This window comes from Cavia porcellus, unplaced genomic scaffold (assembly GCF_034190915.1).
Source record: "Cavia porcellus strain 051 isolate PalLab524CR breed Dunkin Hartley unplaced genomic scaffold, mCavPor4.1 scaffold_11, whole genome shotgun sequence".
Classification (NCBI taxonomy): Eukaryota; Metazoa; Chordata; class Mammalia; order Rodentia; family Caviidae; genus Cavia; species Cavia porcellus.
Genome location: NW_026947494.1, coordinates 77,415,651 through 77,704,008, shown reverse-complemented (window position 1 = coordinate 77,704,008; position 288,358 = coordinate 77,415,651). Strand labels below are relative to the sequence as shown.

Sequence of the window (288,358 nt, the reverse complement as noted above, 5' to 3'; positions counted from 1 at the left end):
AAGTACAACTTCCTCTCTGGATGTTTCTCTTCACTATCTGAAGACTGGCCCAATACAAACTGTTCTATGAAACCAAAAAGAAAAACTAATTATTTCACCCCTGAGAATAATTTTAAAAAGACCATAAAATAGACATCTCCATAGAAATCACATAAGATTCTAATATTTTAATTTGAGTTGAAGGCTGGATTAGCAGTTGTTTCTCTTTGCATGGAGGTAAAAGCAAAGCTTGAAAAAGAAGCGCCAAGTTTTGGGTGGGATCATGTTAATTTGTGTATCTGTGTGGATGAGCATCTACCGCAGCTACACATGAAGCTGTGCTCTTCAGTTTCTTCCATATCATCGTGAAAGTAAAACACTTAAAAAAATCGCAAGTCCATGCATCAAGTGAGTGAAGGATGCTGCTTTCTACTCTCCGTTGGGAGAATGAGTGCTGAGTGCTGAAAACACATTTATGCCCCACACAGAGCAGAGGGAGCCAGATCTGAGCTTGCAGAGCAGAGAGCAGCACCGAAGAGGCAGGGAGAGATGTCTATGAGGAGGCCAGTGCTGGTTCTACCTGGGCTCTAGGAAGAGCTCGGACGGGGAGGTAGCAGGTGAGAGTGGAGGCCAAGGGACTAAAAGCAAGAGAGCCCATAGGCCAGGAGCAACACTGGATCCTAGATGTTCCACCCTGACTGCACACGCATGCCACTCCCACTAGTACACTCAAGGCACCTGCCCTGGTGTTATGGTTTGGGTCTAGGTGTCCACTCAAAGCCTCATGCAGTCATGGCAGGGGCTGAGTCTAGGGTTTGTGGTTGGTTTGTTGTCCAGTGCTGAGATGGGCAGTGTGAGTGCTGCACCCGCCCAGGGGTGGGTAGCTGGCATACAATACAAGGTAGGGTAGGCAGCGTGCTTTTCTCTTCTGCCGCGTTGCTCTTGTTGCTTCTGGTAACTGTTATAGCTACCATGTTGCCCCACAGCCACATCATCCTGCCTGGGAGCCAGCTGAGTATAAACTGAAATCGCCACAAACTGTGAGCTAAATAAACCTTTCCTTCCTTAATTTTGGGTGTCAGGTATCTTGTCCCAGCAAGGAGAGAAGAGTGACCAAAGCACCTTGTACAAGGGAAGCACAGTGCTCCCAGACCCGGGGCCACTAGGCTCAGCAAAGGGCAGCAGTGAACTGGAGACATCAGAGAAACTAACAGGATTCTACTAGGAGATGGCAGGGTGTTCACGCTGTCCCCTGACTTGCTCCTGCTATGGGAGACTGCGTGACTTTTCTCTGCAGAAACTGAACATCCTCAGTGAAGATGCCGGTGAAGCAGGGGCTTGGGAGTGCTCCTTCTGTGCAGCTGAGACATCTTTGAAAAGGCCCAACACCACTCTCAAGTCCTGCTCAGATTCAGAGTTTTCCACATGCTAGGTAGTGACTCATGCTTAACTGCAAATTAACAGCCATTTCAAGAAAATTGATGTTTAAAAAGCCAGAAGCAATCAAAATAAAAAACAGAAGAAACTCAGCAGGGAAAATTGCTAATAAAGATATTAGAACAGACAAATAAAAACTAAATTTACCCCATGAAATGAGATGATATTTTATTCAAGAAAAAATACCAAAACTATGCAAAAAGCACCAAGAGGAAATAAGAACTCTGGAAAAGAATACAACTGAGAACTGAAACAAACAGACAAACAGACAAAAGCTTCATTGTAGATTTGAAGGAGAAAAAGCCAACAAGAAGCAATTAAAAAGTTTTTTTCATGGTGATTAGGACATTGCCTTGCATGTTCAGTCCCCAGTACTGCAAACAAAACAGAACAAAAACAAATGATAAAAGCAAAAAGTAAAATAGGAAGTGTTATGGCTTAGATCTGGGGTATCCTCCAAAAGCCTGGAAGATGATCGGGTCATCAAAATTGGGGCGTTATGCTCACCAGTGGATTAGTCCTTGCTGAGTTGGTAGCTGACTGGCTCTTAGTGGATGCGGCTTGGCCAGAAGAGCTCCCCAGGGGTCACCTGAAGCCTCATCTCCCCCTCTTCCTCCTCCCTTTGCTTTCTATGGTTCCCGGCCATCATGGCACAAGCAGGCTGCGTGCAGCGGCCCCTGTCACGGTGCTGTTTCGGTGGAAGCTAGCTGACTCACACGTGAAAACATGAACCAAAATAAACCTCTCCCCACCCCTTTAAATACTGGGTTTTGGGTATTTTGTCATGAGAAAAGTGACTAAGACAAAAAGATAAGAAAAAAAATGTTTATAAAAGTGTGCAGTCCAAGGTCTTTTAAATAGCTTCATTAAAGCAAATGCAAAGACTGGAAGTGAGAAAAAACTTTTTAAAGGAGGGTTTCATTTGTTTGTTTGTGCCCCCCTCCCCGCTTCAAATCTGAAGAATATTAGTTTCTAGATTAAGTACTTTTCTTCCCCTAACCTGATTCCCCAAAACAAAAAAAGGTATAAAGAGCCTAAATATGCTGTAAGATTGGAATAACTGCTTAAGACAAAGGATAGACAAACAAAATATGATGATGCATCTTAGTGTTAATACAGATTGGCAAAGTAAAGGGAGGTGTGCTTTTCACAAAGAAAAATAATTCTGCTCTGTGAAGGTACAGCCCAGAAGTTTTTACACAGGGAGTTCTCCAAAAGTTTATGAGGCAAATATACTTCTGTGTAAGTCGGATGTGTTCTCTAATAAGGTGAGTATCAGAATAGGGTAAGAGGCAGGTTCTGGAGACACGTGGTACCACACAGAATGAGGGAAACTTGGTTCCAGGAGGCAGCTGTGCACCAGAACCAGCTAGAGCACAGGGCACAAGGGAGTCCAGGGGAGGAAACCAAGAGCTGGAAAATTGTCGTGTGGACAGTGCAAGCAGTGTGGACAGTATGGACAGTGTGAAAGACAGAGCTCAAGGTGTCCAAGTGTTTTATTTGCATCCCTCATTGAGTGCAGAGGAATTGTTTGGGGTGAATAATAGTCAATGTGGGTTGGGGATGTGGCTTGGCAGTACAGTGCCAGCCGAGCATGTGCAAGCTCTGTGTTTCATCCTCAGTACTAGCAAGAAAATGGTACATTGATGTACATGAGTAACACAACTTCTTTTAAAAATATTTTTGTTGCATTGCTCCCACGGTTCTTATTACTTTTTTGGAAGAGAGTAAAACCAAATGTGACATAACAGAACAGAATCGGTCAAGTCAAAAGGGTGGACATAATAGATAATGTAAAAACATAATACAGGCAATGAAACCCAAAATGTGTAATAGTCATGGTACAAAAGAGAGGAAAAGAAAGTACTCTAAACTATATAACTGCATGTATATTTAAGTGTATAAGATAGAAAATGATATCACAGAGTTTTATTGGATCAATGAACAGAACTGTTTGCAGTATCATTGATGGAATGTCCACTTTACAAGCTTTAATTTTGTGACTTGAACAATTATTTCTAAGATGACAATATGTAATCCATTAACTAGTGATTTCCTACTGTTCATTTTTTTTCTGTAAATCTGTATAACTTGTACCCTTTCCCTGCTTTTTTTTTTCTTTTCTCCTTAAATAAAATTTAAAAAAAATAAATAAAAATATTTTTGTTCTAATATTGGAGGGGGAAGAGGCAGAGGACAAGAAGAAGGTGGTAAATAGTCTGTGGGCAGAAGGTTTGATGAGTAAGAATTTAAAAATTCGTGATACAGAAATATGAAATCAAGCTAATAAAATGGTTTATAAACCTCCACAGGAAACAATGTTCACCTTCAGTCTTTTTTAAAAATTTTATTTAAAGAGAAAAAAGTAAAACAGAAAAAAGGGTAGTAATAATACAGAATTTAAAAAAATAAGCACTAAGACACCACTAGTTGATAAATTACATACTGTCATCTTAGAAATATTTGTTCAAGTTACAAAATTAAAGCATACAAAGTGGACATTCAAACAGTGAGACTGCAAAGAGTTCTGCTCAATGACCCAACAAAACTTAGCAATAAGGTTGTCTATCTTATATGCTTAAATATACATGCAATTATATCATTTAGAGCACTTACTTTTCCTCTATTTTTTATAATAGCAATTACACATTTTGGGTTTTTATTACTCCAATAGTTCTTATTTATTTTTACACTAGATACACAAGGTGACATTTATAAATGTGATTCTTATTTATTTCACTTATGAGAATAGCCTCAGATTGTCTCCGTTTGCCTATGAAGGCTTCAAGATCACCCTTTTTTGTAATTGAGTAATATTCCATTGTATAATAATACCACATCTTTTTCATCCACTCTGCGGTTGATGGGCATTTTGGTTGTTTCCAAGATTTAGCTATTAAAATTTGTGCTACTATGAACATGGGTGCACATATATCATTGTGACATGACCTTTTCAGGTTTTCTGACAAAATACCTGGGACAGAAATAGCTGGACTGAATGGAACTTCCAGTCCTAGTTTTCTGAGAAATCTCCATAGTGATTTCCGTAGTGGCTGCACCAATCTACACTCCAACCAACAGTGGAGCAGTATTTCTTTTTCCTCACAGCCTCGCTAACATTTGTTATCAGTTGATTTTTTGATGTCAGCTATTCTTTTTGGAGGGAGATTCACATTCATTCTTTTTTTTTTTTTTTTTTTTTTTTTTTGGTACCGGGGGATTGAACTCACGACCCTGCGGTTGCAAGGCAGGTGCTTATGCCGCTGAGCTAAATCCCCGGCCACATTCATTCATTATCCATGGTTTTGCATCGAGGGATACAGCCAATCACAGGTGGAAAATATTTAGAAAAGCAAAAATTTGATCTCTACGAACATTTATAGATTTTTGCTCTATTACTCCTAAATAATATAACAACAATTGTATAGCATTTAGATTATGCCAGATATTCTGAGTAATCTAGAGAGTCCTTAAACGATACAGGAAGAAGTTGGAGGTTACCTGCAAATACTGCACGTCATGGTTTATGTCAGTGGCCCCCAAGCCTCCTGCAACTCTGGACGCTCCTGAATCTAGGGTTTGTGATTGGTTCATTGTCTAGCACTTGGATTGGCGGTGTGAGTGTTTCACCCGCCCAGGGGTGGAGCCAGGATAGGATGTGTTGGCGGGAAGAAGGTGTATCTCTCTCTTGCCAGTTCATGCTTTGCTGTTTGCAGCTGGTCATGAATGCTGGCCCTGCCATGCAACTCTGCTGCTTGGAGCCAGCTAAGTATGGACTGAAGCCTCCAAAATTGTAAATTGTAAGAAATAAAGTTTTCTTCCTTTTTTTTTCTTTCTTTCTTTCTTTCTTTCTTTCTTTCTTTCATCAGATATTTTGTCTCAGCAAGGAGAGTAAAAAGTAATCAAGACACTGTACCATTTCATTTTAGAGACTTGTGCACTGTGGATTGAGTGCTTTGGGGGCTTTTTTGGGACCCATCCCTCTGATGTTGAAGGATGCATGCCCCCAGCAGACTGGTTGATTCAGCAGTGAAAAGTTACAGATTTACCTTCAGCGTTAGTAAGAATGTGTGATGTGTTTCCATTAGGAGGCTAATGGGAGAAAAGGATGGACCCAGGGGAGGCCTGCCCCCCTCTGTCCTTTACTTTCTAGGCCAACAGAGCACATCCAAACAAATCAACAAACACATTAAAGACACTGACTGACAGTGGACACACACAAGTAAGTGCCAGTGAAGCAGCTGTATGCATTTAACGTGGTAGACTCTGGAGGAGACGCCCTGAAAGGAAAAAGGAGAGGGGAGGGTTCTCTGTGTTTTTAAGGCCATATAAATGTATATTTTAAATGGTTCAGATTAATTTTTACATTTCTTTTTCTGGTGCTTGAAACTGAATGCAGGGCTTTGCACGTACTAATAGATGTTATGTGACTGGGATACGTCTCACCTCCAAAATGAAGGTTAGATAGATGTAGTTTTCAGTGTATAATCATAAGACGTACTACATTTGTCTCTAATTTTTCTATATTTTCTGTTTTTCCTAAAATTCAGGTCAGGAATCTATGATAGAAATGGTCCTTCAGGGCTGGGCATGTAGTTCAGTGATAAAGTGTCTGCTTGTGTGCAGGAAGCCCTGATTTTAATTTCCATCACAGAAAAAAATCCCCAAACTAGTTTTGTACTTTTTTCTGTGTATCCATCAGGAGATGAGCAGAGATGAGAAGACACACTCACATGAGGATCATTATAGGAAAATGGAATAGAGGGCTCCTACAAAAGGAGATTAGTGAGTCAGAAACCAGCAGTGCTACTCAGAAGGAAGGGAAGATCTCGTGCAGCCAGCCGGAGGAAGGAGAGCTGGGTCCCAAGCTGAGGGACTCGCCTCTCAGCTGCTTCTAGCTCTCTCTCCTCGAGACTCCTTGAGGTGCTCAGGGAGTGAGCACCTGTGAGGGGCCTTGAGGTCACCTGTGAGCCAGCTAAGAGAGGGAAGGGAGGCCCCACCCCACAGCGCAGTTCTGCTTAGCCTGCAGCCCAGAGGGCGCCTGCCCCGGGCTCACCAGCATCTGGGCGCAGACACCTGTGTGCACACCTGGACCCGATTTCTCCTCCTGCCTAGCCCACGCCTCTGATGTTGGCCCCTGTGCAACTGGCTGCATTTTCTAAATTTATACAGGCTGTTTGCCTTCTTCATCTCCACCGATGTTTTGTCCAAACAACAGCGTTTAGCATATGCTACTTGCGGGAAAGACAGACGGCACAGAAGAAATCAAAGTACCTGCCAACTTCAGGACCTGGGAGATTATTTCGTCTCTCTAACACCCATTTTATTTTGTGAACTGGGCAAATAGTTACTAAATTTTCTACTTGAAAATGTACAGAAAGTGTCAAAGCTGATGATGTCAAGGTGAGTCATTCTCATAAGATCTAGACAAATCCACAAGGTCATGAGGGATGGGACGGGGCTGGGGCTGGGGCTCTGGGGAGTGAGGGGGGCTGCCTGCCTGTCTGAGATACTTTGTGAAGAATTTTCTAAATGGCCCGATAGAGATTTCATCTCAATCTACACACACCTCCTGCTTCACAAGTCTTGTACATATGCACAGATTTCTGTAACAGTTTATCTTTAATGTTCATTAAAATTGCAGTGAGCATAGACTTGGTGAGGTCCAGGAATCACAGAGAATTAGTTTCATGGTAGAGAAACCCCTTGGTGTTTTAGAAGGCAGTCACAGAAAGTGCCTCAGAAGGGAGGCCTAGTTTCTATTATATTACAGCAGAGGTGTTGGAGCAGCTCCTACACAAACCTCGCTTTCCTCATTTAAAACTAGAGGAAATCATGATGGTGTTAGACATGTATTTCTGGGACACCATCTCTAACACCCACATGTTACAGGAGAAGAGGTTTATGTAGGTTATGGTTTCAGGGGTTTCAGTGCAGGGTTGATCAGCTCCAAAGCAGAAACACCGTGATGGAAGGGCATTCAGGAGAGAACCAGAGAGGAGAGGTCCAGAGAGCGCGGAGTCAGGGACCAGACATATGTACTATATACAGGGTTTGTGGTGTGTGTGTTTGAATGTGATGTGTGCATATGGGAGCACAGTGTGTGTGTGTGGTGTGTTTATGGTATACAGGTATACCATATAGTATATGTGCTGTATGCTTGTGTTGTGTATGAATACATGTGGCCTGTAGTGTGTACGTTTGCTGTGCATCCATTCAACATTAAATGTACACCTGAAACTTGACTAGCTTGATTTTTAAAATCTTGTTTGAAATATTATAAATCTTATTCTCATAGAAAGCTCCTCTTAGTTGCCTAAATTTAACACAATTTTCATGAAGAAAAATTGACTATATCAACATCTTTGTTGCCAGAGTAAAAGAATAATATTTAAGAATGTATCAGGTGTATAGATTTTGACTCTAGAAAAATTAGGAAAGAATAACAATGAGTAAGTTAAAATGACATGGCATAATAATAATAATGTGAAAATGAAATTTGAAAATATATTTTATAGAGATTGAGAAATCATAAGATATATAGTTTATTGAGATAGAAGGTTTGATCTAGAAAATTATCTGAGCAGTAAAATATGTTTTATATGTTATCCTAAAGAAAAGGAAGTTGTAATTAAACTTCCTCCAAAATTTAAAATGAGTCAACAAAAAGTGTTTTGCTGTTCAGAGGTCTCTTTTTTTAGAGGAAAAGATGCTGAGTTTTCAACATATTTAAAATAGCATCAAATTTTAAGTGAAGTTAATGTATAATTTAGTGCTAATGTTAGAGTTTATTGATGTTGTTAAGCTGGCAGTCCAAGTCAAATAATTTGATTTTTCTCAGCTGAAAATTTAGAGTATGTACATGAGTTAAACATCAGATAAGTACTGGTTCAGATGGGGTTTTTTCCCTTCGAGTGTCACCAACATTCAGGACATGTAAATCACTTAAGTTTTTTTCAAAGTAGAAGTGTTTTTGAGACAGGCTCTAGGTAGCCTACACTGCCTTCAGCTTGCAATTCTCCTGCCTCAGCCTCCTCAATGCTGGGATTATAAGTATGCATTACAACACCAGACAAGTATTTTTAAACCATTAAGTACTAGAATTAGTACTGGAATCATTTGTGTAAGTAAGGAAACCTAACGCTTATAAATAATCCAGAGTGTCTTTATAATAGATGTTACATTTTCTACATGCAAGCTTAACAAGTTCTAAGTGTAAGTGAAATTTCTCTGTTTTTTAAAATAATGTTTTTGGTTTCTAATAGCATTGCTTTTAGAAAGCCATGTTTGACAGGTTGGAATTATTTCCATAACAATACAATGTAGAATCAATTTTGGGTCTTCTCTGGTATTGCATTTTGGAAAGACCATCTTTAACATACTACAGTGAAGCCATGAAGCCATCTTAAGAGTTTGTTCTGGAAATGCCTCCTTCAAATTGAATCTATGAAGTGTTAAGTGAAAGGCCTAAATATACTCAGTTTAGAGTGAACAGAGATAGAATCTTCAGCTCATGTTCGTCTCAAAGTAGACCAGAATAACTTACTCCATAGGACAACTTTCATTTTTACTGTATTGATTTTCTAGGGCAACCAGAAACAGTATCATAATCTGAATGACCTAACAACACAAATTTATTTTCTCAAGTCCTGGAAGCTGGGAAGTCCAAGATCAAGACACAGGCAGGGTTCACTTCCTCAGAACCCTCTCTCCTTGGTTTGCAGCTGGCTTTCTTTTCGTTGTGTCTTCACACGGCGTGATCCTATGGGTGTCTTTGTTCTACTCTCTCCTTATGTAAAGGCATCAGTCATCTTTTCATCACTATGACAAAATACCTGAGGATAACAACTTTGAAAGACTTATTTTGGTTTATGGTTTCAGGGTTTCAGTCCATGGAAAGCTGGCTTCTATAGTGAGGCAAGAATATTGGGATGGATGAGCATGTAGGAGAAGGCTGCTTACTTCTGGGCAGCCAGGAAGGAAGTGGGGAGGGCCAGGTGCAAGATTTAGTCCCAACGCCCTCACAATCTGCATCCTTAACTCCCTTCAAGAGGCCCTGCTTTCCAAGTTTCTGTCATCTCCCAGTGGTGCCAATGAATTATGAATTCACCAATGGCGTAATCCAGTCACCCACGAAAGGCCTCTGAATATTGCTGCTTGGAGAGCCAAGCCCCTTCAACACGTAAACCTTGAGGACCCTCCAGATCCAAGCCACAAACAACCTCATTTTACCTTCATTACCTCTTTAACGCTTCTGTCTCCAAATACAGTCACGTTTCAGTGCAGGCGATTAGGACTTTAACATAAAATCTTTGCAGAGAATGAGTCGACTCATTAGTTTCTGCAATTGGAATTAATGTGACAAGTTTCATGCCAGCCCAGAATTCTTAGTACTTGGAACCTGACTTGCATTTTTCAGTGTTTACAATGTTCTCATTTCCTCTAACGTGTTCCAATGCTCAGAGCAACCAGATGTTGCAGAAAGAAAACAATATTTTGCCGAGTAACAAGTAATCTGCAGAGGCAGGAACACTTGGCTTGATTCAGGAACTGACACCAGATGTGGTGAGCTCAGAAAAACAACTTAGGACTCAGGATGGGCCAAGTGCTCTCTTGTGTTTAGGGCTACCTCATTCCTTTCGGGCTGGTGCCTGCACCTGTACCTCTGTCTCTGTCTCCACCTCTGTCCTTGTCTCCACCTCCATCTCTCTCTCTCTCTCTCTCTCTCTCTTTCTCTCTCTCTCTCTCTCTCTCTCTCTCTCTCTCTCTCCCCCCCCCTAGGGTCACCTGCATGCAGGTGGGTGGCCCTTATCCTCTATGCTCTTGCAAACATCTTCCTAACTGATCTTTGGATCCCTCAAATGACCCCCCCTCAGGAGAGACATAGCGGTAGTTAACATATAGTATAACTTAGATTTGATGTTCCCCAAAGATCGTGCATTAAAGGCTTGGTCCCCAGCTCATAGCTCTTCTGAGAAGTAATGAAATCTCTAGAAGATGGAGCCTTGCTCCTGGGGCCCTGGGACATACCCTTGTAGGAGACATTAGCCCATTGGCCCTCTCTGTCTTTGTTCCTTGGTCACTTTGAAGTAAACAGGCCTCCTCTGAGTTAACGCCTGTCCCATTGTACTGTGGCAACAAGATTCAAAGCAACAGGGCCAAGCAAGCACAGATGGAAACTTCCAAAACTGTGAGACCTAACAAACCTTTCCTCTTTTTAGTTGAATATCTCCAGGCATTTTGTTACAGTAGTGGCAACTAACACAGCATGTTTCAATGTTTCATCTGCTTTTTCTTTATTATCTCACCTAAATTAAAGGCCAAACCCATTTGCTCTCTGTCCTTCTCAGCCTGGGAGCATTATTTTGTTCTTCTTTCCCAAAATGCTTTGCCAGATGGCTGAGCAATGAATAATATTTGATGGTCAGATTTCTGTCATTTTCCTTCTGCTTCATCTCCATGCTATGGAGAGAATATAATCTCATTATTTCCCATCCACAGAGTTAACTATCCTTCAAGTAAAATCACTTTGAATTTTTACCACTCATATTGGAAATGGAAATTCACTCTGCACTGTTGTGCTGAATTCTCCTCCACAGTCATCTGAGAGTCATCGTTGATATCTAGCTTCCCTCACCACTTATGCTGCTTCCACCAATTGCTGTGGATTTCCTAATTTATCATCTCCGACCCACCCCTTCTTTTTATTCCCACTGTCACTCCCTGCGTCCAGTGCTGGTTGTCTCCTGCCTGAATTTTTCTACAATAGCCTGCAGACTGGCCATTGGTCTCCACCTCTCAAATGTCAGCCTCTATCCAAACATATTTGCTGTGGAGCTACGGGAATAGATAAGTTTTCTAACACATGTATTTGATCATGTTTATTCTTTTGCTAAATCTCTTCAGTGTAGCTGGGTTTTAGTGCATTAGTAGAGTGCTTGTCCGGCATGGACTTCAATCTCCAGCACTATAAAAACAAAACAAAATGAAACAAAACACATCAAAATAAAACAAAACAAAAAACCCTTCAATGGCTCCCAACTAGAAAAATTCTTAGATCTTTTGCATGACCTTTGAAATCCTTAAGAACTGCATTCCTCCTCTTCCTCCATGCTCCCGATCTTGCATATCACAGTATGCGCTGCTGGCAATGCTGGGGACCTGGCTGCAGACTTCGAGGTCATGGTCCCCTTATGTAGATCCTCCGGCCTCATGGCTAGAACTCATGACACTGTCACTGAGAGGCTTTTCATGACCCTTTTATCCTGCTCTTTAGTAGACCTAACACAACATTTTCTTGCATACTATAGTTGTTAATTTTTACACGTCTAATCAGAAACGTGCAACTTGCTAGATAGAGTTCTAGACAAGAATCACTGGGTGCAGATTTTCTTCCCTTAGATTGTATTCAATTTGTAATATTTAATGGAAAATTTTAGTTGGATTAAAACTTATTTGTAAAATTCTGAGGTCCAACTATCAGTATCTTTTCTTCAAATGATATAATTGCCACGTCTTTCTTGAATAACTATTATTTTGCATGCCATGTATTTCCAAAAAATTTCAGTTAGCAACAAAATCACACTCTATTATTATAGTGGGGCTGAAATGGCAGAAGTTACACAATACAGCACAGATTGGTGCATAGGATGTTACTTCAACTGCCGGAGGAGAGCACAAATGAAACCATAAACCCTAAAAATACAAAAACGTTACCTGTCATTGTAGCTTAGGGATTGTTTTTGAAAGCTATTTCTTGTGACTCTAGATGTAGTTCTGAGTTTAAAATCTTTCAGTGTTAAACAATTCTTTTATGGTTCCTGTGTGTTTTTTTTTTTTTTTTTTCCTACTGAGCATATTTTATTCTTCTCCCATTCAGCAAGGATTGTGTGAAGATCACGGTCAGGCTGATTTTGGCTTTCGGATTCCATTAGGGTCACATTTAGGGCTTGGCTAGAGCAGGAATTTGGCTTCTGCCTTCCCTTCCCTAACCAGCATTCTGTTTGGCAGGGCTGCCAGGTGCCTGATTGTGCAGAGAAATAGGATGGGATCATTCAGTGTGACAGTCAGGAGAGATTTCACAGATCACAAGTGTTTGGAGAGACAAGTCCAACCCGAGCCCTGCAAACGTGGCTGGGTGGCTCCACCGAGTGGGAGTGGCCTGCGAGCTGGAGTCCAAGGTCACAGGGCGTCATGGTGCCTTTGGACCAGAGCCCGGTAAAAAGAAACGTCTTGAGATTGACTACTGGTACAAAAATGTCTTTACAAATTTCAAACTAAGCTTTTCACCTGGTCAGCCTGCAAGCACAAGGAAATTGGAATTTAACGTAACTTGGTAGATAATAAGCCTTTAAATAATGACATTTTTACAGCCTGTCCTCAAAGGAGGACAATGCCAACTTTGTTGTGAGGCAGATGGTGGGGAAAAAGGTGGATGTGAATCCGATCATTTAGCAGGCAAATTAATTTATGTGACAATAACCAGCCTCCAAATTGGGTTTATTGACTCATTACATTTTCTCCCTATGAAATTTAGTAAAATGCCAAACTCTACATTTTAGAGGAGCTGAAGGTTATTTTCTCATTTTAAAAGGGGGCACATTCAGCATTAGTTTGGATCTAATACTAACAATATTCCCACAGCTTCAAAGAAGTTGGTGATTGTTCTGTAGTTTCAGGATAATACATTTATAATAAAATTATAGTTCCCTAGATAATCCTCAATTAATCTTAAAAATAATCAACTATTTAATTTCTAGATCACTTTTTCTTGAAACCCAAGCAATTCTAAAAATGAAAATTAAATTACACCAATGATACCTCAAATCTCTAGATAGGAAGAAGAGAAAAAATAAAGGCACGAAGGGAAATGAGACAGGACAGAAGATTTTAATGTTGTTTCAGCTGCTCTTTGAGTTAGAACAGCCTACTCATTTGGAAAGCTTATCTTAGTTGATCTGCTAAGCTTGGCTGAATGAAAAGGCAAAATTTACTAGAGAAAACTGAAAAGGGAAACAGAAACAGAGATGTGTCTTAAATTGTGAAGTAGGTTATGCAGTACATTCTTACAGCCATAAGTTATTGGTGTTGTGTGAATGTATCTGTGTTGGGGATGGAAATCAGGTCTTTGGGCACGCTGAGCTTGTGCTTCACCATTGGCAGGTATCTTTAACCATATCCTGTGACTCAGAATTGCACTCCAAGTCCTTTCTCAGGCTGATGGGCTGGGCCACGCTGGCTCGTGTGCTACCACCTGGTGTGTTATGCCACACCAACAGCCACCCAGCTACAGTCTCCTAGACTGTTACACACTCCTTTGCAAGGGAAGGGACTTAATACAGGACATATGATTTGTAAGATTACTTTATAATATTTACCATTTACCCAAAAAGTCAAATGGAGAAGAGTGCAAGAGATCTGTCCACAGATGCTAGAAGTGTGAAAAAATCTAGCCGAGAGCCTGGATCCCACAGTGATGTCCCGTTGGAAGTAAGTAAGTCCAGTTGGAAAGCCCACGCGCTGTCTCACGCAAGTCTGTATCAAGGATCTGTGCCAGGAAGGCCCAAAGGCAGTGGTGGAAGATAAAAGGTCTGCACCGGCGGGCTGAAGGCTCTGAGTCCAAAGGCTGAGGGAAGGACACTCGAGATAAAGATGAGAGCTCCCCTGAGAGAACAGCAGCAAACCCCAGACACAGCAAGGACTCAAGGGCTTCCTCTGCGAGAACAGCCAAGTTGGAACCAGGAAAACCAGCTGTGGTGAGCTTCTCCAGGAAAACCGACAGCATGCAATTTTCCCCTTCTGCTTTCCTTTTTATGTCATTTTGGCAAAAATCCTCAGGTGGGTCTCCGTGCCCAGGGCCACACTGACTACATTCAGTTGGGCATTTCACCTATCAGTTAACCCACCACAATGACTTTCTCCAGGACATATTCCCTCAAAGTGCTGATTCTTGTTTTGTTTTGAGACAGTGCTTACTTATTGCCTAAACTGTTCTCCATCTCCTTAGCTCAAGTAATCCTTCGATTTCAGGTAGGTGGGACTATAGGCAGGTACCACATCTGGTTCCTTGCAGATTTTCTTATCTTTAAAAGCCAATAAAATGTCGTAGATATTCCCTTTTATTTGCAATGCAAAAACAGTTGTAGTAGCCATGCTTTTAAATTTAATTTTAAATAAAAATGTTATATAAATACATTTTTTGCAAAAATTTTAACACTATAGATATAGACTAGTGAATACACGTTCCATTTTCCACTCTAGAATATATATATATATATATATGTATATATATATATATATATATATATCCCTAAAGAATAATGATAATAGTGTCTCATTTATAAATTGGCGTAGTAAGAGATTAATGACAAGTAACAATATATAATAAAAGAAAACCATTACGGTAATCTACTGTATTAAAAAATCATGTGATTTGGTTCTGTGGCCCATTTTTAAGTAGTCCCAATCACTTGGGAAGCTGAAAGATCTTGATCCTAGTTGTTTACAACCAAACTGGGCAGTATAGTAAGATTCAAAATTATATTAATGTCTCTCTTAAAAGAGTCAAGAGGTATATCGATATTTTCAGACTGTAGTTGGGTACAGATAATTAAGACCACAGATGAAGTGTGAATATTATATGCTGATATTATTTGATTTGTTTTTAAAATAAATAGGCTGATACTGTGATTGATCTCAGATTTTATATTATTTACAACATAACAGATGTGTTCTTGGCACGGTGCCACATCACTGCCTAAGCTTTGTCTCAGTCTTTCTATAGACATTTACTGTTCTCAAGCAAAATGCATCCTGTATTGTGAGTTTATACCTTTGTGTCTCCTTCTCTGAGGTGGATATATGCAACTATATCTTCCTTCTTGTGAACAAAATCTCTAACTTTATCATATCCTTATGACTTTCTAAGATGGAAAACAGGTGTGATAAAGTGCAACAAGGATTAATAATCCTTAATTAATTTAGAAAGCAATTGATCAAATTATTTTTATAAAACTTCACACTCTGTCTGGTAGTCCTTCCTCTATATCTTTGCTATCTTCACCACAGTCACGGTCTCATCACATTCCATGTCCCCTACTGGCCTAGGGCAGGTATCCTCTGCTTTTCCAGCCCCAATCTACCCTTGAGCATCACCTTCATGAAGACTCTTATTGTGATCACTCTGATCATGGTATTTGGTGCTCAGAATCATTCATAGCTCTTTTAGAGCTAGATTCCAGGAACTCTGTGCCTCCTGCAGTGATTGACATGGCCCAATCTCAGTGGAGCCATGGGAATGTATGTTGTGATTGGACTTACCCACTGAGCAACAGTGAAGCCACTGATCTCACCTTTGATCCTCCCTGGGTCTCAGTTTCCTTGTCTATAAAGGCAGGAGCTTGACTGCATAACCTGCATGGAGATTTCCATTGTGAGACCCTGGAGCATTTCAGACTTGATCAAATAGCACAGAGATTCTGCATGCTAGGCCAGCTCTCAGGTCAGCAGCATCCTTCATCTTCCCTTCTACACAGTTTAAGATCTTTTGAGGGATTTTGCTTCAGTTTTAAACATATGAGTATTGATGCTTATTGAAATCTGAAAGCCGGATGGGACCTGGCTCATTTTCACTTCCTGGCAACACTTTGCAGCTAGTGACATGAGGGGCCTTTGCCAGCAAGGCCTGTTTTAATCAAAAGCTTTCATCTGAAATGCAATCCACAGTTTCTGAGTGGTAAAGAGTATTTCCCCACAGTATGATTGCACAGAGCTGTAATACTAAGCTCTTTAAATACTTTTGACAGAAGGTAAAACTCCTTCCATTGAACAAACTTGCATTGAGTGTTCTTTGCAAGAAACCATCCTAGAGATAAGCAGTGACCGGGATGGTGCCTCTGCCCTCAAGTGGCTTAGAGTTGAGGAGCAGAGAAGCCATGGATATTAGAATGTGGTGAATGCCATTATAGAAGCATGAAACAGGGATTTCCCAGAAGAAAGAAAAATGCTTTTAACTGTGGTTAAAAAGGAAACGGTGATGGAGAAAGGGAAGCGCTCCAGCTATCCTGTGGTGCTGGCCTGCACATGCTAGATGTTTGTGTATTGCACCAGCTCAATTATTCATCACACCCTGTCATGACTTGAATCTAAAATATCCTCTCAAATTCTCATGTGTTCAGAGATTGGGCTTTGGAAAGTGACTGGATCACAGAGGCATTGCATTCATCAAAGAATTGATCTGCTGATGAGTTCGCAGTTGAACATGCTGTTAAAGGGTGGGACCTATGCAGAGGAGGTGGATCATTGGAAGCCTAGCCTAAAAGGGTGCATGCTGGTTCCTGTCTCATTCCTCTCTCTTTGGCCCTAACCCTCTCTTTGCTTCTGGACACCATGAAGTAAGCAGTGTTTGTCTACTGTCTCCATCCGCCATGATGCTCCTGCCTTGGGGCAAGCCAGAATGAACCCCCGAAACCGTGAGTGTTGGGAGCCGCAGCCCCGAGCCCGGTCGCCTCACTTGGCGGACGTGAGGCCTGTAGTAAAGAGTGAGGCCTGAGGTAGATTACCCCTCCCATCGAATATGTTAGTTTCCTGCTTACCGCGTAAACAACCCGCTCAACAATATAGTCTGCCTGGCAACTGATGATGTTAGCCAATCAGCTTGCCTTGCTTACTTTAACATGATTGGACACTGTACCCGTATATATACCGGTGCCACCCCTGGGCGGAAGAAGAAGCCAGATAGAAGCCCGGAAGTAGAAGCCCAAAAGGAGCCGCGGAGAGCAGACCGGTAGAGGCTTTGGGGCAGACTGAAGCACAAAAGGAGCCGCGGGGAGCGGACCAGAGGAGGCTTCAGCTGGGAGAACCCAGGGCAGGCTGTACGGAGAAGAAAAATAAAAAGAAAAGGTTGTCCACTACCAGACTTTGTCGTGTGTCCTTCCTGCCGGCCGGGAGCGGACATCGACATTTGGTGGCCCGTACGGGGACTGATCACCCCCGCGACGTGGAAGTGGACAACGCTCCAGTACAGAGCTGCGAGACAGGTGAGTTGGGGATAAGCCTGGGCTCTGGGTGGCGCGCACCTACAGGGCTTTTAGACTCCCCTCAGGCTCACGCGTAAGTGGCGGATTCCTTGGGCCTCACGCGGTGAGTAACATATTAAAAGATGGGAAACATGTTAGGTAGCAACACTAAGAGCGAGGGTGGTTGTGGAGAAAGCTCTCAAGAGCTTACAAAAGTACGCAGGGTATCTGAGCAGGCCCAGTCAGGGAGCTCCCGAGAGGGGTCCGTCAAGGGGAACAAGGATGCTAAGGAGGAGGACGGGGCTCTAGCCTCGGAGTCGTCTGACTCCGAGGACGAGGGAAAGTTGAATGGCAAGGAGGCCAAAGAGACCAGCTGTCAGGAGCTTAAATCGCTCAATAAGGAGTCGCAGGGTTCTTTTCCAGCGTTGCCCCGCGAATTGCGCTCTGCTCAACCTGGTCTGCGGAGGAGTAGAGAGCTCCTGAGTGCGCCCCGGCGCGAGAGGGAGGCGGTCCCTCGCCACGAGGCGGCCGCCTGGGAGCTCTCTCCCCTTTCGCCAGAACAGGAAGTGATGCACGGGCCCCCATTTTCCGCCCAATCACGGCCGCTGTCTTATGCTCCGCCGCCGGCGGGTCGGTATTTTTACAGGCGGCTTTGGCAGGGGGGACGCTTGTCTCATGAGGTACATCCACCTGGGATAGATAGTGGCCCCTACGGGATATTTCCTGTACAAGTAGCTATGGGCCAGGGACGCAATGTATGGGAGCCTTTTGAGATAAAGCAGATTAGAGAACTTAAAAATGCAGTTACAACCTTTGGGCCGACTGCGCCTTACACCATTGCCATGCTGGAGAATCTGTCTTCTGGGCCCCTCACCCCCGCGGACTGGATTCAGCTGACAAAGGCGTGTCTGCCCTCGGGCAGTTACCTGGATTGGCGAGCCTGGTACGCAGAGTTCTCTGCAGAGCAGGCTGAGAGAAACGCCAATCGGGGAAACCAGGGGTGGAACAAGGAAATGCTTATGGGAGAAGGTCGGCACGCTGATGACCAGACCCAGTTCCCCGGCGCTGTCTATGAACAAATCAATGCCATAGGGCTCCGCGCCTGGAAACAGGTAAGTGGTGCCGGAACAGCCTCCTTGTGTCTTTCAAAAATAATTCAGGGTACCACAGAGCCATTTGTTGACTTTGTGGCCCGAATACAAGATGCTGCCGATAAGATATTTTCTGATCCGGGAGTGGCTCGACCGCTGGTAAGGCAGCTGATTTTCGAACAGTGTACAAAGGAGTGCAAGGCAGCGATAGCTCCTCATAAGAACAAGGACCTCAATGCCTGGATTAGGATATGCAGAGAGATAGGGGGGCCGCTCTCCAACTCGGGAGTGGCTGCTCTCCTGGCCGCGGCTATACAGCAGAGGGGACCTCGCGGGTTAGAAGGGGAATGTAAGGCTAAAGGGTGTTTTGCCTGCGGGGAGCCAGGACACATTAAACGTCATTGCCCAAACAATGCAGATGCTAGGCCTCGCCCTAGGAATGAAGAACCATATGTTTGTGGGCGATGCAAGAGGGGATCACACAAAGCTGAGGAGTGTAGGTCGGTCTTTGATGCTCAGGGCAACCGCATTTGTGGACGAGATGCTAGAGGGCCAAAAAACGGCCAGAGGGGGCCCCCTTCACAGGCAGGCCCCCGCCCCAGAGACAGGACAGCTCAGGATGGCAGCCTTCAACAAGGGCCACCCCTGGGTCAGCAGGTGTGGACCTCAGTGTCGCCTCCAGACTTATACAGAAGGTCACCATTAGGACGGATGGCGTTAGGACCCTAAATGACATGCAAAAGCTATTGGGAGACATTAATTGGATTAGGCCATATTTACATATACCAAATTCAGATCTCAAACCCCTGTTCGACCTTCTGAAGGGAGACCCAGATATAGCCTCCCACAGGAGGCTCACTCCTGAGGCAAGAGCTGCCTTACAGAGAGTGGAGGAAGCCTTAGGTGGGGCTACCTTACACAGAATTGAACCGGGGCGACCCTTTGATGTCTGTTTGCTACAGACTAGTCTACAGCCCACAGCGGTGATTTGGCAGAAAGGACCACTACTGTGGATACACCCTAAGGTCTCACCTGCAAAAGTCATAGAGCATTACCCAGAGGCAGTCGCTTCATTGGCCCTTGAAGCGCATGATAGAGCTGTCCAACATTTTGGCTCAGGACCACAAGCCATCCGAGTACCCTATGCCGCCAGCCAGATCAAGACCCTGGCTGCCTGCATAGATACATGGGCCATTCTGAGATGTGTTTTCCATGGGGATATAAACAATCAATACCCTAAAGACCCTATCTTGTCATTTGTCACTCAGCACCCTATAATTTTTCCAAAGGTTACTGCCTCTGAGCCATTAGTCCTAGCAACTACAATATATACAGATGGCTCCAAGACGGGGATAGGCGCCTATGTGATCCTAGGCAAGCCCCCGGTTACCATACAATTTGAACCTGATCAGCCTCAGGTGGTGAAACTGCAGATCGTTAAAATGATTCTTGAACGGTTCTCAGAAGCCATTAACATTGTCTCCGATTCTAGGTATGTGGTCAATGCTATGCAAGTGCTTGAGACTGCCAGTTTAATTAGATCCACTTCCACAGTGGCTGGACTGTTCCTGTCTATCCAGACATTGCTTCAGAACAGACACCATAAGGTCTTCACCACCCACATAAGAGCACATACATCCCTGCCAGGGCCTATGGCACAGGGGAATGCGGCTGCTGACACTGCCACTCGCCCGTTATGGATTTTTACCTTACTAACACCAATCGAGCGAGCCCGTGCCTTCCATGATAAGTTTCATGTCAATGCCAGGACACTAGCAAACCATTTCCATGTTTCTAGAGCAGATGCACGAGATATCGTGCGACTATGTGACTCCTGTGCCACATACAAACCTGCCATACCGATGGGAGTAAACCCTCGAGGTTTGATCCCTGGTGATGTTTGGCAGATGGACATCACACATATACAGGAGTTTGGGACTCTTAAATATGTTCATGTTTCCACAGACACCTGTTCTCACGTCATATTTGCAACAGTAGAAACAGGTGAAAAAGTGTCTAATGTGATCAATCATTGCCTGGCAGCTTGGGCCGCATGGGGCAAACCAAAAATATTAAAAACTGATAATGGACCAGCCTATATAGGCAAAGCCTTCAATGAGTTCTGCAAAATGATGGAGGTTCAATTAAAACATGGTATCCCATACAATCCCCAAGGTCAAGGAATCATTGAGAGGGCTCATAGAAGCCTCAAAGAAATTTTACAAAAACAAAAAGGGGGAGTAGGCCAAGGCCTGGCCCCAAAGGCACGATTATCCATGGCACTATTCACACACAATTTTTTAAATTTAAATAATGATAATCGCTCCCCAGCTGTGGAGCACTGCAACCCTTCCCCCAACCATAAAGGGTGGGTGAAGTGGAAAGATGTCCTGACAGGACAATGGATGGGCCCGGATCCAGTGGTCAGCTGGAACCGAGGCGCGGTTTGTGTTTTCCCACAGGAACCGGGACGAGAACCACTGTGGATACCGGAGAGACTGACACGGACAACAAAGCCCTCGACTAAAGATCAGACCTGCCCTACTGGAGATCCATCACAGACCAACCAACAAGATGAATAGAAATAGCGGTAGCCCGAAATGGACAAGAAGATCCTCAGGCATATGCATGGCTCGCTCGCCTAGCCTACGACCGAGTCTAGGGACGGTGAGCTTCCCACACTCCTCCTCTAAAAAATTATGATATAGCAGGGTAGATGAGTCAATGACGGGTAAGAGCGTGCCTCCCCAGCATGACTCGACCTAAGCCAGGCCCTACCCCATCCTGCACGTAAGCCGCTGGACTGTTAGATGCTGCCCAGGTCTAAATTTCTCTCCGAGGGGATTTCTTTACGGAGAGGAAATGAGTGCAAGCTTGTGTGCATCCAGGTTCCGTCCAGTTTGTGCCTGGCCCTAGAAAAAGGACGAGGGCCTCAGGGCCTTGGCAGACCATGGGACGGCCGACCAGGGTCTAAGCCAAGGACCTACGGTGGGCCTACGCATAGGGCATAAGCCTCTGCACCCAGTCCAGGAAGGGCTACGATGCGCACATTCATAAAAAATAAAAAAGGGGGAGATGTTGGGAGCCGCAGCCCCGAGCCCGGTCGCCTCACTTGGCGGACGTGAGGCCTGTAGTAAAGAGTGAGGCCTGAGGTAGATTACCCCTCCCATCGAATATGTTAGTTTCCTGCTTACCGCGTAAACAACCCGCTCAACAATATAGTCTGCCTGGCAACTGATGATGTTAGCCAATCAGCTTGCCTTGCTTACTTTAACATGATTGGACACTGTACCCGTATATATACCGGTGCCACCCCTGGGCGGAAGAAGAAGCCAGATAGAAGCCCGGAAGTAGAAGCCCAAAAGGAGCCGCGGAGAGCGGACCGGTAGAGGCTTTGGGGCAGACTGAAGCACAAAAGGAGCCGCGGGGAGCGGACCAGAGGAGGCTTCAGCTGGGAGAACCCAGGGCAGGCTGTACGGAGAAGAAAAATAAAAAGAAAAGGTTGTCCACTACCAGACTTTGTCGTGTGTCCTTCCTGCCGGCCGGGAGCGGACATCGACACGTGAGCCAAAATAAACTTCTTTTCTTTAAATTGTGAGCATCAGCTATTTTGTCTCAGCCATGGAAAAATGACTTACATACTGCTCTTTTTTTTGCTTCAGGAAGGTGTCCAAGGTTGACTTTTCTTGTTCTAGTCTCTATCACTTGTCTTGTCCTGTATAGTATGGCTGTCCAGACACTACACAATGGAAATGAAAGACCCACTAAAAATTCTTGCATTGCATACCACCACAAAAATGTGACTATTTTGAATTTCTGTATATTAACAAATTTCTCAGAGTTACAGTAAAAATTGTCCTTCCCCATTTTTGTTCTGAGCTGCAGCCAGAAAGTCCTTACTATGATTTTCTGTGGCATCCATAGCCCAAGGAATAATCTTCTAGACTATAATCTTTAGGAGGTTCCAAGTCCGGCTGATAAAAGTAACATGAATCTCTCCTTGCTTTATTTTCTAAAGAATCTCAGAACTAACAGGATATGCATCATGTCATGAGCTCTATTCCCATCAAATGCAGACACATACATGCATGCACACAGGTATGCAAATATTTATACATACATAAAATGTGTGCACACACGCAAATATGTACATTCATACCCACATATACATACATATGTACACATAATACACAGTTAATTGTACAAAAAGATGTCCAAACAAACCACAATTAATGCAACCTATAAGGACATGTTGATACTTCCCAAGACCAACCAAAGCAAAAACAAAGTCACAGAAGAAAAGAAATCTAGCCAATCTTTATGTCAGCTCACCTTGATGTCAGTCATGAGGTCATTATAGGGACTTAAGTTTGAGAGAATTTATCCATCAGGCTCTTTAGAGATAAGGGGAAAGTTTCATTTCAATAATTTGATAGTTTTCTTGCAAAATTTAGGTGTTTGTACCAGCTGCAGCTGCAGATGGTAATTTATTGGGGTATGTTTATTTCCCACCTAGCAGAATCAAACTTTGTTTCTGGCGCCCCTTCTTGGTGACTTTGACTTTTGAGACCTGAGCCATGGACAGGTCTGTGACCAATGCCATAGGCTGCATGCCTTCTCCCACATGGCATCCTTTGCATGGGTGACTACCACAGGCTCCAGTGTGGGATTTGTAGAGCTGTTCTTTCTCTTTTCTCATATAAGAGCTCTCCCCTAGAGAGTCACTGTTGGCAGACAAGGAACCAGTTGATATAACTGAAACCTGATACCCAAGGCCCCAGAGAACCTTCCATTGCCCTGAGCTCTTTCTCAGAATCTTTTGTCTCTTCCCTCTGAAGTTCCCAGACATCAAATATCCCATGATTCTTGAATGACCATGCACATGCTTCTTCCTGTCATGTGATTTTCTAAAGTAGTGGTCTCTACTTCTAGCATTCTATTTCCTCTGCCATTCCTTTTCTCTCTTTTGGAAAAGTCCATTGAAGTTGTAGAAGTTGGACTTAGTTGTGATTGCTGTGTTTTTAAATTGGCCCTTTTTCTTTGCATCACATTGGAACTGAGTATATTGTTTCTTTAGCCTTCTTGCATTGTATCGGATCTATGTATTTCCATACATTCTTAGAGTTTTGCTTCTTAGAATAAGGCAGGAAGTCAGAGTGTTCTGGACTTGCTGGCAGCAACAGTCCTTGAGACAAGGATGCCCAGAACCTGTGCTGATGACCTTGCTGGATGGTGTCAGCAATCCAGGGATTCAATGTCTGGCCATTGACACCAACCTCCCTGCAAAGTTGCTAGAAGTGGGAATTCTTGGGCTTCAGCTCGTATCCCCTGAATCAGAAACTCTGGGGGCAAGCAGCCTGTCTGTTTATACAAACTGTCACATTCTGTTGATGCTTACTTAACATCAATCAGGCTGTCATAAAAAAAAACCACAATAATTTGGGTGACTCAAACAACAGAAATGGATTCCCATAGTTCTTGAGACCAGGAAGTCCATGGGCTAGGTGCCGGCAGATTCACTTCCTGGTAAGCCTTCCCTTCCAGGTTTACTGTCCCTTCACATGGTGCAGAAATGAAGCCATTATCTCCCTCATGTCCCTTCTTACATTTTTAAAATAAGGGCACTAATTGTGGAGGGCCAGCCAGTCCAGTGATTTGTGCCTCACAATTCAAACGAGTGGCTTAATGAGGTAGGACATAATTTATTTTTAGTTTGCAGCCTCCCCTTCTCTACCCATCCCTAACAATCACTGATATTTTTACTTTCTCCACAGTTTTGTCTTTTCCAGAGTGCCACATAATTAGTCATACAGTATATATCCCTCCCCCAACCTCTGAGGCTTTTTTCACTTAGGAATATATATTAGAAATTCCTCCACATCTTTTCAGGGGTTGACAGCTCATTACCTTTAAGCACAGAGTAACTTTTCATTATATGACTGTATCACAGTTTATTTATCACCTACTAGTTTTACACTTAGTGTGCAAATAAGCAGCTTAGCCTCCGAGGTCAACAACTCACGCACACATACCTGGGGGAGGCCGAGCTAGAGCAGGGGCTGGCGCGTTCCCTTGGCAGCCACGCTCACCACCACATAGAGTCTGCTCTCTTCAGCTGTTTATAAAGTATCTCTGTTCTTTCACTCAACAATGCTTGATGCTCAGAAACTTCTTTGTTTGCAAAGTCTTATTTGCTTTTCTATATAGAAGTCAAATACAGTTACTTGCTTAAATCATCGCCTCAAAAACTCCATGAATAGCTTCTTTCATGCTCATGAATTTTCCCTAAGAAGTTACTGAGAGTTCATTTTATATAAGGTGCCACCTAGCAGGTTGCCACACATCAGGTGGCCAATGTATCACTCTGTCCCCACATGTAACAGTGTGCTACCACAAGGCACGAATTTGGGAGGAAGGCAGTCTGTCTGGCATGTCTACTTAGGAGCTATTTGCTGATAGGAAAGTAACTTCCCTGAACCTTGGTTTGTGAGAGTTGGAAGGAAGGAAGGAAGGAAGGAAGGAAGGAAGGAAGGAAGGAAGGAAGGAAGGAAGGAAGAAAGGAAGGAAGGAAGGACGAAAGGAAGAGTGGGCCTCATGAGCAGACACTCAGCCTGACCGCTGTTTCCAGCTAGATAGCTCTGTGACTCTCACGACCCTGACTCCTGTGGCCACATCACTGTCCCTAGAACTGTCCTGTCCGAGGGCTTCTGCTCTTTTGCGTTTGGCCTAGAACTGATTGCTGAGCGTCAGCTATTGTGAGAGTAAGCATTATCTGAAAAATCCCACTGTAGCTGACCTAGGAAGCTTGTATGCTAACACATCAGCTTTTCACTTTTCTTATGAGTAAGTAACAGTTAGTAAAGCCTTTACACTAACTTCACAATCTTCCATTTCCTAAGAAAACAAGGTGAAAATGTATTATCTCTCTTTCCAAATCCCTTTCTCAAATAAAGTGTTAAATTTTGCAAGAATTATAATGAAAAACTGCCAGGCATAGTGGTGCACACCTGAAATTCTAGTAACTTGGGAGGCGGAGGCAGGAGCATTGCAAGATTGAGCACAGTCTGGAAAACTTTAGGGAGACCTTTTCTCAAGATAAAAAAATGCTAGAGATACAGAGGGCCCCTGGGCTCAATCTCTAATACCACACACACACACACACACACACACACACACACACACAAAGTTATAATCTAGGTCAAAGTCAAGATTTAAAGGTAAACTATCATCAATCTGTAGTTTTTTAAAAAAATAATATGATGTGGTTCATTTTATAATGTATACATTCCACTAAATTAGAGAATGAAATGATTTTATGTTTGAAAGAACAACCATCCAACTAACTGAAGCAAAATAATCTTCAATGGAGGAAAAGAGAAATTATTTTAAGAATTTTACTGAAATATTTATGGAGATAAAACGAACCAGGATTTATAAACTGGAATGCAAATTTGCTATGCTCAAACTCTATAGTTGCTTCTGACGAGGGTCATTTAGAGATATGCTTAATTAGTTTAGCTACCAGAGTACACTGAATCAGAACTAGTTACCACAAAATTTATTTTTTCTGAAGGAATGTTGGAAAATGCTTGGATTATAAAATAGTAATAATCTCTCTGCTACTAACTTACACATCTACATTTAGTTGACATCATTAATCCTCTTAGAGAACCTCCTGACTCAAAAAGCTTAAGAACTCCCCCAGAGAAGCAGTGGGTATTGTCTGTTCTTACGTTAGATGGCTTCATGAAAATAGCTAGATGTAATGTTCATTAATTGTCTTAGTATCTTTATGAATGATAGGAACCTAAAATTTTTCTTAAAAGCTAATTAGAAAGGGTGCTCTAAAACCCTCCTTGAGTGTACATTTATCTGCAAATGTTAGAGACTTTTAAAAGGATTTGTACATATTAATTTTAAAACGACCTTTTTAAATTTTGTAATTTTTGTTTACTTACTCTTGAACAAGTAAAAATAAAAGCCTGTTATAGCTGGTAACATTAGAAAAAAGATTTCAGCTGATTCACATTTCAGCCCAAGGATACAAACTGATCTTTTTTTTTTTATTTAAAGAGAAAAACAAAACTAAATGAAGCAAAACAGTAAAAGGCTACAAGTAATACAGAATTTCAAGAGAAAAAAATATACAGTAAGAATTCACTAGCTAATAGATTACATATTGTCATCTCAGAAACAGTTGTCCAGATTACAAAATTAAAGCATATGAAGTGGACATTAATACAGTGAGGTTGCAGACAGTTCTGTTCAATGATCTAACAAAAACTCAATAATATGGTTTTCTATCCTACACATTTAAATATACTTGCAGTTATATCCTTTAGATCACTTTCTTTCCTCTCTTTTTTTACGCTAACAATCACACATTTTGGTTTCCATTACTCCCACAGTTCTTATAACTTTTTCTTTGAGGAGGAAAAGAAAAAAGATTTAAAAAACCAAAAAACAGAAAACAAAACAAAACAAGACAGATCAAAGAAAAACCCATTGTGACAAAGCAAAACAGAGTCAGTTAGAACAGGAGGATGGACATATTATATACTGCAAAAAAAAAAAAGATTACTAGGTGATCAACAATGGTTAGCATTATGCCTCTTGTTATCCTAAAAAGAGTTGCCTATATCAGCTGGTATAAAAGAATTGAACAAAACAGTGCAGAAGACCAATAAAACCCACATTGGAGAGCTTACAGGACTTCCAAAGAAGATAATAGTAAAACCATAATGGGCATCATAAAATATCTGGTTGCCTTCCAAGTGGTTGCCTATACCCTCAAACTTGATACTATTAAGCAAAATAGAATATAATAAAATCAGTCAGAACAAGATGTGGAGAACAATACAGGGGTTCAAATCAGGTTAATAGGGAAACAAAAAAGTTACTATAATATATCTCGCTATTTTTAATTTAGTTTTCCCTTAGTTAAAAGATACTAAGAAATAAATCAATTTTTAAAAAAAAGAAAAAAAGAGGGGGAGATTGAGATAAAAAAGAACATATCAATAGAACAACACTGGTCAGAACTGAAAAATTTAAGCATCATTGTATTTCATCATTGTATGTCAGATAGCCTGACATTAATAGTAGTTACCATAGTGACTCTTTCCTTGAAATATTTGAGTCTAACTTCGTATACTAAAGCATCAAACTTATGAAGACAGTGTGAAACCGTTCAAGAGAATGAAAGTATTGCAGGGTATTTAGAACCAGCTAGCAGAAACTGAACATTGGTTTCTGTATTATCTCTTTGCCTATAAAAAATTTGCTTATACTATTGCATACATTAAAATATAGTAAGATACCACAGGTTAGAACCAATGGAAACAGATGAACAACAACTTGATGGGGCTTCAAAACAGGATGATATTAAATCAGCACTAGCTATTACGCTCTTATTTTCTTCAAAATAGTTATTTGTAATATCACAGACAATAAAATAAAACAACCCAGATTAAAACCATTCCAATTAATGAGTGAAAACATTATATGGCTTCAAACCAGTGTGACTGGGAATCATGATTACCACGTACTTTTATGTATTCTTATCATTTCTTACACTAGGGAAGCTATTCAGTATTTATACATGTGAGTTTTATTTATTTCATTTATGAGTATGGTCTCAAGCTGCGTCCATTTATTTATAAATGTCTCAATGTGATCATTCTTTATAGCTGAGTAGTACTCCATTGTATAAAAATATCACAACTTTTTTATCCATTCCTCAGTTGATGGACATTTAGGTTTTTTCCAAGATCTGGCTATTACAAATTGTGCTGCTATAAACATGCGTGCACATATATCACTGTGGTATGATGCTTTCAGTTCTTCTGGGAATGTGCCTAGAAGTGGAATAGCTGGGTCAAATAGTGCTTCCAGTCCCAGCTTTCTGAGAAATCTCCAGACTGACCTCCACAATGGTTGCACTAGTCTACACTCTCACCAACAGTGCAGGAGAGTTGCTTTTTCCCCACAGCCTCTCCAGCATTTATTGTTGATGGTTTTCTTGAAGTTGGCCATTCTTTCATGAGTGAGATGAAATCTCAGTGTGGTTTTAATTTGCATTTCTCTAATGACTAATGATGATGAACATTTTTTCATATATTTATTTGCCACTTGTATTTCTTCATCTGAAAATTGTTTATGCATCTCAGATGCCCATTTTAGGATGGGGTCTTTGAATTTTGGGGGTCTGATTTTTTTTTGATTCTTTATATGTTTTAGACAGAAGTCCTTTGTCTGAGGGGCAGTTCACTAGGATTTTTTTCCCAGTTTGTGGGTTTTTTTCACTATGTTAGAGATTTCTTTCGATGTGCAAAAACTTTTTAATAAGATGTGATCCCAGTTACTGACTCTGGGAAGTATTTCCCGTGCAGTTTGAGTCTTGTTCATGAATTACCTACCCCTATGTCTTCAAGGTTTCTACCCAATTTGTTTTACAATAGATTTAGTGTTTCTGTTTTAATATTTAGATCTTTGATCCGTTTAGACTTTATTTTAGTATATGGTGACAGGCATGGGTCTAGTTTTAGTTTTTGGCATATGGAGAGCCAGTTTTTCCAACACCATTTATTAAAGAGACTGTCCTTCTTCCAGTGAACATGTTTGGCCCCTTTATCAAAGATAAGGTGGTTGAGTGTTTGTAGTTGTGGTTGTATCTTCTAATCTATTCCACTGATCTTCGGCTGTGTTTTGGTTCCAGTACCATGTTGATTTAACTACAGATGCTTTGTAGTATAACTTCAAGTCAGGGATTGTGATGCCTCCTGCCTTGCCTTTGCTGCTTAGAACTGTCTTTGCTATTCTGGGTCTCTTCTCACTCCAGATGAATTTTAGGAGTGGTTTCTCGAGATCTATGAGGTATGTTGATGGTATTTTTATCAGGATTGCTTTGAATCTGTATAACAGTTTTGGGAGAATGGCCATTTTCACAATTTTTGTTCTTCCTATCCATGAGCAAGGGATGTCTTTCCATTTTCTGAGATCATCTTCAATTTCATTTTTCAGTGTATTATAATTTTCCCTGTACAGGTCTTTCACTTCTTTCATGAGAATAATTCCTAAATATTTGATTTTTTTTGGTTGCTAGTGTGAAGGGTGTGTTTTCTATTATTTCTCACTCTGTGATTTTGTTGTTAGTGTATAAGAATGCTATTGATTTTTGAGTATTGATTTTGTATGCAGCCACATTGCTGAATTTATTTATTATATCTAGTAGTCTTTCAATGGAGTTTTGGGGGTCTTCTATGTATAGTATCATATCATCTGCAAATAGTGATAATTTAACTTCTTCTTTTCCTATCTTTATGCCTTTTATTTCTCTTTCTTATCTAATTGCTCTGGCTAGTATTTCCAGTACTATATTAAATAGGAGCAGTGACAGGGGACATCCTTGTCTTGTGCCTGATTTTAAAGTAAAGGCCTTCATTTTGTGGCCATTTAGTATGATACTGGCTGTTGGTTTGTCTTAGATGGCCTTTATTATGTTGAGGTAAAGACCGTCTATTCCAATTTTCTGCAAGGTTCTTATCATAAATGAAGGTTGTACCTTATCAAAAGCTTTTTCTGCATCTATAGAAATGATCATGTGATTCTTACTTTTGACTCTCTTGATATGGTGGATTTCATTTATTGATTTATGTACATTGAACCATCCCTGCATACCTGGTATGAATCCCACTTGGTCATGGTGTATAGTCTTCTTGATGACTTGCTGCATCCTATTTGCCAATATTTTATTGAGGATCTTTGCATCTGTGTTCATTAGGGAGATTGGTCTGTAGTTCTCTTTTTCAGTTGGGTCTTTCTCAGGTTTTGGTACTAGAGTAATATTTGCTTCCAGGAATGACTTGGGAAGGATTGCTTCCCTTTCAATTTCATTGAATGGTTTGAGGAGTGTTGGCATTAGGTCTTCTTTGTATTTCTTGTAGAATTCTGCAGTGAATCCTTCTGGGCCTGGGCTCTTCTTTGTAGGTAAGGACTTAATTACATTTCCGATTTCATTAATAGAAATTGGGTTATTCAGCAGTTTTACATCTTCTTGACCTAGCTTTTGTACTTCATATGCTTCTAGGAATCTATTTCTTCTGTATTATCAAAACTTTGAGAGTAGAGGTTTCTGATATAGGTGTTGATGATCTTCTATATTTCTATTGGGTCTGTAGTTATTTCACCTTTTTCATTCCTTATTGCATGAATTTGAGCTTTTTCTTCCCTTTTTTTAAATAAGGTTGGCTAGGGTCTTATCAATTTTATTTATTCTTTCAAAGAACCAACTCTTTGATTCATTGATTTTTTGGATTGTTTTCTTAGTCTCTATTGCATTGATTTCTGCTGATTTTTATTATTTCCTCTCTTCTTTTGGCTTTGGGCTTGACTTACTCTTCTTTTTCTAGATGTTTGTAGTATAGCATCAGGTTATTTATTTGTATTTGTTCTGTTTTTCTGATGTGGGAACTCAGTGCAATAAATTTTCCTCTGAGGACAGCTTTCATTGCATCCCACAGATTCCGTTAAGTTGTTTTTGTGTTTTCATTTGTTTGTAGATATTGTTTAATTTCTTCTTTAATTTCCTCTGTGATTCACTGATTACTCAAGAGTGTGTTATTCAGTTTCCATGTGTTTGTGGGATTTTTACAGTATCTTTTATCGTTAATTTCTAATTTCATAGCGCTATGATCTGATAACATCAAGGGATGATTTCAACTCTTTTGCATTTGTTTAAATATGTTCTGTGAGTTAATATATGGTCTATTCTAGAGAATGACCCATGTACTGCTGAGAAGAATGTGTATTCTGTTGTTGTTGGGCAGAATACTCTGTATATGTCTATCAATTCCATTTGTTCACAGGTGTGATTTAGTTCTTTTATTTGTTTGCTGGTTTTCTGTCTAGTTGGTCTGTCCATTGGTGTTAATGGTGTGTAAAATCTCCTGTTCTAATTGTATTACTGCTAATTTGGTTTTTCATTTCTGATATTACTTACTTATTTTATATAACTGGGTGCTCTGGAATTTGGTGCATATATATTTAAGAAGTTATTTCTTCCTCTTGAAGTTTTCCCGTAACCAGTATGTAATGACCTTCGTTATCTCTTCTGATCATTATTGGCTTGAAGTTCACATTGTCTGCAAACAGAATAGCTACCCCTGCTTTTTTGGGGGTTCCTATTGCATGGAGTATTGTTTTCCGTCCTTTGACTTTCAGTCTGTGAGTATCCTTTTGGGTTAGATGGGTTTCTTGTAGAGAGCATATGGTTGGATTTTGTTTCTTGATCCATTCTGCCAGTCTATTTCTTTTAATTAGTGCATTGAGACCCTTTATGTTAATGGTTATAACTGTTATATAATGGTTTATTGCTGACATGTTATATTTCTGCTGTTGCATCTTTATCTTTCTGTTCTGTTTAATTGTCTGCTTTGTTAAGTGATTTTATACTAGGTGTATCTAAACTGTCTTTCAGTATTCTTTGCAGGATTGGCTTGGTGATTATGAATTTCTTCAGCTGTTCTTTGTCATGGAAGTATCTTATTTCTCCATCAATTTTGTAAGACAGTTTTTCAGGGTACATTAATCTAGGTTGGAAATCATTTTCCTTTAGGGTCTGAAATACTTCACTCCATGTTCTTCTTGCCTTTATTGTTTGTGTTGAGAAGTCTGCTGTGATTCTGATAGGTTTTCCTTTATCGGTGATCTGTCTTTTCTCTCTGACAGCTTTTAATATTCTATTCTTTTGTTCCATTTCTGGGATGGTGATTATTATATGTGTGGGTGTAATTTTATTTTGGCTATGTCTATTTGGAGTTCTATATGCTTCATTGATCCTGATATCAGTTTCCAATTTCATGTTTGGGGAGTTTTCAGCAATTACTTCTCTAAATATCCTCTTGACATCCTTTATATTGTCTCCTTCCTTTTCATTTATCCCTATCAACCTTATGTTGTTTCTTTTTGCATCATCCTGCAGGTGTTGAATTGTTATTTCTTGATTTCTTGTTATTTTTAAAAGATCTTTCCTTTCCTGTTCACTGGCTGCAATCTTGTCTTCGAGGTCCAAAATTCTATCTTCACATTCTTTGAGGCGGTTTTTACAACTTTCAATGGAATTTTTGATTTCCTGTATATCTCTTTGCATTTGTTTTATATATTGTTTGTTTCTTGTATTGTTCATCCAGGGATTCTGTCTTTTTGATTAGTTCCTCCAATTTTTTAACTGTGTCTTCTTTAGATATGTTCAGCATCTCCTTCATTTCTTTTATTATTTCTTCTTTTACCTGAGAGATTATTTCTAGTTTGATTTCCTTTAAACTTCCCGGAGTTGCTTCTTTATTTCAGTTACTATTGTTTCAGGTATTTCAGGTATATGGCATGTATTTTGTTCTATGTACATGGATCCTAGGCTTTCTTGGGATGGGCTGGATGTTTGAGATTGCATTTTGGTCTTTAGTGTTGTCATTTTCCTATATTACCATGTTTCAAGTGTTGTTTCAGAGTTTCCCCTGGTCGTGTTGTAGGGGCTCTTGGGGATCCTCTGGTAGTAGCTCCCTCCTTGGGCAGTGGAGCCCCTGGGATTAAAAGAGGCTTGCCAGGCTCCTCTCAGATAGACCTAAAGCCTCCTCAGTCTGCACAGTTTCCCCTTCTGGTAGCAAAGCTCCCCTGAGGGATAGAAGGCCACCTGGTGTTTTCTAGGAAATCCCAAATCCTGCTAATCCCAGTCTAGTGTGGCTGCAAGACCATTGGGCCCCAACCCCCTAGGGCAAGGATCTCATACTCTCCTGGGGATTGGCTGTTGTGTAACTATCCAGCTCCTTGGATGGCAAAACTCCCCAGGCTGATAGAAGGTCCCCTTATGGCCTAGGTAGGCCTCAAACCTCTTCAGCAGGGCTGCTCCTTCCTTTAGGCACTGGCAGTAGTGCTGGTGCTCTCCAGGTCAAAAGAAGGTCGCAGGCGAGGTCAGAGCAGGTTCTAGTGGCTTGGCCCAGCTCCCTCCTTCAGGCCAACAGCTGTGGTGTGCTCCTTGGCCAGACGAGGCGGCGGGTGGGGCTGGACCTGAGTCCCTCAGCTGGGCTGTGCCTTCTCCTTCTGGCCGGCAGTGGTAGTGCACTCCTTGGGCGGGAGAGGCGGTAGGCAGGGCTGCCAAACTGATATTTTAATTGTAAATCTCACCCAGGTGTAATTTCAGACTTCTTGTCTTGTAATTACAATGTAGACCACTGAGCAAATAAAATGAATGCTATAACATGTAAGAACAAAATATGTCTACACTGTCTGAATGCATAAGCTGGATTCAGGGGACATGAGTGTTCATTACATTATCTTCAATACTTTCTGATATTTCTAGACTATCTCACAATAACAACGATTCAGTGAAAAGATTTGTCTTCCAGATACTTATGTTTTTTCCTTCTTTTATGTGTCTCTGACAACTCTTAGCTCAAATATTCTACAGGGGATGGGTTTCAGAGTGAAAGAACCATTCTCTGAATGGAGATTAGAAGGGAGGAATGCTGGGGAAAGGTTGACCAATGGGTACTAAGTTACAGTTAGAGGAAAGAAGTTCTGGTCTGCTATTGGACAGTGAGATGACTGAAGATAGTAATGATGAACTCTATGCTTAAAAGAATTTAAAAAACTAGAAGAAAATGTTTAAATGTTTCATTATAAATGATTGTTTGACAAGATGGGTTTACCCTGTTTCAGCATTAAAAAATGTACAGTTATTCAAACATTACATGGTATCTCATAAGTTGGCACAATTTTTTCAGTTAAAACCTTAAAGAAAGAGAGCCTTGTATGCCTGGAACCATCCTAGGTGGGATTCACCCATGATTTCTGCTCTTTTATAGCATCATGTAAAAAGATGTCTAAACACTTCCTTGCATTGAAAAGAATGGGACAGGGAGATCAGAATAGATTTGTGATAACTGGGTATCTCACACTGTTTTTGGAAGTTCTGGTGGGATTTTAGAGATTTGAAAGCAGGAGTATGGATAGTAAGCAAGGTAGGAGAAGAGGAAGAGCCCCTGCCAGGCAGTACCCACCACCAGCCATAGACAGAGGCAGACTAGTTTGTTTAAACTAGTAGAAACGAGTAAGATGAGAAATGAAGTAGCTGCTTCATAAATAAGAAAAGTGAGAAACATTTGGATAGAGAAGCATTATATTTGATGCCCTATCTAGAGAAAAATGTTTAAAATTTGTTATCCTAAAACTAATGATCATGAATCTATTGAATCTCAAAGGACTTTAGATAACACATTGTGTCTTAATTACTTTCTTGTTGCTGGGGCACAAAACCAACAAAAGCCCCTCACTTTAAAGGAGCAAAGATTTATTTTACTTCACAGTTTATAGAGGTTGCAGTCCATAGTCAACTGATTCCAAGGCAGAGTGAAGTGGCAGAGGGGAATCGCAGAGGAGAAACAGCTCACAATAATGTAGGCAGGAAGCAGCAAAAGGTATATATATATGCATATATATTTCCCCCCAAGCTACACCCATAGAAAGCCACCTGCTTCCACCAGACTTCACCTCCCAGCATCACACCCCGCTATGACCCCATCAGTGGCCTAATCTACTGTCACCTCCCCCAAGCCTCACCATGAATGCATGAGGCTTTGAGGCAACATCTAGGTGTAAGCCATAACACCCTGTTAAGGTATGCAGCTGGAACTCAGGAAGTTTACAGAAGTGCCACTGATTTAGTGCAAACATTTTGGAACAAAAAACTCCATAAAAATTTTGACCCCATAAAAAATACATATTATTTGTAAAACACGTGCTAATTTTAGTATGCAAAAAAAAAAAGCAAGCACCTTAGACTTCAAATGCAGTGTTTGAGGATTAATCTCAATTTCCATGTACTACATCACAGAGAGGAGAAGGGAGCTCAAATTTTAGCCATGTGGGAGACGAGGGGGACATGGCATGCATCTACTTTGACCTAAGTAACACGTGGTTTCCATTTGAATTGCCCATTCTTTCTGGCTTCAGCCCCTTTGTAAACTCAAGTATCTCCCCAAGTAGCCACCATCACCACTGAGCTGTGTCCGTGGGAGAGGCTCTGTGTCCAGCTCCTTGGGGATCTGAGAAGTGGATTAGTGCAGTGGCCAAGATCTGACACTGGCCCTGGCAAAAGTGAGGTGTCAGCCTGGGCTGGCAGCTCAGGGTTTCACAGGGTTTCAGAGAAGATTAAATTAGTGTGAATGACTTAAATAGCTTAGAGAAAGTGCTTTATTAGAGTTGGCTAATGTTACTCCTAGCTGCATGACTTTAAGAAAAAAAGTTTAGAAAGTTATTTAAAGTCTTTTAGCTTTGGTTTTCTCATTGTAATGTGAGAATAATACTGCCTACTTCATACCTCTGGAGGAATTAAAGAAAGTATTAGATGTAATGTTCTTAATAGGGTTAGATCTTGGGAAAAGGTAGTGCTTACCTCCATAGTACACAGCAATGTTAAGAGCTCCCTGTGATGCACCTCATAAACACATCTCTACACGTCCAATTTCCATGCCCCCATGTCCTCAGGGCAACCTGAATTTCACATTTCACCTGCATGCTTCTCTTAATTCTCTTTCAGGAATCTAGAACGGTAACTATTATTAAGAGAGTTCCATGCAGGTCCTTTCCTAGATTACCTCAGTGACTTGCTCAAGATCACATATAGAACAGCGAGATGAATGCCTCTAAACAACTGATCTTCAAAGCGCATACTCCTTCCTGTGACTCTCTTTGGTATTATGCAATCACAGAAGACCAGGCCAAGTAGCCAATATGCTTCTCCCATGTGTTTGCATACCACACTCTTTTTGACTTTTTGTATTTTCCTTTTATTCTTCCTTATGTTTAACAGGCAATTCTGTTGACTCCTGCTGTTTCTTTCACATAGTCTGAATGAATTGTTCTTCCTTTCTCTAATATCTGTAAGTCTTTGCTTCAGATATAGTTGAGGGATGTGTATTATTTTGTAGTCAAAAAGGTATCAGGTAGCCTTCAAAATCTGATACCAAAAGTCTACTTCTATGTATTCTGGATATTTTATAGAAATGGAATCATATATTCTGTGGTCTTCGGGGTCTGGTTCCTTTCATTCAGATTAGTACTATGAGCTCAGCGCACAACACCTGCCTGGCAAGTGTGAGGTCCTGAGTTTGACTTCCAGTACCAAAAAGAAAGAAAAAAGAGAGAGGAAGAGAACAGCATTATCAAGGTTCAACTGTATGGTAGCATATGTCAGAAATCGGTTACTGTTCATGGCTGAATAGCTTTTTATTATAAGCATATGCTATACGGTGCTTTTCCACTCATCTGTTAATGGATGTCTAGGCTGAGGCCATACTTGGGCTATTGTGAATAGGGCTGGATTAACATTCTCATGCAAGTAAATATTTGAGTATCTGTTCTCAATTCTTTGGGTATATATCTAGAAGTGGCATTGCTGGATAATTTGGGAATTCTATGCTTCACTTTTTGAGAAACTGCCAAACTGTTTCCCACAACTTTAGAGTCTCACCAGCAATTTGCAAGTTCCCAAATTCTCCATGTGTCTACCAATACTTGTCATTTTCCTTGTAAAAAATTATAATCATTGTTTGTGTTCAAAATGGTTTTATGGTTTATGTTTTATGGTTTTGACCTGCCTTTGCCTAATGAGTAATGACACTGAGTATCTTATTAGACATTTGTGTATCTTCTTTGGAAAAATGTCTCTTTATATCATTTATGCATATCTTCATGTGATATTTGTCTTTCATCACTGGGTGGTAAGAATTCTTGATGTACTTGGTATGTTATTCCCCATTATATGCATGTTTTACATATATCTCTCTATTTATAATCTTTTCACTTTCTTTATATTGTTTCTAGATGCATAACATTTAAATTTTGACAAAGTACACAAAATAATTTAAAAATCTTGTTCTTCATGCCTTTGGTGTTGTGTGTAAGGATACACTGCTAAATTCAAGAAGAAAGCCCCCAGCCCTTGGACATACATTTCCAGGGCACAGCCTCTGCCATGGGACGCTGGTGGCATAAGAAACACTGTTGTCTTGTGCTCCCAGGAGCACACCTTGGGTTTCTAACAGTTGCTAGAGGGGGAAGCGGTTCTGTTCTTGCTTCATCACTGGAGCTGAGTCTCCATCACAGTGGAAGAAAAGGGATTTGTGACAGTCATTGGGGTCCAAACGTCATAGACTTTATCTTACTGAGGTTTGGTAAGTTTTCTTGAATCAACACTTCTTCATTTGCTGCTTAACTTCAGTATCATCTGCAGAAACTTCAAATTATTATATTTTATAATTTTCACCAACCTCACAGTGGAGTGGACCCATGGAGAATTTCACATTTCTTTGTTAAGGGTGAAAAACCCATTCACATCTGTTTAAGTGTTTTGTTTTCATTAAACCTCTATTTTTGGACAGGTTAGAATTCATGTTGGGTAACTATTATGGAATGAATTATGTCTCATCATTCTCTGGTCAAGGTCCAATGAAGCCCTAACCTCGGGTACCCTGGGGTTGACTGTTTTTGGGAGAAAGCCTTTACAAAAGCAATTTAGTTAGAATGGGGTGCTTAGGGTGAGCTCTGACTAGTGTCTTTATAAGAAGAGGAGACACAGGGCTGTGTCTGCACAGAGAAACATCATATGAAGACAGAGAGGGAAGATCTTGGACTTTTAGCTCCAGGACTATGAGGAAATACATTTCTGTTAGTTTGGCTACTCAGTCTACAGTTTCGTTCCAGGCAGCCCTAACCAATCACAACAGCACTCTGGTAATTTAACTTGTTTAAATCACTGATTTTTCCAACCAACTTAGACCAATACCCTCCCACTCACTTCTATCTCTACCAAAAAACACAGCAAAAGAAAGGAAGATAAGTCCTTGCACGTTCCAGTCACCGCTTCTCACCTCCAACCCCATGGAGTTTTGACTTCTCTTGTGCAAGTGTTTTTTTTTTTTTTTTTTTTTTTTTTTTTTTTTTTTTTTTTTTGACTAATCCTCAAAAATAACTATCAGCTCACTTTTTTTCTTTTTTCTTTTTTCTTTTTTTTTTTTGCAAATTTGGTGGCATTGTTAAGATTTTGGAGTTCTCACCCATCACACACTATATTTCTGTGGGTTGAGAAGCAAAGTTTAAATTACTCAAACTCCTAGTGTCTTTTCTCCTGATTTAATATTTTCTTCTTAAAAACAACAAATAGCATGAAGCTGCCCCCCTATTTTTTGTAGGAAGTTTCCTGTATACTTTCTACTATTTTAAACTTTTCTTTTTATCAGTACTGGGGATCAAAATCACGGCTTGCAAGGTAGGCGCTTATGCCGCTGAGCTACACCCCACCCCACCCCACTATTTAACTTTCTTTTTAGTTTTTACTACTTTTGTGCTTTGTTAGTACTCATTTTTTTTTCAGTTTCAGAGAACAAGATACCGACTTCTGGTTTATGCTGCTATTATTTTATTATTCATTCTGTTACCTTGCTTTAGAAGTCTCTCAAATAAACAAAAGTCAGTACAAATATGGGGTTCCACCAGCCCACTTCTTGAGATCTACCGTAGGAGGCTTTGATTTCTCTTCGGGCACACCCAGCATGTCTTAAGACTAAATGTTGATATTTGTGACAGTGGCCTGGACCATAATATGTCTCTGCATTTTGTAATTTTTTTTTTGGTACTGGGGATCGAACTCACAACCTCACACTTGCCAGGCTGAGCTAAATCCCCAGCTGCACTTTGTAGTGTAGCATGAAACAAGGCACAATCTTATGAAAACGCACTTCTTACCTGCAACAGAAAGCATAATCTGTCCCTCCATAATTTATGTTTTATGATAGAGTCAATAATCTGGAGATGGCACTGATTTTAAATAGCACGATTGTATCATTTGTTTCCCCATCATAGTTTTGGGGTTCTCTAAATGGTACATTGCAGGGTTATTTTAAGAGATGAACTTTTTGATGAAACCTTCTGATAGTGGATCTCTGCTAATCCAGTTTGGTATTTACAAGTGCCTAGGGAGAAAAAAAGTTACTGAAATTGCATCACCACCTTCAGAAAACTGTTTAAAGGGCTTATTTAATATTAATGCAATGTGCAATTACAGCTGAGCTCCTGCCAGGAGTGCCAGGAGAACACAGGCTATGAATGTCCCAGCGTGCCTGAAAATTATTTTAATTTACAAAACCCTACTCAGACTGCTGTTTGTAGATTTAAATATGAGGGCAGCTTCTGCAAAAGGGATAGAACGAAAGTATGCAAATATACATCAGAATGAAGCCCCAGGCTCATAGCACATTAAACACCTGAAATCACACAACCCAAGGGGGAGACATTACACAATATTCCAAAGGACAAGCTGCTGCAGGAGACCGCATATTTGCAGGAGAGTTCAGCAGTGGCAGTAGGGAAGGGGGAAGCTGCTCGCCTGGAGAGCTTTCTCACAGTTTCCTCCCAGCCTGGTCTTTTCTCTGGTCCCTGAGCGTCTCCATTTCTCTCCCATAATCTCTCTATCATTCTATTAAGCTGCAAAAATTAGCTTTCTCTGTTTTTCCATATCCTTCTAGACTGTACCTTAGGGACCTTATTTTTTTTTTAAAAAAATCATATTTTCCTAAATTCAGTGCCATCTATTCTAAAATTAACCATCTAGTCCCCAGTGTTCTAAATAGCGTTTTGTTTTAACACTACATCATATTATCATTTCCAAAGTATTATTTAATGTAAAACTTTGTATGAAAGTTAAAAATTGAGAATTATTATTGGGCTAAACAAAGGAATCATAGCATTTGAAATATACATAAGCAGAGTTGATTGTAAAACTGAATTAGAGCTATTATTTCCTGTTAATAACCTTTTTGATTTATGTATTAGAGCAACAAAATGTCAGTCGTATACTGTTTTCTCTTCAGATCGTATAATTCTTTCGCCTTTTACAAAATGTCAGTCTTTGCTTAAGTCCTGCCACCTGTCAGTGAATTCACACATAATAATTTATTCCAGGGCCAAGGATTTAGCTCAGTGGCATAAGTGCCCGCCTGGCAAGCACAAGGTTGTGAGGTGGTGAGTTTGATCCCCGGTACCAAAAAAAAGTAGTTTATTCTAACATTAATAAACAACCACAACAAGAAGGCACAATCTTGAAATAGGAACACTCTTTGTAGAATTACAGAAATTTTTCAAAAACCTGGTTTGTATGATGAAACTTGAAATGCAAATTTTAGTGCCAGGAATTAAACCCAGTAGCTTTTATGAGACATCGCTGCTTTTTGGGTGAGTTTGATGAAGTTTGTATTAGTCAGTTTTCAACTACAGTAACAAAACACCTGAGCTAATCAACTTAAAAAAATGAAAGGTTTATTTCAGCTCACAGTTTTGAAGCTTTCAATCCGTGGTTGACCAGCCCTGTCGTCTTTGGGCACAGAGTGACACAATTATCTTGTTGGGAGCCTGTGGCGAGTCTTGCCGCTCACCTCATCACGTCTGTGAAGCAAAGACAAGACAGTGGCATACCATGGTCTCCTTCCAGGGCGTACCCTACTAATCTAAAACCTCACATAGACCCTCACCTCTTAAAAGTTCCACCACGTTCCACCTTGGTTGAACTAAACTGAGGACCAAACGTTTAACACCAGGCCTTCGGGGGCTTTGCAGAGTCAAGCCACAGTGCAGGGCCGGTGAGAAGTCCTTGGCTCCACAGAGGTGCTCTCCTCAGGAGGGAGTGAATTATCTCTTGGGAGAGCCTTGCACCCCTGTGACACTGAGTTTCATAAACTCCTGAGCCCAGCTCCTTCCTCGTTTCCTGCCTGGTGATGAGATGTTTTCCTGCTTCGATTGCCATCTGCCAGGGAGTCCTTGCCAAAACCCGTGCCACGCTGTTATAATCTCCAAAACTGCGAGCTAAATAAACTTCTTTTCTTTATGAAATCAGGCTCTCTCAGGTATTTTATCACGGTAATGAAAAACAGACTAACATAGACATATTTTGTGTTTATGGAGTTGCAGTCAAAGCAGGAGAACTGGGCTGGTGCTTGATAAATATCCTGATATTGTATCTACCCATCAGCAAATGTAATCCAATAATGATGTGTGTATTACGATTACCATTTTATATAAAAGGAGGAGTAGGTTACAAAGAAATTAAGTAGCAACCAACATCACATATAGAATACAATAAATCCAGCATTTAGATCTGGTCTCTCCAATTACATTGTATATACTCAGGGAATAAGCCACTGTCTGATCTGACCTCTGGCTTTCACTAGGCTTATTTCACTCCTGCATGCTTTATTGCTACTTTGTAATTTTATGCTTATTTTCCTTTTAAACAAAACAAAAGTTTCTAAGACAGAAAAATGCATAATCAATGGTCAAATCAGAAAAAAATTTCATTTTAACTTTGATGAATAAGTTTAATGTATATTGGGGAGAAATACTAATGTCTAAAGGAAAAAAATACATAAAATTTAGGAATAAGTATATATTTTTTATTAAGGAAAAGCTTGAATCCACCTTAGAGGGTAAAGGTAGAAAAAGAATGTTCCAAAGTCTGCCGCTCCAAAGTTCAAAGTATTTTTAAGATGTAAAATTGGTAACTGAAAATATAAAATGAATTTTTAAATGATACAAAGTGGATTAAAACAGTCACAGACACTGCCAGAAAAATGTCTACAAGTAGATTGTCTTCCTATTATTAGGTTGGTGTTAATCATAATCTAGGCGCCTAATGACAATTTGGAGAATCACTCCAGGAAGACATTTGGACCCATTCTCTCACTTGAGACATTCTGGTACTAAGAAATGTGTGGAATTGAATTAAAATGCTAGTAAGCATCTTATTTTCTCTTTTGTATTACAAATAAGTTTATCCAGCATAAACTGGTTGAATCTCATAGCAAAATGAGAGGGAGAAAAAAAAGAGACGCATCCAGGCCACGGGTTGCAGGTCCTTGGGATTCCAGGAGAGTCTGAGACTATTCCTTCCCTCCAGGAGCTCACCTCAGTGTTGTTCTTGTAGCAGCTCCATGACAGGCCACACCACTGAGGTGAAGACACAGAGACTGTGCATGAGGGAGAATGCAGGAAGTGTCTGGAATCTCCCCGGTCCTCCCCACATCTGGCTGCAAGAAGCCTTGGAAGCTAAAGGTTTGGATTATGCTTTAAAGGTGCAGGGAGTGCAATAGCCAGTTCATTTATTTAACAAGTGCAGTCACTTCCAGGCACAGAGGGAAATGGAAATAGAGAGGAGAGATATGTCCTCTCTCCTAGGAGTTTCAGTCTAACAGAAGATAGATAGCTGCACACATATCCATCGATGCTTATGAGAGAAACAGATTTAATACAAGATATACAGAGATGTACGAATTTATGAGATTGGTTTCCAGTGACTGCTCAGAGTCAGGTGCAGCAGGGTGCAAAAGGGCTGTCTGTGTGCTGCAGATCTGCAGTCCAGAGGAGGGGCGAGGGCCTGGCACTTGCTGTAGTGCTCCATGTCAGTCTGTATCAGGAGGCCAAAGGATCCGCCCTAGAAGCCAGAACACTACTTCAAGGTGACCGTGAAGACAGAACTTCCAAAGAAACAGGAGAGAGCTTTCCTTCCTCCTTCATTTCCCTTTTATTCTATTCAAACAAGGGGTTACCCACAGCGGGTCTTCTACGTCAGTAAATCCCATCAGCCACACCCAGAACCGTGCAGATCTAATTCAGCTGGGTGTGTCTTACTCATCTTGACATAATCAGTCACCTATGACAACACAGCAATTATAAAGGTAAAATGCAACCTAAAAAAGACTGTGAGAGGGACAGCCTGGGTGTCCACACTGTGCTCCTTAACCACTGATCCCAGTGTCAGCCTCTGTATCGTCCCTGTCCCCCATACTCTGTTTTGGTTAGTAGGAATATTTTTGGTTAGTAGGTTAGTACTTTTGGTTAGCAGGAAGTCAAGGACTTCAGGTATCTTTCACAAATCAATAGGTCTGTAGATGCATAACTCATTACTTTGAGGTAAGATTCATTTTGATCTATTTCACTCTTTATAATCTTCAAATCCTGGTTGTTTCATATTTCCCAAAGGTTTTCTAGGAACACACACTAAACTAAAAGTCAACTCAGTCACTGAATTTTTTGCCACTACCAGAGGTTGAGTTGAAGACCTTGACACAGTGCTGCAACCCTAGAACTTTTTATTTTTGTTTTGAGATAAGGTCTGGCTAACCACTGATTCGCCCAGGTTGAGACTGATCTAGAGATTCTCCAGCCTCGGCCTCCAGGTACTAGAATTACAGGTGTATGCCATGTATCCAATTAAGAACTAGATCTTTTGTTTATATGCAAAGGAATTTTTAATTACTTGTAGATTTCAATCATTCATGCCTTGGGTTTTTTAAATTGTCCCCCACCCCCGTGGAAGTTTGCTGTCTTTCCAATAGTTCATCAAACACTATTTAGAAATAAGTACACTGCCAGTTTTGATTTTTTTTGGTAGTAAGACTTGAACTCAGTGCCTTGAGCTTTCCAGGCAGGTGCAGTACTGCTGATTATATCCATGGCCCAGTTTCTGATATCTTAAAATAAGAAATCATTGTGAGTTTTAGAAGCTGATTTTGAGGAACGGGGATGCAGCTCAATGGTAGTGTTAGCCTAGAGCACACAAGACCCTGGGTTTGGTCCCCAGCACTAAAACAAAACAAAATAAAACAAAACCAACCCCCTAAAATTGAAAGATATAGTATACTTATGATTACAAAAATAGTCCATATAAAACTATAAAATATTTCAGCTGTAATTCCGAGATAACTCCTGGTAATATTTTGTTATGGTTTTATGTTATTTTGTAGTTTAAATTTTTTATTTTTTGAGACAGGGTCTTGCTACATAGTTCAGCCTGGTCTTGAACTCACTATGTAGCACAGGCTGGCCTCAAATTTGTGGCAAGCCTCCTGTCCCAGCTTCCTGAGTGCTGGGATTATATATTTTTCTTAAATCAAGAAATTTTTTCTGCATAATTGCATTCAATTCTACATCACCTTGTAATGGTCCTTGTGGTGGACTGACAGTTTGTGACAACACGAATGGAAGTGAGTCAGCAAAGTCCTGAGTGTGGAGGACTCACCTGAGGGTTGTTGCCTACAACGTAAAAATGGAAGAACGGGAGAGAAAGAGTGTGGTGGTGTGGGTTCCCCTGTTGCCGTGGGTTCTCCTGGAGGAGGCTGTCGAACTTCTTTCCTGATGTGAACTTGGCTGTTACCATCAGAGAAGCTCAGGACTTTGTTGTTGCTGAGGATGGCTGTGGGTCTCTTTGGGGGAGCTCTGGTCCTTACTTTGAGCATCCCTTCCTGGCCCCAGAGCAGATCCCTCAGCCTGCTGGCACAGATGCTTCATCCCGCTGGCATGGACTTCCTAGCTTCCACTGCTGACCTTGGGGCCTTCCCAGTGCAGGTCCATGAAACAGACTCATATGAGTCATTGTCATGGGCTTTAGGCCTCCAGCTGGACTCGTGGGAGGCGTTATGTATTTTAGGTCTTCAGTTGGACTCATGCAGAACTTTGCCTTGGAATCCAGGCCTGGGATTCCTTGGGTCTTAGTGTGTAGACAGGTTTCCTGCACTTCTTGTATTTGAATCTTTGGGTATTATAAAATAACTCTATCTATTATGTGTCCTGTATTGTTTTCCTTGCAAACTCTGGCTACAATAGTCCTATTACAGGCAGCTGAGTTAGTTAGAAATATGGGCAGTGAGACAGAGTTAAGTACTTGAAGGAGCCAGTGCAGGAGCCCAGATACCTTGCAACAGTGGGGGAGACAGACAGCTCCTGCTGTGGGCCTCCTAAGGACTGATATTCTAAATAGTTCCCTATTACCCAGAGGAAGTCTGGAGTCACCATCCCAACTCTCTAAGGGAAGAGTCTCTGCTTCTTAAGAATGCCTGCTTTTTACATGACTTGCTTCCCCGTTTGCCCCCAATTTAATCAATTTTATTGAACATTTAATCTTATTGGTTAACCAAAGTTCTGTTCCACCTTATGCCCGTCTGCCTTGCGAGTTCCCAGTGTGCCCCACCTTGAACCCATCTCGCCCCATCATTTTACTCCATAAAAGTCCCTAGAAAAGACAGTTTTTGGCAACCTGCTCGGGACCCCTTCTGTCTCTCAGACAGAAGCTTTCTTTCTCTCAATAAATATTTGCTGTTAACCTCCACTGTTCCTAAGATTCATTCTTTGATTTTAGAGAACACAAACTCATGCCAGACACATGGTAGATCTGGAGTTTCATTCCCCATCACTATATTTTATAACATGACTATGCTATAAATGACTAGATATTCTCTTTTTTATGTTTTTCTTATCAATAATGCTGAGATGAACATCTCTGCATATATTTTTACTATATCTTATTTTTAGAAGTAAAATTTCTGGGTCAAAAATACTAATATTTTAAAGTATATAGATACATATTGCCATGTCTTCCTTTGGAAATATAGTGATTTATGCTTCTGCGTAAGATTTAATTCAGAGCTTATTTTCACCAAATCTTGCCTTTCCTCTCCATCTTTAGCAATTTTATAAATTTAAAAATTAAATTCCTGTATATTAACCCTTTAAGGTATAATTTTAAAAATATTTTTGAAATATTATGTAAGTGAGCATAAAACAAGGAGAATGAAACATTCTCAGCACTGAGCATACTAGTTTTAATTAATGACTACATAGAAAGCTTTTATGAATTTCTTATTAGGTACAAAATGAGAAATGCTAAGGATTAAGCCCACCAAATGTGAGTAAAGACAGGGGAAGATGCCTTTTGGTGACTGATACCTACTGTTCTCAAATCAAATATTTGTCTGAAATATTTGTCATGCATATTTTGGAAGTGCATGCTTTAAAAGCTTTCTCTCTCTCTCTCTCTCTCTCTCTCTCTCTCTCTCTCTCTCTCTCTCTCTCTCATTAAAAGAGTGATCTGGCTACTGAACACTCCTCAAAGACAGGGAGATTAGTTGTACAATGACTTAACAGAGGAGAGGTGAGATGGGGTATTGAGAATGGTCTCATGGTTGCAGTTAAGCCTTCTGGACAAGCCCTTCAGCAGAAGGGGCTCATGACTGGTTTGGGCTTTTGGAAAGGACAGGGAGAGGAGAGACAGGAGAGGGGAGAGAGGGAGCTGGATCTCTTTTGGGTGATTTAAATGGCCTGGTAGAAGACTGAAACGAACACAAATAATACCTAAGTGTTTAATAGTGTCACAAGCTGAAGTTAAATGAGTGATAGGAAACCTTCACTGGCCTTAGCCTCTTGTCACACATGTTTATTTTTTGTTTTTAAAGAATTCAAATTCTCAAAATTGTTAATTTTGAGCAACATCAAAGATATCTAATGATAGCTTCCATCCCCACCTTTTTTTTTTTTTTGTACTGGGAATGGAATTGGGACTTCACACCTGCTAGGCAGGTGCTGTGCCACTGAGCTATGTCCCCGGCATTGTGAGAGCCCTTTGAGAATCAAACTTGTAGGCAAAATGAAATATAAATATTACTTAGTCTCTCTGTGAATAATGTCATAAAACCAAATTTCTTATTCATGCTATAAATAAAAATAAATTTCATACATGGTAAAATTGCCTTCCTAAAGTTAGAAAGTGGTTATCTTTTAACACACAGAACACACAGGGTAAATTTGTTTCTAATGTGAATTTGATATTCGAGTATAATCTGTCATCTCTAGTATGACTTCCCTTAGGTCATTTTAGAGAAGTGGCTTAAAGTCTGGAATAAAGATGTTGATTTGATCTATTTATGCATAAATAAGATTGTATGTGGCTCAGCCCTAATTAGAAAATCATATTACTGTGGAATTATTAGATTAAATGAGGTTATCAGTTCCAGAACAATTCTCTTCACAGGCATAGAATCATTTTGTTTGTTCCAATGTTTTCTAAAACAACCTCTAACCTTCTCAACTTTGTTTTGCTCTGAGTTATCCATTACAAACTGTAGCTTTGACTAGATACATTTTACTATAAGAACATTAACTTTTAATGTAAGAACTAGTATTCAACAGGGTCCTCTACGGGAGAGAAACAATACAGGAAAGGATGGTATGCCAACAAGGCAATTGCTAGGCTGAAATTATTTCACCAGGAAGACATTAATAAGATGTCCTTAGAAGAAGAAAGAAGCATCTAATTCAATCTCTTATTATTGTAGGAAGTTGAGCCAGAGAATCTAAATGGCCTGTCCAGCATTTGTTACAGGTTAAAACTAGACTATGTATCAACTGAGTTTAATTCAGTGTTCTTTCTGTACAATAACAACTCTTTTTCTATCTGGGCATGTATATGTGTGTTCAGTGTTTCACAGTGTATTTTCCTGAAATATCTTGACTGCTAAAGATATTTAATTTTGGAAGAAAGTACAAAACAATCTCCCCAAGACTATATGACTCTGAAATAAACAGAGTCAACCAAAGAATTTAACTGATCTATTCAGGTTTATACTTTAGATTTGTATTAACCATTTTAGTGTATTTTGGCACTTGTAGAAGTCACAATTCATACTATTTACTTAATATGCTATTTCCAAATTACCTAACTTACCAAAGAACTGAGGTTTTAGTAACAAATAGTCAAATTAAGTACCCGTAGTTAATTTGCTTCAGCAGTGAGAAACTTAAAATATTTGGGCTATAGTAAATTAAGGGTTGATTAATAAATCTCTATTTGGCTCATATATTTCACCTGACAAAGTAAAAGTTTATTAATGTGTTTTTATTTTAGAAGTTGTAGAGAAGACATTTACCTCTCAGGTCTAGTTATTAATGACAAGAATAGTAATAGCAATAATAATGACATCAAGAACCACTGTGCCAAGTACTATTTTAATTACACAATCAATTAATTTAAGGATCACAGAGTCTGTGTTACTTCTAGAATTCTGACTCAAAGCCAAGACATTGGCAAAGGTGAGGGGAGATGCAGGGAGGAGGCCGTCTCCCTGGCAGGATTCACATCACTGATAATGCACAACATCTGTTTCCGCACTGCACAAGGGCGGGTGGGATGAGGTGCATTGATTAATTCAAGATGTGGAACATGTCATTCCTCTACAACTCACTTCTGTATTATTTATTCGCTGACAAAAGCTGAGGAGGAGGAAGATTTGTCTTTGCTCACACAATGCATTCAGCTACCTCAAAAGCTTCTATCCAAGCCACCCTTACAGAAGCCACCTCACAGCAGGCTGGATAGGTCAATGCTATTTTACCCTGTTTTTAGAAGTTGGCCAACCACCGTGAGTTTGCTCCTGGAATGGGAAGTCTGTCCACTGTTTCCCATACCCACCTCTCCCTCTCCTGACTTCATCTCTCCTTGTTCTTTTCTGTTTTATTCTGATAGCTCCATTCCCACCCCTCTGGACTTAGCATCTGATCTCCCTCCCGTGCTTTGAAGCTTTTGCTTCGGCCCTATGAAGTACTCAGTTTGTTCTGTGGAGAACTGGACTGGTCAATTCTGTGCAGTGGACCTTGTCACAGTGTTAATTCCAGCAAGGACTCAAGGTTTGGAGAGGCTCAGCTAGCTAGTGGTAGTTAAAACAGGATTCTTTGGTTTGAACAGAGAAACTCAACTCAAATGAGAATGGTAATCACTCACTGGAGAGAAGATTCTTGAAGCAGAACACTCCACTGCCTCCATTTACCATCAGTTTGCTTTTTTCTGCAAATCTGTGGATGTTACAACCTGAAATACTCTAGTGGGTCGAGGTTTTGGGTCCTCGTGAACATCCTGGGTAACTGACTGTATAAATGGTGACAGGCCAGGAAAGCAATCACCAGGGAGTCAGTAATGGAGTCTGGAGGACAGAAGATGCTGGAATCACCTGCAGGGTCTGTGGACCTAAGGGAGTCAACACTCGTGCCCACCCCGACTCCAGCGTGACAAGCCCACACTGGTAGGATGCAGCTCCAACGCTGGGGTTCTTGCCTTCTGCTCTTCAACCTAGGCAGGAACCTACAACTTTGAACTTTGTCTGAGCTCTGTGGTCCTGAAAAACAATGACTATGGAATCCCTACTCTCTCTGTGTTTTCTAAAATCTCCCCATCATTCCAAAATATCTGAGATAAGAACCCTCCCATCTTTCCCAGACTGTATCAGACTCTGGATGACTATCATCCACCCACTGCTATGAGTTCCACCTCCTTCCTCTTCTTTGAGGGGCTGTTCACAAATGAGCATTACTGAAACATGTTTGAGTGGACACCATGCTGTCGTGACTTGAGAGGATTGGATCTCACCTTCGAATCCCCGCTACTTCACCCAGGTAACAAGGCCTTCAAAGGGCTTTGTTTCTGGCCGGCCATCTGGAGAACCAATAGGGTGTCTGACATTTTTTCCTGTACTGTGACTCTTGCCAAAACTCTCTGCTGAGAAGATTGTAGGTGTTACTTGGCTTCTTTTTGAAGATTTGCTTGATTTTTCTCCTGCCCTTTTAACAACAGTCCTGGGGTTCGAATTGAGGATGTACACACATGCTCGGTGAGCACCTCTGGACCACACCCTCTGCCGCCCACTTGGTTTCTGGTGTCAGCTTCTTTTTGGATTTGTACTCTAACCATTTGGTGTCTCTATAAAGGCACTGATAGTTTATAGAAATTTTAAGTCTGTTGAGTGAAAGACAATAGATAATCTGGCTTGTTAATATTTTTCCGATTGCCTGTTTTGAGCTCAAACCAAGGAAGGGTCATGGTCTCTAAGAAGATATCGGCTTGCTAATGTGGAGCAGTGAGCTTTGTGATTTTGTGTTTCTTTATGACCCTTGCTAAAATTTTGAATTGTAGCCATAAGCTTTCCTCTGTGTGTCATGTTCAAGGGTCTGTAATTCAGAAAAACTTTGCTTCTCATTTTGGGTGCATTTTCCTAACTCTAGATGTATTAATTAATTAAATTATAAGATCTGTTAAGAAACATTATACTGATTGCTTTGGAGATAAATAAGCATTAATATAAATTGAATAATCCTGAAGTTATCAGCAATTAAATATGACTGCTAGTACTTTCAATTTTTTTCTTAAAAATTTCATGGCTGTAGAAATCAACTCAAATGAAATTTCCTTATTGCAGTAGACTGAATGAAATTGTACATTTAATTTTGTAAGGTATTCTCAACATGACTATTTCCAGAACTTTTATTTTGCATTTTCTAGAACTTTTTAGTGAATAGAAAGAACCATAAACAGTGTACTTTCTCTCTCTCTCTCTCTCTCTCTCTCTCTCTTTCTCTCTCTCTCTCCTTTCTCTATCTCCTTCTGTCTTTTTCTTTCTTTTTTGTCTTAGTTTCTTTTGCTGAGCATAAGATTGTTGCATGTATAACAGCCACTTCCTCTGTTGACGAGTATTCTAATTCTTTGACCTACTGTGATCTATTCACCTTTTCCTGAGCATTTTGAGTTTTCCTAGTTCAGAACTACTGTGAATGAAGCTACTGTGGATATTCACATACAGATCTTTTTATGGACATATACTGGTGGTGAGCCAATCTTTAGCTTTGCACTAACTCTTGTCTGTTTTGAAAATTTTCCTTGCTGTATGGCCTGGTAATGATTTTAAACAGAAATGATTCTAGGAGATTTTATTAAGCTAATGTAATGACTTTAAGAATGTTATAAAAAGAACTTTGAGTTAAATAAAAATCTATTTGGCTTCTTATGCTATAGATGGTTATGAAATAAAATGACAATATAATGTACACATTTAAAATACTGTTTTCAACACTTAATTGTAATATGATGCTATCAACAAAAATTATGCTAATTATTTTAGTAAACACATATTAAAAGGTTAAAAGCTCCATTGATGTAAGAAAATAATACTCTGATGATACAGGGGTTGTAAAACATGGGCAACAAAGGATAAAATGGGTTTAAAAAGGACCTCAAAACTATTACGTATGGATGTTTCTTTACAGGTAATACTGGTGCCTTTTGCCAGCTACTTATTTTAAAACTGTGACAATGCTAGGGGTTTCCCACACAAAAACAAGAGGACAGGGATGCACCTTTGTGCCTGCTGACCTGTGCCTCTCTCCTCTCTCTCCACCACTGCCCTCTGCTCCCCCACCTCCAGGAAACTCCCAGGGGCTCCCAGCAGCTTCCTCACAGGACTGTATTCACTGGCTGTCTGACCAGCTCACAGAACCTCTTCACTACCCACTGTGTTAATTTTATTCCTACTTAAACTTCAGTTTGCCTGAAGGTTTCGCCTACATTTCTGGTTCTTGATCTTTTTCATGAACCTCTCCTTCCCACCCCTTATATATCACTGCTCTTCTCTCATACATACTCTTGCCTAAAGGCCATTGGGAGGACAAATGTTTCCTCTGCATGAGTAGCAAACACAGGAGACTCCTGTTAAGAGGATAAATTAGGAAAAGACTGTTTTCTTTATTCTGTGGACCAAGCAAGTAGAGCGAGGACCTGACTGAGATCCTGCAGGCACCACTGAGCCAGTGCACAACCTCTACAGCTGTACAGTGGTCTCTCCTCACTGATGGCATTCTCCATGATCATGAGTTTGTTTGATCCTTAAGCATTCTCACTGTTTTGAGAAATTCAACTTAAAGGATTGAGGAGTGGGATAAAAATGTTTAGTTGAGCGGAGCTTTCCTATCTTGACACATCACCCACTCAGAATTCTTAGATGAAGGACATTAAGCTGAGATTCACATACAGTTTTCATGCTTCCTGGGAACAGCAAAATGCACAAAGCTATCAGTAGTATGTTTCCTGGATAAAATTGCACTTTTATTTTCTTCAAAACTGTTATTTTTTTTTTCCTCCAGAAAGGTTTTTTGCCAACAAGGTTTTTCAGTTCATTTGTCTAGAGATAACAATTACATAAATTTATGTTAGGAAAATTACTGAGAGTACAAATACTGGGAGAGGGTAAGGCCGAGCAAATTGCTACAACTGGAAATGTTTGTTGATAAATAATGTGAATATTGAAAGATTAATACATCTCCCTGGGCATGGTGGCTTATTTCTGTAATCCCAGCTTATTTGAAGGTTGAGGCAGGAGAACCATAGGTCTGAGGTCAGCCTGGGCAAGCTGCTGACTCAGTAAGACCTGGACCAAGTTAAAGAAAACTGGGGGTGTAGCTTAGTGCCGATGAAACAGCACCCAGAAACACAGCCACAGCACCCGGATTTGGAGACAGACTTATTTTATATCAGCGGCCATGGTTTGAGATTGTTCCCAAAACATCAGGCCCACACAAAGGGGAAGTACAGAGGTGGGCTACTTGGCTGTATTTGGTTCTTACACTATGAATCATAGTGACCAGCTACGCATCCCAGTGATCAAGCATTTCTAGGAGACAGAAGCAACTGGATCTGCAACTATCCCACAGGCAACTAAGAGACTGAAGTGTACTGACTGGGATGGAGTGCATCTTCTGTTGCCGTAGAGTGCTTGCTTAGCATTCATTGAACCCTCCGATTGGTCCTCAGCACAGCCAAAACCATACAAACATTAGCAAATCTTAAAATCTGTCTGTAATGCTTATTTATCAATTTTCAGTGCTTTTTTCCCCTGTAATTAGTTGGTATGAAAGAATCACTTTCAAGAAAAAAATGCAAATATTAAACAGCCAAAAACGTCATTGTTCTTTCCACTAGAGGTCAGGCATATACAGCAGAAATTGTTTTCTTGTGCTTTTTAATGAAACACAGTGAAGAGCTGTTCCTGATGTATATTAAGTATAGTCACGTGTTTTAGAGTCTTCTGTTTTTCCAGGAAATCAAAAATAATGAAGATCTATTATTGCAGATTAAGTAGTTGAAATTGTGTCAATTTATTACACTGACTTTCTAAATAAAATGAATAATTTGTAAAATAGTAACAGAAGTGTAAGCTTTTATAATGTTATATTGTTTTTGCCCAATTGTTGCTAAAGTGACTCTCACAAGGATACATGAAATTTTACATCTTTTTGTAAAACTAGGCAATGTGAACCAGAAAGGAACGTTCTGGATTCTTTTATAGCAGCTAGACTGCTGCACACACCTTTTGAGGAATATGCTGTACACATTGTATCTTCTTTAAAAAACACTTTAAAGATTAAGACTCGATAAAGTCTGCCTGTGTAGCTGGAGTTTAGTGTTGAATCCACTGATCTTGTAATAACTCCATGACTTGGGACCATGAGGTACAGGCTTTGATTTCCTGTCAGCCTCTTAGCTGTGGAGACTCAGACCAGCTACCAGCACAAAAGGGCTCCTCCGCTTGGGCATGAAGGGAAGAGTCTCAGGAAACAAGGTCAGCAGCAACACCTGCCCTGAGGGGTGCCCAGAAGTTGGGGGAAGTCAGCATTTGAGAACACAGTCCCCCTAACACCGTCACCCTATTGGAGAAGTTGCCAGGATGCCTATACCAGACGGGGCAGAGGATTGAGCTAAATTCTAGCTGAATGAGCCCTTTAACAGCAGAATGATTCAGAGGCTAGAAATTGAAGACATTCATAAAATTTACAAAAAAAGTTTCCCATGTTATTATTTTATTTTGTGAAAACAAATGGCAAAACAAACATTGGAGCTTACATGTCACTTTCATTACTCACTGGACTCACTATTGATGCCAGAAAGCTCGCTGCTCCTGGGCTCCTCTCTTCCTAGTCCCACCTTTGGGTCTTTCTCATCCACGTGCCTCTTTTCAACTCCTGTCCTTTTACGACCTTGTGGCTCTGCATCTTGAACCACTTAAGATTTGCCCCAAGCCCCATCCCACAATTACATCTTTCAGTCTTCTTTTGCATGCCAGGTCTTTCACTTAGAAACACATCTGCCTTCCCTTTTTAAAAACTCCTATGCACTTATAAAATCCTGGCTCCATCACCACTTCCAGGACTTCTTCCTGGTGCCATCAGTTACTCTCAGCTGCTTTCAGAGCATGTGGTTTTGCTGTGCTTTCCCCTATTCCAGAGCACGTGGTGTGTTCTGCTTTACAGTACACTGACTAGAAAGGAGGCCTTCTGGTGTGTAGTGTCCAGAGGTGGATGCTTGGAGACCACTTCCGGTCCTACTGCCAGGCTGGAATACTGGCTCCTGCTGGGATCTAAGATCTATCTATCTGTGGCAAGTGGGTGCAAAGACGACATTCTCTCCCCACAGCAGAACTGCTCTTTGGGGCATTTGTGGCTCCAGAATCTGCAGGCTTTGTGGGTCCTGCATCTCAGTTCAGCTCCTCTGCCCTCACAGGACTCCATTGCACTGGTTTCCGGTGGTGATTCCTCCATATGCATTTCACCTTAGTGCTTCCTTCCCAGGATCTCACTGGTCCTAACTGAATGTTTTTAGAAGCGCTGGGTATAAATTTGTACTTCCAAGGTCCTGAGAATGTGTTTATTCAGTTAAAAAGCACACAGGTTTTTGATTCTGCCCATATATACAGCCTCATATTAAGCTGGAATCCAGTGTGGATCTTACTCTCATGATAGAATGACTTTGAGTCATTTAACAGACACTGGACCTTTTGTTCCTAGGTGGAAATCCAACAAATAATGAACTAAGTCAAACTTACACCTTTATAACACAAGACACTGAGTTCAAGAAGGTGAGAAACTCAGCCAAGAGCACACAGCCCGGAAGTAACAGAGTTAGGTCTGCAACACACTTCTCTCCTCATTAAAAGCCATTTCAGTGCATCTTCCAGGGCACCTGTGACTTTGAATCTCTGAAAAGTTTGATTCCAAAGAGATCATTAAAGAAAACAAAGTATTTGTTATATTTATGACAGTTGATCTTTATTGTCAACTACATTGGACTGAGAAATGCCTAGGAAGTTAATGAAGCACATTTCTTTCTCTCTCTCTCTCTCTCTCTCTCTCTCTCTCTCTCTCTCTCTCTCTGTGTGTGTGTGTGTGTGTGTGTGTGTGTGTGTGTGTGAGTGTGTGTGTGTGCATGTGAGTGCACAGGAAATTAATGGGGAAGACACACCCTGGATGAGGAGGAGGGAACAGAAGGAGGAAGCCCATTAGCACAGGCTTGGTTCCCTCTCTGTCTGTGTCTCTGTCTCTCTCCCTGTCTGTCTCTCTATCTCTGTCTCTCTCTGTCTCTGTCTCTGTCTGTCTGTCTCTGTCTGTCTCTGTCTCTGTCTCTGTCTCTGTCTCTCTCTCTCTCTCTCTGTCTCTCTCTCTCTCTCTCTCTCTCTCTCTCTCTCTCTCTCTCTCTTTTCTTTTTGGAACACCATGAGGTGAAGAACTCTCCTCCATTTCACTTGTCCATGGTGATGTTCTGCCTCACCCTAGGCCTAAAAGAGTACAGCTGAATCACAATAGACTGAAACTTCTGAAATCATAAGCCAAAATCTACCACCCTCATTTGAGCTATTTATGTCTGGTCTTTTGTTAGGGTAATAAGAAGCTGACACAATATTTACGATGTACAGTGTGAAGTTTTGATCTATGTAGATTGGCCAGCCTAATTAACATATGGATTACCTCACCAGCTTGTCTTTCTGTGTGTATGTGGTAAGAATGTTCAAAGTCTTCTTTTAGTAATTTTGAAACTGGGAATGTATTATTATTAAGTATGGTCACCCTGCAGTGTAACAGGTAACTGAAACTTATTTCTCCAGTCTAACTAAAAGTTTGTGCGTTTTCCTGCACTAAGTGCCTTTTCTCCTTCCCTCCCCCTCTCCTAGCCTCTGGCAACTAACTACCTTTCTGTGTCACTTTTACACATTTCAAAGATATTAGAGATTATGCAGCATTTGTTTTTCTCTGGCTGGATTTAGCATAAAGCCCATTTAGCATAAAGCCCTGCAGTTCCATCCATGTTGCAGTGAATGACAGAATTTTCTTCTTTTTAAAGATTACTTACAAGATAAAACCCATCAGAATTATGGTAAACTTCTTGACACAAACCATCAAATCAAAAAGAACCTGGAGTGAAGTATTCCAAGCCCTGAAAGAAAATAACCTCCAGCCCAGATTGATGTACCCTGAAAAACTGTCTCTAGAAATTAATGGAAAACACGATGCTTCCAAGACAAAGAGGAACTTGGGAAATTTGCATCCACCAATCCAACTCTACCGAGAATACTGCAGGACATTCTAAAGAGAGAGAAAAGTACCAGGATTCCAGGAACAGTGGCAGAGAAGCCTCAGTGAATGGAGCAGAAAGTGAAATGAAGAAGACAAACAACTAATGACAGAAAAAGAGCACAACAGAAATGAGGCAGAGAAGGTTGGTTATAATCTTTAATATAGGTGACCTTGATACACTAAATAAAAAAAGAGAGAATCACAGGCAGAGTAGATCAGGAGGCAGGGTACACTGAGATGCTCTTTATAGGAAATATAATTAAACTGAAAAAGGGTTTATGGACCAAATATGAGAAAATATGAGATCAAATATGAGAAAACAATGCTCTATGTGACAGGGAACCAGAGAATAATAAGGGCAACTAGACTAGTACTTGTGGATTGGTGGGAAAGACAGGCTTTAATAGATAAAGGAATACAACTAGAGATCAAGTTCAGGAAGGAGAAGGTTCGAAACCACTTAGGTAAATAGCAGGTTGCCCCTCCCAATTTAAATATTGAGGGTGTTGGTGAGACCCTGTATACCCTGTATACCCTGTATACCCTGGGGGAGTGAAAGGGGAGGAATAGTCTTAAAAAAGATGGCAGAAGATATTGTTAACAGTGTATCAGGAATTAAAACCCATATTACTATGCATACCACTCTGCTTAGATAGAACTTATTCTGTCTCAGTTTGTCTACAAGCACTAGATCTGAGGGCACAGACAACTATCCCAAAAATATCAAGATACAGCACAGTAATCATCTTTAATTTCCTAATTTAATCTGGAGCCCTGTATAACTTATACTGTTACATCATGACTGATCTTAATTAAATCTGGTTTGTTTGCTTGCTGTTGGTTATCAACAGATTTTATTCAAAACTGTTATAATTGATAGTATCAAGTCTGAGAGTACAGACAACTGTACTGAAAATGACAAGATTCACTATGTTACTCATTCTGGTTTGATTACTACTTTTTTGTAGTTTTAAACTATCTACAAAGTTGTATTTCTATAAATTTTATGTCCTGATATATTCAATTATACTATATCTGATGATTGAAGATATATTGAAGATAACAAGAGACAATATAGTAACCACATAGAATTCCTTGTACAGCAGTTTTATATGTCTTTTTCATTTTATGGGTCTATAGGAATATGTTTTGTTCTGTCCTGGCTTTGTTTTGTTTCCCCCTCTAAGATAGAAAGGATAGAAATACATGTTAAGACTCATGCATTAGTAGAACCTTTAAACAGTTTACGAGACCTGATCTTACGACACATGATGAAGTGAACAAACACTTTGAAGGAAAAAAGACACGACAGTACCCAATGCTGATCCTGGAGTGTCATGATGTGAAATCCAGGAATACTATTATTCTTTGTCCAGAGTGATTATAGTCTGCTTTGGTTTGTTTAATCTCAACATAAATGAAGATATAGATAACTGCGTGTATGTTTAAGTGTATAGGATTAATAACCATATTACTAAGTTTTGGTTGGATAGTTGAATAGAACTATTTGCAAACTTGCTGTTTGTATTCCCACTTATATGTTCCACTTTTGTATCTTGAACAATTATTTTTTTTTCTTTTTCGTTTTTATCGGTACCAGGGATCGAACTCACGACTGCCTGCTTGCAAGGCAGGCGCTTATGCCGCTGAGCTAAATCCCCAGCCCCTGAACAATTATTTTTAAGAGGACAATGTGTAAACATCAACTAGTGACTTATTACTGTTTATATTTTCTTTGAAAGTATGTATTATTTCTACCCATTTTCTGTGTTGTTTAGTCTTTCTTAAAATAAAAAAATAAATAAGGCACCCACAGTGAGGTGATGTTCATTTGGTGACCCTTGTGGACATGCCATACTGTGGTTCTTACTTTTCTCTGATTATTTCTCAAAGCTAGTAAATGTAAGCTTATTAGAATTATTTTTAGAAAAAGCTCCAAACATCTTAGAGTTAATTAAAGGACATTACTAAGAGGAATTCTTCCAAGTCCACTACATAGAAGAATGGATAACAACTGATTATAAATCTACTAACCAGTGTTTTTGACAAATTAAATCAGAGAATAAATCTGACTAATTTTCAAATGGAATTTTGTGTAAGCTTGACTGAAACAGAATTTATTAGAGCCAAAGAGGGAAGACAATTAGAACGAGTCACTGGAAGGCTATGAAACTAGGTCATTGTTCTTGATTGTGAGATACATGTGGGCCCCCTTTCATTTTAATGAAGTTTGATCCATAGATCATGTAACCTACCCTTTCACTAAAGAGTAAAACATGTATCTATATTGACATCATGTCCTAACAAAATCGAGTGCTTGAGGAACCAAATATAGGAGCAGTCTCAAAATTATGAAGGGACATTTAGAAAAATGATACCCACTATGACAGGAAATGAGTTTTGAAATTAAGAGCATCATGGGAAATGTGTATAATTCAGTCATAGGAACAGGCTAAAAAAGGCTATTGAAAAGTTGATTTACTCATTGTGTAGAACCAGATCCAAATGTAATTGCAGCGGAGAAATTAGCATTAGATTATTGCATGGCAGTTTTGAAAATGTGTGTCTTGGCCAATTTATTTTTCTAAATCTATATAACATTAGCTAACATGAGTCAGGCTGTAATATTTTTCAGGCTCTGTCTGCTTAGTGCCAAGCCGTTTAGTTGAAGAGTAAAAACTGTACTCATACAGATGCAGATGTTCTGTAGTTCTAAGACACTAAATATTTCATTGGAGTAGCTTATAATGTTTCATTTATAAATCATAGTTTTATGCAAGTTTTGGGTGGGAAAAAGCCTGGATTTCCCTGCAAAGAAGAGCTTTGCAAGATGAAACGTGGAGGGTGGCACTTGCTTCTGTGGGCCCCCTGGGTGTAGCTCATGCCCACTTCCCCAAGAGTTCAGACCTAGGTTCACCATGAAGCCTACACAGCTTGTGTTTGGCCTTGCCTCTGCCTTGCCCCACTGCTGTTCCTTCTGGTCACTGGTTGGGTCTCCCAGACATTCCTGAGACCAGCATCCCTATACAGATGATTGGAGGAAGTGTTCTAAGGGAATGGGGGAGAGGAAAGATAGAGAGAGGTGGGAGGCAAGGTAGGAGAGATGTCAGGGAAATCTGACAGAGAGGTCCATGGAGCAGGATGGACTCAGCCCCATGGGGAATCTCTGGGGACAGAGAGGGTCAGGGCAGTGGACGCTGACCTAGGGACAGTTGAGGGTGGTCCTGTAGAAGGGTGCAACACTCAGGCACTGCCTGCTGCTCGCAGATACTACAAAGTCATGATCAGATACTACAAAGTCATCCTCAGTGCTCTGCCCTAATCCCAGCGCCGAGGAGTCTGAGGCAGGGGGATCAGGGGTTTGAGCTCCATGGCCAGACTCTGTCTCACAGGAAGAGGAGAAGAAAGAACAGCATGAGGAGGAAGGAGAGCAGAGGAGGAAGGAAGGGGAGAGGGCGCGCTAGAACGGATACAGAAAATATCCCAAGGGCTCCTTGAGGCCTGGGTCCAGGCGCCCAGGCCCTCCTCCCCTGCTCTTGTCTCAGGTAGCTCTGTGTGCTTCTGCTGGGACTGGAGCCTGTTTCCAACTTCCAGATCCAGGGCCACCCTGAGAGCCTTCTCGCCTCTGCCCTCTTCTGATCTGTCACATGTGGGCTCTGAATCTCCATCTTGTCAGACTTCCCTTCTGTGCACCCATGTGGCTATAGAGTCTTGGAAAAGACATCTGGGGACAGCAGCAGGGCTACAGAGTAAACGTCCATACCTGTGCATCCTCACATAGACTGAATGTGTTCTGGAGAAACAGGAACGGCTCCCGATGGAACGGGAGGCACAGTGTGGCAAACAGGTGACACCCAGAGGCAGCGTGATGGCCGTGTCCGCTTCCCTCTACAGCACCACCTGCTGCCCCAGACTTTGCAGAGGTGGAGATTGCACTGGAAGACACTCAGCTTTCTGTGCCCGTTTCTTTGCCCCTGAGAGCCAGACTCTAGACTTCATCTGAGATAGACATGGAAACTTGTATAACTTGGGGGAAATATCTCTACAGGCAAAATAAGTGATGGTGAAAGGTTTTGAACCCTCTGCAACAAAATGGGATATGTGTGTGTGTGTGTGTGTGTGTGTGTGTGTGTGTATTGGAGGAGGAACTCTGGAGTCTGGAGAGAAAAAACAAACCAAAGCAACAATGACAAAACCAAGTCTATCGCAGGCTTCCTGCAATAAACAAAAGATACTGGGCAGGGTAAGGGACTTTCATGCTCCTCACAATGAGTTACAGTAAATATTTGTCACCTAGCCACCCTGAGACCCTGCCATCCACAAAATGGCCAAGCATGGTCTCCACTTTGCAGCTGAAAGAGGGGCAAGGTCCAAGCTACAGAGAAGTAGCTGCCAACACAGGGCTACCGCCTTGCCCCACCTGCCACGATTGGTACCCACAGGGCTCCAGCCCTGTGCTGTGCCTGGTCCCTCCTTATGACTTCAGGTTCCACATTTTCTTGAACCTTAAAATATGTGTTTGAAAACTTTACAGGAGAGGGACTGCGGACTCTAGACAACTTCAGGTGCTTTTTGTTTTTTTCTGAGAGATCACACAGAAGGATGGAGGAGGTAGAAAGAAAACCCAGAGTTCATGTTGTAATAAGTTGTTTCCAAAGTGCTGAACAATTTTTGAAGACGCTGCAAATGTTTCTAAAACTGAAAAGTATTACTGTGCTGAAGAGTAATAATTGTTGCAATATAAAATATCTGTGCTACTACTTTCAAATGTTTTCCACGTGCTCATAGCTGATACAGATTTATATAAGAACTTTGAGGAGAATTAAGTTGCCTGGCCCTTGCAGTGACATTTGAGTTGTCACTCAGTGAGTCTGTTCTTCACTCAGTTATCCGAACTATGCTGCATCTTTCCCTGTCCCTGTGAAAGGGTGATGGTCATGCTAGAGACCAGGCCTCCTTCTGCTCAGATGTCAGCTAAGGCAGCAGCTATGAGCAAATTAAGAACTGTTTGGTATGGTGATATTTCAGTAATATACATACTCATCCCATTGATGGGGACTTTAGGACTGAGGAGAGCTCAGTGGGGAGACTAATGTCCCAGAAAATTAGGCACTTAAGCCCCTTTAGATTGATTCATAGAAAGAAGTGCATGTAAGAATCCAGGCAGATGGAACCCAATGAATTCAACAACTGGAATTATCCATTTTTTAGGAAGAAAGAAGGATGATCAACTTTTAAAAAAATAGAAAACAAAAAGAGTATTTGAATATTCTTCAAATAGTCATAGTCCTAGCCTGGTGCAATGGTACATGCCTATAATCCCAGGACACTGGGAGGATGAAGCAGAAGGATCACATATTCCAGCCCATTGTGGGCAGTTTAGTGGCTTAGGAAAACCCATCTAAAAAATTAAAATAAAATTAATAGGGCTTGGGATGTAGCTCAGTGGAAAGGACTTTGGTTCAATCCCAAGTACTGTGAAGAAGAAGAAGAAGAAGAAGAAGAAGAAGAAGAAGAAGAAGAAGAAGAAGAAGAGGAGGAGGAGGAGGAGGAGGAGGAGGAGGAGGAGGAGGAGGAGGAGGAGGAGGAGGAGGAGGAGAAAGAAAAACAAAGAAAACAAAGACCAGAACAACAAAATTCATGGCTTTAAAAAGCTGTAGTGAAAGGATGTTACCATTTGACCCTCACCCACTTCCACCCAGGAAAAAACACATAGGCTCATGTTTCACAGGTACTTGGCTCAGAGGCAGAGAAGGTGACACCACCTCGTGTCCATTTTATCTTCCCGATGAAGACAAGATCTCAATGCTCAGTTGTTAGCATATGCCAATTATTATGAGAAAAGACTTCCCCTAGAGGTAGGTAAGGCTATGTGACATATTGCAGTCAGTGAAAAGAAAGTACAAGTGTTATATGTGTTGTCCAGGACGGCTTGTTAAAGGGACCTTGCTAACCTCCTCTGCAAGAGGAGCCTTCTTTTTGTCCTTGGTATTTTCTCCTCCTTGTGGTGTGGGATGCAGATGAGATGACTGGAGATATGGCATCCATCTCAGACAATGTGATCATCTTGAGGATGCAGTCTGGGGATAGAATGATGGAATAGAAAGACAGATGAGAGGGGAGCCACACTGGACAGCCTGCCATGTGACTCCTTGTCAAGGGAGAGAGATGATGAGGGAGAGGAAGAGGAATAAGCAGGTTCCAGATCCCCAGGGGCAGGGTTCAAATCCAAGTTCTGCCCCTTGGACACCTTGCTGTGCTGCCTGCTGACTGAATGTGTTCAACCAAAATTCTGACGCTGGACTCTCAGCCCGCAAGGTGATGGTGTTAGAAGGTGGCCTTTGGGAGCTGGTTAGGTCAGTGGGTGGTGCCCTCAAATCAGGTTAATGCCTTTATGAAAGAGGCTCCATGGATCTACCTCATCTCCTCTGCCATGGAGACAAAGCAAGAAGCTGGCCTTGTCAGGGGCCACTTTACCAGTGCCTGGATCTTGGTCCTCCCCATCTCTAGACTGTAAGGGAAGAATTTGTATTGTTTATAAACCATCCAGCCTGTGATATTACAGCATCCCAGAATGGACTAAGGCAGTAGCTTGGTTTCCCTGTTTATCACTAGGGAGGATGTTAATCCCTAACTCACGGTATTTTTCTAAGTTGAAATATTTATGTTGGGGGGGGTGGAGCAAAGATGGCAGGTAGATAACAGCTGGCTACAGAGGCTCCCTGAGATAGTCAACTTAGAATTCAACATAATACCACGTGGGGAGCCCTGAGCAGAGGGAGATGAATTCTCTCATCCTAAGAAGAAACTAAGGTGAAAAGAACAAATTAAACATACAGTCCCAATGCTATAATTGGAACAGCTAAAGATAAGTGCTCCCACTGCAGTGTGGGATTTGCCAAGCCACCCCAGGTCCTGCTGCTTCAACTCACTGGTAGTGCAGTCACACTGAGGTCAAGGGTTGGCCAGTCGAATGGAGAGTTGAGCTGGCTGGGAGCCTGCTCAACCTGTGGTGAGTGATGGGAGTGGAGCCATTCCACAGAAAGGGCGGCTCCAGGGGAAGGCATTCTGGGACCGAGCAGGACTGGCAAGTACAAAGGACAGCAGTGACTTCAGTCAGTTGTTCCCTTCCCAAATGGGATTGGTGGAGTGAGCTTGGCCTGGGTCACGTGACCTGGCTGAGATCCAATAGGTTATCCAAAATCAATTCCCTACAGTGGTGGCACATATTAATGCAGTGAAGTCTCAGAAGTTTGACTAACCCGGAGGGGAGGCGGTGCATAGTAATACAGGGCAGGCCACAGAAGTGTGACTGGAGGGGAGAGGCCAGCATAGGCTGCCCCTGTCTGCAACTCACTAGCACACTGCAGTGGGAAGGGTCACCTAGCTAGTGTGCTTCAGAAGAATTGTAACCAACAAAGAAAGAAACTGGGGTCTCCTGGAAGAAACAAAAAAGATGGGAAGAGGAAGCAAGAACAAAAATTCCCCAGGTCCCAACCCTGAGAACATTGACCCAGGTAAATACAAAGAGAATGAGAACAGCAAACATGCAATATCAGACACAGCACCAGTGGACATAAAGAGATATATTTGGGACCTCATAGACGAGTTCAAAAGGGAAATATTTAGCCAAGTAAAGCAAGATATAAGAAGATTTATAAAAGAGATACTAAGCACCCCTCAAGCAGACACAGAAAGAAGAAGGCAGGAACTCAAAGGAGAGAACCATTTGATGAAGAATATAGAGAAAATATAGAATACATGAAGTAGATTCAAAGACATCACCAGGAAATTAAAAACTCTATGGAAAGATGGCAAATCAGCTTGAAAGAAGCTAAGGATAAATTATCCAAACTGGAAGACAGTTTTGCAATGTGGGATTATGAAGGGAAAAGCTGTTTAAAAATAACAAGGAAACAAGCAGTAACAATACAAAGGCTACATGACAAGAGGATCTATAACTTGAGAATAAAGAATATGAATGAAGAAGCAGAGGGACAAACAAAGGATCTACAAAGGTTATTCACAGAAATAATTAAGGAAAACTTCCCAAACATAGGAAAAGGAAATGATATTCAGATGTATGAGGCATACAAAACTCCAGCCACCTACAACCAAAACAGAGCTACACCCAGGCATATAATAATCAAGATCCCAGAAATTCAATATAAGAACAGACTATTAAAAGCTGTTAGAGACAATAAAAAGATCACCTATAAAGGTAGGCCCATCAGAATAATGGCAGACTTCTCAATACAAACCATCAAGTCAAGAAGAGCCTGGCGTGAAATATTCCAAGCTCTGAAAGAAAATAACCTCCAATCCAGATGATATACCCTGCCAAACTGCCTCTAGAAATTAATGGAGAGACAAGATGCTTCTAAGAAAATAAGAACTTGGGAAATTTGCAACCACCAATCCAACTCTACAGAGAATACTGAAGGGCATTCTAAAGAGAGAAAAAAGTACTAGGATTCCAGGAACAGTGACAGAGAGGCCTCAATGAATGGAGCAGAAAACAGAATGAAGAAGATAATCAGAAAACTGATGGCAAAAAAAAAAGCATAAAAGAAATGAGGCCGAGAAGGTTGGTTATAATCTCTAATATAGATGGCCCTGATACACTAAATTAAACAAAAAGAACCACCCGTGGAGTAGATTAGGAGGCAGGGTCCACTAAGATGCTCTTTATAGGAAATATAATTAAGATGAAAAAGAGTACATGGACTGAAAATCAAATATGAGAAAACAATGCTCTATGTGACAGAACCAGAGAGTAATAGGGGCAACTAGATGAGTATTTGTGAATAAGTTGGAAAGACAGGCTTTAACAGGTAAAGGAATACAATTAGAGATCAAGTGCAGGAGAGAGAAGATTTGGAACCACTCAGGTAAATAGCAGGTTGCCTCCCCCCAATTTAAAACCAAGGGTCTTGGTCAGACCCAAAAAAATCACAGTGTACCCTGGGGAAGTGACAGGGGAGGGAGAGTCTTAAAAAAGATGGCAGGAGATATTGTTAGTAGTGTATCAGGATTTAAAACCCACATTACTTGTACCAGTCTGCTTAGATAGATTTTATTATTTTTCTTTTGATAGATTTTATTCTGTCCCAGTTTGTCTACTTGCATTAGATTTGTGGGCACAGACAGAAATCACAAAAACATCAAGATATAGCACAGTAATCATCTTTAATTTCCTATTATCTTAGTCTGGAGACCTGTATGACTTATATTGTTTTATCATGACTGATCTTAATTAAATCTGGTTTGTTTGATTGCTGTTTGGTATCGACATATTTTATTCAAAACTGATATGATTGACAGTATCAAGTCGGAGACTATAGGCAGCTATGCTGAAGATGACAAGACTCTACAATACACACTCTGGATTGATAATTGCCTGCTTTTCAAGTTTTATACTATATACAAAGTTGGGGTTTTATTAATACTGTTATATTCTGATATATTGAATTATACTATGTCTGATGAGATAGCCAATTCTATTGAAGATAACAAGAGACAACACAGGAACTGTGGTAGAGCTCCTTGTACAATGATCTTATATACCTTTTATGTTTCATGTGTTTATAGGAATATGTTTTGTTTTGTCTTGCTTTATTTTGTTTCTTCCTCTAATATAGAAAGGATAGAAATATATGTTAAGACTCATGCATGTGTAGAATCTATAAACAGTTTATGAGAACTGATCTTATGACACATGATGAAATGAAGAGATACTTTGAAGAAAAAGGGACACTAAAGTACCCAGTGCTGATCCTGGAGGGTCATAATGTGAAACCCAGCAATCGTGTTATTCTCTGTTCAGAGTGATATTAGCCTGCTTGGGTTTATTCAATCTCAACATAATTGAAGATATGGATAACTGCATGTATGTTTAGGTGTATAGGATTGACATTCATATTACTAAGTTTTTGTTGGATAGTTGAACAGAACTGTTTGCAGTCTTGCTATTTGAATTCCCACTTTATAAGTTCCACTCTTGTATCTTGAGCAACTATTTTTAAAGGACAGTATGTGAACATTAACTAGTGATTTCTTACTGTTTATTTTTTCTCTGAACGTATGTATTATTTCTACCCATTTTCTGTTTTTTTAGCTTTCTTTAAATAAAATTTAAAAAATATTTATGTTGTATTCGACACCTCTGAGCTCAATGTCAATGAATCAATTTTGAGCTCTCGATTCATGTTTGTGTGCCAGGGCTACGACAAAACAATACAAGCCAAGGAGACTGCAGTCAGCTTACACACTCTGGCCCATGTGACGTGAAAAAGATTTTCTGGGATGAGCTGCAGTCCCTCACAAGAATGATGAATTCAAAGCATCAGGACAGCTCCTTTGCAATTCTCAAAGCCCTAATGATGAATGAAATTTCTGTGAAATAATAGCTTAGTTCCTACTTCCGGTTTGTCAGTTAATTTCCTCCTTGCTGGACAGAGACTGCCACCTTCCTGCAGGCATGGCAGGCCCCTTGGGGTCACTGTGGCTGGCCTCTCACACCTTGGAAGCCTCGGTATTAGATGATCTGCAAAGTTTCAGTGTCTTTCTTCACTTGGAATTGAAAAACAATCTGAAGGATTACATGTACAAATGGGTATATGTGCCACTTTTCTTTGGTCATGTAAGAATTGTAATAATTCTGCTTTTCAAACTGTATCATTGAGAGTGGCTTCCTCCCCATGTTCCCCATGTCCATATCTAGGGCCTCCTGTCTTTTCAGACTTTGTGCAGCTTCCTGAAGGCCTTTCCAAGCCCTTCCCCATTGCCCATTTCATCCCTGACCCCAGGCAGTACAGGTTGAGGGCCCCTTATCAGAACTGCTTGGGGCCAAAAGTGTTTCAAAAATTTGGACTTTGAAAAACTTGCATTACCTAATAAGGATTTTGGAGATGGCACCAAAATCGAAACATGAGACTCATTTATTTTTCATTTATTCCATACATGTAGCCCAAAAGTAACTTCCTACCATATTTTTCAAAAACAATCTTGTAAATAAAAACAGTTTCACAGTGTGCACCTTTCAATTTACATGTCCTACCAATACTTAAAAAGTTTTTCAGTTTTGTAGCATCTCAGCTTTTTGATTCTCAGGTTCACATGCTCAATTTGTATTTTTTCTGAATTAAGAATCAGATTTTTTAGAATGTATTGGAAGAGGTCTGTCATTTGGCTTAGAGCTGTTTAAATTGTAGCTACCCATGTGACTTGGACAAGTTACTAGCACCTGTTGAGCCTCGAGGAAGGTGTAAGTATGATAAAAATACAATCATTTGTCTCCTGGGGAGGGTTTCTATGATCACATGTGGCCAGCATTTGGCAGTGTAGGGAAAGAGGGGACCCCTAGGTAAAATTAGAATAGAAGATGGGGGCCTGTTTAGAGGGGAACAAAAGAAAACCAGCCTCTGTGACTAACAGCATACAGTGAAGAGAGAACATTGGCCTGGCTCCAGAAAATTCTCCTCCCACCCCTCGTGGTTTGAGCATCCTGAACGATTCCTAAACTGTGTGCCGTGATTACCTAACACACTGTATGACCACGTGGCCTTAGCAATGAGCCCACTAAATAATTAGATGCAGACCTCTGGTGGGTGGAGATGGCCCCTACCTCATAAAAGAGGCTCTGCTGCCCCATATCAGAGGCCACCAAGCTCTGGGTCCCCCATTCTCCTGAGTAGCTTTGAACCCTCTCTGTAATAAATTTACTTTTGTTTTGCTGCAATAGATCTACTTTCTCCCTGCACTGTGACATCTGACTCTTCCTCTTTTCATGTCCAAGAAAAAAAGCCTGGGCAAGGCCGTGGGTAGGGTGGTGACCCTGGAGCCACTGGACACAGTGGCAGCATTTGGTTTGCATGAGACCTCTCCTTTGTGTCTACAACAGCCCTCTGCCACGTTCTCATTGTGTTCAGGGCTCAAAGGTCTGTCTAAGGACCACACAGTGTGAGTATTTTCTACGCGCAATACAAGCGTACTGGACTGAGGTTTATAGCAGGTAATGGGCTTGTTGGTACCACACTGAGAACACAATTTGTTTCCTTGCTGAGGAGCTGCTTTCAGCCTGACACACACGGTCACCATACCTTTCCCAAACCATCCACACTGAGCTTCAGGCCTTGGGATGCCTTGACTCCACAGTAAAAGCTCTACAGAATCACCCTAGAGACCAGAAGCCCTACACCCTGCACACCCCAGCGTGTGAGTTAACACGCCTTTACTATGGAGTGCCTTTACCACACGAATTTACTATTGCATGAAATCCTGCCCAGACAGATACAAGCTAAGAATAACATTGTTTATTTCAAGAACTTTCATAAATCCACTCAGGTGAATCAGCGTAGTCAGCTTTCAACAGAAAACAACAAATATCTGCTCAGTTTCTAAGACTTTCTTTAAAACCCACTCTAACCTTGTGACAACCAACTGTAAACAGTTTGATCATGAACCTTACCTGTCCTAGATCAGGCACCTCCAAATGGCAGTAACTCAGTTTTATTTTCTTTTTCTAGAAGCTCATTAATTAACTTTTGCTATTACCCTTAGTAATTTGTACTCACTGAGGCATTTTTAAGAGACTGCATAGTTCCAAGATTACTGTTTTCTCTTATTTTTACTTCTTTTTCTGCCTGCTTCTTTTTCTCCTCTGATTATATCATTTATTTACAGATTCATTCCTGATCAAGGCAATTCTCTGGGGATGAGAAGGGTATATGGAAAAGAGTGAAATTATTTTGTTTTTGTTTATGTACCTAGCAGTATCCAAAAACATTGTTAAAAGAACATTTTCAGTTAAGCTTTTAGGTTTTCTGATGATTCATAATGGAACCATTTAAGTACTCGCATACTAAAAAATTGTATATTGCAGTTATTTCCACAGACTGCTGTAGGTATTCCTTGGTCTCTTGGATTCTGGCTCCTACAGAATACAATCAAAGCAATATGTTGATAAACCAGTTGAATTCACCTTAACAGCATCTGGGGGGAGGGTAGAGTGGAATACTTACATGATTTGAGTGTCTGGTTTAAGAAGGGTCTTTGAACACACAGGCATAATTAGAATTGAGAAGATTCTTTGCACAGCAATTTAGGAGAGGCATATGGCAAAGCCAGCGTTTTAAAGTAAGTATCCAAACATAAGCAATCATTTGATTCTCCCCATTGTTAATGAGGGGGTATTTATTTCAGACTTTTAGAGAAGTTCTAGTCCTATTGAGTTCAGATTCATGGATTGTTAGGAAGCTTCTAGAACAAATAATGAAGACATTGTGTTATGGTTTGTGTTTAGATGTCCCCCTAAAGCCTCATGCATGTTTACAAGGGGCTTTTGGGGAGGTAGCTGAATGTAGAGTTTGTGATTGATCCATGGCTCACTGCTGGGATTAGGGTGGGTGGTTGTTGGATAGCTCCTCTGATTGGATTGGCATCAGCCTAATTCCAGCAGCCTGGATGAAATTAGGGACAGAAAGAGGCTTGTCTGCCTTCTTGCCTGCTGCTTGTCTTCTGATGTCATGAGCAGTTGTCCCTCTGCCATGTATAACCTTCCTTGGAGCCAACCATCATGGACTGAAACCTCCCCAAACTCTAAGCTAAATAAACTTTTCTCCCTTTAACTTTGGATGTTGGGTATTTTGTCTCAATAAGGAGGAAATAAATAATCAAGACCTACTGCATTTTCAATTTTCTTCCTTGAGCAAGAATTTCTCAGAATAGTCAACCATTAATGGAACCAACCAACAGTCATGGATTTTCCATAAAGACAGCAAAACAGGTAGGGCCCGTTCACCCAGTCAGTGTGTGAATGCGGATATTTTTATTCCTCAGATCTTTGATGAGGCACAAAATTTGAATACTCTTCCTCACACTTTTGAAATTCAAGGACATTAATCTTGCGGATCAATATTTATGAAGTTTTTTTTCCCAGCCCACTCCTGAGGCAGGAGGATCACAAGTTTCAAGCCCAGCCTTGGCAATTTAACAATTTAGTGAGACCCTGGCTCAAAATAAAAGATGAAAGGGATTTGGAATATGTATATATAGCTCAGCGAGAAGACTTTGGTTTAATATCCAGTAATAAAAACAAATAAAAAATGAGTTTTGATAGTTGAAAATTTGATTCTCTAAAAACATTACTAGAGTGGCATGTCACCAAGTGCCACCTGCAGTTTACAACAGATAATCAGTGAACCCAAAGAACTGCATTAAAAGTGAGCAAGGCAATCAGTCATAGAAGACACATGATTATTTTTGTATCAGATAATACACACTGAAGTGGAAAACTACTAAAAAAACAGCTGTGTCTTAAGAGCAGGGGACTCACATTCTCTGTATGTTTCAAAATGTTTAAGAGCTGGTAACAGTCAGGGGAAATTGTGCTTTAATTTGGCCTAGGCCAATACAAAACTGTCAAGCATATACAAAACAACTGCCGACTGAAAAAAATAATTGGTTTTGCTCTGGAAACAAACAGAAAAATGAGCCATTTACATTTTTCTTAGGTTTCACTATTATAATCCATATTTAGGATTTTCATTCATCAAATTAACAACTAAAACATCACATTTTTGTGATTCATATAGGAGGGCCTAAAATGATGCTCCTTGAACACCTGTCCCTGGAGTGGTGGCTGCTTGACCATGTCCTGCTCAGTGATGCCATGAAGCAAGGCAGGTCAGGACGCTGGCAGCTTCAGAGAGCACCACTGACCACAGTAATGGTGACCGGAGCTGAACCCCGACTCTGGCCGCAGTCTTTGGAGCATCAAGCAAATTCTTTATTCTTCCTATACCTCAGTTTCGTATCAGTGTGACACTGAACATAATTCCCTGGTAACCCAGCTGGGAAGCTTAGGCTGGGACATTCAGGAGGCACTTAATGGGGGTTTGCATACCCCCACTCGGCCGGTTCCTAGCATGTCATCATCTGACCTCACACCTCTCTCCTCCAGATGACACAGGATCTCACAGGAACCTAGACAACCCCACCCACAGGGGTGATCAGAACACTGATCAGAAGTCCACCCTGCGCTCACTGCTTCCTGGATGGGCCAGCACATGAGCCCTGCTATAGTCCTGATGATAAAGAAACCACACACAACAGCACTGTCCTTAGGAGCCGTGGGAAGACACTGGTTGGTTTTTCGGTTACTTGTGTCTGAGGCTGAACCCTTTTCCTAATTTCATAATCTTGGGCAGGATGTGAAATTTCCAAAGCCCCAGGTTTTGTATCACTTTAATTGCACATGGTGCAGTAAACCTGAAGACATGAGATGAAGTATACAAAGCATCATTGATTATGTCTATGTGGATAGTGATTAGCCAATTAAGTCTTGCTTCCTTTATAATTATCTGCTGAATATTGAGAGAAATAACAGGGTACTGCTCTCAGATCACAATAAATTAGATGTAGTACATGGGAAGAGTTGTAAGAAACATTAGTTTTCATGAATGTTAATAAAATATTTACGTACCAGAAAAGTAAATTCTGAAAACTTTTTAATAGGGCAAATCAAAGAATCATTCAGCCCTTTCTTTTCATTCAAGACTTTGGCCCCAGTTGAACTATTTTAGCCTTATGTCTGAAAACCCAAGCGTTTTCCTAGGAATGCTGATAGGTGGCCTGCAAATGACTGCAGAAAACTTCATTGACTTTTATTTCTGATTATAACGTGCAGGAACAACACTGAACACAATTTCTTTTCTCAACCTGCTAATTATTCGAATTGCTGGAACAAATAGTTTCTGATGGAAATCTTTCCTGTTGTTCTCTGATGTGTCTTTTCTTCCTTTCTTTTTTCTTTTCCTTTCCTTTCTTTGCTTTGCCTTTTTTTCTCTCTCCTCTCCCCTCCTCTCCTCTCCCCTCCTCTCCTCTCCCCTCCTCTCCTCTTCCCTCCTCTCCTCTCCTCATTTTCTTTCTTTTCCTCTTCTTTCAGATTAAATCCTGAGCTTTGTGCACATGGCTTGAGTATTCTACCACATACCTGGTTCTGATTTTAAGTCTTTTGCATACTGAAATCTATGCATACAAACTAGAATTCTGAAAAGTGAAAGTTTGTTCTATGACTTCCTCTCCCACTTACCTGAGATTTTTTTACTCCATCTTTTATTTCTTTAACAAATGGTGCTGGAAAAATTGGCTCTCCATATGCTGAAAACTAAAACTAGGCCTACCACCATGTACTAAATTAAAATCTAAATGGATCAAAGATATGAATAAGAAAACAGAAACACTAAATCTGTTGGAAGACAAAGTAGGTAAAAATCTTGAAGACATAGGGGTAGGTAGAGAATTCATGAACAAAAATCAAACCGTATGGGAAATACTTCCCAGAATCAATAACGGGGATCATATCTTATTAAAGAGTTTTTTTTTTTTTGCATGTCAAAAGAAATCTCCAGAATAGTGAAAAGAAAACCCACAGATTGGGAAAAAAATCTTAGTCAACTGTCCTTCAGACAAAGGACTTCTGTCTAGACATATAAAGAATTAAAAAAAATTCAGACACCTGAAATTCTAAGACCCAATCCAAAAATGGGCATCTGAGATGAATACACAGTTCTCAGATAAAGACGTACAAAAGATAAAAAAAAAATACATGAAAAAATGTTCATCATCATTGGTCATTAGCGAAATGCAAATTAAAACCACACTGAGATCCCATCCCACTCCTGAAAGAATGGCCAGGATAGAGAAAACCACCAACAAATGCTGGAGAGGCTGTAGGGAAAAAGGAACTCTTACACTTTTGGTGGGATTATAGACTGATGCAACCACTGTGGAGGTCAGTCTGGATATTCCTCCAAAAGCTAGGATTGGAGGTCCCATTTGACCCAGCTATTCCACTTTTGGGCATATTCCCAGGAGAACTAAAAACATCATACCACAGTGATATATGTGCACCCATGTTTATAAAAGCACAATTTGTAATAGCCAGATCTTGGAAACAACCTAAGTGTCCATCAACTGAGGAATGGATAAAAAGATATGGTGTTTTTTATACAATGGAGTACTACTCAGCTATAAAGAATGATCACATTGAGATATTTATAAATAAATGGACACAACTTGAGACTTACTCAAAAGTGAAAAAAATCATACTCACGTGTATATACTGGACAGTCTCCCTAGGATAAGATATGGTAAGAGTACATAAGATACAAAATCCTCAATAAATGCAGTGAAATGGAAATGGAAATTTAAATGCAGTGAAAAGATAAGAATTTGCTCAAAAGGAAAAAAATTAATATCTGAGGGAAAAGGAGGAAAAAGAAAAAGAAAAAATATCTAAAATTGTATAATCACGGTTAAGATAGCTAGGATGATTGTGCTACAAAGTCTGTAAGTTCTTGGAACAAAATAGCTAACATTCATGGGATTGGAACAATTTTGCCTGTTAGTGCCTGGTGATCTGAGGAACTCATGAAGATCATTATGTAAAATAACAACCCTAGTTATGCTCTTACCACCTTGTTTTGAAGGCCTATAGTGTCATTGTTTTGGGTTCTTATTGTTATTTGTCTTATGTGTTTCATGTTTTTGTAGTAATTTGTTTTGTTTTTCCCTCTAGTACAGAAAGCATAGGTGGACATGTAGAGGCTTAAACACGCATAGACCTTCCCATAAGCAGGTTATGAGAATCGCTTGTATTATGCATGACTAAATGAACAGCTACTTTGAAGAAAAAGACACCCTCTGGTATTCATAGCTGATTCTGTATCATCATGCTGTGAAATCCACTAATGCTATTATTCTTTGTTCAGAGTTTTAGTCTGTTTTGTATTGTTTAGTTTCAACATACATGAAGGTATGGCCAGCTATTTTGAAGAGAACAAGGGACATTATGGCAGACATTGTTGATTTCCCTATTGTCTGGTTTTGAAGGCCTATAAGGCCTTCATCTCTCTGTTCTGATCAGTTTAATACTATTTTGTTTTGTGTGAATTCATTGTGTGTAAACATATGGACAACTATTTAGAAGAAAACAAAAGACATTACAGTAGCTATGGTAGATCTCCTATTATCTTGCTTTGAAATCTGTGTCACATTGTTTTCTTCTGATCTACCTTGTTCTGTTTTGTTATGTTTAGTTTACCCTCTTTAAAATAAAAAAAAAGTCCCCAACCAGAACTTTTCCCAGGAAATCAAAGTTTGTTCGATAACCCTCACAGTGTTTCAGTAGGATCCTGCGCAAACCTGAGCATACCCAGCAAGGGCGAAGCTAAGAACCGGGTGGAGCAGGCTGCACCCTGTGATCTAATTCAAATACCACATGCGTATTCTGTACACGTAAACTGGATGATTAAAAGAATGCTACCCTGTGCACTAACTGTATCAGACCAAGTTTTGTTTAACGATGAGCTTCTCAAATACAGCCCTGCCTTTGCTCTTGGGACCTAGAATTCCTCTCAGCCAACTTGGCTTCATTACACATGGGTTGCATGGATTTTACCATATTGCCTAAGTGACAACCAGACCCAGCTGGTTGCATAAGATGTGTAAGTCTGGACAGAAACTGGAAAATTAAGCTACATGATTTGGCATTATGTTGGAAAACCCAACAAGCAAATTCAGTATTATCAAGAATTAATCTTTTTTTTTTTTTCTGTAAGAGTTTAGCTAGCTTGTCAGCACACACAGATATACTCAGTACCTAAAGCTATTTTGGAATCAGGAAGCAAGGAGCTGTGTCTTGCTGATACTCCTGGGATCAAAGGCATTCGCCCTGCTGGAAGTACATGGTAAGCGGAGGGAGGTGGGGCCAAGCCACAGCCAAAGTCTCTACTGGAGAGAGACGAGAACAAGCCAAGTAGGCTGGTTGTCATAACAACATGCAGCTCAAAGGAGTTCTCTACCTCGGTGGGGCTATGGTGGAATTGCAGGTCTTGGGCAAAGGTGACACTGACTCCATGGCAGCCTGAGAAAGACCACAGCAAAACTCATTACCAATATTTATTTCCTACCATACACCAAAGGTACAGCACTGAACACGATTTTGTTGCTTTGATGTAAGAAATATTAATTGTTTGGAGAAACAGTATACAAACAAACTGCCTCAAATTAAAAAAAATGCATACATCATTGCTTTTTTGGTTGTTTACAAAAGACCCAATTTACAGTATTGATCATTAACATAGTTGAAAAGAAAAATAAATCAGTGCACATTACAAAACACATCAAGTACAAAGGAGGCAAATAAATACCACTCACAAAACATCTCTCTCAAACTATGCAAACACAAATAAATTAACCCGAAGTCATAGTAAATTATAGTAATAAATACATAGGTTGGTAAGAGATTTCTTTTTAAATTAAATAAAATATATAACAAATTGTTAAAATATTTAGCAAATTAAACTTCCATTTTTGTAATAAATGAACTCACTTGTATGCATCTATGAAGTACTGTATAGCAAAATGTTTGCAAGGACATAACTTTAATAGAAAATTTTGTCTGGTGTTCCATTTATAATAGACAGCACATATGGTAGCTTTTTTAAAAAATTGGTTTTTAAATAAACACCATTCCTATCTAAGCGCAGACATTTCATTTTCACTAAACTAAGATTCCAGAGTTCAAATGAACCCCAAACCAAAGATGATGCATAACAATGACCACAGCTTCGTGGGAGTGGAGTTTCTGGCCAGTGTTACTCCTCATGTATTTGTGCAGTAACAGCAATATCAAACCTGTGAATGCCATCACATTCAGTCTACATATCCATGAGGCTAATAAAAAATAAACACTTTTGTTATAGCACAGAAAAGTAAGCCCACACTAAGTTCATGTGTACATTTACACAGAGGCACGTCTGCACATGAAATGTGTGTGCACACCCAAAAGGCAGTTTAGCTGGTTGTCTATACCTTTTCCTTAAAAAAAATAAATATAAAAAAACTTTTGAAACAATGCTTAACTACTTTACAATCCCTGAAATAGACATTGCCTTTACTACAGCAACTACTAAACTCTGATCCATTCAGAAATTCAAGATTGTAGGCTCAATTTTATGTGTGGATGAGTGTGTGAATACACCCATGTGCCTATGTGTGCATGTCTGTGTGTGTGCATGCGTGTGTGTGTGTGTGTGTGTGTGTGTGTGTGTGTGTATGCTTGGTACCTCTTGCAGTCCAATGGCAAGACTGTAGCAAATTGAGTGTTGTCTTAGTTCCTAAGGTGGAGAACGCCAGTGTTGCCAGTCGTGAAGGCAATTGTTCAAACCGTAGTAACATTTTTTTTTTATGTCTTATTGTAATTTTCACTCCTTTCTAGTCAACCCAGTAAGATAAATGCTATTTCAGGGGATATGGTATCTACAGAATTTTTCACTTGGATGTGTTCATATTTGCTAAATACAAATCTACACCAACATTCTTATCTGTGTATTGTACCAAATATGACAGGAAAGCCTGACTGGTCACATCAAGTTTTTATTTCTTGTCTCTTGGGCTAAGAGTTGCCAACTATCTGATATGACTTGAAAAACAAACAGACAAATCTGCATCACTAAAAAAACCCTTACATTTCTTTAAAACATTTCAAATAAATAATTCATATCAACTAAAACCGTGCAACCAAGTCGAATAGTTTGCTGATTGCTATATTTAATTATTGCTAACAAATTCTGAGCAAGCTGTTGTCCAGCATCCTGTGCTTTTGTGAGGGTGCCCACTAGGCGGCGCCATGTATCCTCTTATTCCTTCCACACAGCTCCCTCTACTGCAAACTCATTTACCAATACTACGGAAACCAGTGGAACAGGGTAATAGGAAGTGTGCAATAAAAATCAAACTCGACCATAGTGCAGTCCTTACACATGGATTTCCTTCACACTTTCTTGTTTGCTCATGGAAACCCAGCAAGATAGGTGATTTGAGAATAGCATTTCTATTTAAATCCTATTAGAAAATAAATTAATAAACACACTTGTAAAAATATGGCAGACTTCAAAATGCAGTTAAAAGATAAAAAATTCTTTGATTAGTGATAAATAAAATATAAAAATGTCACATTTATTTTACATATACTTTACAAAAGAAAGAGTTCAATGAAGAAATAAAAGGAAAACATATGAAAATAAATAAGATCTAATAATTGACTGCATTGCTTTTAATCTAAAGAGTCTATCATAGTTCTTCTTTCCTTTTCATGTCAGCTGGGGAAAATAGTGCAATGTTGCGTTCGTAATGCAGGATGGCAACCTCCAGGTCTCAGCAGTCCGCGTGCCCCTGGTAGATCCATCTGGAGTTCACTGCTGTTGGAATCTCTGTTGCCGGGAGCACTGGGATCCTACACATGGATACCCTTCACTGCCTGTTTGATACTTTCCAGTAGAGCTTTGCATTCCGGGGAGTAGTCCCGTTCCAGGTTGCTGTACATATCTGTGAGTGTATTTACATATGCTTCAAAATTCTGCTCACTGATAGGTCCCTAAATAGAGACAAAACACATGGAGCCAATCACAGTGGTTCAGACCAGCCAGGGGAGGAGCAAGTGACAAGGAAGAATGTGGATGACTCGGGTATCTGGGAGGGTAGACAAAAATTCACATGGCTGCTGGAGTTTGGGAAGACAGAGAGAGAGATTGGAATGTGTTGGGATACACTTGTTCTCTCTTCAATCATGGGATTCATGAAAAGTATTGGGGCTCACTTTAGAGTCTGGTTGCAAAATTGGGCTCCTCAATACCTTATGATCTCCTTGGAGGATAATTGGCCTCCGCTGTACATGTTCAGCCCAGGAGATCTGTGTTGGGAGAAGGTCAGTGTAGGTGAGGCTGGGATGGAAGGTTTGTTTGTGTCAAGTGACTCCTTCAACATCTCCGGGCTGGAGTTTAAGCTATAAGTGAGATGCTCCCTGACCAGGTGTGACAGAGAACTTTCTATTTCCTACTCTGACCTCTTTTTGTCCATTTTTCTTTGGTAGCATCATTAAGATACACACATCTTTTTTTCTCATCTCTTCAGTTAGAATATCCGTTTCACGGAGTCAAGATGTTTGCACCATTATCCTGTTTGGTGTTCTAGAATCTTCTTCCTTTGCCTCATGTGTGATGCTTCAAAGATAGTACATGCCAGATACATGTACACTGCACACATGCATGACAAGAAATGTGTGACCCAAAGAGGAATGCTACCTACCCACTGTTGGTGGCTCCATTACTCCACTTTTTGAAAAACAACACAGGCATCTTATGTTACAAGGGCTTTGGAAGAAAAGACTTTTGAAAGGTGTAAATACTGTGGATTAACAGGCCATTATTGCCACTGTTACTATTTAGAAGGCCAGTGTTAAGGTTAGATCTAGAATATCCCCCACACTCTCATGCACTCCGAAGTGGCCTTTGGGAAGGTGACTGGATTACAAGGGCACTGTCTGTGTCAGTGGATTTGTCCACTATAGAGGTCAGTATCTGGGTGGACTATTAGGGCCCGGGTAGAGCTAGGCCACGGATGCACAACCAGAAGTGTATGTCTCCCTCCTTTGCCCTTCCCTTTTTGCTCTCTGCTTCCTGGCTGCCACGACGCGAGCAGCTTTCTTCTAGAAGCCCCTTCCACCATACCCTTCCTGCCTTGGAGACAGCCAGCTAGGTGCACACTGGATCACCTAAAACCTGTGAGCCAAAACACCTCTCTTCCTTTAAGTTGTAATTGTTGGGTATTTTGTCTCAGTAATGAGAAAAGTGAGTAGGACAGAAAACTTGCTAAATTTCAAGTTTATTTAGTTGTGCTTAGCAACATACTCCCTCCTTGTATTATGCAATCGTAATTTTCTATTTGTTTTTAGTTTCTGCTGTTGTTATGCTCTGTGTGCCTTGGAGGAACTTAAAAAGGGAAGAGGACCTGGGAGGCAGAGTTGAGAAAGGCCACACCATGAAGCCAGACCCCTCCTAACTTGCAGCCACTTGGAACTGGATGCTATGATGGAAACCCTGAGCCATGATTCCTTTGCTGTAGAATGGAAATTTTATTCTGCCTTTCGTGTCTTGGGAACATTTTGTGTAAGCAGCCCTAAAAGTCCCAACTACAGTGTCCCATGTACTAACTGTACAAGGCACAAGTTAGTGTGCATGGCATCTGTCTTCCTTAGGTCATGAGGAAAGAAGAGAAGAAGATTAAGGAAGTGTGAGTTGGACAAATTTGAGTGAATGGTAATTATAGTAACATTAAGGGTTGGGGATGTAGCTCAGAGGCATGGTGCCTGCCTGGAAAGTGCAAGGTCCTGAGTTCAATTCCCAGTACTAAAAACCAAAAAATCCAATAATTACCTTAATACAGCCATAAAATAAAATTTATCTTCCTTTGTGATTACTGTTAGATTAGTGACTTTTTTGGTCAAAGAGTCCTTCTGGAATTGGTTAAGATGAAGGCTACATGTTAGGAAGTTGGGTTCACTGAGGGATTTATTGTTTTCAGCAAAACTAATCATGCTTCTTCATTATATGGATGCTTCTTTAAACCACTTCACACATAAAACTGGCAACTTTAAAAACTTGTTCTAAGAGTGTGAGCTCTGAAGAAATTGAGAATTCAGAAATGCAACCTCTCTTCCTCGGATTTATTTATATTTAATACAACATGGAAAATAGTAATTTTAATAAAGCCTGCATGGTTGCATATCTTAAAAATGTGTAGAGTTTGGAAATAAGCATGCCTTGCTCATTTTTGTGTTTTTCTATTCTATATGAGGAGAGCTAAAGTATGTTCTTCCTGTTAACATATCACCAAATCACCAGGTTTACAGGGGATTAAGCTTTTTGCTGTTCTTGGACTGGATGATACAGAAGGTTGAGTTGTAGATCTTGTGAGCCATGGAAATTTCTACTTGAAAATGTGTTTCCTGTTTTCGCATTATACTACGAAACAAGCTTCAAATCAAATCTCCTGTTCCTTTTTTCTCTACCATCTCCTCTCCCTACCTTTTCTTCCTCTTGGGTCTCCTTAATTTGCCCAAGCTGTCTTTGAATTTGTAATCCTTCTGCCTCAGCCTCTGGAGCAGCTGAGAGCATAGGAGCATGCCGCTTGGCCTAGCAAACCTTCACCTTTAAATGACCTTGGCCTTTAAGACTATCCTTGGCCTTAATATAGTTTCCATATGCGTCTCTCCCAGCTGAAGAGATGATTACAAGTGAAACACGATGGTGCCGCACTGACCCTGGCATTTGACAGGCTCCTCGCAGGTGGGTCCTGCTTAACCTGAGGCCACCCCTGATGGCTGGTGACACTGCCGTCCTCTTTGATGGGACAGCAAAGTTCAAGGGTGCGACTTACCATCTGTGGAAGCTGGATGTCAGCAAGGCTTGAGATGAGCGCCTGGCTCAGACCCGCCAGCTCTTTCAGCAGACTCTCATTGTTCTGTTCTATGAGTTTGTTCTCCTCCTCTATCGTCTTTAGGTTGCTCTCCATGGACGTGATCTAAAATAGAAATAACTTGGGAAGATGAGAAGTGGACTTTGGAAGGTGCACTGCGGTTTTTATTCTGAAGGACTGCAGAGGCATTGTGGGATTTTGAGCTCCTGAGCAACACGATCATATTTGACTTAGATGCTGACTCGCATTTGAAGAGCTTTGCTTTGGTGCAGTGGTCTAGGGTGCCCCTGTGAAAGGCCTTGTGTCACTTCTGGAAACTTTATCCTGTGACTTTCTCACCTACAGATGGCCCCCCTCTTTGCCACTCCCCACATCTCTAGGCTTTTTCACCATTAGCGATTTGGCACTGGATGTATTTCCTATGTGAAATATCTCCTCCTACACTTGTTGGATTAGTTTCTTCAATCTCAAGTCTTTGCTGAGATACTTTCTTTTTCTGGGGCCTGGTTGTCCTAATCTAATATTGAAATCCAGTCACTTACTTCACTCTCCTTCTTTGCACCATACAAAGGGATTTGTCCCACATGATTACTTTTGTTTGTTGCCTGGCTTCTCCTTCTAGAGGTCAAGCTCCATAAGGGCAGAGGTTTTGCATTCTTTGCTAATTCTTCCCAAGAGGGGCTCCCATGATTTCCAAACCAAGACCTCCCAATCATGTGTAGAAGACTGTGTCACTCAGTGTGGAAACATACTGGTTTCCCACGGGTGCATATTGTCCTAAACTGCTCTAGCTAAGGACTGTGGTGTCAGTAGCTATGGTGGTATAAAACCCTCCACTTCAGGAGAGAGAGAAGGGAACTGAGATTCCTCCATGGCCTTCTACATGTCTCATTCTTTTCAGTCTGACTTGGTGAAATAGTTATTATTAGTGTTTCAAAAGGCTTAGGCAGTCATTTTGGAGAATGTGGCATGGAAAAACTACTTAGGTTTTTCTGGATAAAGAATCTGTTTAACAAATGTCCAGTAGGGTTAGTGTTTCTAACAAAGACTGACACATATTGCAGACCTGTTCCAGAAATAATTTTAAAAGTTGTGATATTTTATTTGAATTTTAGATAAAATTTAGGACTAAACTTCATGATTATTTCTAAAGTGCTGTTTGCTCTACAAGGACTCTTTAATTGTGGGATGACCTGTGTTATTTGCTAACAAAGGCTTCAAACAACCAAAGCAAAACATGAATAACTTTGCTAACAGCTATCAAATCAGTGACCCAGGACGATCCATTTATTTAAGATTTTATAATAATTGAACAATTAGGAACTTTCCAGTATATTTCCTCTAAGATATCAGATATTTGGGGATGTAAAGTTTAGAAAGTTTAGTATTTCATTTCTACTGAATATTATGATTTTTTAAAAATTACGTTAAAGATAACTTGGTAGTTTTTACCTGAGTCTGAAGTTTCATCATATCTGCTTCAATTTTAAGGTTGGACTCATTCAGTTCCTTTATTTCTTCATCCAAATGCCTAATTTCTTCATCACCCTCTACACCTATGAAGAGTCAGATTGTCTTAGTTCGATGTGAAAACATGAGACAGTGACAACCATCAGTCATTTCACATTAACTGTGGTCTGATCACAGAAAATGAGGCTTTAGCTTGAGGTGTTTTAACCCAAACTGTACAAATGCCAGTTTCTGAAAAAGTGGGTAAGAGGGAGAAAAAAGCAACCAAGTGCCACTGCTTAGTGCAGCTCAGTTACCGTAGGGTGGAGCCCCTGGGGCGCCACGTTTGTCCTCCCTCACACTTGCTGTGTCCTGTGGGGTACACCCTGCCCCATCCACCCTATCCATGTGTAGACATGGGGTCTCCGAGAGCTTGAAGAAGACCTCGGAATCCCAAACAGTTCAAGAACCTCAGACTCTGCAGCCGAGCTCACTTTAAACCCCAGTGCCAGGGTTCTCTCATCCACACACCGCACCATGATGAGATGTGGAGGGGGCTGTGCAGGTGGCCATGGAACGGAGCTGGACCCCAGGACCCCGAGTGGAGGAGGAGCTGGGGTGCTGGCAGGTGAGGTGGAGTGCGGGGACACAGAGGAGGATGCTCCACATGACCTTAGGCGGGAGTACACGGAGTTTAGTGGAGAGGACATGGCCTGATCTTGTTCTTAAACGAGGGAACTTACTTCACTTCTCTGGACTTCAGCCTCTTCTGCTATAAAATGAGCCTAATGTCTATGCGAGGAGAATGAATTCAAAAAATTCACCATGGGCTGCAGCTAGTAGGTCCCTGGCTGCAGCTCTCCTATCATTATTTTATAGAAATATGGACACATTTCAAACACTTGAAGAAGCTGGGGAAGGTAGTTAACATTCTGGATGACAAAAACAGGACTGAAAAAATAAGCTCAAAAATCCAAGTGGATGAGTCTAAAGCAGTATTGACAACAAGGAGAGATTCATGTACCCTTCTGTTTAGGGAGAACATGATCGGTTTCATGAAGGCAGGGTCAGGAGGGACTTGACAATCTGTTGAAAGGAATCCAGCTTCTGAATGTCCCTGGGAAAACAGCCTACACTCACTGCTATGAGTGTGCCCCCAACATTTGTGTGTTGAAAACTTCATTTCCAAATCGGACATCTAACAGCACTTGGAAGTGGGTCCTTGGAAAGTAATTAGGACGAAGTGAGGTCCTAAGGTGGAGCTCCCATGTTGGTGTTAGTGGCTTTGTAAGAAGAGGAAGACAGAGCTGAGCTAGGACGCTTGTTGTATTTCATTACGTGACAGCCTCTGCCATGTCACCATGCAGCATGAGCCCCTGCCAGGTATTCCACAGATTCTGGTGCAATGCTGTGCAATGCACAGATGCTGGTGCAATGCACAGAAGCTGGTAAACTTCCCAGCTTCCCGATCCATAGGCCTCATAGACATCTTTTCTTTCTAAGTCATCAAGTCTTGGGTATTTTGTTACAGGAACAGTAAATGAAGTCAGACACCTACTGAATACGAGCATTCACATTCTCTATAACTCATTGATTCCATTCCCAGCTAAACATTACAGACAGGAATACATGCAAAGCAACATACAGCAGAATTGTGAGCAAAAGCCTCACTTGGTAACAGTCTCCATCCTACCCAAATGAGGTGGATGCTCTTTATAAAGTGATGCGAAGAGGAAAAAAAAATAAGGCCTGAGAGTTTATAAACGATGTGATAAAGCAGGTGGCTACTTTGTAAGTATTACTGCTTTACTAAAAGTAACTACTAGCTGGTCCTGGTGGTGTGGTTCTGTAATTCCAGTGGTCTGGGAAGCTGAGGCTGAAGAATTACAAGATTAAGCCTAACCTCAGCACCTGTCTCAAAAATAGGCTGTGGATAAGCTCAGGGTAAAGGACCTGGATTCACTCCCCAGCACTGCTGAATGAATAAATGAACGAGAAAGAAGGAAAGAGAAAGAAAGAAAAGAAAGAAACATAAATAAAAATGAACCATGCATGGAACAATGAAAAGAATATTTTATGTCCTAAGATTGATCTTATTCTGGGAGATTCAGTAAAAAGGGAAAACAAACCAACATCTCGGTAGATGTCTCAGTATCTAAATCGATCTGACTGTGAGTAGGCAGTCTGACAAAGCTCCTGAGCTGAAACACAGCTTCTAGGACACACTGGTGAATCCACAGTATCTCAGCAGACACGGGGTTTCCTCCGCACCGCCTGGCTGTACCTAGACGTGCATTTCTGAGCGCTGTATTCTAGTAGCGTGTACTGGTGGAATAATTCTCTGCCGCACAGCCAGTAGGTAGGAGGAGTCAGGGAAGAAAGGAAGGAGATATCTGATCCTCAGTGGTCTGTTGCTATTCACACTTGACATTTTCCTGATCTGAACAAATGAAAATTCCTATATTTTTACAATAAAATTCCGCTTCAGGCCGTGGTATCTTCTTACGGAGTATCCGGAGGCAGACAACGCCTATAAACCATGAAGCACCCTGAAGGAAGGAGCAGGGAGCTGTGGGAGCCCAGGAGAGAAGACTCCTCACACTAAGGCTCTGAAGACCAGGGAAGAGCAAGCGGCAGCGAAGGGAGCATTCCAGGAGAAGGCTGCAGAGTGTGCAGGGAAGGGGGCAGCTTCCCCAGGTGGAGGGAGGGCCCCGGAGGGGCGGGCCACAGTGCACAGCCGGAGCCTGACTGTTCCCAGTGCCAGGAGTTGGGGAAGGGTTTTCAGTGGGGGGTTGGAGGTCACTGCTGGAGTCCTGGCCGGGTCACATGACCCTGTGCACCCAGACTGTGGAAGTGGGCAACAGGGAAGGAGTTACACTCAAGGTAGAACTTGTAGGCAGAGTTTGCAAGACTTGTGATGGATGGGAAATGGAAGATGAGAGGAAAAGGAATTTATGGTAAGTTATGGAGGCTTTCCAGAAGGCTCCTTTTTAAATGTTTTGAAGAGGTCACAGTATGTAGTCTAGGTTGGCCTTGAGCTCACTGCACAGCCCAAGCAGGACTCACAATCTCCTGCCCCAGCCTTTAAGAAAAATCCTTACATTAGGGGTAGGGTTACTGGTTCTGGAATTTGGTTAGGATTATGTTTCCTGACGCCAGTGTCAGTGAAGAAAATGCCTAAGGTTCAGATTTTGGACGTTCCAAAAGGCCCATGCTTTACAGGGTGGTGCAAGTGCGAAGCTGCTAAAATTTTAAGAGCTGGCCTGGTGAGAGTCACTGGGCACTGGGGTACCCTGGAGGAGGATCCTGGGACCCAGCTCTTTTCTTTTTCTCTTTGCCTAATGGCTGTGAGGTGAGTAGCTTTGCTCTCTTACACACACCGCCATGATGTGCTGCCCCAGGCCCACACCACTGGACCAACAGACTTTGGACTGGACCTTCCAAAACTGCGAGCCAGTACAAACCCATTTTCTTTATAAGTTAGTCATTTCAGCTATTTTGTTACAGTAACAGGAAGCTGACTAATAGTAACCCAGCCTCTTCCTTAAGTCTGTGCCACAAGAAAGATGTCCAGTAAAAGCGCATGTCTGAAGCTGTTGGGAGGATTTCATTGTGGGATAGGGTATCAAAGAAGAAACATCACATGACGTAATACAAACTGGGCTCTCCATAAACGTTTTGAAATTTGTAAATGAGTGAATTGATGTTTTATGTTATGATTTCCGGGATTTGGGAAGCTATTTTAGACACAAGATCAAGTTTAGCCATCCTCTAAAGTTTTTTAAAATTACCTTGTCTGTCTCCACTAACGCCCTCATCTGCCCTTAAGTGCAGTCTTTTAGAGGCTTATTTCTTCTCTGATGAGGCACTGTACATGTAAGGGGAGGCCCCACATTTCTCTTCCAATCACTGACTGCTTTGATCCTTCTAAGAAAACCATGAGATAGACACATTTATGACCTCATTGTAGGGATGAGAGAACTAAGGTTTCCTCAGTTAACCAGCTGAGTATTAGAGCTGGATTTAAACACGAACGCATCGCTTCCCTTAACCTTCAGTATACAGAGGACGCCCTCTGTCTGCAGCCTCACTTTCTGTGGCCTCAGTTTCCCACCATCAACTGCAGCCTGAAAATATGAAAAGGAAAATGCCAGAAACTCTACATTTTAAACCACCTTTATTAATTACATTGTTATATTTGTTCTATTTTTATTAAGTTCTTTTAAATCTGTTACTGTGCCTGATTTAAACTGTGCCTGATACACTTTAGATGTGTATACCTAGGAAAAGTATTTTATATGTTTACGTATGCTGGCTGTCTTGCATTTTTTATCTTTGATTTTCCTCTGCATCTGGTTTGTCTTGCCTCTTTCCCGGAGCTTCACACTTCTTGCCCTTTAAATACTGTTTGAAATAAGGTGATCTGTGATGCCGAGTATTGAATCTCTTTATAGCTATCTACACACTCAAAGGAATAATGAAGTACAGTGCATAGAACACACTACTTCACCAGCTGGGAGGAGCTGGGAGGGTCCCCCAAGGGGAAGGATGCCCGCGGGGCATGGAAGGGTGTTCCTTCCCTCTTGAGCTCATAACCTAATTTTGCTAATTAAGGCCTAGTAACAGTCTTTAAGAAAACCAGTGTGGCAGTTTTCATTATGCCCCTGGTTTATTTGTTACCTTTTAGGAGCAGCCCAGTGATTTATATTTAAGAATAGGTATTGTTAGTATTCTCTTCCTGAAGACTCTCAGTAAATACACTCTTCATGGATTCAGTTCTAAAAAGACATTTGCTTTGAATTTACTTAGTACTCTGTGGTTCTCATGGTAATTACATTACTCTTGCTGTGAGTTCTAAAAAGTGAGGTCAGATTTGAGATCTTTATTTCCTGAGCGTGAAATGGCTTGTGCTGCATATTTCTTTTTTGTAATCCTCAGACTTGCCCTGTCTCGCCTTCTTAGTGTTGATTTTCCTTTGTACCTTGTTTGAATTAATTTTTAAGCAGCTTTCTTTCCTGTAGCTTCCCACTCTTGCCCTTTAAGTACTGTTTGAATTAAGGTGATGTATAAATAAATACACATTAAAGCGTCCCAATTTTAATGACAATAGGCAGAGGCATTTAAGGACTGGGCAGTATTTCCAAGCAAAGGAAAGTGCTGAGGAAAGAGCCTTCGCTGGGCCTCTGGATGGTGGAAACTCTGGAGAACACTGGTGCTGTCCCCAATTGTCCTGGTGTTTATTTTTCCACTGCCAGTTGTTACCTCCCAGGCTCTAGGCAGAAAGGGAGACTAAGCCCCCACCAACGAAGAGGTCTCCCCTTTTAGGGGTGACAGTAGGACCCTGGAGAGACCCTCCTCTAGGGACACTGTACACCTTTTTAAAACTTATGTCAGCTGTCCTGGAGGCTGAGGCAGCAGAGCTCCAGGAGAACCCAGAGTTCCAGGCCAGCCAGGCTACACAAGGAGACAGCAAGTCCTTCAGAGACATAAGCAGCTGTGGAAAGTCCTCAGCTTGGGGTGGGAGGTGAGTACCAAGTATGGCTTTGATTCCCTGTGCCAAAAAACTAAAAGTTTAAAAAAATTTTTTAAAACCCAACTTCAATTTTAGCTATGTGCCAAAGACATCGTCCTCAAATACAGTTTCTGGAACAAAGTCATTGCTATCATGCCTCATAAGCTTTAGAAAGATCATTGGTAGAACTCAGCACAGACCTGAGACAATGCTGAATAAAAATCATAGGAAGGAAGTGCAGGGCCAACGAAAAGGCGGAACTCAGGAACCGTTTAGGGGTAGCTTAGCTTTAAAAAGGGGCAGATCCTGGGAAATATGTAAAGAAATGGAGACCGAGGTGCTGAGTGTGATCCACCCAGAATCACCATGAAATATACTTTTGAGGACAGAAGAACAATATTTAAAAATTCAAATATACATGTGAGAAATTGGGTTTCTGAAATCTGATAGGTACCTTACACCAGGAATGCGCACACACACACACACACACACACACACACACACACATAAATGAAAGTGTCATTGTCCAACTGAAGGACACAATTTCTCTGTGCCCAATCAAATAGAATTTCCTGATTTCCTGTTAAGGATTCTTATTAAGGAGTAAGAGGAAAAGCCTGGGGATGTAGCTCAGGGCAAAAGCGCTTGTCTAGCACTTGAGTCCCTGAGTTCAAATTCTTACACTGTGAAAAAAAAAGCGCAAACCCCAAGAAATTGATTCTCAGATGAACATTTTGCTTATGCTTAAATCCGAGGAACTCTTCCTCTGGCGTATTCAGATTACACATGCAGGCTGCAAATGCATAGTGCGTGTGAGTGCAGTGTGTGTGTCAAGTTGCAGGGCCTTCGGGTAGATACGCAGACACTTCCGGGGAGACGGTCACTCACCCCCGGTGGCTTTGAGCTTGATGGTCATTAGTTCCTCGGAGACTTTGCCCTTTTTGATAGCTTGTGCATTGAGAGGACATCCAGATAGGCTGCAAAAATGGAATTTATACTCCTGCATGAAATGCACATTATTTCTTACAAAAATTAAAAGTTTCATTTACTATATTATTGGTGTTTTTGCATGTCTACTAATTATAACAAAAGCCACAGGCTTGTTGTAGAAAATAACCAACAAATAGCTATTAAGGCAAAGGTTCTGCTGTCATGGAAAATGTTTTGTTTTCTTTTTTGAACTGAAGTACAAATATTCATTGCTGCTACCCTATCATGACTTAATTCATTTTGCCAGAGAATGTTACTCTGCTGCTTCTGTCAAAGTGCCTTCATTTTCATGGTGGCTACTTTATGTTCTGTAAACAGAAAATTCGTACATGTAGACGGTGAATAAGGATTTCTCCTGACTGCTCAGAATTCCATGAAAAACAAAGCCCAATCTAGTTCATCCTGTTTTTATACAAGGGGTGGGCTGCTCTCTCCATAATAACGCAACAAAAACCAAAATGATCTCACTACTCTCCCTATGGCAAACTCAGTCTGAACATGGGAATGTTTTAAATTTTTTAACCAGTAAAACATTTTTCTTTTAAAAAACTCTACAACCCCAAAGGAGAATAATACGAGCTTCTGCCATGTGTGTAGACACAGAGGATCCGTAGCAGCTGTCATCCTCGGGTGTCCTTCTAACCCTGTTCATTGAATACTTGCAGGCTTCTTTCCTTTAATGTCACCGCTTTTATTTAAATTGCACCAGTATGATGACAACATTGAAAAAAGCTTTTTTCCCATCCTCTATGATCAGACAGTTTTGTCGTTTCAAGTAGCCATTCTTTTTCGGTTTTGTCATGTCTTTGTCTAAACAAATTTTAGATCAAAATCAAAGTGATCATAATCAGCCATTTAAAACATCGTTTCCCACAGAAAACAATCATGTCCACCCTAAGCTTGTGATGCGATGTAAAACAGAAGAAAATATTTCTGGAGCAAAGCCTTTAATAAATGTGAGTCACTGTGTACTGAAAGAATAGTGAGCTATGCCACATTAAGATTCTAAGAAATAGTAATATAAAATATGATAATAAATAGCAACAGGTAATATAGGCAGAGAAAATATAGTTTGCTAAGTAAAATTTGGTAAATTTGGTGATAAATTATTTAACAGGTGAAGGAAAAAAATGAGAGACACAGACTGAACTCAGAACCTGTGCTTTCATTCTGTAAGCTGCTGACAGTGATAACCCAGACAAGCTTTGCTAAAACAGCCTTTTCTAGGGAGCTTGCACGTGTGTGTCTTATTGACACATTCTGTGTTCTCAGAACTTGGTCATGAATGGGAGGAGGCACGCCGTTGCTAAGGTGGAGTTTTTAGGTCCCTGCAGTAATTCTGTTTGTAAAATAATGGATGATGACATTTCATTATAGCCCCCTTCCCCACTTCTCTCCAATGGCTCTATTTTGTTTAGATGACTTGTAACATAGTTCTCGGTTGGTATAACATTGTGTAAAAGCTAAAGAAGCATCTGTCCCCGGTTACATGACTTAGAACCAAAGTATAAAGTTAAGTTATAGCATGCAGTTTTGGCCTCAAAATGCTACTTGGTAACTTGTATATTTCAGTGTAGTTATATTATCCTAAATGTAAAACAAATGTTAAATTAAAAGAAACTGAACAGGAAAAATATTTGAAAGTTCTTTTTCCTTTTGAAGCTGGCGTTGGCAGGCCTGGGTTGTAACCTTCAGGACATGGGTACCGTGTTGGAAAGGCAGAAAAGCGTGCCTTCTATTGGTTTTGCCCAAATCTGTAACTCTCTTAAGGCATATGAAAGCAGCATTAAGCTATTTTTTCATCTGCCTTCTTAGACAAAATGGCACGTGACACACATTTAACTTGAACCGCTGTTCCTGACTGTGAAATAATGATCTAAAGTCTAAAGCAAACACAGAATAGGATGCTGAACCTGATCTTGTACCAGAAAGCCATGAAAAATAAGCCACTTGAAGATTCAAATTTTCTTCATAAACAGGTTTCAGCATCAATTACAAAATAAGCCATTCTTGGGAGGCTTTGTTTTCTGATGCCTTTGGTCTCTGTCTTACAAATAAACCAGGTCGAAGGGGCCCAGCTTTGCTGTATTTGTGCACTGCTCATAAACAAAGCATCAAAACTTTCCTAAGGATTCCCTGGGTCATTTTATTTTATTTTGCAAAACAGATAACTCAGAGAATGCTGAAGCATGCCCCCACTTTTAAACCCTGAGACAGGGTCACAGTGAATTATTAAATTGCTCAGGCTGGGCTCAGAATTGTGGTCCTCCTGTCTCATTCTCCCAGAGCGCTGAGATTACAATTGTGCACCACATACCTGGCTTCAGTGAGGTTTAAACCAGCGTCACATCCACTAGCCCACAGGGAAAATGGGACTCACTGGTGGGAGACACAAGTCCTCTAATTTTTTCCTCTAGGTAGAACATAAACTAAAACATGTATAAGATTACTGTTGCCTAGCCTGGGCTTGGTTGAAATACACAGTACTCAGTGATAACGGAATTAAGTTTTTGTGAAACTCTGAGAGGCTTTTCCAATTCTTCTTTATCTTCTCCACTCTTAGCAGTCTTTATCTTTTTTTTCTGGCCGCTGTGGATGATTCACATCTTCCTAGCAGCAAAATAATCACAATTCTTGTCTAAAATTCAGTCAGTGCATGAGGGGAGTGAATGATACAAATATTTACAGTTGCATAACAAAATAGAGTAGATAACACCACTTGGAACTGAAGTGAACCACTGAAAGACTGGGCTACTTTAAAAGGGCAGTATACACAATATTTTAGAATACAAAAAAAAATGCACAGTCTCTAGAGCACTTGAAAACTGCGTAGTACATTTTCAGAAATAGATAAAACATCATTTTTTTGTTCTTCAGTTTAGTCAAATGTCAATTTAGCAAGATTCAATGATATGACATCTAAAGTGCTACAATTCATGACATTTAGAAAGGTTTTACTCCCTTAACCCCAAAGCAATCCAGGTGACAACCAATCACAATGACAGAATAAAATGACAAAAAACAAATGTTACCTTCTGTGCGTGACGAAAACATTATTTACATGGCCCAGCCCATTGCAGCCTGGCAAGGGGCAGTGAGGCAGTTCTTGCTTGTTCAGTTTCCAGGAGAGAGGGGTCCCATTGAGGGGATTCTCCTTCTGTCTCTTGGCAGCCAGGGGACAGCCGGACGCAGTGCGGTGTGAAGTGTATTTACCTGATATGTGACCTTGGCCATCACATCCTATTACAGGACATCTAGAGAGACACAGCAGAGATGTCACCAGCTCTGAAAAAGGCAGACACAGTTCCATACTATCCAGGAGACGAGCCATGAAATTACAGTTTGAAAAGATGCTACCACACACAGCAAGACAGCTTTATTAGCAATATTAGTAATAATGATCCACAGGCACCAAGCTCGGCGATTTTCATGTATTATCTCTCAGTATTCACTGCAAACTCATTGGGTAGATGGTGGTATTATCCCACTTTGTAGGTAGAAAAAATGAGGTTTATAGAATTCAGCTGATTTACCATACATTTTTAAAGTCAAGTTCATATTTATACTTTCTAGCTTTAGAGTCATTCACATAAGCAATAAATTAAATTGTTTCTGGAAAAAGTCACAGGGGATAAAATGTTAACCATTTTGATCAATGCTACACGGCACATCACTTGGACCCTTCAATTTTGATGTGCAAATGTTTAAATATTGCACTTAGACATGTTGCAGAGAAAATAATTTGTATTTCTGCATCTATACTGTGGGTACTACCCAATCCTTGTAGCATGTTTTTTACAGGAAGAAATCCAACTTAAGTACAATTGCACCTTATGCAAAATTAGTGTCAGGGGAAATGCTGCTGCATTTGTCATTCTATAGCACTTCCAAAATGCCTCTGAAAAAAGATAACTGGGGAAAGAATGAACATCAGGGGCCCTGATGTTTGACAGTCTATCTTCTCTCAGGCTCAGTGGGCTGTATTGCACCCCAGCACAGGCTTCACCCCCTCAGCCAGCCCAGTCAGCAGCCCCTGAGGCTTCCATGCATGCACTTTACCTAAGTTCAGGGTCTTCTTTTTCTTCCTTCATGGGGGTCATTTTGACACCGCCTTTCCTTGCACGAGGGCATCCGGACAAGCTAAAAGATACAACCAAAAAACACCAAGCACGACATCTTGTGAGCGCCCTGCTGCTGGCACGCTGGTTTCCACCTCCCGGGGGGCATAGGCCTACCTTCTGTGGGAGGCATAGTTTCCAGTCACGTGCCCTGAGCCATCGCAGCCTGGGGTTGGACACCTGGGAGACACAGAGCAGAGCGCAGGCCCGAGGTTAGGCAGGAGAAGGGGTCATGATGCCCTCTAGCAGAGAAGGAGCTGCTTAGGCTGGTCAAGATCTTTGCTTTCTTGTTGCTTAAATACGATTAGCTTTTGGTTAAGCAACCATTTTTTGAGAAAAAAAAATCTAAAATATGGAACCAGTATGGGATGCTTGGTTATTTATTATACATTTTTTAAAAATCTTGTATAGGGAAGTAGTTGAAAGCCCACAACTTACTGGTGGCTTCTGTCTCCATTCAGTGAAGTTTTTCTCTTACATGTAAGAAGAACACCTTTCCAGACTGTTTTGATTAATAATTTCTCTGATAAATAGCATCCCTACCATGATAATCCATTAATTTCACGTGGACAGCAGTGGTACATGTGAACTCAAGCGGCCTGGAGCATTACTATGACTAACAGAGAACTTCAGTGATTTGTCACTGGTCTGTCCTGTCTCATGGCCTAAATTTGCAGGTCTCTGTGAAAATCTACCCTTAAGTATTATTCACAATAAACCATTAAATTTGGAATCAGAAAGATGAAACAGGAAGAGAAATACACTTCCACTTGGAATGCAGATTAGGAATGCATGAAAACACACTCGAAAACAAAAGTTTGTAAGAATATTCATCATTTTATTGCTTATCAAAAACCTCCAGTACAAATAAAAACAGAGGCTATCACAACACATCTGTTTTCTGAGGGCTTTTGTATAGATTTCCTTCACTTATTATTTCACAGTACGCTCCCAGTAGTTTAGACCTCCACCCACACGGGAGTTTCGACTGAAAAATGCATTAATAATAAAGAAAATTGTGAATATTCTCCCTTTACTGAAATTTAAAAATAAACTTTCATTAAATCCAATCCATGGGCACAAAAAAGAGAATAAATGTTTATTTTTTCCAAAATGAAATAGAAAATCAGCATGCTTCTCTTCCAGCGAATGGGAGAAAATTGGATTGATATTTAACCATTTAAAGACATAATGTATGTTCTGTATTGTAAGGAAATCTTGCAAGCTTATCTTGTTCTATTAATGTGTTGTGAAATACTGATTTACTAGCATATTGTAATTATGCAATAGTTCTAGATAGTTTTTATTTTTTTGAGAGATTCTCCTTGAATATCTGAACAAGAGGTCAGTGAAATGTCTTTTTTTTTTTTTTTCTTGCATAGAAAACCCAAAATAGGCTGGAGATTTAGCTCAGTGGTATAAGTGCCTGCCCAGCAAGTGAAAGGTTGTGAGTTTGATCCTGGTACTACAAAAAAAAAAAAAAAAAAAAAACCTCAAAATATTGCTTATTTGACATTGGCAGAAAACACAAATGTTAAATAGTTTAACAGGACCTTTCAGTCTAATATGACTTCAATATATTAGCTATTGTTTTAAAACAATGTTTAGAGAAAATCTTGAGAGCCACCAGCTATAATTCAGATGCAACAATGAAGTTTAGAGTAATTAACTAAGATATTCTGGCACACCTCACTTCCAAGTGGTGAGTTATTAATCACTACTTAACTTTCTTATATTTCAGTGTAGCATAATGATAATCAGTAAGATGATTTCTAAAAGTATACTTCACACTTTGAAAATGATACACGTATATGTCACAGATCTCTTTATTGTTTCTGGTAGTGAAACTCCAAATTTTTATGTTGGTTCATTATCAAGCATATAAAAAGGATTTAAATTTTTGATTACAGTATGTGTAATAAGACATCTAGCAAATGAAAATTTGGAATAAAAAGATAAAAATTAAAAGTAAAATAAATACATAAATGTTAATACATATGTTCCTCAGAGATCTTGTAACTGGGTAGAAATGAAGCAAAATTGTGTTTAGCACCCAAAAGTAAAAAATAGCTATATGATTTTAAATGCTCATAAAGTAAAATACTATAAATGCTATTAAATGCTCATAAAGTAAAATACTATTTTCTTAAATTGGGTGATAGAAATGCTTTGGTACACTTCATAGGTCTGAAATTGATGGAAAATGTATTGCATTTAACAATTACATTGTTCCTTTAAAATTATTATAATATACTGTATAAGGCCTCCAAAGTAAACGAATTAACTAGAATATAATTTTTGTTGTCATTTGAGCTTTCTCATGAAAGAGTGCTTTCCTATCATTTAGTTAGGTACAATTCGCTATTTGTTGATCGTACTGACATTTAATGATACGGAAGGCCCCCACCCCACCGTGGGGAACAGAAGCCAAAGAGGTCACGCCTCCTGACACTTACTTAAGTTCCTGAGAGTTAGCAGCCATGAGGGACTTAAGAGTCTTATCTGCTAAAGGACATCCAGAAACACTATAAAGGGAGGAGAAAGAAAAAAATACCATATTGACATATACAAATCTGATCCCAATGGCATCATGAGTTTGTCACATGTTAAATTATTAGTGATGGGGACTGGGGGTAAAAATCTGGGTTTGAATTTGGCTGTGCTGCTCTGCGTCTGCACTTGTGGGCATTTCAATTATTTCTGATAGACTCAGATTTGCTTTCTATCAAACGAATTGTTTGATCCAATGAAACTCCCCAGCTCTAGAATTCAGTGCCCAGGGGCTGCTGACACAATTTGTCCCCACAGCAGAATCAGGTGATGCTAGTTTAACAGCTTAAACTGGTGCCCCAGAGGAAAGATAATAAAGCAAGATGAAGGTAAATGGAAAGATTTGTCCTGGGCTCTGCCCTGTTTAATCTCTCTAGTGCCTTGCCCAAGACCAAAGGTGCCATTTCCACGAGGTTAATGGTCCACCCTCGTTGTCTTCACTGAGAGCTAAACAAGACCAAAGCCTGAAATCAACCCCAACTTTGTAATTTGGACTAAAATGCATTTTGACCAGAAGGGATGGGAGTAAGTATTTACAACAGCATGAGATGATGACAACCTCTCTGACCACAGGTACCTGCGGTGAGATGCGTAGTTTCCGGTGACGTGGCCACTTCCGTCACATCCTGGCGTTGGACAGCTGATCGGCAGAAAAGCACATCATTAGAGTCAGGTGCATTTCACAGATTCATAGCTTAGGAAGTAGCTCCTCCTTTTAAGATAAGTTGATACTGCATAGAACATGCAGAAGTTAAGCATTAAGGATTTATATTGGTTTTATGAAAGAACCAAGAGACTAACCGAAAAAAACAAGAATCATTGCATGTGGCGCTGCTTCCTGAGCTGTTCCCAACATCGTATCCAATTTTCTGCTTCAAATAAGTTAAGCGATACTAACGTGTGTGTCCTAGACATTTTGTGAATAACTGACAGTGTTCTATTCCTTTGAAAGTATAAATATTATTAAAAAAACATTAGAAATCCACCCTTTACAGTGACATCAGATCTCAAGAGTACTTCACCAATTTTATGATAAGTTGAAGAAAGGAATGTTTCTAAGTTCTCTTTTTAATCAGTACTGGGGATCGAACTCAAGATTGTGTGCTTGCAAGGCAGGCACTTATGCCACTGAGCTAAATCCCCAGCCCAAAACCTACTAACTTAATGAACACTTAACATTTCTTATTCACACATGTTGGCAGTACACAGAGATTACATTCATTGTGAAGAGCCGATATGTATACACAACACATCTGAATTTCATAGACATTTGAGATGCCACCAGTAAAAAAAAGAAAAATCTTGTACTAAAATGAAAACTAGTATTTTAGGTGAGAAAGTTGCTGACAATACAAAAATAGACAAGAAGTTTCGTTGGTAAAACCCTTAAGCAATTTCACCCAGAGCTGTTGTGGTGATTAAGCTTCAGCACATCAGCCTGATTGGCTTGGGAGCCACTAAGGGGATTAGTAGAGCACATATCTGGGTGTGTCTGGGTGGGTCATGGAGGATGGATTGGGGTTTATTTGGTCCCCTCCCCTTCTGCTCTGGCACCTGTTTCCCTGTGCTCCTGAATGAACGTCTCTGCTCTGCTCTGATAGTCCTCTGTGATGCTACTGCCTTGGAGCCAGATAACTGTTGAATGAATCCCCCAATACCATGAGATAAATTATTTGTTTCCTTCTTTAAGGTGTAGATATTGGGTATTGTGCTCCAGGGACAGGGTAGCTGATGAATACATTTGTAACCCAAGAAATGCAATCCCTCATTCACAATTAGTCTAAGAATAGACCCTTAGGCCATCTGTCAAAGGTGTTCCATCACAATGCTTCACTTTATCTCAGAAACTGGCCATGTCCTGGGCTTCTTCCATGTTTTGAAAAATGTAGCACAGGATCATAGTAATCATTAGATATTCCTTCCACAATTAGCAGATTCTTTGGTTTTTCGGTCATTTAATTTTCTAGGAGGCTGTTGGAAACTCTTACGTGGAGCAAGCAGATTGACCCCAGCCGACTCGGTGCTATTTGTGGCAGTGTTCGGAATCCGAGGGAAAATCGGTTATGTCATTCCTGCCTCTGATTTCTCTGACACCCTTCCCAGAGTGAGGGCGTAGCTACATATGTACGGCACAAAATTTAACCTTTCGAAGAGACATTTGGGATAGATGAACAACAATCCAGTATTTTCTAAATTGTCACTTTTAAGCAGTTTTTTTCCCCTGTGAACTATTTTCCAACCATTTTCAGGTAACCTAAAAAAACTACAAGCATGAGAAATAGCACAGGGATGTCTGATTTTCAAGGTTTAATCTAAACTGAGTCATTTAATGCTTTTGTCCTTTTTTCCTGGATAGGATGTCACAAAGTGTAGAAGCTAAACCATGTGTAAAACAGTAGACAAAACATTCATAGTGGTCAAATTAGAGCTCTCTTGCTAGTACCAGGTTAAATGCAGAAAAATCTTTTCTGAACACCATACAAGGAGAGCATTTAGAGACGTTTTGATTGACGTCTCCGACTTTGAGCATCCTACACTGCCACCTAGCGTCCTCTAGCGGCATTTATTTCATTTTACTCTAGTTACCTATGCTGTTTTTAATTACTTCTATTAACAGTCCCAAACGAGGCAAAGAAGGTACAGTATTTTAAAACTGAATCATGTAAAATTTCCTACGAAATATAATAAAATAGCTGGGTATTTAGCTCAGTGGTTCAAGTGCTTGCCTGGTAAGTGCAAAGTCCTGAGTTTGATCCCCAGTTTAAAAAAAATATATATATATATATATATATATATATATATATATAATATACATTTGATTAGCTGAAAATTAAATCATTACAATTTTATTTATAGTAAAAAGTCAAACAACAAAGAACTGGTGACATAGTAGTAGGAAAAATTTCTGTTTAGGATTCTGGTAGGTTTAATCCCAAATCTACAATGAAGAATTTTGTATGCACAAATTCCGGTTGGGCAATATATTATGGTCAGGCCAATGGAAATATCAAAAATGAAGAAAGGAAATTAGCTAATTTCTTCAATCAGTGGCACTCAAACACTAAATTGTTGGATGGCTGACAAAATAAAATGCTGTTCTTACCAAACAGTTTCTGGCAAGCAAAGTATAATTGTCTATTAAAAACACAAAGCAAATCATAAGGACAGAGTCACACTGTAAAGTAGTATGACTTTTACAAAACAAACATGCTAACATAGATACATATAAGTAAATGATACCATCCTGTCTATAACGTGTGTGACCTGTGAGGTCTCTGGCTGATAATTCACAATTAACACACAAATTGTTCAAATTCTTTGGAATGTTTCTCTTTTCCAATTGCCTTAATACCCACAGGCAGTGCCCATCACAAATTACATTTCACTTTTCTCCTTCAAAATGGAATTGCATAGTAATAACATTTCCCATGTATTTAGTTTGCAGTACTTGGGAATTTCCAATAATCCTTATTCAAAAATTAACTGTTTTCCATTTTTGAAGGTATTTTTAAAAATATTATGTGGAAAGAGAAGCTATACAGCGATATGCAAGCTTGAATGTCAGGTCCACCTGGCATAGGTGTGTGTGTAGCTCACATAAGTGGCCTTTTGGAAAGAAACAGTGTTTGGTGAAATTTAAGTTACAGTGTGTTCACCGATCGGTTGCCCCCGCTAAGCCCCAGATGAATGCGGACTTATGTAGGAGCATTGTGTTCAGGCCAGGAATGCTTGCCTGTGAAATTCTTAGGGAATGTCAAGTTTAGGATTTTAAAAACCACTCACATGTTGATGCAACACACTGATGCTGGACAAGGAATAATTCTACTGAACGCTTGCCACGTATGAGGTCCTATACTTGGCCCTGGCATTTGAGATGTGTTCTCTATCCCAGGCTCTGTGCATATTGGTGGGGAAATAAGAAGCAGACAGCATGTAATAAGCACCAGTGCTGCGGCTGGGGTAGAGAACAGAACGTGAGGGCAGGACCGCATGTGGAGCCTCCTCAGTGAGGTGCAGGCCACAGAGGCAGAAGTGAAGGCAGCTGGGTACTGTACATGCATTCAATGGTGCTAACGCTGATGAGAGAGGATCTGGAAAGAGGGATGGAGTTCCATGGCTGGGATGAGGAGCTGCAGTAGCTATGTCTCACGGTAAGGGACATTTGAGAGGACAGCTGATGGAGAAGAGGTAAGCTCACAGGGGGAACTTCTGGCAGAGAGCACTGTTAGGGATGCTCTAGGGAAGGTGTGCTTTTGTGAGCAGGTGTGTCAAGGAACAGAGGAGGATGGGAGGGAGGAAAGGCAGGGCCTGAGGGAAGCTGAGAGCTCACTGCTGCTGTGGGCAAGTGGGGATGCATCTGGAGGTCTCAGTGAAGATACAGATCACAGAGAGTGCAGATAGAAGAGGTCCCAGACTGGGATCTGAGACGTCTCAAAGTTTGGAGGGCTGGGTCTGAGTCTAGGAAGGGACTGCAGAGAGTGACAGGAAAATTCCCAGGTGAAGAGTCCTTGAAACCCAAGGTGAATGGCAGATTACAGACCACAGAGGAAGGTAAGATCAGTGTGGTGGACTCCCACTGTCCCATCAACAGGGAACAAGAGATTCAAAGACCAACAGACAGAATAGGGCAGGGGTCCCAGAAAAATTTAACTAGAAAGAGGGTTTGGGTAGAGGGGTGGCAGTGAAAATCTGTTTGGCAAAGATGGGGGAAACTGAGTCACACACTATTGATACTTTTCTTAGGAGTTTAATCTATAAATGAAAGCAGAAATGGAGTCCAGGTGGAGAGTCTCCCGGGGTACAAGAGGTCCTCAAATCTACAGTTAGTGGAAAATTTTAAATAGAGGAATACAGAGCAGAGGGTAGGAACACTGGTGTCTAACTGCAAAAGTTGTTTGCTGGAGACACTCATCAGTTGTCAGCTATAGAGGTATCTGTGTTGAGTATACTTGATTAACATTTAAATGTTTACATGTAGAAAACAGTTCTTTTTGCATTTCATTCATTCACTCACCGTCTGCCCTCGGGTGTCTGTATTTATTGTCTTTTTAGTTTTAATTGAAACAATAATTATATGTATATATATTTTAAGAGATATAATGTGACACTTTGATGTATGCATCACATAGTGATCAAATCAGAGTAATGGGTTTTAAATTCTTCTGGATCAAAGTATCCCTCTGAAGCTGTAATGAAAGCCATTCACTCACTAAACCCAGTAGCAAGTTGGAAAGTTATTTACTCCCAGACTCCCTGAACCCCAGCCTGAGATCCTCTCACACAAATGTTGAGAACTTTGGCCAAAACATGCACTTTTCTAATTGTTCCATCTTATGCTGCTTTTTAAGATTGATTTGGTTCTCTTTGCATAAGACCGTATCTTGTATACTTTTTTTTTTACAGCCCACCCAGTTCAATGCATAAGTTCAAGTATATGTTGGACATTTAATTGCTGGCTAATTGAAATTCCTCCAAAACCATTCAAAAGTCAACTGTATAAGAAAAAGTATTATTATGTAAAATTATGAACTTCTGCCTTTTTATGGCATCATCCTTTAGGACACAGCGGTGGATACCACTTACGTGATTAACTCTTTTTTGAGATCTCTCGCATGGAGTTTGGGTTTAGGGCTTGGAATAGAGGCTTCTCCAGGAAACTTTTTCTCCTCTAAATTTTCTAGAGAGTTTACTATGTCTTTCTGGAAAAAAAAAAAGAAAGTGAGACGAGAGAGAGAGAGAAACAGAGAGATGATTAGGGAGCCCTGAAAAGACAACTAAATTTGAGGTCACACAAATCAGATCTGATTTTACCAGAAGATTTAGCTGAAATGTTGCTAAAGACTTATATAAGAAATAAATAAGAACAAGAATAAAAGAGTGTGTATTCTAATTGCTATGGATCTTTACTCAGTGAAAAAGGAGAAATTACAATTGATGGAAAATCTTTAAAAAGTTCACATTTTAGCAAACATAACTCTAGAGGAGTTACTTCAACTCTATAATTAACACATTAATATGCTTTAAATTATATTATATAATGAACACCTTAAAAAGAACACAGGAATAGTTCTTTATATATCCAGCAGTCAATTGCAGTAAAATGCAAAAAAAAAGAATCACACAGATTTTTAAGTAAAAGAAGAACTTTAGATTAACAAAATTCCCACTTCAGTACCAAACAATCATGATCTAAATTATGTATTTAAATATGTAATAGCTGGGGCTACATTATGAGACACTTAATTTCATTTTTCTGGATAATTGTTGTTTTCACATCATTTCCTCTCTTCTTTTCTCTTCCGCTAAGCTGGTATCTTGTGATGTTTTCATTCATTGGGTGAAATTTCTTGTTGGACTTTTAAACTTAACGCTGATTTTGACCCCATAAGGAAAACTCATTCATCTTTCCAAATTATTTATTTACCAAGTATTATCCCACATAAAACTCATGATAGTTTTCCTGAATTGAATAACTAGCTTGCTTTCATTATTAAGGCTCTGTCTAATAAATATAATACTTTTCAGATTTAATGTTAAAATCAGATTAATATAGAAAAGCATATCCTAAACCTTGAAAGTACTGATTTATTTAAAATGAGCTTGTGATTTTGAATTGTTCAAAATAAATATTCCTTAAATGACATGGAAATGAAATACTATAGCATAATCTTAATAATTCTGAGTCTATATCCAAAAGCCACAGGGAAAAAATCTCTGGATTTTTTCCAGCCAAAGGAAATTTCTAAACATTGATCTTATCATTAAGGCAAGCATAATTTCTCTCAGTCATTACTTGGACAGCAAGTCAATTATTTCATACACAAGTGTGCTAAAGTAAATCTATTGATAAACCAGTGAGACTGAGATTAGTTTCAGATCAAACTAACAGAAGCTGGCTTGGTACGGTTTCTCTCTTCATCCTGTTTAAAGCGCTACACACTCCATTTAAAAGCTAAAGGCAGAAGCTGAGCCAAGAGGACTGCAAGGTTAAGATCTGCTTGAGCAACTTGATTGCTCAGTGAAACTCTGTCCCAGAAAAAGTAAAAAGGGAGGCGTTCCAAAGACCCCGAGTTCAGTCGCTAAGCTATCGCAACGTCGTCTCCGTGGAATCTATGGCAAGATAGAGGACTGAAGTTCATCCTTTTAAAGTTTTACAGTGTAAAAGGCTAAAGTCAAACATTTCCTAATTTTAAAGCCTTTGAGCCCAATTGTTCCATTATCCACTCTATTTGGGACAATCTGGCTTTGCGTTGGGTAGTCATTTCCAATGCAGTAATTCAGAAATATCTTGGTTTTTTCAAAGCAGATGCAAAAGTTAAATCCAATATCATCTCACAAACAGCCTTTGTGTTTCTGTTTAGATGCTGAATTTTTCACAAAATGGTATGAAGTAAAAAAAATTACTTTATTATAAAAAACATAGTGTCTAAGAAGGCATATATATTTTTAAAGGAACACACACAAGTTTGCAACTATTGTTTGGAGGTTGAATCTGTACAAGACAATGTAGGAACTTTGAAATAAATGATCGATTATAAAAGCTTTAACTTCTATTAGATTAAAATGCATATAAAATTATGTTGGAGGATGTTATTTAATTCTGTCTGGTAATGTGGGACAGTATTTCAATAGGGTAATTCTGTTGCCCATGACTTTTTAAATATGTCAGATTTTTAAAAAAGTATAAACTCTTATGCATGGAATTGCCTTTCTTCCTTTCTTTGCTTAATATTCTACTCCTGGAAGCTTGTAGGGAATGTATGTGTTAAAACAGAGGGGGGCATTGTTAAAACAGTTCTCAGATTAGTTCTGTACAGAAGTGTTCGATATTGGATGACTTCCTAAGCAGCACCCAGTGTATTACATTTGTGAGAATCCTTTTTCCAACATTTAAAATTTCATTTTGAAGATAGTAATTTTGTCCTGTGCGTAATATGTAAAAAGAGAGCCCAGCATACATGTGTGTTCAGGGAGTGTATACACTCCATGAAATTCTCTAATGTACAGATGGAAGTTTATACCGATCTCAGTAAAGACAGAACATAATGGTAACATGAATAACAGATAATAGCATCTGGCACTTTTAACATTTTAAGCCCTGAAATCTTTGGAGAACTGACAGTTGAATGAAACTGACAGCCCTAGCTATTTCTCAGTACTTTCCTTTCAAGTTATTTTGAGTTTTTTCCAGATTCATGATTTTTTTTTAGGGGGCATCTGGACAGGCTATTTCACCAAGAGAGACAGACAATATTTTCTGAAAATTACCACCAAAATTAAGCAACTGTTGTGCATATGAACTAGATAACAATGAATTAGAAATAATCACTCCATTTCTAGTTGGGTGGGTGTCATGTGTGGTGAAGCCCAGGGGAGGAGATGACAGAGGAGGAGAACAGTGTGGGGGCAGCACCATGCCACCTCTGGTCTTCAGATGTTTGTGATGCCTTGTGGAAAGGGAAAAGAATGAGCCAGTCCTGTGCCTGTTATCTGTGGTCACCTCATGGTGCCGTCCTGAGTCTGAGGGCTTTGCCCCTATGTCCTTGAAAGCACCTGAGACCAAGGGAGCCGCCTCCACACCTTGCCATGAACCATCTGCTCATTCTTTTTTCTATTTTTTCCTTAATATTTCCTAAACTGTCTTCACCCATTGATGATATCTTTCTTTTTATTCTCCACATTCCCCATTTCCTTTTTTGCAGGGATTCCTGGCCCATCAATCTCTGTGTAGTTAAGGATCAACAATGGTACCTCCTTCAGGGTCAGTTTTCTTCTCCACAAAATGTGATAGTTATCCTGCTTTGCAGAATTGTTGGGACAATGAGACACTACTTATAAAGCTTTCTTGTCTTTATTCTTATCACATATGCAATCCCTTATGTCCTCTCAAAGACAACGCTGAACGCAATCTACTTTTTCAAAATAATATTTCACAAGTCTCATACTAGTCTAAAGAAGCCCTTTCCTCATTTTTTTTTTTAAATCTAAAGGCACAATGTTGGCATTGCAGGACAGGAATGCAGTTACCTTCTCTGTAAAGCACTGCCCTCTGTGGAACACACCAACTTCTCAACACACACCTACAGATCTCATTCCCAGGGATGGGTTTCCCTTAAGGGAATGGGAGTCACATACTCGCATCTAACTGGTAATCAACTGGCCAGAGACTCAGTCTTGTGAACTAGAGGGCCATTCTCTTTGCTAAAGCCAACTTGTCCTATTTTGCCCCTTCCTTCTGTTTAAGAGAAGTGCAGACTGACCAAGTAATGCAAATACTGATAAATTATGAGACGGAGAGAAGTCAGGTATGACTTTTGTTCCTTCTCACAAGCTTGAGACAACAGTAGGTCACTGTGATGGAGACAAGAGATACACCCTGCCAGCTCATCACCACCATTTAGGTCAAGGAGGCTCTGGGACTTTGCACATGTCAGCGTTACATTTATCACCATCCAATATGTACTGTATTATTTACTAGGACTGATTCTAAAACACAGTTTGAGCACCCTTCATTTGAAAATCTAAAATCCTAAAAGCCAACACAACACTCAAAAATTTTTGGATTCTGATCTCGGAATTTTGTGTTAGGGATGCTTCTCAGGAGAGTTTATATAAATAGTCCAAAGTCTGAAAAAGTCTAAACTTCCAAGACTACCAAGCCTAATCTCAAGCATTTCATAAAAGGAGATATTGATTAATGAATTAATTAAAACCATTTTGAGATATTTTAGGTGTGTTCTTAAAACTCAAAGACTAAAACTAGTAAGAGAGTGTCTAATCAAACAGTGCAATTTTGTGATTCCTTTCATATTTCCACAGGTTGTCATGGATGGAGGAAATCAGGGCTGCCTCAGATCCAGGGGATGGTGGTGGTGCTGGTTTGTTCTGGGTATCTGCCTCTGACACCCCATCCAGACTCAGAAACCCCTCTTTTCCGGTGCCTGTTTGTGCCGCCCTGTTCAGCACACGTGACTGAAGTCCTTGTACATAGCAAAGCATGTCTTATTTGTCACGAAATCTCCAGCACCTAGTTCACTGCTTGAACGTGGAGATGCCAGTGAATGACGGGAGGAAGGAATCAAAGGAAAAGAAGGAGGAAGAATGTGAAAACAGCCCAACTCCGTGATCATGCCTCTGTATGGCCACTAGTGTGCTGAGCTGTAAAAGCAAAAATCAAATTAGATTCCCCCAAGTCTCTGAAATTCAAAAGGCTGAAAAAGATAGGGTACACATCTACAAAGAATGGATATTTTGGTTTTCTAAGCATATCAACTAGCAGGTCCATCAGTGATTTTCTGACAGCATATTGGTATCATTCACTGTAACCCTCAGGGTCACACCTCCAGTCATGTGAAGACTAAACAGGGAGCTACGGCTGACAAGCCTTTTAAGTTACGCTAAGTAGACCATAGCCAATTAGACCAAGTTGAGGGCTCAGACTACAGAGAGAAAGACTCTTTCACAAGTTCTGGTTTTGGGGGTGAAATCACCTTTGAGATGATCAAATGCACAAGTATGTTTCCTGACTTCAGGGCTGATACAATTAAGACATCTAACATTCAAGATCTGCTACTTCCAAAAATGCCTCTTTTCATAGCTATGCCAGTGTGACCCCTTCACAGCAGAACATGGGTGTGACGTACTTTCAAGATTCTGCCTGGTCCGCAGTTGCATTTTATCTTGAACTCTCTGGTTTAGAAAGGACCAGTGGGCTGGCTTTTCTATGTTGAACAAAACACCACTCCCTGAAGATTGCAAAATAAGAGACTCTTTTCTGTAGTGCAAACAAATTGATACCACTCCGAGAATAAAATTTACTGTAATGACATTTTAGGCAAGAGACCTGAAAAGTTTGGTTCATTAGTAAATTTCACCTGAAAGTTAAAATGATTGCTTTATTACTAAGTCAGAATCAAAGGACAGGACTGTGTGTTATGAAAACAGGAATGTGAACTATGATTTAGGAGAAAAAGCTCTGCAGACGGACTCATCTCCAGCTTAGTGATTGGCATATTGAAACGATACCTCTTTCTCTTCCTCTGGCTTCCCATGAGTTTTGCTGTAGTTGATCGGAGTCTCCCAGCCCTGTTGGTCACAGAGAGCCTGGTAGAACGCTGCGTTGACCAAAATGCTGCTTGCTTTGAAGGGGGAGGAGGAAGGGGTTGGGATGGTGGCGTTGGAGGAAGCCAGGGGTGCAGCCTTGTCTGGGATGCGATTTTTTTTCATGCTTAAGTCCAACGTTCCATTTTCATCTACTTCTATCTCGGCTCCCTGGTACACAACAGGAAACAGAAAAACATTTAAGCAGTGAGCAGTTATAGGCCAGTCATGTGGGGCTTTCAAGGGATAATTTTAAATGTAAGCTTTTATGGAAGTATATCTGCTTTTAAATCTAGCTTTGCAATGTGCTTTGTGTAATGTTCAATTCTTAGGCAGACTTTTGAGAACAACCCCATTAGCGAGCTTCATGTTCTGGGTTTAAACAAAGTAAGCTTAATACGAATAAGGTGTTCAAAACACTAAATATATTGGCTGAGATTGCTTTATATATGTATATGTTTTAGAAGTTCAGCTTTAAATCTTCTTTTCTACTTTATAGAATTATCTCTCCAAATTCATCATTTAAAGCATTAACATTTGTGTTCATCAAAAGGCACATATAACCCCCCTCACCCCGAATCACAATATTAATCTAACATGGGAAATATGCAAACATACCAGCTGGAAGAGAATTTTTATTGGAATTTTACGTTAATGCAAAAGCAACATTTCACCCTAGGTTATTGGAACTGGCAAAGCTTTGCTAGATTACGAAGGGCAGAGAGAGAGAAAGAGAGAAAAGTCTGTAGTTCACGGACAGCATTAAGTGTTTGGGGCTTAAATTTTATAATGAAACTTCAGAATCAAGGTATTTATTTTCCAGACACTTAAGATAGGACTTCAAACTAATGCATTCTCCCAATGTTCCTCCTTGGAATTGCTTTTACTAAACTTTTTATATTTTTTTTTAGTACTCACAATAAGCTGCTCACAAGCTCTGGATCTTCTTCAAGATCCGCACCGTGGGACGGCTGGTACAGAGTCATGATTTGTGATTATTACCATGCAGTAAGTCTCAAATACAGAGGAACATGCCTGTCATTGTTCCAAATGGGTCAAATAACACCTTTCTGGTATTTTCACCACCATCCATCACCTCACAATTAGCTTCTTGACAATTGCTTTATTCTTTATCCCTTTTGGTGGGCAAAGCAGATGTCTTCTTTGAATACGTTAGCAAGATCTCTAACTCCTGCGGACACCAGTCCCTTCCCAGGGGACTTACTTTAACTCCCTCTTCCCATCAGCCACTGGGCTAGTCCTCCTCACATGCCTGATTGAAAAAATAAAGTACCTCTTCTGTCTGCTTATTTTACCTGCAAAAGTTCCTGTTTTCCAGCTCTCAGTCTTCCAGCCACATTATACTCACTGGGAAGTAAATACACTTGTAATATGTTGTACTAAGATGCTTTGGCTCTATCTTTCTGTCCCCTTTTAGTAAATAGTTTAATCTCCTGTGATAGTTTTAAGCCCTGAATTTGACAGTACAGCTTATCCGGGATAATAACGTAGTAACCACAACATCTTATGCCATCTGTATAATATCAAATACGTTTTTATACCAGCATTAATAAACCTTAGTTACAAAAATCCAAGATATTAACCATATCAGTGCCACATGCTGCCTCCCTCCATGGTCTCACAATGCATTCTGCCAGGAGCGCATCAAAACAATTTTTGGCTTTATAGCTGATATGTAACTATGGCAATGAAACAGAGCTAGAGTAATCAAGTTTAATGGCCAACGTAAAGTAAAATGCTAAATATTGTAGTTGCTGACATTTTTCATAAAAAAAATTTTAAAAAAACTTGGGTTAAGACTGCACAACCAACATTCACATAAAATTCCAGACCTCTGTGACAGATGGCTTAGGAAAAAGAAGCCATGTGACCAGGCTGCAGAGTTTTATAGTGCAAAACCCATAAATAGTGCAGATTCGATCTCTGAAAAATACCAACAATTCCAAGATGACACTCACAGATATTTTGGTTTTTGCAGGAAAAGAATTCTAAATAGTAAATGTAAAAAATGAGAGACTCTAGGAGTTGTTATGATTATACATCTTGAGTAATGAAAGCTTGATTGAAAAAAAATCACTCCTAAGGTTTAAAGGAGGTGCTTTTCTACACCCCGTGTCCCAGCCAGTTGCTCTGAGCACCTGACTTCAGGGGGGAAGTGGGCTGCACACTGGGGAATGAGGTACAGATGGGCTTTAAGTAAGCCACAGATGCATTCAACAATTACACACAGTAACCGAGGAGGGTCTCTTTCTGTCCATGCATGGGGATCACACATTTATAGCATGGGTTTTTATTCAGAGCCATAGCAATAGGCATCACTTCTCTGTGCTTAAAGCTCCAAAAGGCAGCACAAAAAAGCAGGGAGGTGGGAGAGGTGGATGCAGGGGAGAGGCTGGAGCTGCAGCTGGCGTGGTCTCCATCCTTGCACCCCCTTAATACTCTGATTTCTCCAAGTGTTGTTTGGGATCCTTACTTTAAATAATTACATTTAAATTTTAAGGTTGTCTGAGACTAGGGATCACTAATACCATTTGCGTTCTTTCCAACTTAGGATGGGCATCAAATGCCACTTATTTCAGTCACTTGCAAGTTACAGACGCTGCCTTCCACTTACATATTCATCAAATTATTAAAAAAGCACTGAATAGGTCCATGATATTATATTTTGAAGAGAGGGAAAAGTAGAAAAGTTGGTTGGTTCCTGCCATCAAGGAGTTTATTTCATGCATACAGATTTTTAGTGAAAAGTAATTTAATAAATGTATTATAAAGTATTATTAAATTCAAAGTTGAAAGAGTTCTTGCTTATGATTTTATCTGTATTATAAAATAAACAGTTACCTAAAATGTCCAACAATGAAGAAATGAAACTATGAATTAATAAAACATGGAACATTACTAAATGGCACATTATGTAAGGAGTAAAATGATAATCATGAGTAATGCCTATGAAAAAATATGGGGAACTCCTTACGACTGAAAGTAGGAAATAATAGCATGGCATTTTCACTATCCGTACAATGAAATAAAAGGGACAGTACGTAAATTATTGTATCTAGAGAATAAACTTATGGCTGCTTTCCTCCATTACTTTCCAAACAATAATATTACCCTGTTTTAACAATTAGAAATTAGAAATACAAAGACAATAACATAAAGATAAGACTATTTTACCCTAAGTTTTCTGATTATGAAAGTTACTGATTTTCATGACACTGACAGAACATGACAGCATCATGTTCCTTCCTTGGCAAGCTTCTTTCAGCCCAGACAGGGCACCCGAAATCTCCTTTGAGTTGGTTAAGACACAGCACCAGCCCTGCTCCTTCTACCTGGGTTTCTGCAGGGCGCCCTGAATTTCCTCTGGCAGCTCATTTTCAGGTTTTGTATGAGGAGGTGGAATCTTTTCTGTACTGATAACTATCCTAAATATGTTTTCAAAGCAGGCAATATAAATAAATGAAATGAAATGAAAATATTCCATTGTTAATGTAATTGAGCATTGACGATTAAGATAATAAAACTGAAAAATATTACTTAATAAAGTAGAATGATGGAGTGGAGAGAACTGACTAACATAGGATGTCAAATTTGCATGAAATTTATAAACATCTCCCCCAGCCTTTGGGTTTTGAGGTCACAGTATAGCTGGTGGTCTGTATACTGTAAGGTCTTAAGAAGAATTCAGATTGGTATGAATTCAGATTTCAATTATAGCAGACCACTCAGAGAAAATCACTCATTATCTGTCTACTGCAATTTCTTCTTCTGTAAAATGGAAGAATATTATGTATATCACAAAGTTTTCAGAAGGATTAAAAATCATTCGCATGGACAAAGTACTTATGTGTAGTACTTGACACATAGTAGGCATTCAGCAAATGATAGCTAATAATAATAATAATAATGTGACTGGATGTTTGAATACCAAAAGAGACATGCCCCTGGCCACTGCACACAAGGTCACAGAGCCAGTATTGACATCTAATATCTCTACATGATGCAATCAGTAACCCCTGTTCAGCAGCATCCTCACATCTCACTAAAATGCGTGGATAATCTATCCCAGTGTTAAACTTACGAGAAAAGCTGCTTTGTGCTTCTAACCACCCAGAGGGCCACCGGGGTATTCCCGGGAAGAGGCAGCAAGAATAGTGCTGCGAAGTCATGTTGTTTCCAGGCCTTGTTCAAGCACAAAACAGACTTTGAACTTTAAACATTTCAAGCAAGTGTCAATTTTTTGTTTTCTTTTAAGGCACACTGTGCATATGTCATTTTGTCTAAACAGGTGGGGAAAACACCAAAACAAACAACAGAATGCTTGGCAAGCAGCAGCTAGGAGGATAAAGATAGACTGCAAAGCGAGTTCCTACCTCTGTGGATCAGGGGAGCAGCGAGAGAGAAACATGGGGTGCGCATCTGACTCAGGCAGGCCCAGGCTGCCCAGAGGCGCAGGGGAAAGCCCTCGCTAACCCAAGAGGTCACTCTGCTCACTACTGCGCTCCTGTCCATGGTCACAATAGCCTGATGGAAAGAGAGGCATCTGGATCTGGGGCACATTTACATTTCACAACTCATGCTAATTCTGATTTAAAATGGTGATATTATGTACATCTTAGAGCCAAGAAAAGTCCTGGGTTCCAGAGAGCTAACTTTGCAGATGACATCACCTTTAATCTTTACGATATCTATTAAGCATTTTCTCCTGACTTGGTTCCTTAAAGACTTGGTACTTAAAACCAAGCAAGCCAGTGTGTTATGCACAGCCCAGATGATATTTTAATGAGTAAATAATTTGGTTTTAAGTCTTCTCGTTCTAGGGTGTGAAGCGCTCTGCTCTAGGTACTGATGAGCAAGTCAGTCAAATGCTGAGGTCCTGACATGCAGCACAAGGCAGGTCAGTGCTTGGTGGGTGCTGATTGCATGAATGGGTAACAGTGTGTACTGCCACGCGAGCCTTCAGTGCTGGGGACAGCCAGAGCACCAAAGTATCTTAGTGTGCAGGGCTAGAAAACTTTAAGGGCAAGAAAACACAGACAATCCATGTGGCCTTTGATAACTTTAGATTGTTTCAGAACTCAAAAGTTTCCTTGTCCCTCTAAAAACAATTTCTGTTCCCATAATTATTAGAGTAGGGATTTTGCAAAAATGGTGAATCTCATGAAACTCAGTGTGTTATGTGCCTGCAGATAGCATGAGAAGAATCTGTTTTCAACCTCACAGGTATCCATGAGATCAACTCCTTGTGTAGTGGGCTTTGAGTTGATTTTGCAAAAGATGTGAAAGTATGGTAATTATCATTATTATTTTAAGATAGTCTTGCTAAGGTGCCCAGGCTGGTCTCAAACTCAATCTTCCTGCCTCAGCCTTCTGAATAGGTAGGATTATAGGCATGTGCTACCACACATGGCTCAGTAAGACCTTTAATCCATTCTTCTCTTGAGTGCTCTAAGTAATTGAAAAGATGATTATTGAATAAAAGATTGGATGAGCCCAAAGGATAAATGAGAAATCTTCCATCACCCAAGTTCTGAGAAAATGTACCTTGAAGCTATCTGGCTTGCCCTAGGTAACCCATTTCACTTCTCCAAATGCAGCACTTTGTCTGAAATAAGGCAGGCATAGCCCCCCGAGAACCACTGCCTTCATCTGCTTGTCCTTAAGCTCTTTGAAGGCACAGTCTGTGAGCAAATCTACCCTTTGGCTAGGGCAGTCCAGCACTTAGAGAGCTTCTGGTTGGAGCTACTGTGAATTCATCTGCCAGGATGCCTCTCTAACACACCAGGAATGCTCTGTCTGGGTGTGTGCTTGTAAACCAAACTACTAGCAAGGCTGAGACAGAACAATCACAAGTTTGAGGTCTGCCTGAGTAGTTTAGTTGGACCCAGACTCAAAATGGACTGGAGATGCAGCTCAATCCTCTATTAAAGTGCCAAATTAAAGATGGAAAAAGAGGGAGGGGGAGGGGAAGGGAGAGAAAGGAAGAGGGAGGGGAGGGAGAAGAATGGGGAGGAAGGAGGAGAGATTCTCAGCCACACAGGTATGATGCACAGTAAAATTATGCATTCCTACACTCTTATTTCTGAAGGATAAACTCAAGAGATCTACAGATCTGGGTTAAATGAAATAAACATACCAATAATCTGGCATGGAAAGAAATCTAATGGAAAGAGGCTCAGGCCAGCCCTCAGTGTGGAGGAAAAGACTGTTTACATTCAAGCCTACATCAAGGAGAAAGTGCCAAGGGCAACAGGGACAACCCAAAAGGCCCGCAGGGGGACTGCTTGCTCAGAAGCTGATTTGCAGGATGGATTACCTTGGCTCTTCTTACTTTTGATAAAACAAACTTTTTTTTTGTTTGTTTCAGAGATTTGGGAGATTCTCATAATATCTAGAAAATAGGATCCAACCAGGACAGAATCCTACAAACTGTTACAGCTGTGTGGGATTGCATTCGTGTCTGAGAGCCCTGGGAAGACAGCAGAGAGGCCATATTTGTTCTAACAATTACTATGACATAGGAGATACTTTTCATAGGAAAGTAGTTTTCTAAACTCCTGGCATAGCCAGATCCTTTTAAAAGGTTCTCTGTCCCATCTGTAGGAGGCTGGCACCTGCATGAGGCTCCCCTTACTCTGGCCACACAGGCCTCCTCCCACATAGCCACTTCAGTACCAGAAGTGGGGCATTCACTAGAAATCTACTGTTTGAGGTTTTGAAATGTGCTGATTAAAGTTACTTTTATGATCAAAAGTATGTTTTAAAATACTGATAAGGAGAGCAATTCTTGAAACTTTAGTCTTCTTTGTTTGGCATCTGCAATTTAATGGGATATGGAGCATGTTAAAGTAAACAGAAGAATCTGAGGAACAGAAAGGCAACTACAAAAGATGGAGAGCATTTGTCTTAGCACCATTTTGAGTAATTTAATATTAATAATCACAATATTGGTATTCATTGTCACAGGACAGGCCAAACTATCAAGTAATGAAAAAGATATTTAAGCAGGAAGATATTTTAATATTTCTACAACTAGATACTAGATATTTTAATATTTCTATAACTAGATACAACTAGTAAAGTACTCCTTTATAAAAGAAGCAACTTAGATTCAAAATAGCAGTTTAAGAATAAAGTTATGTTACAATTCCCCAGCTCATTTACCTTGTCAATCATTTGTAACTAGAATTCCCTTGAATTCAAAGAGCATGGTATTTTCTTTATATTTTCAGAGGGTATGTTTTTCTCTGTTTAAGAACCTCATTTGTTTAAAAATTGTTTTTGAGTGGTTTTTGGCCACCACATCGTCCTAGGGTTTATTTGGCTCAGCTTTGTCCAGGAGCTAATTCCAGTTCTTCTGTCGAATGCTCAGTGACACTGCGTGCCTGCTCTCCTGAAGGCCTGGCAAGGTGCACATGGGCAGCTGACTACCTGGGGGCAGGCTGTGCTCAAAGAAGAAAAAGGAGCAGGGCTTTAACAGCCTGGGCTTCAGGGTTCATGTTTAGCTCAAGGAACCTCCCACTTAAGGTGAAGGTAAAATCTCCCATCAAATAAATCTGGGCACTGTATTTCAGCTGTCTTCAGCCATATCAGTAGTCCCATGTGTACATAAGAGACAGCCTTCTTAAGGGGCGAACAGAGTTCTAACATGAAAAGTCCCTCCCTGTTAAAGACAAGATAAGGAGGTCTTTGTGTGCGTTCATCAAGTCATGGATTTGGACTTCTCCTAGTTAGAAAAGAGAAACTATTGGAATGATGTGATTACTTTTATGCAGTTCAGAAATGTAGTGTTTTTGTAACAGGCACAGAGTTTGATTTTGGATTTGAGCACTCATACCCTCAAAGCTCCTTGAGCCATTGGTTGATTTAATGTGTTTGGGTTTTACAGTGCACCGCAACCCAGACCATTTCATGTTAAAGAACAGTCACATGTACAATAATAAAATTTCATGGGTCAATTTTGAGAATGTTTTCCCAGTCCTGTTTAATCAAATATTTCTTTTCATCTTTGGTTTGCAGAAAGAGAAAAGCATCCATTGTTGAGATTCATTTTAACAACAATTTTCTTTTGTTGTGTACCAAACAAAAACTAGCTTGTAAATCTGTGAATTCTCCCATCTAGCCTCCATGGCTCACTTTGCCTCCAACTTTGCTATACTTCTTCCTAGAAGAGCCCCTGACCAGGAAATGCACGCTTTTCTTCCCTGCCAATGCTCCTCTTCGTCCTAAGGACAGGGGTGGCATGGGGTGGGGGTGCAGAGTCCTGGTGAACATGGTTAGGAACATGAAAGGCAGTTTATTCTCACGGTTCAGTCGCTGGCCCACCCTCCGGCTTCTTGGACTGGCCTACCTTGGCATGCAGACTCTGTGGTTTGTTGGAGAGGATGTCTGCGGCTTCCCTGCAGCGGGTAGAAAGGTTCAGGATGGCAGCAGCTGCTGCTATGTGGGTGTCTTCACCACATTGACCGTAGCTATAAGAGCTGGCACCACTCGGGCTCTGTGTGTGGGCGCCTGCACTAGGCAGTCGATTAGGAAATTTCACTGGATTTGAAAAATGCTTTGCTGTTGAAGAGAGATTTGATTAGCAATTGCATATATGTGGTTTTACTCATTAAATAGATTTGTTTTTTTAAAGATATAACTTCTTGCATCAAATATGGGAAGAATAAATTAAAGAGGAGCCATTAACCATTGGTGTGTTAAATGAAGGTTATTCAGATAGGTTTTAACCAAGGTTCACAGATCAAATAATGTCATTGGTGAGACAGAATGCCAGTTCTCCTAATATTTTTTTGTATTTATGCTTCTTATGACATAAACTCCACAACTAATGTTATGGCACAGGGGCACTGACAACAGTTGTGGCAAAAAAATTGCAGATAAGAAAACACATAAGCAAAACCTATCATGAGGCACATATGCATAAAAACTATGTGTAGGACTCAGTGCTGGTACAGAAAAAAATGCATCCTTCCAGTATTTGTTTTCTGAATAACGATTTATACTTCGACATGTAATTATATTGTTATTTGATATGCAGGTTTGTTCTGAACTTAAGTAGTAGAAGTTGTTTTCCATCCAAATAGATGGAACTGAATAGATGGTGGAGACTTTAATGAGCTGGCATTTTGCATATTCAGGGAGAGTGAGATAAGCAAAGGACAGAAAAGAAATGTTCTCAAGGTGAGCAGAAAGGCAATTTGGTTATCAAGGCTGAGTTTTCATTTTGTGTTTCTATCATGGGTTACCAAGGCATTGCTGAGAGAGAGAGTTACACACATTTCTCTTTGCTGTGTGGTGTTCATAAACGTCACTCAAGGTTATGGGAAAAGCACCCAAGATTTAATGAGGGCTGATACATAGCTATTTGCTTTGCATTATTATTTATTTTAAATATTTGATTACTTTTCAAAAAGCAAAATATAAAATATCAGCAAATGTTCTTCCTATATTATAAGAACATAAAGATTCATCAAATATTTTGCAGTTGATAAAATCAATATTGACACTATCTGAGTGTACAGAATGCTAGCTTTTCCTGAGTTAAAGATGTCTATATGGCTATATACTGTGTACATATAATATATGTAACCACATAAATAACAAAACATGGTGTGTATATAATTTTTTCTAAGAAGTGGTCAGTGGTTAGTTATGTTAGAGACTACATGTTTTTGGCAAAAATAAAATAACTTTCAGAAAATACTGTTCACTGATAGAAAAACTCTTTTAAATCTGTTTATTAAATATATCACCCCTCACCGCCCGCCAGCGCTGGGGACTGAACCAAGGCTTTGAGTATGCAAGGCGGGCATTCTACCACTGAGCGCACTTAAACCCTGGCCCACTGTTGGGTTTTATGCAGTTTTCTAGTTCTCTGAAAGTGTGAATCAACTTGACATAATGAAGCACGTTCATAAAGAGTACTAAACCTAGGAAGCTTGCGATTCTATGTTTGCAACATGGTAAAGAAAAACTTGTGTATGGAGGATTCTAGGTGATTATTATTTAGCTTCTTCCACCATGGAAGTTAGGTTTCTCTCCTTCAGGAATCATTTCCTGTGTTTTTTCCAGAATGCTCCCTTTCTCACTTTTTCATCAGAGTATTTAAGAATTCTAAACAACTTAAAAAGTGTGTATATAAACACACCAAGTTTTATAGATTATATCATCTTTGTTAGGTTTTCTTTTATATGGATATAATTAAAGAGTATTAATCCACTTGAAGCATTTCTATATTAATTTTTAAATTCGTAAGTAAACTTTTCAACTACTACATATATTATTTTTCTAGGAAATCTTGATTTCTGAATTATATTTCTTAGATTTTTTATCTTTCCCCCAAATGCTTTTTGGTGATTTAAGTAATGGTCTAAATAGTATTTTCACATTTTTATCTATTAGGTTTCTATAATTTCAACATGAATAAAAATAATTATAATATAATTTTTCAATATATTAATCCCATCCAGTATCTTTAGAATTCTTGTATTTAGACTAAGATGACGCTATATTTACTGTATTTGCACAATAATCCACTTATTATTCCCTCTATTCAGTAAAAGTCCAGAATACACTGAGTAACAGTGGTCCAAGTATTGCTTCCTTTTTTACCACACTACTCAGTATACATTGCCCCCTGTCATCTGTAAGTAACGTACTTAAGATACATTTTTGGCTAGCAAGTATTAGAATTTGAATTTGAAGCTTACGTTCAGGGAATGGTGGTGTTTTTCGACCTTGCCCTGTTTGTACAAGGGGACGTTTACCAAAAACTTGGGCATCAAAACTGGCATAATCAAATGGTACTTTTCCGAACTTCTCTTGTTCTTTTGACACTGTGGCTCTGGGTGAAGTGATGGCTTGTGATCGGAAATTGAATTCAATTTGCTTCACCAAGCTTGTCCTGGAGAGACGGGAGAAGTAGTTCAAATTTAGAAAGACATTGAAACTGTTGGTGAGCATATCAGTGTCAGGTTCACGGTAGAGAAATTGTCACTGCCTGTGGGGATGCACAGAGACACTGTGCAGGAACAAGAGTCGGGGCTCCCTGATGGTGACACAGCTGCAAATTCTGACCCAATTTGCCAATGGTAAACAGGAAAATGGAACCCTCCATTCTCCTCATGCAGATGTCACTATCAGTAGATGTGAATTAAGGCACTGATAAGGTATCTATGTCCTACCTAGTAAAATTGTTAATCAAATTCTCAGTGAATAGTCACAGTTGTGCTTAATGTATCACAGGAGCAGCGCAGATGCCAGAAGACTTGATTTCTGAACTGTGAGTTTCTTCTTGGGCTTTTCTCCATTTATCCCACCATCAGGCTGGATGTTCTTTGCTGATTTAAGTACTATTTTAATAGCATTTCAATTTTTTGATCTATTAAATTGCATCATTCTAATATGAATCAGCTTACTATATTTGCTGCATTTTTCAATATAATTACTCCTTCCCACGATAAATGTGAGTTAAGTATTCCTGTAGAATTATTGGATTTGGATTAAACAAGGGTATCCTAAAGGTGCGGCATCAGCTCTGGCCAATTTTTTTTTTCTTTTGCTATGGCCTAATCTTTGAAAATTTAGTGATATAAAAAGTAATTTTTCCCCTACTTTCCAAAACTGTCCCAACTCATCAGAATGACAGGTTTAACAATTATTTTGGCTAGATGAAAGAATTTAACTGCTACTGAAAAATATCTGAGGGATTTTATATATATATATATATATATATATAACCCCAAAGTGGCATAAACATTCTAATCTAAAAGAACAAAATAGATTAAGATATGTTCAAATTGAAACAATGTTATTTCTATATTTGGTAAATAATTTTAGGGAAAATTAGTGCATGCAGTTAATATTAACCATGTATTCCATTTTAAGATTTCTAATTGTTACTCAGTAATTCATGGTTTTCATTTGATACATGTTTTTTACTCATTTGATAAATGTCTTTTACTTCAGTTTACTCAGGCTAATTTTGACTCTTTAAATCTATAGAAGCAAAATATTTAAGGAAGCTGATTCACACCATATTGATTCACATAGCATCTAATCATCTTTTAAATCCTGAAATCACTTTTCCTACAAATATGACCTCTGTGGAATAGAATATATTCATAGAATATACCATCATGTGAATTATCATCCATACTATATTATTTAGATGTAAGGTCTCCCATGAAGGACCTGGTAGCTATAAGACCAATGGGAGATATTTAAATAGCAACTGTTATGGAATGAATGTTTGTGTAAAGAAAGTTATATTTATATGTGGAACTAAAGAATGAATACATAGTAAGTCTGAGTAGTTTATGACAGCATTTTCTGCAGGCAAAGAAGATGCAGTCATTCATAATTCATCTAACTTGTGGTGTGTATTAATGACATAGAATTTTAATTACTATACATTATTGTATGCTTTATTCATCTTAGATTCCCCCATTTCATGTTACCTTTGTGAATGGAGGACTTTCACATTAGCTTTCTGGGATGTCTCATAGTTCATGTAAAGGAAGTATTCATAAACCAGCCTCTCCTGTGGGCTGTCCACACAGGTCCACTGGTGGTTGAGAGTGAAATCAGGCCACAGGGAAGCGACACAGAGGATGTGAGGCCCTGCTGGGTAACATCGTGACATGAGCAGATCAGCCAGAACCTCCTGGGAATTCATACCTGTGGGCCTGGTCAGGACATTGCCCGGTTTGGGAAGAATCAAGCTGATTTTTATCTTGGGACATGGCCAGTTTTTCAGCTGCAGCAATTGGACAACCAGAAAGACTGTTTCAAAAAAGAAAAGCAGGAGGATGAGATTTAAAATGAGGATGTGATTGGCTTTGGCACGGGCTTGTAGTGCACTTGGCACACATTAAATGTTAAGTCATATTAATAGTTCGCTTAGCACCGTGCCCATACTAAAAGACCCCAAAGAGGCACAAGCGGCAGTGTCAGCGCCTACCCCCATCTCCGGCTCAGGATGAAAGATAAATCCATTTAAAAATAAAAATACTATGTAAAGGATTTTGAAACAATACATTAGGGAAAATGTGCTCATTTGAGTTTAATTTGTCCAATGAAAGTATTTAGCATGGTAAATCTATTATTTATCTTAGGTTCTTTAGCAAAATCTTAAAGACTGAATTTCATATCTTAAATAGGAAGTGTGAGATATTAAGTTTTCTGACAATATGTTTATAAATTAAGTAGTACCTTACATAATCTATATAAGGTATAAAATGTGCACAGGAAACAGTCCACTTTCCACCAAAACACTTATACATACATAGTACATTTGCATATAAATGCACATATATATTCTTTATCTTAGTTGTAATCTCAGTGAAATGATGTCACCTTGACGTTTAGTTAACACTTAAAACCACTGAAGACTGAAGTCCTCCGAATACCATTTTCAGCCTGTTGTGTTAAAGATAACCCATCAGAAATTCTCTTCTTTGTCAAAACAGCCATGGTGAGATTCTAGAGCAGAAAAAACACACTCTGTTCATCTGGTTATAGGAACAGAGAACCACAGCATCTTCAGGCATAACATTTCATTTCAAATGGCTGCCAATACAAACATTTCTAGGAGAGAAAATAATGAACTAATTTCCCTTTTTAAAAAACTCTTCACAGGCTGAAAATGTTTCTTATCTATTTCTAGTGGTAAGGCATTTGATGAGGATACACAATTCGCACTACACGGAGTTATTGTTTGATGGTAGAAAGTTTCTCTCCCTCTTCGTAAGGTAAACTGCTGAACACATCCCCAGCATTACCTCCTGTGAGTGTTGCGGTTGCTGTTCACATGTCCCCGTCCTGTGCACCCCGGGGTGGGACACTTAAGCACGTTTTCATGCATGGCGAGAACTAGGCACAAAACATCACAGGAAGGAAAGAATGATTTACCACAGATGCATAACAGTTCAACAAATTTACCTCTCAGTTCTGCATCAAAACGACTTTCATTACATAATCCACCATACTCCCTCCAAGGTAGATTTGGATTGAAAACAATAAGGCACACAAGAATTTCAGAAATTAAATCCAGCAAGCTCATTCACATTTTAATTGTCCTGAGCTCCATGTTGTATTTAAGTCTAGAATAAGACTGTTTTGCTTATATTTCACCTAAATTATACGTTCATCACCTTTCTTTCATATTTTTATGCTTTTCCTGGGGGGAATGAATGGAGGACATCCTTTGTCAAATAGCTCTTTCTAGCTCTTTCCTATCACTACATCTAGTCTATTTTATTTCCTAAGTGATGCTATTTTGGTTCTTTGTCCATCGACCCTCCATTGCCTGTGGTTACTGCCAAGAGTACGGTTGTGAGCCATCGGAGGATCGGTCCAAGGACCATTAAGTCAGGAACATAGAAGCACAGTTAAATGTAGTGACCTTCCAAATCTTGATACTGAGAAGGTTAAGGGGCTAAGGTGTCTCTGCTTCAGCTAGTTTGTGTAACTCCAGAGGTCTCCATAAATATATTCAAAAAGTCTGAAATGCATTGCTACTCTCCAAGGCTTAGAAGGAAACTTCCACTTCCAGAATCCTGATTTACAGCAGGGCTGTGGGGGGGAGGTGGGTCACAGCTACCTTGTTGAGGACCCTCAACTGCAACAAGATGTCCTGAGGTAACACCATGGAGCGTGTGTACCCACAGCAAGGGGAGACCAGGTGGACAGACACTGTGACCTCCCAGGACTACACGGAGGCCCAGACAGGTCCTGGGCTTTTGGAGGTAAGATCTCAGGTTGGGGAGAGAGAGGAGACACTGTACAGTGACACAGTGTGGCAGTCATGTCTTAGTTCTGTGTTCTGGTGCTTTGCCATCTGGGCATAGAGCAAAGGCTGCCCTCCGAGGCCAGGCCAGCTCCTGTGGCACAGTCTGCTCACATGCTTAAAATGCCCACTTCCTTCCTCATAAGCTTTCACATGCCGGTTTACTGCGCCTTCACCAATCACCCAGGACCAGGGGTGAGACAGCCAGGGACAGTGCCAGGTCCCAAGGCCCACAGAATAGGATGGACAGTGCTCAGAGTGCTTGCTCTGCTCTGCCTGTTCTTTTACACAAAAGCCACACTAAAGGTTTCTGCTCACAGCTCCTCCAGCCCCTCCCTCCCGAGCAACCCTGGGGCTCCCAGACACACCTTCATGGCATGGGGAGATCCCTCCTCTTAGGGATTATGGAAAAAACTGGTTTTTCAATGGCTACTGTTTCTTGATCTATTTTTACACTCACATCTTCTACTCATTTGCTACATTAAAAACACACAACAACCTAGAAATTGTTTGACACACAGAGAAAAATTTGCTTCCATTTCTAATTCTAAACTGGAAAAGAAAGAGGCTAATGTTGTGATGTTCTGGGGTCTACATCTGTAGGGATAAGCGGTACTCACTTTCCAAGGGAACCCGCACTTTGTGAGGGCACCCCGAAAGGCTACGGTGGTGGGGGTAGAGCCCCGTCACATGCCCTGTGCCATCGCACCCAGGGATGGGGCACTTGGTCTCCCTCTTTTCAGGCCGCGGTGAATCTACAGAGAAATCAAATTGAGAAATGCATGTGATTGTTCTTCCCTTCCTTCCTATTCAACAGAGTGGCCTTGCAGGGTAACATTCTCACTGTATTCATTATAAACATCCTTCTCATATTGCCTTGAATAAGACCCTCAACTAAGACCTACGGAAACACAAAACATGTTTTCAATTTTCTTGATTTCCTAAGCAAAGGCTGACACAGGGCAAGGGACTGCTGAAACAGAGATGGTTTTAAGTTGTCATGTCACGTCCTCTAGTTAAAGCCTCATTATGAAAAGGATCGCCCCTACTCCAGAGGATGAACAGCCTTCTGAAAAGAAAAGGAAAAAAAGTGAAAGAAAAGTGACACAGAAGAAAGAATTTATTTAAACTTAAATCATCTTCTGAAAGTCTAGAAAAAGCCAGATTCAAAATTACAAGACAAAAAGACCTGGCTGGCCTTGTCCCTGTGAGCCCTGCAACAGATGTCCTAGGTTCACTTCCTCTCACTCACAAGCAGAGAAGACCGCTTCCAGGACAAGGCAGGACAGACCTGTGTCTGCTTCCCCAAGGGCTTTTAAGTCCCAGTTTTCCCGAGCCCCAGTGAGCTGCCACTTAGGACGACAGGGAAGGAGTTGTAAATCGCACTGACTGCAGAATCTGAACACTGAAGCAGTAACAAGACGTGTGACAGAAACGCTCTGGAGGGGACTTTCAGAAGGTGACCGTACAGAAAGGGGAGGACAGGGAGGGCTCACGGGTGCACCACCTAGGAACACATCTGGTCCTGGCTGCCATGGGCAGGAGCCGGAGAGGCATGGCTGGAGACAAGCTCAAGAGTTTTAATGTTTTGGTTAGAAAATGAGTTCCATAAGAACATAACACAAATGCATGCACAATGGGAAAACTGACGAGATCGGAACTCATGCAGGCAAAGCCTTAGCTACACGACTATATGTCTGTGAGTGAGATGGTAGAGAAAACAGAAGTTCATTTCTTCTTCCAGCCAAAACGGTCTTCTAACGCATGCTTGGGATGATACTAATCATAGGGGACTTTGTCCCTTAGCTCACAGGGGTTTAGAAGGAAAACATAAGGAGTATGTGAGCCCTGAGAAGCGAACAAGCATGCAGGAGAGCCACAGAATTCTCAGAACTCAAAGCAACAGGACTAAGGAGCATACTTGATACTGAACGTGAAAATAATCACATGATCCTGCCCAAGGCACTGCTGGCAGCCCAGTCCCTGGAAGGGTCCTGCCCTGTGGATGCATAGCTGGTCACCCAGAGTAGGACACCATGGCAGGATGTGGCAGTCTTCAGGGAGTAAGCACATTGTGAGAGCAGATATCATACCATGTCATCCAGTTGTTGGATGCATAGTCCTAGACAGATGGGCACAGCGGGTTGTATGTAATGCAATTATATGGGGGCATGGTTTCAGCAAAAGGGGGAGGAGCCAAGGAGTCCTCAAATTGCAGCACGTAGTACCAGTCCAGGAAGGGTCAGGAGACAGAAAGCAGTGACCTGTAAGTGAGCAGCCAGTACCCAAAGATGGAGATGCAGGTACTTGTGTTAAGAGACAGGATCTAAATACCATGATTGATGTCCAGATTATTCTCTCTGTTTTGTAAGAGACAGAAGAGCATATCAAGAGTTTGTGATGTGGTAGGACTTTGTGCATGCCTGTCTCATTTAACCCAAGCATAGCGCTAAATTTCAAGTTGATTTGGGCACACAGAATCTGTAAAAATTCTTGAATTTCAATTAAAGTGAACGAAGTGTTGACCCCATCACGGACTCCTGCTTGCAGGCAGAAGAGCAGTAACCATGTATTTTGATGCCTTCTTTCTTGGATCTTATCCAGGTGAGGCTGTGTTTCTAAACCACATTGAAAGGCTTGGCTCGGAGTGTTTCCGCTCCTCACCACACTGTCTGTGGGAAGCCAGAGAGGGCGTTGGAGATAACGCAGGTTGGCGCCTGCCCAGGTGGGGCCCACTGAGAGTCCAGCACACACCTTTGTCTGCAAGTCTCTTCTCACTGGGCAAAACAAAGATGCAGATGGAATGCTCTGGAGGGCAGAACCTGTTTGCATGATAAGAAGCCAGAGTGGGAGCTCAGGGGCACTCTCAACCTGTCTCCTCTTCCATGTTCTTTGTACCATGGTGCACAATGAGGGTGACCTTCTACTCTGGTGATGGAACATCCTAGTTTGCCTGAGACTGTTCTCTCTCACACCTGATATGCTTGTGGCATTCTTCATCTTGCTCCTCTTTGCTTCAAAAGTATCACAGGTTGGGCAATAAATTACACGATGACTCTAGAGACCCTGGGCCCTGAAGTCTCTAAATGCTGAATAGCAATAGCATAACCAAACATTTTGTAAAACAGTTGACTTATCTAAAATCATGAGTAAAATGCTATTTTGGAATGCTGGGCTTCTTTAGGTCTTTGGTAGGGAGTGGGCCTGAGGTGAGGAGGATTCCAAGATAACTTAGTGAGACTGTGGCCTAAAATAAAGTGAACTGGGAACATAGTTCAGTGGCTCAGCATTTACTTAGTATGTGGAAGCCTGTGCCCAGATCCTAGTGTTGCTGGGGAAGAAGTCCCCATGTTCTCTCCTTAATAGCAGAATCAAATGTTCAGAGTGTACACAGTGTCATGAAGCTATTTACAAGAAGAGAGAGGTCAGTAGGTGTGAGTGTCCACGTTTGAACGTGAAATTCATCTGAGAGTAAAAAAATACCTTGTTGGTTCCCACATCCAGGACAAGGAATAGAGAAGAGGATACTTAATTTAGACGCTCCAGGCATCCTCCACTAAGACTACAGTTCTTTGCAGTGTGGGTTTGACATTTTTGCCTGTTTTATATGAGCCTGGTTCTGATCTCCTGCAGAAGCATTTAACAGCCCAGAGTAGGACCGTGTCCTGTTCCACAGGACACTCTGTCCACTCATTCAGTCCTGAAGTAGTTCTGTCTCTAAGTGACCCGAAATTCACAAATAAAGATTCTTTGGCCTTCTAAAAATTTTGAGATCAAAAAAAGTTCCAAAGTTTTCATAAAAACAATCCAAGTATCCTCAAGTATTTTAAGCTATTGCTTAAAGTTTCCACATATCTTGGATTTCATTGATTATAAGATAACAATCACAAGACAAAACATTCCATATGCGGTTAGGATAGAAAAATCTACTGAAAAAGAGCTGCATACTTTTCTAAGTTCAGAGATGTTGAACTAGAGGAACGGTATCTCTTAGAACCAAGGAAATATAGTACATTAGAAACTATACATTTGGGTATTTGGAGTAAATCATATTTTTCCAGATTTTATAATTCACTAAAAAAGAAACAGCTGAACTCAAGAAATTACATATTAATAAGAGTGCACGAAACTAACTACAAAGTCCTGTCCCAAACCACACTTTATCTATTAATACTCTTTTCCTCTCCCAACCCTAAAGATGGTTGCATAGCTTTCTTACTGTGCTGCTCAGTACTTCGTGTTATTTTAGTCTCTGTTTCCTCAGCTTTGCAAGACATTATATGTGAAGATTGCCGGTGAGCGCTAAAATAGATTTACAATGACAAAATATATCAATTGTTTCTGGATAAATCTAAACAATCAGAACTGCTAAACCATACTGACATGTTGTTCTTTTAAGACCTGCAGCTATATGACCTTGATTTTCTCTAAGGGATTCTGTGGCTCGCAGATTCCTGGGTGTCCAAGCATCACCTGAGAACATGCTAAAAGAAAATGCAAACTTTCGAGCTCTGAATCTGATTGGAACCTGAAGTACTCACCTTCAATGAGACTTCTAGGAACTTACATAGCATGTAATCGTCAGGCTCTTCTGGTGTGAAACTCTGGTATGAAAATGGGTAGAACACTTCATGGAGGAAGGGGACAATATTTTCTTAAAGTCTGAGGAACAATGTTAAAGTGTCCTCAGAGCACATTCACTCTTGTTAATTGACCTGGATATTTATGGACCCTGAGTTAAAGAACTGATAGAAATACAGACTTATAAATAAACACATTGATGCCTGGCTTAATTTCAAGGAGGATGCTTGGCTTGATATCATTTTAAAGCTCTGGAGAAAAAAAGTCGGATGACCATATAACAAAGGCAAGAAAGAAAAATTAAACTTCTGGAATTGATTTGGCTAATAGAATGATTTGAAATCCAAAAACTATTATGGTAATTCTAACAATGTCTAATACAGTGCAGTACTTTTAAAAGCTATGAGGTATCTTTAAAAATCAGATCAAAAAAATAGATGTCATGAGTATTTTTCATGTGGAAAGACACTGCAAACAGCATAATCTGATAATACTCTACAAATTGGGAAGAAAGAGAAGGTGTTCATTTCAGAATTTTTAGATTTAATTAAATTGTTAAAAAGCTATCTGGAAGGAGTAATCAAAACTAACTTTTCTGCAAGTCCGAAAGCAATCTCAGTTCTAAAATGAATGTAAAAATGTATCTTACGTTTATTGTTAAAGATTTGTCTTCCAGCCATGTCAAGAACTTTGGTTTGTCTCCTTTCCCCCGCCAGGTGCTCCAGCAGAAACCTGTCCAGCTCTTTGTAGGTGCTGTGGAAAAGGCAGCCTCGGCCGGCCTGCAGAGCGATGGCCTGCTCCAGCAAATTTAAGTTCCCCTTGGCTTTCTCAAGCTCACTGGATTCTTCTGTCACTGTAACCAGGCTCTCGCCCTCACCCTCTGCCATCTCAGGGAAAGGAGGCTGGGGGTGGCTGTCCAGGGCCTCCCCATGGACATTCTGTGGGTCTCTCCTCTCTGTGTTGGAGTCACACCTGTTTTCACAAGGAGCAAATCCATCATCTTCTGTTTTTATCTCAGGAACTTCCAACAGGTCTTTCTGATTATCCTCCGCCATGTACTCAGGGCCTCCGTGGGGCTTGCTGTCCTCGGACAGGTTGGAACCACTGTCCCACCCAGTCTCTGCGCTGTCAGAGTTACTTTCGCTGTCATCCGAGGAGCAGAACAGCGGCTGAGACTCGTCTGCTTTGTCTCTTCCATCATCTGAATGGATCAGAAAGCATCCATCGGCTTCCTCGCTCTCTGCTTTTAAAGACTGGATGCCACTGTCATTCAAAGTTTCATTTATAGTCTGAACAGACACATTCTTTTCAAATTTCCCCAAGTGCGTCAAAGATTTGACCACGAGCTCTTGATAGCAAGTGTACTGGTCTTCTTTCTGATGGGAGTTTTCTTGTGCATTTGACTTAAGGTTCTCATCTGCAGGTTTTATCAAGATTTCTTCTACAATATTTAAAAAACAATAATAAAAATATTTTAAGGAAATTATACTATTACATATATACACACATATCTGAATGTATATATTCACATACATATGCATATACAAGGCATTTTGAAAATTTTCAGCAAATGTTTAAATTTTAATATTTTATTACACTAAAGCATGCGTTGCCGCTGATTTCTCTCAGAATGCTTCCCCCAGAATACTTATCCCATTGCTTTTGCCACTTCGGGAAGTCCTTTTTCATAAGTATCTTTAGTTGGTCCTATCATGGCTGTCTTAGTGTCTTGAATCAATTCGAAACATTTACATTTCACTTTGAGGAGGAGTCAGGAGTTGCACTGTGAGAGCTGGCGAACAAGGTGGGGAGGAACACTCTCAATAGTGCTTTTTGCAAGCTGCTTTTCTGTTGAGTGCTACTCAACAGCCACATTCACTGCACACCACATAAGGACCCTCACAAAAGAGGACTCCAGGACTGCTTCAGAAAGTGGCCAGAAAAGTGGGATAAGCATGTTCAAAGTAGGGAAGAGGACTTTGCAGGAGACGAAAGGCAATGTGTCTTTTATTGTCAGCAATTTTTCAAATTTACATACCCAATATTTAAATATTTCAGTAGCACCAATATACATAGTGTGGTGTCTATTAATTTTAGAAACATTGATGAAAAAATATATGTAGTCTTAAAAGAAAATTTAGTGCTGAAAAATTCCTTTAAAAATACCATCTATTGCCGAGCGTGGTGACTCACGCCTGTAATCCCAGCACTTGGGAGGCTGAAGCAGGAGGATCGTTGCGAGTTTGAGACCAGCCTGGGCTACAAAGTGAGCTCAAGGTCAATGTGAACTGCATAGAGAGACCCTGTCTCAAAAAAATATATGATCTGTTATAATTTTCAGCATATCAAGAACTAAACATTCCTGGGGCACTGACCAAAAGTCAATGTTTAATAATATTATAGTACTGAATGTTAAATTATTGTTATTATAACTCTTATTTCCACACCTTAGCCAACCAAAAGGAAAATGGTTATATATTATGTAAAAAAAAATTCAATCAGATTTCTCGTTAAAAATATATTTTTGAAGGTTTTATGTTCTTCGTAGTTTCTCAGCTATACTCTTAGATTTTATGGAATATTACCTAAAATACAAAATATGCATATATAGAGATGACAACCAAAGGAATTCATAAGCTTCAAAACTTCTTGGTTCCCAGTACTTTGGGAGGCCGAGGCAAGAAGACCACAAGTTGAGGCCAGCCTGGGCAGCTCAGACTTGGTAAACAAACTGTGTGAAAACAAAACTAATAACTAATGAAGGAGAGAGAGAGAGAGAGAGAGAGAGAGAGAGAGAGAGAGACACAGACAGAGACAGAGACAGAGACAGAGACAGAGAGATAAAGAGAGAGGAAGGGAAGGGAAGCGAAGGGCAAGGAAGGGAAAAAGGGAAGGGAAGGGAACAGAACAGAACAACAGAACAGAAGGGGAGAAAGAAAGGAAAGAAGAAAGAAAGAAAGAAAGAAAGAAACAGAAAGAAGAAAATGAGCTGAGGATGTAGCTCAATGCAGAAACCCTGAGTTCAAACCCTACTACCACCAAAATCCAACAAAACAAAACGAAAATACTTGTGTAATCCTCACACAAAAAGCCCATATGGAGGCAAACACAAATGGGACAATTACCATGATCCTATCTCAAACCGTATCAGTGTCTAATCTGATGTTCCATGCAATTGTGTAAAAAGGAAATCAGACAAGAGGTGGGGACGGTTAGAGAATGTTGAGTGGGAGCTGGGGCTCCGCACAGTGATGATTTGGGTCCTGAACATCAAAAAAGCAAGCCTGGGGTTTCAGTGTGCGCAGGGCAGGCAGTGGCACAACTGCCACCCTGGGTAGCTGTCAGTGTTACCCCTTCTCTCAGTGAGAACCAGGCTGTTTATCTAGATAAACGCAGTCAGCTGACCCAGGCCCGTTCCTTTGAAACAATGCGGAAGGTGCAGATGGGCTGGTGACCCCAGCCCCGGCACAGGTACATGAGGCCTGCCCAGCACACACCAGGCTGCACAACGCACCGGACAACGAAGCTATGGTCCTCCGATACCCAGTAGGACGAAAAGGCGGCGGGGAGACCATTTTTGTCTTTCAAAGGCAGAGAGTGGGGATGGGAAACAAAATAATAAATCTCCTTAAAGAGTGTTAAAGACACCAAGCGAAGCACATTCTGTGCTAATAAACATCTTCAGAGAGAAGAAAAGCACAGCTCCGGGAGAGGGTGTTTGCGGGGAAGACAGTGTGCCTTTTTTTGTCTCATTTAATTTTTTATAAACATTGTCTCTGACAAGGACACTCAAAAATACATCTCCATCATCTTCCTTTCTGGTAATTATCTCCCTAAATCAACACTGGACTGCCAGGATCAAGTAAATATTGCCATAGTAACTAAAAGCATTTTTGGACGAAAGGAAGAATTGAGCCACAACACTGGCCCCTGTAAATAATGCTGATTATAGGGTGCAGTCTTTTGTTGGGATCTATTCAACGAAAACTGAAAAATTTAACATTTTAGTTCCTAGAAGAGAGGCTAGATAAACAGGCGCATAATATTTGATGGGCTGGACCCCTCCGCTCCTGAATTCGTATCAGAGGAACTACAGGTTTAAATAATATATTAAACATAGTCTAAAATGCAAATGAAGTTTTGCTCAGTATCACAGTTGGCTATTGAGAGAAAGTGTAAAGGGTTATGATAATTTTAAAGTATTATGAACTACAGAAAACAAATAAAAAGCATTTTCAGTGAATATGCTCAATTCATTCAACTATTCTCTCACTCCACTTAACTACCCACATGTGTACAATAATGATTTATAGACATTATACCTAATTATGCATATTTGGGCTGTGTTAGAGTGCTAACAAAAGCTCTAGAAAGCAACAATTACCTCTGTTGCTTAGCTACATAGTTTAAAATATTCCTATTAAGTGCAGATCACCAGAGAGGCAGGAGCGACAAACACACACATGTGCGTGACAATGCGTTTCCCTGTGTGGCTGCCAACTGCTAGCATTTTGGGTCACTTCCAGTTTACATAATTGTTTGGTTCAACTGTTTGTTATATGCTAAAAGAAAATATTTATTAATTATTCTTCAGAAAAAGAGGAGCCCCGCCGGCAGAGGTGCCTACGTGCCTCGCACACGTTGGTTTCCAGGGATGTCGTGCAAGCTGCAAACCAACTTTCCGTGTTCCCAAACCCCTCCCGGGCTGCCACTGGGGTCCTAAGGACACAATGTGAGCTGGCTTTTGAACCTGACAGATCTGTGACAGGGTGCTGGTTTCTCTCAGCTTTGTAACAATGCTGCCTACTTTGTAAAAGAGGGTTTTTTTCTCCCCAGGAGCATGGGATATATCTTGTGCCTTTGCTACTGAAATAGTTGAAGTGGCTTTGCCTGAAGAGTTAGACAGATCTGGGCTCAAGTTGTGAGGCTGGTGCTCCTGTCTGTGCCCATGAGGACGGGTTGCTTAGCCCATGTGAGCTGGGGCTTGTGTTCACACAGTGAGAATAGCAACACCACCCCGTGTGCGTGCTGTCAGGGTCACCCCAGACCACCTACAGATATTCAGCCAATGATGGACCAGCTCTGTCTTCCCCAGATACTATTTTCAAAGACAGTAGTAGCACAGGACATAAAGACCCTAACATGAATGAGGCAAACCTGTTTTTCACTTAGATGTATGAGTAAAACCTACCCCTAAAGAGAGGAGGGTCCAAAGGCTTAGCAGGCTAGCAGGCTTCCTGGGTCCCCACCCATGCTCACATGTGACCATAGCACTACTTGACTTCAGCCTGAAGAAACAGAGTCAGTGCGTACCACAGGGGTCCTCCAGGGTGGGATGTGCAGAGACAAGGAATGTGCTGTCCCCTAGGTTTGCTGCCCACTTGAGTGCAGTCAAGCCTTTGCTCTTCTGAATCCTGAGTTCTCATTTGCAAAATTTCATGACTCAATGACTGGATGACCCACACAGATCCTTCCTAGTACAATAAACTCGAGTATCCCTGGCATGGCATATTTCATTTCATCTTCTCTCTCACTACAAGAAAGGAGAACTCCAGTTTTAGGGGGCCAAGGGCTTATTCAGATCACACAGCTACCCACGGGAGGCTGAGTCCCAGACCCATGGCCACATGGTTCCAAACCCAAGATCTTATACCTACAGCATGCTTCTGCATACCCCACTACCTAGGAATGCCATATTCCAGTGCTGGTGTTTACGGAACACAGGTAACTTTAGAAGAAATTTCCAAGAATATTCATATGCAATTTGCACATTTTCAAGGGTGAATTTATATGAATATACTAGAAGGGAGTTGTCAGCTCTGTTGCAATGAGTACAACAGTAATCTTTCAGTTATGGATAAAAATATCTAAAACAAGTAACACAATAACAGAAAACTAACAAGTCAACCTCGACTTGGCCAACACCACAAAAATGATAGATTAGAAAATTTCTACGGTGTTTTTTGAGTTGTTGGTACTCCTACATGTACACAGTAATGAATTCTTGCATATATAACAGTTGCTCTACATCAAGTGAACTTTGAAAGTCCTCCTGAACACTCACAACACATTTTAAATTGACTTTGTCAGTGCAATTGGATTTTATTATCACCGGATGTCAGCTGAATTTCGGTAACTAGTGAGGTTATTTCTATAGGTCAATTTGTTTTACAAGTTTCTTCAATATGTAAATTTTTTTGGGAAAATAATGAAGTTCTCACAATTCTGAAACTGGAGTGGTGTATCTCTTATTTGTTTTTATTGAGGGATGATCTGCTGAAAGTCTCAGCCCAGCCCCTAGACCTTCCACACCCAGAACAGATTTCCCTGAATTGTGACACACGGAAACACACATGGGATGAGTTATTCCCACTTTGAGCTCCTTCTTATTTTCCCTTCCAGACTAGGAAGCTCTGTGCACTTGCTTCCTTTGATAGTTATGCCTTCCCTGTGAGATATATTTGCATGGCTTGGTCACATGCTTTTGAATGTCTCAAATATTCACGGGTATTTCTTTGAAAGACAGCCAGATGAGGTGGGGAGATTGTGCCATCAAATGGACTAAAACACATACAGGATTCAAGTTCATGGCCTTAACCTTCATGAACACTATGCAATCTCATTACCTGAACTTTGGGGCGGGAGGTACAATGGGCACACACCTGCAGTAAAGAGACTGGAATAAATTAGAAGCGCCATGGAAAAAAACTTCTGTGGGTTGGTCACTAATTGAGCTCTCTTTCTTCCTGGGAGGGTGGGAGGGTAACTTGTCCAGGGGCTGGAACAACTTAGAAGTTCCATCTGTATGATATGGAATTTGGGGAAATCATAACTTATGATTGACAACGTTAAAACTTTGTCCAATCTTCATTCCAAAGGGAGTCAGAGAAAGGAGATAATGGATTATGGCACAATGTCAACTGGGAAATAATTATTCAGCCTATCCTTCCAATTGCTTCCTAATTATCTTCTTTCTGACATGTACAAAATGTGTTTTCTTAAGTGTTAAATCTCTTTGGTACTTAGTGATCTTGTCTGTAGAGTTGAAACCATAATCACATACACTTAAGGGTATTATAGTTTGGATTAAATGATACACAAAGTGTGATTCACAAACTAAGGCAAATATTTAAAATTACACATGTTTATAGTACAAGACACATAGCCATTAATCCTCTCCAAATACTCCCCTTTCCATGGAAAATACTTGTCATTTGACACTTTCTGAAGCAGTTTACTGTTTACATTTATGGAAGTTTGTGCCAAATAAAAACTTTATGGTGTGTCCTCAGCCACCTCATCCACTGGACATAGCACAGTGCAACTTCTGGCTCTTTGAAATGACCACGAAAAGTAAAGATTTTAGAATTCAAGATATCATGGCAAATACAACAGGATAAAGACAGAGGATAAAGAGGGCTTGCAGAACTGCTTCAGAAAAAGGCAAGAAGGATGGGATGAGTATTTCCGGGGTATTACAGAAGTGTGTCTTTTACGGTAATAATTTTTAAATTTATTTATTTATTTTCCAGTACTGGGGATTGAACTCATGACCGTCTACTTGCAAGCAGGTGCTTATGCCGCTGAGCTAAATCCCCAGCCCTAATTTTTTAATTTAAATATTCATCATATTCTTTGACCACATTTTGTAATATATGTGCTTGGACTCTGTGAAGAACTAAAAGCAATGGTTGCTACTGCTGTGATTTTAGCGTGTTCATTATTATCAGTAATGCTTCGAATATTACACAGAAAGATAGCACTGAATATGTTCGAACAATGTAGTCACTTGGCCGGCGTTAAACACCAAAGATGAGTGACCTCCTATCACAGAAAATGGGAAGTCAGCAAGCCAGATACAACCCTTGGCTACACAGGTCTTATAAGAATGAGTTAATGCAAATATTTTGTTAAACATGAATTATCTTGATTCTACCCTTAATGACTCATTGACTTTAAATATTCAACATGAAGTTTTCATAGAAAATAAAAATGTTGAAATTGCTTATAATTTACAGATGATTTGAGTCTTTAGAATATGCTAAATGTGGAAAAACAAGAAAAATTATTAACTGAGTTCAAATCAGCATACAACTTTGTTTTAACCACAGAATATCCAATTATTTATATGACAACAATATTTCAGATAGGATAAGTCTGATCTGAGATTTCTGCTGTCTCAGGCAATATGTTTTTATATAATTTTCAAATACCTAATATATTTTTGATCCTTAATCCTTCAAAGAAAGGTGTATATGCAATAGAACAGATGTAAACCTATTTCCTTCTCATTTTCTTGTTAGTCCAAGCTTTAGATTTTAATGTTTTTCATAAATTTTTAAAATTTTTTGCATTCATCTCAATCTCAGTCTCACACCAAACCAATCAACGATAGATATTCCAATCTCTAGAAGCAGGCAACTCCCAGGACTAATGGCAGTAACTGTGAACTGGAGAGAAATAAATTCTAGGTTTAAAATAGCATCTTAAAGTTTCAAAATAGCAACTACATTTCACTTGGCATTCAAAGACACCTGAAAAGTGAATGAAGAATTGAATTAATTAAGTATAATGTGTACCTAAGAGTGGAATTCAATGATTTATTTTAGAAACAATAGGAATAGTGATACATTCTCAATATTATTTTCCTAGTGAAAGATCCTCTAGGATAAAAGCTTCAGGACACTTCTACAGTCTATTTGTATAAATATTTACTCAAATATATAGAATATATTAAGGGCATGCACTACCTACATTGGTTCATATTGATACTACCAACTTTATTTTGTGGGATAAATAATAATATGTATACTATTTAAACAAAAATTAAATGATATGTATGCATAATTTATATACTATGATCATTAATGACCATTACATAGAATTCAATCACTGGAAAAATATCTCAAAGCCTAAAGTTGGCCTGTAATTTGAAGGATTCTTTCAGGAAGTAGACATGCATTTGTCTAGGCAGATGAAAAACTCCCAAACTTTTAGATTTAGGATCTTTTATTTTCTTCGATAAGAAGAATTGCTCGATTCTGTGCTTTTAAAAATGAACCCAGGGAAAAGACTCTCTGTTTACCTATGATCCTCCATAGTTAATGATAAAAAAAGGTCCCTTAGTATGTAAATATTGAATGAAATAAATGGTTTACTTCCAAATCCAAAATATTCTTTAAACCCAAATCATTCATGGTTCTACATAGGACTGAATCTTGATGCCAGGGACTAGATCAAATTGGGGACACTCTTCCTCGCTACCTGCAGCAGAGTGGTTGCTGGTTTCCAAGGGACTATCTTCCTCAGTCCTGTCTTCCCGGTCTCCTTTGCAGTCTGTGCTCGGACTGTAGTGTCGGGGCTTCATCAGCAGAGACTTCCTTTTGTTGACGGGAACACCCAAAGCCTGCTCCTCAGCCCTCCTCTTCTTTGCCATAGAGCAATCATAGGCGACACTGCAGCGAGTGAGGAAATAGAGAACATGGTGAAACAGAGATCACTGCAGTTTGGAATTTGACATTCACAGCGCATAATCCAAAGACTTCAGAAACTTGGGAGTAGGGGTTCAGGGTTAGTTATTGGCACCAACAAAAACAGCTGATCTGTGGAATCCATTGAACTGTGCAGATTCTATTTTACTGCCTATCAGAAGAGTTTTTTTTTTTTTTAAAGAATCATCCTTAATCCTGAGTAAGCATATGTTAAGCTGAGCTTTGCTTGATGCTACATTAAATCACCAGGAAGGGATGAAACAAGATTTTCACTGGTTTGCTAATCCTAAGAAACAGCTAATGTGAAAAATACACCACCAGACACAACATATGTATGCAGCATAGATAAATCACAAGGTTTTTTTACATAGTTTTGTGCCACTAAAACTGCTTATCTCTGCCACCATTGTGTCTCAAACTTGAGAAGCCACAAAGCTTGGGCTTTGAATTGAATGGAAGAGCTACCAAACAAGGGAACAAGCTATGAGAGTCAATCAACTCATCTCAGGCACAAAACAAAGAAAAGTGAAAAGATGCTGGGTGGCATTGTGCCTTTTGCTTCTTACCCATTTGGCACAAAGAACAAATAAAAGGAGGGGGAAGAAGATTGGATTTCATAAAAGTGGACAGCAGTTTATCCCTATGCCTGTGCTCACATGGTTTTATTGGAAACGCTCCCAAGTGTGGCCCTTTCAACACGGATTTCCTACATGTATGTCACTCAGAATTAATGCAGATCACTGTATGTGTGAAGTTAAGACAAACATTTTCTTGGCAAGACCCACGAAGAAGAGAGGGTTTCGCCAACTATGGGTCTATGAGAGATAGTCCTTAAATACTCTTTGAAGAAAAATGCAGGAGCTTTAGATGAAAAACCCAGAGAAGAGAATCTTGGACTCTTGGTAACAAGATATTACTAATTCCGCCTCTAAAAGATGATGAATTCTCAGTAATAATACTAAAAAAAGTCCCTAAACTATTCTTCAGCAAACATCAATGCAAAGAAAATGGCCTCTGTGTGCAAACAATTCAGAAATAGGCACAATTTCTTGAATATAGATACATAAATGGGAAAATCTCCAAGGGAGGAAGAATGTCGTTCCCTCTAGGGGAAAAAAATCTCCCCCTTGTGGAAGAGTTAAAAATGCTCCCCACTCTGCTGCCCCCCCAAAAATGGAAAATTTGAGAACTTGAAGTTAGTTTGATGGGAACAGAGGAGGGAGGATCCCAAATAAGTTAGTATGATTTCACAAAATGTCTCTGATAAGCCTAAATTTAATGTGACCACATACAGACGATGGTGCAAAGCAGGATACAGTCAGATAAACATGGGAGCCAAAGAGGTCTTTATATGAAGGCTGCCATGAAGACCTACGTCGACTAAACAAGTTAGTTTGTGAAGGAAATCACAGGTTTAGGCCATGCAGTGCGAGCTGAGAAGGCAAAGACAGATCCATCTTACATGGGCCTTGCTGGTCACAGGAGACTTACCTATTAAGGCAAAGAATGCGTCCAATGTGAAGATGAGGAGGTAAAGGGTGAAAGAATCTGAAAGGAGTTCAAGAAGTTTCTTCACCTTCTACATTAAAAGAATCTCCCCACCAAACTCTCAGAAAATATATAGTAACCCTAAGCTATTATAAGAAACCAAAATATTTGTAGAAAATGAGGGAGGCACTTACGTTGTCATATATTAAAGAAGGAAAAGAAAATGGATTTGAAGAACCATAATGATGTAAAACTCACACTAGCATTAGAAATGAAGCTAAAAAAGTGGAATACAGTAAAGATTTTTCCAGGATCGTTTTAATTCTTTTGTATAATTGTTCAGAAGTGAAATTATGGATCAACAATATTTCTGTGGTTGTTTTGATACAGAATCTTGTTATTAGTTCAGGCTGGCCTGAAACTTGCTATGTATTCCAGGCTGGCCTCAAACTCATGGAGATTCTCCTGCTTCAGCCTCCTGAGTGCTGGAATACAGGAATGAATTCCCACACCCAGCTAATAATTATATTCTTGACAAACTTCAATATTATTTACAATGTTTATTGCAGCACTAATCACAATATCCAAGATGTAAAAACTCTCTCAAAATCCATGGACAGATGAATGCATAAAGAAACTAGAATTCTAGTCAACTTTTAATAAGGAGGAAATCTTGCCACATGCAACAACTTGAGTGAAGCTAGAAGACATTTTAAATGAGATGAGTCAATCAAAGAAGGGAGCCAAGCATGGTTCCATGCATATGAAAAACAGAAACTAGTCAAATTCATTGAATAACAGAGTGAAATAATGGTTGCTGGGGGTCATGTGGGGAGAGACAGGGAGTTACCAAAGAAAGGCATAGCATTTCAGTGAAACAAGACCAAGTCTAGAGATTTGCTGTTCAACATGGTACCTGGGGTCAACAGTAATGTATTGTACACTTAAGAATTGGTTAGGAGGGTAAAACTCATGGTAATGTTTTGCACAATAAAATTACAGAGGAAGGAAGAAGAGGAAGAAGAGGGGGGAGGAGGAGGGAATTTGCCAGCACCAGTAAGTACTCATCAGTGAGACTGCACATGGTGAGTGGAGATGGCAGTCAGCAAAATGGCATTTCTTTCTTTGGTGATTGAGGAAGCACAGAGCTGATCATTACAAACTTTACCTTCTTAGCAATCATCCAAGATTACTTATAAAGATAAGTAACATTCTCAGAATCAAATAATTAGTAATTGGCAGAGCTGATATTTGAAACCAAGTCTACAGATGCCAAAGGCCATGTTTGGTCCTCCATGCTGTCCTGTCCTGAAACAGATTCGGTGAAATTTTGCATCCCCTTGACAAGTTGTGGAGACAAAAGCTGAATAAAAGAATGACCTCACTGGTGTAAAGGAACATGTCAGCCACAGAGCCTTGCCCAGTGATTCAAATGTGCTGTTCACTTATTCGCATCAAGATGGTACTGAAGAATATGCTGCAAAACCTAAATAGGACCCCGTAAGTGACCACAGATTGGAGCAGGAGAATGACCTTCATGCAATGATTTTTTAATGGTAGTGAAAATCAAGCTCAATATTTGGGTGGAAATAATAGCTAAAGTCTTGGTTGGAAGAGATATGTGAGACTTTGTAAAAAGTACAAGTTTGTTTTAAAATAAATCATTGTTTTTGACACTAACGTTACATGAAATTGCACCAATAATCCTAGGTGCATAATCTGCAGCAAATGGTTGGATTCTTTGATCATCAGATTTCTCATGTAGCAAATAGAGATGATAATTTTTAAATCACATGTTTGAGACTACAAGAGATAATACCTGCGCTGGCAGTGACTAGCATAGACAGTGACAGAGCTGTCTGACTCCCAGCCTTGTGCTCCTTGGACTCCATCCTCCCTGGCTGACACTGTCACACTGTAGCCTCCCCAACGAGCCCGGCACACCACACAGACATGCACGCATGCATGCCCATAGGTAAATCTCCCTTTTTTACATATTACTTATATTTACGGAGAATACATTTGATTTATGCATAACATTTGCTTTCAATCTCTCATTTGGTGCATTTCTCCATTGCAAAGTACCCACAACCCAGGCAGCATTGTAGCTAAAATGAAAGGCTTTGTAATAAATATTACCCTTTGTGTGTGCATGGAAAATGGTCTCTTTTCCTGGTTTTCCCTGAGGGCACACTATTTTGGCTTTATTGTGACACTTCACTGTGACACTGCAATGAGAGAAAACTATGCTTCACATGTCACTGAGAGAAATGCCACGAAATGCTAACATATCTTCTCAAGGTTGCCAGAAATCATTTCCACTGGGTTGTGTTTTCCCATCTGCGGAGCTCTGAAATGTTAAGGAAATAAATGAGCTCTATTATCTATATTTTTCTAGTAGATGAGAAAGAAAGAGAAAAAATACACTGAGCTCTGCATTTATTGTTCCATTCAATCAACTGTTGCTTTAAACATCCAGAGGCCCCTGGGAACTTTATCAATGCTCCAAATACTTGCAACACCGGATTTTAGGCTTTTATTTTATTACGGTATCCTTAAGGATTTGTATTTACCTTAGAGAAACTTTGGGGTTACATATTTCAGAAAAGTTTCCACTTACACATCTGAATCCTAATTTGAAATGCTATTCTCTTAGATGTCCTGTAACTGAATTTTTAAAAATCATCAAGCCAAACCATAACTAGACAACATTCATGATAAACTCAGTTGTAGAACTACATTAGAAGCCAAATTCATTGAACTTTCAGGTTTCAGAAGAGATACAACAAATTAGGAAACTGTGAATTCCCAAAATCTGTTCAATAAGCACAGCTTTCAGTTTATTTTTATATGATACTTACAAATCTAAATGCCAATTATCAGAAAGTCTGAAATTGAATTTAAAATATAAGTCCAGCAACAAATATAGTCTGAATACTCTTCCTCCAAAAGAATAAAGCATGTAAATAAATGGAGACTATGAAACTCTGAGTCCAAGGAACCATTGATATCTCCCAATATTTTCATGGAAAATTTATAGCAAGAGTTCCTACTGATTTATTCTAATTAAGTAGAATACCACAGACTCACCAAAGGACCAGGAAGGATGAATATGAATTAAGACAGGAAAAACCAAAAAATGTATGATAATGGGAAAGGAAAAAAATTTTATTTACAAAGACATGATTATGTCTAAAAAAATTCAAAAGAATCTACAGAAAAATTTGATAAAAAAGGAACAAATCTAGTGAGTTACTACTCATAAGTTAATTATATTTCCATAAATCAATGAAAATAATTAGAAAACAAAAATAAAGCCTAAAATCATTTACAGTAGCATAGATATAGGAGACACTTAGGGATAAATCTAACAAAAGGTTATAAGTTCTATACAAAACAAATAGCTCATTGAAAAACATTTAAAATGCCCCAGTAAATGCAGATTTAAAATGTTCATGGCACAAGAGTATCTGGGTGGCAAGATTTTAATTTTCCCCAAATTTATCTATTAGATGCAAAGTGATCCTTATCAACACCTCAAGATTTTTAGAAGAGATTAACAAGCTAGCTGCACAATTTCTATGCAAATGAACAGAACTAACAATAGTAGAGGCCACCCTGAGGAAGGGCAAAAGTCAAAAATGAAGACTGTCTTAAATGTACAAAAATGGAAAACTAGTTTAAACTTGTTCTTGAGATAAGGTGTTACTGATACAAACACAAATGAACAGATGGATGGGACAGAATTGGCTCCAGAATTAGACACACATATATGGTTAATTTCTGATAAAGGTGTCACTGAGGAAAAGATTCTTCCTTTTTTCTTTTTCCTTTTTTTCCCTGTTACCGGGAATTGAACTCAGGGCCTCATACTTGCCAGGCAGGCATTGTGCCACTGAGCTAACTCCCTGGCCCAACCCAGGATTCTTTTTTAAATGAATGGAGCTACGTCAATTAGATGTCTAAGGCATTGATTTGTGCCTCATATATATACAGTATTTTTGCCATATACATGGTTTCATTTTCCACAATCTGCTACCACAGTCAACTGTGATCCAAAAATACTAAATGAAATATTCCAGAAATAAACAGTTGGTAACTTTTAAATTGTGTGCTGTTTCGAGTGGCATGATAAATCTGACACCATCTTTTTCTGTCCCACCTGGCCTGTGAGCCACCCCGCTGTCCAGCTTATCACCCTACATAAGCTACCTGCCTACTGGTCAATTAGTAGTTACCTTTGTTATCAAATGGACTATCAGGTATCACTGGGCTACATTCAAGGAAATCCTATTTTACTAGTGGTTCCAAAGTACAAAGAGCAGTGATGCTGGATATATGGGTACATTAAAGAGAAGATGTAAATGCTTCCTTTAAGTGAAAAAACTGAACATTCTTGACCTAGAAGAATAGAATGTATACCATGCAGGCTTTCATAGTCCACAGGGAGCCTTGGAGCACACCTCCTGAGGATATAGAAGGACTATTATCATACGACAATCCAGAAGGATTACAGATTCAAAACTTACACTGCAAAGCAATGAAGACTCTAGAAGGAAATGTGGGGTCATATTTTTATGACCTTACAGTAGACAAAGATTTGCCAAGCAATTTACAGAAAGCACTAATCTAAAATAAAAAAGTGATAAATTAGAACACAGATTTGAAAACTTTTATGAACAGAAGGCCCCAATCACTATGGAGAGCTGCCTGTCAGAATTCTGTTTTTTGATCAATTTATACAGGGACGACTCACTGAGCTCTGTTCTTTAGACATGCACACCCTTCCACCCATGTATGGAGCTCTCTAAAACAGTTTTTAAAAGACAATTAAGAGTGAAAAGGCAAAGCCCAGGGCAGAAGATATCTGCAACACATACATTTAAAAAGTCCATATATGCTACAGATTGTATGAAGAATTCTTCCCAATAAATAAAAAAAGAAACAATTTAAAAATTAGGAAAAAGAAAGACTAGCATTCATGTTACAAAAAAAACATTTAGTCACTCACAAATGAAGAGGTGCACAATCTCTTTGTCTCTAGGGAAACACAAGAACCTTCAGTTAGTGTCATGGTTTCTGTCTGTGGCCCCCAGGCCTCATGCGTTTGCATTGTGCATTTGTGATTGGTTCATTGTCTAGCACTTGGATTGATGGTGTCAGTGCTACACCCACCTAAGGGTGGAGCCAGCATACAATGTAATGGCAGAAAGAAAGCATGTCTCTCTCCTGTCGGTTTCTGCCTTACTGTTTGCAGCCTCCATGAACTGCGGCCCTGCCATGCCACTCTCCCTTGGAGTCAACTGAGTATGGACTGAAACCTCCAAAAACTGTAAGACATAAACCTTTCCTTTCCCAACTTTTGGCATCAGGTATTTTGTCTCAGCAACCAGTAAAAAATAACTAAGACAGTTAGGTACCACTCATTACTGCTGGGGTGTCTCAAATGGAAATACTGACATCAAATGTCCATGAGAATCTAGAGCAACTGGAACTCTCATATATCACGGGGCAGGTAAACTGATATGGTTACTATAGGAAGTGTTTGACCCTCCTTGCTGCTACTGAAAGGATGTATAACCAGTGGCCCAGGAACTCCACTCCTGAATGTACACCTGTTTTAGTCATTTCCCCTCATAGGCACACAATACTAAACATCATAACTTAGAGAAGAGGTTTATTTTGATTCTTGGTTTCAGACTGTGTTAGCTGGCTGCAAGGCAAAACAGCATGACAGAGAATACCACCAGAGGAAAAGCTGTTCAACTCCTAGCAGTCAGGGAGCAGACAGAGAGGGAAGAGCAAGAGACAACAATATATCCTCCCAGGTCATGCCTACATCCAATCAGACCCTGTCTCCTAATAGCTCATTCACCTACTGAGATCATTAGAGGATGAATCCACCCATGAGAATAGCATCTCCAGATCCAATCACCTTCCAAATATATGAGGTTTGGGGAGTCATTTTAGATCTAAATCATAGCACCACAAGGTGGAAGTATGTCCTCCCATGCATGGAGAGGTCTGTCCATCATATTCACAGTAGTATGCTGTGCAAAACTGGAAACAATATACATCCTGTGACTGCAGAATGGGTAGAATGTAGTGAAATATTCACACACCTAAGTACCTCACAACCAGAAGGGAAAGACAACGTTACTTCTAATAACAACAGTGAATACCAAAAACATACTGTTTTTCTAGCTAGATATATAGCCATATATATATATATGTATATATATATATATATATATATACATATATATATTTGTTGTTCGGGTTTTTTTGTAGCAACTCTTGGTTTTTGGGGGGCAGCATCTTACTGTGTTGTCCAACAGGCCTCCAACTTTCAACAGGCTTCCTGATTTAACCCCCAAGTGATGAGATTATAGGAATATATCATCAAGCCCAGCTATTTTTTTAACCTTAAAAAAATTAGATAAATTTACAGGCTGGTATAATGTTTTGCAAATGTGAGCTGCACATGTCTTTGACTGCCAGAACCTTTTTGGACCCAAAAATCAAAACTCCATAGCTCATTCACGTTTATAACTCAGTAAAGCCAATATAAGTAAATAAGATTTAATGTACAGAATCATCCCTCAGTATTTCTGGGAGATAGAATCTAGGAACCCCTTACACACACACACACACACACACACACACACACACACACACACACACACACCTAAATCCAATGACATTCAAACCTCTTATATACAGTGCAAAAGTATTTGCAGGTAACCTAACCACATCCTCTCATATACTCTAAATACCCTAGATACTTTATAATACCTAGTACAATATAAATACGATCTAAATGGTTTATAGACTGGATTGTATAGGGAATAACTGGAAGAGAATGCCTGCACTTGTAGAATATAGGTATAGTTTTTATCTGAATAGTTCTAATTCTCAGTTTTGTTCTTAAATGTGAATCCTACACATGCAGGGGCTGGCTGTATTTACAGTGTTCAACATAGTGCTCTGAATTATTCACGTGCCTCAATGCACTGAATTCTTATAATACTCTGGTGCTATGATATCTTTAAAGCTTGGAGAAGCTGGGGCTGGGGATTTAGCTTAGCGGCATAAGCGCCTGCCTTGCAAGGAGGCAGTCGTGAGTTCGATCCCTGGTACCAATAAAAAAGAAAAAGGAAAAAAAAAAAGCTTGGAGAAGCTTATGGTCAGTTATCACAAAGCTAATAATGAAAGAGTCTAGATTTGAACCAAGTGGGTCTGGCCTATTATCATTCAGTTATATCCTTCAATCTAACTCCAACATACTGTTTGATGTTTTAATAAATAGATATGATTTAATGCATTTGAATGAACACAGCCCATCATGAAAGACCATTCAAAGCTTTCCAAATGATCAGTCTTTAATAAAGACTGTGATCAGAAATTAATAAAGGCAATTTCTGAAATTTATTTGGTTTATAATTTAAATACTTTACTTTTTCTTAAAGGATAAAAAGTTTTTATGTTGATATAGTGGTGGAAAATATTTTCTTTGATTAGGAAATATTTTTCATCTCTCATGCACTAAGTATAGAATAAGGCATGATTAAGGAGAGGTTGGGAATTGGTTTTGCAAATGTTCCGAAGTGATGCCCACATGTACAGCTAGCCAGATTATCCAATATATAAATTACTCTAAGGGAAGAACCGTATCTAAGTTCATCTTCATTCAGTACCACAATTTTAAAACAAATTTAATCTATACCATGAATAATGACTATTAATTAAAACATTTGATATTTTTAAAATCTTTTTGCAAACCACTTGGTTAAAAACACTAGACAGGAGTCAGAAGCAGCCATGCAGGCCAGGAGGGAAACCAAGAAGCCAGCACACCTGTGACCTAGTGGCAACCATGTGGATCAGAAGGAGACCCAAGAAGCAGACCCATACCTCCTGTAAGCCAGCTGGCATATTGGGCTGGAAGACAAAACAACCACCCCCAAGCCCAGGTAAACAACCCACTGATTCAGGGGAACACAGGCTGAGTTGATAGCAACTTAAATACAAAAGCAACTTAATGCCTGTATTGTTTGACTTTGTATGCCTAAAGCAGTAGTCTGAGCATCTATTTAGAAGATAATAACAAGCAGTATAGCAATTACGGGGGATTTCCTTCTGTCTTATTTTTGAAATCCAACATTGTTCTATTTTATTTTGTTCTGTTTTATTCCCTTAAAAAAATCGCTAAACAATTTTCAACAATATAAATGTATATGGACAGTACTATGGTTCCAGTTTATAAGTTTATGAAGATTATCATTCAACAAATATATATTTGGTGCCAAATAAAGATACAGCATTGATCAAAATTGGAAAAAGTTTGCTTTTCCTAGAGTATTTATTATAGAGAAAAAAGCTTAAATTTTTTTGTAAATTGCATAAGATATATACTATATAATATTTGAAGATAAAGGCTTTGGAAAAATAAATAAGACAACAGGAAAAGAAAATACATGGCAGCAAAGGGTCAGAGTTTCAGATAATATGTTAGTCAGCTTCACAACACTATAACGAAATATCGGAAATAAGCAACTAAAATTGGGAAAGGTTTGTTTCAGTTCACAGTTTTAGAGACTTCAGTCCTTGAACAGTTGACCCTATTACTTTGGACCCATGGTAAACCAGCAATGGCAGTAGCACATCGTTACAGCACCAGGTGGCATAAAAATTTACCTCTCAGCTGAGATGCACAAGGTCAGAGAAGGAGAAAGGTGCCAGGGTTTCACAATTCCCTCCAGTAACCTAAGACTTCCCATCAGGCCCCACTTCTTGTAGGTTTTACTACCTGCCAATAGCATCGATCTGAGTATCAAGCCTTTAACACATGTACCTTTGAGAGGCCTTATAGATCCAAACAATAGCTGGTAGAGTAATCAGGAAATGTACTATTGATAAGATCAAATTTTAGTGAAGATCTCAGGGAATTAAGGAGGAACATGCGTAAAGACGGCACCATACAATTTTAGGCATCCAGAAGGGCAACTGCCAAAGTCTCGAGGCAGCACTTTGCCTGGTATGTTCGAAAACAAGCACAGAGGCTCAAGCCCATTGAATAAGGGAATAATAGAGAATTATGGCAGAAAAATAATGTATCCATATGGTGCTAAGAATTACAGATGACTTTAGAGACTTTGCCTCAGTGAGATGCAAAGCCTTCGTAGTGTTTTGACAGAGTGACACATGTTGATTTTTGTGTTAGTAGGATTACTCTAACTTTTGTGTTGAAAACAGGGTATATGTCACAGGTTAGAAACAAGAAGAGTGGTTAAGTTATTGCAATAATCCAGCTAACAAATGATGGGTGATTTGGATAGCTGTGTCATCCATAGGGTGGTAAAAAGTAGCCAGAGTCTGAGCATATTTGGAAAAGAGCATAAAATGGAGTTATTCAAAGATCCCATGTGGATTGTAAGAGACAGTAAATAACCCAGCTTATCTGCAAGGTTTCTGGTTTAAAGATTAGGACTAGGTAGTTAGTGTTGCCAAGATGGGAAAACTCAAAGAAACCAAATTTGAGAGGGCAGATCAGGAGTTCAATCTGAAACATGTGAAAGTTGACATGCTCAAAATCTATGGAAGCCAAATGGTGACATGTGGTTGATACAGTAAAACATAACAGTGTCCTGGACCCTCTGAGCCCCCAAAATTGTAGTCCCTTTCTGTTTATATCACACTGAAGATGATCCAAAGATTTCTGCTTCTCAAAAGAATACAATCTTCCATCTCTCTCTCTTGCCTTCTGAATAAAAACCAAGGTCAACACACATCATCTGGCTGTCGGAGGTTGGAAAGGGTTCACATGCCAACAGAGCTGCAGGGCCAAGCTAATATTCATGGCAGGACCTGGAAGAGTACATATGGGCTAGATCTCAGGGGTGCTGGATCGAAAGCATGGCACATCAAACTGGATCGGGAAAAGTTGGTTTAGAAGCCATCTCTCATGTTACAGGATTGAGCATTCTGTCAAGGCCCCTAGGAGATGGTGCTAACACATTGCTAGATTGGAAACCTAGAAAAGCAACAGTTCTCTCTATTTAGAAATTCCAGAACTGCCATTGCAAATAATAAAGAATCAGGCAGAGAAGCAGGCATTCTTGGCATGTTTATCTTAGGCCAAGAACACTCTAATATAAAACCATCAATCCCTTGCCAAATATCTGAGCTGAAGGCAGTTCTCTGACCCAGAACACAATGATTGAAGGAAAAGCTAGTTTACCAGGAGGGAGGTCCCTAAAACTATTCATGTCTGTACATCAAAGGTCCTTCTCTAGCTCCAGCCCTTTCCCAAAGGATTGTGGCCATGGCCATGTGTTTGGGGAACAGTTACTCTGGGGAGAAAGCACTAAACAAGAATTTCAAGAAGAGTTGAATAGTATCTGAGTCAATACCTACAGGTTGAAGCTGCACTGTGGGTTATTTTAGAGAGGAAGGGGATGAGATAAGTCCTAAAAAGTAGATTCCTGACCCGGTGGGTAGCCTGACTCTGTGAACCTGCCTCTTGGTGGTGTGCTTGGTCTCTGCATGTGTATGTTGGGACAGATGTCGTATTTCTTGGCTTAAACTTAAAAGTAGAGTAAGAGCTAACCAAGTGGGAACCTAAGTGAAATGCTCTAAAACTTCTCTCTTTCCCTCACCAAAGTATTAGATCCAAAACATGTTATTTTGGAGGGAATGGCAAAAAATCAGTGCCACTCTGAAAAGTTGGAGAACATGTGGTTGGTGGCTCTTGTCTCATTTTTTCATTTAATTCACCAATGTGGCCCCTACCAGACTGTCTCAGGAAGTTGACAGTTGTTTAGTACAAACTTAAGTAATAATTCCAAGCACAGCTGCTAGCATAGATATTTGTTTCAACAGAATAGCATGGGCTTAAATACTGTACAGGTCAAAAATCTCAAATTTGATACCAGAAATTCTTCCAAATCAGAAATATTTTTCAAATCAACATGATATTACAAGCGTAAGATTCTATATCTAACAATGTGATAGGTCACTATTAAAGGATAAGCAGACTAAAAAATTTTGTATAAAATTTCTTGCAGGCCATATATATAATATATGTAAACATAGATGAATTTTGTTTTCAGACTTGGGTCCAATCTCCACAAAATCTCATTATGTATATGCAAATATTCCAAGATCTGTAAATATCCAAAACTCTTCGAGTCTCAAGCATTTTAGAGAGATGATATTCAAGATGTCCATGTGGTCCTTCTGAGGGCTGTGTTATCTCCTCTGTATTTTTTTTATCATGTTATAATCTGAAGGGACCTGGATAATCCACACCTCTCACAGGTAATCACATTAGTCACTGCTGTTGATGACATCATTGCAAATAAGGGTAATAAACAAGAAGTGACAAGTGTTTTGGGAGCCTTGGATTTGGGTTTGAGAGGCAGAAAATAACACAGCAAAGACTTGGTCCACATCATATCAGTGAAGTGCAAAGGGGCTCAGTGGGTGGGTACATTCTGATATGTGCCATTGACAATAAAGACAAATTATTGATCTCACATTTACTGCCACTGACATGGAAATACAGTGCAAAACTGACCTTTTGAAATCCTGGAGATAGCGTTATCACACTTGGGATACTACTGTGACTAATGCATTGAGAGGTGAGGGAGATGAATGGGAGCTTTAATGGGCTGCAGCATGAATCAAAGCTGAAGTGCGGGCAGCCCTGTTGCTGGGACCATACAACCTGGTAGAGCCGATGGCTAGTTTAGAGGTTCTATGGTAGGAAAAAATGCTCATGGAATTTATGGCAAGCTCTAGTCAAAGAACTGCAATGAAGATCCATAGAGTACAGAAGCAAGGTCACATTGTCTGAGCACAGAATTACACACTACTAGAGAACAGCCTTGGAAGAGACAGAATCCTTCATCATGAGGTCAGAGGTGACCATTATGAACTGAATTCTGTTACTTTATCCAAGTCATAATGTCAAGCAGGTCTGAAACAATCCATTATAAAATGGAAGGTCCAAGATTATACTGAAGCAAATCTAGACAGAAGAAGTGAACCAGAGGAGAGGCAGCCTCTTACATCCCCCTTACGGTGGAAGCACCTCACTCTTACCTCCCACAGGCAGAGCTTACTTAGGGACTCCTGTGTAGCACCTACACAGGAAAGAAGTGTCAGATCAGCTTCCAAACAGATGTGCTGCACGTCTGAGTGCAACCTAACAGGTAAACGCTTAAAGTATGGCTCTCAAAGTGTGACCGAGGAGAAATCTCACTAGGCAGTGCTATGAACAGAGCAGCAGTGTATCTTGTTCTCATTTTGTATGGACAGAACAGTAGCTTAGCTAGTCAGGCAGGGATAAAGAGACGAGCTATTCAGCTGAAGAACCAAAGACAAGAAAGTCTGAGGAAAAGGCATGTGAGTGGGCTTAAAGAGAGTTAGGATAAAGTGGAGAAGTCTTAATCTTGAAAATAACAGAACATACACAATGGAAAAGACATTAAACTCCTACCTGAATGAAATGACCTGGTCAGGTGAAGCCATTTAGTCTCTGTCCTCCGCTTTCCCAGGGCTGGTCCAATAGTGTCATTAACAGAGTACCCTTAATGGAGGGGATTGAAGAAGTTGATGGACCCAGTAGCACAAGGTCCTACCAGGACTGAAGTAGCTACTCCTGCAGCCCAACATTCCATCTTCCATGAAAGAAGGATATGTTCATTTCTATAGCACGATTTCATGAGGAGACCAGCCAGCCACGGACTCTTACCATGCTATGGGGATGGGCAACTCTTTTTGACTGGAACTCACATATTCTTTGTATATGAGTTGCCTTTCTTGCCTTCAGAATCTCAGCAGTATGTGGGGCTCTGTGAAGGTGTTCAGAATATTTGCTCCACCAACAAAAAGTACTTGTACAATTCATAGGATCAAAAGATCCAAGTAGGAAAATAACCACAGGGACTTAATCATAAAATTCACTGCATTCCCACAGAGCCCAGAAACTGCTAGCCTCATGGAATAGAGGAATGGCTTCTTGGGCTGGGGATATAGCTCAGTGTCACAGTGTCTGCCTAGCAAGCACGAGGTCCTGAGTTCAATTCCCTGTACCAAAAAATTAAATTAAATTAAAAAGAAGAATGGCCTCTTAAAGACATAGCTGAGATGCTAACTTGGAGGTGGTACCTTGTGAAGATTAGGGACCTTTGGGAACAATACGCTCTCAAAGATCATTATATAATGCTATATCCTCAATAGTTTGAATAGATCCAAGAACTGAAAGGTTGAACGAGAAATGGCATGGTTTATGTCACAGTGAATTTGTATAGTGAATTCATTTGGATGTGAATATACACTAATAAGTAAAATAATAGTAAAAAGAGGTGAAGGTGATGGCCCAAGCCTATAATACTAATACTTTCAAAGTTGATGCAGGAGATCTTGAGTTGGAATCCAGGTTGAACCATAAAACAAGTTCAAAGCCCATCTATGTTATACAAGGAGACACTGTCTCAACAAAACAAAATACAAATTACCGCCACCAGCACCACCATGAACGATAATAACTTTAAAATATGGAACATTTGGTTACCATGGTAACATTTTGTTACCATGGAACATTTGGTTACCTGGAGGATCTGTACGTTTCCTACCCCTAAATCTAGGTTCAATGGGTCTGAAAATCCTGGTTCCAAAAGAGAAAAGGTTCCTACCAGGAACAGAGCAAATGTCCTCTTAAATTTCATGTGCTGACCACCTTTTCTTTAGGCTCCTTGGGCTGAGAAATCAGCAAGCAAGGAAAACTTTCATCATCCTAGCAAGAGTCCCCCACCCTGATCACTGGAAACAGGGCTCCTACCAGCCACCAGAGACAGGAAAAGATGTACTGTCACTGGCATCCATATGATCCACTGAGGTGTCTCTTGGGTGTTTCTGATTGAAATTGGCAACAAATCAACAAATTAGCAGTCAGAGGATCTGAAGGTTGTGGTGCAGGTGGCTTCAGACCTGAATGTCTGAGTCACCCCCCATGTGAACAAGCCCACCTGGCACAGCAGAAGGGCTTGGTAAGAATGACAGGAATGGGTGGACAGTAGGTAATGATGGGTTAAATATGCAAAGCAAGTGGGCTGAGCTTCCAGATGTGGGCTGAGCTGTGAAGCTGTAAACTGAGGTGGGTACTATGGAATGCCACTCCTCTTTCCTTCCTTCAGGATGAGGGTGTTCATTTCCTCTGCCTGCTGAGACTGATGAGAGTAAGTAGACTCTGGCTAAATACATTTACGAGAACTGTTCTCAGTCATTTAACTGCAAACCGAGGGTGAGTTCAGGCTTCTGTTGCAACTGCATTGCCATTCACTTGCAATTCAATTTCTTCTGCCCATCCTGCCTGTCTTATGCCTAACAGGTGCTGTTCACCAGGGCACATCCCTAACACATTAAGCATACAAATTCCTGTCTGAATCTACCTCCTAGGTAATCTAACCAGGGAAAGGGCGAGCTAAGATGAGGTTTGGGGGTCTGAAGGCAGTGAGACTGGATATGAGAAGCCTGGATGTGCTGGTGAACATGGAGATTGCTCCAGACATCCACTGATAAAAGCCAGCAAATCTTGAGAATCTTGGCTAAACTCCCTCCTGCAGGCTGTGTTCTGCTCATGGAATTTTCTGCAACCCTGAGTGAGGAAGAATCAAATAAAGCCTACAGGATACATGGCCTTGGCTGAGGTAGGCAGATTTGCAAGAAGGTGAGGACAGAATTCATGATAATCTATTTAGAAAGCTAATAGCTGTTGCTGTTTGACGGTGAAAAACATGTTAGTCTATGTGACCACACAGTGAATTTCTTGGATAATGGCTGTCATATTGCTCCTTTAGGATATCCATTCATGTTGAGTCTTCAACATTATATATTCAGTTTTAAAATGTAAAAACATTCACAGATTTCAGTGACCTCTTATTAGATCAGTATACTAAAAGTCTGTGACATTCTGTTTGTCATGAGCTCATAATCTAAAAAGACAGAAAGTAAATACAGGGGACAGCAGTAACTGACAGGAGAATCTACAATTAGATTTAACGGGAGTGATACCGCTAGGTGACAGAGGAGGTAGGAGAGAAGGCAGACAGGCCACACATTCTCCGCTTGTGTTGTAATAGATACGCAAGCTTACTTATAGTGATCTAAGATAACGCTCACTGAACTCTTACTCAAATGAAATATAATCTTAGTATTATGCCATAAGAAGTTAAGTTTTCTGTATTTTCCCACTGTGCATCTTACGAGGTAAGTAGATTATCCTAAATCCTAATTTTGGCTAAGTATTTAGACAACTGCATAGTCATAGTCTTTTGCCCTCAAACATGATGTCAGATTTGGTGAAATGCCGTATTCTCTCGGAACTAAGATTTTTAATTTGAGAGGAGAGTCACTCTCCTTCCAGAAGGGTCCTGCCCTGGCACACTGGGCTATGGGATATGTGAACAATCTGTACATATCTGCTTGCACTGCATCTTTAGGAAATCAGAAGATGGAGCCCTGGGGGAAAGTCCACACTCTGTGCATCCAGAAATGGACCAGAAATGGGCTTCGCAATTCCCACGAGAGCTAACATGGAAAATGACAGTTACTTTTACGCCACGAAGGTTGTACAGCTGTTATTCATGCTGCCAGGATAATCCCTGAGATGTCTGGGAAGCTTTGTGAATACGTCCATGTTTACAAAGCTCTGTCACACCGAGGTGTGTCCAATAGTAAACCTGTAATTTAAGCTCTCCTATTGCTCATGTCATAAATTCAGCATCTAATAAGTTGTTGCTATTTATCGATGGCTGGTTTGCTGTCATGGAACACTGATTCCATTGGCAAGGTTATTTGATAATATCAGGTTTATGAAAGGAGAGCTGTTTCTCCAGAAGGCCAGAGCTAATAGATGTTTTTTTCTCCTTTAATTGAGATTAAGTTTTATGAATGACAAATTAATTGCTTAACATCCACAACGCAGTTTTTTCTTAAAATAGTCGTTATTAAAAACCATACTATAATAAAAATAAAAAGACGAATGGATAAGAAGCTTTCCCTGAATCACGAGGTAATGTTTATGTCAGCTTGAAAGGTCTCCCACAAACTGCCAGCTACCCTCTGCACTGGGTGACGTTTTGATGACGTCATTCGAGCCATACTGCTAAATGTGTGATTCCATGCCTCTACAGCATTTGGCATTTACCTGGATTATAAAACGCATCACTCTGAATTACAGTGGTCTCCTTCAGTAACCTGGGTTGTCTATAAGAGAACAGAGACTATTTCTTAAGGTCTTTGTCTTAATAAGATGTGTTTATTGATATGGAACTCACCCAGATGTAAACATAATAAACTAGACCAATAGAAACAGGAATATGAGGAATTGCCTTTTCTGGGAGATGCATCAAAGCCACCCCCTAAACACAGGGATGGTGGAGCTGGCATACCTCTGCCTCACGTGAGCTTCTGCACCAGCCCTCTTTGCCACTGAAGCGTGCTTTTGTAAGACAGTTTAAAAAAAAAATCAGAATTCCCCAGTAATCTGTGAGTAAAGAAATCCTAACTAGTCCATACAAAGATTGGACAAATGACAGTGACATTGTGAACTGATTGATCCCAAATGCTACTCTCCAAGAATATAGACTAACCATGTAGTTTAAAAATGGTTAAATTTTCACAAAAACCAAAGTTTTTTTAAATCAGCTATTCAGCCATTGACTAAAAGGTTACAATGATAAACCAAAATTTGGAAAACACTATAAAATATAAATAATATAACTATATTTTATCCCAAATCTTACTTAAGTAATGTGAGTACTATCCTACTCTTTTTAATTGTCTATAGATACACTGAAAAGTTCAGTTAATATACAACCACAACCATACAAAATATAAACAATTCTCACATTGTTTTGTTTATAAAACCACACACATTTCATTTTTGCACATTCACAAATACCTAGTTTCAAAACAAAATAAACTGTTCCTTCTTAATTTCCCTACATATTATTTTGTCTAATTTCAAATAGCAATTGTGCTTGCAAGAAATAGTTAAAAACTGAAGAGCTGCTTAAATACAGAGGATGGAGGAGAGGGTTGGGGCAGAAGAGACGATTGTCAGAAAGTGTCTGCTCTTTTTCCTGATTCATTTCACACGCCTCTGTTAGGTTTACAAGATGCAGATTCCTAGATGAGCAACTGACCTGCTCACTTTTTCCCTGAGGGAAAGTGCTAGAAGCCACAAACCTCAAGCAAAACTTTTAAATATAAGAATCTTCATATTAGAGACAGTCCTCAGCTTGTGACTTTGCAGTAGTCCATAAGTGATAGGCATTTGATGCAAAACACTCTTAGAATTTTGATTTTGAATCTTTTACTAGGATCATACCATATGGCAGGTCTTTCTCGGGATTCTGTGTAGCTTTTGCAAGTGCACAGTTATCTATGTGGTCCCAAGCTGACAACTGACAGTCTACAGGGTGCAGCCAGGAAGTTTGGTAGATTAGAGATATTAATTGCATGTTCGACATACACTATTTTCAAATTAAGGTGGGTTTTTCAGGATGTAATCTCATCGTAAGTCAATGAGCATCAGTATTTCCAAATATCTTCCAGGAAAGATGTAGAAAGTTCACTGCTTAGTTAACAACGTATTTTATTTGTTTTATGTCTTTGCCAGTCCTGTGAGGACTGAAATCCTGGGTGTCTTCTCCCTGACTTTATGCCTGGAACTGTCCAGAGGCTACCAACTGTTATGTATCTTCTAGGTACCATGCCAGCACTTTCCATAATTGAGGAGAAATAGAATACTTGTATACACTCTTCTAAGGAAAGAAGTAATGAATAACTGTGATACATGTTGAACTTCAAAGTCAATTGTAGTTATTAATAAACAAAGTAAGAACTTTATAGTTTGCAGAAAGAGTATGCAGGCTCAGATAAAATTTCATTTTAGTATTCATCAAAATGGCATACATGATATTTATTGTAATACGTACTTTTTTTCTGTTGCTCCAAAGCAAAAATATCAAAGGCAATATTTCACACCTATACCTGAATTCAAGTTCATGAAAATTAGCCAGGCAACTCAGACGGAGAGAGGCTGGTGTAGATAATTTTAAAAATTATCTGTATTTTGCACCTATGCACCAAACCTATCAAAGCCTAAGTTCCTATTCATGTTTTGGAGGAAGGCAAATCTTTACTAATGAAAATGATCTTGTTTATTTACAAGTATTTTAAAGCAAAAATCATTAGCCAATGATGAGTTGGGAGCATCTTTGTTTCTGGGGTCAATCACCCGCAGAAACACTCAGACCAAGGCCAACCAGGGGCATATTAATAGGATGGAGTTAAGTTAGGAGGGCTTTAAATGCAGGCCAGGAGACATGAAGGTGTAATTAGTGCTGAGATGAATCCTTCTGTTCTCCAGTATGAACACCTAAGCTAGAAATTTGAAAAAAAAAAAAAAGAACATGAAAAGGATAAGCGAGATAGAGAGAGTGGGATGCAAGGGAAAAAAGAATAAAGTAAGGAGGCCAGAAAGAAAGAGAGAAATGAAATGATTATATACGACTGTGTGCGTGTGCATGCATGTGCTTGTATGATGTGTGTTTGTGTGTGTGTGTGTGTGTGTGTGTGTGTGTGTCCGGGGTAATTAGTCAAAGACTGGTAGAAATAAAAGCACACAACAAACCCAGTGAGACAGACTAGAAGACAGAGACACACGAATAAGTGGTAAAGACTCACTGAGGAAAGATAAAACTGAAGGCACGTACACCGTACACAGACAGAACAACTGCCGGGATTATGAGTAATTTAGTAGTTTTGATTTTCTAAGACCTTTTTCAAAAGCACATGGCTGTTTAAATCTAATGTTTTAAATGCTAATTTCATTTTTTAACATTTACCTGAATAAAGACATTTAGTTCATAAATCTGGGTTCTTTTTTTAGTTCCTTGAATTAAAAATTAAAAACCCACAGACATACACAAAGTCTTGGCTAAATAATATACAGAACTGCTTGATAGTGGGAATACTTTCATTTATCCTCTGAACTTCAACAAAATACATCATGAATCATCGACAGAACTTGCTAGCTTATAGGAGTAATATTTAAAAAGATGACCATGTGTTCAAAGAGTCAAGAAAGTACTAAATTAGTAGGGATCACCTACTTTTGAAGGATTATTATAATTATGTGTATATAAATGTATGTGTAATATCACTCTGTGTGTGAGTGTGTATACATATGCATACATATGTACACACACAAATCTGTGAAACAGTTTGGCAGCCAAGTATCCCACTGAGTCAAAAATAACTTAGTTTCAAAGGCTTTCCCAGATTTAGAAGCACTCAACTAAAAATAAAGCCTGCACATCCCACATGTCACCTCCTATAATCTTGACCCTTATGGGCAGATCTGTGCCTTCCCTGCCAACACCAGATTTACTGGGGACAGCCCAATCCTGCCCCCTTTCTGCATTCTGTTCTGGGATAGTGGCCACACTTTTCTGGCCTCTCCAGTATTAACAAGGTATCCGGTATTTTCACTCATCAGTGTTGGTAGAAGGTATCACACTGCCAATGTTTACAACTCAGTTCAATACTGTAACACATAACCTTTTTGTAACAATCTGTATTCTCATTCTTGTTAAAACGTAAAATTTTGGTAAAATTCTGAGAGATGAATAGGCTGTAGGAGCACTGCCTTTGAGTGAATGAAAGTCATGATCCTAGAAATCAGTCGGTAATAGGAATGGAAAGGTTGGTGCCCCTTTCCTCTTTCTCTTCTCACATGATGCCCTCTGCCATGGTACAAAACAGCACACGCACCTCACTGACTTGATTCTTTGATTTTGGACTTTGTAGCTCGTGAGACTGAGAGACTGATAACCGTTTATCTAGTCTCTGACACTCTGTGACAGCAGCAGAACACAGACTAATACCCTCCCCGGGACGGCAGCAGCTTGTACTGCTCTGAGTCAGTGCTCACTGTATGGGCAGTGGCACCAACTCCCAGCACTCCGAATGAAGCGAGATAGGGCACATACATGTGTTTGCAAATTTTCTGGGGTACAGCCAGCACTTTGGGAACAAGACGGGGCTGACAAGGACATTAACTTTACCCATATTAACTTTACCCATTAGACCCACATGTTAGTCAGATAGACATCTATATGTTAGTTGAACAGACATCTAAAAGCTAGTCTCAAGTTACTGTTTGTAAGGATTTCCCCTGGCAAAGAGAGATCAGCAGGGCACAACCTGTTTGCACACTTGCTCTGCTGTATCATAAGAAATTGTGCTGCATCTGTTTGAGATATGGCAACACGCTGAACATCAAAGCTTGAGTTATTAAAGCATAAAATGATAAAAATGGCTCTTTGGGTACTTACTTTCTCTTGGTACATAATTTTTCATTGCTTTTAAAATTATGAGAATACCTTGTTAGAGATGGGCAAGTAAAAATAAGTCCCAAGTTACTGGAGAAAATGTTACATAGGGACTCAAGGGACAATCTCTGTTCTTATCTTTTTTCTTTGAACATCCCTGCCCAGACATTTATACCCAGAGCAAGGCAAGAACTTGTCCGCTGGGAAGGTCTGTTCTATCACAGTGGGATTCCCCATGGGCAGTCTCATTCCACAAACTCAGGTCAAAATCCCAACCAGAGTGAGATGCTTATCCCATTAGACTCCTTACGTAAACTTGTTTTACAGGAATCATCACAATACTGTTTTCATGACTTTTAGGTTTTTACCTTTCAAAAATTTGAGAGCCTGGGCCTCATGCTGGTGTCTTATAGAGAACTCAAAACACAGTTATATTCAGACCTTTTCATTAGCACCCAGTTATGTGCCAGGCACTGTTCCAGAAGTTGTCAATATTGTTTATGACATAAGAAATGACAATACCTATCCACACGAAACAGACATTGTCCTAAAAGCAGAAAGGCCAGAAAGAAAGCATGTGAATGGCTGAGCCACATGCAAGAAGATGAAAATTTTTCACTGAAAAAATAAAAGAGAAAAGGCCTGAGGAAAGCTGAGTTTTAAACTGAAGCATGAGTTCATTTTAAAGGCTAAGGTCAGGGAGGCCTTGAAGACCGAGAGGTATTTGAATAAAGACCCGAAATAAGAGGAAATGAGACACAAGATGTGTAGGAAACATCTTTCAGGCACAGGGAAGAGCCCTGAGGCAGTGGCCGAGTTGGTGGATGGAGGCGGGGGCAACGCAGAAAGCAGATGGCACCGGCCGATGAGGGATCTTTGAAAAACAAAGGCGGGAGCCCATGGAGGAGATTTGACTGTCTCGTGAAGTAACTGCGAGAACAGAACCAGGGAAACCCAGGAAGTGGTGCCTAACCATGATTTGAGTGGCACAGGGATGATCTTGGGCCATGGAACAGCAGACGAAGTGGTGAGAAACAATCAGATTGGGAGCTTAATTTGAAATTATCAGGCATGGCGGTGCCTGTAATTCCAGCACTTGGGAGGCTGAGGCAGGAGAACCACTATGAGTTCAAGGCCAGCCTGAACTGCAGTGAGACGGCATCTCAAAAAATAACACACACACACACACAAATGAAATTAAAGGCATCATTACATTTGGATAAACTGGATGCAGTTTCATAAGCAAGCAGTCAGTATGAGTACAAGGTTTCTGAATTTTCCAGGTTTATTACAGAAGATTTTGAGTTTGCGTGGATGAACTGTGAGATACTCTGACGACCCCATTTGGAGATGACCCTGCAGTCTGAGATTCAGGGAAGGTAGAAGGTTTGCTTACGTGCAAATGTACTGAAAGCCAGCAAGAGATCACCAGGGAATGTGGCAGAAAAGATCAAGGATATACCTGGGGGAGTCCAGTGTATTGAGATTGGGGACTAAGGAGGAACCAGCAACCAGAACTAAGGCGATCCCATCTGAGAGTTAGAAGGCCAGGGTACATGTCGTGCTGGAAGGTCAAGTTTCTTTGAGAATGACCAGGAAAGTAAGAGACGGTCCTTCAAGTTTAAGAGACGAGCAGCTTCTTGTCAGCTCTCACGTGCCACAAGGACTCAGGATCCTAGGGAGCTCTGCAGCAATTACCAAGAGCACTTTGAAGAATCTAGGAGTCTATATTCGATCAGAACTCCGGGGAGCAGACTGTGAGAACAGTCTACCTGTGATTTTCACACTGGGACAAGGCAACAGCAGGCTCTCAGGAGCATAACGCAGTTGTTTCTCTACAGAAGTTACTTCCCTTTGCCTTTGATTTTTCAACGAGTCCCAGGAGAAATCCTCCCTAGAAATCCTCCCCACTCCCTCTTCGAGAACCAACTCTGTATGAGTCTCCCCAAAGATGGTAGTGTGCTCCTTTGCCTCGCACTGAGAACCGTGGTGAAGATATGAAAGAAAACCCAACTCACACTGTGCTCTCTGTTATCTGTGCTGCTCTTTAACTGGTGCCCAGCCCTTAGCTCCTTCTAAGTGTCACCCAGGCCTGGGAAGATCTTTGCTCTGCGGCCTTGTGGGTGGAGGCTACCCCTGTCCCCAGTCACTCGGTCCATCCCTGCGTACAGCAACTCTTGGGAATGGGCAGTGAGTTTCTGGTCCAGTTTTGCTTACTCTTCCTGACAGAAAATGATGAAATGAGATGAACACAGATATTAACAGAATCAAGCACATCTCATTTGATATTTAATACTTTGATAAATCATACTGATGGATGACAACCCTTATGGATAGCAGAAAATTGACCAGAAACAATTAAATATAGAACAGGCTCTTTATAGTAGAGGGGCCAGTAGATTTGCTGGCTAAACAGTTCTGGCTTTAAAGGAGCAGAACTAGATTACTAAAATAGTAGATCTCATGTGAGGTGTTCTAATCACAGTAAAAAAACAATCTTTTGAAGAAAAGAAGTAAAGGGACAAGATTAAGGATAAAATTTAGGAATTTGGAAAGAAAGACATTGTGGGAGCTTTTAAGACAGGTACACAGAATCAACAGGTAAAATAGAACATCTTTCCAATGAATTACTAACATTATTCTCAAAATAAACAGTGACAGATAATGTACATTATTAAATTATTCCTCAACATCATGTACTAGGACTGTGACAAACAATGAAATGTATTCCTTTTCCTTATAAAAGGTTTTTGGGTGTATAAAGATACAGAATTACATATGACCAGTTAAAGTTTTTGCATGATTTATTTCCTTCTATTGTGCTCCCAAACCATACAGTAAACCCAAAGGCAGAGGTCTGCTTCCTTTTGAATGAGTAGACAGATGGATGAATGAATAACAAAACAGCTATACACCACTCAGAGTACTGAGTGTTTTAAAAACAGACAAGTACAAAAGTGCTTCAAAAGGCAATGGAAAAAAAACACTAGCCTGGAAGATCATGGAACATTTCACAGAGGAGGTAATTCTAGCCTAGAGCCTTTAGATGATGAATACAAATCCCATGTGGAATAGGAAGTTTTTCAGGCATTTCCAATAAAATAACAGAGCTGTAAAGAATTTTTTACCATGTGAAATGTAAACACAAAACAGAGTTTCCTTAGAAAACACTGTGGTGATGAGATTGCAAAACAAAGATTAGGTGAGGGATGAATGCTTAGAAAAAATAATTTTCTATTTTAGGGAGCAGAAAATTAACCAGGAAGAAGGTCACGCAAGGAAAAATCCTGAGTGAAAACATCCCCAAAGAGAAGTGGAAAGGCAAAGAGAAATTTAGCAGATGGGACTGAGATAGATTACAAACATATATTATTAAAAAAGTAAAAATAAAAAAATGTTTCCTCGGTCAAGAGAGCACCAAGGAAATACACCTTCAAGATCACTAGCTGGTGATCTGTTACAGAACCCCCAGGATGCAGGAAAGTCATTAGCCCAGAGTTTCCTCCATTACATGAACTATTCAGATTCTAGTAAGGCTTTAAAAATTCCACTCACAGTGTTCAGGTTCTAGGGAGTCAATGCATCAACATTGCACACACATTTATTTAAGTATATGTATTATTCAGAAAAAGTTGCAAAATGTTGGAGACACTGTTTTCAGTCATATAGCCTAACTGAAATGGACCTCAAGTGGGTCCCATTTCCTTAAAAGGCATCAGGAAATGAATGCTCTTCCTGAGAGTCAAGTTCACGCATTCTTTCCAAGAGCGCTGAGGAGAATGATAGCTGGTATTAAATGGTCTTGTGCTGTTTTGGGGATGCTCAGGGACATACGATGGGGAGAAGTGGGGAACATAGGAAGAACTTGTTGAGATGCCTGAGCCAGGGACAGGAATCTCAGCATCATCCATCACCAAAACTGCGAGAGAGTCAGGAGACAAGGGGAACTGGTGCAGATTTAGGATTTAACTGAAATACAGTAATTAGATGCTCCAAGAACACATCTAGATGGCTACTAAGTCATCTACGAACCCATGTAAAATGGTGTTTAAAAAGTGTCCCCACTCAAATTTCCAAATGACATAGGAAGTAAGTCTAAGGAAAATCTGCTTGACATCCAACACTTCCAAAGGATAGAAACAGTCCCTCGTATCAAAGCACGTGCTTTCTGTTTGACTACTACCAAAGTAATTTGTTCTTTATTCTGTACCTTTTCACCAAACATAAGTGAAAACAATCATTCACATTCCTCAAGAATTCCTAGGTCAAAATAATTCCAAAGCAACCCAGATTCAACTTTTTACCAACCTCTGCCACCGAACAGTAGCACTGAAGAGGAGAGCTTTGCTAAGTAAGCAATGAGGTCTGACCTACGATCTCCAAGGCTTGAGCTTCTCAAACTTTAATTCTTACAGGGCTTATTAAAAGGCTAAAATGCCAAGTTTGCCACGTAGTGTCAGAGCCGACATTTCTAATAAGCTCCCAAGAACACTCTGCTAACTGCTGCTCCAAGACGGACAGCTTGAAGGTGACCTTTCAACCTCAAATTAGCAGTGATTTTTGTCTCTTGTTCCCTGCAGCACTTTGCCTATGTCACCAGCAGTGATGTTACTCTGTAAGTCTCTGAGTTTATTACTGATACCATTAGTTATGTATCCACTGAAATACCTCATACTGTGCTGGAGCAGAAACAGCACCAAGTGCACCAATAACTGAAAGACATTCATTCACAGTGGAGAGTGGCAAATTCTTCTGTGTAAGAGATGTACGGTACAAGACGAAAGAAGCTCATTGGATGAAAACATTATCTCTGGTGTGACCTTTGATGAACCTTAAAGGAAAGATGCAAGGAATCTGTCACACACACCCTGCAGTGATGATGATTTACCCCTGATTTCTAGAGATGTTAGTGTCTTAAGCTCTCAACTTCCGGTTGCAGAAGCCACTGATACTCTTGTGATAAGATTTGAGTACAGAAGAGAAAAAAGGGAAAGAATATAGAGCATTTTCCCTGAACTCAGCTCATGAATTAAAAGCAGATAGTGCCATTTGTCCTGACTGCCTCATAGGCTTGTTGTCCACATGCAATTAGACCTTGTGCGTATTGTTTCCACAATTCATTCACTGCGCGCCTGTTGAGAGTCCACTCAACAGCAAGTTCAATGCTAAAAGCTAAGAGGCTATGCTAATACATAAATACAGACAGCACCACAGATCATTGTGTTTTCTTGCTAAACAACAAACTCCTTTGTGTGTTTATTCTTGTCAAAAGCTTCCCTGATATGTTTGGAGGTGCATTTCTATCCTAGTAAATACAATTCACTTAACATAGCATAATGTTCCTAGAGTGCTTCAGGCAGGGTCTGGATTCACAGAGGGTCTGAATTTCTCCGAGGCATGGACCAGGAGGGTAGAGGAAGTGGGCCAACTGGCCATGCATAACTCCTCTCCTTTGCATGGACACTGCCCTTCTAATAAATCTGTACCATCAGCTGACTGCACTGGATGTCATGCTGGTTTCCCCCATGAAGTGGAGTTTTCTTTAAGTATCAGTTTCTTGGGTTCTAATTTACAGGTGTGGCCTGAATATTTAGAAAGGTATATTGTTAACATGAATATAGTACATATATTGCTAAGTACCCAGAATGTGCTGGGAGCCTTCTATTTGGAAATGACAGTAATGAAAAGAAAGAAAAAGATTTCTCTGCTCTTTTATTCAAATCCATGATACATTTGTGAAATATCTATGATTAAAAATAAGTTTCTTTCATTTTTCTCCCTTTAGTTATCTCTCAATTCTGTTTTTTTTTTTTTTGGCAATAGGTAAGTTTTAATAAATTCATGACTACCCAAGGAAACTGTTTTCAAAAAAAGAGAGACACTGTAAAATAATAAATAAAGTAATTCAAGTAATAAAGTAATTCCGTTCTATCATGCATTACAATGTTAACTCAAAAGGATTAAAGTGAATGAAATAGAATAGAAGCCACCTGAATTTGTGCATCACAAACTGAAGAAATGTTAGTCTTAAGTACATGATAGCTAATAAAATATTTAGCAGATTATAAGAAGATGCCAAATGGGGAGTTTTAAATGAACGAAAAAATAAAATAAAAAAAACAAACTTAAAATTTTCATTACAAAATTTAAGCCAACAATCAGTAAGTAGCAATAAACCACAAAAAGACCGATGTATTTAAGAGCCTTGAATTCATTTGTCTCTCTAAGGACTCACATAGGAAAGCCATTTCTGAGGTCAGAATATATTTTCCTAATTAGAGGAAGGGGGCTTGACTGGTATAAAACATTGTGCCAATGCATGAGACAATTACCAATATTACTAAATGCAACAGCATGAGGTTTCGATTAAGGATGATAGTAATAAAAGAAAAAAGCAGAGATAATTCAGTGGTCATGATTTAGAAAGATGGAAGAGAGCTTTCTCAATACCACCTGTAACCTGAATTGTGTTAGAGGAAAGACTAGAAATGCTAATAAGGAACATGATTAAAGGTGGGCCTATGGTTATAAATTGCTTTTTTAATGGTGATGATAGTGGCTGACACAGAGTATAATAAGAAGATGAGAATGTCAGTATCAATTTTTATTAGTGCCATGAACAATATATAGCATATTTAAATTAGCTTCATTTGTATTAGTATTTTCATAAGTAGTCTCTTGGGAAGTAATAGCATATCTAACATATTTGAAAAAGAAGGACTAAATAAAGTTGCCAGTGTTCTCTACAAAATAGCCACAACTTTTACACCCGGGAAAATATGCTGCATTTCCTAAGGAAACTCAGAATTCAGACCTATGGCTGTGATTCTCAATCACAACAAATTTAAGTTTACAATAAATTGAAAGAGCAGTCACAGAGAATGGATGAATATATACAAAAGTCACATAAAACTTAAACAGATACTAAAAGTATAAGCTTTCTTATAGATTAACATCCCCCCCCCGAGATTTGCATAGGCTGTTAATTCGATTCTATGTCCCAATCAGTTTAAACCATTTATGAAACAGTTTGGCATTCATTCAACCTATGCACAATAATTCTGTTTAACATAAATGATAACAAAATTAAAAATTATTTTTTAGTAATTTCTATAAACTGGTTTTTATTAAAGTAAAATAGGAAAATTTGTTTGTGAATTTTCCCAGCAATTATTATCATGTTTCCAAATTGCTCTATTAACAAATTAGGTAGAGTAGAAAATTTGACAAAAATACTTTTTAGAGAATTAGGATAATGGGAAATGCTATTTTAAAATAAAAGTCTTTGTTCAAATTTCGGAAAACAGCAAGGTGGAAAGATAAACTAAAAGGTTTAAAAAGTGGAACTTTGAAGGTCCAGCTGACCAAGTCCTGAAGAATGAAATGCTTTTGATTTGTATTTCAAACAGTGTGATCTATGGAAGAGAGAAAAGATAGCCTGGCGATGGAAAAGCTGGCTTGAGATTGAGAAGTTTGGATTACTTAACAGCTGTGTACCTAGGGTTATTTACATAAAATGTTTATTTTACTTGATTCCTAAGAAAATTGAAACAACCAGTTTCACCCTTATGAGCTGATTGTGGGGGTTAAATGAGATGTGAGTGGTCAAGGAAACTCAAGAGTATCTGAAAATATCAGTCCAGTTTTTAATCTGTACACATGATAATTAACTTTAGAAGGTCTTATAAGAGAAATAAGTGAATGTGATGCTAGATTAATGAATGGGGGGGGATTGAAATGTGCTGTGTACATGTATTAATTACAAGGAATGTAACCACGTCCTGCAAACATGTACTAGTAAAAAATGTTTAAATACAGTACCTGGCATAAAAGACCTTATTAAAAATTTCACCCATATGCTTGCTGCTCTTGGGTAATTCCTTTCTTTTTATCTCCAAATTATATATTTATTCTTAGGTCAAGGCATGCACATTAATCCCTTAAAAGTTATTTTTTTTAAGATTATGTGTCATTAAGAAGGGCCCCATTTTTGCCTTTGAGTAGTTTGATTTCCTAAAGTGACTGACACAGGTAAGTCCTGTGATGAGAGGTGGCAGCCCCCTGGTCACAGGAACACCAGAGTAGCATCACAGGTACCACAGCTATCTGACACATCTTCAGCACTGATCTCTTTAAGCTTTTCTTGATTCTTCCATAGGACTCATAAGTTGCTCAAAAAGATACATAGTCTATACGGCAGCAATTCTAAAGCAAAATTTAAACAAGACAAATAGTTGAACAGTTTGATCTTGCTCAGATGTACACTCTATATCCTACTCTTTTCAGATTACTTTAAAAATTAAAAATTTTAGTGATGATACTGATAAGCCAGGAAGGACCATGGAGGCTCTTCCAGCAAATTCCCACAGAAAGGAGCATCAGCATGAATCCTAACAGGTATTCCACTGCACGTAGGCCAGGACTGGGCAGGAGGAGACAGAGACAGGAGGGACAGGGGGGTGACAGTCTGTGCTCCAGAGGACTGGACACACAGTTGTCTGGAGAAGAAACTCTGAAAATTATAGAGACATGCTTCCTAAACAGCACGTATATTGAATATGGTTACACAGCCTTCATTCCCCAAACATTACCCTGAGGAACACAGAGAGATCATTGCTATTTTCAGAAAGGTAGACTGAACAGTGAATTTGGAACTTACTAAATTTATTTTTATAAATGACCAAGGGTATCATCTTCTTCCTAATGTATACATTTATCCTAATCTTAAGCATGCGTTTTTCTTTTTCAAAATGTACTTTTTAAAAATTAAAGCCTAACAAAGACTCTGTAAAAGAAAATTCAAGTGGAGTATATTCTGTAACACATAAGAGGAGAATTTTTGGAATATTGTAAGCATTAATACTCACAGCATCTAAGGTAGGAACACATGGACTCATGCACAAAATCTACTTGTCACATTATCTTCCAAGGCATAGGTAAAACTATATAAATTGGGTGTGGTGGCACATGCCTGTAATCTCAGCACTTGGGAGGCTGAGGCAGAAGGACTGTTACAAATTCAAGGCCAGCCTGGGCTATAATGTGAGTTCAAGGCCAGCCTGAACTGAATTGTGAAACCCTGGTTTAAAAAGACTACGTGTGTGTGTGTGTGTGTGTGTGTGTGTGTGTGTGTGTGTGTGTGTGTGATCTGATGGACTTATCTAATTACTTTAAACAAAAAGTAGTTAATTTAGGAGTGGGTAATTCATTAATCACTGATGACAGCTCAGTTCACTGAGGCTCAGTGCAAAATCTAACCAACATGCAAGATGTATAGGAAGTGTGTGGCCATCCATGCTCATGAAGAAAAGTGAGAAATCACTCACACTACTGCAAAATGTGTTGTATGGTCAGAACATTAGATCAAACTGTTTTGGACCCATATGAATAAGGTTGGTCCTTTTCTCTGTTTCTTTCATGTACAGGCAGTGCGTGGGTAAAATAAGTCCTTTGGCTTATTCCTTCTTCTAAAATAAAGATTCTGAGACTTGAGAAATATAAATCATTCTGATAATTTAAGCCAATCAATATGAGAAAGTAATGTAGGGAGACCCTACCTGAGTTCCTGGATTAGAGAATCCATTGGCACTGTGGACAAAGAAAAGAAGTAGGTGACTTTTAAGATTGAAAATTTTCATCCACTTAGAAATAATAACCAAAATAAATGTTTAGTACAGACTCCATTCAGTTTCTCCCCAGGTGGATTGATCGTTCCCTCATTCTCATCCTTTTGAGTTGAGAGGACATACTTAGTCTGGTGCAGTGCCTCGGGTGGATCTAGGTCCTGACACTGATAGATTAGCTCTTTCACATATTTGTCTCTAGAGCTTTATTGCAAAGTTGTAGGACTTTGCAATAAAGTTGAATTTTACAATGAAACTTAATTTTAATTTTAATAGGCAATCATTCAAAAGCATTAAGCTTTTTGTTTGTTTGTTTGTTTGTAGGTCTGAAGGTAGAACTCCGGAAATCCTACACACTAGCCACGAGCTCTGCACCTGCCACTAAGGTTATACATTGAATGAGACTGAACAAGTATTCACATGACACTGGCAAGGCCTTGCTAAGTGAATGAATCCCAACATGTTATTCCATAAACTTCCTACACACAGGAAAAGAGGAATAAGACTCAAACATGTCGATATTAACAAGCTTTTAAAAATGAAAAGCTTACAGAAAAACGCTTTGTTTTTGTAACTGGAAAGCTGGGAATTAAAGGATTCATGTTTATAAATACCTACCTACACCAAGGGTAAGCAGCATATGGAGAAAGGCAACAGGTGGTTCTCCAGATTAGTCATGCTTCACGAGAAACTGTCATTTCTCTTCTAGAAGAACATTTTGGCTCTATTTAAGGGTATGCGCACATGTGCCAAAAGAATTCAAAGTCCAAAAAGAACTGCAAATTAAAAGCCCTACATTTTAAAAGTATGATAGAGGAGCGTGTTTTGAGACATCAGTGTAAAAGATTTGAGGTGCTCACATTCCTTAGAATCCTGATACACACAGCAAGCAGGAGTTTATCTCAAAAATGAAACACACCCTTTTTCGTAAATTCCTGTTCTACTAGGAAATTTATTGCATGAAAATTTAGTGTCTCTAAATCTATACTTCAGATAGAAGACAACAGAATGTGATTAGTTTGAAGCTGAGTGTGATGTGGCGGTGTGGTCTACACCTGGGAGGCTGGGGGAGGTCCGCCCTGAGTTACATAGGTGCGAGCCTGGCCTGGACAACTAGCAGCACTTTGTCTCAAAAATTGAAACAAAACAAACAAACAAACAAAACTAATGTGTTCACTTTAAGAGTAATGTAAATCAAAACTAGGACAGACAGAGCAAAGCTTTCATTGGAGTAAAGTTCCCACCCATGTACCACATTATTCTGTATTTTGTCTCATGTCTAGTGATAACCATTGGTCACATTTAACTGAAAAAAATCATCTTTTAATACATTAAAGAGGTTTTTTTACTTTGAAAATATACAAGTTTATTCATGAATACATATGATATAACATGTATATGATATAACTATAATAGATGATAGATAGATAGATATCTCCAAGTGTTGTGTTTGGTTAACTTTGAACTGCAAATCTCAAAATTCTTCCAGAGGATGCAGGCAGCCAGAGTTAGCTCTTCCTCAGCAATACAGCCTCAGTTCAGAGGAGGGGGAAGCTACCCAGGGTGTTTTCAGAGACGTGACAGACCTACAGTTTTCCACTTAGAATTAAGGGTCACCAAAATATAGCTAATTATAATAAAAGTTATTTTCTTTAAGGGGTGTTATTGCCAGTCGATCCTGTTTTCCAGATGTTTAGATCATCAAGGGACTGTTTGTATTTCAATATTACATTACCATCTGTTGGTTACAAAAAGAGAGGGCTAACCAGCAAGTCAAACCTTCCAAACATTACTTTGCAGAGCTGCTGAGAACTCCCAGCAGGGACAGTCAAAAACAAACATGGCCATTTTACTTGAACTCAGTATAGATTGGAAGTCACTAAACCAGATAACATAAAAATCAAAACCAGCTTTGGCAAAAAACCTAACAATTCAGTCTTTTCCCTTGATCAGTAAAGGTCACTTCCACATTCGGAAGCTCCCCATCAACGTTCCTCCCTTGCTGAACCCAGGATGCTTTGCATGATGTTCAAATCTGCTCCGCATTGCATTGCGTAAACATTAGCATCATGCACCATTTGGACTTTCAGAGTCTTTTGTCTCTTGTTTCATGATATTTTGTCTTTCAATGCCAAAAGCCAGTGTCCTGGCTTGATTAGACTGAAAGAAACCCCGAGGAAGTTGTAAGCATTGTTACTACACACTAGGGACAGAGTACTGGCACTCCCGTCTTTCACGGTGTAACGGGCACGGTGTCCTGGAACCTGCTTGGTAACTCACCCTCCGTTCCTTTAGAGCGAGTACACAGCATATTATCTTCAGCCTCTGCATCCATCTGTAACATGAACACAAAATCCTGAGGTCAGTCCTTTGACATTGACCAAACACGTAATTAGAAGTTCTGAAGGTAATTGTGGAAAACAGAGATGCTTTTCATGCTCTTGAATTGAATTTGGGCACTACCAGGACCTGACTGCGACTGCCCTTGCATTCCACTAGTTTCAGAGTCACCTCTCCAGCTGCTGGAAACCAGAGAGAACAGTAACAAGAGGGCAGGTGTCCTTGTCCACAAGTGTTTTCTAGTGATTAAAATGCTTCTGGCATTGTAAAGGTAGAAAAAGGATTGTCTGATCAACAGTGCTTGAGAAGGAGATGAAATCTCTAATGCCAAACTGAAAGATTTCAAACTAATTTACTAAACCCTGACTTCTTTACGTTTCCAGACCCTTCTCAATATATACTTCCTAGTTAGTCAAAATGACTTCCTGCCTAAAAAGTAACACGAAAATAAACCCTTGTAATTCCATCAGAATATATCATTGGAAATTCTGACCACCAACAATGTCTTAGCTTCTACCTAGAATTCCAGAAGAACATGGACTGCGATCATTATATGGGCAAGGTAAATTCAGAGTAAGGTGCATGTCTGTATCAAAGCCCCATCATCATGACAAATTTTTGAAGCAACCAAATAAGTTATCAAAGGGAAGCAGAGACTTTCAAAGCCTTTTGTTTTTATAAGCTCTAACCTGTCTACATCTGCCCATTTCACTCAATTCCGCTACTCATCTCCTAGTTTAATTCACTTGTGCACACCGTTGGAAGGAATTCTTAAACCTAAATAAGTCGTTTTGCTAGTTGAAAATCAGAGACGGGCAGAATGCGCGCTCCAAGGCTGTCATCCTTAGATCCTGCCAGGGCGGGGAGGCGAGTGACCGCGTGGTGATGCACGTCTCACGTCTGCTCTCAGAGGCTAGGTTGTGATTGAAGGCACTGACCTGCCATAGACTTATAATAGGGGAGCAGGTGTGGCAATGATGGACTTTAATTTCCTTTAATAAACCTTTTATGTGCCACACTTTTACTGCCATTCGACGCTCTCCAAGGTCCTGCACATAATAGGTTCATTACTTTTGATTACTATAGTCTATTGAGACAAACAACTCCAGAACACACTATATATTATGTTCAGTTAAACCAATATAGACTATTTATCCATTGTGCATTTTTTCACCTGCAACACTACAGATGAAATTAACGACAGCACTCCTAAGCTAAAACTATTAAAACCACCAGAACTCTTTTGTCATGGCTTCATAATAAACACCACACTAATCTCTGAACTGCTTTTTAAATTAGCAAACAAAAAGTGTTCACTGCTTTGGGTGAACGGCAGTTACTTTAGTCTAAGTGAAATGGTTCATTGTTATGAATATTTTAAAACTGCACCATAAGAGGAAACAACAGTAAAACAGTTGTGATCTTTTTTTCCTGCTGATTTTCTTGTAAAACCGCATGAATTGATGACAGATGTGACATTGCCTGAGCTTAGGATGGCTTGGTTTACTCAAGATGGTGAGCACTGCCCCGTGAAAGCCTCCTCCTCCTCCCAACAGTGTCCCTGTTGTATACAAAGTAGCTCAACTCATGACAATGCCCTTCTTGTGCCACATGAATCCTACATTAAGAGAGATCAGTAGCAAGTGAGGGTTAAAATCATGAACTATCAAATATGTCTGAGGAAGCCACTCCCCTGGGAGAGCATCCCCGCAACCCGAGTCTATTATCCTGCCACATGGGTGCTATTAACTTTCCTTCCTCAGCCACTCTGAAAAAAATCCCCCTAAAGGCAAGGGAAGGTTGAACTCCCCGAGTTTCTTTACCACAACTGAAACACACACTGCCAGGAGCACCAGCAGGCACACATAAAAGTTTCACGAACATCCTTAAATGCAGCCTTGCTCCTAATAGCTTTAAACTGAATTCTACTCTGCATTCACTCTCCAAGGGGTCTCGCCACCACCCCATGCAGCCACCTCCGCACTGAAGTCATTGGAAAGGATACATAAATATTCATGGTCTCTTCTTGACTGCCTGGAAAGCTGGCCTCATAAGAGTATTTTGCTGAGCTATTGTTCCTTGTGGTGTAGCATAGACATCTAAACACTGATAAATGGATAACTCATTCATAAAAATCTAACTTGTGGGTCAAGTTGCAGGAGTGAAATGGACAAAGCCATAATTTACAAGCCCTTTGTTTCATTTTCCTATCTCTGTTATGTATGCAGGACAACCCTAAATTCAGTGTCTCATCGTGTCTCATGGCTTATGGCTAACTGGGAAGTAAGGATATTGGAAACATAAAGCCCACATGATTTTCTTTTAGGAGGAGAGAGCTTGAACATTTATAAGATAGTTCTCTGTCCTCATCCATCTCAACTCAGATCAGATCTTTGTGGTCTCAGATGTAGCTCAATGTGCCCAAGTCCTGGGTTTGATCCCAGCACTGCAATGCAAATAATCAAGCAAATGCTAACAACAAAAACTAAACCCTCTCTAGAGCCTTGTATCTGAGAGTAGAAAGTTCTAGATATTCTTCATTTGCATTATTCCCACAGACTTTAAGAAGTCGCCAATGGGTAGAGTTAATTTCATAAAATTAAACCTTATATTCAGGACATGTGATGTTAGAGTCTATAGGCTACTCACTGTGTCTTGAGACAGGGTAGGGCATAGATTATCATTCTTTCTAATTTTCACAGAATTAGAGAAGAGGCACATGGTTATGCTGTGATTCAGGAAAATGATCTAAATAACATGCACTACAATGTGGAAAATTCTAATTCTTGTTGAAAATTTTATTATTTTTAACTGGAAGAGGACATCAGATTATCTTTACTACCCAGGTTTCCTAAACTACTGAAAACTCAGCAGTTCATTTTGGAAAACTTACTTAGTTTATGCCTCAAAAAAATTTTTATTTTGGATTTCTGATAGTATAAACAAATTTTCTATGGAAAATGAGATAATATAGTAGCCATTGTTCATCTGCCGTTATTTGGTTCTGAATGTCCTGTAATACTTTCATTCTCTTGAATGGTTTTATACTATTTTGTTATGTCTGATACTATTTTATATGAAGTTATGCTCAACTATTTCAAAGAAAGAGACATTATGGCAGTTACTATTAATTACAGGTTGTCTTGTGGTAAAATACTGTGTTGCTTACATTGTTCTGTTCTGATCTGCTTTATGTCCTCTTTTGTCTTAATCTCTTTAAAGTAAAAAAGTTTAAAAAAAAAATAAAAGTCTGTATCTACTCAAGCCTGTGTAAAAAAAATTTTTTTTTATTTTGGAAAACCTGCCTTTTCCAGGTTTCGTAGGGCTTTTGTATACCTCATTTCATAGTCAAAGGGTCAAAACAATAAAAGATTTTTTTTTGAGATTTTTACAAATGGATTCTTACTGACTTTGTCCATCTACTTAACCATAGAGTTAAGAATACTCTAGATGAACTTTAAGATTTTTTAAGAAAAGTTCTATTTAATGTATAAAGATGGACATATTCTGTGTGATGTTAATATAGAAATGAGAAAAAAGTAGTTTTGCTTAGTAGTTCATAATAAAGCCTTGAGCTTTTCAAAAATCTTCATATTCTAGTTTTCTAGAGAAAAGGGTAAAAACAAGGAAAGATGGCAAGCAGAAAAGAAATTTGTGAAATAAATAAGAAGAATCAAAATTTGGAAGAATGATGTATAAGAATCAGAAATGGAAGTAAGCAATTATTAAATGAAGAAGAAAAATGATTATAGAATGAAATTTTAACTATTACATTGAATTTGAAAAGTTCCCTTTTAACATCTTTCTATACTTACAAACCTATAGGGAGAGATACAATCTGATTTTCTATTTACTTGTACTAGGCCATCTTTTCTCACCGAAGCTTACATTAGGGATGATAAACAGACCTGGTACCTTCTTTTGGGCTGAAGAAGTCCCAGAATTGCTTCTCTGTGAAAGGCAGAGATTCAGGGCGTGACACAGAGAACTCAGCCTCAGGCTTGCTTACATTCATGCAAACCACTTAGTAGTATGTGGGAAGGTTTAGTTCTCTTTTATTTGTCATTCAAAAGCTAATTTTACTCTAATGGAGATAAATAAATAAAAACAATCCCTAACTCTCCAAGGAAATACATAATCACTTCTCACTAATTGAGTGGTACAAGTCTCTTGGTGGTACTGAAGTTTCGTTTTCTGCTTTTAACAGAGCCCTACACAACAAAATGAATATCTCTTTAGTATATGTTTATAGGTAGGCTTGAGGGTCTTCATATCAGAGTTATCATAATGCTTGGAGCACACACTGAAAATCCATATACAATCAACACTGCCTAGCTGATCCCTCCTGTAGGGGTTTCTAACAGAAGTACCTATGTGTTCACCTGCCAGCAGTTTCTCGTCTTCACCAGACACCACTGTGTTCTTTTCTTGAGATGCTGAAGTTTTGTATGCTGCAACACATACTTTTTGTGAGGTGTCCTTTCAGTCCTAAGGAACTTGCAGCATCTGTGAGATTAACTTCTATGGCTGCTAAGCCAAGGTCCTAGGGTCCTCATGAGGAATCCTGTATTCTCAGTGGATGCTTCCTTTGCAAAGCTAATTTTTTTAAATGATGAGAGAAACCTAGGAAACTGGAAAAAAAGACTAAGCCCAGAAAATGAAACTATATTGTGCCAGTATGTCAAAATAAAATTTGTCATCATTGAGGAACAAAGAGTCTGACATTGAGTGTCCTTTCTTTGACAATACTGGCCTCAATTTGTTCTAAACATAGTTTTGGATTAGCCTAAAATGGCAGTAAAGATGTTTACTTGTTACACAGAAAAGAAATTGGGGGAAATGAGCTATAATACTAATAAAGGAGAATGTTGATGTACAGAGAAGAATACCAAGCTAGAATTTTAATTGTGTGCTTTTTTTTAACTCTTTCTTTTTACGTTTCTAGTTTTCATACATCTTTTGATTATTTGGAAGAATAGGAGTATATTCAAAAAGTAGGTTTCTTAAAAATCTATATTTTGATAAAAAGTGGTTTTTACTTTCCATCCTGTATTTAGGGTATATTAACCTTGATATCAACTATGTTCCTCTACGCCTTTTATTGTCCTGTATTTTGATTCTGCATAGAATTGTAGAGTGAATGATTCTTCTTGACCCCACCTCGGTCTTAACCACTGTACTACAAAATCTCAAGGAAAAAACACAGATTCAATCCATTATCAGATCAATTATAGTTTTCTAGAAAATATCTCTACCTGGTGGTCACAGGCATGTTACCCAAAGATGAGGCTATTTTTAAAGGGAATTTTTTAGAGTCACTGGGAAATGCATGACAAGGAAAGAAATCTTAGACCTGAGATAAACTTGGATTGTGTTATAAGGGGGATAATTTATTTTGATTTCTGAACTGTCTCTGCTTTTGTAGACTTCATCCTGTAACTTTGTATAACTGGCAATGCTGAATATAAACCAAACCCATATGTTGGGTCCTTTTGCCAAACGACTCCAGCAAATAGTTCTATTATTCCCTTAGGTAACCAACACGTGCCAAGGATTTCTATTAGTTACTGCACCAACGGCCTTACAGCGACCATTTTGTGACATTAGGGGGAAATTGCCAGCTTTATGTTTTTCTCTTTAAGGATAACTTAGGGAAAGGAACACACTAACAGAGCCTTTAAAATTTTTTTCTTGCTGAAATTTTGAGATACATCTGTTTTAAAATATGTAAATGTCAGAAAGTAAACTCCTTCATATAAGCATATGTTATTTTAAATAATTTTTTTTCTCAAGGACAACCCAATTCCTTACTTTTCAGTATTTGTAGGGATTATGGAAGCCATCTATAGTGCTTTTTAAATTATGCTTTGAATATCTTGCTTATTTGCAGTTAACCTTTAAGCAAACTAATTTCTAACACATTAATGAATTAAAATTGGATTTTTAGAGCTATTTTAACAATGAAGCTTTATGGGTAAACATATGTGAACAAATAATGCTTACCACTCAACATACAAAAGTGTACGCAGGTTCAGAGGACTTCATACCTTTTAGTAGTTTAAAATATTAAATTGATTGTGCTTCTGACAAAAATCACAACCCTAAACTCAGTACTAACAATGAATTTCAATTCACAGCCACAGAAGTGGAGCAATGTTATACAGGAGAGCCTTTATACAAATTCTTTGATTTAATTAGTTTTTTTTCCCTAGTCTACATTTCCAATAAAAAATGTGGCCCTACCGCCTTTCTCCAGACAATTTGTAGGTGCACCAGAGTGACTAAAAGTCTTTGTCCAATTTAGCGAGAAATTCTGAAATCGATTATGTTAAGGAAAAGAAAAATAAAGGAAGGAAAGCACAACAGGTTGGAAAAATAAATAGATGAGCAAAAATAAATACTGAGATGGACATTAAACAATACGTTAACATTTATACCTATAATCTGACCTGATTGTAGTATACATAAAATGCAAAATTTTTATACTACATATCAAGGAGGAAATGGTTTTCACATCTTTAAAGTAAAGTCAAATTCATTTTTGCCCTTATTCCTGAAACAATAATTTTGTTTGAAGATTGGATGAGAGACTATTATTTTTGTTACTACTGTTACTGTTGTTGATGGTGATCGTGGTGGTGGTGGATCTGGGGATCAAACCAAGACCCTAAGCTGATGCTCCACACTGAGCTCCATCCATAGCCCTGTGGATACCACTAGATAGCACACGAATGCACATTCGTGTATTCATTTATTACTTAGCCATGCTGGAGATTGAACCCAGGGCCTTCCCTTGCACACTGGGAAGTAAGTGACCTCCCGGTCCCATTATTGCTTTTATTTTTACTTCTAAGCACCAACATGAAAAAGTTGAGACAATATTGGAAATATTTGTAATGTATTCTATCTAAGAAGTCACGAGAGACAAAACGCATTCTTTTGTTACTTAGGGGTCTTCTTAACAAGGCCATCAAATCCACTACCAATCCTTTGGCCAGTGTTTCAACTCTCTTTCCAAGGAATGGATTTGCACTTGGCTTACTTTGTCATCAGTCACTAAACACAGAGCTGCATCCCTTCTATTTATCGCCAGGAATAGAAATGAAATCTGTTTTCATGAGGTCATTTGGTCCCGGAGAGAAAACTTTGAAATTCAGTGTTGTACGGGCAACCATACTAGGGAAGGCCTATCCATACCAATGCCACACATACACATACTGAATGCTGGCTGTTCTGCTCCTTTAAAATACAAGCCACCAACCTTCTTTTACAGAGGGTTTCCACTATCCATTCTATTACCCTTTGCAGTACAGTGGAGCATCTGACCTCGCAACCAGAGATGTCTGTGTTATTTGTAGACTTTGATCAAACATGAAGCAGAGGCTTCATCACCTCAGCAACCATAGTTGCTGGAAGAAAACGAAGAGAAACTCACGCAGAGCAGATGTTGCATGTGGTGTACGAACTGAAAGTTGTACAGCATCTTAGAAATTCTTACTTTGAATGTTGATGGTAACTTAAAAAAAGAGAAAAAAAGCTTTCGCTATAAATGTTTTTGGCCCATTCTCCTGCACCACCAGTTCAGAAAGAGTTCTGGGCTTTCCACCTGCCTATTCCTCTTTGTTAGACATACACTAACCTAAAACAAAAGATCCTGGGAAATAGTCACACTAGCGAACAAAGCTCTTTCTAAATCCTGAAAGTAATGGCTTTTTGTCTAATACCCTATCGTGTTATGTATTTATTAGCAATACATTTTCCATTTATTTTCTCAAAGATTGCCAATAAAGAACTGAATCACATAAGGGAGTAGCTGTAAAGGCTCTGAGTTCCCTAATGTCAAACTCATTAGCATCCGAATAAGCACACAGCAGCACATCATCTGCACAATTGCAATTTTTTACTACTTTTAATAGCGTTTCTCAAAGGGCTCATTTTCAACTTTCTTCAGTGGTTAGTTGGGTCTCAGGGGAAAGGAGCTTCCTGACGCTCACAGCTTCCACTCAACAGCCCGGCCGTTTGCTGTCAGATGCTTCAGGCCTCTGCCCTAACCCCATCTGCCATGGCTCCCTTCCCTGGGGACAGAGTGAAGGCAGCACAGCTGAGATCAGCTTGGAGAGGTGGACAGAGGGGGCCCAGAAGATATAAGTTTAGGGATAGGATTTGACTGACACACAGGGTTTCCTTATGTCAAAGCACACCAAATGGGAACCAGAGCCAGGTGGTTTCATTCCTGTGTCAGTCATTAGTAGCCCCACCCACCAGCTCTTCCAAACTTCGCCCTTGGAAGATACTGTCAGAAATCTCCCTCTGAAATTAGTTTCCTCTCTGCACTGCCTGTGCGCTCTCCTATGAAAAGGTACTTTAAAACTTTCCTTTTATTAGTGCTCTTCTTTCTTTCTTTCTTTCTTTCTTTCTTTCTTTCTTTCTTTCTTTCTTTCCTTTTTCTGGTGATCTTAAATCTTAAATAATTAAGATTAATTAAGATTATGATCTTAAATAATTTTATAAAACTTAAGAACTTAATAAAATATCACTGGGAAATATACGCTGTAAGACTGTTATCCTTAGACCTGGAAGCTTAACCAAATTCCCAGAATTTCCAACAGAATTAGTTCTATCTTCCAGCAGCTAAGATGGACATGTGTGTACTGACACTCATATTTTCTCTGGAACAGCAATCTTAAATGATAAAACTACATGACAACCAAGGTATTGGTAACCTAACAGATGTGTTCTCACCAATGATGACGTGGCTTTACTTGTTACATGAAGTCATCACTAAGTATTCATCTGCTTCCTACCCGCCAATAGATAGGGACCTTCAGTCCTTCCAGCCGTTTGGTGGATTAATACTTGGTCCTAAAGATAGTTTTCCAAACCTGTGACACAGTGTAAATGAATCTGCCCTTTTATTTAAAAATATTTATTTTATTTTATTTTATTTATTGTGGAATAAAGGACCCAAAGTCAAATGATACTTATGTAAATTGCATTCCCAAAATAGAGAATTGTTGGTTTACTCAAAGTTCAAAACAAACAATTTTTTTAAAAAGTCTTCAAACGGAGAATGAAATAAAAAATTTGATAAAAGATGAATTTAATAGGAAATATATATACTACTTATTGCCAATTTCATTTTGGAGTTTGGCTACCAAGAAATCAGCCCCTTTTGTCCTCAAAACACAGGAGCTGCTTGGCAATCATTTCCAAAGTTTGGAAAGTCAATGTAGTATCCAAAGATCACTCTTCGATTTGGTTCTTTAACAAGTAAACACAAGATTGTCAACACATCTCCTTTGGCATTGCTATCCCTTCTGAGGTCCTTTCTCTGCAACTTCTAACAGTTTTATAAGTTTTAATCACTATTTTCATGTTACTATTTCACCAATTGTTCATTGGCTAAAATGATGAAGAGGAGGGAATGACCTTGCCTATTTTATGGCAAATTCCAAAAAGTTCTCTTGCTAGATTTATTTTTATATTAATCGGTATGAGAATTTAGTAGTATTTATTCATTATAGTCAAATTTAGTGTAATATAGTATTACATATTATATATGTATATAATCTTGATGGTGTCTTTGACTGGAAAGACAGTGGAATTCAGTTTTCTATGAGTCAATTAACTCCACAAAATTTTTATTGAGAATTTAAGCACCTTATTTTGGAGTTTCCAATCAATGAGCTATAACATTGTTTTTTCCATCACAGCAAGTGAGACTATATTTAGTCATCAATGCACAATTTTTTGTGAGTTTACAGTTAACATTTATGCTGTTGAAAATTACTTTCTTCTGCTCAATTCTACAAGTTGCTATGAAGGAATATGCTTCGTTGGCTAGAGTAATGAAGAGTGTTGGGTGTCGTTTAATATGTCTTAGGCAAAGAAAAGTATTGCGTATTGACTATACGCTTAACTTGTACTACCAGCCCGTAATTAGGCGCCTGATCTGAAAAACTGGACCGCTCTGCACAAAAAGCAGCTCCGACTATAAAGCGGGTTGGAGGGATCATCTATTCTTAGAAAAAATGTTTCAGATTTTAAATCACAGTGTATTCAGGAGGATGAATTCTGTGATACTAGCATCAAACTGCTTTTCGTGATCCACTTATAGTATTTTTGTGTCCTTGAGTGATTACTGAAGTTTAAATGTAAACCAAAGTTCTTGTGATTCAGAAGAATACTCTCAGAGTTGTTAAATAATGTTCTTAATTTCAGAGCTTAGTAAATCTTTACTGGTTGGCCCAGCCATTTGATATCTCTGCCCTCGTTACAGACTCTTTCAAGGCATTTCAAGTGCTAGGAGAGCTATAGCTGACCTGCTCCCTAAACACGCAGTCTTTGAAATGCATCTTTTCTAAAGTCATGCCGCGCCTATGAAATAATTGTACTCGCCCTTGTCAGCATTATGGTGTTTGTTTTTGTCCTTCCCGTCCCTGTCTTCTCCTTAAACTCTGCAGCAATTCCAATAACTTATGCAAGACCTATATTTCTCTCTGAGATGATTTAACTTCCACCTGATTTAAGTAACAAAATAGCCCTCAAAGATACTTAATGCTTTGCCGTAATTAACATAACTGCATTTAGATGCCATTCATGACCGATAATTCTAACACCTTGTGGGAAAAAAAGTTGCATGCTTTAAACATTATAAACATATTCAAATAAGCTTAACACAATCTGCCATGCTTATTTCTGCCTAGATCATGGACCAGCGAAATGGTTAATGCAAATGGATTTATAATTTGCTTTGGGGGGCCAGTTTCTTCTCCTTATTTATTAGCCCAGCTGATGGGGCAGATTTGATGAGGCACTTCTGGAATAATTGAGTCATCACACAAAGAAGGCTGCTAGCATTCAGAGTGGTTTTATCAGCAGCAAGCAGGCCTGATTACTGACAATTACACTCTGATCCGGTGATGGAGGAGAAAGAGCCAACGAGTGGGAAATGTCCGTGTTTCTATCCAGGAATAATTTCTACATTCATTTTACATGCTAAGTGTTTCCTATCTCTGCATAATAAACTGTAAACAGGAATAGATGGCACAATGTCCCTTAATATTTCCTGGTAATGAAGACACAAATGTACAGTGAGTGCTGATAAATATAGATGAAACATAAGCTATTCTCTCAGTCTGTATTGTTACCTTTAAAACAAATGCATTTTTGTGGTAAAAGCATAATCATAGCTAATGCAAAAAAATGACAGAAGATTGAAACTGTCCTTGTAACTACATAGAAACTTTGCAAAAGTCCTGTTAATCACTGCTGCTTTAAAGGCTGGCGAGCTGAAGGTGAGATCTTTCTAGAAACTGTGTCATTCTCTTTCTCCATAGTCAACGAGGAAGAACTCCTTGGGTTGGACAAAGCAAAGGACAGTGCAGTAATAAGCTGCATTAACACGCCCAGAGAGCACATCTCGGTGCTAACCCAAGGAAACAATGAAACTGGCACAAGAAGACATCTTCCCCAGCACGTTTTTCAGTTTCCCTTCTATCGGGTCTTTCCACAAAATGTTGATGATGAATAATCAGGTTAGAGCAAAGATAGTGTGACCAGCTAGAGAGGGCGAGGTTTTGCTGCTTTTAGTATGGTGTCTTCAACGGCTTGTTTGGGGACACGGTTTACTCACAAAGCTCTATGAGCAAAAATGCATCTCATGGAGAGGTCATGTTAAACTAGTTTTTCCTCTGGTTCACAATCCCATTTGAAATGCCCAGAGAACAGGAAAGTTCAGATTTCTAAATATGCTATTATAGATCTTAGCGACAACACTTTAATTTTCTGTAATATCAAGAGCTTCTTCTTTTGAAAAGCCAATCAGGTGTGAAACTACGCATAATGAACCTGCCTGGGTCTGTTTGCTTAATCTCTTCTCTAAAGCTCCTTCTTGACCTCCAAAGAAAGAGAAGTTATTCTCTGTCTTCCTATGGTAACTATGGAAACTCTGTTTCATTAAACTGACCACTTAACTTCAAGGCTTGTATTGACACTAAATGTGTTGAGTAAATCTATACTAAACAACCTTATAATATCAAAAACACTTCTAATAAAGTTCAAAGAGCACTTGTTGATTCAAAAAAAATCAGGCTTTTCATTATGCAAAGAGAATTTTCTATTTTTAACCTATTTTATTATATAGATTGTCACATGATTGGACATTTTCCTTATCCATTTTTAAGAGGTTCTTTAGAATTTTTTCAATGAGTTGGCTGTTTTTTCCAACAGTAATTGTTTTTCATTAACATCTGTACCATGTTCTATAAATATGAATCAAGGCAAAAGAATACAGTGCTTTATGTTCCTTATTTGACCATGAAATCTGAAATGAGAGAAAGTACTGGTTTATTAAAAAAAAAAAATTCTCGATTGTTGAGGTTAATAGGATATTAGTTTTATAGAATGATCCCTGGATTTTTATTATTACTATATAAGCTAGAATGTTATATAGATTATTGAAATACAAGTATCTTTCTACTAAAATGCACTTGTTATTGGTTTCACGCACAGTTGCTGGGGAGCAATCTACCTGTTGCTGCATCTAGACAGTGGGGACAAAAAGATACATTACAACAGGACTCTTGTTCTCTATGGTAAGAACCACCAGCAGAGAACTCAAACGCATGGAGAGCGTAGGAATGCAGGAGGCAGAAAAAAGCACTGGGAGCACAGACTTGGATGAGCCTGGAAGAGCTGCCAGAAGATGGGCATTCCTGAGCCAGTTGTCTCTGGAGAGATTCAAAGACCTTTGACAAAGATAGTAAATGTCCCCAAAGCACATTCAAGAGGACATCACTATTCAAATTGGCTTAAACAATGCATTAAAGCCACGCTTTTTTAGTTACAAGAGGATCAAAGAACTGGATGGTCAAATTGGATAGGTAAAAGTAAATATTTGGAATTTGCTGGTTGTATTTGTAATATTAATGAGGAACTTTCCCTTTCCACCTCAGAACTGCAAACTCTATCTCTTGAAATGTGATTTGTCACTCATGCACTGTTGACAGCATCCCCGAGGATCCTGTATCCTAACAGCAGTTTGATAGCACATTCATCTTGATTCCATGCCACTTACCTGTGAGGGGCTGTATCATCTTGACTTTTTAGTGCAACATAATTTTATGTCTACCATAGGCAGTCAACATTCTACTGATATGAACTGTAATAGACCAAAAGTAATCCTTTTCAGATGCTTGAAGTAACAATTTATTAACTGGATTCTAATACAAAAATCTCAGGCCTTAAGTATTGGGGATACTGTAAGTTTCATAAGTTTGATTATTATGCAGGGTTGGGAGAACCGGAAGTTTTTCTTCCCTTATATTGAAACAGGTGAATAAGAGCAAATGAGAAGTATGACACATTTTATGGTCAGATTTTCTCCAATGTTTACTTTGCTTATATGAAAAATTATGGCAATTTAAATGATCCTTTGGTAGGAATTTGGAGATTTAGAAAGAAAACTGTCTCAGAAAGCCTCCAATTCACTTGAACTCCGTGCTATCTCTAGTTCTTACACTCCCATTTTCTCACTGAAACTTTGCTGGGACGTGCTGACTATTGTACACCTACATTTTACTTTAAACCAAGTATAGCCATACATTCCAAACTAGGAAATTGTACATTACGGAGAAAATCGCACTAGCCATTAGGAAAGATGAAGTAATCAATTCTTTTTATTAAAAAACTGGAGCCAGGGATTTAGCTCAGTGGCTTAAGTGCCTGTCTAGCAAGTGCAAGGTTATGAGTTTGAGTCCCAGTACCCCCCCAAGAGTGAAGTGACACAGTAGTTTCTAAATAAACACGGCTGCCTTTATTTATCTCATCAGGGGATAGTGCTCCCATAAGTCCCTTATATACCCCCTTAATTCTTCATTGAAATTTTTTTTCACTATTTCTTCGTCATCATGGCACAATGGCCTACTGATTTTATACACAAAGAGAGGAAGGTTTATTCTATGTAGAGGTAGAATTAGGGTTCACAGGGCAGTGGTCTGCTTTCAAGGTTCATCTGTGCAGCAGATACCTGGATTCTACTCCTTGGTACAATGCTGTGCTCTCTTATGATCAGTGAAATAGATTCACTGGAGCGAACAATAAAACATGCGGTCGCTTACACCTCTGAGGATATGGCCACTGAATTGTTTACAAAAATACCATGTTGAGAATTTTGGCAAGGGACAGAGAGAGATGTCATAAAGTAGAAGCAAGAAATCACTAACAGTAATAATCATCATTCATAGCCACAAAATAATTATTTCAACTCCTACAAACTTTTACCAATTTTTGTCTTACAAGAAATTTTTGTCTTCCTATTGCTCTCTGCAAAATAGATCCTACGTATTGGTTAATGTAGTCTCTTTATTGGTTTTCTATTGCATCTCTAACAGATTTCCACCAGATTAGCTTAAAGCAGTATAAACGTGTTACCTTACAGTTCTGGAGGTCTGAGGTCTGGTATGGTCGTACCAAGGTAAAACCAGGTCAGGCCTCCAGGGAGGATTACCTCCTTCTTCCGTGGTGCTGTAGGTAGAATCCAGTTCCTTGCTCTCCTGGGGCTGAAATCCTTGTGTATTTGCTGAACGTAAAGGGAGAGCCATTTCATGCCCTGTGTTGTTTGGCTCATGGCTCCCTTTCTCCATCTTCAAAATTTGCAATGATGTGTCAGGTTGAATCCTTAGTACACTGAATCTCTCCGATTCTTTCTTGTGCCTTTCTCTTAAAAGATCATGTGAGCAGTTGTACCTCGCTGAGCAATCTGGAGTGTTTGCTCCCTCTCAACAGTTTTTCTTTTGAGACAGGGTCTCACTATATGTTTCAGGTTGTCCTTGAACTCACTATGTATTCTGGATTGGTCTCAAACTTGTGTTGATTGTCCTGTCTCAGCCTTTAGAGAGTTCTTAATTCAATCCCAGTGATTATTTATAGATATTAAGGATATGGACAAGGACCCCATTATCTTCAAGCCCATTATCCTGTCTACTTTATTTTTTGATCCCTCCTGTGAATACTGAATGTTTTAAAGCATTAATGTTTCTCACCAGACATGTGAAGTAGCAAATCAAGATGAACAAATTTAAGCACTTCTCAAAATATATATGAACATAGTCCAAATTACTACAAAGATACCAACATGAATATACTCAAGCATCTTTCCTGGTCCTCTAGAATCAAGTTTTTTTAACTTCTCAGGTTTTGAAAACCATTAAAAAACCAAATTTTTGAGAAAAAGAAATAAGAGAAAGGATAAAGATTACATCTTATGGGAGGAAAGTGTATTATTAAATAGCCTTCACTTACCTTCCTTAATAGCTATTGGATTTGAACTGGAGAATTTCCATTGCTACAGAGTGAAAGCATCATCAGAGACAAAATGGAAAGAAAAAAAGAGAAAACTTAATTAAATGGCAATTATCTACAGCTTATTAACTATACAAAACAATCCTTTCAAATAATTTACAAACTATCAGAATATGGGTTGGGATATTACCAATCTTCAATAGTCAGACACAATAATATTTGAAAGAACTCTCTCTTAACAAGATAAACAGGTGCTCACTGTGACCAGAAAATGCTTTTCAGATTTGAGTCCTTTTGCATGTAAGTACATTTGTGAACCTTTTCTGGGGACACACCTGAAAGTAAAACTGAATTATCAGTGACGGTCTTTAAAAAAAAAAAAAAAGAATCAGTGGTTTAACACTAATTTCTAATCAGATCCTACAGAAAGGAACAGCCCGCACGGCAGCTGTACTTTTCCCAGGGTTAATTACCTTTCACTGCTCTCTACTAATGAGTCAGCTGTTCCTGTCATCGCAAACTACACTGGTTCATCTGGAGCTCTAGCTGTGGACAAACACAGGAGTGACAGTCCTATTTACATATGGGGTGGGGAGAGGTGGAGCAGAGATTTCTAAGGGATTTTTATTTTTAAAGCCTGTAAATGCTCGTGTGTTTCCAGACTAAAAATACTTTTACAAATAAGCTTTTACTTGGTCAACTATTGTTTTTCTGCCAGTTTGCAGGGTTTGCCATCAAATGTAGAACAGTGCCAAAGCCTTGGAAAGAGACGAACTTCATCACCCCCACAGAAAGCTCTGCGCACTGATCCCTCAACACTGTGACAGTCATCCCCCAGGAGGGAAGGTGGAGAGCTGATAAAAAGATGTCCTTAAAACATGCATAGGACAGAGAGTTAAATTCAAAGGTAGCAAACAATCTAAGAGAAAAAATTCTTGAAACTGCTTTGTTTGTATATGAAAAGTAAATTAGAAATATTGACAGTCTTGACCCCCACCTCAAAATAGGCTTGAACTAAATGCTTTTAGCTGTGCCTAGATCAGTTTTGGAGTCTATGTCTGTAGAAGTTTTATTGCTCAGGTAATACTTTTACCCAACAGTAGCTCTGCTCTCCACTTCAAGATGTAGACAGAGTGTGCTCTTAGGTAGTCTTGAAGGTTGCTTACTGTGTCTCCCCTTTCATTTCAGAGGCAGCTGAGAGGGATATACAAATGGTCAGGCAGCAGTAGAGTTCTACTTTGACAGCCTCTCAAACACCTCTGAATGAAGGATACTCTCCCACGAACAAGTTCCTTCTACTAAACCATAAAATCTGAAGTCAGTAGCTCCCTCAAGTTGTGTTATGCCTCGGGTTGCTTGGGTGTCTTGCAGACCTGCAGGCCCTGAAGCTGACAAGCGAGGTTGGACTTGACATCATGCATTCCTCATAAAGGCCTACGAGACAATAGACCCTGCTGACCCATGGCCCAGGGTGAGTGACCAGCAAAGTGAAAGAGCAGTGGCTTCCAAACATGAGTCTGCCTCAGGATCACTCGGAGGCCTTACGTGGGGCCTGAGAATCTGTATTTCCTAGAAATTAAGATACTGGTGGGGATGATGTGTCGCAACCATACAGTAGAACCATTGCCTTAACTGTTCACTATTAAATATACTGGAGAATCCTGACTCCTACCGGGTGTAAGTCCTTTACACCCCCACAGAACAGCATTTCCACTTTATTGGACAGTTATTTGCCCTGATTTTAATGCTTTACGATGGAAAGGAACAGATAAAAAGTGAGTGTCCTGGCCCATCATTGAAGTACATTCTGAGAACCACTTTATAGCTTATTGAACTTGATCTGCCTTCAGATGAAGCCTTTCATGCCAAGAAAGAGAGAGCAATTATGTACTTCTTCATTACAGGTGTCGTTCCCAAACATAAGCTCACAAATTATAAACATAAGACTTTGCATAACATTGAAACTTGCCAAAAGCAAATAAAACATGAGAATAAATTAATCACAAATTACAACATAAAAACAAATTTAAATGTCAAGCAATAATGCAAATTTCCTCAAGATAGTCAATGTTTTACCAGCCTTAGTGAATTTTGACTTATTTTTTTTAAATGGTACAGTGTGTTTCTCATACACATAGATATGTGAAGTGTTCTCTGTTGATTGTTGCTATTTTGAAGAACACATTATTCTGAAAACTTCTTGGAGGATGGAAAAACCTTTTATCTAATACTAAAAATACATTTGCCTTGATGTTCATGTAAATATCTCAGTGCTAGAGCTCTCCAAAGAGCATTTTGCAACATTGTTTGTTGGAATACATATTTTAGAAAGGAGGGCAGTAATAAAAGAAATTACAGAATGGAATCACTGAGTGTGTTTTAGTTTAAAAAAAAACAGAAGGAGGAAACAAAAAGGATGGTGATTCTCAAAGAGCGAGCTACTCACTGAGCAGAAGCTCGGTTCTCCAGCACTGATCTGCCCAGGCCAAGAGAGGTTGTTTTATGTCTTGAAACACGAATTTATTTCCCAGTACTGCAGTGAAACTAAGAGAATAAGGTTCTATGCACAAATACCAATAAGCATACTAAAAAGGTTTTAAGTAATCAATGCCCGTCAAAATGATTTGGTTTTGCTGTCCCCTACATTTATTTTAAAAGCATCAATCTCACCAAAATACAAGAGGATAATATCACAAATAAAGAGCTAGATTAATACTAATTTAATGGAATATTATTTGATTGATTCTTTAATTTCTGTACACAAATCTTCCCTCCACCTCTATTCTTTTTTTTGTTGTTTTGTTTTGTTTTTGTAGCACTGAGGCTTGAACCTAGAACCTTGGCACTAAACTACACTTCTGGCCCTTCTTAATTTTTTTTTAAACTTTGAAATAATGTCTTGTTTTATTGTCTGTGATGGTATGAACAGCTACTTTGAAGAAAACAAAACATTGTGGCAGCCATTGCTGATTTAATGTCATCTTGCTTTGAAGTCCTACCATGCTTTTGTTCTTCTGTTTCCATTGTTTCTGTCATGTTGTGTCTTATTGGATTTTAATATGTGTGATAGTATAAAAAAATTTTCTATGGAAAATGAGATAATATAGTAGCCATTGTTCATTTTTTGTTATTTGGTTCTGAATGCTCTGTAATACTTTCATTCTCTTGAATGGTTTTTTACTATTTTGTTTTGTTTGATACTATTGTAATGTGAAGGTATGCTCAACTATTTCAAAGAAAGAGACATTATGGTAGCTGCTATTATATCGGATTGTCTTATGGTAAAATACTGTGTTGCTTAAATTGTTCTGTTCTGATCTGCTTTGTCATGTCCTCTTTTGTCTTAATCTCTTTAAAATAAAAAAAAATTTAAAAAACAAATAATGTCTTGTGAAGCCACTGAGTTGCCAAAGCTTGGCTGGAATTTGCAGTTCTCCTGATTCAGCCTCACAGAGTTCTGGGATTATGCTGATGAGGTTTGGTTGTGGAATTTATTTCCTGATGACTTACGAGAATTATCTGATGAGTTTGATAAAAACAGTTCCCCAAAAGTACAAACATCAGGGTACATGGTTCGAGTAAGGTAGAATTTGTAATCCTGTAACGATGGAACAGAACGGAGAGCTGTGGTGTCATGAGCTGAGCCCGTAAGTGAATGTCGGGTTGATGCTGACCCCTGTCCATGGAGGGTGTCTCAGAGTTATTGTGAATCCATGTGAAGCGGGGCATTTGGACATCGGGTTTGTTGTTGTGTCGCGTGAACAATCCAGGTCAGTGTAGTTCACTTAGTCTTTTTGTCCTACGCTTATCCAGGGGTATTCTATTATTTGCACTGGCTTTCATCAGCCAATTGATCCTCCATCACAGCACCTCATTAGCACTGGCAGATTACCGAGGGAAACTGACCTTCTTGGTGTTCTTCTTAAAATAAATCAAATGGAATTAAAATTTTATCTACTGTATTACATATTGACAAATTACAATTGTCCATATTTATGGGGAGCAAAGTGGTGCTATGGTAAATGCATGCAATGTGGGCTCACTGAATCAGCTAATTAACGTATCCATTACCTCACCTACTTACATTTACCCAGTCATCACACTCTCTGGCCACCATCTCCCCATTTTCCTCTCCCCTCCCCAATCTCTAACAACCGCCATTCTGCTCTCTGCTCCCATGTGTTCACACCTTACCTACTTTGAGGTTTTATTACATTTTTTGCAAAAGCATGTGCAGGAATAAAATGCCTTAGAGGAACTAGGGAACCCTGGTGTCAAAGAGCTAATGTGTATACTGTGCTTTCATGGTGAATGAGAAGAGTGCTCATGAAAAGAAGACCTTGCTCAGAGGAAGCTGAGTGGTTTTCTTGCATCTTGTTAATTCTTCCTGCCTCAGCCCAGGACCTGTTTTCTCATCAGATGCTCCACTTGTGCTATCCAGAACCTCGCATGCATCGAACAGCCACTCTACACTGCAAGATCATGTGGCCAAGAGCATACTTCGCTGCTTCAATTCCATGAGCAGAAGCTCAGCTACAGTGCTATCTCACTGAATGAGAATCAGATAACTAATTATTAAGAAAAAAGGAAATTATAATGAGACTACGGCCTCAATGATGCGCATTTTAGAAAAAACAATGGGTCAAATACTCAAAGATGAAATATCTAAACATGGCAAAAAGTGATGTTGGTGAAAACATAGCTTAGAGTCATAAATTCGTAAAACTAATAAATACAAAGTTTAATGTATATAACACTGTATTATTGATGTTGTATATGAAAAGTAATGAAGCAAGCAAGAATCTTATGAGCAGTCAGCTTATAAATTAAGAGTAGTTTTACAAATTAAGAAAAACAGATTAACCAAAAAGCATATGTAACACTATGGTATCTTTAACACACATTACCATTAACTTGGATGCATAGGGAAGGAATTTACACATTTAGCGACTGTAAATTGTCTGGCGAGTCATATGTTAAAAATTAGAAGAGTGACTGGCATATTAAGAATGCCTTAAAAATGAAATTGGGTAGTTCTGAAAATGCAGGAAATAAAATTAAAATATAATAGGCAAAATGCAATATTATTTATTACAGACATATCAATGAACGTACCCAGGGACACAGTGATTTCCAATTAGGTCTTAGTGGTAAAGGGAAATAGAAGGTAGTTAGAAGGTGCTAATAATCCAAAGGAGGCAGCAGATGAAAACAAAACCAGAAGAGGCTTTCAGCGGGAGCTACCATGAGGTGCAGACTGATAACTGACTCAGGCACTGGACTAGGCATCTCACGGTTACATTATCCTACTTAAATCACACCACAATCTAAGGCATGGACATTATTATTTCCAATTTAAAACAAGTGAATTAAAGTCTTACCATTGGAAGAGCTCCCATGCAAGTCCATGTCTATGCTTCCTGCTGCATAGCTCTCTGCCTTAAGATCTCAGGAAGCTGCCTGTCTGCAAGTCTTTCTTGAGAAAAATCACAGAAAGACCCACTGAGCAAGGAATGAGAACTTTCATACTGCATTTTGACCTGGGTATAGAACCCTAGAAATTCAGTACCAAGTGCTAAGTTTGCTGCAAACACTGAAATATGCGAAAAGCCATAAACTGGTATGTTGGGGAAGACCCAGGAGCTGCTTTGGGTGAATGGAGACCGTGAGCCCTGGCCCAAGGCAGCAGAATCAAAATTGTATACTTTAGTGTAAACTAACACTGACTCGAGTTTGAATTGTGACTCTGATACTTTTCTGTGATCTCAGAACAGCACTTAACCTCTCTAATCATCAGGCTTCTCATCCCTTAAAAACAGACAGTAACAGAACTTCCCTCCAGAGCTGTGGGATTACACATGGCACAGAAGGAAGGCAAAGAATACAGGAGACACTCACTGTAACTCTATGATCCCAGTAAGACCAGGCCTTACACAGAGACCAGAGGCAGGTGTGACACAAACGTAACCACTGTGCGGTCTGAGGAGGACATGTGTCAATGACAGTGATTATCTCTTTGGAGATGTTCTTTAAGAGAACGTGGTTAGGAGAACAATTCATTAACATTCCTTCAAGTATTTATTATTTTTATTTTGTTATGTCTTCACTAGGTACTGTTATAAATACTATGTGTATATTGAATCAATCAGCAAACTATGTCATTCAGAGGCTATTAATTATTCCTACCTTTAAAGGAGGAGATAAAACCAGAGAACCTGAGTCCTTATTCAGGAGCTCATATCTACTGGGACACTGTCCCCAAAGCCCTGTGTTCCATCACAGCAGTGTGTCATCATCATGGGATGGTTGGCAGAGATGCAGGAGGGGACAACACAGACACTGTACTCCAGTACGGAAGAGAAGCCCAAAGCCAAGGGATCAGTAAGCACACACAATCTAAAGCAGTGATCAGTGCTACGGGAAAATAGTGTAGGCCATTAGGTTGAAATAGGAATGTTCTTTGTCGTTGATTTGATAGAGTGCAAGAGCCATGGGAGAGTGTGTTAGCAGTTAGAGACCCCTGGATCTAAAATAAAACAACAAAAACCAGCACAAAATGGGTAAAAATCTTTTCTCCAAAGAAGATCTGCAGATGACTGATAAGCACCCGAGGAGATGCTCGGTATCATTAGTCACTGGGGAAATACAAGTTGAAGCCAGCATGAGATATCATTTCACACCTATAAGATGGAAATAATCAAAGACAGCAAAGATGTTAAGAAATCAGACTTTAATTCACTGTTGGTAGAAATATAACATGGTTCTTCCACATGGGAAATCAAACAGCATTTCCTCCAGTGGCAAAACATAGATTTACCACATAACCAAGCAACCTGATTACAAGATAAACATACGGAAGTATGTATCTACACAGGAAATCGTGCATAAAACTACACAAGAAACACTTCAATGAATCAACAACTGGGATCTCATCTTACTGAAAAGTTTCTGAACTTCAAAAGAAATCACCAACAGAGTGAAAAGAAAACCCACAGAATGGGAATTCTAGCCAGCAACTCCTCAGACAAAGGACTTATATCTGGAACATATAAATAATTGAAAAACATCAAGCCCCCCAAATTCAAATGCACGCTATAAAAATGGGCATCTGAGATGAACACACAGTTCTAAGATGAAAATATACAAATGGAAAATAAGAAATGTTCACCATCACTGGTCATTCGATAAATGCAAATTAAAGCAGCATTGAGTTTTCATCTCACTCCAGAAAGAATAGCTGTCATTAAATCAGCTGATAACAAATGTTGGCAAGGCTGTGGGGAAAAAGGAAATCTTTTCCACTGTTGGTGGGAGCATAGACTGGTACAACCACTATTGAAAACAGTATGGAGAATTCTCAGAAGACCAGGATTGGAAGTTCCATTCAACTCAGCTATTTCCCTCCTGGATATTTTCTCAGAAAACTGAAAAGGTCATATGACAGTGATATATGGGCAACCATGTTCATAGTAGCACAATTTGTAATAGCTAAATCTTGGAAACAACCAAGACGCCCATCAACTGCAGAGTGGATGAAAAAGATGTGGTATTTTTTTTGCAATGGAATATTACTCATCTATTAAAAAGGATGATCTTGAGGCCTTCATAGGCAAATAGAAACAACTTGAGGCTATCCTCATTAGTGAAATAAATAAGAATCACATTTATATATATCAATTGTGTCTCTAATGTAAAAAGTAATAAGAACTGTACCCAAAATGTGTAATTGCTATTGTAAAAAAGAGAGGAAAAGAAAGTGCTCTAAAGGATATAACTGCATATATGTTTAAAGTGTATAGGATTGATAACCATATTAGTAAGTTTTTGAATGCTTCACCTTTGTAACTTGAACAACTATTTCAAAGAGAACAATATGTAATTTATAAACTAGTGATTTCTTACTTTTTTTGAAATTATGTATTATTTCTACCTTTTTTCTTTTTTTCTTTAAATAAAATTTTAAAAAAGAAATTGTGCATAAATATTAATAGTATTGCTATCCATCATAGCCAGAAAGTAGAAACAACCTAAATCTCGATCAGCCAATGAATGGAAAGCAAGGTTCTTTGTATCTAATTAATGGAATATTATTCGGCAATAAAAAGGAACAAAGTACTGATACATGCTAAAACACAAATGAGCCTTGAAAACACAGTCACAAAAGACCATATAATGTGTGACATCAACTATCTGAAATGTCCATACATAAAATTGACAGCTGTCTACAGCTGAGAAGACAGGCTGGTGAGGGTAATGAATAAGAGATGCAGATATTTTCTAGGAGCAGATAAAAGTGTTCCAAACTGATTATGGTGATAGATGTGTAACTCTGAATACACTACAGGCCACTGTATACACTTGAAGTGAGTAAATGGTAAAGTATGTCTGTTAAAAACTGATGGACCCATACAGACACAGTAAGAAGTTTACATTTTATTTATGTGTGATAGAAAGCTCTTGGACAGCTTGGAACAGAGATACGAAAAAACCAGAAGTCAACAGGACGAAAGATGAGTCCATCCTGTGTGGTGAAAAAGGTGAACAGAAAGCTGGCAGATGAAGTTTCATCCCCGTGTGAAGCAAGAAAAATACAGAAATGAGCGATTTAAGGGCAGAAATATATTTGCTGCTTGCTCTGATCCAAACTCAGTACTCCTCACTTGTCTTTATGGAGAAAAGCCAATCTCTCCTCTCGCTCCCTCTTCCTACCCCAGATGGAAGAAGACTCTCCACTCTTCCTTTAACCCTCCTAATTGCCTGCATCTTTTAAGACAGCTCGAATCCAAGAGGAAACTCCCTACCTCCCCCAGTTCTTTGATTTCCTTGTGCTGTCTCCCTAGTCTCTGTGCCAATATCAATTACAAATGAAATTTAGGAGTTGGATGGAATCTCTGCTTTGAAAAAAAGTAAATGTAATAATACAAACTAACATGTTCAAGGGACTGACACTTTTAAAGCCCTTTTACCCTGAGTCAATATAGAATTTTGCTATCTAATTTTGCAGGCTATTATGAGGCGATCAACTGAATCGTGTGACCAGCTCAGGCCTCACAAACCCTGCAGGCGCACTCCCTTCTTCCCTGTGCTGGGGAAGGAAGGAGGAGCCTCCTGCTTCCTAAGGTTAGGTTTTACTTCTGTTTTCTTTGGTACATTTGCCTCTTATGTCCTCTTCTTTTCTTTTACATCAATTTTTTCAAACTTTTCAGCTTCTTACCTCTTCTGGTTCCTTCTTCTCTCCGTTTCCTCTCTGGGTCGCTATCTCTACTCAAAGTCAAACTTCTTAAAATTCCCAGAATTCTTTTTGCATCCTCTGGCTTTCTTTCCCTGTACAACTCATGACCATTTGGCTTCCAACCCCTGATTCCACTGTGGTCCTCTGGCTAAGATTACCAGCAAGGCTCCCTTAGACATATTAAACCCTCTTTAATTGTCATCTTCTGAGCAACTAGCATTATAATGCAGCCTTTTGTTGAGAAACTATTTCTATATGTTTTCGTGATATTCCTGGCTTTTTGTAGCCTTCTCTAAATTTTATTTTTTGGTGGTTGGTGTTGAATCCCTTTTCTCTATCTTCTCATTCACCATTGCTCTTTCCCGCAGTCTCCGTTTTTTGTTATTTTCTCACTTTGTATACTTTCCTGGGCAACCACATCCAAACATTTCTCTCTCCATGCTGAACCTCACCTCTGGACTTCCTATTCATACCCATAGATAAGCTGTCTACACAACACCGCCACAAGGTTGCCTCACATTTCAGTGTGTGCCACAGTCCACCATCTTTTCCTCTAGCTAACCTCTTTTTCTGAATTGCCTATCTTCATTAACTATTCACCTAGTTATCCAAGCCAAATGGCTGTCATTTATGGTTCTTTGAGTTTTTAAATCTACCTCCTGGACTAGCCTCTTTCATAGGACAGGTCCTGCTGTACTGAGGCTCATGGGCTTGTACTGCTCACTCTGAAATACAGTAGACTCTGAATTTACTGGGTAAATGTAAGACCTTTTAGCACTAAGGATCAAACTCAAGGCTTCACGCATGTTAGGTAAGCACACTACATAACACCGTACTTATGCATTGCTCACCCACCATCACTACCTAGGCATCCTCACGTGGAGTCAAGACTTTTAAAGTCCCTCTTCCATGAAATCTTCCTTGATGCTACCTCTGAACCAAGTGGTCATCCCTTAAAAGATAAACAGAATTATGCCTGATGGTTATGCCTGATGAGATGTGCTGGGCACAATATTTTAAGGATTTGCAGCAGAGTAGAATCATATGGGGCAACATCCTGCTTTTACTTTGCCCAGGTCACCATACAATGCAAAGGCCCTGTGACGCAAACAATGAACTGAAAAAGTTGCCTACGTCACTTTGCCCTAGTCTGACTGACAAGGACCTAAAGGGTCGCTGCTGTGGTTCATACTCATTCTCTACACTTTAGAAAACTGCAAGGCATATAAACAGTTCCCAGTCAATTGATTGTACAGAACCTAAATAACCTATTCACAATTTTCTAGCTCTGCCATTTATATTTTCTTTATTTCTTTATCCTGGAGACTGTAATACATAAGTAATACAAACAATATTTCAGTCATATCCAGCTATGATAAAATATTTTTTTAGGGTAAAATATTTTAAACTGGTGAACCTGATGTGATATCTATATAGACCAGTTAGTATGTTGTGACAGAAATTTTCATTGCTAAATTTTTTTCTTTTTTTCAACAAACACTTAAGCATTACTCAATATGGTCAAAGTTTCTCTGCTAGATCTGAGAAAAATTAGATTTTAATTAGACTTTCAGTTCTAAAGGATTTTTGTCAAACCTCATTAACTTGACTCTTTTTTCTTATCCTTGTACTTTCAATGTGGTACTTGCAAAACATGAAAAAGTGCCCCCAGGTTAATCTTCTATAATAATTTAAGGAAACTATATGCATATTGTAATAGTAACTGCCTAATTAAGGTCTAAAGTACAAAAACAAATACTATAATATGTCTAAACATGTTTGAAACCTGTAATCTATGTTTCCAAACATTTTTTAAAGAGCAAAGCCTTCTTTCAAGTAAAATGCTAATGACCTGCCCATGGAGAAAAAGCAGAGAAGCAGAATGCGTGAGATTACAGAGCCCTTCCCCAGCTAGTGCTGGGTTGACTCGGGGTCTAACGATAGCTGTGGAATCATACTATGACTATTCCAGAAAAATGTTTCCCACTTGACACCAACATACTTAGTGAGGCAAAATTCAATTATCAGAGGCTTTCATATCTATGTTTATACTCAGAGAACTAAGATTTCTGGATGTTTGGCTAAATATTTAACTTCTGATCTGATGGGTAGCAGAGAGCTAAAGCTTATGTGGTTCTTGAATCAAGGTTAATTAGCATGCTAAACACATGTCTTCAAGAGATATAATGGTCTTATGCTGTCTTTGAACTTGTTTTTTCAAATTCATTAGATGTTTTAATTATAAAAAGTTCATAGAGTTATAGAATTGGGGGATGAAAAGGATCCCTTATTGTGACAAATGTTATTGGTAAGAAAAATAAAGCTACTCATCAAGTCATGACATCATGATGGCTAAACTTCTTGATATTTAACTATACTAAAACTCAAGCACACCTGTGACTCTGTGTCCTTTAACAACTGTGCTACTTACACTGGCTTTTTACTTATACTCTGTTCCCAGAATCTGTGTCACACAGGAAAAGACTAAAAACATAGTTTGTGAGACAGTTAAACTCAGACTCATATCTCTCCCATGCTGGTGACCTAGGAAGCGCATTCTAATTTCTCTCAGCATCAGCTGCTTCCTCTGTAAAGATGGGAGGCAAATTTGATAAATATTAAATGATATAATCTGTGCAAAGAACTTAACATCATGCCTGGGACAGGGTAAGCATTTGGTAAATGTTAAAGAGCATTATTATTACTATAATGATAATGATAATATATTTCATCATTGCTATAAAAAATTTCATATGTACAATATTGGTACAATAAGATGTTTTTTAAAATTGCCAAACCCTAGGAAATAGTTCTTCAGTTGATGATTTCATAGGGTATGTGTGTATATGGTGTGTGTGTGAGAGAGAGAGAGAGACAGAGAGAGAGAGAGAGAGAGAGACAGAGAGAGAGAGACAGAGAGACAGAGACAGAGAGAAACAGTATGTGTACCTGTGTTTCCATTGTGTGAAAAAGCCAAGTCCTGGGGCCTATTACTTCTCTAAATTCTCCTCTACTCTACTTGCATTTCTTAGTGATATGTCCTACATAATAACTCTAATCTGTGAAACCCGACCTTTGGAGTCCTATTGGTGATAAGGTTTGATTATGGAAGACATATTCCCAAGGATATAAGTGAGTCAGGCACGGAACTTGATCAAATCTCAAGTGTTTATGGTGGGAATGAAGGGCCACATGATCGTACCTACCATGGGAATGCAATCAGGGTGTGATTTCACCCCCCACACACATCCCAAAGAAAAATAATGCTTAGAAATTTGACCTTTAAATCAAAATGTCTATGTCAATATGTACAAACTGTTTTACAGTTTGAAATCTAGGCTGGAAGGTTATTCAACTAAATCTTGTTCAGAAAAACAAAAACAGTGGAACATTTCCTTGGTTCAGAAAGTCTAAAACACACTGAATTTACCTGTAAAAAGCAAACGTGAGCAGTATCTAGAAGGGTTTTTTGTGTGTTCATTTTGGTTAGATTTGGAATCTGCCTTTTGGGAATGAAGTGACAGAGCTTTAATCTCTAGGAAAAAAATTCCCAAATACATCCTAGAAACTAGGATAATCCTTCATGAAGTCAAAAGCAGAAGAGAAAAAAGAAAAGCAAATGAATTCCTGTAGCATTAAAAATAACGCCAACAGCCACTGTGACCCCACTTCTTCATTTCACCAGGTCTGACATTCTGCAGATGACCGCCCTTATTTGTCCCTACATGTTTTCCAAAATATAAAAGTGAAATAGAGTCCCAAGGGCACTGTACTTGAAAGGTTATGAGAGTTAGAGAATTTTAACCATGCCTGCCAAATCAGCAGATGGCTTGTGATTATAATTATATGCATCAATAAAACGAATAATCTTTACAAAATTTGAATTTCTACTAAAGTAAGGGATTTAGTAAGCAGATGCAACAGAATGATTTTCTTTAACCCTTTTGGTAGTCACTGGTATCTTCCACACACAAAAAAGATGAAGGGCACTGTATTTAATAGATTGTGCACCCTCATTTTTACCCTTTTTCTTGACTACTTATATCGTGAGCCTCAGTCTTTTCCTGATTTCATTTTCTTCATGAGGATATTTCATCCGCATTTTCACCCTTTAGAGTGGAAATGTGAAGACTAATCCCTGCCATTGTTTGACATTTGAAAGAGGAAAATTTAACATGGCAAATATCTCCATTCTCAATCATACCAAATAGAGTACAGAAACAAGCAAACATTAAATGCATCTTTCTAGCTTATGGTATTCTTTTACAAATTGTTTTCAATAACAAAGCCTTTCTTTCTAAAATATTCTTTTAAATGTCTACAGAATGAAAATATAAATTATTCTATTTAAACAATTAGCTATTTCATTTTGATCTGATTTTGTATAACATTACAAGTAATGGTAACTATATTTTGTCTCAAGTCAAGCCTGATAATGAATATAGACAGAAACCCATAAATGACACATCTGATAAAAAGATGAGGTAAAGTTCTATATACTGGGTCTTTAGCCAGGTTTCCTGCAAAAGGAAATCCTCAAATTTTAGAAAAATTAACTTGAAGTAACTATGCAACTTTTAAATTTTGAAAGAGGTCAAGAAAGTGTACCAAAAAATATTCAGAATTTTTATAAAATAGTGAAGTCAGTGTATTTTCTAAAATAATCAAGTGTAACTCTTCATTAAAATACTTTAATACATATTTCATCCCAGAAAACAAAAAAAATTAAATTTTAAGTATATGTAGGCAGCATGCATTTTACATAGATATTTAGAAGTATACTTATGCTATATAAATCAAATAAAATTCTCTATCATATACTATTAAGTTAGTTCTACATAATGATGTAATAAGTCACTAGTAAAACTTTGAAGGCTTTGACATTTCACGAGCTAATAAAATTTTCCTGTAGACAAAAAATATACAACAAAAATTCTTGTTAGCACCAGCATTCTTTTGAAGTTGCAGTTTAAATATACAGGTCAAAGCCTATTAGAACAATTATCCCTCTAAACGAAATCTAGAGATTTAAACCAAAAAGTAATAAATTCTTGTCTGAAAACTTATAAATATGATGCAACATTTGACAAAACAAAATTCAAATGCTTGTAAGGAAATCAGATATCTTTTAATTCATTGGAATGGAATTTTAAAGACCAGGTAGTCAATAAAAAATTAGGTAAAACTTTTTATGTAGTTGGTAAAATAAACAAAATATTTCTAATAATAATGTCTTTTAAGAGAAAAATTTATACTTAATTCAAAATTTCTATGCAAAGAGATAGTCTAAGTCAAAATTTATTTCTAGAAACTCAGTTATAAAAAATAAAATTGTTAATAAGAACATGAAAAATAAACCATAAGCTAAATAGTTAAAGAACTTTGCAGTAACTAAATCGTAGATATTTCATTCTTAATGTGAAAGAAATTAAATATTTTGGCTTACAGAAAGTTTAAACTGAAGTATAATAGAATTCTAATATACTCTTGATAGCTATTAATAAAACTAAGTGCATAGAAATCATCTATTTAATCATATATACTTAAGATGCCTTTAGTATTTTGAACACTTTACCTTAGACTTGGCATGAGTGTATAGTCACATAAAATGGAATTGATGCAGTCCTTCAGGGAATCTCACAAAATCCGGGCTCTGAAAGTGAAAACAAGAAAAAGTTCTGAACTTGTAGAAGCAAACACCCGGGAAGAGGTAATACATTGGACAGTGACATGTCCACTTCTACCTCAAACTCCAAGTACAAGTTAAACACACCAGACAAAATACGCCAAGGGCTCTGCACACCTGCCAAACCCTTGACCCCCATCAAACAGAGCGGAAAACTCAGGCTCAGAAAAGCTCCAGAACTTATCCAAAGTCGCAGATTGAATGGAAGAACCAGGTTTCAAACATACGATAAAACGAGGCGGGACCATTGAAGATTCTCTTGTGACTTGTGGTCCCTCATACTTATAACTGCTTTATTCCCTAGGCAGTGTTTTATCCCTTGTCTTACATGGTGGATGTTTAGCATTCAGAAGGCTCCTAAATCACTCTTAATATCTTACTAAAATCTTTAGGACCAAGGTTCTAATATCCATTTGTTAAATACGTGAACTGGTATCAAAGTTCAGTAATACAAAGTTTCCTCTTTCAACAGAAATCAAATTCTTCAAATTTTAAAAGAAAGCTATACAACACATAAAACTAGGAGGACTTTCTTCATTAAACTAAAAAACAAAAAGAAAAACAGAAAGGGAAAAATAATCTTTCAAATGAAAGACCAGTACTGAAGAAACAAGTTTGCATAAACCAAAAGTAATGATCTGTGCCCTCTCATCTTAATTACAACACAACCCTGTTCTGCTTTGAAGAATGGCAGTTACATTTCTGTAAAAGTAAGTCCAAGCAGTTGCATCCACAGAGATGCAACTTTCAGACTTCAGTGAAGTTTGCACACCCTGCGCTGTGCCCGTGAAAATGGGAGTAAACAGCAGCCAAAAGGACCGCATGTTTGCTGAAACATTCACTCCTGCACTCACGGGGTGAACATTACGTCTATAGGAAATAAACGATAACACCTGAGATTCAAATTGCTAATGTTCAGCACAGAAAGGTAACCTGAAGTCTGTGTATATGCCTGAAAGCACCAAGTAGTTGCATAAGTCTGCCCCAAAGTGAAATTGTTGGGTAGAAATTGTAGCCATTTTCAGAAGGCTTGCTTTTTCCATGATTCCTACCATAGGAGGGACATAAGGATAAATATGGCATATTAGAAAAATCTCAGTTTAGTAAAATCAAAATATAATATTTCCCTTGAAATTAACAAGACATTATTATACTACCCTCTTCAGGAAATCTATTTCCTTCTAAATTTTGCTCACTATAGAAAGAATTCTTAGAGTTCAAAATACATCTTATTAAATGCTATTCAGACACACACACACACACACACACACACACACACACACACACACCCCTAGTCCTAAAAAGCTGTATAAATGAAAGGAGCATTGGGAATACATTTGAAAGAGGAAAAGTACTTCAAGACAAAAATAGTAAAGAAATATGTGACCTATGATCACTCAGACCATATCATGAACATATATTATGACTCTCATGAATATTAATAAGCTATCTATTCTGTATCAAAATATCTCTGTATCCTTGCATAAATAAAAATGTTTCACAAAAGTAACACAAGTTAGCAAACTTGTTTCTATATAACCTAGAGTTTTAATCCTTGAGCATGATTATGATATATGTTTTATTATTAAATAACAGTGCCTTTAAAAATTGAACCTTGATGCTGATATTATGAATATGTCTATCTTATAATACCACACTTAGGTTACAATACTTTTTTAATGTTTTCAATGAGAATGTCAAGAGTTTATTAAACCATTGACAACCCCACTCAAACTCACAGTTCTCAGAATAAAACATTTCATTTACCTGAATGTCTTGTAACAAAATCACCCTCTCTTGAACTAAACATCCTCTGAATACACATACCTAAGGCAGGCAGACATTTCTGCAAGGCAAATAAGATTTTCTGGCAACTTCCTGCTGCCATATATCTCTAAAAGGATCCTGCGATGTTACACTTCAACACTGCAAATGCATTTTTTCCAAAGGAAACGCTGCTCTAGTGTCAGATAGCTTTGATTCCCCCCCAAGTACAGCCAGGGAAATAACCACTAATCTTATTCAATATTACAGGCTCTCAGCAATGATTTTATTTCCAGATTCAAGAGAACTGAAATACACAAGGAAGAGAAGAGCTTTATTTTCTTGTTTTGTTGTGTTTGTTTGATTTATTTTTAAGATACTGATCAGGGAAATGGTTATCTCATATATTTTAAATACATACTAGGGGCTAGGACAATTTTATATCATCAGGAATGAACTTCCCTGAGCCCATTCCTGCCCCTCGTTTTTACTACCTTTTAGAAACAGTAGGACAAACTGAAATTAAAGTTGCCTTGTGCATTTGAAAGTTTTTAAACCTGCACACACACCTGAATAGCAGATATTTGTGAAAGCACCCTCTCGCTAACACACAGTCGACCTCTCAGCTTCATGTTCACTGCCTTTTGGAGGACACTTGACTTCTGAAATCTACAAACTTTTGTGAAATGGCAAAAGAAAACAACAATCACAACAGAACAGGAGAATTGATCACTGAAGCAACGCTTTCCAGAAGTGATAGCAAAATCCCTTCCTCCTGACCTACTTGTCGAGAAACCACGGACTTTCGGCCCCACCGTTAGGCTAAGATTTGTTCCACTTTCTCCCTAGGGCTTAATGACTTACCGGTGCCTCCTAGCCTTTGTTCTGCTCTCACGCTGACATCAGGGAAGCAGTGATGTAGAATAAAGCAGGGTGGGCTAGGTTAGTCCAGTGTTTGTGTCGTTGTGTGGTGTGCAGGGACACTCTGTGATACTCTAGTGAGCTGTAAGCTTTTTTTGTAGGCTTTGTGTCATTTACTTAACGACCAATCTCATTAGCTGCCAGGGTACAATGGGCTGATGCATTTTCTATGTACATACTCCACACAGTGACCCTCAAGGTTGCCGAAGGTCTATTTAATCAGTCAAATGCTGAATATATTTGCAGTAAATCACTAAAAAAAAAAAAAAAAATTGGACTACCGAAGTATCTTACAGGCTTAATGTTTACTCGTGCTTATTCACAGGTAATAAAATGCATGTATATTTAGCCAAAAGGCGGGCAGAGCAGGTAAAGATGAAGAATTATCTACTTTGCACTGATGAGCTTAATTTTAGGAAACTTTCAGGGTCAAAGATATTTCCTCTCAACAAGTAACCCGGTTTTTAAATTAAATTTCTTAGTTTAATTATATTAAGCACAACAAAAAATAATTGCTTTCCTGAGCAATTTCTCCTTGTTGCTAGCTGCCCCCACCCCTGGTCCTGCCCCCTGCCCAAGCAGTTTCTGAACTGGCAAAGTTGCATTTCAGCCCCCTTTTGAGTTCCAAGGTAAAAATCCTTTTAACTCCTATGAAAAATGAAATGCTGAGAGTACTATGAATGAAGACAGCTGTCCATAAGTATCAGGGAGAGTTCTATTGTCCAGCTTGTCCCTGGGTAAAATGAATACTTTAGAGCAGAGGCTGTTCAGCTTGGCTAAAGAGTGTGGGGAGAAGGGGAGGAGGTCACTGGAGATTTCGCACACTAATTTAATCTGGGAAAAGGACAGGCTCTGCATCTCCCTTGAACAGACTGGCAGCAATCTGGGCCCCCACAGAACTATCTCCTTTTGCCTGTGCTCTATTTATTCCTTATCTCTGTTTACCAACCGCTAGGTCCCTTTCATTCACACCATGAGGCCGTTTTCGTACTATCAGTCAGCAGCTGACACTGTGCAAGAGCCTCAAAGGCAAAAAAAAAAAAAGATCAAAACTAAACCAAAGCTGTCTAAACAATGCAACAGTACAAGTAAATGCATAAACCCTGATTCTTAACCCAACCCACAGGGTGCAAATAGAACCTTTATAGTAAATCCAACAAACCCACCACAGTGAGCCATGGGCCACAGAGAAAGAAAAGTCAAAACATCAGTCATGAAATCACCATCCAAAAAGAATGGCAAACATGGACACCAGCCTTGCTCTCGGGGACACTCTTATCTCTATCACAGATCAATTAACTGGCAACCAGGAAGCATTTACCTTTTCAGAAAAGGTGAACTACATACTGTACTTCTAAGGCAAACCTCACTCTCATTAAAATGCTAGCAGTCTAAAAAAATCTACCAACACGATTACAAGTTAAAGGACTGTGCCATCAATTTCTGATACCTTATTACACTGATTGAATATAAGTGATTCAAAAACTTGGCATCAAACCTCCATTATATTTATATAAAGGTGCTAAAAAGTCCTGTACAATTCAGCTAATTAAATGTTCCCCCCTTGTCTTAGGGATTTTACCTACTTATTCCAAAATAATTAGATGGCAGAGGGGATGGGGAGAGACTGCTTCAGGTACAACTTTTTAATCTATGAAAGCACTCTGAGGAGTGTGATGGAAAAGAAAGTGAAGTTTACAAAAGAAAAAAATGAAACCAGTGTTTGAATCTTATATGTAACCTTTGAATAAACATAAATTTTGAATTTAAATATGATTTACTTGCATTAATGATAAATATAAAATAAGTTTTAATATTTCAACAAATAGAAGATGCTTATCTAATATAAATATGTCACTGTAGTTAAAGATATCAGCGAAGTTGAATATACACTTTAACAACATATTTGCATGTATCTATATATCCATATTATAATCATAGATATGCACACAACCTTCCATATATACCTAAGTAAAATGAGAAGCTGCATAATTTATAAGGCCTGTAGTTCTCTAGATTAAATACTAAAACTTTAAATTTCCCTGAGCTTTTTTAATCATCAAAATGACTGGAAATGATTGGTTATTATTATAAAAAATGAATGCCATATCGACTCAATCACTAGGACCTTTACCAAAAAGGTATGACAGTGTAACTCATTATGTAGGATGGTCAAATGAACCAGATTTCAGTTTGTTTTCACCTATATGCATTATGAGCAATGAAGTCTTTACTACTTGGATCCTTTTTTCCAAATGAATTAATGAATTAAATTTATCCTTTCACCAGCTGCTAGGCAGCAGATGGAACCATTTCTGAAGCCTTGTTGAATTCAATCCATAAAACTCATTTCCTAAGATTAACAGTCCAAAGTTTCTTTTAATGTTTATATACCGCTTGGGATTTTGAATTTCATGATGTTAAACTTTCAATTTAACTATTCTTTTTGCATTTCATATCAAACAATTATGATCTTTTGGATTTCTATAGCAGATATGGCAGGTCACATAAGGACAAGAATTAATTTCAAGAGCAATAAAGTCATACAAGTTACAGTTTTTGATATTTGTTACATTGCTCTTCTACCATAGAGATTGTTTGCACTGCGCTTTGGAATTACTGTCAGCATAAAGAGTTACATATTTGATAGCAGTGTTTTTTATTTATTAACATATAAATACTTTAAAGCTCCAAACAAGACCACTCATTAACATTAAGAAAGTTATAAGTTCCGCTGAGTTTTGCAACTTAGCTGTAAGAGGAAAACTGTTACATTATTTGCTAAAAACTGCTGTATGTGCCAGGTTAATTTATCTGTTAAGAATTTAAACCCGGATTTTAAAAAAGGTGATAAATCTAATTACACAGAGAGTATAAATATGCATTTTATAACAGTTAATTTTTAAGGAACAAGCTACCATGGACAGCTCCAATGTTTCTATTTTTTTTCTAGATCACTTTGCAATTGTTTAAGAGAAACCACAAAATTTTAAGTCACGCTGTTACAGTATAATAGCAACAGCCACACAAAAAAGTCTCCTTTTAGTAACGAAATTAGAATCCCATAAAAGTTCCAATGCACTTTAAAATAACTTGAGTACAGACACCCCATTCTCTCCGAGGTGCAGTGTATCCAAATTTAAAATATAAAAGCTTTTAAGCTTAAAATAATGTGCCTGCTGTAACATAAATATGACTAAAAAAGAGTGAATCACTCTTATGTGCACCAGTGATTTCCGTTAATTTGGCACAAGAAATCTATATTAATCTAATATTCTAGTAAACTAAGAAGGCCACATAATAATCATCACTCAGTAATTGAATATTTAGAAGAACGAGAAAAGAGAATACTGGTAATCTCAGGTTATAAGCACTAAAGTAAAAACTCTGAAGATGACATTTGCAAGGAAAAATCAAAACAATGTTAAAGAAAGCATTATGTCAATCCCATTTCAGATTCTGAATTTGATTATTTCCTACAACTTATTATTCCCCCATCATAAAGATAGTGCACATAGTTATATTCAAGATTTCTTCACAAAATTTTAAAGTGTTGGATTTTTCAGTGTTATTGTGTAAGATAATTTGGTGCAACTTTTTTGTGACAATAAGCCATTTTTCTTTTTAAAAAATTAAGACTGAAGAAGTTACGTTACACTTTTGCCCATTAGCTGCTTTGTTCTTTGAAACTGAAAAAAGATCACTACACTTCTTTAGAAAAGTTTGCTTATTTCCATGTATATCAAAGCAAGCATTCTTATGAATGTATTGCTAAGACAAAAGGAATATAGACAAGGTACTAATTATCAAGCTATTTGCAATTTTTCTCTGTCACTAAGCAATATTTCACTGAAATCACCCTGCTAAATTTCCTTCAAGGTTAGTATTGTTTTCTCATTCTTCAACCTTTTCTAATATTTCTCTTTAACTTTCTCAATAACCTTTTGACACCTACATTTATCAAAAAGAAACTATCATTTTTTAAGATCGCTATTATTTAATGTCCTAAATATTTAAATACAGAATGATATACACCACACTTACCAATTTAAATTTCTTAGAAACTTCCCACAAACTCTTTACCTTACATACAGCTAATACCAGACTTTTGATTTTTCAAAAAATAGGAATACATGAAACTTCTTTTTGACAATGGCTTTTAGTGTAAAATTACGTTAACAATCCCACTAAGATCTCAGTCTAAAGCATGTCCAATTTGAGATATCACTGGCAATTTCTGTGATCTTAAAAATTAGTTCAACTGTACTTTTCTGCAGAGAAAAAAGTGTACTCAGTCTCATGTCTTATCAAATAGTCTCGTTTTCAAATTCACACATTTCAAAAATGTATATGAACAAAGGCGTTACTGATCCAGTAAAAATGCAATTGCACCATGACATTTTATTCTGAAATCCTTCTCAAAACAGATACAATAACCTTTTTTGAGAGAGAGAGAGAGAGAGAGAGAGAGAGAGAGAGAGAGAGAGAGAGAAATAACATTTAAATAATGTCAAGCATACATCATAGCAGCAACCGAAAACAAGTTCCAAGCAAACATGAGAAAACCTTCTGAACTTCAACCCCTGGTAACATCCACACCCCCAACCCCACCAAGCCCCCTGCCAGAAACAAAAGTAACTGCTATGACCGAAGACCTGAAAACTTGCTCACAGTCTGAGGGACTGAAACACCAGAGTGGAAAGCATGCCGCTGAAAAGTTTTAAACTTACTTTTCTGTGTCTTTCCAAAACTTATATTTCTCTGCTCCCTTGTGTGTCGCAAGGACACACTAAAGCTGTTTCTTTGAAAGGTAGTTCCCATGATATGACATCCAGTGCCTTTGACTGCTTAGAGATAAGCACCTGCGTGTAGCCCTCCTGACGTCACACCTCCCTATTCAGACCTCTCAATATGATTCACATTTGCACATCAACAGCCTCATGCGCATACACAGATTTTTTTCGGCTCTGGGCCCAAAACTTTCACTTTAATTTTCATCACATGATTGCTGTGGCATATGTCCTTCCAAACCGCCCATATATCAGTCATCATGCAAATGAGATGGAATATCACTCCTCTGCAGCAGATGGCCAGGGATGATAACAATGGCTCAACAGAGGAGATTCAATGTCCCTGACTTTATCGCCACGGCAACAACAACCTAAAATATATGTAATGGAAGTGGTGCTTATTAATTTTGCAAGCTCGAGTGTTCTGATTTTGTGAGTGAATGGGCTGAGTTAAAAAGGGGGCTGTGTCCTCCTGCCTCTAGAAGACTATCTATAAAAGCCAGGGACCTGGAAATTATTTTCAGTGACTAAGAAGGCAACAGCCTAGCAATTATTTGAGTAATTAGGTGTAATTCCTCCCTGTAGGCCTGTACCCTCCTGTGCTTGCTTCACAGAAGCTCACGAATTAGACAGGCACAGATACTGAAAAGAAAAGTGCCTCAAGATACAGCGGGAGAGCTTGCAGGAGCCCTGTCACTTGGCCTCCACCAGGCTTGGTAAACACAAGCCCCAAGCTATAAGTAAATAGAGGCCCCACTTCACAAACACGGACCAATTAAAATGACAAAGGCAACCACACTTCGGGGTGGAGCTTAGGAAAGCTTTATTCTGCACCAGGCTCATGTGAGTTGCACACAGAATGATCTCTTGTTCAGGCACCAAGCACTCTATTTCCATGACGAGCTGCCACAACTGGACATGAGAACACACATCTCTCTGTAGCTGTGTGCTCTCACCCGGGGTAATTGTTTTCTTTTTTCATTGCACTGTTTTATTCCTGACTCCAAGTGAATAGGTTTGCCACTCCTAATAGTATTTTTTTAAAAGTTAAATGACGGAAAAAGCAACTGATTCTTTAAAATCTACGAGCCCTTCCCCATTTTGAATGACTAGCCAACTGTCAGCACTAGTGGATGAAAAGTGGTGCAAACAGGAAAAATGGAGTGAAAAATCTTGTCTCCAAATATTTTCATGGAAGTCTTTTGAAAACAACATTGACAACCTTTTCATACTAACTAAATAGAATTTTTTTTTTCCTTATAGGGCTGAATCACATATTAACATTTTAAAAAACTTGAAGTACACTTCTTGTTCTTTTTTTTTTTTTTTTTTTTTTTCAGAAAAACCACTATGGAAATATAAATGCAAACTACTCTCTGGACGCATAGTAACAAAATATAGACATTTATAAAAACTTATTGCCTCTGAAGTGGATAGCTGTAAACAGACAAACAAACAAAAATTAAAACCTTCTCACGTCTTTCAATATCAGCAAACTTCAGGCACTGTGCTAGGCTTCTACACTGATCAGGAATAGGAGATAAAAGGTAGTAGTCTTCTCTTCCAGGGTCTAAATACACTTTGGGGGTCCCTTTACCCCCTTGCTCTCTTAAAATAGATTAGTGTTTTAAGGGACACTCCCATATAGGTGAATCCCCTAATCTAGGGTGCTCCTATCTTCTTACTCTATCTTGATCGAAACAAACCAGTCTACTATTTGCTTAAATATAGTACAATATTGGATGATTTACAACTGAACTTTTTAAATAGCTATATTTCCCGTTGAGGAGGGGTGTATACACTGCAATTCACTTTTATTCCTCGCATATGGTTTAATATTAATTCAACAATGTTTTTGCAGTGTATTCAGCATTATGAATAATAAATTGCATAATGCAAAACTTCACTGTGCTATTTAAAAGTAACACTCCAAAACAGGAGGACATTATCCAATGTGCCCACATGGCCACACTGTGAGTGTACAACCAGCTCCTAACGAGCCCCCAGCCTGGGGTCCCAGGTCTACCATTAGGGAGCCTAAACAAGACACACAAGTGCTTGCCCCGGGCACAGTATAGCAAAAATGTGAGCACTGATGGTCCAGTCATCAAATCAAATGCAGTGATTTACTGGGTATTATTATGACCAAAGTAAATGTCACCTATTGTCAGGAATTTAAAACATAATAGTTTCATAGAAATATAAGAGATGTACCACATTATTCACCCACCTAACCTGTACAATTTTAGAATTTTGTATATTCATAGAATTGTACAACTGTCATCAAAAGCTGAGAACATTTTCATCACTGCAAAAGAAAGTACCATACCTTTTCATGGTCACTCCCCATGCTCCATCCTCTCACCTCTCTGTCCCTCTCTGAGGTTCAGGTAACTGCTAATCTACTTCCAGTCACTATAAATTCGCCTATTTGGAAATATTTTAGAATCACACAGTGTGTTGTTCTTTATTACAAGCAAATTTCACTTTTCTGTTTTCAAGGTTCATCCACAATGTAACACGCATGTCACTTCATTTCTTTTTGCTTCAGATTTATATTTGACAGTAAATGGATATATATATATATAGCTATTCACCATTTTATTTACCCACTTATCAGTTGAAGGAAATTCATGAATAATTCAGCTATAAATACTAGTGTACAAATGCTTGTGTGAATCTTCACCTTTATGTTTCTTAAGTATATACTAGGGATGGAATTGATGCACTATTTAGAGATCCCTATGTATAACTATTTGAGAAACTTTCTAATTCTTTCCAGTGTGCCTGGATAATTTCGATTCCCTCCAACAGTGTATGGGTGCCCCCATTTCTTTCCATTCTCACCAACACCTGTTATTATCTTCACTGTGGCCATCTTTGTGTGAAACTATCTCACTGTGGTTCTGATGAGCTTTTCTCTAATGACTAATAATACTGAGCATCTTCCATGTAGTTGTTTTATGAACTGTGTACTCAGATTTTTTGCCCACTTTTTTTTGCCCGTAGTTTCTTTTTAATATCTGGTTGTAGGCATTCTTTTTTATACATATTCTAGATACAAGTTTCTTATTAGATACAGAATGTGAAAAAAAAATATCTCCCACTGCATGCACTGTCTTTTTGTTTGCTAGATATTGTTCTTTAAAACAGAAAAATTTTAATTTGAGGAAGTTCAATTTATCTACATTTTTTTGGTAACCTGTGCTTTGGTGTCATATCTAATTGCTCAACTTAAGTTTACAAAGATTATGCCTATAATTTTGTCTAAGACTTTTATGGTTTTCTCTATTCAGATCCTTGGCTCATTTTTAGTTAGTTTGCTCTCACTTATCTAATGAATATATAGTTCTTCCAGCAACCCCTGTCAAAACATTCTTTTCCCATTGTTTCAATACTCTTATTAAAAGTCAATTGATCATAGATATCAGGATGTATTTCTAGACCACCAATCCAATTTCACTCACCTGTTTGTCAGTCTGTATCACACATTACACTGTCTTGATTACTGTGACTTTTTAGGCTTTGAAATCGAGAAGTGTGATTCCCTTAACTTTGTCCTCTTCAAGATGGTTTTTAAGATGTATGTATGTATGTTTTGAATTTTGTTGAGTTTTAGGATTTATCTGTCAATTTCTGCAAATAAATCATCTGGGATTTTATAGGGGATGCACTGAACCTCATCACTTGATGAGCATTAGATCTCAACAGTACTATAATTTCCAATCTGTGAATGTCTTTTTATTTGTCCTTTAATTCCTTTCAACAAAGTTTTATAGTGCTTACAGCATAAAATTTATGCTTCTCCTGGTAAATATAGATTTCATTCTTTTGAAACTGGTGCAAATAAAATTAGTATTTTACTTTCATGCTTTGTTTGTACTAATGTTCATTAGTACATTTCTGTACGTTGAGCTTGTAACTTAGCATCTTGCTGGACTTGCTTCTTGGATTTAGATTGGATTTTTGATGAATATTTTTGGGATTTCTAAATACAAATACCTATGAAAGAAAAATCATCTGCAAATGGAGAGAGTTTTACTACTTACTTTCTAATCTGGGTAACTTTCATTTTATTTTCTTGCCTAACTGCCTTGAATGGAGGAGAAGTGGCAAAATAAAACATTATTTTTGGTGGAAAGAATCCAGGTTTTCAACACCAAACAATGTTAGCTAATTTTGGAGTTTTGAAATCTCGACATAAGCCTGGCACAATAACCTGTCCTAGATTGTTTAAGCCCTAGGGAGACCAAAAAGAAATCCCATACTCTAAAACTGTCAAGCAGCTGGTACAGTTTCTGTTGTGCTATGGCCAGACTTCATCCTTAGAAGCGCACGTCATCCCTCTCCAGGTAGGCTCCTTTGGTGGCACAGAACAGTTCTGAGGAAGCTGGTCATAGTCTGTGAGATGTAAAGAACGAAATTTTCCTCTGAACGTTTCAGGTCCTAGCAGTACAGATCAAGTAGATTCCAAGATAGCGATATTGTGAAGGTCAGACCGCACATTCAGCTCTGGATTCCCCATCTTTCATGCCAATATTGTGAGCATGCTCTGTCAGAATCAGTTTTGGACAGGTCACCTAAGATTAAACTGAATAAACTCAGAGCACAAGAATATTGCCTATCCAGTTGACATTTTCAACTGCTACGTATGGATTCCACGTATCTTTTGTGCCTATTTGCAATAATAGTTATAGTAACTAAGATGTAGCAAAAGAAAATCAGATCTTAGGAAAATTATAAAGTCAAATGGCATTTTGATAATGAATGGAAAATAAGACACCTCTGAAATAGGCACATAGTAGGTCAAACATTTTAATAATAAGGATGAGGATGAGGAGAATGATATTTTCAACAATAATGGTAGCCAACATTTACTGTCGTGCAAATCTTAGGCGAAGACTACTCTAAATGCTTTTGGTGGATTAATTTAGAAGCAGACACCAAAATTCCACTAACTTTCCCAACTACTTACTTCTAGCAAGGTAGATCTGTTTGCAAACTCCCTACTCAGCTACCACACGATACTACACAATTTATTACTGTCCGTGTCTCCTAACACGTCAGCAAAAACCACCACAGAGCTGAAGAGGAAGTTCTTCCATGAATTTATCAGTTGTTTTCTTTTATTCTTTGATATTTCTGTAATTGATACCAGTTATAAAAGAGTTTCTAATGTTGCCTCTTCAAACCTTTCACAAAGCTGTTATCATTCAATAAAGTGAAATTTTCTTCAAAGCAAGGAGATAAATTGTAAGTTTTAAGTATCTTTTTTTAAATCAAGTGGTTCTTTAAATCAGGAACTACATGAATGCTAAAATATGGATCATGTTATAGTAAGAAGTAAAATATTTGATGAGAGACCTGGTGTTTCCAGACCAATTTCTGGTTTTGTGTATATATTTCTATATGTGTACATATGTATATACTTATGCATCTATATTAGCCTCAATACTGACCATATTTATTTCTATATCTTTTCAATATGGCCGTGATATCAGATAGATAACATTTTTTTCTTCACCAAGCAACTGCATTATATATGGTCCAGACATTGGTGGCTCCGGCCTACTCTATCTGTGGTGTGCTCATTTTCTACATGGCATCACCAGCTGCATAAAATCTGGATTAAGATCCTTTACATGTATGGTGATCCAAGCTTTGCCTTTGGGCCATGAGTGGCAGATGATCCTAAATGGTCACCAGGTAATAGTTATCTGCTTCACCCTCAGGAATGTTGACCTTTGTGAATTTCATTCTCACAGCTAAAAAGCTGGCTCTGGCCATATGTTGGGGATGTGTAAAGTCATTCTAGTTGCACAAGCTTTTAATTATCATTTCTTTGCAACTCCTTCCTCTACACACACACACACACACACACACATACACCTTATCCTGCTTAGATCTATTTGTGTTTAAACTAGTTTGTTCCTGTCTTCAGGAACAGGTAAGTCAGGATGATTATGATGATCATTTTGGAAAAAAATATGCACACTTTTAAGACAGTAACTTGAATTTCAGGTCACTTTCTACCTGTGATTTAAGCCATAGTGTCTCGAACAAAAGATTCTACAATTAGTTTTGTGGATGTGTTTAGAATAAGTGCCTTATGACTGAATCGTTAGCATTTAAAACAATAAAAAGCAAGGACAGCCCCGAAGAGGAAGGGTGGTTTTGAAATGGCCAGAACAAGGCAAATAAGACTGTTGGCCAACACTGAATGTCCTAGGACTGGAGGTGAGAATGACATGGTGCTCTGTGTGCTCTGCTGGAGCCCCTGACTTTTAAAGAAGTGACAACAAGAAGAAACACATCTAAATAAATCATTTGCAAGGACTTTTAAAATGGGCAGCATGTTCAGAGATCACACAGTATTTTTCTTACACTTAGCTGAACAGACAACATGACTAGAGGCTATTTTGGACAGACTCCCAGGAAATGAGGCAAGGATGACAGATAATACGATCTGCAGGGCTGTCTCAGATTCAGTGAGTCCCCTGTCACTCAGTGTTCATCTCCGGTCAGCCCCATGATGAAGGGTCCTCAACAGTGTGGAAACATCCAGCTTGGTGATAAGTTGCACAGCGATTTTGTTGGTCTAGGATTCAGGACGCATTTTTATTATTGTTTATTCCATGTTGAGTTAACCCCCAAACATCAACTTTCTTATCCTTATTAGGAAGGTTAGATTTTAAAGTTGTTGTCCTACTAAGTCACTGGCTCGTCTCCTTGCTGGGAATGACACCTCATGTTTTCAACACAGTGTATACAACACACTCAGTAACACCACATACAGGACCCTCCCAGGATCAAACAACACCCTTCCCAACCTCCCCACATCCCTCCCCAAACTCCTACAAGTGTATCTGTTTTCAAGGTCTTATTCCAAGCTATCTCAAGTTAATGAACTTGAGCTTCTAAAATATTTCAGGACCAGATCTCTCTGAAGGTTTCAAGGTTTTATGCCTCATTCCAGGGTATCTTTTCCCCAGTTTTATTGCCTACCACTATTTCTTTACAAATCAAATCTAAATTCCAGCTACTTAGGATGCTAAGACAAGAAGAGTAAGACCCTATCTCAAACAAAACAAAATAATACAATACAAACAAAATGGCTGATCCTACTATATGGTAAACCTAGTCATTTACACCCATATGCATATCGTTTTCCTTCTAGATAAACCACCACCCTCTGCTTGCCAGCTGCCTTGAGGTTAGCTGTGGTTTTGTCAATTCAGGTCAGCAGCAAAATGTATTTATCACTTGCACTGTGGCTGTTAGGGCCTCCAAAACTCAGGCTCCAGGATGTTATTTCTGCCAACTGCAGAGGTGTCCTCCAAAGCCACAAACTGAAGATGGGAGAGCCCTTGTCAGCCTGAGCCATGAATGTCTGCATGAACCAAGCACACAACTTCCTTCTAAAAATGAGAACTTGAGGAGCCTTCTTGTTACTGGCAAAAAAAATGCATGGCATCTTTAGCTTTAAGGAAAAGAAGTTTATTTGGACTCACAGCAACAGAAGTGTTAGTCCTTGATCTGTTGGCTCCAAGGCAGAAACATCATGGTAGAGGAAAGATACTCACCTCATAGCATCTGGGAAGCAGAGAGTGGGGTAAGAGTCCAAGAGGAAGAGGCTGGGACAGATACAGCTCCCAACGTCATACCCTCATGACTCACTTCCTTCAACTAGGACCCACCTCCTAATAGCTCATTCAGCTATGAATTCATCAGTGGGCTTAACAATTATCCATTAATAATCAATTCCAAAAATCCCCCACCACCACCATCATCCTGAAAGACAAAGCAAAAAATAAAAACCTTCTGCAAAAGACTCTTAGCCCAATCAAATTGACAATCAATATTAGCTGGTACAATGTACAGTGTCAAAAATTAACCTATTCCTAGCCAGGCATGGAACTAAGGGATTTTATTTCTACCAGGGTTGAAGTTTGAGTCCTGCCTGGGTAACACAGTGACTTCATGAGACCCTGTTTCAAAATTTTAAAAATTAAGGAAAGCTTGAAGCCTTTGCTCAATGCAAAGGTTCTGGTTTTAATCCACGGGACTGCTCAAATAAATAAATACTCACATAATTATGTCATTGTACATTTACTTCTGATTCTCACAAAGATAGTATCTCCCTAATAAATGCCATACGATTTCCTGGGCTTCCTCCATTTTTCCCCAGCTTTCTCTGGCTACCTCGCCTACCCACACACTGTTCAACTTCTCTACATTTACCATAGGTGTCATCTTCACGTGCGTAGGAATGTTTTCACTTCACATCTAAAAATCATTGAAGAAGGTTTAACTGTGACTGCCTCCCAGAATCCCCCCCTCAAAAGGAGCCAACACTATCTTATATCTCTATTCACCCTATAACAATGGTTTCTGCTTTCCCAAGAAGCCCACATCTGTTATTACATTGTTTGTGGTAGTATTTCAATGCTTCTGTGAAGGGCTTATTCTGTCTTCTAGGCTTTCAGTTCCCCACTTTGGACCACCAGCTTAAGCAGTTTAAACGTTGGATTTCCATGTCCCACAGACATTCAGGTGGGGGAATTAAGAGATGAGCACATTATAATTTATTAGAAGAGATTCTTCTGTCACAAATCGATGACGTATGGTTATACCCACTTCCCCTCTGTCTAAACCATCCCTCTCATAGATATTCAGGTAATTTAAAATACTTAAACCTTTCCAGAGAAAACAGTGATGCTCCTGATCCTGTGATAAAGTTCTGTCCCAGTAAATTCACCCTAAATTGACAAAGCACTTGATCCACAGAACTATTGAACATCACAGCTTAGCAACACAATATACTGTAGAGAGCCGGTTATTTCTCATCATGAACATGTGCCTGGCTGGGTACTGCAACACTGTCATGTCTAGCACTGAGACAGAGGATTGAAACACCTGTTACTAGACCTGGAAAACATCAAATTTCAAAGTAAAGTTTCTACTGAATTTGGTTTTTGCATTACTGGGGAGCTGAGAAATTATAATTTAGAGCATCCTAAACTAGGGACCAGCTCTAGTCCCAACATGTTAAAATAGATTCATAAACCACTGATGATAGAAGAAGATTCCAGAAATTAACTAAGGCCAGACCAGAATTTCACAGAACAGGTTTTACAAGCATGCATTTAAATGACTGTTAGGGGGATACAATCTATCTTTGCAGAGCTCAAATATCAAGTGCTGTTACTCATATTTAACTATTATTATGACTGAAAGACTTTTGACATTTTTCTAGATATATAATCTTATTTTTGATCCTATGTAGATTTTACAAGTGAAGTCTATCAAAGTGCACTTTAGTTATTTTACACTCTTTAAAACAGAGATGTTTCCACGTGGATTTATGTGCAAATATTCGGGGAGCCGTCCTAATTCTTGAACGTTAAAAACTAAAGTATCAAGGAAATTGGTAGCTGTGTAGCATTTGGAACTCTTAAGTCTCCAAAATGTCATCATCAGTGGGGAAGGAAATGTTCACCAAACTGATCACTCCTTTCACATTAATAACATTAAAAGTTCAAAATTTCAAAAACTGTTGATCCAAAAGGAACATATGAAATGATAACACTTGCTGATCTCCCAATAGAAAATAATTTTAACACTTCTATTAGACTTAATTTTTGTAGCAGTTTTAGGTTTGCAGCCTAAAATTAAGGGGGAAATACAGAGAGCTCCTGTTTACCTGTGCCCCCATCCAGTCTCCCCCATTGCCAAACACTGTGGTACCTTCTTTATCTCATGCATCTACATGGACACATCATTTTCACTGAAACCCATAGATTGCATTAAGATTCACATTTGGTGCTGTGCACTCTATTAATTTGGGCAAATGTGTAATGACCTGTATGGTTTGTACACATTATAATGTCAGTAGTTTCACTGCCTAAAATCTTCTATAGTCCACTTATTAATCGCTGGCTCCTTCTAACCTCTGACAACTACTAAGTTTTGTACTGTCTTTGTACTGCCTTGCCTTTTCTAGAATGTTGTATAGATGTAATCATGCAATATTCTCTTTTCAACTTGGCTGCTTTCACTTAATGGGTTTCTTCCATGTCTTCTTATGACTTAATAGCGCGTTTCTTTTGAGCACTGACCAATATTCCAATGTCTAAATGTACCGAAATTTACTTATCTGTTTACATATTAAAGGTTATCTTGGTTACTTTCAAGTTTAATAACTAAAAGTACATATTCTATAAATGCTCACGCACAGGTTTGAGGCAGAAATAAATTTTTAGTTCTTTTGGCTATATTTCAAAAAGAATGTCTTCCCAGATCACCTAATAAGATTACATTTAGTTTTGTAAAAGCTGTGTTCTATTACAGCTCTATCATGGTACATTCACAAAGTAGTGCCTGAGAGGTCCTATTGCTAGAAATCTTGCCTAGTATTTGGTGTTGTCAGTGTTTTGGACAGTTAAAATCTTTAACGCTAAAATTTTCATTGCTGATAAATTAAATTTCCTATCTTTAGTCTCACAGGTTGAAGTATGCAGATGCACACATCTGGTCTACTTATTGTTCATTCATGAGTTATTATATTGCCATCAAAATAATAGTATGGCGCTAGTGCTACTAAAATATATTAGAAGTAAACTTTATAGATTTTGGGGCTAATAATCATCTTTCCATTAATAATAGCAAATATCCATTAAACTTACAGTAATGCAGACACTGAACTAATCACTTTATTTACTTAACGTCTTTACAAACCACTAAGAACTGTGTCTTATAATCTCCCCAATACAGATAAAGAAACTGAGCCCTTAGATTTGCTTAAGAAAATGTTTTTTCAAGAAATTAACTTTTTTCCTATATGAAGGAAAAGACAGAAAGAAGTCAGCTTTGGTAATAAATCAATAGAGAAAATTCAATCTCATTTTAGATCCTACAAGTGAGGCAAACAAATGGAAATTATGAGACACACATAAGAGAAAAACAAAAAACCCAAAACCACCAATAGTAAGGATAATTAAAGGGATTTCTAAGCTCTGACACAAATTAGATTCAGCCTAATTTTATCTCCTCCTTTTCACGTATTTGTTACTAAAATGGACTTCAAGAAGAATAGCAAAACATGGATTCCTAAAAGCATAAAGCCTTAGTCTTTCAGGGGCATACACTGACTTCCCAGTTGGCACCTAGGTTTCAGGCAGAGGTAGGGCAGCTCCACTGTAAGACACAGTGGAACAAGGCTCACGCGGTTACATCTGTTGAAACACACACAGTCTGACCTGCCCAGAATGATTGCCTTTTGTGTAGTGGAGACTGAACCCAGAGTCTTTTCAATGAGCTACATCCCCCCACCCCTTTTTTTGTATTGCAGGACAGGATCTTGCTATATCACTAAATTGCCCGGGCTGAGCTCAAACTTTCAGTTCTCCTGCCTCAGCCTCCCAGAGTGCTGGGATTACAGTCGTATCACACATTGTCTGGCTATGATTGATATTCTTTTGAGGATTTTCCCTTTTAAGACACAAAAATATCTTTATTACTGATATATATCAGTAAGTCATAATATTTCACATATCTAAAGTTGGAAAATTAGTTGTATTTGCCAATTAGAACATTTTTTCAGGATTTTGGTGCTTGTGCTCAGAGAAAACAAACCTTAGTCCTTTATGTGTGGTTAAGATAATAACTCTAAAGCTGTTAATACTGTGCTTTTGGTATTAGAAATAATATAGAAGAAATACATTAGAGCAGGAAAAAATAAAGCTCATGAAAAAAGAGAGGCAGGCACAGAATGGATAAAGATCCTTATTTTAATTGTTCTTGAAAAATAGTCCATTCTATAAGACTCTATTTTTGCCCTCATGATTTGAGTTAGAATTATATCTTTGTGAACAGGAGTCTTGATGACTACAAAGCACTTATTTTGAGTGCAAAGTGAGAAATTTTCAAGAATGGTTTTTGAAAATGAGAAAATAGATTCATCTTAAGAGAAGTATATACAGGACAAAATGCCCAGAGGACTTGATTCAAGAGATAATCAGAGGTGTGCCATGGCCCAAAGCAGAGGTGCTGGCTGAAAGGCAGTTTGAGAAGGTAGCCTTAAAGAAACAGTGGTGTGGGAGAATCACTGCCTCTAAATTGTTTATTTTACAGAAAATACTTCTATCTCATTCTGCATCTTCCTAGATGATCTCCCAGAGGAAAATGAGATAAGGCACCTTCTGTGAGAAACTTACAATTCCAGAATAAACAGAAAAACAAACAAATGCCATAGTAGCTATGAATGGGGGGGGGGAGTGGGAAAGAACAGAGAAAGTATCCCAGATAAGGTAGGAATTAACCAAGCAAGGCACCCCGGGAAGGGTGATGGCTGAGACCTTGAGACTGAGTCAATTAGAAGATCTGAGAGCAGAGAGCAAGGCAGAAGACGAGATATATGCACATAGCTGAGGACAAGAGGAATCCAGAACATTGGAAAGGAGATAGGAACGGTGCAGGGTGAAGCAGAGTGGAAGAAGGGAGAGTGAGAGATGAGATCAGAGGTTGAGCACGGGTTGCACCACCTAGCGTTTAAGGCCCTAGTGAGTGCTTGGAGTTACCATGAGTGTAAGGGGAAGTTACTTGAGGACTCCAACTAACGAAGGGAACATAATCTGAGTTTTATGTTTAAAATATCACTCCAGCTATGCTATGGAGAATAAATTAAAGGGAGAGAGAAGCAAGCAGCAAGACAAATCCCATGCTATTGAATCAATATAAGAAGCCATAAAGCAGTTTATCTTCTTCAGAGCTTACCATTGGAGACTGAGAAACCTGGTCAGATTCAAGATATAGTTTGAAGATGGAATGCATGAAACTTGCTGTAGGTGAAACAAACATTAACTTCTTACCTGGGGCTTCACCAGCTGCACAGAAAGGAGTTCATTTAGTGACAAGTCTTGGTGCTTGTAAGAAATAAAGAATTCTTTTGCCCATGTTAAAATTAAGATACCTGTTGGGAATAATTCTGGGCTTTAGTGGAAAGTCTGATTTAGGAGACAGAAATTTGGATGTCATAGCCATACTGCAGGTAGCATTTAAAGCCAGGGAGACCAAGTAAGATTACATAGGAGAACACAGCTGGAGCAGAGGAGAAATTCAAGGACTGTACCACAGACTTGCCTAATATTGAAGGACAAGCAAAAAAGGAGAAGTTAGTAGGTGAGACAGAGCAGTTGATGCTACCAAAGTCAAGAGAAAAGAGTTCTTTTTAGGAAGGAGCAGTGATCAACAATGATACACTGATCAATTATGCCAAGTATCTGTGAGAAGTCAAATAAGCTGAAAGCAGAAAAGATCAATAAACTTTCAATTTGTGAACAACAGGGACTGTGCAATCACAGTTTCTGAAAGGGTAGGAATAAGGAGGCACATGCTATGAAAATGGGATGTCACGGAAGTGGCCACTCAAGCATAGATGGATTTATCAAAATGTATCACTACAACAGGAAGCATAGCAACAAAGACACATAGCTGGAAGCGGGTGTGAGCAGTGTAATAGAACAAAGGGGACCAGGAGGGCTGAGGTGACTTACATGGGGTGCCACAATCAACCAGGGTGCAGTCATGATCATAAAAGAGGTGACAGTCGTCATGAAGGGATGGGACCTTCAAAGGCAGGCTCCTGAGATAGCAGAGTCACCAGTGATGATAAGGACCCACGCATGACCCTGAGGATGACCTAGGCAGGGACTAGAGGTGTGTTAGAAGGACGAGCATGTGGCTGTGGGTGGGATGAGGAGGCAGGGAGGAAGATTGTTGCCTGGACTTGGAATCATTCATGAATATGCAAACAAAGACCAGCAAAAAGTGATCAAGAGGATGCAAACCTCCAACACACGGAATTCTGGAGATTTGAAAAAGAAATAAATTAGAAATAACTACAAGGAGGAAGATCATTGACTTTCCCTTCAAACTCAGAGGTAAGAGGAGGAGGAAAAAAAAAAACCTAATCTCATCTTGAGAGAAATTCAGACATGATAGTGGCCTCAAGATGGCCAGAGATGTTCCATGTCCCCGGGAGTTTTTTGATCAAGTGGGAAAATATATATCTATTACTAATTAAACAAAAAGAGTATTTACAATGCCGCCTGTATTTAAGACAAGTGTTAAGCATTTTCTTTGCTGCATACAAATATTAAGCAGAGTATTTGCAGCAACATGGTTCACCTGGGTATCTGGAGATTCCACAGGACTGTCAGGTTCCCTGGCAAAAGAGCAGAAAAATCCTCTTTGCCAGGCCCTCAGCTATCTTGGATGTACTCTCTTGAGGATTTCCTCTACTGCTGTCGCATCCCGGCCTTTCATCTCAGCATATAACTCACCAGGGAGAGACATCTGAGAGCAGAGTGAGATTCAAAGGAAATAAAACAGGAAAGTGAGCCTAACGATCATAGTTCATTTCCAAATACAAACTTGGTGGCATTGTTATTTCTTTAATCTGAAATTTTCCTTTTAGGCAAAATAAAACATATTAAGAATCTGTCATTACCTACTTGCTGATTATGGCAAAATTCGGACACTGGGAAATACCAGAGAACATTTGTGATCATGTCTATAAAGGTGAAATGAATCCCCAGTCTTCTTCAGTTCCAGCAATTGAGCGTTCGAGTAGGCAACAGTCAAGCAGCCTTCCTGGGTCTCATAGTCAGACAGGTTCCAAGTTTTCAAATACAGAGAGACCTCAATTTATGTGGATTTTAATTAGTTTTTCTCAACTTTATGGTGGTGGGGAAGAGATGTACCTTCAGTAGAAATGATGTTTATAATTTTGAAATTTAATGTTTTCCAGGAAAATGACCTGTAGTGCAATATTCTCCTGCAACGTTGGGCAGTGGCAGTGAGTCATGAAATCGTGAATGGAAATATTCCATATGCCACAGCACATCATGCTGCCATGCTAGGATGTTCTGTGTGCTGGGTATTTCAATACTTGTAGAGGGCCGGTTTGTATAATTTTGGGGAAAAATCATTTTATAATTAAATTGTGGTTGGAGCTTGTCCAAGGCTTCATATCTTGTCACGTGAACTGGCTCTGATGTGCAGAAATGTGTGTATCTGTAGTCACTGTTGAGACTTCAGTGGTCCCATGATACTGTGACACTCCAGGACAAGATGACATCAGCTGAAGACATCCTAGTTCCTTAAGAACTAAGTAGTGCTAAAAATAAAGGGATTCATCCGGGGGGAAAGACAAACATTAAACGTCTCCTCAATATAGCATTCTCATTAGCTTAAGATCAGTGAGTCATCTGAAGTGATCCTCATCAACCTAAGATCCTGCTCAGCATAAGTCTACCACTTCTTTTTCACTCTGCACTGGAACACCTTGCAGGAAATTGGGGACTCACTGCAGGGATCCCTGATAATATTTACAATATTTTCACCTTGGAATAGGTTTATAGAGATGTAACCCCATCACAAGCTCAGGAGTAGCTGCCCTATACTAACTATTGACTCAAGAAAAGAGATGAGTTTCTGACTCAATGGGTCCTAAAATTTCAAAGATATACACTGGGGAAATGGATCTTACCTATTGTAAGGCCACCCTGTCACATCCTCCAGGGGACTGAGGGATGATGCTGAAGCTGAGAAGAGCATCTGTATGCTTACTAACACATTGTTCCAGAAAGAAAATAGCTTATAAGAATTCACAAAATTCAAGGATATATAGTAAAGGGAAGGAAAAGCCAAGCTAGGGGATTTATGATAGGCCAATGATATGGGAGAAGAATTTGGAGTACAAAATCCTATTTCTTTGTTGTGAGCAGGCCAGCAAGGATGTACTAAACTTCTCAGCAGGCTTTATACAAGGGCCAATAGTTACCCAGCTCATAGTACCTAGGAGATCACAACAACCTATCGCATGGGAGAAATGCAACCACTCTTGGCATGGAGGCCCATTTGGACTTCTTTCTCAGAAAACTTTACCTAACACAGTGGTCAGTGTTCAACAGTGTCCTCAAGGTTCACATAATGACCTGCTGTTATCCTTTGTCCAGATTATTGATACCAAGCTACAGTGCAATAGAATTGAAACTGAACAGTTTCTCAACCAAGAGAAAATTTTTAGGATATCTAGATAGTCTTCAAAAACTGTCAAAGATAGTCACACTATTTTGATCAGAGATTTTAATCAGCATTGGTGACAAGGACTTCACATCTGTAAGACAGACTCTATTCCTCTCCATTTGGGTACAAAATGAGGGTGTACACTTTGGAAGCTTTCCCACGCACTTTAATACCCTGGTAAACGTTTGAACACATTCCCATTTAACCTGAATCTGATGGTTTTCTCCAGGAAAACAGTGTTAACAGATGTTCAATTATGAGTGATCAGACCAGCATTGTTCTGGAAGGCCACACTTCTGAGAGACCTGCAGTCACTTATTAGGTGTTGGAGCCTCATGAAGGCACCATCTGTACCACTCCAGACATTCCTGAGAAAATATAGGCTGCCTTTTGGGTGACTGAGAAGCTGGTCTAGACCTATTGTGAATAAGGGTGGTTTGATGCAACTAGATATCCAAGTGGCAGTGATTTTTGAACAATCAGGGGTATTATGGAACTGCTTGGAGTCTCCTCTGAATAACTGTTCCACCTGGAGTTTGGATATCAGTATTCCTCTATGTCTTAGAAAAGTTCACTTAATATTATAGAGTAAGCATTTTCTAAATCTTCTAAACTCTTTGTGAAACAGTTTAGTGAATGAAATCAACAAACAATTTCTTCACTTTTGTTGCATGATATGATCAATGATTCCTCTGTGCCATGAGGCTTCTTCATTGTCAATAATGCTGTATGACTCTCTTCTTGAAAATTTTTTCTTCTTGTGTGTGCTGAAAAAAATAATTCAGACCTACCTGCTATGTAAATGTTATGCATACAATATAATATTTGTTATGGATTAAAAACTGGTGGTCAACCTAATGCCAGCAGAATTAAACCACCATGGTGCTCAGTGTAGATGTCTCACCAGAGAAGTGTTGCTGACTGAGCTGTTCGTTCTCCTGGAGGAGCTTTGGTCCTTACATCGAGCATTGCTCCCTGGCTCCAGAGGGGAAAGTGTGTACCGCTTAATCTCCAGGATGAACTCATCATGCTGGCTTCCTGTCATGTACTCGACTGCGCTTATTGGGACCCCCATGTCGTTCAGGACAGCTGTGGTCTTTGTTTTGAGCATGACTTCTCCACTCCAGCGTAGAACTCTCAAGCTACCAGCACAGCTCCTTCACCCCACTGGCATAGAATTCCTGACTTCCACCAATGACCTTTGAACCTTCCCAGTGTGGATCTGTAAAACAGACTGGCATGAGTTCTCCTTGTGGGAGCTCCAGTTGGACTCATGGGAGGCGTTGTCATGGGTTCTAGATTTCCATTTGGACTCATATAGGACATTGCTGTGGGATTCAGGCCTTTGATTGAATATTCTATGTCTTTAGTGTGGTAGATAGATTTCCTGCATTTTGTTGTGTTAACTCTGGGAAATCATCATAAATTATTATAAATTCCATGTCCTGATTCTAATTGTTCTCCTCAGAACCCCTGACTACAACATTTTTTAATTGAAAGTCCCCATGCTATGTACTAGATTTCTAAAACCTATTCATCTTGCAAAACAGAAACAAAAAATGGTACATTTGTAAGATGTAAGTACTTCAATTAGTTTTGTTGTAGTGATCCTTTCACAAATGTATGTATATGCCACATCATTACATTGTATGCCTTAAATATATACAATTTTTTAAAATGTACCTTCTTCCTAGCAACCTGAAAGTCTGAGACAGAAAGACTGCAAGTTTGATGCAACTCAGTCACTTAGCAAGAATCTGCCTCAAAAATAAAAACATGAAAAGACTGGAGAAGCAGCTCAATGCAGAGAGCCTGGGTTCAGTTCCCAGGACCACAAATAAGGAGAGTGGGGACAGAAGAAAGGAAGGAAGGAAAGAAAGGAGGGAAGAAGGCAGGGAAGGAGGGGAAAAACAGAAAGAAGGAAAGAAAGCAGTTTTTGGGATGAGAAATTAAGCTAAAAGCTATAGAATGTTTTGAGGTGATAAAAATGACCTAAAAAAAGTGGTGACATGATGTGCAGTTCTGTGAGTACACAGAGTCCACTGAATTGCACACTTTAAATGGGCAAAGCATAGAACATGTGCCTGAAGGCAATAATGCTATTACTTTTAGAGTCTTGTTCCCTACTAAGAGATTTGAACCTCAGTAAGGAGCATCAAAGTAAAAGAGCAGCGCCAAAACACATAAACATATTTAAAGTGTTTGACACCTCCCTCCCAATCGCTTTCTACGATCAAACTACCATTAAGACAAGGAAGTTCCCCATTCATTACATGTTTCCAGTAGTGCATCAGGAGTGCTTTTGGTTATTCCTTGAATCTCACTAATCTTTGTCTTATTAATAGATACTCATATCAACACTATGTGTTCCTCAACTTCCTCTTGCTCAAAGTTCATAGAATCCCAGAGTCTAAGGTTTTTGTAGGAAATAGATCCTCCAAAGGTCAAGTGAATGAGTGTTAATGTATTTCACAACAATAATTACCCTTTTAGGGTCTCTGTTCTTCACCAGTGAATTGTCAATACTTCCAAATGACACTTAGATAGCTCTTTTGCCATTTATCTTCCTTTCGATTTCTCAATAAATCATCTCGCTGAAAGCAGGCACCCTTATATACTGTTGTACGTAACTTTCATACGACTGTAGTGCTTAGTACAGTATAGAATATTTTACAGTGCCTAGTACAGTATAGAATAATATACAGTATAGAATATTATACAGGAAGTACTCAGCAAACCCATTTATGAAACACACAAATCAATGAATAAATCTTTTTAATGAGGTTGCACATAACTTTAAAATAAATTTTGGTCCATTAAATTCTTAGATGATTTACAAATTTAGCCGTAAAATAGAAGAGAGAGAAAAGAACACTCATAGAACATTCTGAAAGTAGGACAGAGGGCCAAGGATTTAGCTCAGTGGTGTAGGTGCCTGCCTGGCAAGCATGAGGTCATGAGTTTGATCCTGGGACCAAAAAAAAATGTAGGGCAGAGAATTACTCAATGAATTTTTAAATATATAAATTTATTATCTAAGAGTTTTCTAGATGAGCTGGGGGTATAACTCAATGGCACGGTGACTTTCAGACAAGTGTAAGGTCCTGAGTTTAATTTCCAGTTTAAAAAAAAAGAGTTTTCTAGAGACCCATCTTACACCATATCCAAAACTAAATTAAAATGATTAAAGATTTAAATGTAAAATAATAAACCTATAAATCCTAGAAGACAAGAAAACATAAATGAAAAGGTTTCATGGCATCGGTCTTGGCAGTGATTTCATGAATATAACACCAAAAACACAGGCAACAACAACAAAAATAAACACATGAGATCACAGCAGACTAAAAAGTTTCTGCACAGCAAAGGAAAAAAATGAATAGAGTGAAAAGGCTATCTACAGAATGGGAGGAAACATTTGCAAATCATATGGGCGATAAGGGAGTAATTTCCAGAATTCCTACAACTGAATAATTAAAAACTTAGTAGCTTGCTTTAAAAATGGGAGAACAGAAATAGTCAGGACGGTGGGACATGCTTTCATTCCTGCACTGGAGAAGCTTAGGCAGGAAGATCACTGGGGTCAAGGCCAGGGTGAACTACACAACTACCAAGGAGATCCTGTCTCAAAAAGCAAAAAAATAATAAAATAAAATACAGAAACAAGGAATCTCATGACTATGTCCCTTCTGATGGTAAATCTTAACTGACATTTTTATTTGTAGAAAATCAGCAGTATCTCACTTGTTTCTTGAATAATTTGGTGACTCTAGGCAATTTAACCACTTTATTCCCAAGAGCTTTATTTTGTATCATTTTTACTTTTAATCAGCACAACAAATCATGTAGGAAAAATGTAATGAATATTCAAGAATGTTTCCTAGACATTAGGCACCATCAAAACTAAAGTATTATCAAGATTGCAAAAAAAGGACATTTGAATAGATATTCCTCTGAAGAGGACATACCAGTGTCCAATAATAAATAAATTAGATAAATAAAAATATTTTAGCATTACTAATCAATAGGGAAATGCAAATTAAATGGTGATGCATTATCTCACACCTGATTAGTATAAGGAAGTGTTTTGGAAAAGATGTGGGGAGAAGAACTCTGAACACTGTTGGTAGAAATGTAAACCAGTTTAGCCATTATGGAATACAATATGTGATTCCTCCAAAAATGGAAATTGCTGCCATATGATTTCTGGGCATTTATTCAAAAAATTGAAATCACTCTTGTGCTCACTACATCATGGATGGATTGAGCTTCCATGACACAGTCATTCTGAGTTGTAACCACCATGATTCTCCCAAATGACATGAACTGGTTTCTCTTATATTGTTTCCTAACAAACTACAAATAAACTAAACTATTAGAGTAGTGTATGGAGCTTCATAACTGGATTCTGGCTCCAACGACGTGCCTGACTCTTTGAAATCAGCTTAAGATAAATCAGGTACATTCCATCTGGGATGAAGTTGATTTTATTTGAATCCACGTGTATGCATCTCTTTCTGATTGAAGTTGTGGCACTCCAACTGGTCCTGCTGCTGCTCAGAACCACACTTCCATCAGCGTTCTCCGATTAACTGCACTCTGCAATCCTAGATCTTTCTGCCTCTCTTTCTTGGTTCTACAGCACATTGAGCCGAGGTTCTCATACTGTAGGACTGGGTTAAATAACATTACTGCCCTTCAGGAATAAAGAAATTGCTGTGCAGACACACACACACACACACACACACACACACACACACACACACACACACACAGAGGCACACAGAGAAGAAGCCGCAATGCTATTCAACTTTAAAAATAGACGAAAATTCTGCAATGCATTACTGAAAGTGGAGAGAGAACTTTATGCTACGTAAACTATGCCAGTCACAGACAAATACCATATTCCATTTTCGTGAGGTTTTCTTGAATCAGATTCATAGAACTAAGGTATCGAATGGTGATTATCTAGGGGAAGGGAGAAACAGAAAGTCACTAATCAATGAGAATAAGGTTTCAGTCAAGCAAGGTGAGGATGCTTTAGAGATCTGCTGCTCCATACTATACCTAGGGTCAATGACAGTGTATTATACACAATAAAATCTGCGAAGAGAGTGGATCGCATGCTAAGTGCTCTTAACACAACATTTTTAAAAACATGCACAAAACAAAGATTGAAAATGTTTTGAAAAACGTTAAAAAGGCCCTCACAGTTACTCATATAACTTCTACATATAAAGGAAGCTACAGTCTGACTCCTTTTTCTGATATCCACTTGAAATGAATCTGTGTTGAAGTCTTAACTTGGAATCACAGAGATATTAACATACGATTATTAGGGCAAACTAAGTTTGAATACAAAAAAAGAGCTACCTGGAGAATTTCAGTGTAACAGAATATAATTCACAGAGGTTTTAATAAAAAGCATTTTGAAGTCTGTTATTCATTTCTCCAAACACCATAATACCATAATGAGTTGTATTTCTAGAGCTGCATAGCATGACTTAAGTATGCCATAATGTCTTAAGTAAAAAGGCTGCGGTTCAATTTTAACAACATATACACTTAGAATTTTAAGCTTGAAAGGGTATAAAGACCTGTCAACAGAAATCCTTTATTCTTACTGTACTGTACTGTTTAGAATGTGACAGTACTTGCTTAGGCAAAATCGGTTCTATTAGAACTAATTTAATTTTACATAAGTTGATCTATTTGCATTTTGAGTCCCCAGTTAGATGACTAGGTACTACTTTACAGATTGATCTTGTTTCAAGCTCCAGTGTGTGGACAATGCTTAATCAGTATGTACATCAGAAAATAAACATAATCATCAAGTACACTAATTAAGCCTAGAGAATGTTGCAACATGCATACGGTGCATGGATTAACAAGGCAATTCATTAAAACCTTAATTACAAATACTATATTTCTCATACATTTCATTCCACTAGGCTTCCAATGAGTTCAGCAGTTCTTTAACCCACTGACATTACTCTCTTAAGTGAATCTCTCTTAACTCATGACACATCTGTGTATCCTCTCTTTGTAAATAATAGTTCTGCCTTAAAGCAGATAACTTGACATCCTCTCTTGAAACCAAAGAAGAGTAAGTCAACTGTTAGTAGAAAGGTTGAAAATAATATTAAATTAAAAGATGGAAATGTATTCAATGCAATTAACTAAGCAGTCAATTCTACATTCAGTCCTGAGCTATTCTGATGAATACTGAGGTGCTGTATAGAATTCCTGTAGAAGAAAATGCACTGAAAAGTATTATTGCAAAATGATGCATGTATAGAAAAATCATACACGTGTGCATGCATATGAAATGTAAAACATATGTAAAATATCTATTTACATGTAAAATATATACTTCCTTTACCTGCAAACCTAGCTTCCAGAAATTAGTTATTTTTAAAACAAAATTCCATGAATGAATGTAACAAAGATAGAAAGAGAAGTGGTACCAGCTTCTAGAAGGAAAATCTTTTTTGTTATGTGAAGAAACAGATCGTTTTCCAATGATATTAATAGATGCGTGTTGGGTGGGAGTAAATCTTGTTTGCTGATTTTCTGAAATGCCTTATACTCTGCATTGAGTCCTCACTCAAAGACTCATGGGGGGAAGGCTTGATCCCTGGGCGGCAGTGATCAGGGATCACTTCCTAAGTGGGACTTAGGAAGAAGACGGATCACAAGAGTGCTCACTTCATGGAGGAACTGATCTACTGGGGGATTCATTGTTGAGTGGGTTAGCAGGAGGTGGGGCACAGGTGGAGGAATTAAGTCAAGAAGTAGAGTAGCTTTCCTTGGCTGTGGCTTCCAACATGATTTCCCACCTGGAAGTCAATTGACCATGGACTCCTTTGACACCATGAGCCAAAATAAATGTTTCAGCATGTAAACTGTTTTCTTTTTCCTGGTTATTTCATCACAACAACAGAAAGTTAACACACCGTAATTGTAAATGCATAATGTGACTGACCTGTTCATATTGCGTTAATGTGGGTTTCCTTGACAACTGATTTATTAGTAATAACTGCCACATTAACAAACAGCAATCCAACTTCAAAATTTGTCCAGCTCTGGGGCCAGGGATTTAGCTCAGTGGTATAAGCACCTGCTTGGCAAGCATGAGGTCACGAGTTCATCCCTGGTACCAAAAAAAAAAAAAAAAAAAAAAATTGTCCAGCTCTGCAGTCATGCCTTTAAGTCTTTAAAAAACAAAACAGCCAATCTCATAGTTTAATAATTGGTATATTTTCCTCTCTTCCTAAATATTTTACTTCACAGAAAGCTATTTATTTATGAAATAAATTTATATTTAAATTTCATGCTTTTACTTGTGTAAATATGCAGAATACAGAGAAAATGTTTATCATTTTTTACCTTAAGCCAATTCCCTATACAAATCTTTAAAACAGTTTAATTTTGATTTTCTTTTATTGAAAATACTTTTCCTTTGAGACTGGAAACTTGTCGGTATAGGCAGGTTTGGTTTCTCGGAGTGTCAAAAACTTAAATTATAACTGATATAGAATTTGAATTCAAATAAATTTAAAAATTTAAAAATAATTTAATCAGAAATGTTTCTAAGTTTTTTCTTCCTGTGAGTAACAATTTAAACCTTGATACTGAACTATATGGGTAAATAAAACCCTGATAACCTTGTAAATAGAAACTGTGTCATGTCTTCCATTATCTAGATTATAATATTGTTTATTATAATCCTTTTAAAAAGTAAATTATAACAAAAATGAGATGGATGCCTTTTCCTAAAGTTCAGCTTAAGTTTAAATTCATTTGTTGCAGTTTATCAAGTTTGAAGCAATTTTACCTCCATGCATTTAGTTTGTCAGATCATCAGACTTTGCCAAAGCCAATCAATCACAGCTGAAAGTCCAAGCAATAATCATTTCTTCATTACTGAAATGAAGTAGGGCACAAGTGGACGTTTATCTGGGATGTTATTACACGTCTAACCAAAAAGTTGGAGGACTTATAAAAATAGGCTATGATTTCTAGAAACTAAGCAACTTATCTGTAAGATGAAGCTATTATAATAAATCATTTAACATGGCACTTTTTAGAGGAAAGGCATCACAAGCCATTTTGTGAAACTGATAAATGCTGTGAACCCTGTTCAAGAGCAAATCTACACACAGTTATGCACACGGGAGCTTCCCCCAGTCCCACCAGCAGGACTTCTGCCTACACCACAGAAGACAGGCCTGGGAAATGTCGGAGAGCTCCTGAATGCCGGAGGGCAGGGCTCGTAGAGCAGCAAGAACTGAACGTGGGAAGGATCCCCCTCTTTGGGGACCCATGACTTCAAGGAAAATATGCACATACACACAGCATATGACATGCATCTACATCACACATACACATGCACATACATACTATCAGACACACCACTACGCATCAGAGACACCCTACCCAGGCACCCATCATGCCATATACACACCACAAACCCCAAATACCCCATGTGTGCACATACCACAGACACCACACCACACACACATACACAACACACACCAGTGTCCACATGTTCACACATACAGAGACCTCCACCACACCATACACACACAGACATAGGCACACACACACCTCACCATATGTACATGCCACATACAACATCTCCCCACCCCAGGTACATACCACACCCATACACACACTACAGAGACACATAGCATACATGCCATACTCTACACACATCCCTCATCCACATGCACACACACACCACATATACAGTACATGCACACCCTGTACCACAGCACAGCCATATGCCACGTGTGTGCTATATCATATACCACACACATTATACATATATACACATTCACCAAGTGACACACACACGTAACATCATATTCACACACTATTCTGAACAAGATAATAGTCAAGAAACCCAGAATAGAAACCTGTCCTGGTAAACTGTGCCTGCCATTCAAGGATGCTGTTTTTGGCATAAAGCACATGCTCTGCCACTTGTCAAGGATGCCAGCCTTTCCCTGCATTATCCTAGTTCTTTCCAACAAGGAGCTGGTGTCAGCCACACCAGTGGGAAAATGCTTTGAGGACTGCACAGTCCAACCAGCTTGAGAGTGGAGAATGGTCATTTTCCCAGTTTATGTCCAAAGCCACTGGTAACCAATGGAGGCCTTTTAGATCACAGAGGATCTGAGAGAGAGATGAGGGGGAAGGGAGTGATGTGCTGAACAGTTCCTGAAGGAGTCATCAGCACTTCCTGGGTATCAAAAGGGAAACAAGCAAGGGTCACGGAGCTGAGGTCTATGCCCCTCAGGCAGAGCCTGGTCTTTGGGCATCATCACAGCCCAACTCAAGTGCTCTCTGTTTCATAGAGATTATGAATCTTTCATTCATCTTTAAAACAAAGTAACACCCATAACAGCAAAATGTAGGACTTTCTCTCACTGCAATGCTAAGCCTTTGAACCAAGGTGTCTCACTTCATGATGATCTTAGATATCTAAAGAAATGCATTAAATATCATTGCATGTGTGTTTATGCATTTTAATACATACAAGAGGATTTGCAATCATAATGAATATTCTTTTAGAAACATTCTATGCATACAAAATATGTGTGCTCACCAAATTTAATTCTAGCAAGTTGGAATTTAAGAGTAAAAACTAATTACAAGATGTTTAAACTGCACCATCAGTGATACATCAACAATACATAGAACTGATAGCAATTCCTTGTTGAAACAAAAAACAGAGAATGGGTAGTTGAAACGAGTATCATATATCATTGACTTTACCTAATATGTACATTTATAAATGCACAAAATATTATCAAATTGACTTTTATTACATCTTTGCCATATATAATGATTACATCCCTCATTGGGAGTTGGTTCTTATACACAGCACAAATTAATTCTTGGAAAATCCCTTTCCCCTATTTCTCTCCATCTATTGGTCCCCTTCCTATTTGAAAAAGATCTATCTCCCTGCTTCTTAGTCTTTCATTTTACTTTCTATTTTGGGTTTCTCATACAAGAAAAACAACACAATACTCAAGCTTGTGTGTCTAATTGACTTTAACATTGTGGTCTCAAGATGTATCCATTTTCCTACAAATGCCTTCTTCATGGAAAATTTGCAATCCATTGTGTGTGAATACCATGTTCTTCTGTTGATGGGAGAATAGGCTACTTCTAAGATTTAGCTATTATGAATCATACAGCTTTAAACATGGTTATATATATTTTATATTACCGTAATATGATGTCTTTAACTCTTTTGGGAAGATACCTAGAAAGATAATATCTGGTTCAAATGGAATTTCTATTATTAGTTTTTGAGGAATCACCACTGAGATTTCCATAGCAGTTGTAGTAGTCTACATTACCACCGATGATGTGGAAACCCCACCCCCAGCCTCACCACCATTTATTATTATTTTTCTGATGATGACCATTCTTTGCAGAATAAGGTAGAATCTCAGCATTGCTTTAATTGGCATTTCTCTAATGACCATAGATGATGAACATTTTTTCAAATACTTCTTAGTTATTTGTACTTCTTGTGAGAAGTGTCTATTCTTTCCAGGTGCCTATCTTTTGCTTGGGTCTTTTATTTTTGGGATGGGGTCTTTTTCTGAGTTCTTTATAAATTCTTGATGTTAGTCCTATGTCTGAAGAATAGCTGGAAAATATTCTTCCCATTCTTATTTTTATATAAAGATGCAGTATGCACCAGGAGGAAGATCTTTCTAGAAGACATTAATAATATCATTCCTACTAATGACCGCTGATAGACAACTGCTTATTTTGAACTGGACACTATATTTTTCAATGTACATGTTGACATTATGCTATTGATTTCAGGCTAGGGATGTGCGTGATGATTGTCCACTGGCACAGTAATCTCTGGAAAGAGATTTTTTCACAAAAGATGTAAGGCTTTACCATCTTTTAGGCAGATTTCATTTGCTGCCAATATTTAAGTTCAACAACACCTCATGTAAAATAAATAACAAAAGCAAAATGATTAAGTAATAAATAAATAACATATATAGGTAAGCAAGACAGGAGGCTGACAGTCATTTTGAGAACACCTGCCAAGTTCTGGTTCCCTGGAGCTCTGGTTTTAGTTAGTTATGCAAAAAGAATGGAGATAACGCCTGAGGCCATGCAAATTGGAAAGATTTGGAGATGCTACATCTTATCCTCTGGCAAGTCTATGCCTTGGGCAAAAAAAGGCCCGAGATAAAAAGAAAGCTTGGAGAAAAGTGTAAACCTGCACCAAAAGTAACTGAAAGAAACTACCAGGACTTACACTGGGCTCTGGAAGGAGATACAAACTTGCCTGATGATATCCAGAGTGACAATCCCATATTGAAACAATAATAACTTGTGAGGAGAATCAGCTCTTTTATGGGTATGATACCAGCATTTGCCTACCTTGTGGCCTTTCAAAAACAAAAGTTAAGAGTTTAGTTAAAAATGGTCTGGGTTGCCAACTGGTGGAAATAAGTACAAACTTTTCAGAAGGAACAAACCTTCAATTAATCCTCAAGAAACACCATAGGTCAAGCTCTTAGGTATATGGGAATACCACTTTTAAAACTGCACTTGTCAGACAAATGAGGGAATATCTTCTAAAAATGAACAAATGTTGGCTAAGGCCACTAATTCTAGCACTCTGGGAGGCTGAGCCAGGAGGATTACAAGTTCAGTCTGGTCGAGGCAGCTTAGAAGCGTAGCAAGATCTTTGCTCACAATAGAAAGTAAAAAGGGGGACTTCTAGGAAAATGTGGCAGATAGATAGGAGCCTCTCTGAGATACCCCGCTTAGAATCCAGGAATGGTGTGGTGTGAGGAGTCCTAAGCAAGGGGAGATATAGCCTGCCGACCCAGGAATAACCTAAGCTGAGAGAAACCAACTGGAAATGCAATCCCGGTGCTATAACAGGAACAGATAAAATCTCAGCACTGAAGCTGGAACCTGAGCCTCTGGAAGCCGTGATTTGAATTTCCTGTCACCGCTGCTGCGTCTGAATTGTCACAGCAGGGACAGAGAGGCAAAACCTCTGAGAGCAGGAATCGGAGAACGGAGTTGAGAGCGGGACTGGCGGGGAGCTCTGCATCGACCTGTGGTGAGTGAGAGAAACCGGGACCCTTTCATAGACTAGGAGGCTCCAACAGAGGACATTCTGGGACTGGGCAAACTAACTAGAACAAGATGGTGCAATGACTTTAGTCACATATTCCCCTCTCAAGCAGGATTGGTGGGAAACACATGGCCTGGGTGATGCCACAGACTAAGACCCACCAGGCTCGACAAAACCAGGTCCCAGTGCCTAGTGGTGCACCCGAGCAGTGAAGCCTTCAGTAGGTTGACTGACCTGGAGGGGCAGGCCCAGCAGAGGCTGACCAGGTCTGTGTCTTCCTAGTACACTGCAGTGGGTGGGAACACCGAGCCAGCGCAATTCAAACAAACTGTAACCAACAAAGAAAGAAACTGAGCCTCCTATACACGCTTGTATGGAAGGAACAAAAAGCATGGGAAGAGGGAGCAACAAGAAAGGTTCCTTGGCCCCCAGTCCTGAGAACACTGATCCAGGAAAGGTAAATGCAAAGGAGAATGAGGACAGAAAACATGCAATATCAGACATGGCACCAACAGACATAAAGCAATATCTCCGGAGCCTCATAGATGAGTTCAAAAGTGAAGTATTTAACAACCTAAAGCAAGATATAAGTCGAATAGTTAGAGAAGTGCTAAGCACCGCCCAAGAAAACACAGATGGTGGAATGGAAGAACAGAATAAAAGGGGAGAATTGTTTGATGGAGAAAATAGAGAAAACAGAATACATAAAGCAGGTTCAAAGAGATTACCAGGAAACTAAAAACTCTATTGAAAGCTGGCATAACAGCTTGAAAGAAACTAAGGATAGATTATCTGAACTGGAGGACAGATTTGTAATGTGGGAGCATGAAATGAAAAACTTCTTAAAAATAACAAGAAAACAAACAGCAATAATACAAGGCTTGAAGATGATAATAGGATCTATAACTTAAGAATTAAGAATGTAAAAGAAGATGTAGGGACACAAACAAATGAACTACAAAGGCTATTCACAAAAATAATCCAGTAGAATTTCCCTAATTTAGCAAAAGGTAAAGATACTCAGATGTATGAGGCATACAGGACCCCAGCCACATACCACCCAAACAGAGCTACACCCAAGCATATAATAATCAAAATTCCAGAAATCCAACATAAGAACAGAATATTAAAAGCCATCAGAGACAAGAAACAGATCACTTACAAGGGAACACCCATCAGAATTACAGCAGACTTCTCAGCACAAACTATCAAATCACAAAGAGTGTGGGGGGAAATAATTCAAGCTTTGAAAGATAATAACCTCCAGCCAAGATTGATATATCCTGCACAACTGTCCCTAGAAACTGATGGAAAAACAAAGTGCTTCCAGGATAAAGAGGAACTAGGGGTATATGCAATCACCAATTCAACTCTACAGAGAATACTGCAGGACATTCTAAAAAAAGAAAAATACCAAGATTCCAGAAACAGTGGCAGAGAGGCCACAATGAATGGAGCAGAAAGCAAAATGAAGAAGACAAACTGACAACTAATGACAGAAAAAGAGCTCAACAGAAATGAGACAGAGAAGGTTGGATGGTAGGAACAGCTATTTAGGAGAAAACAAGACATCATAATAGCTAGTGCTGATTTAATATCATCTTGTTTTGAAGTCCCATCAAGCTTTTGTTCTTCTGGCTCCATCAGTTTTAACATGCTGTATCTTATTGGATTTTATTACATGTGATAATATAAACAAAAACTTTTATAGACAAGGAGATTATACAGAAACCATTGTTCATTTTCTGTTAGTTGGTTCTAAATACCCTATAGTACTGTCATTCTCTTGAATGGTTTTACATTGTCTTGATATATCTGATGCTATAGTATGCAAAGTTATACTCAAAGATTTCAAGGAAAGAGACACTATGGTAACTACTTTTATGTTGAGATATCTGGTGGTGAAATACTGTTTTGCTTAAATGGTTATATTTTAACATGTGCTGTTTTGTTGTTATGTCCTCTTTTATCTCAATCTTTTTTTATTATTTACTTTTTTATTTTTATCTTTTTAATTAAGGGAAAAATTTTAAAAATAGCAGGATATATTATAGTAACCCACTTTGATTTCCTATGAACTTGATTTGAAAGCCTGAATTGTTCTCACCATCTTGTTTTGACTGATTTTCCTCTATTCTGTTTTGCTTGATACTGCCAAGTTTGAGAGTATAGGCAACAACTGTGAAGACAATAAGATTCATTATGACGCCCATTCTGGTTTGACTATTATCTTCTTTTGAAGTCCTGTAATGTCTCCAATGTTTTGGTTTTATTGGTTTTGTTCTTTACTGTTTTGTTCAATTTTATTATAACTGATGATATAGGCAATTCTTTTTAAGATAGCAAGAAGCATTATGGTACCCAATGTTGATCACCTTGTATTTTGTTTTTACAGTATATATTATGTTCATCCTTTTGATCTGACTGACTCTGTTTTGTTATGTTGCATTTGGTTTTATTCTTTTCAAAAAAAAGTAATAAGAACTGTGGGAGTAATAAAACCCAAAAGGTGTAATAATCATCATACAAAAGAGAGGAAAAGAAAGTGCTCTAAAGGATATAACTGCATGTATATTTAAGTGTATAAGATAGATAACCATATTACTGAGTTTTGTTGGATCACTGAACAGAACTGTTTGCAATCTCACTGTTTGAATATCCACTTTATATACTTTAATTTTGTAAATTGAGTAACTATTTCTAAGATGACAATATGTAATCTATTAACTAGTGATTTCCTACTGTTTATTTTTTCTGAAATTCTGCATAACTTGTACCCTTTTTCTATTTTTTTCTCCTTAAATAAAATATAGAAAAAGAAAGTAAAAAGGGGTTGAGGACATAGTTCATTGCAAAGATTCAGGGTTCAATGCCCTGTATCACAAAAATAAATAAATAAATAAAGGAAAGAGAGAAAAAAGGAAAAAGAACAAATGAGTGACAGAGAGTGCAGAGCAGAAAAAGACAACAGACTTCGGCTGCGCTTGGAGAACTGTGGAGTTTCCAGCAAGTAGGCGGGCACACACTATCCCCGGAGCCCAGCCTATTCGGGACTCCTGCACCTAAGCATCTGGGTGCAGAGGAAGGGCTGGGCGGATCTGGGGCACCTGCATCCGCCTCCCCGTGTGTCTGGAGGACTGTGGATATTTCAGCAAGCAGGCAAGCATCGCAGGGTCCAGAGGCCCTGCGGCCTACAGTAAGTGTTCAGTGCACTCTGCCCCAAGCCCAAACTGTTCAGGACCCTCCAGGCTTCCAGGTGTAGGGAAGTGAATAAGTGGGTTTGAGGCATCTACATCCGCCTCCCCTTTCTGGCTGCACTTAGAGAACTGTGGAGCTTCCAACAAGCAGGTGGGCACACAGTGTCCCTGAAGCCCAGCTTATCTGGAACTACAGAGTTCTAAACAGGCAGAAGAGGTCTAATGGTTTTACAGGCCCAGTGGCTTGGGGTAACTGGGTACCAGAGTCCCAGGAGCTGTGAACATAGAAGTGGATTTCCAACAGACCCTGAGGAAGCTTTCAAATAACACTTGAAACACAGAAATATAGGAAAATGACAAAACGAAAGAACAAATTACAACCTGAACTATCCAGCCCATCTCAAGAAACCCTAGGAGCGATGTATATAGAAGAAAATATATGCCATTCACCTCAAATATTGGACATAATAGCTACTGAAATTAACAAGCAACTCCAGGAAGCTTTAAAGGAATTCAAACCCAAAATAATCTCCCAGGTAAAAGAAGAAATGATAAAAGAAATGAAAGAGATTCTGAATATATCTAAATAAAACACAGTCAAAAAATTGGAGGAACTAAACAAAAAGATAGAATCCCTAGACGAGCAATATAAGAAACAAACAGAATACATAATGCAGATGCACAGAGATATACAGGAAATAAAAAACTCCACTGAAAGTTTAAAAACCGCCTCAATGAAAGTGAAGATAGAATTTCAGACCTTGAAGACAGGATTGCAGCTAGTGAACAGGAAAGGAAAGATCTTTTAAAAATAACAAGGAATCAGGAAATAACAATTCAACAACTGCAAGATGATGCAAAGAAAAATAACATAAGATTGATAGGGATTAATGAAAAAGGAGACAACATAAAGGATGTAAAGAGGATATTTATAGAAGTAATAGCTGAAAATTTCCCAAGCATGAGATCAGAAACTGACATCAGGATCAGTGAAGCATATAGAGCTCCAAATAGTCATAACCAAAATAAAACTACACCCAGACATATAATAATCACCATCCCAGAAATCCAACACAAAATAGATTATTAAAAGCTGTCAGAGAGAAAAGACAGATCACTTATAAAGGAAAACCTATCAGAATCACAGCAGACTTCTCAGCACAAACAATAAAGTCAAGAAGAGCATGGAGTGAAGTATTCCAGATCCTAAAGCAAAATGATTTCCAACCTAGACTGATGTACCCTGAAAAACTATCATTCAAAATTGATGGTTAAATATGATACTTCCATGACAAAGAACAGGTGAAGAACTTCATGAACATCAAGCCAACCCTGCAAAAAATATTGAAAGATGGTTTAGATACACAAAGGAAAAAACCACTAAGCAAAGCAGATAAGTAAACAGAACAGAAAGATAAAGATGCAACAGCAGAGAGATAACATGTCAACAATAAACCAGCATTTAACAGTAATAACCATTAATGTATGTGGTCTCAATGCACCAATCAAAAGAAACGGACTAGCAGGATGGATCAAGAAACAAAATCCAACCATATGCTGTTTATAGGAAACCCATCTAACCCAGAAGGATACTCACAGACTGAAAGTCAAAGGATGGAAAACAGTACTTCATGCAGCAGGAATCCAAAAAAAGGCAGGAGTAGCCATTCTGTTTGAAGACAACGTGAGCTTTAAACCAACAATGACCATAAAGGACAAAGAAGGTCACTACATACTCATTAGGGAAAACTCCAAGAGGAAGAGATAACTATCTTAAATATATATGCACCAAACTCCAGAGCACCCAGTTATATAAAACAACTATTAACAGAAATGAAAACTCAAATTATCAGTAACACAATTGTAACAGGAGACCTTAATACGCCATTGACACCAAGGGACAGATCAACCAGACAGAAAATGAGCAAAGAAATAACAGAACTGAATCACACCTGCGAACAAATGGATTTGATAGACATATACAGAATGTTTCACCCAACAACATCAGAATACACATTCTTCTCAGCAGTACATGGATCATTCTCTAAAATAGACCATATATTAGCTCACAGAACATATTTAAACGAATGCAAAAGAGTTGAAATCATCCCTTGCATGTTATCAGATCATAGCGCTCTGAAATTAGAAATTAATGAAAAAGATACTGCAAAAATCCCACAAACACATGGAAACTGAATAACACACTCTTGAGTAATCAGTGGATCACAGAAGAAATTAAAGAAGAAATTAAACAATACCTACAAGAAAATGAAAATGCAGGTACAACTTACCGGAATCTGTGGGATGCAATGAAAGCCGTCCTCAGAGGAAAATTTATTGCACTGAGTTCCCACATCAGGAAAACAAAACAAATACAAATAAATAACTTGATGCTACACCTCAAACAGCTAGAAAAAGAAGAGCAAGTCAAGCCAAAAGTCAAAAGAAGAGAGGAAATTATAAAAATCAGAGCAGAAACCAATGCAATAGAGACTAAGAAAATAATCCAAAGAATCAACGAATCAAAGAGTTGGTTCTTTGAAAGAATAAATAAAATCGATAAGCCCCTAGCCAACCTTATTTTAAAAAAAGGGAAGAAAAAGTTCAAATTCATGCAATAAGAAATGAAAAAGGTGAAATCACTACAGACTCTACAGAAATACAAAAGACCATCAACACCTATTTCTAAAGGTTTGATAACACAGAAGAAATAGACAGATTCTTAGAAATATACGAAGTACCAAAGCTAGATCAAGAGGACGTAAAACTGCTGAATAACCCAATCTCTGTTAATGAAATTGAAAATGTAATTAAGTCCTTACCTACAAAGAAGAGCCAAGGCCCAGATGGATTCACTGCAGAATTCTACAAGAAATACAAACAAGACCTAATGCCGACACTCCTCAAACTATTCAAAGAAATTGAAAGGGAAGCAATCCTTCCAAAGTCATTCCTGGAAGCAAATATTACTCTAGTACCAAAACCTGAGAAAGACCCAACTGAAAAAGAGAACTATAGACCGATCTCCCTAATGAACACAGATGCAAAAATCCTCAATAAAATATTGGCAAATACGATGCAGCAAATCATCAAGTAGATTATACACCATGACCAAGTGGGATTCATTCCAGGAATGCAGGGATAGTTCAACATACATAAATCAATAAATGTAATCCACCATATGAATAAAGCCAAAAGTAAGAATCACATAATCATTTCCTTAGATGCAGAAAAAGCCTTCGTTAAGGTCCAACATGCATTCATGATAAGAACTTTACAGAAAATTGGAATAGATGGTCTTTACCTCAATATAATAAAGGCCATTTATGACAAACCAACAGCTAGCATCATACTAAATGGCCAAAAATTACTTTAAAATCAGGCACAAGACAAGTATGTCCTTTATCACCACTCCTATTTGATATAGTACTGGAAGTACTAGCCAGAGCAATTAGACAAGAGAGAGAAATAAAAGGGGTAAAGATAGGAAAAGAAGAAGTTAAATTATTATTGTTTGCAGATGACATGATACTCTACATAGAAGACCCCCTAAACTCCATTAAAAGACTCTTAGATATAATAAATAAATTCAGTAATGTAGTTGGATACAAAATCAATACTCAAAAATCAATAGCATTCCTATACACTAATAATAAAATCACAGAGAGGAAAATAAGAGAAACCACACTCTTCACATTAGCAAGCAAAAAAATGAAATATTTAGGAATTACTCTTATGAAAGAAGTGAAAGACCTACACAGGGAAAATTATAATACACTGAAAAATGAAATTGAACATGATCTCAGAAAATGGAAAGACATCCCTTGCTCATGGATAGGAAGAACATTGTGAAAATGGCCATTCTCCCAAAACTCTTATACAGATTCAATGCAATCCCAATAAAAATACCATCAACATACCTTATAAATCTAGAGAAATCACTCCTAAAATTCATCTGGAACCAGAAGAGACCTAGAATAGCAAAGGCAATTCTAAGCAGCAAAGGTAAGGCAGGAGGCATCACAATCCCTGACTTGAAGTTATACTACAAAGCAACAGTAGTAAAATCAGCATGGTACTGAAATCAAAACAGAGCCAAAGATCAATGGAATAGATTAGAAGATACAACCACAACTACAAACACACTCAACCACCTTATCTTTGATAAAGGAGCCAAGCAGATTCACTGGAAGAATGACAGTCTAATAAATGGTGCTGGAAAAACTGGCTCTCCATTTGCCAAAAATTAAAGCTAGACCCATGCCTATCACCATGTACTAAATTAAAATCTAAATGGGTCAAAGATCTGAATATTAAAACAGAAACACTAAATCTATTGGAAGACAAATTGGGTAGAAACCTTGAAGACATAGGGTTAGGTAGAGAATTCATGAACAGGACTCAAACCGCACGGGAAATACTTCCCAGAATCAATAACTGGGACCACTTCTTATTAAAAAGTTTCTGCATGTCAAAAGAAATCTCCACCATAGCGAAAAGAAAACCCACAAACTGGGAAAAGATTTTAGTGAACTCTCCCTCAGACAAGGGACTTCTTTCTAAAACATATAAAGAATTTTAAAAAATCAGACCCTCAAAATTTAAAGATCCAATCCAAAAATGGGCATGTGAGATGAATATGCACTTCTCAGATGAAGAAATACAAATGGCAAATAAATACATGAAAAAATGTTCATCATCATTGGTCTAATGCAAATTAAAACCACACTGAGATACCATCTCACTCCTGAAAGAATGGCCAGGATCAAGAAAACCAACAACAACAAATGCTGAAGAGGCTGTGGGGAAAAAGGAACTCTCCTACACTGTTGGTGGGAGTGTAAACTGGTACAACCTTTGTGGAGGTCAGTCTGGAGATTTCTCAAAAAGCTGGGATTGGAAGTCCCATTTATTCCAGCTATTCCACTTCTAGGCATATTCCCAGAAGAACTGAAAGCATCATATCACAGTGATATATGTGCACCTATGTTTATAGCAGCACAATTTGTAATTGCCAGATCTTGGAAACAACCCAAGTGTCCATCAACTGAGGAATGGATAAAAAAGTTGTGGTATTTCTATACAATGGAGTATTATTCAGCTATAAAGAAGGATCACATTGAGATATTTATCAATAAGTGGGTGCAGCTTGAGACCATATTCATAAGTGAAATAAATCAATCTCACATGTGTGAATACCGAATAGTTTCCCTAATGTAAGTAATGATTCAAATATATGAAAGTATGTGGTAATCATGATTCCCCATTATGTGGCCTTGAAGCCTTATAAAGTTTTCACTCATTAATTGGAAAGTCTTTATTCTGGGCTTCTTGATATGGATATATTTGAAGCTATAGTATATGAAGTTATATTCAAATATTTCAAGGAAGAAGACAGACACTATGGTAACTACTATTAAGTCAGGTTATTTGGTGGTGAAGCACTAGGTTGCTGAAACAGTCATGCTTTGACCTGTATTGTTATGTTGTTATGTCCTCTTTTATCTCAATCTCTCCCTTATTCATTAAAAAAATTAGTCATTTTTTATGTTTTTTTAATTAAGGAGAAAAATTTAAAAAATTAGCAGGGTATATTATAGTAACTTTTTTTGATTTCCTATTAACTTGTTTTGAAGTCCTGTAATACTCCCACTATCTTGTTTTGACTGATTAGACTCTGTTCCATTCTGTATGATAGTATCCAGTTTGAGGGTATCGATAACTACTTTGAAGGCAATAAGTTTCACTAAGTTGCCCATTCTGGTTTGACTGTTATCTCCATTGGAAGTCTTGTAATGTTTACAATATTTAAGTTTTATTGGTCTTGTTCTCTACTGTTTTGTTCAACTTTATAATACCTAATGAGATAGACAATTCTTTTTAAGGAAACAAGAGGCATTATGGTAACCATTGTTGATAACCTTGTACTCTGTTTTTACATCATGTGCTATGTCTATCCTTGGTTTTGATAATATGTAATCTATTAACTGGTGATTTCTTACTGTTTTTTTTTTTGTAGTTCTGTATTACTTGTACCCTTACACTGCTTTGTTTTGTTTTGTTTTTTTCTCTTTTTCCTTTTAAATAAAGTTTAAAAAAAAGAAAAAGACAACAGTATCACCCCTACAATAGACCACAAGTTGTTTATGTGTGAAATTCAACTCAAACAGAAAGAGAATAAGAGATTAGAATATCAAAACAGTCAAAAGAAATGAAACATACAATGAGAAAGCTTCAGGGACCACTAATAGAAATCCAAGAAATAAGTATTCGGAAGAACTGGGAAACAACTATATTCCAAGAGGACAATATCAAATTGCATGAAAATTTCCTGGCATTTCTGAACTACAGTGAATTCCTGTCAGAATAAATAAAATAAAATCTTGCAACCATGATAGTAAAACTGCAGGATACTTAAAAGGAATCAAGAATATTTGAAAAGCAGAGATTACTTGAAAAGAAACGTAAAATGATGCCTGTCTTCTACTCAACAAAAACGGCCTGCAGATTGTTAGTGGGATTTTTTCCAGAGGCAAAGAGAAATGAAAATAACCACTACACTGGAGATGAAAGGATAGCAACTATATCTTTTAAAATGGCAGAAAGAAAACAATCAAGAGTCAAACAAACACAACTGAAAGACTACACAAATCAGTCCTCCTACAGGAGTCTTCTAAAGTACATACTTGAAGAAGGGAACCATCATCCAACTTGAAAATTCAACATGCAAAATCCATGATTTGAGGAGTGGACTGAATAACCTCTAATTTGGAGAATTATTAATGCCAGAAAATTGTCTAGGATTCAGAAGAGTTATTTGAGGTAAAGAAGCCCCCAGCTGCATTGTTAGAATAAATGGTGGACATATTGATTAATTTTAAACTTATTAGGTAAAATATATATGTGAAAATTTCTAGGGTACCACTAAAAAAACTGAAATATTGATCAAAGTAAAAGACTATCTGTTCAGGATAAGATAAAAAGAAATAAAAATGAAGTGAAGAAATACCTTCAGTTTTCTTAAATTATAAGATGATAAATTTTTATATCAAAAATTACAATGTATTTAAGGAAATTAATCTCTCTAATCATATGACAAAATATTTCAAGTTGAACGTTTAAAAGTAGAGATATAGATTTCCAAGTCTTAAAAATTACTATCTATATAAGCTATATACATACGTTAATGTTTATTATATATATGTTCCACATATATTTATATGCTCATGCATGTTTGTGATATGAACCTAGAAAAAACTCTAGAACTAAAAGTACAACTAAAAAGTTATACAGTGTTCCATCAAGCAAATGTAAATCAATAGAAACTATGTTAATATCTGGCCAAATTGATTCTTAAGCAAAGTTATACTAAATGACCATGGTTAATGATTTTTAAGGTCCTTATATTATGAAAAACATTTAAGTTTGTGGCCCCAGGAATGTAGCTCAGTGGCACACCTGCCCAGCAAGTGCAAGATCCTCAGTTTGACTCATGTTACCAAAAAAAAGAGTCAAAATTTACGTTTATGGGGAACATATAACAATTTTGAACTTATAAGCATCTGATAACATAGTCTCAACACATGTAAAGCAAAAATTAAGAGAACTTTAAGAAAAAATGGACTCATCTATCATGATGTGAAGTTGCAACTAATCACATCAGTAACTGGCAAATCAGAGAAGTCAGTAAGACTGTAGATACAGATAGTAACTACATATAGATATAGATACAGATACAGATATATAGATATAGATATATAGATATAGATATAGATATAGATAAAACCCAGCATTCTTTGAAAACATATACATAGTATTATAAAAGTTACAATATACTAAATGATAATTTCAAATAATATCATAAAGACAATCCTCTCTAGGCAAAATTTAATTAAGTTGGAAATTAATAACAAAAAGTAACTTTAAAGAAAAATACTCCTTAGGAAGTTAATCATAAAATGCTTAAAGATAACTCAGAGCTCATGGCAATCAGAAAACACTTTTATAGAAAAGTAACAAAAATATCAGGCATTAAATCCTATGAAATATAGAAGATGCTATCTACTCAGGACAGATGCATATCCTGAAGTATATGTATAATTTTATTTAAAAAATTTAAAAAGTAAAGAGCTAAACAGGTAGTTTAAGAGATTACAAAAAAGAATAGTCAGAAAAGTTAAAAGAAGTAATATATAAAAGACATTACTACAAATGAAAGATAAAACTGAGGGCTCAAATGAATAAAAAGTATTAAAAGATAAAACTCAGGTTAGAATGATCAGAAAGAGAAGAATAGTACAAACATTATCAGAAACAAGAAAGGGGAACCACTCATAGGGACACCAAGACTGTAAATAAGATTAACAACTATATCTGAAAACTGGTGGAACAAACAAATTCCTCTGAAAACATAAAACATTATCCCAACTCAGAATTATACACATTTCTAATGGTCCCATAATACTAATTAAACTGAAATGGTACATAAAAGTCTTCCTCGAAAATCAAGAAAATAGTTCTAGAAGGCTTAATGACCTAATTTTATCAGAGCATTAACAAAAATATGATTCAAATCATATGCAAACTCATAGAAGGAACCTTTGAACTGATTCTATGAGACTAAGTAGGATAATAATATCAAAGTCAGTAGAAAAAGAAAAAAAAATGGATAAATTCTAGGATTATCTTACTTGTGAACACAGACACAAAATCCTAAACAAAATATTGTAAACATCAAAACCAATTACCTACCTTGAAAAACTTGAGCTAATTTCAGTAATTTCAGTTAAGACTAATTCAAACTTATAACAGCTGACAGTAGAAAACCCAGTGTATGCTAATGTGCAGCCTACCATTGCAGACACCTGGGGTTCAGCCCCACAGGGAAATCCGAGAAAATGTGAGAAGTAACCTGAGAATAAGTCCAGGGGGGCACAAGGAAGATGAGGTGCCATCATCCATCACTGGATAAGGATCCATCCCTGGCATTTCTGCTCTGTCCTGTGTTGACCAAACACAGTCCTATGGTCAGCAAATAGCATTAGAAACTCAGGTACCTGAGGTACAAATCCCGCAGAGGTAGTTGTGTGTGTGGTTGTTTGTTTTACAGATTGGGAAATGATAATTTAGAAAAACAAAACAATTGGCCTACCATCATGGAGTTAGTAGGATAGAGGTAGGGTTAAGAGATTACACAGAGCTCAAAGCAATATCTTAGGACACGCTGATACATATGGCCTGCTTCACGAAGCTCTGAGCACTGTGAGTGCCTCCTCCCGTGGAGACTGAGCTTCTCCTTCCCTGCAAATTCAATCCTATGCCAACTTTTACCCAGCCCAGCACCACCTACAAACCTCCTTCTCCTTCCCTGAGGCCACTAGATGGCTCTTACAGGCTCCAGCCTGAGTAATATTTCCTCCAAAATAATTCCCTTGGCTCCTGGGGAGCAGAGCAGGGCATGGGTCAGAATTTGAAATCTTTCCACTTCAGATCTGCTCTGCTGTGAAGATGCCTCCCGCCAAAGAATCTGAAGTATGGAATTTTTACTTTAAACAAAGAAATGTGTGTGTGTATATATATATATATATATATATATATATATATATATTCAAAATTACTTTTAAAGCACCAAGGACAGAGAAGCAACAACAGGTTGATAGATACTTGCTTTAATACTAGAAACAGAGAAGGTTCATCTGTTGGACTTCCTAAATCTCAGTTTGCTAGTACAAAACTTTGTGTAAATGTAGAGACATTAATTTTACCTCTCAGTGTGACCCAAGGACCAAGACCTTTTTTTTTTTTTTTTTTACTAATCAATTTTCCAACTCATTGTCAGATCCTCCTTGGTTATTAATAACCTGATCATTACCCTTAATAATCATGGCAGGGTAACAGCATCTCTGCAATGAATCAAATACACACAAAAAAACTATGTGTCTCTGTACTACATATACAAACATATCTTTATTTATTTATTTATTTATTTTTTTGCATTGCTGGGACTTAAACCCAAACTTCACACATGTTAAATCGTTGTTCTACCACTGAACTATACCCACTCAAAACCCTTAAATACCATTTATAAAAAATATTTTACATGATGACATTTAGAGCCACAGAACTTATCATATTTCACTTTTTGTTTTAAGATATTGGGAATTGAACCCGGGACCTTGTGCATGCTAAGCAAGCACTCCAGTGCTGAGGATCACCTGGAATCCTTTTTCTTTTGAAACACAGACTGGCTAAGTTACCCAGGCTGACCTCGAACTTGCAATCCTTCTCCCTCAACCTTTAAATTATATTCTTTTGGATGCTTTGTGAGGACTAAAAGCAGAACCCTACTGTTTACATTACGCGTTAATTGGATCACAAGCACTGGTGCACACCTGTCCTCTCCCTCTACCCAACAGAACACAGCTCTGGGAAGACCCCTCCTCCACCACCCCCACCCATTCATCACAGCCAGACCACACCAGGGTTTCCTAATCTAAGATTCTAAGGATCCCTGTGCCTTTTCTCCCAACTTCTTTGTAGAATTATTAATGTTCTTTACTGCCTTCTTCCTGCCTGAAGGCTCTGTGCTGGCCTTTCCCTCTGAAGAACAGGTAGCTCACTACTCCCTGCAGACCTTCTGAGAGCTGGTATTTGTCTATCATCAGCTTGGTCAGCAGCCCCTTGCTAAGACCCCTGCTGATCCCATCAGAGTCCCACCCCTGCAGGGTGCCCACTACTCACTAGAGATCCCCTCCTCACCATAGGCTGAGCTCCAGAGGAGAGATCCCATTAAGCCTCGCTCACTGCCCCTTCCCAGTGCTGAGTGTCACCAAATATATTCAGGGTAAACTTCAGTATTGTGGCGGATATGTTTCCACCTGAAGACAACTGCCTTGAGTAGCACACTGATGCCCCCAGTGACTGGCAAGGGCTGCCCAGCATACAGGGTGAGCTCGTTTGTGGAATACTGAATGATTGTTAAGGATTGGTTCTCATTGCTGTTTGCTTTGCAAAAGCAAAATGAATTTATCACCACTTTTAGTTTAACTGGTTGTCAAAAAAGTTTGTTGGAAATTGTTAAATTGAATATTAAAGTGATTTTAAAGCTTTTCTCTTTACATTTACTATAATCCAGAGAGATTCGTCTTATTTACTCATTCATTCATTCATTCATTCATCCATTCATTCATTGTGGAAATTGAATTCAAGGCCTTTGCATTGAGTTATATCCCTACCCCTTCTTAAAATTTTATTTGAGACACAGTCTGGCTAAAGATTTATAAGTGCTCTTTTTTCCCCAAAAATATATACCCACATTTTCACCTTCGAGTTTAGAAAAAAAGAAACCCTTACTATGTTCATCCCCTTTTAAATTCTCTTTCTCCAGTTTCATTAATAGGATGTGTTCTCCATTTTTTAACATGGTTTGTGTACAGCCTGGAAATATGCACATACACTTGACTTACTGAAAATTTCTAAAGTCAATATTATTAACTCTTTTTTCAGAAAAATATTTAACTTACAAAAATATATATAAAAGTTGACTTTACTGCAAATTCTAAAAGTAGGTATTATTAACTCTTCTTTGAGAGAAATATTTAACTTGTAAACTTAGCAATATGTTTACCAACATCACTTTTAGCACATCATGTATTAATGCTGAAAAAAATTTATTTCTGCGCAGTGTTTAAGAACTACCTGTTTATATGCTTTAATAACGCAGTGTCACCTTACTTACACACAGAATTGCACTGATGTAAGAGGTGCAGGTGTTTGGATGCCAGATGGTACTACATCATATGACAGTGCTAAGACAAATAGAACTGGCTACATTTTGTGCATGAGTGTGTGTCAATGGAAGAAATGTTTGATTAAATGTATTCTGCGTGCATAAAATATCTTCTAGGAGATGTGATATTGCTAGAAGATATTACTTCCCACAAGTATACATACTTAGTGCCTTAAACAGCCTCAGGTATGTATCTATCACACAAAATCTGCACACGCTGGACTGCAGCATGTTATTAACATAAAATGAATAAGCTACTGACACACTGTTCTATAGGGAGAAGTCTTGGCTCAGTCTTCGCTTCAGTGGTCCCTGGGAATACTGAAGAAGGCGTTTAACTCCAATGTGCGCCTATTGAGTTTAATTGTTTTTTTTACTTTTATTCAGATTTACAATTGAGTGTTTTTAAATGATGGCACTCATCTACAATTCCTCATTCCACAAGCAAACAAGCACAAAGCCCTGGTTTTGTAATACCAAGACACTAATGTTTAGAATTAGTCTGTCAATCAAGCCCATCTCCTCCCTTCAAATAAAGGATGAAAATCTCAGATATAGGATCTGTGTACAGTGAAGTTATTCTGGCCTCTTTCTTGTGAACAAACAGGCACATGGAACTCATGCAATTAAAAATTGCTTTATCATGACCTCAACTCTATCTGTAGGAGGTTAGAAGTTAATAGATCGCAACAATTAAGGGCTTTCCCTCTGGACCTTGAATGCTGCGTGTGTAGAGGGTTATGCATCCACAATGGCTTCTCTACGTGAGTGAACTAGCTGAGTGAACTAGCAGAAGCTTCTATTCTGCAAGAAAGCATTTAGCCTTCCGTCTTACTTCCACTGTTCTTTTAGAGTCACTGAGAAAGGTGCTCGAGGGCACAGAGCTGAGAGTCACCGGCAGAGCCCAGCCCTGTGTTTTGTAAAGGCCCAGCTGGGTGGTACAGAGGAGCTAATTCTGCTGCATGGACCAGAACTGGCCACAGTGACTGAGCAAAGGGGAGGGAGACAGACCAAGGTGATGAGACACACACACCATGTGCGATTTATGGCAGGTAGTTTAGAAAACACATGATGTTAAGAATGTCCTTTGCTACCTGCTCAGTGTTAAGACAGCTTTCTCCTCCTCTGCAAAGATAAAAGCAGAAGCAGAGTATTTTTGCCCCAGTGTTCCTGTTCATCGGGTCAGTGGCCAGCACAACTTTTGGCATGTTTGTCCTTTCATTTCTTGCACCCCAAATGTAACCCCTGCAGATTTCTTCATAAGGAAAATAGAAATTGACTTTTTTTGCTGTATTTGCTTTTTACCCTCTACTTTGTATGAAATTAGATTAAATTTATTACAGACTCCGTTTCCATGCTAATAAGCAGGGATAATGTCTTCTTCCTATGGTCATATGTGTACTACATAATACACTGTATTATTTGTAAATCATATATTATTGTTAAGCTATAATGTACTACACAAATGTTAGTAATCACTTACGGGCAGCTCCTAGACTGTGTCAGTAATTTCTTGTCCTGAAATTGAATCTGAAACCATAACTCAAAGGGGAACAAAATCATTATTTTTAAGTTCAGGCTCAAGTGACCCTTAAAGTTGATGTGAGGTTTTGAGTGGCTGCCCAGGGGGTGGTTTTCAAGCATATTTTCATTTGGTGGCTGCCTCATCATTGCTGCCAGGGCCTCACAGGTTTATGGCTTCAAGTGGTGAGTTCTGGGCACACCTGGTCTGCTTACGTGGACTTCTGTGGGGCTCAGGAAAACGCTTTTCTGAAGTTTATAAGTGGGATGCTTTTTAAACAAATTTGCTGTAAATAAGATGGGAAGCATCACTGTCTCCAAATGAAGGCAACCTGAGATCCTTCATTCACTTCTGACCCTGAACCAGAAGGGAACTGAAAAATTGACTGGTTGCACTCCCGGAAACAAATGACGCCTGAGTGGTTTCATGCATAATAACTGCTTTTGATGTAAATGGGGCCATCCGTCAGCAACACCTACGCCGTGATCTAACCTCAATTTCTGCAAGGTCTTTCACACAAGGACCAGTCTCGGAGCTGGCTATCTTGGCACGCAGGATGCAAGACAGGATTCCTCATAGTCATGTTCTGATCCTTCAAAGAAGATTCTCGGATGGCCTCAGAGGAAGTGCTGGTGGCAGGAGTTAGCAAATGTCTCTTCCTAATATTAGTAGAGATTTTTAAATTTTAGTTTTAGCTGGTTTATATGGCCCTCAGACATAAAACTAAAAGAGATCTATCTGTTCCTTCAGCCTCACGTCTTTCTGTGAGCGCATTCAACAGTGGATGTGAGGCTTCCCTCAGCACTTGCTCATGGGGAACGTGTGATTCTTGACAGGAGAGCCCCACATTTAGACAGACCATCCTAACCTAAAGCTACTTTGTAGAGAAAATGGTATTTCCAGAGAAGCACACTTCCCTACCTGCTCACTGCGTTAGCCAGGTGCTAGAAGCCACTGGGCTTTATTTCCTTTAAAGCAAATATGTGCTTATGTGCTTGCAGAGTGCATGATGAACTTCGAATAAAAATGAAAGGAGATGGATAGGAGTCATTTTCAGACAAGATTTACCTCCAAGGAGCCTAGAAAGCAGCAATTCATTTCATCACCTCTCGCCTGACAAACCACTGACATTAAGGCGAGGCCATGTCCTAATCGTCACGCATGTAACGACTTTTTTCTTTTTTCACATTTGTATGCTAATCACGAGAAGCAAAAATAGACTTAGATTGGAAATCAAAGATTGGTTGTATACAGGTAATAGAGTGCTTGAATGCTTTATTTAAAGATAGAAGGCTTTTGAACCAGGCTTTATTATTAAACTAAGACTATCTATCCTTTTTGACACTTTTTAAATTAAGTTCTTCCTCTAATTTATGTTTTTGTCAGCTTTCTTGCCTTACCTGTTTTAAACTGTCTTCCCCCCCACCTCTCTCTCGCTCTCTCTCTCTAAGTAATAAACTACTCCAGAGCAGAAAAAAAATTTTAATGACCCTCGAAATTCAGATTAACAAAATGGATCATTTGTATATGGCCATAGAATTATGAATCCTTCTGAAATATCTGTGCAGAAATTTTGCCTGATGCAAAATTTCATTTTGTCTCTTTCTGACATATCTCTGACTTCCCTCCTTTAAAAATGAAATTGTTACAGTACCTCTTTAGAAAGGTCAAACACAGAAGAGTAAAGACGGTTTGGGGGGCAGTTTTGAGGCTCAGATGAAAAAGTCTTTTCTTTTTGGAATGAAGGGAGACCAGCCTCCACAGTGTGACAGTGTGTTAGCACATCAAATAGAAAATAGTTGGTCTAAGCCGGACTTGCACTCTGAGATCTGCCTGCCTCTTCACTGGATGCTCAGTCTGCCTCCTTGTTCTTGTTGAGCCAGGCTGCTCGACAAGAGTTTGAGGGAGCTTAGGACAAACAGAACAGGGGAGCAGCTGCACAGTGACAAGTGGTAGCGGCCAGACAATCTACCATGATGCCTTATTGGGAAAAAAATTGAAACAATGTCATTGTCCCCACTTACCATGATCTCTCATCACCTCTGCCTGAGACGTGGAAGCCAAACTTAACACACAAATTCAAATTCTTCTGCTGCTCAGTGTTATTTTAGTTATAACGCTGTGCATACAGTAAAATAAAAAAGATAGAGCAAGACAAGGAGAAAGAATTTGAAGTTGCTGAGATTCAGTAAGGAAAAATTAGAAATTAAAATTATTTAGAAATGATTTGTTGGAAACAAAATTCCCCAAAGTTATTCAAAACCCAAAAAGCATCTGCCATAAAGGTCCAGCTGGAAATGGGATTTCCACAAGTGCATGTTTGTATTTCCCCATACATGGAAGCATGTTTTTCTACCTAAATTGCTTTTACACATCCTCTCAACTGCCCTGTTTTCTCCTGGCCCTCCCATACCAAGTACAGTCCTCGGTCCTCCCCAGGAATATCAGGTGCATCCAAATTCCAGTGCCTCATTCTCTGATCAGGAGAGGAACACGAACATGATGAATGCAGACCATGCAGGTCCAACCTGCCCGGGGCCAGCCTCACATGCCTACTCTCCCACCTACCAGTGGTGCAGCCCTTCGTGGCTCAGTGCTCCTATCTCTAGAATGGAGCAATAGCAATCACTGCCTTGCCGAGGTGTTGAGTGCATTGGGATAGAATCTTTTCCTGCTTCCCACCTGCAAGAGAGCAACTTTCCCCTGCCATTCCCTTCTACTGTGATATTGCTGCCTGGGAGCCAACCAACCTTGACTGAAATCCTGGCAACAGTGAGCTAAAATGAACCTTTTCTCTGTGGATGTCAGGTATTTTGTCCCAGCGATGAGAAACTAATACAAAGATCTGAGACAATGGTGTAAGCAAATATTAAGTAAAATAAGATCAATACTAGAATGAACTAGAACTTCCAAAAACAAATTACCAGAGAAACTATCAATAGGTCATCACTGAAATTCAAAGAAAATGGAGAGGAATTAGTTGAGGGACTATTAAAAGGTTAATGGAGAATGCCAATAAAAATGAAAAAATAATGCATGATCTAGAGAGATAAATGGGACAGAACTATGTGTAAAACCCAATGTTTGCAAGAATATGTAATCCAGGGAGAGACACAGAGAGAGATGAGAGAGAGGCTATGAATGTGACCGTGGATCTGTGAGACCGTGGCATGGTGCAGTGTGGAGGAGACGACAGCAGGTTGTGGAATGAATGTCAGATCCCAGCTCCTCCACTTCCTAGCTCTGTCACTGTAGATGAGAAGCTAAATAGCTTTTTATCTCTCTCTCTTTTTAATCTCTACAATAGTATGTCAGTCACAATATTACCTAGCTGGATTATTGCAAGAATTAATTTAAGTTCTTTGTGCAAAACAGCCACCATTTGCTTCATAAGCATGAAAAAATGGCAGATTCTTGTTGTTCTTTCAATATTTGAAAGGATAATTTAAATGTTTGTTTCGAATCCATACATATAACACAGTGAATTCCAGGCAAAGTAAAAATTTAAAGCAAGTCTGGGAAAATATATTGGTTCTAGGAGCACTTAGTTTCTAGACAAAACAAACAAAAAATCAATATAAAGATTATAGACAATAACAAATAATTCCCAATAGGGTTACTTTATAAGATTTAAAAAATTAAAGGCATTTGCATAAAAATTGCAAATTAACAAAGCTACCAAAGTAAATTCTTACATAATCAATTTATAGGTAAGTGAAACAACATCGTAAACTATTAAAAGAATGGCAGAGCATAGATATGTCACAGGAAAAGCTAACTGCGTAGTTTTTCTAAAATGTCTCTAGGGTGTGCTCATTACAAACTATGAATCAATAGTCTTTCCTAAGCCAAAAAGAGCTGGGTTTCTCACCTGAAATTTACTGAGAGCCATATAAAAAAGCATTTTATATTACAAACGTATTTCATGACATTCTTTAGATATTATTTTCTGTAACCTCATGAGTATATCCCCTGGATTCAATCCTCTACCCCTGAGTGGGCACTGATAGGAAGAAATTTGCACCCAGAATCAAGGCTGACTACCTAAGTTTCACGAGTCCTTTACTGGACTCTGACTTGCGCAGAAGTAGAAAATCTAGGGATATGTTATGGCCTGACCTGGAAATGGCGCCCTTCAGTATTCCATGTACAGTCAACCCTGTGGATTGAAAGGTTCCATTTCCATGAATCTACCCAATCAAAAATGAAAAATATTTAGAAAAATAAACTGGAACTGTATTGAATGCACACATTTTTCTTATGGTACCTCCTAAACAACAGAATGTAATAACTAGTTACACCGTATTTAGGTACTTTAAGTCATAGGGAAAGTTTTAAAGTATGCAGAGAATGTGTTCAGGGTTGTATGCAAATGTCACGCTGTCCTGCATAAAGAACTTGGCCAGCTGCGGATTCCGGTATCCACCAGAGGCCCCAGAACCCACCCAGGAAGGATACGAGGGACAACTGCATTCCAGTGGTCTGAACACAGTTCCTGGCCCAAAATTGGTGCCACAAAAGCTGAAAAAAGGTATTTTTTTGTTACAAGAGGAAATGGGATTTCTACTTCATTGCAAACAGTCTAATCTGATCATTTTCTTCAGAGGTGAGAATCTAGCTGGTTTTGGTTCCACCATGACACACATGGAATGCTAAGTAGCAGTATAAAGCTATTCATCCAAAGAATATTTGATGTCATAAGAAAAATGTCTTATTTAATAGTAATGATTTAAAAGAGTTGGATCATATAGGCAGCATGAGGGTAAGTAAAAATATAAATAAGTCTAAAAGTAATGTATCAAAATATTAATACTTGATAAGTTATAGATGCTTTACTTTTTTAATTTTAAAGAGACTAAAACAACAAAACAAAACAATGAGAATGATACTGGACTTCAAAAACAAGACAGTAGGAAATGCACAATAGTTACTATCTGCATATGGTTATCCTCTAAATAGATGCTCAGACTACCAGCTGTAAGTCTGCGAAGTCAATCAAACAATACAAGCATTCAGTTATTTCTATACCTCAGGTGCTAGCATCTCAGCCTCTATTCCCCCGAGTCAGCTGGTTGCTTGCCGAGGAGGAGGTGGGGATGGTGGAGGCAGTGTGGGGAGGGGGACTCTCTTCTCCCTGCTCATGCACCAGTGACCCCCAGGGAGTGCGCTGCTCCGGGTTCGCCTCAGCCACTGTTGGCGCACGGCACGGAGAGCGCTGCTTCCTCTATATTTATTTTCATTTTCTCTTTTCCAAACACAATTCTGTTTATAAAATAAAAATGGTGAGAAGCTTGCCTTCGTAAGTGGAGATCTGAACTACACATTTACCTCCTAGTCAATGCTGCAAAATAGAAACGTAAGGAGCCTATATATAATGAATTACATCTACATATTTGATGTTATTTTCACACCTATGTTTGCACCTTACAGTCCCCTCTGGAGATATTACTTTTATTAAATAAAATAGTAGTTTTCTTATTTCAAGTTTGCAAGTTTGTTTCCCTCAGTACACTGAAGACCATCCTCCTTCTGTCAGTGAGCCAGAGATCTAACCTCTATTGCATTACGAACTGAGCATTCTCTTCGGAGGTCAGAATTTTCCTTACTATGTGTAGATTTATTTGGTTCAGGAATCAGTGAGTTTCCTGGGTCTGGACCTTGGAATCCTCCCGAAGTCAGCAAAACTCCAGCCATTCTGTTCCAGAACCTGGCCTCTCCCATTCGCCTATTTTCTCCCTCTACGATCTGACATTCAGTATCTAAACCTCTGAGCTCTTCAAGCGTTTTCTCTCTGAGTTGCCCTTTCACATCTCATTTTTGGACTCTGACAAGCATTTTGGATAACGTTTGTGGTACACTTTCTGTGCACGAACACAGTTCCGTTAGTTATGTCTAATTCATTCCTTACCTGGAAGTCTTGAAACATTTACATTTTCATCACTGTAGTTTCATGCAATTCCTTCTTCAAATCATAAAGTCATTTTTAAAATACCATGCTCCATTCGTGTATTTTCAAGACATCTCTTTGCCTTTAGCCATATCATATTTATTTGTGTTACATTTTAAATCACACCATTACACTGTCTGAAACATGTTAGGAAGAGTTTGCTTTGTTTTTCTTGTTACTGCCTTTGGAGACCTTCAAACGTAAGTCCATATGTCTTGCAGAAATTTTTTCAGGCCTATTTGAAGTAGCATTACTTTGGGACCTGTTTTTATTTGCTTTCTTCCAATCACCTTTAAGTGTTATCAACCTGTGATAATAACCCATTCTAAATTAAATTCTCAATTTCAGCTTTTCTACCACATAGGTGCCATGAACTCAGGCTACAGTGGGTATGAAACGTGACTCTAGGTTACACTCACTGAAGTCTGTGTTTCTCTCACAGTGCCCAGCTCGAGTCACGTTATTTTAATTGTGTGCACTTTTCCAAGGGATGCAGGCCCTGGAGCCCTCACCTATCTGGTATCTTCATGGATTCCTTCCCTCCAGGGCAGCTTTAGGCGTCAAGACAGGAGCTGCAGACCTCAAAAACTAGCAAATAGCCCTCACAGGGCATGAGCTGCTTGGACACTTTTCAACAAACCCTTTGAGGTCCCTGATTTTAAACATTTTTAAGCATTCTGTTGGTTCCTTCTGTTTACCTAGCTCAGTGGTATCTTTCAAAATACAATGAATCCATATTTTTTGGTCTGTACAACAGAAAGTTTGGAAGTTACTTGTCTGCCATGCGGGCAATACCAGAAATCCCCTTTTTTATTTGTAATCTCCTACATATTAGCTAGATAACAATATTAGCTAGATAACAAAACCTTGATCAGTTATGATAGTACAAATTTTTGTATGCTTCACTATTCATGAAAATAATAAAACAAAATTCAAATATTAAGTTCCAGAAGAAAGATCAATATTAGTAAAAATGGAAGAAATAACTACATTCTTAAAACATTAAATAATCTACAGAACAAAGAATTAGGTATTGCAGTGTTAAACAAATCTAAGCGTCATTTTTGTTTGGTTGGGCTTTATTTCCTCCCATATCTATGAAATTGACTAGAGGTTGGTAAATTATGGACTGCAAGCCAAATCCTGCCGGCCACCTGTTTTTGTATGACACTCAAGTCAAATGGTTTTTACATTTTTAAATAGTTGGGGGGGGTGATGGAGAATAATACTTCGTGACACATGAAAATTACAATTATATGAAATTTAAATTCAGTGTTTATAATAAAGTTCTATTGGAATCTGACCACAGTCATTCATTCACACACTGGCCCTGGCAGCTTTTACGCTGTAAGAACAGAACTAAATAGTTCTGATAGAAACCACATGGCCCACAAAGCTCATAGATTGACTACTGGCCCTTTGCAGAAAAATGTCCAAACTCCTGAAATATATAAACCTCTGATAGAACTGGCCAGAGAGATACAAAGGGAGAAAAGAAAATATAGAAATATAAGACTATATACATTTTTAAAGGAATCTAATCCTCAAATACAGAAAAGATTTTACATGATGATATGCTTTGAAAGTAAATTTGGAAATATCAATGGAACAAATAATTTCCTAGGAAATGCACATTGCTAAAATGTTATCAGGAAGAGAGAGCTAGAATGTCTGAATAATTGCTGACAAGGGAAGAAATGTTGAAAGTTGTCATAGAGATAGACCTTCCCTTCAAAATGGCCATATGTGCTAACACTTTCACAAGCAGGTTACCTCAAAATAATATCCATTTTATTTAACTCTTTTGAGGCATAAATTTAGTAGGAAATCTTTTCAATTTATTTTCCAAAAATGAATATAACCCTGATACCAGAATATGAAAATAGTAAACAAATGATAGTAAATTCTTGCAAAATAAATTAAATATAAACATCTAGTTAAAGAATGATGTGACATAAACAATCATCAGAGAACCCACCATTGTTTGTAGATATCATGATCTGATTAGAAAGTCTAAGAAAAGCCACTGAAAAACAATAAAGCAGACGTAGTATGCCTGCCGATTCTTTTTCTCCTCCCCTTCCTCTCTCTTTCCTCTCTTCCTTCCAGCCTGACACCAAGTAAGAATCCAAGGGAGTCAAAGAAGGGTCTCAGTAAGGAGGTGGCCTGGTGACAATCTGGCAAGAAGGACTGGTGAGGGGCTTCAGGGCCCTAGTAGGATGAGGACAGCTCTGTACAGGATGCTCAGTGACTGGTCAGGGTCTCCGATCCTGTAGAGAGCAGCGTGGCAAACAAGAGCAGCTGCGCGTTGGGGGTTTGAAGCCACTTCTACATGGGATGCAAGGGGGATTGGGAGCCGGAGGGTGGGGAGCAGAAGCAATGGCAGGACTGGCTGGATACAGGGCTGCTGACTGTGCAGGAAAGCGTGTCAGTGGGCGGGGTATCTCAGCGGGAGAGCCCTTGCCTATAACTTGTCTGGGTTCCATCCTCAGTACTGAAAAAATAAATGCTGAGGGCATTTAAAGCCTTCTCTTCCACTGTCCGAACATTGGATGGAAAGGAGGAAGATTAAACCTAGGTTTATGCATTGGAATCAAAGGAATACAGTGTAAATCAGAATTTCAATAGATATATAACTAAATTTATAGAGATCAATATAAATTGCAAGGGTTTGTGAGTGTTTATTTGTAGATACAGAAATGTATTCCAGAGAACATTACCTTAGAGGGCTTGGGCAGCCTTTCCCACCATTTTGGGCATATCCAGCTGCCAGTTTCAAGTTTCTAAGTGTGATTCTCAACTAAAAAGAAGCTGCCTGAACCCTGGGTAGAGCAAGGTCAGAAGGATGCAAAATCAGCTGGAAGCTTCCTATTGGTGATTTTTTAGCACAATTTGAGCATCGACATACATAACGATAGCAACATTAATTCTGGAGTAAGGAATCTATACAGATACAAAAATATGACAAACTACATCTGAGAACATCGCCTTCTGTCGAGTAGATTGCTACTAAATCTGCATAGAAAGAATGCTGCCATTTCAAAAATCACCATTTGGCGTTCGGTGGGTGGGGGGAATCAAGAGCCCCCCAGAAAACCCTGCGCAGTCACTCTGTCAGCCTGTTTACTGCCAGTTGGGGCAGGAGCTGCAGCAGCCAGCCCCAGTCACATCACCACTGCCGCCACCACCACCAGGAGGAATCAGCAGGCCCAGAGCCCACAGCTGCCCACTGTGCTGTGGACTCCACACCAGGGTCCACGGTGACCCCAGACCAAGGTGCACGGTGACCCCAGCGGCTTCGCCAGCAGGGACAAGACAGTCATGCCAATGAAGCTTTGGAGAATATGGTTCCCCCGAAGAAACACATCCTGCTTCTTCAATAAATAAGTAAAGTGATGAAAGCAAAGGAGAACTTGGACACAAGGCTGACATCATAAACAGGAGGAGTGCCAAGAAGTGCCTTTCAAGTGTAGGATGCAGCGGAAGTGTGGAGTCTGAATCCTTGGAGGAGAAGAGTGTGTGGAACGTGCTCTAAAGGATACAACTGCAAGTGTGTTTAGGGGTGTTAAATAGATGACCATATTAATGTTTTTGGTTGGATCATTGAACACAACTGTTTGCAGTCTCACTGTTTGAATGTCCACTTTGTATGTTTTGATACTGTGACTTGAGCAACTATCTCTAAGATGATAATTGTAATCTATTAACTGGTGATTTCTTACTTTTTTTTTTTGTACCTCTGTATTAATTGTACCCTTACACTGCTTTGTTTTGTTCTGTTTTTTCTCTTTTTCCTTTTAAATAAAATTTAAAAAAAAAAGAGTGTGTGGAAGGAAGCAGTCCTGACTCACTGGTGGAGACCTTTGGGAGGTCACTGTGCAGCAGACCATAACAACTTCAGACAGTTTCCACGTTACTGTAGGGCTCTATCTGTTCAATTACTGGAATAGTCAGCAGGGAAAAGGAGGAGTTTGGTAGCAGCCCGGAAACCCAGACCCAATAACTGTGGTCCTAAGCAAGCACAGATCCCCACCGACTACTGCTGAGATCCTGAGTCATCCACGATCTTCCAGCCCTGCTGCCTGAGAGGGGTGACACAAAGCTCTGAATGCCAGGGCAAGAGGAGCACGGGGGCCAGTGAGGCTCAACCTGTACCTGTATCCTAGACCACGATTCTGTGGGAGCCTCCTGGTCAAGGTTAGCTTAGAGGGTAGCAATGAAGAGGGTGCAGGAAACGATGGAGACGGGACCCAAAGTCTGCAGCCCTCAGCGTGGCTAGGGCTTCAGTTACCAACCCAGTAACTCAGAAAACCCCAAACCAGGCAACAGAAGCTAACGCAGCCGATCCACCACCCTAGAATCCATGAGCTTGGAGGTGGAGAGGATGGAGTAAACACCATCTCTACCCTCATCCGCTGTGGTCATCGAACAAGATGCAATGAACAGGAAATTCCGGCAGTGGCAATGAATGAAGGACTGGAGCCGAAGCCTTTAAGTGCTTGGCTTTTGCCCACTGACCATCTAGAACTATCTTCACTGTCCGTAGAACATGGGTTTTTATTTCTACCTGAGCTGTCTCTTTTGGGCAATGGCAAATGTTTTGTTTATTAAATTCTCCCCCATAATCTTTATAGGCTTTTAAATTGTTTCATATCTGGTCTTGACATTTTTTTAAGAACCATTTTTAAATCTGAAAGAAAAATTCACTGTTTTTTTAAAGAATTCAATGAATTGCAAGCACCTGTTAATAAAGGTTTTAAATAATTGTTTAAAAAATCAGTCTTTGGCAAGCATAGTCATAATAAAACAAGAAACATCAACGGATGCTAGAAATTCATCCTAGTGTCATGAAAGTGTGTGAAGGACTTTCTTAGTCTTAAAGGACCCATCCCCCAAAATCTTATTTATTATAAACAAAAAATTGTATTTTATTATAGAGAAATCTGTAATATATTATCTCGTATTAGTTTTCTGGAGCTGCTGTAATGGTGGCTTGGTGGTTTGGAATAATAAAAATTTATTATCTCTCACTCCAGAGGCCAGAAGTGCGATCGAGAAGCTGGCAGGGCTGTGCGCCCTCTGGGCTCCAGAGGAGGCTCCTTCCTCCTCCTGTCTAGTTCCTGGGGCTGTTGGCAATCTTTGAATCCTGTTAGTTATAGATGCATCACTAAAATCTTTACCTCTGTTGTCATATAGATTCCCTTCCTCTGTGTGGCTTCATATCTTTCTTTTCTTGTGACAACACCAGTCATGGGATTGGGGTCCATGATAATCCATCATGACCTCCCTTAATTTGATTATAAGATCATCAGCATGGAGCCTTTAGGAATGGGATTAGTGCCCTTAGTAAGAAAGCTCTGGAGAGACTCATTCACTCTTCAACCATATTAAACTACAGCAAGAAAACAGTTATCATGACCCACAAAGGCCTTTTTTCTGAATACACAAGTTTTACAACACAGGGTTTGGGGGTAAGGCTTAAGTATATCATATTTGAGAGATATCATTCAATTTACAGTGCATCTTAATCAGGAGAATAAAAAGACATCAGCAACAACTCTGAGAAATTACGCACATCTGATAGGACACTCAAGAAGACTGTAGCATCACTTCTGAGTCGCTCCTGCCAAAGACCCATAAACAGATTGTAATGAGGAAGAAACTCAAATTCATATTGATGGAATTAATTCCACAAAGTGGTCAGGAATGTTCAAAAGAATCAAGTTTACGGACTATACGTAAAAAATAGGAACTGTTCTAGACTGAGGGATTTTAAAAACACATAACAGTAAGTACAGTATTTCTTCCTAGATAGGATCATTTTCTTGTAAAAGACATAGGATACAATGGATTGAATAAGTCTGTGGATTGCACGGTGGAAATCTAACCAGGTAATTTCCTTAATCTGATGATAATTTACTATGTTGTGATTATGCCCTTGTTTGTAGGAATTACTGAAGTATTTGGGCAGTAGCACATCTATGCTGGCAACTTACATTCAAACACAAAAGGTGGTCCTTCATGTATCTTTAAATGTGCAACTTTAAAATAATGATCACACTAGCATAACAAAGAAATAAAATAAGTGAAGGATATATAGTAAACAGTTCAATTAAAAACATGCTATGTCTCTAGATGGAAACATTCTATGTACTTAAAATGATATCATACACATTCTAAGCAATTCCAGTCAAACCCAGGCAAACCTAAAACATCAATACATGAGTACCTACACACATTCACAAGCCTATACTTAGAGAGTAAAATGTAATGAGAAGATTAACACCTGAAAACTAAAATCAACCATAAACTATATTAATTTAAGCAGTTGGATGGATTTTTTCAAATAATTTGAATCTGGAAATATTAATTCCAGAAATTCATGTTAAGAAAATTATTTTGTATAAAAGACATATATGAAAAAATAAGCTCATCAAAATTATATTTTCAAATCAAAACATATTGCTAAATGAACAGTTGTTGGATTTTGAATGATTTTTCTTTCTTTGCTTTCTCATAGCTCATTCAGGCTGCTATAACAAATTACCCTAAACTGAGTAGTTTAAACAAGAGAAATTTTTTTCACAGTTCTGGAGACTTATCAAGGAGCTGGAACGTTCAGTGTCTCCAGAGGTCCCTCTTCCTGTTGCATAGATCGCTATCTTTTTGCTATTTTCTAACACACAGGTAGGGGCAAAGGTCTCTCTAGAGCCTTCTTTATAAGGGCAGTAAACCCACTCATGTGGGCTCCACCTTATGGCCTAACCAAAGCCTAATTCCATCACTTTGGACATTAGAATTTCAGTATGAATTCTAGCTATAGAATGCTTTATTTATATTTATTGCTTTTTAAAATGACTATATAATATTTAGGTAATATAATTAAAATTTAAGAACTATTTCATTGTGTTAAAATGCTGAAAGCACATTTCTTTAAAAAAAAAAAAACCTCAAATAGCTGGCAGAAAATTTAGGGGCATGGTACAGAACTATATCAGAACAGTACCTCAATTCTGATATAGTTTAAGAGTAAAATATGTATTTGGCAAAGTCTAAATAATATGGCTATAAAATAGCTTAAACCAATGAATATGGAAGCATATTCCACAATAGACTATTGTCTCTTCTGGGAAAAAGTTTTCTACTTCAATTTCCTGGCAAACCTCACTTGGTTTTGCTCCTAACTCAGGTGACATTATTGCTTCTCATCTTCCTACGAGTCTCATCCACCCCAGCTGTAGAAATGTATGAGCTCTCAGTTACTGGAATCTTCTTTCCTTTTCTTACACTCATGTCTATCCTGGTATCATTGGATCTCATGGCTGCAAAATGATTTCTGGGCTAAAAACCTTCAGAGTTGAAGCCTCAGCTCACACTGCTCTCCTGAACACCACTGTCTTGTATATCAATGGCTTACTTACATTTCCTCCTGGATATTAAACCAACATTTCAAATATACCTGACTCAAAGGTAAACTTCTTGTCTTGCCTTTCCCCATAGCTGTCCTCTTGAGACTCTGCTGCCCCAGTTAATGGCCACACATCCTTCCAGATAGTCAGCATGAAAACCAAGAAGCCATCCTGGAGTCTGTTTTCCCTTACTCTATCTTATCTATCAGCAAATCCTGTAGGCTCTCGGAATCTCCCCAGATAGGGCCATTTCTCACCACCTGCATGCTGTCTGCTGCCTCAGTCTGATTCTTTTTGCTCACAGCACAGTGCCACCATCTGAATAAGGAAAAGAGATTTATTTTGGTTCACTGTGCTGGTCCAGGTTCGGAGACTACATCTAGTACTAGTTTCCTGGCCGACAGAGGCCTGCGGTAAGAGCAGCACAGGGCACCTCATGGTTATGGACAGAAAGCCCACAGGGTCCCACCTCACCGGGTTTTGTCACAAGACTTTCCTAGCAATATCCAAACCCATGAATTCATTAAATAACATGAATGGCTTGAGCTATTCATGAGGACAGTTTAAAGTTCTTGCCTGATCCCATCTCTTAATATCTTAATGATGATTAAATTTCAACAGTCGTTTCAGACAGGGAAAATCATATTCAAACCATAGCACCTGCCCAGCCCTGGGCAGGAACACCATGATCTCTTGCTTAGCTTATTTTAAGTGTCTCCAGCAGGATTCCTGGCTTCCAAAACTACTGTCTCTTCACTGTACTTTTTCAGTGCAGCAGTCCAAGTGTTCATTCCAACGCATTTGTCAGATTATCGCATCTCAAATACTTCAAGGCCTTTCTAGGTCTTCCAAGGGAATGCCCTCAGATTACAGTAGTCTCACAGCCATATTCCCAGTGGCTTCCCTTGGCTGCCTGAAGTCCCTGCCACCACTCATCCTGCCTACGCACCTTGACCTCCACGCAGACACACTGTGCATTAGGTAGTTAGCATACTGCTCTCTCACCTTAGAATCTCCCTCCCCAACATTTTTATGGTTTAGCCCCTAATCTCCTTTGCTACATTACCTTTTCAAAGCAGCCCACTCTGGCCATCTTCACTGAAAATTTAATTTGACACCTCTTCACCCTGAACTCTGGATCTTCCTTACAATGACCACATTCTAGCATATTTAATAATTCTCCTCCTTATTATGTTTATTTCTGGCCCTTTGCCTCAAGCAAAATGCTGAAGGGTGGGGGATGTTTGTCTATTGTGTTCACTGACACGTAGAACAGGAGTGGCAGAAAGGGGATTTCAAAGAAGTTATTTTAAAAATACAGGTACAAGAAAAAATCCACGAAAAACATTGTGGAAGAGAGTGCAAAGGGGAGGGACATGTATTAAATTTACTGTGTAGGAACGAAAGGGAAACCCAGGCAGCATTGTTTTAAAAATATGAAGTGCTGTTACAGAAGGTGGATAAACCCAGTAATGATTTAAACATGAGAGGCAATGAGGCCACTTGCTGGAATGCAGTAGCCCAGTGAAGAAGGAATTAAGGCCTGGGAAGAACACCGCTGCTGGAGGTGAAAGCCAGAGCCCCAAGGACCACACGCCTCCTGGTTGAATTATTGTTGTAATCCAGGCAACAAGCTGGAGACAGAAAACAAATCTATTTCCTTGCCTTTGATGATGAGTGGTATGGAGAGTGACGGCAAGAATACAGAGATTCTGCAAGAGAGCTCACGGGACAAGGAATGCAAAATTCTCCACGCAGTGTTGACCGTACCAGTGCAGCAGGGACCCAAAGTCAAGGCTGCAGAAGGCTGCTGACAAGAGAGGCGCTGAGCACAGGAATCAGTCACCCTAGAGTAAGAAGGCCAAAGTCAAAGCAGCAAGAAGTTGTCTTAGGGATTAGTGGTGGTCAGGGGGAGCTTGACGAAGATCAGTGTGTGAAAAGCAAGTGTGCTCGATCCTGGAATAATTGTTGGCAAGTAAAAAAGCAAAACAGACCAACAAACAAGAATTGTACTAAACAATTAAACTTGAGTTCTTGACTTTTATTAGACAAACAGGCAAAACAAATTCAAAGTATTAGAGAAATCAATATGGCAACCTTTGTTAGAGTCTATCATCGGTATATTTTATTGATCTGTACTACAATAGATGTATGATTAGATCCATATATCTGTAGTGTACTTAGGTATGTGTAGACATTGTTCTAATATTTTTATCTTCCAACATTTACTTGAAGTATAAAATAACATTAATATATGCGGCTCCCAGACATGGCTTTCCAACTGAGATTTTGAGTATACAACTGAAAAATTCAAGATGTGAATTGATAGCATTCTGATTTAGAAAGATGATATACTACAGTACAGAGTAAAAATGGCTTGACATTGCTGGTGTCCATAAACTTAGTAAAGTTCTTTGAATTAGGTCAAATTTCATGCTGTAAAGGTTGTGATCCTAAAGGATGCCAGAGAGAGGCAAACAGTGAATGAAACTTGATCTTTGTAATGATCAGAAGAGTTCTGTCATCTTCATCAAACTTTGGAATATTCTGTAATTTCTATGTCAAATAATAATCCTTAGTAATTAGGGGACCCAAGAAGTCACACATTAGATAAGAAAAATCAGCTCTGATTTTTCAACCAAATAAGGTTCTGATTTTTGTATAGCTCCTCCACTTTCCTTCTTGTGTGTGGATGGGTGTGCGTGTAACACCAGATACAATTTTTACACACTGTGTGTATGTTCCTGTGTTTTCTCACTTATTCTAGTAGAATAAGCAATGTCCTGTTGCTGAAACTTTTTTCAAGAATCATTTAATGGTAACATCTATATCTATATCTATCTATCTATATATATATATATATATATATATATATATATTAATGTGATTCACTGTTCTCCACTGCTGACTACACTGACATTTTCCTCATAATGGCAATTCAAGTTTTCTTTTTTTTTTTTTTTTTTTTTTTTTTGTCTTTTTCCTTTTTATCGGTACCAGGGATCGAACTCACGACTGCCTGCTTGCCAGGCAGGCGCTTATGCCGCTGAGCTAAACCCCCAGCCCCTCAAGTTTTCATGTGTAAAATGAAGAGAGGAAAACAGAAGTGGAAAGCATGAATTTCTTAACCTCTAAATAAGAACATAACATGAGTTTTTTCTCTGAAGCCTTAAAAGAAGCTTTTGTTTTCCCATTGAGTTTAGACATTGATACACCTGAAAACAGGGCAAGAAGGTCCCAGAAACTCTGCCAGGAAGAGGCAGGAAGAATGAATGAGCATCTACAAATCTGTCCTTTGCCAATTATAAACATTTTTTAAACATTAACTCTAGTCTGCTCTTCAACCCAAGACTGGCCCCAAAGCAAAATATCACTGGAATTTAAAACAAAAACAAAAACAAACACACACACACACACATACACACAGGCTGGGTGACAGCACCTTGATGCTAAGCTATGTGCCTCTTACTATTTTTAAATGAAAACCAAAATAAAAGGTATTGCTATGGTTTCTTCATGCCCCCAAGAATTCATGTGCTGATATCTCAAAGAATTTTTTTTTTCTAAATAGGAAAAACTTGAAGAAAAGGGCAATTTTTCTGTCTTGGGTGCCATATTCTGCCACCCACATCTCTCACTTTATGGGGACATCTATGTGGTGTGTGGTTCTGGTTAACTAAAGATTAACTAGCAAACGTTCTGCAGTAGCCATTACCAAAAACACCTCTGCCTTTAAAAGCATGGTATGCTAGAGATAAGCTAGTGAGTGTTTAGGGGCTTGGAGAATTTCACATGTTTTCTGGGTTACAGTGAACAACTGTCAGTGAATGCAGCACTAAGAGGTATGTACAAGGAACAACTCTACAGACATCAGGAAACCACCTGAAATTTTAAAGAAATAAATGTATTTTATCCTTTTAAAAAAAATTGTGTGCTGAAATCAATCACCACTGTGAACTATTAAGATGAAAGAAATGTAACCTACTATAGTGTTTAAAGCTGGGGCCCTTGAGGGGTACTGAAACGGAGACAGTCATCAGGTGAACTCTGTGTGACTGGATGCTGGTAGCTTTATAAGACGATCCAAGATCAGAAGATGCTTACATACACATGCTCCCTGCTGACACCCCCTCAAGACTCTGCCAATAGTAAGAATATCACTGCATGTGCCCTTCAACCTTAATTCCAAAACCATGAGACAGACTTTTACTTTATAAGTCACCCAGTCTCAGAAACTTTGTTGTTGTAACAGAAAATTGAAAAACTGACTGATGCAGGTATTATTTACATTCTATACCCCATACAACATTTTACTATGAATTTTCTCACTTATTTTTCAAAATAACTATGACTTTGGCTGGGTAGACAATAGTATTTTTCCACACTTGATAAAGATGGATTCGTACAGACTAGAGAAGCTTCGTGACGGCTCCCACAGACAGAAACATGAGAGGCTAAGACTCAGAAGCGGGCTCCCCCACTCTTTTTCACATTCTTTCCATCGTATGCTTTCAGAGGGATAAGTGCTTGATTGCTGGAAGTATTCAAGTCCGCAGCATTGTCCAGAAACCTCCCCACAAATTCCCTTGAAGAACAGCAGTCTTATGCCCATTCCAGAAAGGTGAACTCTGGCCCCAGGGAAGGTGGCTTTGCCTTGTGTTTCTGAACCCTTTCCAGGAGAAGAAAAGTGCTACCCGTGACCGAGCAACTGCTTCTTTCTTCCCAAGCAGTGACCTTCTGACAATGGGGATGGGACATTTGACAGGCAACCTGCCCTGTCCCAACCACATTTTTCCTGCTTCTTGTCTAGACTGATAACTTTGTAAGCACAGAGAGACTCGGATAGTTGTCTAATCAATTACAAAGCCAAGGGTTTAATTAATTGTCACATATCTGTGAGTACTTACCATGGAATGCACATGAGTGTACCTTATTTGTATATTATTTCTTCGCATATTAGCTAGGTGACCCCTGTTTCACTGTAATAGACAGAGGGAAACTCAAAGGGACTGAAGAAGATCCTGCTCTCAAAGAATAAAGACATAAATAAAAGCCGGGCATAGTGGTTCACACTTGTAATCCCAGTGCTCAAGAAGCTGAGTCAGGAGTTTGAGAAAGTTTGAGACCAGCCTGGGCTACAAAGTTGAGCTCAAGCTGAACTGCATAGCAAGACCCTGTCTCAAAAAGAAATAAGAAAAACAAAGCAGGTATAGGGACTTCGCTTATGAACACAGTAAAGAAAAACAAAGCAGAATAAATGCTTCAGGACTGCAGAAGGGAGATGGGTGGCCACTCTGTGATCCTTTTAGTGGTGTTACACATGCAAACAGTACATTGAAACAATAAAATATGGGTATTATTGCTTAGTACGAGGTTAAAATGCATTTGTTTTAAGCTGGGTATAAATAAAATGTTAAATAACAGTAAAGAGATGCATAGTTATAAAATAAATGAAGAAAGTAGTACTCAGTAATGGACCTTCAGGGCTGGGCGTGGGGAAAGCCTTGTGACCTCATCTATTTTGTTCTCTTACCTGAAGACGCCTGGAGCCATTGACTTCTTGTCAGGTTCAAGGCAGAATGGAGTCTACAATCAGCAACTCAGTCCCTTACATCAAACTATTTTACTCTGCCCACCAAGAACTCAGAAACAGAAGCCCCAAATATAAAAACCTGGGTGTCGCTGACACCATTCTTTCTCTACCTGCCCATATTCTACATTATGCATATTAACGTATATTATCCGTGGGGATGACGGGAAGATGAAAACCACGGAGTGCTAATTTTGTGTCCTAAATTCAAACAGCCGTTGGTCTAATTTTCTAGTCACTCAAGCCCTCACTGAGAGTCTTATCCAGCTATATTTCCAATCCTGCCTTTGTGACAGGTTCTGTACCCCTGGCACTGCAATGCTTAAAACACGAACCAGAAAGAGAAGGAGAGGTCTCATTTTTCTTTCAACAGAATAGTGGGACTGGTGGTGGCATGGCACTTTGGCATCTTGGTTGCTAGAGATATTACCAGTGTTAGGAACAGATAGAAGACAGATAAAGCAACTGAAAACCACCCTGCTGTGTCTGCTTCTCTAAGTTCTGGACACACCAACACACGCACATCATAATTGACGCTATGTAACTGGTGTGTCTTTGCTCTCCCTAAGTGAACATTGCTCAGTATTTCCACTACATGTCCTTGTGTCTGTGTAGTTTGATTACATTTTTTATTTAGAATTATATCTAAGTTGTAAGCAGACAGGTGGAATGGAGGTGCTGATTGTAGTATTCTCTGCTTTATTTTTTTTGATAGGGAAAAGAATTCTGAAGAAATAAATCAATTCCAAGGCCTAAGTAAAGAGAATTTTGCAAAGTTAACTGAGTTTACTGTGCCCTCTACTCCAGGAATTATGAATCTCTTCCCAAATTCAGACCAATGCAAGTGACTTTGGCCTGCTTTTCCCAGAGATCTCCCCACTTTTTCTTCCAATTTAACCGGTTGTTGGAAGGGGAGGCTCTGAACCTGGAGAGGAACTGGAATGTCATTCAAAGTGCAGCAGGAAGTCTAGGAAAGTTGTAAGCAGGGCAGTCATGAGCCCCAAGTCACAGTTTAAAAGTCCTCAGTCTATTGAAACATAGGTCAGGAAACTACTCAGAAATCTATGGCAACAGTCGCCAAGAATGCCACCAACCAGCACAGCAAGAAGAGCACAAGTATAAACAATCACCTTCATGATCTCCTTGGGAGTTAGTACCAGAATTCTTAATGAATCCGACATGGGAAGATAGACAGGAGATGGACAGCCAGATTCTTCCCAGAGTAAGGCGGAGTCTGGTGAAGGTTGTGGGGAGAAGCCAATGGAAGGGGTGGTCATCCAAATTCAATTTGGGATATGTTCTGCATGAACATTCTCCCCTCTGTAGTTCCACTATCTATGATCTTGTTTCTGAGGCTTCCTTAAAAGCACTTAGCACCATACCTAGAAATGAAAGCCATTCCTGTCAGCATCGAGGGACTGCTGAGTGAAACATAAGTTTACAGAAATTATATCGCGTCTGTGTTTGGTGATACTTACACGTGAACCTGCTTAGAAGCTCCTTGGCATTTATTTCTCATAGACTTTCATCAGACATATTATCAGTTAACCCTAAGTTTGTAACTCAAAAGCCTAGTAGAGAGATATTTACTTAATAACTATCCTAGTCAAGCATCTAGAAAGCTATGGGGCACATCTAAACAGCTTTATAGAAAGCTGATGGTTTGTCCATCACTGGTCTAGTCCGATTCGCAAGTAGTCACTCCACTCCTTAAGGTTAGAACCACAGACTTGGACAGGGTGGTTCTCATGACCCCTTAGGGAAGATTCTGCCGGAAGGAAGACAGTTGGAAACCTCCCAACAGCAGCTGATGCCACCAAAACACATATCCTCTGAAAGGAGTCTCTGTGACTGGCACTGCCATAACTAAGTCTCTGTGACTTTCTGCCGTAACTAAGACAGCCAACCCAAAACTGAATCTGGCCCAGAAGGGAGGGAAAATGGCAGAGACTAACACGTCCTTGATGCTCTCCAGGATGCAGGTCAGTGCTCTTCATCACATCTCCATTTGACTCATGAGTGTGGGTCTTCCAGGATCCAGAAGAACCCTGGAGATTCACACTCAGCCATATAACAAATGCTCACTGATTTAGAGAGTGCATTCTCCCCCGTCCCAATCAGAAAAAGGACCAGGGACATGGAATACCTTAATTTAAGGATGGCCTTCATTTAATGAGGCTCCCACCCACAGGCCTGGTGATGAAAAAGACAACCAGCAGCAAGGTGGCCTACAGCAGGGCACAGCTCCACGAAGTCCAAGCTAAGCTGTCACAGCTCTGCTGCTTCTGCTGTGTGAGGTGTGGGTTCTGTGATCCTGGAGATTCAGAGGTGACACAGAGGTACAAGGCAGTGTTCAAGGTGCACCACAGTTTACACTAAGCTTCAGGGTAGGAAACACAACACCGGCTTCTAGGATTCTAGAGCAAGGACATGCCATCTTCAAGAAAGGACCCCATACATGTCAAAACAACAACGAAAAACAGCTGCTGGCTCCTACATCCAGCCTGAGATAGAGGCCTCCTACCAAGCAACCTAGTATCTGCGTGTCCTCAGCAGCCCACCATGAGCTGGGTCCTTGAAAAGTGATCCTGACTTAGCTATGAAGGCACAGGTCAGCTACACGCCCAGGAGGCTCAAGGCTGTGTCGCCCATAAGTCACCCCAGCTGAAGATTCTCCAAAGGAAAAGAAATCCAGTTTTTTAAATCAAGTGCAATAGGAATATTTGTGTGTAGGAGGAGACGTATGGTGTGCACCTGTGTGTGTACACGTATGTGCTTGTGTATGCATGTGTGTGTATGTGTGCATGTGTGTGTATGGTTTTAGCTGAGCTGCTCTGGATACTCAATTGTGACTGTGAAAGACGTATGTATTGCAACCACCCTGGCCTGAGCAGGTGATCAGACTCAGGAGGGAGCAATTGGACTACAGCCCAGGTGAGCCAACAACACTGGCAGAGGTGACAGCTGAAGTTTAGGGAAATTTAGAATGGAGACTCCAGGGTCTAGGACTGCAGAACTGAAAGCTGCCAAATCATTTCCCTCTTGGAAGTTTCTGCCCAGAAAGAGAGGGACCCTTAAAGGGCTGTGTGGATACATATGCCTCAGGCATGACGGCCATGAGGTGAGCCATTTAGCCTTCCTTGAAAAAACAGTTTCCTGAGAGTCCAAGAGTGTGATCTGCTGAAAGCCCCACTGTGCCTACCTTTGAATCCATTAGAGCCCATTAGCCAATGCCAGACTCTTCCCTTAGTCCCAGCTAAGGACAGCAGCACAGGGAACCCAGGCATGCCATTCCTGCCTAACATGGGGTCTCCTGGAAGGTGATCCTTGCTTCAAACTCCTATCAGCTGAGGGATGTGTCGCAGTTTGAGATTCTCCCCTTCTGTCTTGCCTGCCACCCTGGTGTCTTTCACCGGCCTTTAGCTCCTGTAAAGTTTCTGCTCTCCTAACACAGCCCCTGTTTCACATGACAACCATACTAGGGTCCAACTCCAGATTGCATACACAGTATGGAGATGGTGGATGATAGGGATGTGGCTTGCAGAATGTGACCTTTTAATGGGTCCAATGGGCTGTGTAAAGAATTTTCTCCCCCTTCTATAGGGCATGTAACATTTGAGATGTCTCACAGCCTCCATTCTCAGAAGGAATTATCATACCTAGTTCCTTTAGAGCTATTAATGGTATTGTTTCAAACTTCGATTAACAAGTAATAACTCCAAAGTGGATCAAATGAGCTGATCCTGGTCTTGATTTTGTGTGAATCACTCAGCTTCTCTTCTCCCTTTGTGTATAACCTTTTTATTCATGTACTGAAAATGCCCATGACTTTAAACCTTCTAGCTATCATAGTCCTGTCTTTCCATAAGCTCTGCAGCACCAGCTACAGCCCACACAGTCCAGTAGTCATTCACCTATCTCTGTGCAAGTTAGCACCTTCCCCTGCCAACACACAAAGACAGGTATGTCTTTGTTCTTTGTAAAAGCCCTTCCTCCTTAGATCCAGATGAGCAGGAACCTTCTTAGATCCAGACAAGCAGGGACCATACATGTCCATGTAATACCTCATGGAGAGCATTCTACTCTGACATAGGCAGCCGAGGTAAGTGCTACAGACCTCATGTTTTGAAGAGCAGCACAGCCAAGAAGGAGGGTTATGGATACTTGCCTCTCTTCAGATAGCAGGGCCTCAAGTCACTCCTCTTAACCCCAAAATGCTTATGGGGATTCTTGGGTTTGAAGACACATCAGCTTTCTGCTTTCACATCTAGCCCATGTTCTGACTGTTCATTGCTTATCAACAGGTAAAATAAACTGAGGTGGTCAAAATAGTTTTTATTTCATTGAATTCTATTTCCACTCCTATGCAGAAACAAAACAAGCTATTCAATAGGGGAATTCAATAAGACTTTGCCATATTTCCATGGTGATCCTCTCTTCTGATGTGGTATTAAAGAAGCTATTTATTAAGAGCCTTCATTGTAAAGACAATGCAATTTAAATAGGCAAATAGAACACCCCTTCGCTGGCCCACTAACCCCAGGAAATAAGTTACATTCCCAACACATCGGACACTCACAAGGGCAGTCCTTCAGCCTTGCAAAGCTCTGCTCAGGTGTCCCACATTCAAGGAGGCCAACCAGGTCATTTCTACTAAAAGCAACCTCTGCTCATTGCCTTAGCCTGCTTTTTGTTAGTTTTCAGGAGACAACACTTCTCGTTTCCTGGTATTCTCTTTAATTTGCTTACCATTATTTTATCATCACTTTTCTTCTGCAAAATGTAAGCTTCCAATTAATAGGAAGCTTTAAGCTTTTGCTTGTTTTTGCCTAATACTAAAAGTCCAGAACACTACCCAGATTAGGGTAATGTTGACAAATGTTTCGGAAGATGGTATATGTTGCAGATAACTGCAATTTAGCATAATTCCTAACTTTTTATTGTAAAATCTTTGCCTTGTTTTCTTGGTGATATGCATCCTCATTACTTGTTCTTCCTTTTGTTACATAAGCCCTCAAGAGAAAGAAGACTAACTCTTTCCTATAAAAGTTATTACATGTAATACTAAAGTTTATCACCCCAGCATCTAGTTTCTTTGAGGAGTCTTAGTGACCTACATGTGAATGGCCCCATTAAGCATGACTATGGCATTTTGTGATTTTTAAATAGTATCATAGTGTATACATTCTACAGTTTAAATGTTTTGCTGAATTGGCATAAGTACATTAGATCATATAGATCAAATTTATCTTTATTCGCTTTTGTATTTTATGCTGCTGGGGATGGTATGCATACCAGATGAGACCTCTAGCACTGAGCTATATCCCCAGCCCAAATAGGTCTCGGTGAAAAGGCCAACATTCAACCATTGTCTTAACAATGAATGTCGAGGATGTTTGAGCATCACTGAATGTCCAAATAGTTCTTGAGAGTGAATAACAGGTAGAATTTCTAGGCAATAGGATAAACGTATTTAAACCTTAATAATTATTGCCAAAATGCCATCCAGGCATCTGTGTCAATGTGGCCCCTTCTCAGCAGCACAGAGAAGTATGTCAGATCCATATCACTACCCCAGACACTAACAAACTTTATAATTTTTGTTAAAGTTCTTATAATTTGTAAAACTGACAGTTTTATAATACTGAGCTTTCCCATGAACATGATATGACTTTGCATCACTTAAGTATTATTTTATGGACTTCATTAATTTTTATAGCTTTCTCCATAAAGAGCATGGTTATTTTGACTAAATGTTATTATTATAGGCACTTTATAGTTACTGCTACTGTTTTGAAATCCCTAGTCCATTCCTAAGTCCTTATTACATATAGACAGAAAAGCAAATCAGTTTCCCTTACCGAGGTCTTCTTTTCAGAATTTGCTCTTTGTTTCTTTTTGGCATTTTAGTAACCACTCAGAACACTTTTTCAGGGTGTGCAAGGAATTCATATACGTTAATAAGCATACACACACACACCTCAGTTTTGAAACAAAAATAAGCAATGCTTATTAGCAGTTAATTCACTAAGGAAGACATCCAAATACGTGTAAATACCTGAAAACCAAGATGCCGAATTCACTAGTAACCAGGGGAGTGCTAACTGAATCCATCATGAGATAATATCAAAACAGCAAACACAAGAAATTATCACAACACAAATACTGGTGAGGAAACAGAAAAAGACTCTTGAAAGCTGCTGTAAGTTAAACCTTCTGTGGAAGTGGAATCTCCCAGCAGAGTGAAAGATGACTCATGGCTTCAGCTACTCGAGATAATGCTCAGAGCTACTCTAGACTGCACAGGAACAATCACAAGGATGCTCGTGCTGTATTGTTTATATTAGTGGAAATAAATAAAAGCTCATCAGCAGGAGAATAATGACATGGGATCATACCATGGAATATAATTAAAACACTTGGCTAATGTATCTTGTGGTATCATATTTCAACTTAATAACGTAATGTGGAAAGAGAAATTTCAAGTTGCAGAAAGACAGTATCTCACCAATGATACAAATGTTTGAAGCCATGCAAAAACAGTGCCACGTGTTATTTATATTTATCATATGTGTGGAGGAAAAACCAGGAGTAGAAAGAGCCACCTGCATGTTGTCAGCACAAGGATTAGTTCTGAGGCCTGTGGAAAGTCCAGAGGAGTTGTGACCTGGCATGATCACGTGAATCTCTTATTGAAACTGCGATCTGAACCACTTCAGCAAAAGGAATTTTTCTATCTGGGTAGTATGAACTAATGTCAACTCTAGTTTCATCTACATCTTTCCGTCAATGTGTGATATATGGATGATGAAAAACAGGATTAGTTTTTATAAAATTAATGACTCAACAGTCTAGCATAATAGCTAGACAAGTGTCATGGTGCACACACACCTGACACAATGTTTTTATGCTTTATCGGTATTGCTGCTTTGGGCTGTTGTGGGTGGGAATGAGCTGTAAACACTGAAAGAAGAGTCTCACTGTCTCCTGGTAAACAGGGAGCTTATATATTGTATTTCATGACCAGCTATATTACTTACTAGTTTCACAATTCCTATCAGGAACAGTGGTCACAGACAAAGTGTTACAACATGAAAGTTCCTTTAAAATCTAGAAGTAAAACTATCATATGATCTAGTAATTCCACTCATGGGGGCTTATCCAGAAGAGAAAAGATCATTATATGAGGGACATCCCTACACTCCTGTTCACTGCAGGACCACTGACAATAAGCAAGATATGGGATCCACCAAAGTGTTCATGGACAGGTAGAGGGATAATAAAAATGTCACATGCACACCAAATGGAATATTATTCAGGCATTTAAAAGATTTAAACCCTGTCATTTGCAGCAACATGGATGGAAGTGGAGGTCGTAATGTTAAGCGAAATAAGCCAGGTACAGAAGAACAAATACTATATATTCTCATCCATTTGTAGAAACCAAAAGCCCATCTCACAGAAGCAATAGAATAGTGACCAGTAGAGACCAAGAAGGGTGGAGAAAGAAGTGGAGAAAAGTTAGATAAGGGGCATTGAACACAAGAAGGAGCGAGTTATTTTTGTTTCTGACAGCATACTAGGGTAATTATTGGCTACAACAACCTATGATATATTTCAGAATGTCTAGACAAGCTCAGAATTCCCAGCACACAGAAGTGATTACTGTTTGAGGAGCGCTTATTATGTTGGTCTGATTATTGCATATTACATACATATATTGAAGTATCATATTGTACCCCATAAAGATGTAAAAATATTGCATCTCAATAAAAAAAATCAAAGGAAAATTTCTAAATATTTGAACTATAAATCCTATAGTTTCTATAAAACTAAAATATTTGCTAATATTTTAATTTTATAGAAACTATAGGATTTATAGAAACTATTAGAGTTATAGAAACTGTATAGAATTTATACAGCAAAAGTAGTTCCCCCTGATGCTGTCATGAAATTCGAAATACATCATTTAAATTACCATTATATAGAACCAGTAATTTCTTTCAAAGTCTTTACCCATTACACAGAATTATCTCTATCACTTCCTCAGTAATTAGGTGAGAGCCATATTTTTTGAAAGTTATTAAGCCAGACACATTGCTTTTGTTCCCAGCCTGCTAACTGTCCCCTCCCACCCAGATGGCTACTGGAGGACCAAACATTTGTACAACACAAAGCTGCTTTCCTGGTGCTCTTGATTGGATTAGAAGTGGGAAACTCACAATGTTGGGCCAATCAAAGTTCCTCTCCGAAATGTGTCTGTAATGAGGGAGAGATATTCCAGAATGAGAGAGAAGCATGAAGACACCAAAAGCGGGGGAGGGGAGCACAGAGAAGACGTTTTGGCAGCCTGTAAGCATCTCTCTGCAGTTTTGCCTGGATCCTCATTTTCTGTGGCTTGGTTGTCTTCTTGGGCGATGTTCAAATACACTTCCAGTAGGCATCTCCTATTTTATTTACTTTAATTCAGGCTGCATTCTTGAAAATCGCAACAAAGAGCATTTGAGTACTCTTACTGGCTGTCATTTATTGTATGTACAATAAATTAAAATAAAATTATAGAAATTGTGATGCTAATATCTGATCAGTTTTGAACATCTAAACACCTCTAATGAAATAACTACTTCAATTATGTAATAAGGAATAAATTATACATAATGGGCATATTTCCTGATGCAGTCTTTTTGATAAAACATCACTCATCCTGTTGTCTCCTCTCTAAGGATCAACTACTTTTCCTGCTGGTCCTGAGAGACAGTTCAGTTTGACTACAAAACTGTCTTGCTCCTTTACCTGAAGGCATTTCTTTCTGGTAGAGCAAATCAAATAGAGCGCTAACTGTTTTGATATCAAAAGAACACAGGATCTGCTCTGTCACCTAATTTTAGTTAAAAGTCAGATAATAAGCATAGGAAAGCCACATCCTCAGGCAAAGAATTTAATTCACCCATATTCAAGAATTTACAATAAAGCAACACTAACAGCTATAGTTAAGATTTGCTTTGCTACTGTATATTTTGAAATTATCACATTGACTATTGCTACCAAAGGAATTAGTAGCCAGTCATGGCTAACCAATATATTTATTCACTGAGTACTGACTCAGCACCAAGGATTCAAAAGCAGCAGTCAGAGAAGCTGCCCTAGAATCAGGCGTTTAAGGGGCCCAGGACCAAAAAAACAGGTCCAATTCTACAATACGAGCATGCTGCAAACACTCTGTGGACCGGAGGGGAAAGAAGGCCGTAGAGAGCAAAATACGGTGTCCAGATTTAAGAATTTAAAAAGTCATAAGAAAATAGGAGGCCCAAGAGACTAAGACTCTTGACACTCACTTTTACTTTAATTATAGACATTGCATGTGATCTTCTTTATTTGGAAGCCAAAGAAAATTAATTTCAAGTAAGCATGACACCGTTAAAATTTAATTTTACCGTCACCATGTGGAGTGGAGCCAGTTGCTATGTGCACAGAGGACACAGGTTAGGCAAGTGCTTGTGGAAGAGTTTCAGGCCGCCCTGATTCCTATCTTCCCTGAAGAATATGGTATTCTATCCCCTTGTGAGGTCTAGAAAAAGCCAAATGAAGCTTAGTTACCAAATTTCATTAGCAAATTCCAGACTTTGTTCTGTTTGCATTTTAGAGCTAATTTCAAATGTCAGAGAGCTCTGCCCCCCAGCCCAAAGCTTCTAGACCATGTCATCATAAAGGCTACCGGGGAAAGTGTATGATTTGCTCTTGCACAGCTTCACTTCCAGCCTCTTTTCGATGCTATCTGGGCTCACTTTTCCAGGGAAACAATAAAATAGAGATGGACAAATAAGACTTTTTCTAGGCAAAATGTCCAAGGTGCTCTGATATAACTAGTTGTGTGAGGGATGGAAATCTTGGGGTGTCCAACAGTCTAGGAGCACATGTCCAGCCAGGATATAAAACCTCACCTACCTTCCATGCCTCACAGCCTGAAGTCAACCTGTTGGCCCTGAACTGTCCAGGGAAATGTTATCCTAGGCTCTGCCATGATCAATATACTCGAAGGGAAAATCATACAGCTGGTAATGAAGATGGACCCTCTGACCTGGTTTGTTTCATGAAGCCTCAGGGAGAAGCAGCATGAAGCTTTATAAAGTCTTCAGTGCCCATGCATTTCATATTTATTATTATCTGAAACTCCAGGACAGTAGGAAAAAAATCTTACTGGCAGTCAACTATAGATTGACAGATGGACAAACAAATGGAATAGGGGGCACAGGTAGGCTGTATTAACTTACCTGTATAATAGAGGATTGATGAGTGGATTTGTGGATAGATGTGGAATGACTAGCAGATGCTTCAGAGGTATAATACAGGGTAGTATGAGTTCTGCGGGTAGGAGCTGGGGTGTAGCTCAGCGATAAAGCATGTGCTTAGTATGCAGAATGCCTTGCACTCAGCACCAACTTAAAAAGAATTTTAAAAGGAATTGGGACAGAAGGAAGTCTAGAGCTAGACAAGGTTTCACAGAGGAAGGAGCCTAAAAATGTGCGTTGAAGACTGAATTTTAGCAAAAAAGATAAAAGCTTTCCAAATGAAATGGAGTAGGCAAATACATGGAGAAAGGAACAAATAGCCGGAAATGACCTCACAAGTTCTGATTATAACCTTCTAGGGTAGGAAAGCATCCATGCACTATATCCACTAGGCTTTCCGTGGAATGTTCTAAAATCAGAGGCACTCCTGTGCTCACCTTATGCCATGTATTATACTGTGTCTGACCAAAAAAAATCGCTTCAATAAATCCTTAAAAGTAACTTTATATGCTACCAATAAACAATGCTCTTTAAGGGAGGAGAAAGTAATCAATACTTTTTAGCAATTATGGCAGACAGGAAAAATCTAATGTGTATTACCTCATTTAACCCACATAACCATCAGCAGAGGAGTTCCTATTTCTATGATATTAGACAGACATTCTATGTTCTTTTATGTAATAAAACTGGTATGTGAAAAACTTGTGCTTAAAGTCCAGACATGCAGGACCCAAAAGACCAGTCAAGACCTCCTTTGTAAAAGCACTGGAAAGTATGTTTGGAAAATTAAGCTACACTGTTTCTTAAACTTTGAAAGCCAATGGCTGGAGGAATTAATTTTTTAAAAACCCATAGAGATTTTAAAGAGAGCATTTGCAAGAACTAATGTTGCTTTATGAAAATTCAGCAGCCTGAAATGTTGAGAGCACATTGTGAGTCACTGAAACATGAGGGAAGGAGAGGATTGTGTGGGAGATGATCACAAAGCAGAGATGCCAGTGGTGGGCAGGGGTCGATACGGTGAGAAATAAAAGGAAAAAATGGTTTAAAAAAGGAGTACCAAAAATCACTGGAGCATTTAATGGCCAATTTGAAGTAGTTCCAATTCTGCATAACTGAGAAGATGACATTGATAGAAATTGGAACAATCTGAAGAGATTACTTGAAAGGGAATTAGTTCATTATTCCCTGCTAAAGAATCTATAAGTGCCTGATTCCAGGCTGCTTAAAATTGAACAGAAAATAATGCTTGTATTGGATCTAATCTAAGAATAGTCAATTTTGTATTACTGTATCCAAGAATGCTATATTTGCTATAATTTTATGCATGCTGAATGCTCAATTAGAACAAGACATCTGTGTATTGTTATAATTATTATTGCATGGTACTAATGAATTAAGTGTATTGTTATAATTACTATTATATAGTACTAATGAGTTAATGACCATGTAATTTTCAAAAAAGAAATAGAGGCCAGAGAGTAATTTGCTTATGCTTTAAGTTTAGAGTGAATTTTCTGTCTTCAGTATCTTTACCCTAACATTCAAATGTAAAATTCTTTTTTTGGATATATTCCCCTATTACCAAATATCATCAGTGAGAAATCTGTACTCAGACTCTCTTCAAACAATATTCTGAGCTTTCTTCTGCTCTTATTTACCCGTATTTTGGAAAATCCGTAGAGTCAAAAGAAAAGATCAGTAATCCCCTCAATTTCCCAAGTAAATTAAATGTGGAGAATCAAGGGCTGGCCACACAATGTTTTGTTGAAAGTCCCAACAAACCTTAAATTTCTCCCCAAAGTTCCTTTCTGATATATTAATATAACTGCTTCTATAATGGCTCTATGGACTACTATTCCTTGTATCCAGAAAGACTAGGTCGAACCCCAATCTGACTTCAAATCCTCATCCTTAGTTGCCTGGGGTCATATGTACAGAAACAGAAAGCACAGGGAAAAATTCAGACCCCCTTATGCCTCTCAAAATACATTAAACATTTTCCCACTATTTGTGTTTCTAATAGTACAGTGCAAACTCAAAAGAAGAGGTTGAACTTCAATTGGAAAGCCTCTATCTTACTATCTAGCACTATTTTTACACCAGTGATAACAGTAGGGAAAGGGATTTTACAAGAACTGGAAATGAGAAAATTTGCCACAGAGGCGCTGAATGCTAAAATCAAGACTTCCTTGGCAACTTTAGGTGTCACTATGTAGGAACCATTTATTGGTGTGACCTTTGGTTTATTGTGGGAAGGCTTAGGTGGTTGGGGGGAACCACAGGATTCAGATTTGCAGAAATGAAAAATGCATAGTAATGAAACTCCTTCTGTGTGAAAATGGCCGTTAGCTAACTATGTACTTAGCTAGGTGAGGCCGCAGGCACATTGCAATCAATAACAGAAAGCAAAGTCAAAGGCACATCTCTTACCCCCAAAACGATGCACAAAGATGTATATTTTAAAGACAGGAAGTGACAATCATAGGAAATTTATGGGAGGGATCTCTGCAAGGCAGCTTAAAGGCCCAGAAGCCATAGGGAGAGCACAATTTCATAAATACTGAAAAAGAATCATTGCAAATCCCCTACTGAGACCATTACACGTGTCAGAACTCTGGAAATGTTGAGGAAAGTGATTTAACGCTTGAGATGGTGACTGCCAAGAGTGAGTATGTCACAATTTCTCACAGGAGCAGAGAAACCATCACAAAGCCAGTCGAAAGCCTGCACAGTGAACTGGCCCTGGCCATGTCCAATTAGCAATTCTGGGACAGCTACCGAGGTAGTGCTCAGAGGAAAAAAACCACCTTGCCAAAGGTTGCTAGTGAGAAGGGAGATCCACAGTCTCCATGTAGGCTTGGCCTTGTAGTGGTTTGGTGCACAGTCGTTTGCAAACTCTTGCCACCATTATAACTCACAAGCAATGAAGGGCACACACACAAAAATGATACTTCTACTATGCTGCCTGCAAATATCAAGGCGAAGCCCATTCAGCACTTCCTCCTAAGCATCACATGAAAACGTTCTGCTTGCGGTGATATTTGGGAAGCTGCATGTTCCCAGACTCATGAAGGGCCCTGCCTGGGTGGATGTGAAGGTGCGTGCAGGATGGTATTTTCAGCTCTTTGTATTTCCTGGGTGGTTTCAGATCATGAGACTGGTCAGCTTTGATATTCTTGAATGGTGTCCAGCCGTCTCTCCTTACCAGCAAAGCTAGTGTATGGGATCCACTCAGCCTTGTTCCGCCTGCCTCTGAAGGAGGTGGAAAATGGACTATAGAGATTTTTTAAGTTCCATATTCCTGAGATCTAGCATAGCAACCTGAATTTCCAACATGTCTCATTGCACTGATAGCCCCAGCAACTTGCTGGTTCCATCGTACAGCATCACTGATGTTTTCCGGGCAGCATTTTTCTCCATATTGTTTTAGACACCGTGCCATTATAATCACTTGCAATTGACCAGTAATTGTCGCAGAAGCATGCCTCCCTCTGCCAGTGCCACCCAGTTGCTGGACTACACCCAGCTGAGTGCAGTAAGTTCCAGAATCCAATCAAAGCGAAGCCCCATCAGGATCCAGGTTTCTCATTATGAAGTTGAGCCAAAACTTGCTTCCATGCAATCCCTCCATCCTACAGGGCACACACAAAGGCACTCCATCTGAGCTGTGGCTAAGGTCTCTGTGACGCCTCCACAGGAAAACTCAGATGGATACTCAGCCATGGTCATTAATTCATGCTCACAGATCTTGCTTTTTCAGTTGGTTTTATAACTGCTATTGACATGGGTGTCCATATCCCATCTAGAAAATGGGAATACAGACATTTTCTTGGAGGAATATGAGAGTAGTCTTGAGAGAATAAAGCTAAAGTGCATCTTTATAGTCTTTGCAAAGTAAGAAGGAAAACTAGCTCTGAATGTTCATCCTATTCAGTTTATGATATTAGACTCATACATGGAAAGCCTAGACCTATAATCATGTACTAATTAAGCTTCAATAATTTTCCTAGATGCTTAACTATTCAGTAGTGAGAAACTAGAGCAATAGGAATGGCATGGGAACTTAATAAGGTACTCGCTGCCCAAGAACCTGCGATAGATAAAATGGCATTGTTAGGACAAAGATCTTTGTCACATGAATCTTTGACACAGTTCGTGACCAATACAGCTTTGCTTTCAATATAATCTCCCATCCCTTCTATATAAACAATGGCAATGACAATAACTTGCATTTATATACTGCTTTTGAGAGATAAGAAAGTGTATCATGTCTTGCATTTATAATTTATCACATATTTAGCTTTCCAGAATTTACAAAATTCTTAGTTTCTCTTATTTTTAACACAAGCTCCCTCTGACACTCAGTCATGGTTATGTAATACTTCAGGGCACACACCCACTAGCACTGAGACCTCAGCCTATGTTATACAATATTATCTTGAGCAGGGGACTCCACACAGCCCTATGTATCTGATGGTACTAGATCCCCCAGACACCCAGTCTCCACACTGAAATTGGGGTTGGTTCTGTTCATAAAACAGAACTTCTATTCACACATTTCCTTTTTTCTCTAACATCATCTTTCATGTCCTAATAATTCATTTATTTCATTTTACTTTAAAATTTGATACTAATTTTACTTTCTTTCATGATTATAGTCCAATAACTACAAAAAAGAGGTTCTTTTCAAGAGGTGTGTGTATTTGAATTTTTACATCTATCTCTCTGGGTGTGATTTTTGTATCTGTGGTTTTTATAAGCTTCCGTGTTTGTGAGTCCATTTCTGTGTGTTTTTCTGGGTGTGTTCCTACATACATTTCTTCATGTGTGCCCTTGTTTGTGTGTTTCTGTGTGTTTTCTGGTGCGAGTTTCTGTGTACATTACTTTCATGTGTGAGTATGCATGTGTATTTCTGTGTCATGGGAAGGGTATAAGAGGAAACTTCGTAAAGACATCACACAACCTCTAGCACTTTCAAATATGCACATTCACGGCACAAAGGGGTCTTCTCTAGGCACATTCCCTGTTTGACAAACCCCAAACTCTAAAAGGAAACCCAGAAATGTTGAATCCAAACCCTATTTCCATGAATAGACGCTTAAATCACTTCTTCTGTTTCTCTATATTCAAAATCATGAACCCCTTTTCTTACCTAGTAGATAATGGTTCTTCCAATAAATGTTTCTGTCATGTTAGAGAATGCAACAGTTGGTTCCAAGGGCTCTCTTTTTTTTTTCTAGGTTCACGTGTCTTATAAATGACTGAGTATAATGAGCCCTGAAAATCTCAAGATTCTTCCCAAACCATAAGCAGCAACATTAAAACTCATCTTAGAGTATGCATTTGCCCTAGATTCTAGAAGAAATTTTACACCATTTACTCTATGTGCTAGTAGATTACTATTTCCTTTATGTTAATAGGCAAGTTTATTATTCTTGTTATCTTCATTTAATGTCCTAAGGACCAGGTGAGACAATTTTGTGAGTTTAATGATTACTAGCATAAAGTACAGAGGAGGGTCACTTAGGACATGCCATCCTTTCAAGGCATCTTGCCAAAAGAACCTGGAGTTAATTAATTAATACTAGGAAAATCCCCTGCCAGTGTCAGTTTTGAGAGACAAAAATAAAAAGAGAGAAAGAAAGAAAGATATATAGTGTTATCTAGGCTCTAAGCCAACACACTGCTATGTCCCTTTTCAAAGACCAGCAAACATGGAATTCATTATATGGTGTATACACGTGTACAAATATCTGTGTGTATCCTTTTACATATTTTTACATGAGTGACCTAGTAACTTTCTGATGCACATCCATACCATTCTCTATGATAAATCAAGTTATCTCGATAGCTATGATGATATATTTGTTGATAAATACAACTACTGTGGATTATGACAGCACATTAAACACACGCAGATAACCCCTCTGGGTACACCCCATGCTCACCTAGTAAGTAACAACAGGGTAGGCAGGACCACGTACTGCCTGACTTTGTATGACCCCTTCCTGGGCAGCGGGCAGAGAACTGGAGAGAATAAAATGCCTAAAGACCCCTCGCTGCTTCTAGAAGCCAGTTTTTATGCAAATCTTAGCATGCATGCAGAAAAAAGACAGAGGCAGAAATCAGGAGAGGCTGAGTAAGAGGCAGAGAGAAAAAGCAGACAGACAGAGATAGAAGGATCTAGAAAGAGAGAGAGACAAGGAGAGACAGGGAGAGGGCAGAGGGGCAAGGGAAGGGGCAAGAAGGCAGGCAGCTCCTGGTTAACTCGCTCCTCTGCTGACTGGCTGCTTCCAGAGAACTGTTTCCCTGGCTGCAGTTGCTGTGCAACTGCTTCCTGCAATTAGATGACTTTATTTACTTTATCTATTTCTCCCCCTCCATTAACCTCTTCTTTGCCAAACCATCTGACGAGCCACAACCTTGGGTGAAGGAGATGAGTTCATACGAAAACACTGTACAGCCTTGTCTATTGCATTTAACTACAGCCCTGAAATTTATGGAAATACACATACATATTCATATTTCTTAGGTATTTGTATTTATATGGTTAGGATTAATTGTATTTATAATACTTACATGATATACATATCACGCATATAAATGTCCTAAATTATTTTAAAGTCCATGTGAATAGAGCCTCGATTTATCAAAAGATCATTTTCAAACTAGTATGCACACTGACACATATAGACACGGCCAAGTAATCAGGAATTAATGTCCACCTTCTCTCTGCAGTAAGAAAGAAAGCTCAGGGATGACTGACAGTTTTGGGTGTGACATTTCTATCTAGATGTATGATAAAACCTAGCAAAAGTCCCCCTGCCCCCATCCTATCTACAAAGTAAATTTGAGCTGAATGACTACACATGGTTGCAATTCCCAGAGTCACAGCCCAAATAATTTAATGGGTCCTTCCTGGGTCTTGGGGTACAAAGCTATAGGAAGGCACACACTCTGGGTCACAGTTTCATGTAGTGGAGAAGCAGCTGGCTTAAGATAATTGTCTCAATCATCTGTCACAGTCACCATAGCCAAATCTGCTTTTATTTAGCAATCACTGAAAATATTTTTGGAGTGTAGAACAGAAAAGGAGAAATCCTTAGCATACACCAACAGCAACACCACCAAAAAAGTTAATGATTTTTTAAGAATCTATGTAAAAAAGTATATACATATATAAGAATATAATGTGTGTGTATATAAATATAGCAAGTATATGTGATGAATATAACCAAATGAATTTGTTTTTGATAACAAAGTACACCCATTTATTGTTGCATGTT

At 39.0% G+C, this 288,358-nt stretch overlaps 1 protein-coding gene across 2 annotated transcripts; it reads right to left on the bottom strand.

Annotated features, from left to right (window-relative positions):
- Positions 1-75,568: 75,568 nt before the first annotated feature.
- Positions 75,569-199,591, bottom strand: LOC100718191 (ST18 C2H2C-type zinc finger transcription factor). Of its 2 annotated transcripts, none has more exons than XM_063258509.1 (22): positions 199,514-199,591; positions 184,707-184,749; positions 169,344-169,398; positions 166,998-167,028; positions 135,318-135,508; positions 126,703-127,494; positions 122,093-122,227; positions 120,466-120,556; positions 119,363-119,467; positions 117,394-117,587; positions 115,032-115,243; positions 106,586-106,831; positions 101,144-101,259; positions 96,138-96,200; positions 95,467-95,535; positions 93,128-93,190; positions 92,952-93,032; positions 91,925-92,146; positions 88,791-88,879; positions 82,394-82,497; positions 80,903-81,046; positions 75,569-78,062 (listed from the first exon to the last, which is right to left on the bottom strand). In XM_063258509.1, exons 3-22 carry the CDS (start codon positions 169,396-169,398, stop codon positions 77,922-77,924), a joined length of 3,144 nt encoding a protein of 1,047 aa, XP_063114579.1. In that variant the 5' UTR covers positions 184,707-184,749; positions 199,514-199,591; the 3' UTR covers positions 75,569-77,921. The 2 variants fall into 2 exon arrangements, with proteins under 2 accessions (XP_063114579.1, XP_063114580.1); XM_063258510.1 differs by having other exon boundaries at positions 75,569-78,013.
- Positions 199,592-288,358: the final 88,767 nt, after the last annotated feature.

Excerpts from the sequence above, each read along its gene's own strand:
- LOC100718191 (XM_063258509.1), bottom strand. The coding sequence starts at position 169,398 with ATGGATGCAGAGGCTGAAGATAATATGCTGTGTACTCGCTCTAAAGGA. Across the intron at positions 106,832-115,031 it reads CACAGAGTCTGCATGCCAAG|GGAGCCGAGATAGAAGTAGA; the intron begins GTAGGCCAGTCC and ends GTTGTGTACCAG. Across the intron at positions 81,047-82,393 it reads TGATGAAACTTCAGACTCAG|ATCACGTCCATGGAGAGCAA; the intron begins GTAAAAACTACC and ends TTTCTATTTTAG.